This window comes from Lissotriton vulgaris, chromosome 5, assembly GCF_964263255.1.
Source record: "Lissotriton vulgaris chromosome 5, aLisVul1.2, whole genome shotgun sequence".
NCBI classification, from domain to species: domain Eukaryota; kingdom Metazoa; phylum Chordata; class Amphibia; order Caudata; family Salamandridae; genus Lissotriton; species Lissotriton vulgaris.
This window is the reverse complement of record NC_141693.1, coordinates 739,482,328-739,770,685: the sequence shown is the minus strand read 5'-3', so window position 1 is coordinate 739,770,685 and position 288,358 is coordinate 739,482,328. Positions and strand designations below refer to the sequence as shown.

Below are 288,358 nucleotides of genomic sequence, written 5' to 3'. Positions count from 1 at the left end.
CCAGTGCATATATGCCTACGAGGCTGTACACAACGCCCATGGACTGATACTGTTGTATTTCTATCTAGGACCCTAATTCAATATTCCCGATTCATGCCCTTATGTGGTTTTAATAAATAAGTACCCTTATAAAGGCATAAGAATCAGATCCATATTTAGTAATAGCCCATGCAGTCCAAAGCACGGCAAGGCTACTCCCATAGACTCCTAGAAAGCACAACGCGTTCTTTAAACAAACCAAGCCCCAGCAGCCCGGGAATCCCCCTCCTGCTTTTGTTTTGATTTGCACAAGAACTCCTAGAGTCCAGCAAGAACTGTTAGTTCTCAATGACGTCTTATGTTCAAACCTTACGTCAAACCCGACACCTTTCAGGTATAAATATACCAACGTTGCCTTAAGCAAGCACACGTGGTGGGGAGCAGAGTGACGTTCTACTTGTCCGAGAACCTAGCTGTTGCCAGAGCCTAAGGAAGCCGCCCCTCCCTTTTTGACGCGCTGTAGAAGCTGCCTTTTCTCATGCCGAGAAATCCAGCTCGGTGTTCCCAAGTTACCCTCGTGGGTTGCTGGGAGATCGAGTCCTGAGAAGCGAGATACAAGACCTCCTTCATTCTATAACCAAGGTACGGAGCTGATTAAAACCTTAGAGAGAATTCTTGATTCCGATACTTGGCAAAAACCTAACTTTAACTTAAAACTGCTACTTACTTACTCCTTCCCACGTATTAGGTTTAGGTCAGGTACACTGGGGTAGGCGTATCTTAGAAGGACCAGTTGAGTTTGTTTAGTCAATGTTTTTATGTATGTATATATTTTAAAGTATCATATGGCTAAGAAACCATATCCATGCTTTTACAGTATTATTTCATAATACTACTTTTACTGTACGCACTTTACTTTATGGTAAGTATTGCAATTGTGGCAATTCATTTCTCTTGCATGAGAAAGAAGACTACTCAATAAAATAACACCTTTTATTGAAAACGCCCGTCTTTCTATTTCTCTGCACTCTGGTAAAACTAAGCATGCACGATTGACTGAGTGAAATAGCCGTCTATTGTTTTCACACGACTCTAGAGATACACTCTTTATTCTGAGGGAGCAAAGTTGTCATGTTTATGCAGTTCTCAGAAACGGAATCCCTTCTTGTCTAATCAGGGAAGTTCACTCCTCCCTGCTCATTCGAGAAAGTTTCTAGTGACCTCTGAGCTAGCTGGCAAAACTAATTAAGTCTAACATAGTCAGTAGAGACCTAGATGTTCACAGTCCTACATCTACACTGCTGTTTATGTTATTCCAATGCGCAGAGCCTATTGGGAAAATAGGAAATACACTACATGGTGCCCAACGTTTGGTAAGGCGATAATCTAACGCAAGACACTAGAGTAACTCAGTCGTGCTTTTCACACAGACCCCTTTTTCCCGTTAAAACTTCAATAGACGTTTGGAGTGGGTGAAAGGTTAATATCCGCCGGAACGTAGTAGAATGAGAATCCTATGTATTAGTTCTTGGTTTAGTCAACATTGAAGGATACAGTGTTCCAAAATATTGTGCACCTAATCTTTGTTTCCTTGAAACTTGATCTGCAACAAAAATTTCTGTCAGTAAAATGGGAGAAAGTGAAGACGAAAGAGAGAAAGAAGCATTAGCAGCTCGACTCTTAGCGGAAGAATCAAGTCTTCAAGAAAATGACCCGAATGCTATAATCATTCCGATCCATATAAGAAGAACTATAACTCTTAAACTTATAGAGATTGGACTATCACCAAGAGGTGGTAAAGTCATATTCATGATAGAGGCACATGAGTTTCGGCAGACAGAGGTATTCTATTCATGGATGCATTTTCCAGCAGCACACGCTGTGACAAAAGACTTCCACTATTACAAAATAGAGGAACCTCCGGATATATACACTCCTTTCGAGTACGTTGAAATCTCACTAACATACCAAGAGCACCTGCTCTGGTTTAAAGGTGCCCTAAAACATCAAAATCACATCACCAGGCACGGTCCACTAGGTAGACCAGGAGCCATGTCAGGGCCGGCCTTAGGCATGTGCAAGCTGTGCACCTGCACAGGGCCACCAAATCCCAGGGGCCACCACACCAATATAAATCCTTAATATAATATTCCTCTGAGGATCGATACATATTTGCGTGGCGGCCCCTGGCAGGGATTTGGTGGCCTCTGGCTCTATTCCACTTCCAAACACCCTGACCCCCCCTCTTCACTGGCCTCTGTGCCCCACGCCACCCGGACCCCCTCTTCCGGGGCCCCCTACCTACGCTCCCTGCCCAGGGCCACCATGAGCCTAGAGCCGCCCCTGGCCACGTGGCCGGTTCTAGCCAGCTACACACCACACCCAGACATAGAAAAAATGTCAAGCGAAGAACTCCTAGTTAAACTAAAAGAATTAACAAAAGCATACAGAGAGTTAGTTCAATTGGCAAGAGATGATATAAAGCACCTTTAGAAATTGAAGGAGACCGATATAACAGACCAACCATTTGAGCTTGCTAACATCATAGAAAAATCCAATGAAGAATTAGGAAGAGATAGTTTGGGTGGTAAACGGGTAAAACCCCAACTAATTGAAAATCCTGAAAAAACCTATATTAAAAATAATCTAAATACTCCAAAAAAGAGCTGGGATGGTAATAAACAATCCACTCCCAGAGAAAAACAATTCCAGTCCAGAGGAAGGTCTCCCCAACGGGAACCGGTTGGAAGAGACAAATCTCCCCAAAGGGAACCCTCAGAAAAAGGGGTGATTGAAACATGCACCTCACAAATGAACAATCCTTTGTTTCCTGTCTCCAAGCCAGACGATTCATATCATCTAGTTTTGGACTACAGACATTTAAACTCCCGCTGTAAAACATTTGCAATACAAAATTCACACAGTGCAGCACTAATGAACAACATCGTGGGCAAAAAAATATAAAACAACATTAGATATCTCTAATGGATTCTTTTGTCAAAACATTGCACCTGAAAGCAGGTATTTGACCGCTTTCTCAATAATGGGGTCGCAAAAACAATTTTGCTGACTCCCACAGGGATTCAAGAATAGCCCAGGATTATTCTCAGCAAGGGTAACAGAATTACTACAAATATATGACGATGAGGCATTATCATATGTCGATGACATCTATCTGACAGACGATGACCTGGAGACTCACTTAAAAAGAGTGAACACCATAATTCTTGGGTTTGCATCAGAGGGTTACAAATTCAATTTTAAAAAGTCAAGAAATGCCCATCTAACAGTCCTATTTTTAGGATATGAATTATCAAGTGAAGGCAAAAGCCTGGCAGACAACTTCTTAGAGAAATGTGCAGTACTCCAAGCACCAAAAACGCTGAAAAATCTACAATGATAACTAGGCTTCCTGAATTTCGGTAGAACATACATTCTAAATTATGCGGAGAGGGTTAAACCTATCTATGAATTAATAAAACCTGATTTCAAACCAATACATTGGACTCAAAAACACACAGAAATGTTGAGATCATTACAGACAGACATGTTAACTAAAACAATACTGCAAACTCGTGAAAACATACCCAATCTTGTAATCCGAGTAATTCCAGGAAAATGCGGATTCACATACCTGACCTCCAATGAGGGAGAAACGGTACCTATAGCTTACAAATCACACTTGTACACTCAAGCTGAAATGAAATTCAGCTCTACAGAAAAAATTCTGACAGCGGTTCAAACTGCTGTAGCAAAAGAAAGAGCCCTGGCACAAGGAAAACGAAAAATATTTGTTACACCAGTACCTGCCCTAGAAGCAGTAACAAGGGCAAGCATTCCAAATGCTAAAGCTCTACATCCAAGATGGATACAGTGGGTTAATTCTCTTGCTGCAACAGACGTAGTTTACAAATTTGATCCTAATTTAAAACCACAAGAATTTCTCCAATATGAATATGAATGTCCTCTGCCGACCGAAATCCTGCCTCTGGAAGATTACGGCTGTATAATATACACAGACGGATCAGCGCAACCCGCAGTTGGGGGTAAACAAGCATATAGTACTGCGTGCTCGATCGTTAAAGTCATTGGCACAAAGGGAAATTTAGACCACTGGTCACTAAAACCCAATCTCTAGTAGATTGTACAGCTCAGCGAGCTGAACTTCTGGCATTTAAGATGGCGCTTGAAAATACCGATCACAAATTCCCCACACTAATAGTGTGTGATTCATATTACTGCGTCCAATCTTATAATGAATACTTGCAGAACTGGGTTCAAAACGGCTTCAAAGATGCAAAAGGTGGCACAATCAAGCATAAAACGCTTTGGGAACAAGTAATTCTTTTACAGAAAGAACTACAAAAGACTCACGTGATATATACACTGAGTCATCAACGTGATGGCGTTCACGTTGCGGGGAATTCATTGACTAATGAAGCTGCGAAGGCAGCTGTGCAAACGGCTTCCGTAGCTTCTATCACCCGGTCAAAAACAAAAATAGACAGCGATATAATGCAAGCTGTCAGTGCTACAGTAAAAAATGATAAAAAAACACTCCCGAAAGGCTTTCCAGTAAAATATTCATACATAACAGATGCAAATAATGTTCCATTTGCTCGAATCTCTGGAGTGGGGGATAGGGCAATTCCAAACATGGAACACAGATTAGGACTTATTTTAGCGGCACACGAAGAGCTAGCTTCTGCACATGCTGGTATTTCCGCCACAACAATGTTATTAAAACAGAGATATTTGTGGCCAGGCATGAGAAAACAAACTAAGAGCTATGTTCTAGAATGTGAAATATGCCAAAGAATGAACGGTAGAAGGACCAGCGCAGGCGACCCTTCTAATCGCAGATAAACCATTAGCATGTGTTTACCTGGACCACTGCTGTCCCTTACAAAGGGATGGCAAATATAAATATATCATGGTCGCAGTGGATTCCTGCACAAGATTCATTTGGATGTGGCCCCAGCGCTCAGCTGACGCCAGAACTGTTATAAAAGATTTGCGAGTCTTTATCGACACATACGCAATTGGCATGCTACACTCTGATCAGGGTCCTGCGTTTAGCTCTCGAGCTTACAAAGAGGCCATGTCCAGCATGGGCATTGCATTGCGGTACTCTTCTCCCTTCCATCCTGAGGGAAATGCGGTAGTGAAAAGAAAAAACCGTGACATAAAGCAATCTATAACGGCGAGGGTATTAGGTTCGGGTGATGGGTGGGTCAAACATTTATTAAGTGTCCAACGTAGTCTTATTAACATTCCAAGAGATTCTCTAAAAGGTTTCAGTCCGTATGAACTTTTGTTTGGAACTGGAATGATTATCCAGGATTTGGATCGTCAGACTTCAGTGGTAGAAGAAAAATCTTTGATATCAAAGATTGTTTGGCTGTTTTACAGGACTTGAATGAAACAAGAAAGAGTGTAAGTAACATAAAGAGTAAGCCAACAACCACTGAAGAACCACCTGTCCTAGCAAGACCTGTCTGGATTCCAAAGATTGGGGATCTGGTCAGAGAAAAGATCGCAGTGAAAATGGAATTTGGGCCTTCTTACAGAAAAGCAGTACCTGTCTTAGCTATCAGCGGAACAAGATCAGTAGTACTACCGCCACTTGCTGGTAAAAAAGAAATCAGAATTGTTTCAATCGACCTGGTGAAACCACAAACATGTGGCCGATAATAAATAGCAGGCCCAGTGGACTCCCAAGAAATAGCAGAAGACCAAACTTTGCTACAATCCAAGAGGTTCAAACTGAGAGACTAATCACATTCGATAAACCAACAGTAAATAAAAAAGGACTATGCACCAAAGCCATGGAACTTGTGCCTCTTGAAACCCAAATTGCAACATTTCGTGAAGATGCACCAATCTACAACGATGTAGCTTCAGAATGTACAAACGTAACAAAAGAAAATGCAAAGATCAATGGAAATCCTGAAGCGATCCCACCAATTGATAGAACTGCATCTGGCTATTTTATCAACTCTGATGACTTTTCGGATGATCCAAGTGAACATGGAGACAAGCCAGCAAAAAAAACGTTCAAAGAAAAAATGACCGAGCTTTTTCACCAACTAAAAGAGACATATCTGATCTCACCATGGATTGAATTTTGGACTGTGTTAGGTGTACTTTTCCTCCTGCTTTGGCTCATCATGGTTTTATGTTTGGGTAGATTCATTGATGGAAAATATATTACAATGGACACAGCAAGCCAGAACATCAACTTGGTCCTAAAGTCGCACAGATCCTCTCACATCGAAAAAAGAGAACTATCATCAGTGAACATCACAGCCAATCCAATACCTGGGGGTATTGCATGGGACAGAACTGACAATGATATTTATGGCCCGATTGAGCTCTTGAAGTATCCACACCAGTTCAAGATTTCCTTAAGTGATTTTGTGAAACCAAGTTCCTTTTCTGATGATTGGGATTTTGAAAATATTAATAATATGATGTCAGATTTAATAATGTCAGCTAAATTTACAGAACATAATTATTTACAGGGTTCATCAAATTATGAAGAATTACACTGTTATAATCACTATGGTCATCACTATTTGCATAAATCTGCACAACCTAGAAATATTTTTACTTATAATCAATGGGAACATTGTCCAACACCACCAAAAGGAAGTTCGAAAACATTTTTTCTGAAATTTCCATACTTCTCAGGGTTTAACAACAGTGATCCAGAAACGTTTTATTTTAAAATGCTAAATAGGACAGGAATGAAAAACATGCCGACAAATACTAAATTGATTTATTCTGAAAAATTTTATGACAAAATGTCAACATTTGGTTTTGAATTTTGGAAAAACAACATTGAAACAAAAACCATCTGGGGAACAAAAGACTGGCAGGTACAAGGTCTGGAATCATTATTTAGAGCCTGCATGATCCCAGAACAAATAATATTCCTGAATGATACCATTCAACAAACTACTTGTCTTGGTTTAGCTAAGATAAAAGACTTAAACAAACCGTCTGTTCCGAAGCCCATACCTGATTACAACAGTACTACTGATATGGTAATAGATGTATCCCATATTTTTCACCTAAACAGAACAAATCCTGATTGGAAAAAATGGTTGATCTGGCCGATAGACACTAACAACTGTCAAGATAGATTCCTGAATAAAAGACAGGGGTTCAAAATGACCAGACCAGACCCAAGATATTACCGGAGTCAACATCCAGGGATAGTTACAACATACAGTGTAGGGAAACTATGCCTTGAGTGGCTACAAACATCCACACTGGCTGAAATTAAGCAACACTTGACTTTACTTAAAGAAGGTGCTGACTTGCGAGATTTCATAATGGGACCTCGCAAACAGCGTCAAAAAAGTTTCATAGCGGCCGGTATATAGGCTGCATACAACGAAGCTTGGAAAGTAATGCAAATTGAAACAGCAGAAAAAATACGAGAAATTGATCGTATAAATTTGGTAAAATTACTTTCTGTTGTGGACAATGGGTTAACGACTCTGTCTTCCAGAATTTATTCATTGGACAGTATTGTATCATCTGCCTTTGATATAACAGAGCAAGACTTGCTAATGTTACAACATGGTCAGTCCCAATTGCGTTCTATTGTACAGCTTGGCTGGACGTTGCAAAACCTATGTTCAGGCTACGTGCCATGGCGTCTAATCAACATAACGTCATTATTTTCTATCTTTAACCTTACTGATAAACAAATCAGTTTGGCACAAAAAGGAGCAGATTATACGATTCTGAGCATTGAAAAACTTGAGAGATTACCATTGACAATGTCAGAGAGACCTGTCATTGAATGGATAATACACGGAACAATTACAATTCCGATAACAACTTTCCAGTTTAAATATTGCCAAGAATATATACCAGCAGGCCAGTATGAAAGGTTGGGTAAAGGCTACATCAAATCCACCTGGGATTTACCTTACACACACAAATGTTATAGTGAAAGGAAAAAGGAGGTATTCCTTAGTGGTAATAATTGTAAAAAATCACTAAGCGGTACACTTCTGTGTCAAGGTATTAACCTGAATGGAGCCTGCAAAGGGTCTTCAAATAGCCTTTCATGTCACCTGCAAGGCACTCCTGCAACACAGATAGAACTATTCTTCAGACAACTCTCCAACGGTAGCTACGTTATAATAACTGACCACAGTTGTTGTGGATTGGTGCCAGGAGAATGTTATCTCGTAACTGTTACTTCCAGGGGTGTTTGCTATATGCAAGTATTGTATCCAAACAGCAATCCAGACATGGAGGCGGCAATATGGCCTTATGTGAACATCTCTTCTATTCGAATTGATACTTTAAGCAAAATTAAGTCTATTATTTTACAGACAACTGTGCCTTTGACATCATCCAAAGAAACGTATGACCTGCATGTTGCAAGGACAGCTGCAGACATACATACCCTTTTATTGACAAATTGCCCCGTGCATTTCGCAGAAATGTTAAGCCAAATTTTAAATGTGTCTGATACCAGTGGCATCACACATGTATTTAAGACAATTTTTTCGGGACTTTTAACACCATTTGAAACAGTTCTGGGCATCTTCCCGAATTTTGTCCATTCTGTCTTTGGCGGCCTACCTTTAATTTTGGGACTCGTGGCAGGAATTTTATTTTTGTTCCTTCTGCTCCGATATGGCAAGCCAATCCACAGACAAGACTCCAGCAACAATGGAAGAAACGATCCTAGCAATACGATAGCGCATCACTAAGATCCCCAGATTGGCCCGGCTAAGAGATCTGAGCACAACTTGGTTTCTTTCATTCAGACCAATCTGGCAGGATTGCATCTTACCTGTGCTTAGATGTCTGCTATGCGGAGAAGAATGCGTGTTGGACGTCTGTCTTACACTACCATCAGCAGTACCAATGGATATCGATACTTTGCTAGGTCCGGTAACGACTCATGCAACGTGTTGTCCCCAGCGGCTACCTATTCTGATGACGGCATTCGTTGAGACTTCACCACTACGAGTAGGTGGCAGTGAAGTACGAGAGGAAAGCAGCACCAAACAGATACAACCTTCTGTGAGCATTGCTCATCCAAACATCGATGATAGCAATCACGCAGAGAACTGCACAATTTCAGTATTTTCAAACTTGGTCGAACTTTCACCCGATGTGGTAGACCAATTTTGTGCGAGTCTGTCTGATATGATGTTCTCCCCTGAACAACGGGAATCACTTTTTAGAACAACAAGCACACAGCATTCCCTGAACTCTGAATTTGGCCTTCAGTTCTGTTAAACAAAGCAATTGAAAACATTTGGAACTATTTTTTCCTCTGAAAACGTAATTATTTTTCCTTTCAAATCAAAATATTTTTCCATTTTTCCCGGCACATGATACTTTGCTTAAAGTAGAACTATTCTTAGAGAACAGAGCTTCTATTTTTAGAAACATTAGAGACAATATTTTACCTCAGCCTCTAGCACATGTGCAATATCGTATAAGTATGTGATGAAATGGTCTCGACCTTCTCTTCTGTATACAGAGCCATTTCATGTGTAATTTCATTTATAATTTTCGCAATTCATTCAGCTGATATATATAAACTTAACTGAATGATAACCTTGCATGAAAACGTACAGTACCAATACTCATTTTCGTGTATAAACCATACACCATTTCAAATGCAATTATATATTTTGGGGTGGGTTGGAAAACACACATGCTTCGTATGTTTACTAGTGCTTATTTTTTAGTAATGATGGACATTAATCCGTGGAGTGGGTGTTGTATTTCTATCTAGGACCCTAATTCGATATTCCAAATTCATGCCCTTATGAGGTTTTAATAAAAAGTACCCTTATAAAGGTAAGAATCAGATCCATATTTAGTAACAGCCCATGCAAACCAAAGCACGGCAAGGCTACTCCCATAGACTCGTAGAAAGCACAATGCGTTCTTTAAACAAACCAAGCCTCCAGCAGCCCGGGAATACCTCTCCTGCTTTTGTTTTGATTTGCACAAGAACTCCTAGAGTCCAGCAAGAACTGTTAGTTCTCAATGACGTCTTATGTCCAAACCTTACGTCAAACCCGACACCTTTCAGGTATAAATATACCAACGTTGCCTTAAGCAAGCACACAGTGGTGGGGAGCAGACGACGTTCTACTTGTCCAAGAGCCCAGCTGTTGCCAGAGCCAAAGGAAGCCGCCCCTCCCTTTTTGACACGCTGGAGAAGCTGCCTTTTCTCACGCCGAGAAATCCAGCTCGGTGTTCCCAAGTTTCCCTCGCGGGTTGCTGGGAGATCGAGTCCTGAGAAGCGAGATACAAGGCCTCCTTCATTCTATAACCAAGGTACAGAGCTGATTAAAACCGTAGAGAGAATTCTTGATTCCGATACTTGGCAAAAACCTAACTTTAACTTAAAACTGCTACTTACTTACTCCTTCCCACGTATTAGGTTTAGGTCAGGTACACTGGGGTAGGCGTATCTTAGAAGGACCAGTTGAGTTTGTTTAGTCAATGTTTTTATGTATGTATATATTTTATATATTTTAAATTATCATATGGCAAAGAAACCATATCCATGCTTTTACAGTATTATTTCATAATACTACTTTTACTGTACGCACTTTACTTTATGATAAGTATTGCAATTGTGGCAATTCATTTCTCTTGCATGAGAAAGAAGACTGCTCAATAAAATAACACCTTTTATTGAAAACGCCCGTCTCTCTATTTCTCTGCACTCTGGTGAAACTAAGCATGCACGATTGACTGAGTGAAATAGCCGTCTATTGTTTTCACACAACTCTAGAGATACACTCTTTATTCTGAGGGAGCAAAGTTGTCATGTTTATGCGGTTGTCAGAAACTGAATCCCTTCTTGTCTAATCAGGGAAGTTCACTCCTCCCTGCTCATTCGAGAAAGTTTCTAGTGACCTCTGAGCTAGCTGGCAAAACTAATTAAGTCTAACATAGTCAGTAGAGACCTAGATGACCTCAGTCCTACGTCTACACTGCTGTTTATGTTATTCCAATGCGCAGAGCCTATTGGGAAAATAGGAACTACACTACAATACTTACTGCTCTGTATCACCCACCGCAGATTGAGTACTTTCCCAGAAACAGGGACACATGGCAGCGATATAAACTACCCTTGTTCCTTACCCTATATAAGCAGTGGAATAGACTATGCCTTTTCTCGTGGCCTCCACATAGGAAAAAGATGGAGACGAGGCAGATGTAATTTCTCTGAATCTGTTTGTAAAAGCACTGTCCCTTCGCGGACATCTTGGAGGGCGAAGAGTCTGAAATAATGAAGTTGGGAAAATATATATGAGCATGCAAATTGTCACAAGGTGTGCTACCTCGCTGCTGTTTTGGATTTTGAGGAATAGGTTTGAGCAAGAGAGTGCCTTGTGCATGTGTAACTAGGACAATCCCAACGCTTCCCGAAGGAAAGATGCACAATGTGGATTTTTGAAGTTTATTTAACTGTTTTGTGATAGCCACTTTGTAACATTGCTGAACACGGTTGTCAATGGTTTGCGGTTTAACCAGGTTCCTTTTCTGAGTGAAGCAAAGTGGGAAGGTTTTGGCAGTTGACTAATACTTGTGGTATTTTCAGCTCTAATATTTGGCTGGGGAGAATGCAGTTATTGATAAGGAACAATAAAACTGTAGGTTCTTAATATCCCGGAGTGCCTGGGTGCTGTGGAGTACTGGCAGGGCTTAATTTGCGAACGGAAGAGTGCCTGTGCCCAAAACTGTGGTAAAAAAAAGGTGCCGTCCGGTGCACTTAAATTAAAGGTGCACTTAAACGTCAACGCATACAAAGGCTGGTAGTCTTAAATCCACTACGAAACAAAACCAAATAAGGACAGTTAAGGAAAAAATAACAAATCTTGATAATACTGCCCTCACTCACACACAATGTGTGTGACATGCTTCATCATCGGGTCTGCTTACAATACGCCCCGTGTTAATCCACACCAGGCCCAGAACTTTCCCGGCACGCTGTTTGATGGACCTGTACCGGGCTTGCCTCCTGTGCTGGGGCATTTCCGCTGTGGATCCTGCAGCGTCTGTCATTTGACGACCAATACTAAGGAAATTGACGTGGGCTTATCAACCCCCTGCGAGCAGAGATCACATACGAACTGCAACTCGCAAGGGGTTATCTACTTACTAACGTGCCCGTGTGGGAAACAATACGTGGGCATGACTAGTAGGAAAGTCCGGATTCGTATTACTGAACATAGGAGTACGATTAGATGTGGCAAATCAAACACCAGGTTGACAGCACATTTCCTTGACGCAGAACACTCAGCTGAGGATTTGAGATGGACCGTCATAGAAAAACCGAGTGTAGGACACCATGGTCAGGGTAGTATCAGGGCCCTTCTCTTAAGAGAACAGAAATGGGTATATCGCCTCCGCAGTGACCTACGGGGCCTCAATGATGATATACCTTGGCATGCCCTCACGAAATGAGAACAGAATTCTAACAGCCCGTGAGTAGGGAATTATTAACCTTTTCTCTGGTCTCTTCTGTCTCACCCTAGAGTATAGCCATCATCAGGGGCCCTTTCCTGTATCTGGGATCCCTTTATGCCCATGGGGTCCATGTTTTCTGAGTAGAGAGGAACAGGCTCCATATTTAAACATAGATATGTAGCAGAGTAGGGCTGTAGATCGCCCTTTTTGGAGCCCCACAACCAGCTGGTATAAATCGGATGCAGCATATGTTCGGCTGATATACTATAATAAACCTGGTATCTGTAGACGTCCAGTGACGCTCTGTTAAGTGCCGTTCTCTTATGCTGGCGCCCTATAATCCCTTAACCATCTGACACAATGGGATATATCATGCATACGGCCCCCCAATTATTAATCTCGACATCTCTACATGCTAATTTACGCTATGACAAATGCGCTTTTTACACTCTTTACCAACTGGTCATATTTGATTTATCACGCGTGTGGTTTGGAAACTGCAAATCCCGGCATTCCCAACGCCCAGTGTAGTTCGGATGTACGCACGTTTACACCCCAGTGCCCAATTGATCACACGCAAGCTAAACGCCATCAAAGGAGGTGCTTTTAAATGGCAGGGGAATCGTAGCATCACTACCTTCGCAGAGTTTGAGTGAGCGGGCAGGAGAGGTGACGGTTCTTCTCTACGGAACAGTAAGGAGTGCGTTCTGGGACGGGGCCCGTTTTCCCAAAAAACTTTTGTCGGGCTCAGTCGGTTTTTCACAAGTCCCGTGTGGGACACCGAGGAAATAGATTAACCATTGCACTTCTATATTTCCAGTGAATGGGGAGTTGTAGCTAATGCAGGTTAAGGGTGACTTTAAGTACTAGCCCTGAGTGCCACATTTTATCTTTTCGAGCACAGGTTGTGTTCTTTGGGAAACCCCCCGCCTGACGCCAGTACGAGCCTTATGACAAAATAAACTCGGTAAGACTCTTTGTACATCTGCTCTGCTTAGCGGGTTCTAGGGGGTTACCATAACGATCACAAGAGATTTATGTGTGAGAATGAAAAAATTCCTAGCTAACGTAATGGAAAGTTTCAATTCTATTAAGGACTAGGAGGCGAGGATTATGCAGTCCTTTCTTCTCTTTATTCAAATAGCAGGTTCAAAGTACACAATACAAAAAGCTTTAATCAAACTACAACTCCCATGAGCACATGGGGCACAGTGTCCATATCAACCATAGTCCAATGCCAGGGGCGTCTGCCGTATATATGCTTATGACGTCCCTTCCGCTTCCTCTTCTCCGTGAGGAAAACTCTCTGGTAACCCACTCATTCCATCTTCTGATCTTGTCCTATACAATATAAGAGAAACCGTTATCGTGTTCACCTTCCATGGAAGGAAGCATAAAGAGGCAATTTACAGACGTCCTCTAACAACAGAAGGAAGAAATTCTAAAACACAGTGCCAAAGAAACGTAGAACATATTATTCATACTCAAAATGAAGCAGTCAGATCGAGATAAATCCGTAACAAACCCTCATCGAACCCATATTGTAAGAACTTACTTACTGACCATACGAAGGTTCCCGGGTGGGACGAGACGCCCCAGTCTCGGGGGGGGGGGGATAATCCTCGCCTCCTAGTCCTTAATAGAATTGAAACTTTCCGTTACGTTAGCTAGGAAATTTTTCATTCTATGTCAGGACAGAGGCGAGGATTATGCAGTTTCAAAGCTTATCCACCACCAACGCTGCTGCGCCATAGATGGGTTTGAAATAAAACTTCTTGAACGTGGACTCAGAGGACCAATCCGCTGCATTCATAATATCCTCCAACCGGCCACCTACCTGAATGGCTTTCGAGGCCATAGCCCCTCTCGTGGAGTGAGCCCCAAACTTGGTCACGTCCACCCCCGACTAGGTCATGATCTAATGGACCCACCTAGCAATGGATGGAGATGACACCGCCTTAAAAGGCTTCTGCAGGGCAATAAGGAGCTGACGCTCCCCCGGAGGGCGATACTCCGCCGTTATTTCCTCATAAGCCTTAAGGCATCGTACTACACAGAGCTTGGGTTGCTCCGGAAATACAGGATAAGATACCGGCCTAATATTAGTCTTAGTCCTCCTCGCAACCGTGAAAGTTACCCCATCCGGAGTGAACATTCGAGCCGTGATGTCCAACGCCCTCACATCTGAGACGCATTTACAGGAAACCAGACAAAGCAGGATCGCCAATTTTGCCGACAATTCCTTCCTGGAGAGATACTGGTTGTCACGCCAAGAGCCGAGGAAACACAGCATAATGTTGACGTCCCAAAGACATTCATACCTGGGTTCCGGGGGCTTGGAAAGTCGTGCGCCCTTCATCAATTTGCAAACCCAAGGGTGTTCCCCCTCTGGTTTACCATTGATCTGGGCGTGCCCCGCCAAAATGGCGGACCTGAAAGAATTGATAGAACGGTATGCCAACCCTGACTGAGCCAGCACGACTAAAAAATTCAAGATGTGACTAATATAGGCCCCCACGGGATCGGCGTGTCATCCCAGACACCAACGACGCCACCGTCCCTAAGCCGAGCGATACCTTTTGACGGTACCTGGGGCCCAGGCCCGTTGAATGAGGTCTGCAGCATCTGCCAAAAGGCGGCCGTCCTGCCAACGTCCCCTGAAATCCTCCATGCCATGAGGTGCAATGTCTCCTGCAGAACTAACGGATGGGGTTCCCCCAGAGCACCCGAGAGCAAAGAAGGGAACAATGGCAGTCGAATCGGACGATCCCACGACAGCTCCAACAGGGAAGGGAACCACGCCTGGGCCCGCCAAAACGGTGTCACCAGGATCATGGATGCTTGCTGTCGGGGAACTTGCGCCGTCACCCGAGGAATCATCAGAAAAGGAGGGAACGCGTATGCCAGCTCCTGTGACCAATCCTGCAAGAATGCGTCCACCGCCGACGCCTCCGTGTCTGACCTCCAGCTCACAAACTTCGGAAGCTGACGATTGAGCCGGGATGCGAACAGGTCCACTGTGCAGGGACCCCACTCTGCCATCAAAGCCCAGAAGACTGACCGATCCAGTCGCCAGTCGCTGAAGTCGCGGAAGTTCCTGGAATGCCAGTCCGCAACTGAATTCTGAAGTCCCGGGAGATACTCCACAGACACCGAGATCTGCCTCTCCAGGCAGTAATGCCAGAAGTCCTTTGCCAGCTCTGCAAAGGCCCGAGACCTCGGACTGCCCAGGCGATTGATCTATTGCACCGCCGACACATTGTCCATGCGTAGCAGGATGCAACACGACACTCAATGCTGGGTGAGGGACGGCACCGCAAAAGAGCCCACCAAGAGTTCCAGGCAGTTGATATGAAGTCGGAGCTCCTCCTCCGACCAGCGGCCCCCCATCGTAATGGTGCCGCACCGGGCTCCCCATCCCGACCTGCTGGCATCCGATTGTATGATCAGATCCAGATTGGAACCGAAGATCGCTCTCCCATTCCACGCACTCATGTGCTCTATCCACCAACATAGTTCGGTTCTGGTCTCCTCCATCAGAGAGATGAGTTCGAAATACGTGAGCCCCTTTCTGAGATGCTGCGCTTTCAGCCGCTGGAGGGCCCTGTAATGCAAGGGACCGGGGAATATCGCCTGAATCGAGGACGAGAGGAGACCCACGATTCGAGCCAACTGCCTGAGGGAGATTCTGTCCTTCCGAAGGACCTGAGAAAGTTCCTTGTGAATCTTGGTCACCTTCTGCAGGGGCAGGCTCAGGGAGGCCGTCTCAGAGTCGATTAAGAAGCCGAGAAAAATGATCTGTCTCGACGGTCGAAGTTCGGATTTCCGTGCATTTATCACAAACCCCAGGTCCTGAAGGAGAGCAATAGTCATGTTTATATTGTGTCGGAGGCAATCCGACGATTGTTCCATAATCAGGATATCGTCGAGATAAATGATCAGCCTCACGCCTCTCTCGCCTAGAGTCTCCACCACCGGCCGAAGTAGCTTTGTAAAGCACCACAGAGCCGATGATAGGCCGAATAGGAGCGCCTGGAACTCGAAGACCACCCAGTCCCATAAAAACTGTAGGAACCGCCGATGAGGAGGAAAAATGGGGACCGACAGGTAAGCGTCCTTCAAGTCCAAAGTACCATCCAATCACCCAAGAGGAGGATGTCGCGCAGGAGATGGATCCCTTCCATCTTGAAGTGGCGGTAAACCAACCACTCATTGAACTCTCGCAAGTAGATGACCGGGCGGAAACCCTCGTCCCTCTTCTGGACTAGAAAGATGTTGCTCAAGAAACCCATAGGATGCATAACGGACCTGCGAATCCCCCCTTTCCTGAGGAGCTCCGCCACTTCGGTGGCAATCAGGGCCGTGTCCTCCGTGAAAAAACCCAGCGGACGGGGGCGTGTCTTCTGACAAGGAGTTCCGTAGAATTCTATCTTGAAACCTCGGACCATTTGGAGGACCCAAGGGTCTGCCGTGATCTTGCACCAGTTGTGGATATGATCCCGCAACCTCCCCCCCAGTACGGATGGGGAAAAAAGGGTAACACTCACCGGCTGGACCTCCCGGTGCATTGGCCCCACAGCGATAGCCTCTGCCGCGGCCCTTCCCCGCGCCTCTACTGGGGTAGAAAGAGCCCTGGCGTCCGTCGTTCCAGCCGTTGTTGCGGCGCTGCTGGTTTTTGTTGTTGGGGCCCTGTTGGTAAGAGCGGCCAGAGGAGCGACCCCATCCTCTTCTGGCCCCAGCAAAAACCCGACCAGGGAAGATCTTCTTTATCGAAGATTGCGCCTTATCCAGCGCGGAAAAAGTGGTAACAAACTTGTTCAGTTCTTTGATGAACGGTTCGCCAAACAATTTGCCCTGTGCAATAGGCCCTGCCTCTGAGGTAGCGAGGTCGCCCAGTTTGGGGTCAATCTTAATAGGTAGGGACCTCCTCCACTCGGCCGCCAACGCACAGTTTGCGTTGCCCAAGAAGCATAGTGCTCGCTGGGCCCTCCCTGCCACGACGTCCGTGGATAACGCGGTCCCCGACTCCTTAGCCCTCTCGGCCAACTGAATGATCTGGGTCACGGGTCCCACGGCATCCAGGAGCTTGTCCTGACAGTTACGCCATGAGCGGTCTATGCCCTTCTTAGGGTCTTTCATGAACTTGGCGAAGAACGCGCAGAGCTTGACAGCCACCCTGTCCTCCAATTTCGGTCGAGGGTATTCTCTCCGCATGAGGGTCCTAACCTCCTTTTCCAGAGGCTGGCGTATCTTACTCGCTACATATGCCACCACCTTAGGGTCCGGAAGCCACTCCAACGACCTAGGGTGATAAATCCTAGTGGGGTCAAACATGTCTGAGGCCTTTCCGTCCCCCTCCTGGGACGCCGAGGAATGTGACGTAGGACGCCAAGGCCGACCTGCATCGACATCCTCGTCAGAAGAAAACTCATCCTTGGATACACCCTCTCCCTCCACGGGGAAACCATCATCCTGGTCCGATTCCGGGGCGACCTCGTCGCCATTTTCTCCGGGGTAAAAACCCTCCCGACAGGGTACACGTTTAAGCGTCCGTGCACTCTTACGGAAAGAGTCCCTCAGACGGTCGAACTCCTCCAGGTGCCCCTCGTGGCGCTTCGTGGTCCTCTTATCACCACCCTGCGTGCCGCCGGATCTGTGTCCTGCTTGGACTGGAGGACCGAACACCCCGGGGATACTCTGGGCAAGAGCGTCCACTTTATCCCTCAGGGGGGCCAGTGCCGTATCCAGGGCCTGGGAGAGCGCAAGACCCACAGCAGGCGGCAAGGGTTGGGGAGGCCAACACTGTTCCGCCTCCTGAATTGAGGGGTTTGATTGTTCATACGACATATCGCAGATGAGGGTGAGAGCACTAAAATTCACCTTTGTCCTATTTACTTAAAGGTAGCCCCCTCGCCAGTGCTCAAAAAACCTAGCTGTCAAAATTCGGGTGCAGTACCCGATTTCCGCCACCAGATCGCGCTGCGCTCAAAGCGCGTAATGAGGTAGCACCGAGCCGGTGTCAAGGCGAGGGTTGGTGAGGCAGATGCAGATCGTGCCTCAACGCGCCGTCACACCGAGGAGAGAACTACTGAGCAAGCCGTCTCTCCTCGTGTTGGGCGCCCCACAGAGCCGGGAAGCGCGGGAGCGCGCTGACTTGGTCCGCAACCAACAGAGTATACTGACGGCGCAGGCAGAGCCTGACGCGCGTCCAAACAGAACAAAGAGGCGCGAGCAGAAGCTTAACGCGCGTCTAACAATAACGCTAAGGCAGCGGGCATGCACAGGCACAAATATCAACAAAAGCTCATCAAAAGACACAGTTCATCAGGAAAAGTAATAAAGTGTGACTTGACTGACGTGCAGAGAAGAAAGAGGAAGCAGAAGGGATGTCATAAGCATATATACGGCGGACGCCCGTGGCATTGGACTATGGTTGCTATGCACACTGCGCCCCATGTGCTCATGGGAGTGGTAGTTTGATTAAAGTTTTTTGTATTGTGTACTTTGAACCTGCTATTTGAATAAAGAGAAGAAAGGACTGCATAATCCTCGCCTCCGTCCTGACATAGAATTATGAACGGGAGGAGAGATATGTGATAACATATTTTTAAAGCATGCGCAAGCAGATTTTACGTTTGTGGGTTTTGTATATGTAACACGTGATGGTTTTTTAATGATTGAGAAATGGAGCGCATTGCAAATAATTTCATAGAAAGAAGTGAATGTGCAAGTTGCTCCGCCTCACACTAATCCCCCGATTTAGGGCAATAGGAGGGAGTTAGGGGCTAGAGATTACACAATATCATGGAACACAGAAAGTTGCACATATCTTTGAACATGTGATACCGTTAAGGGTAAGATGCATGATGACATTTCTTTGTATTCTCTGCCTTTTCTTTTCACAGTAATGTTGATCCATGTTGGTGGAAGTTCCGCCACGTGGGCTACCTCTAAATACGCCGAAGTGAGGTAAGAAGTGGGCTAGGACTGGGACAGGAGGACTGTCCTGACGAAGACCGCAGTGACCCACTAAAGATAGGGCACTTAAAGACGGTCGAAACATGTTGACCACCGCAGGTTAAAGGAGGACTGTTTTAGGATCTTAATTTCATGCCTAAACATTCTCCATCCTTCACCTATTTTAAATCCTGGCCAGGAACCTATTAATAAAGGGTTTCTACAGGTATCCACGAGCCAGTTTTAATGAGCACTTCCTTACTGCACTATTCTGTCCTTCTGTCACCCAGTCTTTAAAAGGGTAACACTTTTATTTGTGATTATTGTGAGTCACTTCTATGTTTGTCCTTTTGTGTTTTGTGGCGTGTGTTTATTGTTCCCCCTCCCTATGCTCCGCCCCCTGCGTGGCTACGCGGGGCGTATTGTAAGCAGACCCGATGATGAAGCATGTCACACGGGGTCATTATGATTGTGTTTTTTCCGCATCCTCGGGGCCGGCGGAAGCCACCGCCGGCCCCGAGGATGCGGAAAAACTGCAGCGGACTGACCAAAGACCCATCGCCACATTAGGATAGCTGGTGGGTCCTGGTTTCTGTCTGCAGCTTTTCCGCCGCGGTCGGATTACAACCGCGGCGGAAAAGCTCTAATATGGTGAAGGTGTCTCTCAGACACCGTCCGCCATATTAGGATGGGCTATCAATTATGCTTTTCCGCGGCGGTTTTCCGCCGTGGAAAAGCATATGGAACTTCACTGCGGGGGCCCGTTGCGGGCCCCCTAGGTGAAGGGGGGGTGGGGGGTGCACATGGGGGGTACCTATGGTACCCTCCTGCATGTGCATGCAGAAAGCGGCAGGCACCGTGCGGTGCCTGCCTCTTTCTGCATGCACATGCAATGACTGCATTTTTAACATTGCCGCGGGTGCAGCTTGAAGCCGCACCCGCCGCAATGTTAAAAATAGAGGATGTGACCGCCAGGGTGGCGGTCACATCCTAATTGCACAGGAGGGAACTCCGCATGCCATGCAGAGGTTCCCTCCTGCTCTGGGGTCGCGGACGGACGCAAGTCTGTCCGCGATCCTAATGAGGCCCTATAGTTTGTGAGTGAGGGCAGTATTATCAAGATTTGTTATTTTCTCCTTAACTGCCCTTATTTGGTTTTGTTTCTTCTCTCCACCCCTCTTTTTTGTTTATATGTGATTCATAGGGTGTTTGGGGTGGTTGAGTATATTGATTGACCCTCTCCCCTCCTTTGTGAAATGAGTCTTAAATCCACTCCCTGATGCTCACAGCACTCTCTCTTGCAGGTTCCAGCTTTATACCTTCGCAAGTTCCTGCTTTCTACCTTTATGACGATTTTGCCATTAAGCACTGTAGAGCAGTTTCTTTTTATACTTATTGCATCCGTGCTGAAAGGTGCAAATAATCTCCCTTCCAAATTAAATAGGCGCAGGCACTTTGAACTGCCTGAATGTAGTGGTCCTCCAGACAAAGCACCAGGAGCAGATGGGTTGGAAAAGTCTTTGTGTTCATCACACGCCATGGTTTGTTTACACATCAGAGCTGTGAAGGAGGTCTGGTCTGAACTTGTGGTACATTCGGGAGTGATTGGGTTAGCTAGAATTACTAATGCTGATTAGTTCGTCCTGAGACATGCCTACACTCTCACTGTATGCGTAAGGACGTCAGCAGAACAAGCGACGTATAGACAGTTTTGCCAGTCACTGTCTTTGTTAGAACAGATTCACAATTGCTTTATTAACCTTCCTGCTTTCTCAAATGTGCTTGAAAATTCACCATTTGACCACTCTTTATTCAAAATTTTCTCCCTTAGTTGTTTCAGGCTTGATCGCTCACTACACTGCATTACTGTGTCACAAAATGTTGCATTTTGAAAAAGTGTGTTACCAGCATGAAAAGTTTGGAAAGCTATGACCTAAGATATTAGAGCGATTTACAGATTATGCATCAAACGGGTAAAAAACAGATTATACATCACAGTGTATGAAAATACAAAATAGAATAACCAAAGCAATAAAATAACAGTCTAAAGATTATCCAACCCTCTATGGAGTGCAAGGAGAGCACCACACCAGGCAAATCACAGACTAGAATTGTCCGACCTAATCTTGAACCAGGTGTATGAGCCAGAGTCAACGGGTATGGGCCTAGAAACTAATGCAGGTGCCAAGCTAAGGCAGAGATTTCTTCATCAGGAGCCCTTTGAACGTTGTTGTTTTCCCCCTGTGCCTTGCCCGCCCCACTCCCCGCTTCCTGCCGCCGTTCACACGGCCACGCCCCCTTTTGTTCAATGTCCTCCCCGCTCCCGCCTCCCAGCTGCTCCTCCCTCCCACTTGTCCTTGAATGGCGACCGCGCGGCGCAGGTGAGTGTGACCTGTTCTCAGGACACCCCCGCGCCGCACGGCCACCAGCTGTGTGTGTGCCCCTCGCCCCTCGCTGCTGCTCGCAGCCTCGTTGTGCCGTCTGCCTTGCCGCCCTAGCTGCCTGCCTCGCTGTCACTTGCCCTAGCAGTTCCGCCGTATTTGCGTTGTAAATTGTTGTATTATTGTATCTTTATTGCCTTTTGTATAAACGTTGTTGTTTTCCCCCTGTGCCTTGCCCGCCCTGCTCCCCGCTTCCCGCCGCCGTTCACGCGGCCACGCCCCCTTTTGTTCTGTGTCCTCCCCACTCCCGCCTCCCAGCTGCTCCTCCCTCCCACTTAGCCTTAAATGGCGACCGCGCGGCGCAGGTGAGTGTGACCTGTTCTCAGGACACCCCCGCGCCGCACGGCCACCAGCTGTGAGTGTGCCCCTCGCCCCTCGCTGCTGCTCGCAGCCTCGTTGTGCCGTCTGCCTTGCCGCCCTAGCTGCCTGCCTCGCTGTCACTTGCCCCAGCAGTTCCGCCGTATTTACGTTGTAAATTGTTGTATTATTGCCTTTAGTATAAATGTTGTTGTTTACTCCCTGTGCCTTGCCCGCCCCGCTCCCCGTCGCCGTTCATGTGGCCACGCCCCCTTTTTTCTGTGTCCTACCCGCTCCCGCCTCCCAGCTGCTCCTTCCTCCCACTTAGCCTTAAATGGCGACCGCGCGGACGCGCCGATTGTGCGCCGTAGGCGCGCCAAATGAAAGCCCGTCTGCGCCCGTCCACGCCTGAACCGCGCCCAGTGCCAGGACCCCTGGCCCCCACCGATGCAAGACGATCCGACAGACCTACGACGCCGCCACCCTCCATGCTCTCAATGCCGGCCGGAACCCTGCTTGCTACCGAGCCACCCCGAGACGCACCCACGGACCCTTCGCCTGCCAAGCCTACCAATTCACCTGCCTCCGGACCTGCACCACCCCCGCCAAGTCGAGCAACAGCAGCAACCACCTGAAGTGCATCCTGCTGAACACCCGCTCCGTCCACAGGCACACCGTAGAACTCTGGGACCTGCTCGACGCGACGGCACCGGACGTTGCCTTCCTCACCAAAACCTGGATGAACGCCTCCTCAGCGCCCGACATCGCCATAGCCATTCCGGACGGATACAAGATCACCCCGAAGGACCGCGTCAACCAGACGGGAGGAGGCATCACCATCGTACACAAGAACACCATACGCATCTCAACTAACGCCGACGAAACCTTCACCGCCGAACACCTACACTTCCAGATACACACAGACCACCCTCCGAGGCACCCTCATCTACAGACCACCGGGACCACGCACACAATTCAGCGAAGACATCGCAGACTTCATCAGCCCGCACGCCCTGCCCTCCGCCGACTACATCCTCCTAGGGGACCTCACTTCCACCTGGAGAACAACAAAGACAGAAACACCACCGCCCTACTGGACAACCTCACCAACCTCGGACTCAAGCAACTGGTGAACACTCCCACCCACTACGCCGGCCACACGCTTGACCCCGTCTTCTCATCCAGCAAGCACATCTCCTTCAGCCACGCCTCTGGACTCCACTGGACCGACCACAGCTGCGTCCACTTCAGCTTCAGGAAAACGGCGACTCACCACCACCCGCAACAGGTTCCCCGCCGAAGCTGGAGCAAGATCACCCCCGAGCAGCTCACCGCCTCCCTCCGCCAGAACACACCCACCAACACAGCGGACCCAGACGAAGCAGCCAGCAACCTCGCCAAGTGGCTGACCGCCTGCGCCGACGACCTCGCACCACTAAAGAACCCTCCCAGGAGGACCGGCAGCAAGAAAACCCCCTAGTTCACCAACGAACTCAAGGAATCCAAGAAGAACTGCTGCACCATCGAGAAAGCCTGGCGGCTCGACCAGACCACAGACAACAGGACCGCCCTCAAGCACGCCACCCGCAAACACCACCAGCTGATCCGCGCCACCAAGAGGTCGGCACTCAAAGAACGACTGGACAACAATGCCCACGACAGCAAGGAACTCTTCAGCATCGTCAAAGAGTTCTCCAACCCCAGCGCCGGAAACAACGACATCACTCCCTCGCAAGACCTCTGCGACTCGCTCGCCTCATTCTTCCACAGCAAGATCGCAGACATACACAACAGCTTCGACGCACAGACCACGCACCCTACCGCCGAACCAACGCCCGCCACCACCACCCTCTGCAACTGGACCCCGATCAACAGCGAAGACACCACCCGCACGATGAACTCCATCCACTCCGGATCACCAACCGACCCCTGCCCACACCAAGTCTTCAACAAAGCCGACGCCATCATCGCACCCCTTCTCCGGGACATCATCAACTCCTCCTTCCACACCGCCACCTTCCCGGAGAGTTGGAAGCACGCCAAGCTTACCGCCCTCCTGAAGAAACCAACGGCGGACCCCAACGACCTCAAGAACTACCGTCCCATCTCGCTCCTTCCCTTTCCGGCCAAAGTCATCGAGAAGACCGTCAACAGACAGCTGGCCGCCTTCCTCGAGACGAATGGATCCCTCGACCCCTCGCAGTCCGGATTTCGCCCAACCACAGCACCGAGACCGCCCTAATCGCAGCCACCGACGACATCAGAACCCTGATCGACAACGGGGAAACAGCGGCCCTCATCCTCCTGGACCTCTCTGCGGCGTTCGACACAGTCTGCCACCGCACCCTAGTGAAGCGCCTTAGCAACATCGGAATCCGAGAGAAAGCACTGGAGTGGATCATCTCGTTCCTCGCCAGAAGAACCCAGAGAGCCTCCCCCCGTTCATATCCGAGGCCACCAAAGTCATCTGCGGCGTACCACAAGGATCTTCACTCAGCCCAACCCTCTTCAACGTCTACATGAGCCCCCTCGCAGCCATCGCACGCCAACATGACCTCAACATCATCTCCTACACCGACGACACCCAGCTGATCCTCTCCCTCACCAACGACCCCACCACCGCTAGAGCCAACCTACACGAAGGGATGAAAGACGTCGCCGACTGGATGAGGAGCAACCGCCTTAAACTGAACTCAGACAAGACGGAAGTCCTCATCCTGGGATCATCACCCTCCGCCTGGGACGACTCCTGGTGGCCTCCCGCCCTGGGCACCGCTCCCAAGCCAACGGACCATGCACGCAACCTGGGCTTCATCCTGGACTCCTCCCTGTTGATGACCAGACAAGTCAACGCCGTCTCATCTTCATGCTTCAACACCCTGCGCAAGCTCCGCAAGATCTTCAGATGGATCCCCACCAAAACCAGGAAAACCGTCACCCAGGCACTCGTCACCAGCCGACTGGACTACGGGAACACCCTCTACGCCGGAACCACAGCCAAACTTCAAAAAAGACTCCAGCGCATCCAGAACGCCTCCGCACGACTCATCCTGGACATCCCCCGACACAGCCACATCACCGGACACCTAAGAGACCTGCACTGGCTTCCCGTCAGCAAGAGAATCACGTTCAGACTCCTGACCCACGCACACAAGGCTCTCCACGACCTGGGCCCCAAGTACCTCAACGACCGCATGACCCTCTACACACCCACCCGCCAGCTACGATCAACCAGCCACGCCCTCGCCACCGTACCACGCATCCACAGAGCTACCGCCGGAGGAAGATCCTTCTCCTACCTGGCAGCCAAAACCTGGAACTCCCTCCCCACCCACCTTCGGCGAACGCAGGACCATCTCTCCTTCAGGAAACAGCTCAAGACCTGGCTGTTCGAGCAGTAACATACCCCCCCCCCCCCCCCAGCGCCTTGACACCCTCCCGGGTGAGTAGCACGCTTTATAAATGCTGTGATTGATTGATTGATTGATTTCTTGAAGAAGACAGTAGAAGGATTCACCCTGACTTCGGGGGGGGGGGAGAGAGTTCCAGATCCTCTGAGCCATCCCCGAGAAGGTTTGGTTATATGCTGTCTTCTTTCTTGAATTTCTGAGGTTTAAGCAAAAGAGTACTGGCGTTTCTGGAAGCTCTAGACAAACAAGAGAGTTCCAGTTTCTGTGCTAGATACAACCGGGTCTTGAAGTGGATGGCTTTGTGAGTCATGCATGCAATTTTTAACTGAATCCGAGCTTCATATGGAAGCCAATTCAGTTCCCGCAAGTTCGGAGAGATGTGCTGGTATCTTTTTGTACTAGTTAAAAGCCTTACAGCGGAATCAAGGGTATCCTTAAGAGGAGCTAGTCTCACTCTAGGCACACCACAAAGTGTTGCACTACCATAGTCCAGCTTTGCAATCACTAATGCTTGTACTGCAACCTTGAGGTCATGAGCAGGGAGGAAGGGTTTGAGTTTCCTAAGTAAGCTGAGTTGGAAGTTCGCTCTTTTAGTGAGGGAGCTGATGTGCTTCTGCATGTTCAGGCTTTTGTCTCGAATGATACCCAGAGATGATGCTGAATCCACGAGGTGCAGCCTGCAGTTAAGAGCTGTCAAATGATTGTTCCATGACGTGGAATTGGTTGTGGGGTGAGATCAGTAAGAATTCCGTTTTAAGAGCCTTAAGCTTCAGGTGATTGCGTGTCAGCCAACTTTGTATTTATAGCAGGACTGAGTTGAGGGACTGGGTATCTTCAGGGGAGGTGATCTTCAGTTATAGATGGGTATCATCCGCAAACATATGATAACAAATGCTGAAAGATGTTAAAACTTCTGTCAGCGGCTCCATGAACAGGTTAAAGAGCATGGGGGACAATGCTGAACCTTGAGGAACCCAGAAGGTGACTGGTGCAGAGGTGGGACAGGGATTGGTCCACCTTGAAACATTGGGTTCTATTCTGAAGGAACGAAGAGAACCAGCCTAAAACGGGCCGGGACAGCCCGATCCTGTGTTCTAGGAGGTCAATTAGGTGATCATGTTTGACAGTGTCAAAAACTGACCAAAGGTCGAGGAGGATCAGTATGCATGACTCAATGTGATCCAGCATTCTGAGCGCATCATCCACGATGTGCATTAGCGCAGACTCTGTGCTATGACCTTGACAGAAGCCCGATTGGCATTGGTCCAGGAATTGGAAATAAACAATGTGATGAGATGGGCGAACACGCATTTCTCCAAAAGCTTTGCCAAGGTGGGAATGTTAATGATTGGGCAAAAGTTAAGAAGGTCTGTGGTATCTGCATTTGGTTTCTTTAGGATTGGGGTAACTTGACCTTATTTAAGGCAATCCGGAATAGCACCTTGCATAAGAGAGGGATTGCCGAGCGTTGTCCAGAGGGATAGTAAGGCAGGTGTCACTTCCGGGAACAGTTTCAAGGGCAGAGGGTCATTGTGGTGTTTGGAAGCTTTCAAGGTCAACAGAATCTTGTGAATATTGGGTTCATCCACGGTTTGGAAAGAGCACCATGATGCCTTCTTTTAGTGTGGAGGGGCTGTATGTGATCAGAGATATTCAACTCAGAGGGGCAAAAGGTGTTCAATGGACCACTCGAGAGGTGAGCAAGGGCTGCGCGTAGTTCAGACTCAATATTAGTTTAGAGTCCCTTGACCCCGTGCCGACAGGTTAGGATGATTATTGGATTGGGACTTGATGAGTTCGAACAGTTTTTTCAGACAGTTTTTTGCTTGATCTAGTTACGTTCTAAAGAAGGTAGCCTTCGAGCATCTGATGCGTTTGTTGTATAAGCTTCGCACGGATCTCAGGTGACAGAGGTTCGAAGGAGGGATATGATTGCCACTTCCTTTCTGCAAGTCTTAGGTTTCTTTTTTCGGCATTAAGACTATCACTGAACCATGGTTTCGATAGTTTAGCAGACCCTCTTTAGAGCTGAAGTGGTGCCATTGAGTCCAGAACATTAAGCATTGATATTGCCACCCTGGTTGACTGTATTGATGAAAACAATGTCCGTGCATCACCAACACCAGAGAAAATATGGAACTGTACTTTATACAAGATTTTGAGCTTTGACTGTTGGATCAGCGAGACCTGGGCACCACCCAATCTTAACCGACTCAAAAGGCCTTGAAACTTCTTCCATTGTCGAGCTGCTGTTATTGACTAATCTGAAATGTTTAGATCCCTCTGGGATAGAAAACTCTTTATGCTTAATTGCTGCTTCCAGGGTCTGTTCTTCGATCTTATAATCATTGAAGTTCACTATAATAGGTTGTGGGTATTTTATATTCGGAGTGTATTTAACTGGTACTTGATGAGCTCGCATAATCATCAAGTCTTTATCAAAACCCAGTAAAATATGTGTCTTACTCAAGAGTTCCACCAGGTAAATCAAGTTTATGGATCCTCTGTGAGTCTATTCTCCTACTGGCCCGGCCAATAATCATAGTCTATTATAGCCTTATAGCCCGCCGTAGAGGGCTATACAGGCTATTAAAGGCCCTCTCCAGCGTTAAAAGCCCCGAGCCGAAGGCGAGGGCCTTTAACAAGGGAGAGGGACTTTAATAGCGGTATAGCCCATCTACGAAGGGCTATAAGGCTATTAGAACATTCTGTCACTAGAGGACAGAATGTTCTAACGAAAAAAACAAAGCCTTTTGGGAGCGTGAGGGGATTGGAATCCCCTCAGGCTCCCTGAACCCTTTGTTCACAGCCAGAGCTGTGAACAAAGAAACATTGGAATGTTGGAGCTCCAGGTTTATACCAGCCATTATAAGCCCAGAGCACTCCATTGTTTTCAATGGAGCTCCCAACATTCCAATGTTCTAATATGATTTTCAAGATCTTCAATTTTGTTTGCCAAATGCTGAATTTCTCTCTTAGCGGCCATTGGTTCACCTCTTTTCACCATCACTTAATCTTCCAAAGTTTAAATTATTTGCTGGGTTTCCTGCAGTCTATCAGTCTGCTGCTTCAGAGCCTCTTCAATTTTCTCAAGATGTTGACTGAACGCATCCATTTTCTACCTCTGTGTCCATTTTCCATCTTCAATTTCATTGAAGATGCTTTTTAAAAGAATTGTTATTGACTTGGACATCTCCTTTGGCCTTCTCTGCTTCCGCGCCAAGTCTTGGCTTGATTCTTGTTCTGCCCTTCTTGACAACCCCCCTCCCACCGCCTCTCAGGATTCGCACCTATTGGCATTTTCCGGACTCAGACGCACAATTCCCAACGCAAATCCACTCTGGCAATGTCCTTTGTTTGCTTATGGAGGCTCTTTCACCAACATTGAGGGTGCAGTTCCCTCTATAGTTTTGGCCTTTTCAGATTGATTGAAAGTCGAACTGGTCTCTTGATTATCCTCCAGGTCTGTTCTCCCTTCCCCAGGTCTTTGTAGTTTTGAAAAAAGAGGATACTCTCTGACTCTTGGTTCCATATGTAAGTCACTCTCCATTTGCACCAACTGGGTAATTTGATCATGTGATCAATCAGTCAGCTCCTTTACTAAAGTTTCTTGGACTACGATTCCCTTTGTTTGCGTATATATATGGGTCCAAGACATGCTCGCTTTCTTTTTCTGCAATATGGACCCCATTTGGCAGTGTGTCAGGTTCATCAGTCATAGAGGGGATTCCTGACACTTCTAAGAGCGAGCCAACCTCAGAGTCCATAGAGTTCCTCCTACTTACTCTCTCTTTGGACAAGCTGGCTCTAATTGAGGCAGACTTCTGTGTTCCAGCTTTAGTGTGGGGAATATTCTCAGATTTTTTTGGTTAGCCACCCCTGAATTCCACATGTTTTCCCTTTCTGCGAGACCGTAGCCATATTGTCGCCTCCAAAAGAGCTGTTCAACTGCAGTTTCACCATCTATTTCCACCATCTACAAGCTGTCTCTATTGCAAAAATGTTGGGAGCAAATCTTCACTATTGTTATGCTTTTCACATATCGCTCAGCTGCACTGTGTGCTTTTTGGCAGTTGTTTTAAGCTCTACCAAACTGAGCTGCTCTCCCAATAGCCTCCACCACACTATAACTTATCTCCTGTCTCTCAATTGGTTGCTGCAGTAGAGCTTCATACGTTCCCCTGCTTGAACCCGATAGCCAGTTGTTGTCCCAATATCTTTACAGGGAGGGATCGAGTAAAGGAGCATTGCAGCAGATTTCCTCAATGCACTGTTATGGGTGGGGGCAGAGGGGGACTGATGCCAAAAAATCAAAGCAAATAATGTACTTAGTCATATTCGCTTTATTTCGATAAAACATATCTTAAAAGCTATGATACATGAGTTAAAAGCAGAATTATTATTAAAAAGACAAAGCATTACCACAAGTATTACTAACAGTCTGAATGACTGAACATGAGAATTCATTTGGACCTTAACAATAAAATAGTTAAAATGGCATTAAGAGATAATACGTACAGCATAAAATGAGAAAAAGTAGTTTCTAAAAAGCGGGTAGCTCATAGCAGCAGCAATACTTAAAGGTTAGCTTTCAGAGTTCTCGACCTAATGTTCCAAGCCCAGCTCAGGAATTTGACAAAACCACAAACATACAGGGCTCGCGCATCAGATCTTAGAATGCGCAATGCTGCGAGATGGTTACGAGTGACCAATTCCCTGCAAAGTGGTTTAAGCCAGCGTTGCCTTGGAGCTTTATAGGCTGGGCATGCAAACATAATATGTGCCACTGACTCTAGAGTGGCTTCACAGATCGGGCAAGAAGCTGGTGTCTGGTAGGGAGCCTTCCATCTGGCAGTCATTTCACGTGTAGGAAGCGAAGCCAACCCTAAATGTGAAGAACAAAGCCCTGTCATAAGATTTCTGAATAACATCTAGGTAGGGTTCGTAAAAAGTGGAGTTTTTAAATTGCATAAACTTGCTGCCATCGACATGGCTTTATGTAAGTATTTGGGTCACGGAGCACTGATAGCGGCATCCCATCTCAGACCCACTAGTGTCAGCAGTTGAAATTCCAATGCACAGGTGCCGTGTGTATCATTACTCCGCAGTCAATTCAGGTGAGATACCCTCGGCGAATTGGCACTTGTCTTACTTCCAGGCTGGGGATTTGCGTCTGCTCTCACTTCACTTTCTTCTGAATGCCCGTCTCGGAGCACAACAAACAGCTAGCTGCGCGTCCATTCCGCTGAGTGGTGTAGAGTAGTAGGTAGGAGGAGGAGTTACCTTGCTGCAGGCTTACAGGCTGGCCTGCCGCACACATGCCCCGTATATCTATCTTTTTGCACCCAAAACAAAGTCTCTTCTGCTGAGGTTTTGGAACACAGTTTGGAACAGGCAACCTGGGAAGTGGATGCTCTGTCTCTGAAATGGCACCAAAAAATACTGTTTGTGTTTTCTCTTTTTGCTTTAACCCAGCGGTTGTTGTTGAAGATTCATCAAGAGTCTCACTTAGTGGTGGTTCTCCCCTTTTGACCCAGAACAACATTGTCTTCACTTCTCAAGGAAATGGCATTCAACCTCATTGGGTTCTACCTCACTTTCCTTCTCCTCTAAAGGCATACAGCCATTATCTTCCTTTCCATCTCACCCTATCTGTTTGGAGGTTGAGACGGTGAATATTGAGAAGCAGTGTTTGCCTCCACATTTAATTGATAGGATTCATGGATGCAGAAGTTCTTCTACTCTTAGATCCTACACTAAACATTGGGTCCGTTTGGGTTTCTGGTGTTCTTCTCACAACCTTTCTTCAGTGTCCTGTTCTGTTTCTCCTGTTCTCCAATTTCTGCTGGATGGGTTTAAGAAAAAAAATCTCTCTACTCAACGTGCAGAGTATGCAATCAAAGCCTTACATGAAACTGAAACTATTATAAAAGAGGTAGAAGTTTTGATTTTAAGAATGTTTAAGAATGTTGCCATCTCCCATCCTATCTCTCACTCTTCAGTTCTGGCTTAGGATCCCCCTTTGGTGTTGAGAGCTTTACAGTGCCCCTCTTTTGAACCCTTGGACACAAACTGAATTAAATCTTCTCACTTATAATGCTCCCTTCTTGGTGGTAATCGCTTTTGCTCAAGACTGGGGGACCTGCCTACCCTATTGTGGGGTGCTCCTTTCTTTAGATTCTTGGAGGATGCAGTTTTCTTAAGATAGGAGCCAACCTTTTTACCTAAGGTCAGCTCCAAGTTTGATTCTTCTCAGGAGTTTACTCTTCCTGCCTTATATCCTTCTCCTGAAGATGAATAAATGTTGAGTTTGTTGGATGCTAATCGTGCTCTGTTAATTTATCCTGGCATATCCAGCGAATTCAGAAAAACAGACACTTCTGTATTAATTTTGGTATTCCTGGAAGGGGTAAGAAGGCTTCTAAGATACCTTTGAGTCTTTGGACAGAGAACAAAATTGTAAGGTATTCGAATTCGGAACAATCTGTACCACACAAACTATAAGTTCACAGGCAGAATTTCATGGGTTTCTTTAGGTGACATCTGCAGAGCTGTTAATTGGGCCTCAGAGTACACTGTTATAAGTTATTACAGACTTCATATTGTCCAGAACATTCATAAAAATGTAGGTTTGGGGTACTGCAATCTGTGGAACCTTAATTTACCATGGCCTTCTACTTCCATGGCTTTTTGACCACATTATTTACAATTGGATTACCATGGTCTGTATTTACATTGTGTTCATGTTTCTATTTGCGTTGTGTCTAATACGGTCAAAAGCATTATTAGAGTTAGTATACTTCTCTGTTTAATGACCGAGTCAAAGGCGGGGGATGTAGAGGTAATGCCCTGATTACTTAGCGGAAATCTTAATTAATTTTGGCCCTATACGTCAGGTCATTACATACCAGCCACCCTCCCTCCCTAATGTCCAGGCCTTTGACAGAGTTTTGGATTACAAGCAGGGGCGGACTGGGAACTGAAAGCAGCCCTGGCAAATTTTGCAAGACCAGCCCCTATTCGGCGCGATAGCGAGCGAGCACAGCGAGCGAGCCCGACCACTTCTGCGTGACAAGCAGATAATGTCCAATAGCAGGGGGCGCAAATGGTCACAGAATCTCAGGCCAGATATACCACTATTGATGTTTGCGATTCACAAATTGCATTAAATTGCGAGTCGCAAACATCAATGTACAACAGTGTCTGAGTCACTGTTTGCGATTCCCAATGGCGTCGCAAATTGCATGCCTCATGCATAATAATGAGGCTGTCGCAATTTGCAATCCCATTGGAATGATTGGCACTCCCAGAGATGGTGGCCTGGTGGGGTCAGCAGACCTCCACTTTTGGGTCTGCTTTTAAATAAAGGAGTTTTTCTTTTTGAAATGCAGACCGTTTTCCTTAAAGGAAAACAGGATGCATTTAAAAAATAGAAATGTAACTTTTCATTTTAATTTTTTAAGAGTAGGCAGTGGTCCTGCTCCCCTTAGAAAAGATTTGTGCATGCTTTCCCAAAGGGGAAGCAGTCCCCTTGGGACCCCTTCCCATTTGCGAGTGCTCTACCAACCTTCTGAGAAGGGTGGTAAACTGTGATTGTTTTGCAACCGCAATTGCGGTCGCAAAATATTCTTACATAGCTTTTGGGTTCACTATTAGGAAGGGAATGCCCCTTCCTCATAACGAGTCAGTAAACTCTATTTTGCAAGTCCAAAATAGGCTTGGTACATGGGCCACACGTTTTTTGTGGTTGCAAAATGACCTACAACCCCTTTATGACCGCAAAAACTGGTCATACATCTGGCCCCTCGACTGTAAAACAAAACGGAAAACTAAACAAAAACAATAGAAGATAGGTCAGAATAATAAGATGCAGACCTAAAAGAGACAAAGAGGTAGTTAAATAGAAACATTGCGCAAAACTGGAAACAAAATACAGTTGACGCTTTATAGAAGGAATTTGATGTTTGCAAACAATACAGATATTTTCTGCATGAGGTCAGGTGGATCAAGAGTAAGCATACGTCCAATAAGTCGTTTAGATTCATTTGTTAAAGAAGAAACCGGTATTAATGATATTTACATCCGTTTTAGAGTTTAATAGATTTTCAATACAAATTGCGCCTCAGCTCCTCGGATTGGGGGTTCAAGTACCAATACATGCTTACCGGAAGAAATGAACAGTGGTAAACAGGCATAAATATATTTCGGTGCTCATGATTGCCAATTTTTAGCTGCTAGTTGTAAATCAGGTTTTAAAAAGCCAAGAGCATGAAGGGCAAATGCAGTTTGTGTTGTTCCCTCACACCACCGCAATTGTATGTCAGACAGTGGCAGAGGATGTCGGAAGTCACCTGAACTGTACCTCAGAGAAAAGCCTGGTGAACACAGTGTGAAACCACTCAAGGTCACCGAAAAGAAGGCGCCAAGGACACCTTGCTGGCAAGCTGGTAGGAAGGTGATCTATCACCGAAAAGCGCTTCGACGATTATCAGGGGTAGTAAGCGCTATATAAATGCAAATAGAATTAAAATTTTAATCAGGGTGAATGTGACATATGTGAAGTAGGAGCACCCTACCTCACGAGAGAAAATATATTACCCTGATCTGAGAAATGCAACATTCAAAACGTCTCCAAAACTGAAATGATCCTTCCCTGGCACTGCAACCAACCTGTGGAGCTCGTTTCTTCCTCCTCGGCTAAGAGCACAGTGTCATGAAAGAATGGCAGATGACGGAGAGTGCAAATGAGGCAAACGGGGGTGGGGGAGTCAGCAGTGCCGGGGGACGACAGACACAGCAGGTTAAAGGTTGCAGAATCCAATGCAGGGCCAGTACGCAGCAATAGACGTGTAAAAGCAATGTGGCACAGGCAACCCCAGGGGGCCTCACAGGATTTGTGAGACCACTTACCTTACCAGTCGGCAGAAGGGTGCATGCCATGCCAAGCACACAAAACCACGATGCCTATTCCGGCCCGGCGGTCGCGACACACCCAGACAGATCAGGCCTGGTCATAGGATCAGGACTGCATGAAAATTAAACGACTGGACGGAAAATAAGACTCACCTGCGGGCGGCACACACGGGGGCTAGAAATAATTCCATTATGGGGTCATGGTGCCTCTCTTTCTCAGTCACCTCAATGGCCTCTGAGATGCGTCCATGGAAGTGCCTTCCCAGTGTGTTCTTGCGGTTAGAGTGTTTGCCTTTTATTGCAGTATTATCCATGTACTTGTGTTTGGTACCCTCTTGCAACTTGCACTCACCACTTTGCCCCTGTAACACACGGTTTGCTTCCTCTCACAGGTTTTTTACCTTTGATACTTGCACAAGTGCTACTTTTGCCTACGTAATCGTTTGTTCTTGTGCTTGAGTGTGTAACATATACTGCAGTATTATACCACAAATTATACTCTATTTTCTCTTGTAGCCTGCACACTTGTCACTTTTCCCTCCTGAGCACTTTTTACTACCTCATGTATTTTTGGTAGCCCACATTTTTACTACCTCATGTATTTTGTTTGCTCACAAGTGTCACAATTACCTTGTCTACCTCATGTATTTTTGGTTTCTCACAATTTTTACTACCTCATGTATTCTTGGTTGCTCACAATTATCACTTTACCGTATGTAACATAACGAATGCCTCTGCAATCTGTTTGTATCTTTTCTGTTCCTATTGTGAAGCGCTCTGACACCTTCGGGTAAAGTCCGCGCTATATAAAATTGCATAAATAAATAAAAATAAATAAAATGCCTGCCTCCTCGACCTTCGCTTTGCTCTCACCCTCAGTCATGCGCACATTTTATTGCGCTGCCGCGAGCTCCCCTGGCCCCAGCAAACAGCAATGCGCATGACATCACCAGGCAGACCCAGGCCTGGGCAGACCCCAACCGAAGGTTAAACTGTAAAACCGCGCACAGACACGGCTGCGCCACGGCGGACACGGGGGAGATACATGCGTGCGCGGCATGGAGCTAAGGTGCTGGTGCAGGTCGATTAAAAAAAAAAAATTATAATCATAGTAACCTCACTAGCCTGCCTGCCTAAATGGAATTGAAATCGGGTCACAAAGTGAGTCACGGACAATCATGTACGGTGCGTATGATGCAGCACCAGCATTATGCATGGTCAGGGTCCAAACCGGCCCCCGTCACAAAACCTGCCCCCATATGAACCAGCCTACCAGGGGATTGCCCGGTGCCCGGAATTTGTAGTCCGGCCTTGATTGCAAGAAGGACTGGGGGAATCCTATTTCCTTATAGCACCCAGCTGAGGGTGGGTGGGGTTAGTGAAAGCATTCCTGAGTTTTCCTATCCTGTTATAGCTGACAATCCTCAATGTTTAATGAATGGGTCGAGGATGAATAGGAATAAGAGTAATGAAGATTACAGTAAGCATGTGGTCAATATTTAACACATTCGATAAAGGCAATAAATATTGATGCAATTAGAGCAAATTGAGACAAATAACTGCAGGTTATTTGCACTCTGTAGACAGTTTGTAGTGAATCATGAGCGCTTGCAGCATAAAGTGCACATGGTTGTGACTCTAATTTTCTTTAATAACACCCTCCTCCCCACCTCCCACATCCACCAATGTACAGAAATCTACACAAGTCATGGCCGTTTCTCTGCAACTGAACAGTTTTCTGCTGTCTTGGTGGAACAGCACATCTGCAGACAACATGGATTTAAAATGGGCCCAGGGAATATTATCTTCATAGTCACTGCATTTCAGAAGGAGGTTCTTTAATTCCTGTGGACGCAGTAAAGATTTTCGACTGAAAGTATGCACATTAATAACTTTAAGAAAGTGACATTCGATTTTGCAGATAAGGACTCGAGTTTTTTTTTTTAAAATATAATCTAGCACAGCGCAAATCCTTTATGATGTTACAAAAGATTAGGCAAGGAAATTGTAGTGTTGTGCTCTAGTCTTCGCGGGGCTACGCGATGACGTAGAGCGCGACGGCCATGTTAGGGCCGATTCAGTGCCGGTAGCTAAGCAGCCTGGACATGTTCCCGGCTCTCTCTTGCGTTATTTAAATAAATAACTTACCAACCACCTCCACAGTGTGTGCACATCTTTTGGGGGAACTCCCCAACATTACAGTGGCAATGAAGGCTGGGACCTGAAGGGAGAGGACACCAGAACCCACCAAAAAAAAAAAAGTGGAGGACAAGTGGAACAGTGTCCGTGGGAGGCAGCACATGCAGTAAGAGAGTGTGGCAGAGGACCACCACCAATACAGGCAAGCACCCCAAGCAACAGAAGCCAGGGATAAGGGGGCAGGAAACCTCATTGAACAAGAGAAAGGAGGGAAGCCCAAACCAAGCAGAGCACACATAGAACCCCACTGGGTGGGAATAAACCAACACAAGGAAGACCAGGCACCACAGACGTGCACCAGAGAGGGAATAAAACACACATAGGAGGACCAACCACTACAGGGAGAGAAGGAGACGCAGAGAGACATTGCGCCCCACCAGGTGCACCATCATCCACTAAAGCACCTACTGGATATCCAGAGCCCTGGCGGAACAAGCGCAGGACGGAGAGGAGGGTGCCTCAGAGCCCCAACAGAACCAAACACACCGCGGAAGTGCAAGCGCACCAGGCAGTCCCAGGGGAGAAGAGGCAGCACCAGAAAGACACGCCAAAATGTGTGCGCAGGCGTCTTCACTCACGACTCCTATTCCATTCCTACCCAAACCGGGTGAGCCCCTGATGAAGTGGGAGGACTGGAGAGAATATTTCATGAACTACTTAGAAGCCCTAGAGGATGAAAGTGGAGGAGCATTCCCCAGCAAGAGGAGGAAGAGAATATTACTGCACAATCTAGGCCCAGAAGGAATCAGAGTCTTCCAGAATTTAGTCCCCACTCCACGACAGGCCGCAGACGACAATGTGTTTCGGCACGCGATAGAAGACCTGAACAACCATTATAGACCAGCAGTGTGCACGTCCATAGACAGATACAACTTTCAACAGAGGAAACAAGCGACGGACGTATCCATAGACGACTATGTCGCAGCACTAAAGAAACTAGCAATCATGTGCAAATTTGGCGCCTTGCATGATGAATTTATCAAAGACCAAATAGTCATGCACACGACAAACACAGCAATCCAAGAAAAACTATGGGTGAACGGAGACGCTACCCTGAAGGAAGTTATAGCCATTGTGAAAAAGGCGGAACTTTCCAAACGGTGTGCGGACGCAGCGAAGAGAGAGACCACCACGAGGCCCATGGTCAATAAAGTCGATGAAGCAGAACCACCAGAGAGAGGCAAGACGACGGCAGTGGAAGGAAGGGCGGAAAATTAATGGACTACGCGACCCACGCACCCTAAGAAACTGAACAAAGATGGCACAAACACGTGCTACAGATGTGGAAGCCCGTCCCATGCGGCGTACGACAAAAGTTGTCCCGCATTCCGAGCGAAATGCATGTATTGCGGAATCGTAGGACACTTTGAAAAGTTATGTCGCCGCAAGATGAAGAGACCAATAGTGAAGTATGTGACGCAAGAACTAGGAGTTGAGGAAGAAGGAGTGGACAATGAAGAAAATGTACTGTGTGTTGAAGAACAAGTGCTAGGTATTGACTGCAGACGCTCGAAGAAACCACAATGTGATATGGTTATAGGAGATGTGCCGATTAAGATGGTGGCAGACTCGGGTTCCCCGTACACCATAGTACAATGGACAGTGTGGAGTGAAGGCTTCAGACCTAGCCTGGGATCGCACCTTGACCCCCCTGACATACGTGCCGTCGCGTTCACAGGAAAACCTATTCCGATGGTGGGGTATCGAGTCCTGAAGTTCGAGTTCAAAGATCGCAGCGCGGAGTGCAAACTATATGTAGCCGAGAAAGGTCCATCTGTTCTCGGGTGGATGGATCAAGGCGACTTGGGCATACAATTGAACCGGGGAGGGGACACACAGGTCCTGATGACCAGCACAGAACATCAACCGAATTTCAGTAAGATGAAGAGCGAATTCCCCACAGTGTTTGGAGGCAAAATGGGTAAGCTAGCGAAATTCACGCACAGAATAGATCTCAAGGAGAACGCCACGCTGGTTTCCCACAAAGTAAGGAATATACCCATAGCGGTTAGAGATGCAGTACAACAGGAGCTGCAGAGACTGGAAGACAACGGGATCATCAAACCGTTAACCTGCTCAGAATGGCTGGCCCCATTGGAGGTGGCGATGAAACCCAATGGCAAAGTCCGTCTATGCGTGGACTTATGCAAACTGAACAAGTGCATCATTGTGGAAGAGTTTCCGTTACCACGGATAGAAGAAATGCTGGCTAGAACAAAGGGGATAAGATGGGTTTCTACCATTGATCTCACTTCAGCATACCACCAGATTGCCCTGCACCACAAGAGCCGGAAACTGACATCCTTCATAACACCTTAAGGATGCTACCAGTTCCGCCAGATGCCCTTCGGCCTGGCGTCAGCAGCGGCGGTGTTCCAAAAACGTATGCACAAACTGTTCAGACATAGAGGGAGTACAGTACTTCCAAGATGATATCTTGGTGATGGGCAAGGATCAAACCGACCACGAGAAAAAGCTGGCCAAGGTGTTGCATGTCTTGTAAGGGAATGGCCTGATGGCCGAATGGGAAAAGTGCCGGTTTGGGATGACGTCAGTCACCTACCTAGGTCATGAGATCAGTGAACTGGGCATTACACCCAAACAAGCAAATGTTAAAGCGATATGTGAAGCACCAGCACCGAAGAACAAAGACGAAGTGCAGTCATTCTTAGGGATGGCCGAATACTACAGTAAGTTTGTGCAGCATTTTGCCACCAAGACGCACCATCTGAGGCAGCTCATCCGAGACAAAACAACATTTACATGGACAGAAGAGGCACAAGGAAACTTCCAGATAATGTATGTATGTATGTATGTGGTCTTGTAAAGCGCACTGCTGCCCTGAGGCGTCGTGGCGCTGTAGACCGCTGGGGAACCCGTCCTGGCTATCCCTGTGAGATGGCCCCTACTGGGTATCTCCAAAGTGAAACCAGGCATCCCCGGCGAATGTGGGGGGCCGTTGTAGAGATGAGGCAAGCTAATGCCCAGAGTTGCCGAGTGTGGTCCCTGGTTAGAGTAGGCACCGAGGCGAGAATTGTCGAATCCGCTGACCCTGGTCCACGACCCTGCCGCGTCGGGAATTGAACCCTGGTCCCGGGCCGTTCTCTGCTTTCGGGTCTGCCTCCTCTAACCAGTGAGCCACACCACTCCACATAATCAAAGAAGACATCAGCAAAGCAGTACCACTTCAAGGGTACGACCGGCAGGGACAGTCCATATTGACTATTGATGCAAGCGAAAAAGGACTAGGGGCGGTCCTTATGCAACAAAGGAAAAATGGAGAGATGGCGACCATCAGTTTTGCGTCCAGGTCCCTATCTGCCACAGAACAGAAATTCAGCATGATAGAAAAAGAGATGTTGGCTGTCGTGTGGGCCATGGGGAAATTCCGCCAATTCTTATGGGGCACGAGGTTCCAACTGAAGAATGATCATATGCCCCTGGTCAAAGTATTCACGTATGGCGTCACGCTAGCGCCACATCCTGCATCGCCAAGATGACGCTGAAGTTGTTAGACTACAGGTATGATGTGGAGTACATCCCAGGAATCAGGAATAAGGTAGCTGATTACCTCAGCCGAGCATCAGCGATGGAAGGAGCGCCGGCTAGCACAGACAAGGACGAAGTCCGTGTAGCTTTTGCAGAAGACCCAGAGGAAGTGATAAGCAGTCAAGAATGGGAAAATGCCTATGAACGTGATCCAGACATCAAAGACGTCAAAGACTTCCTGCTACAAGGATGGCCTGAAAAAAACATCTCAGAGCAGAACTCAGGAAATTCTTCAAGGTACGTGAGGAGTTGTCCATTAGAGATCGGGGACATTCCTGTTTAGAGGGAATAAAGTTGTCCCTCCAGCATTGTTGGTACCGCACCTGCTAGCTGTATTGCATAAGGGACACCTGGGTATCGTGAAAACGAAGATGAGGACCAAACAAGGGTACTGGTGGCCGGCAATGGACATCCAGATTGAAAGGCATGTAAGAGAATATGACCAGTGCCAGAGAGCAGACAAATTTCAGACCCTACTACGGCCATCTCTGGGGAAGTTCGAAAACCCTGCCAACCCTTGGGAGGAGTTGTCTATAGACATTCTTGGGCCAATACTGGACGCACAGGGAACCCCGAAATATGTGTGCGTTCTCATTGATAGGTATTCAAAGTGGCCAGAAGTAGACATACATGAGGAAATGGACACGGAAACAGTCCTAGGATTTCTTATGGACACGTTCCTCAGAGAAGGCATATCCCGCTCCATTCTGAGTGACAATGAACCCCAATTCACGTCGGAAAAGTGGTACAGGTACATGGAACGAAACGGAATCAAGATTAAACACACATCCATGTACCACCCAGCGGGCAATGGTCTAGCGCATGGGTACTCACAAACTTTCTCTAAGGGGCCAAATTTACAGTGTAGTTTGTGGCCGAGGGCCGCACCGGTGGGGGCGTGGTCAGTGAGAGAGGGGGCGGGGCTAGAGACAAAAAAAAACCTGTGACCATGAGGTTGACACAGGCCCTGGCAGCGGATGTCTTTGTCTACTGAGCCACCAGACTGAGCATACACACATCTCTCTCTCTCTGTCTCCCTCCCTCTCTCTCTCTTTCTCTACCTCCCTCCCTCTCTCTATTTCTCTACCTCCCTCTCTCTCTCTCTCTCCGTCCCTCCCTCTCTCGTCTCCCTCACTCCCTCTGTCTCCCTCACTCCCTCTGTCTCCCTCACTCTCTCTGTCTCCCTCACTCTCTCTGTCTCCCTCACTCACTCTGTCTCCCTCACTCACTCTGTCTCCCTCACTCTTTGTCTCCCTCACTCTCTGTCTCCCTCACTCTCTGTCTCCCTCACTCTCTCTGTCTCCCTCACTCTCTCTGTCTCCCTCCCTCACTCTCTCTGTCTCCCTCCCTCACTCTCTCTGTATCCATCCCTCCCTCTCTGTCTCCCTCCCTCCCTCTCTGTCTCCCTCCCTCCCTCTCTGTCTCCCTCCCTCCCTCTCTGTCTCCCTCCCTCCCTCTCTGTCTCCCTCCCTCTCTGTCTCCCTCCTTCCCTCTCTGTCTCCCTCCCTCTCTCTGTCTCCTTCCCTCCCTCTCTGTCTCCCTCCCTCTCTCTCTGTCTCCCTCCCTCCCTATCTCTGTCTCCCTCCCTCCCTCTCTGTCTTCCTCCCTCTCTGTCTCCATCCCTCTTTCTCTCCATCCCTCTCTTTTTCTCTCCCTCTCTCTCTGTCTCCCTCACTCCCTCCCACTTCCTCCCTCCCTCCCTCCCTCTATCTCCCTTCCTCTCTCTGTCTCCCTCCCTCTCTTGGTCTCCCTCCCTTTCTTTGTCCCCCTCCCTCTCTCCGTCTCCTTTCTCTCCCTTTCTCTGTCTCCCTCCCTTTCTCTAACTGTCTCCCTCCCTTTCTCTAACTGTCTCCCTCCCTTTCTCTAACTGTCTCCCTCCCTCTCTCTCCCTGTCTTCCTCTCTCTCTCCCTCTCACCCTCTTTCTCCCTCCCTCCCTCCGTCTCCCTCCCTCCTTATGCCTCTGCCTCCCTCCCCTGACTCTCCCTCTCTCTCCCTCCCCGACTCTCTTTCCCTCCCTCGCCTTCCCCTGACTCATCCTCTCTCCCTCTCTCTCCCTCGCCCTCACCTGACTCTCTCTCTCTCTCCCTCCCTCTCCCTCCCCTGACTCTTTTCCTCCCTCCCCTCACACTCCTTCCCTCCCCTCACACTCCCTCCCTCTGTCTCTCCCTCCCTCGCCCTCCCCTGTCTCTCCCTCCCTCTGTCTCTCCCTCCCTCGCCCTCCCCTGACTCTCACTCTCCCTCACCCTGCCCTGGCTCTCCCTCCCTCCCTCCCTCTCCCCTGACTCTCCCTCTCTCTCCCTCCCCTGACTCTCCCTCTCTCTACCTCCCTCCCCTCACTCTCCCTCCCTCCCTCCCCTCACACTCCCTCCCTCTCTCCCTCCCTCGCCCTCCCCTCATTCTCCCTCCCTCGCCCTCCCCTCACTCTCCCTCCCTCTGTCTCTCCCTCCCTCACCCTCCCCTGACTCACACTCTCCCTCTCCCTCTCCCTCACCCAGCCCTGGCTCTCCCTCCCTCCCTCTCCCCTGACTCTCCCTCTCTCTCCCTCCCCTGACTCTCCCTCTCTCTCCCTCCCTCCCCTCACTCTCCCTCCCTCCCCTCACACTCCCTCCCTCTGTCTCTCCCTCCCTCGCCCTCCCCTGACTCTCACTCTCCCTCACCCTGCCCTGGCTCTCCCTCCCTCCCTCCCTCTCCCCTGACTCTCCCTCTCTCTCCCTCCCCTGACTCTCCCTCTCTCTACCTCCCTCCCCTCACACTCCCTCCCTCTCTCCCTCCCTCGCCCTCCCCTCACTCTCCCTCCCTCTGTCTCTCCCTCCCTCGCCCTCCCCTCACTCTCCCTCCCTCCCTCGCCCTCCCCTGACTCACACTCTCCCTCTCCCTCACCCAGCCCTGGCTCTCCCTCCCTCCCTCTCCCCTGACTCTCCCTCTCTCTCCCTCCCCTGACTCTCCCTCTCTCTCTCTCCCTCCCTCCCCTCACTCTCCCTCCCTCCCCTCACACTCCCTCCCTCTGTCTCTCCCTCCCTCGCCCTCCCCTTACTCTCACTCTCCCTCTCCTTCACCCTGCCCTGGCTCTCCCTCCCTCCCTCCCTCTCCCCTGACTCTCCCTCTCTCTCCCTCCCCTGACTCTCCCTCTCTCTACCTCCCTCACCCCCCCCCCCTGGCTCTCCCTCTGTCTCCCTTCCCTGACTCTCCCTCTCTCGCCCTCACTCTCCCTTCCTCAACCTCCCCTGTCTCTCCCTCCCTCTGTCTCTCCCTCCCTCTGTCTCACCCTCCCCTGACTCTCCCCCTCCCTCTCTCACTCCCTCCCTCGCCCTCCCCTGACTCTCACTCAACCTCCCCTGACTCTCCCTCCCTCTGTCTCTCCCTCCCTCGCCCTCTCTCTCCCTCGCCCTCTCTCTCCATCTCTGTCTCCCTATCTCTGTCTAGGCAAGGTGTATTAATTCTATTAGAAATATCACGAAAAGCAAGAGCTATTTGCTGCACACATCGAACCGCCTTCCCAAAATCTGCAGCTCATTATTAGTGACTCCCTAATGTAGAGGGTGCACGAAAGCTGGCTGGACCACTGCAGCAGAGATCAGGTGTAATCCGGAGGGCAGAGATTCCAAATAAGGCTGGGCTGATTCAGACTTTCATCCCTTCAGTGTCGATAAAACAAATGCTACTCGAGGCTGCGCAGAGTGATCTCCAAGTGGCTCGGTTCAATCAGTCACGGGGTTTGTCCTGATCACTGTAATTGTCCAACAATCCCCCCCCCCCCCCCCCCCTCCTCCTGTGGCAGCCCGGGATGAGTCAGCTTGCCTGGCGCGCACACAGCAGGAGCACTTCACAGGTCTTTAAAAGACCATTAAATCGTTAATGAGGCTTTGTTCTGTTTCACCTCTTCTGAGGCCCCTGCAGCTCCACTCTATGGCTGGAATTTCCCGGCCCCCCTAGAGCAGAGCCTCTCCGAGTCGGGCTGCATCAACCGGCGGTGTTTACTAAAACTCTTGATTTTTTTTTTTTTTAAACTGGTACATGTCTTAAAGGTCCAGCGGGCCGCCAAGGAAGGCTTGCCGGGCCGCCACCGGCCCGCGGGCCGTACTACGAGTACCCCTGGTCTAGCGGAAAGGTTTAATCATGTCGCAATGGGTTCCATACAAGTCGCCATAGCAATGGGCAAGGATTGGGTAAAGGAAGTGCGGAGCATGCTGTGGGCCTACCGAATCACACCCACTGGCACGGGGTACAGTCCATTCCAAATCCTAAGAGGACTTGACCCTTTCACAAAGGACAACTTGGCGTGGAAGGAAAAGACGGTCACTAATAAATGGTCACCAGCAGTGGTTCAGCACAACTTGGAGAGAGCACAAAGAGTATACACTGAGCACTACAATAAGAGGCCCAATGTGAAGGAGACCTCGCTAGAAAGAGGAGAGTGGGTCAGAGTCAAACCTGCCCAGTTGAGAAGGAAAGAGGACAGCAAATACAGCCTGCCCATGCAAGTAAAAGAGGGGAACGACAGAACAGCATTGCTTACCGACGGGAATGTCTGGTCACAGGATCGCATGTCCAAATGCAACAAGATATTGCAGTGGACCAGAGAGGAAGGACCAAGGACACAACAGAGCCAAAGCTCGCCTACGGACAGTGAATTAATGCGTGGAGAAGAAGACTTAGGAGACGATGGAAGAGGAGCTGAGCGTGACGAAGGAGACAATCCTATTGCCGGGGAACATCTGGAAAGGACTGGTGAGACCACAGAGAGAGAGAATCCGAGGGGAGATGTAAGAAGACTGGTGAGCCAAGCAGAGAGCAACTCGGAGAGTTTCGCCTCCACTCCGGTAAGGCGTACGAGGGCAGGGAGAACTGTTATAAGGCCTGCCAAATACAGAGACTATGAACTGGGTGAAGCGAAATAACTGTGACCCGAGAGAGAGAGAATTTTGGTTTGTCATTGTTATATAAAGAAGGGAGATATGTAGTGTTGCGCTCTAGTCTTCGCTGGGCTACGCGATGACGTAGAGCACGATGGCCATGTTAGGGCCGATTCAGCGCCAGTAGCCGAGCAGCCTGGACGTGTTCCCGGCGCTCTCTCCGAGAGAGAGGGGGGGGAGGGGGGAAGCTACCAGAGGCTGAGCCGGAGAAGCGGACACTGCCCTTGCCTTCTCTGGGAATGACGGAAAAGAGACAAGAGTTTTTTTTCCTTCTCTGCCCTTCCCAGACTGGCCAAGCCTTACGGCAGAGTAACAAAGGGCAGGGGCCTCTTTGACTGCAGGCAGGTGAATCACACGTCAAGTACAGGGCCATTAAGTAGCGCTTTCGCACGCTAATGGCCCTGTGCATAACAGAAGGGAGAGGGGAAATTATTTTGTCCCCTCGTCCCCCCCACCCTTGTCCCCCGTGTCCCCCCCACTCCAAAATCTGGGGGGATATGTCCCCCACAGTTCCTACGCCCATGTCTCGCGTTATTTAAATAAATACTTACCAACCAGCTCCACAGTGTGTGCACATCTTTTGAGGGGAACTCCCCAACATTACAGAAATGTCACTTACAGAAGTTGTCAACTAAGATCAGAATTCCGTTCTTTGAAGAAGAAAAAAACAGAATTAGACAATTTACAATTGGTCACCTTGAAAAATTTAAGAAACCGAGAAAGAACGTTCTTATATTTTAAGAAAAGTAAGCAATCGCGATGGATAGTAATTCCCTTAGTAGTGATGTTTGTAATCCCTTTATAAAGGTATCTTTTGGTTGATAATGCCACAGCTCCCTTCGAAATAAAATACATTGAAAGCTGGCATTACGCGCTGACGTTGAACGTTTCGTTTATCCAGCCAAAGGGCCGCCGTTAAATCCACGGGACCGACAAGTTTACTGGGCACGACGGATTGGCTGTCCAAACTAAGCTATTTTGGTCTAGAACGAGCACAGACCCCCAATCCAAGATGGCCTCCATGTCGCGGTCCTTGCAGTGGGGCCACCTAGTGGCGATCGCCAGTACAGTTGTAGTTTTGCTGCTCCTGCCAGCTCAGCGGGTACTGCTCTGCTCTCAGTGTCCAGTGCCCTTCTCCTGGATGCTGTGCCTCGGTTGGCAAGTTCAGCAGCTGAACTAGCAGCAGCAGCCTCCCTTTAAACCTCCTCGATCATGACTACTCTGGCGCTGTTCGCCTTCCTGCTGGCGCTGCCCCCGCTCCCGGCTGCCGAGGGCCCCCTGGAGCCGTACGATCGGCTCTACGACAGCGGGGTGGAGGCATACTACCGGGGGGACTGGACCTCGGTCATCCTGCACATGGAGAGGTCGCTGCGGAGCCGGGCGGCCCTGCGCACCCACAGGGCATGGTGTCGTGGGCACTGCGAGGGGCTGATCGAGCCTGGCCCCCCGGAAGACCCCCGACCCCTGAAGGATCTGCGCTTCTTCCACTCGGTGCTGCACCGGGCCGACTGCCTGAAGACTTGCGAGCAGCGGCTTCTCGGGGCCCCCTCTAGCCTCTACCAGATCGCTGAGGAGCTGGAGCTCGAGTTCACCAAGAGGAGCCCCTACAACTACCTACAGGTGGCCTACTTCAAGGTGAGAGGGATTTCAAGTGTGTAGGGGCTCACAGTGCATCCCTTGAACAACATAATCTCTCCGTGAAATTGCATGAAGAACTGTTATATGCATGTACATGTGGTGCATTCTGGGAGTTGTAGTTCCAGCGGACCCCATTTGGAGTGGGGAACCGTGTTTACCTTTGCTGAACAATATATAGGGGCAAGCAGACACGCAGAACTAATCTTGCAGTTTGGGACAACAGCAGCAATAGTGTGGCAAAAATCTGGGTGGCAACCAAGTAGTGTAGGGTATTATCTAAGGACTCGGAGAGGTTCAAGCATTGGTAGTTGCTGTGGGGAGGTGGGCTATATAATGGGAGCCACCCATGGCACTGTGAGCATTAGTCATAAAGACAAGTGTTACGAGGGGGGCCAAGCAGTACAATGAAGGGCTTTGCTACGAAATGTTGGGCTGTGTAAAAGAAACCTGTCTGGTGGCAATCTGGACCTTGTCTGAGTAATACAAAGTAGTTCGATAAATTAGAAAGTGAGCCGCACTTTGTGAGGCACCAGTCGATAAGGTATCTGCACAGCTCCTTATCAGCCCACACCTCGGAGCTCGGGCATAGTGTTATATCCATCGATTGGCGCTGGTTTGTGTGTGGGCATACACCATTCATTGCTTCCATTACCCCCCCCCCCCCCCCCCCCCCCCCCCCCCCGATGATCTTTTTCACAGTAGTTTAAGGAGCCGTCATTGTCTTAGTTACAACATATGCATCACTTAGACTAATGTTTTAAGCGGCAGGCTACCCGTCCACAAAGCGCTTCGGCGCCTCATCAGTAGGTGATAACGATACATACTACTAGAATACAGTTGGGTGGCACACTTCCAGGTTTTCATGCGCCAGCCTCGAGCTATACTAGCCAAAGTGGTGGGGGAGAGCGCAGTCTGCATGGCCACCTTTATGTATGGACTGTCAGCTGGACAGTAAAGTGTGCTAGTGCTACTCGCCTTGAAAACACTCTCAACACTCATCGCGGTTAGTAGGCGCTATATCAATGTAATCACAGTTTATTTTTCTTTGCGCCATTTCCCCGTCACACTACAGCAGGTCCGATTCAGTGCAATCTATTACTTGTGAATCAAGGGTACAAGCTGTTCTCGTGTGCACCAAGTGGTTTGGGTGTGAGGCAGATAAACGGCAGCCGCAGGCAGTGAATTTTCACTCGCACACGCCCGTGGTTAGGGAGGGTGTTCCTTGCTCTGCAAGCCGCTGAAAAAGTCCCGGGGAGGCTGCAGTTTGCCCGCCCCTCCAGGGATGAGACTGCCACGTACAGGGGTGGGTGGAGGCTGCTACCCTTGTCTGTGCATGCACAGTAGCGGAGGGGGCTCACGCATTCCACGCCCCCTCAAACCTCGACGTTACACATCATCAGCCGGCTCTGTCTGCAGAACACATCTGTACAGACTGCAGAACCACAGAGCCACATGCGCACAGTCTTAGAGCTTACTTTGCTGGAGTGCATCACATTTTTCCGATTTTTATATATTTTTTTGCCGAATGCATTTAGTAAACATTTCCAAGCGAAAGTAATATATTGCACATTTCTCACTGATGCTTTTGTCTTACAATGAAGCAATTTGAAAATTATTCGACACCAAAATTAACACGTGTGTAAATTATATAGGTACCTAGGATTGACGTCTCTGCAAGATAACAAGTTCTGGCTTCTGTTCGCATACCTACCATAAACTTTCCTGCATCTACGTCGGTATACATTTTACAGCAGTTTGAAAACTTCATCATGTTATCACTTTAAGTTAATTCATAATTTCAAAGTTTGGCAACATGTTATTATTTTTATTGCAAGTCTAGCTGTATTTTATCGTGCGTCCTCTTTAGTGCGCACCATCAAAAACATTGCACATTTATTTAAAGAATTAAAGATTTCTGAAAGAAATTCAGTAAGACAATCCTCCGAACGCTTCAGACCCTTCATTTTTGTGCTACGCCTCTGCAGAATAGTAGTTTGAAGTCTTTCTTACAGACAGGTCTTAGCTGCTTGGTGTCGAAAAACAAATATGTATTATCCAGTACTTAGAGTGCACTTTGGGTCGGCCCATTGCTTATCATTGGGTGGTGTCAGAACCCCGTTCAGAGGGCCACAGGGCAAACAGGAGCTACTTGGCCTAACCATGAGAGTTGAGGCTTTTCACTCCTGATTCCCAGGACCCTGCCCAAAATGGATCCAGAGCAACTGAGCTAAGAATCCATGCAGCCCTTAACTGGCAGTGGTAGCGCCCGTCGGGCAGTCCAAGGTATCTCAGGAGTGGAGGTAGACACAGGGAGGTGAACACAGACCCACAACTCAAAATACGTTAAGCAGCAGCAATAAATGACCGTCAGGTGAAATACTTGCTTTTATGGAAAAAGGAGTATTTATATACAAACATAAAGTAAAATGGGACATTCACCAACAATACACACAATCCCCAGAGGTCTGGGCTCTAGTATTTCCTAGGCAGGTCCCACCCCCTTCTCCTAGCAGTAGTGGTTATTCACCATCCACTCTAGTCGACATTCAGGTTAAGCCCTACAGTAGTCAAAGTCTCAAAAGTCCCACTCCGACTCCTTAGTAAAGTCAAAAGTGTTCCAGCGATGAAGCGCTATCTAGCAGGCAAGTTCCTCCGGGGTCATCGGCCTGTCGATCAGTCTTGCCTGTTTTAGCAGGATCCAATCGACCAAAGTCTCTGAACGTGCCCCATACGCGTACCCTGAAGCTTCTGGGCTGCCTCTGATAAGTCTTCCACATGTGTGGCCTGAGAGGGTTACAATCAGCTGTCCTCAAATTCTTCGCACCCAGCCCTGCAGCGGCCAGGGTGTTCTTGATGTTCCCCCATTGCTGGTAAGTTTTTTGAGTTCCTCCCCACTGGTGGAGGAGAGAGAGGGGGTGCAATGCCCCTTGTGCTGGTCCTTAGTCACATCTTGGGGATGCTCAGATCACCACGGAAGCCTCCTTTCTCTAAAAATGGTCTCGACCAGACTGCGCTCCTTGTCTTTCCCGGTGGAATGGAATACGGGGTCACCATTCTTCCACTGCACACAGGATATGGCCTGACCAGCACAGCAGCAATTTTCGCGGCAGCCTCTCCTGGCATAAGGGGCCGCCGACTCAGTCCTGCACAGGATCTACAGCCCGATCTGCATGGCAGCAATCTTCATGGCGGTCCCACCTGGCATAACGGGTCGCTGACTTGGTAGCAGCCCACGGGCAATGACCTGAGCAGTGCAGCTATGGTTTGGCTCACTTCAAAGTGGCCCTATTCTAGCACGTGGGGGTAGCTGACTTTTCAACTCGATCGGTGCAGCTGTCTCATCACGGCTTGCTATGGGTATACAATTGCTAGTATCCATCACTGGACCTTGCTTCCTCCAACGCTTTCCTCTCCTTCACAAGTCACAGTGGTCTTGGTGAGCCGGCAGGCGTTGGTACTCCAGGCTCCAAGGGCAGATGGTCTTTGATTCCCTTGGTGATGTCCCCTTACCCAGCTAAGAGACTAGCGGGCCTTGGCCCCAAGTCTTGGTCAGAGGCAGAAGTCTTGCCAAGTTTGTCCTCGCACAGCTCGGTTGGCAGCTTGACAGTTGACAGACTTGGGGGGGGGGGGGGGGGGCTCAAACTCCCCCTCTTATAGTCCATTTCCAGGCACAAAATATGCTTTAGAGTCTGAGACTTTGAAGTTAATGTTGGGATCAGCTTCCTTTTGAAGTGCCTTTCTTCCAGAAAGCAGAGTGTCACAACAGGAGCAACTTGATAGTCCCTCAACACAGGTGATGGGAGTAGCTAGAGGTTCACACCTGGATGTTAGTGGGGTGCCGGTACGGTTGGCTGATCTCTTCTTGCTGACTCCAGGGTGGAAATCGCCTTTGTGCATGACAGACACAGGAGACCGTCTGCCAGTGAATGGCAGGATGTATAAAATGTCTCACCAGGTTCTGGATGCACTATGGCGGAAGCTGCCAAAATGTTGGACATGGGGGTCATTAAGACATCGCCTAGTCATGGCCCTGCCCTGTGGTGCTAGTAACAAAGGAAGGATCTACAGATGTACAGTTCTTTGTGGACTACCAATCCCTCAATGAGGTAACTAAAACTGAAAACAATTCAATCCCAAAAGTGGATGAGCTTGTGGATTAGTTAGGGGCTGCACAGTATTGGAGCACCTTGGATCTGACGGTGGGCAAAATATTGTATTTTTATTTACTTACATTTTTGTTTAGGCAGTATAAACAAAGTGGTGCCAGCGCCCTTCATATATGACTAACTAGTTGACAGAAAACCTTCTTACATTATGCAAGCTATCATAATAACAACTGAAACAGAAACAAGGACTGGATAATGAAGCAAACCATGGATAGTCATTCTTACTGAAGGAATATAATGGTCATGAATTCAAGAAAGCCATGAGTGCTGGGAAAGGAGAATGTGAAATTGAAAAAGTAGTGATGAAGAGATAGTCAGAATGGAGGCGGCCGAGTAAGGAAGATCCAGGAAGTCTTAGATCGTTGGCAGTTATTGATAGACGAGAGAAGTGAGGAGAGGGAAAGGCTCAAGCCACAAGAAGACGCTGAGGTGACAGAAGGAGGATTGTTATCATTATGAAGCATGAAAGGAAGTGTGAAATTGTGGGTCTGAATAGGAAGAATTTTTATTTTGAGTGCCTTGAGAAGCAGGTCAATATTTAGTGGACGTGATTATGAGCCAAAGAGGTGAAGTCAAAAGAAGAAAAGAATATAGACCAAGAAAATCCTAGGATAGAAGACCTGAATAGAATGGAATTGACAAATGATTGATTTGAAAAAGTATTTATAGAAGGGCAAATTGAGCATTCAGATGAAGATGGAACTGATGTGTCTAATGTTTTTTTTCCTGTACAAAAGCAAGTGCTTGGTATATCTGATGCCTTCTGAGAGCATATTCCAAAGGTTGGGTCAGGATTAGGGAATGATGGTTTGGCACTCCAGTGGTGTAATAATTCTTTGATTCTAGCGACAAAGTGTCTTCAAACTTAAGCTATGTTTGAAAACTAGAAAGTCCCATACAGAGATCCCTATAAAGACCAAACCATGAATTTGCTTATTACTCTCACTAGGGCAAGCCTACATCCGATTGACATTTCTTTTATAATGTCTCGTGTCAAACCAAGTTGTGCAATTGGTGTAAGTATCCAAAGTTGATCCTTTTTGTGAAGTGTAGTTCTAGGTGAACTGGGAGGCTGCCAGATATGGCTTAGTGGGTGCTCAGGTGGAGCTTTTCACATTGACCTAATGGTGGGACTTGTCAGGTGTCCTTACTAGGTCAGTAACTGTCACTGCTTAGATGGCGCTGAAGAGACACCACAAAAGAAAATGTTTCGTTCAAAATGCAAAACTCAAGTGGAAGTTGGGAAGGGGTTATAAAAGTTACCAAAAGTATCCCACACCTGATTAGTTTACTATGAGTAAAAAGATATATACTTTAGTTGTCACCCTGCTGGTAAATTGTCTTTACATTTTCTTTGTTTGACCCTCACCCACTCTAGTAGTTGCTTGCTTCATCATCGGGTCTCAACCTGGTCCTTAAAAACCACGATGGGCTCAACTGTGTGTCCAGGGAGCTTTTTGAATATATATATATATATATAAAATTCTTTATTCGGCTTGTTCACAATGGAAAAACCATAAAAGAGCAGAAAATATCATACAATGCGAAAATACATATATTACATAAAATTTCATATAAAATTCATTTCACAGTAAAAAAGTTAATAAAGATGTGCAAGGAGCCGCTCAAATTAAGACTGACGAGGATTTTAAAGATTCTTTCTATGTTTCATGATACATTTTAGAAAACTACTAACAAAATAACAGACATTTTCCGTTTCCAGCATTTGCAATCTTAAGAGAGCGGGTCTGCATTGTCTCAGCCCCCACGTTCTTAATATCGGTAAAAGCCAGATCTTTCTGTGGGCTTGATGGTATTTACAAAGCAGGATCACATGCAAGTTAGACTGCGTTGACAGACCATCACATGGGCAGGGGGGGAGTATGGCACTCCAACAATTTTGTGACGGAAAGGTGACCATTCTAAAGAAGGTATTTAGCCTGAATCTTGTGATTAGCATTCTCTCGTAGGTTGATATTTGAAGTGCCAAATACGGGTGAATGTCAAAGGCTACTTGAATCATATTTGCATGGATAACTGCCGTTTTTGAGGAAATGGATGCAAGTCTTAGAGTTTCCAGGTGTCTTAATGCTTTCTGTTTAAGATCTTTTTTCGAGATGTCTGTTATTGACACCGGGTCCAAATAGTAGTTCTCAACGCCTAGATCGTTAAAAAAGTTTCTAACATAAAGAAGCCATTTTATTTTTGTGGAATTGTCCAAGTTCATTGAATCTGAAATGATGGCTTGTGTCAGGGCATTGTTGTCTGACTTCCAAATGCGGCACCACAGCATCAGCGGTTCTATTTTAATTAGGTCCTCTATGTAAGGTATAGCTAATTCTAGATGCATTGCATAGGTAGAGGTGCCTTTGGGGGTGGCTAGCAAAAATCTTAAAAAGGCGTTTTCAGCTTTCTGGATGGGACTAATATCAGTGTAACCCCAGACTCCCGCGCCATATGTTGCGATTGCCTGGCATTTGGCGTTGTAAATCTTGAGGAGCTCTACTGGTGGTCTTTTGCCTAGTCTCTGAGAGAAAGTTGTTAAGGCGGCAATTGCCCTCCTGGATAAATGTGCCCTTGTGTTCACTGCTAGCTTCCAGCTAAGTTGGTCATCTATCATGACCCCCAAATAAGGGTACTGGGGGGTAGCTTCAAGCTTTTGGTTGTTGAGCAGTATGGGATTTATTCTTTTTTTGCCTCTACCAACTGTCATTACGAACGTTTTTTTCACGTTCACCTTTAAGTCAAGATTGCCCATGAATGAAGTGTACCTGGTTACTGCTTTCTGAAGTTCTCGGGGGGTTCGTGCGAGGATAACAGCGTCGTCCGCGTAAAGCAGGGCTGGGATCAGGCGGCGGTTTATGCGTGGGAGGTCCTGGGCCCCCCTCAACATCTCCTCCTCCAAGCCGTTGGTGTAGAGTGAGAAGAGGAAGGGGGCCAGGACGCATCCCTGCCTGACCCCACGCCCTACGCTAAACGGCGACGTCAGCTCTCCGTTTGCGCCAAAACGCACTCTAGCTGTTGCCCCGGTATAGAGCTCTCTTAAAAGGTCTAAAAGGGGTAGATCTACTCCCAGTTGAGCTAGGACCTTCCACAGCTTTGCGTGCGAAACGCAGTCAAAAGCTGCGGATAGGTCGACAAAGACCATATATATCTTAGTGGGGGTAGCCTGGGTGTATTTGCCCATTATTAAGGTGAGATTAAGGGCCTGCTCTAGTGTGCCAAAGCCCTCGCGGAAGCCGAATTGAATATCGGAGATTATGCCCCGGTCCTCACTCCACTGCTGGAGACGCTCTAGAATCACTCTCCCCACTACTTTCCCGAGCGAATCCAGCAGTGATATGGGCCGGTAGGATTTTGCGCCTTGACGGTCCCCCTTTTTGAAGATGGGGACCATTATTGATTTAGTCCAGGAGGTTAGGATTCCCTCATTCGCTGCCGCTGTGCAGACTCTAGTTAGGATGGGGGTCCAGAGGTCTAGGTTGTTTTTAAAGAAGTCCACTGGGACCCCATCCGGTCCTGGTGCCTTGCCTGATTTACTACTCTGGAGTGCGTCCATGAGGTCTGGAATATCAAAAGGAACCAAAATGGGATAGTGGGGCTTTGGAGGCGGAGGTTCTGTTGGTGAGGTGTTTTTAAAAATCTCTTCGAAGTGGGAGACCCATGTATTTTCGTCAATGGCGACTTCTATTTTTGGGGTGCCCTTATCGGTAAGATAAGGGGTTCTGACTGTACGCCAGAAAAGCTCGCTGTTTTTTGAGACTGCACCTTTATGAAGATCATCCCATAGTTTTTGCTTGAGTTGGGCAGTTCTCAGCTTTCTTTCCCCTGTGTATTGGCGCCTTAAAAGTTGGATCTGGGCTGCATCTCGCGGTTTGTTTTGAAGTGCAGATTTTAATTTTGTTAGAGCAGCAGTGCAATTATGGTTAAACCATTTTGGTTTTGTGGAGCGGTTTGGGTTAGGTTTTGAGGTAAGTAGGTCCTTTATAGAATCTAAAATTAAATTAAAGTTTATCAGGACTTCCTTGTGGCTTGATGCAAGGTCCAGGCATTTCACAATATTTGGGTAGGTCCGAGTTATTAGTTTTTTCAGTATGTCAGATGGATTAATTTTTGCCCACTTGATTGTGAAGCCATTGTGTTTACCAACCTGGATCTTGTTCTGTGTGAGGGTGGTCGCCATTTCCAATTTATGAGAGGAGTTGGATGGCATAGATATCTTTATTGTTAAGGCGGAGTGATCGCTGAGGGGGGTGACAATGACCCTAAAATCTTTAACTTTATTCATGAGACTTGGTGAAAGGAGTATGAAGTCTACTGTGGTTTGATGACCTCTGCCCACGTAGGTCGGAGTAAATTTGTTTGGGTCTGCATCCAGATGGTTTACGATGTGGAGATCCAAGTCCGATAGGACGGTGTTAATGACATTTCCTAGTTTATTGTGGGCAAAATGCGCTATTGGGACGTTAAATTCGTCCACTATCCCGCAGCACAATAGGTTGGGGGCTGTGCAGGGGTGGAGATTAAAGTCTCCCCCCCAGATTAGGTGGGTTGCCTTATTTGCGGATCTCCAGTGGTGAATCTGTTTTAGTTTATCACAGAGGGTGGTAAGAAGAATTATGAAGTTTTCTTCCGATAAGTTATTATAACTATTGGTCAGAATGATTATTTCTTTATTTGCAAGGGTTAGTGAAAGGATTTGGTGGTTAGCGTCCTGGGAAAGTATGGCCACTTTGTTAAGTGGTAGGGTATTTGAGATGTAAATTGTTAGCCCGCCTTTTGGTCTGCCCATTGGGCTGGTTAGTGCTGGGACAGAATAGGTTTTGTAGCCTTGTAGGTGTAGTTCTTCTACAGACCATGTCTCCTGGAGACAAATTACTTGATATGAATGTAGGAACTCCTGCGCGGAACCATCCTCGATTTTATTTCGGAGGCCTGCGGTGTTCCAAGAGAATACTGTGATTAATGAGGAGTCCTCATTACGTTCTTCTATTGGGATTATGGGTTCCTTATTTCTGGGAACTGGAGAGGTTATGAGAAGCTGTGGAGAGGGGGATACATGAAGCTCATTTGAGGAGATTTCTGTTAATGGTCAGTCGACCATTTCTAGGCCACTGTACCTATTGTGTAGCGGGATGTTATGCCATGGGTCCCACCGAGATTGGTCTCTGTGAGGGGGCCATTGAGTGTAGGGTCTTCTGTCGTCCCATCGTCCACCCTGGTGGCGTTGTCTTACTGTGTGCCAGGAATAATCTGGCTCATATAAGTTAGGGGGACCGTGGTATCTGGGAATTGATAAATCGTCCTGCCTGGGGAATGGAGCAGACCAGGGAGGCTCCTGCTCCTGTATAAAGCCGTCCGCCTGCCTAAAAGGATAGAAGAAGGAGAGTGGTTTGATCTTGATTCCTCCATTTGGGGTGATATCTTCCCATGCGCAGACATAGTCTGCTATTCGTGGGTCCTCAAATGTAATTGTTATGCAATCCCCGGGAATGGTTTTTCTAGTGCTGCCCACCCACGGTACCCTGGCAACAGATCTAATTCTTCCGCGCCAAGAAGATGGAATCGGGCGGTTGGTCTGGAGCCAATGCTGGGCCTTGTTTTTTAAGGACCAGACCGGTTCTGGGGTAAGATCTGTTAATTCAGGTACTCCAGCCATAACCACCACATACGGCGAGGCCTCAGGAGGGAAATCTGCTGGGAGTCTTGGGGGACCAGGATTCCTCGCAGCATTTCTCTTGGGCCTGTCCGAAGGGGTTTTTGGTGGTGGGGGTGGAGGGAGGGAAGTTTTTGTTGTTGGTTTGTTTACATTCTTGCCAGGAGTTTTATTAGCGGAGCTACTAGGTGCTGCCGGGGTGGCGGCAGTTTTGGGTGCCGCACCTGGGGAGGTTAGAGTGATTATCTGTTGTGAGTTATTGGTGGTGAGCGAGGCTGTTACAGTATTTGCTATTTTGGTTGGATTTGACGTGTTTTTGTTAACGGGGACGTTTGGTGTAATTATCCGGAGAGTCTTTTGTTGTGGATTGGGCAAAGATGGATTAGCACTAGCTGTATTAGTAGTGGTTGGTTTTTTAATGTTACTTCCTCCTGTTTTTTGTGGGCATGATGGGAGAGTTAGCTGTTGGATTTTTAGAAGTTTGGAGATGTGTGACTCTATAGTTAATAATCGGTGTTCTAAGGGTTGTAATGCCTGTTTAACTATACTAGCTATGCTGGTGAGAGTTAGTTCCTGAGCCTCCGTAACCTTCAAGTCCACTTGGGCTTGTTTGCTGGAGTGAAGGTCCAAGGCTTTCGGAGGGGCTGGTTCCTTCTCTGTCTGATGGACTGACGCTAGAATCTCTATTTGTACCAACCTATCATCATGGTTTTGTGGGGTGCTAGGTGGTAGCGCCAGACTTTCTGGTGTAGTGGGATTTCTGGGCGCCCTTTTCTTGCTAATTGCTCCCTCCCTCCTACCCCTTTCTATTCTTTTGTCTGTGGAGGAGATTTGTGAAGGTGTTGTCGGAAGCAGTTCTGGGGTTTTTTCTAAGTCAGAGCTGAGCTGAGAGTCCGCAAGCTGGGATACTGACAGATCTACTGTGTTTGGCAAGCTGCGTCTCTCACGTGTTGGCACTATCTCAGCATTTGGGGCTCCCAGTGCAGGGGATCTGGCTTCCGCCAGGATACCTAATGAGGATCTTTTGGCGAATGCCAGATCTAAGGAAACCCTTTCTTCCATCATTGAGATGCTTTGATCTATGAATGTGTTGGCCTTCGTTAGAAAGTCGTCCATAGGGCCAAGCAATTTACCCACGGAGCTGGGGGCTTTGGTTTTGGTTTTAGATCCCCTCGTGAGAACCATTATTGTCCTTGTTGGATTCGTTGGGTGAAAGAATGGGGGAAGTCCGGATAAAGATGTCAGAGGGGTGGCCCAGTCTAGTCTCTACCAGCCTCTAACGGCCTTAAACGGCCCGGTCTTTGCCCCGGGCTGCGACCCGCGCGCGACCCGCGGCGCGTTAGAGGCTGGCTAGTTATAGAGGAGGAAATAAGGGCGTGGCCGCCGGGGGAAGAGGCGCCTGCTGTAAAGAGCGGTGGTTTCTGGGCCTCGCAGCCCCCCGGTAGGCTTTTCCAGGGCACAGCCTATGCACTACAACCTGGGCGGGTCGCGCTGAGAGCGAGGTGGATTACCGCGATTGCAGTAACGCTCCCACCAGCCGACCTCTGCCACAGGGAATGCGGTGAGATGCGTGAACAAGGGAGCAGTTCCTCGAGCCAAAAACGAAGAGCAGGTCAGTGAGCGGCACCCGCACAGCGGGTGTCGCGAAAGGTTTTGTAGGAGCTGGTCAGATCAATGGGCGTGGCCGCCGGGGGAAGAGGCGCCTGCTGCAAAGAGCGGTGGTTTCTGGGCCTCGCAGTCCCCCGGTAGGCTTTTCCAGGGCACAGCCAATGCACTACAACCTGGGCGGGTCGCGCTGAGAGCGAGGTGGATTACTGCCGATTGCAGTAACGCTCCCACCAGCCGACCTCTGCCACAGGGAATGCGGTGAGATGCGTGAACAAGGGAGCAGTTCCTCGAGCCAAAAACGAAGAGCAGGTCAGTGAGCCCCACGCAAAGATATACACACGGCACCCTTTCTTTCTGTTGACGAAGTAAAAACATCTGCGGCGTTTCCAAGTCAGATATTGAGCAACAAAATATTTCATGTACTTCCTCGGCGGCTGGGGGGAGCCTGCCAGGAAACTAACTTCCTGTGTTGGGTCATTCCCCTAACTTCCTGTGTTGGGTCATTTTTGAATATTTCTTAAGCCGGTGTCTTCAGAAGATAAGGAAAATGCCTCAAACCACCATGGTATCACTTTATTATCAGTTGTTTGGATATTAAAAGGTTTTCTGTAGGGGGTGAAGTATATAATGGTCTAATTATCCTAGTAAAATGGTTGACGTTGACTGTATCGGTGAAGGGTTTAGATTGAGGACAGGAAGAAATGGCGCTCTGGTAAGTACGCAAGGACTCTAGGATGTGAAATGAATTAGCACGGTGCTGACAGGTCAGGGGGAACAAACCCAAACAAAACAACCCTTGCAAGTATGTAAGTCAAGACCTACACAGTGAATATAGAACAAAGTCCTGTGCACACGTATAAGGGTGATGGTTTTAGTGTGAAAAACAAAATTTAAATAACTTTTCTTATAGAAATTATGAAGCGACACAGGTTGATCAAGCAATAATGTCGGAAAGTAGCAGGTGGTCCTTCCCGGCGTCCCAATAATTAGAGGGACACGAGTGGATGGACGTGTATGTCCGTATCAAAGGAGATCTACGCTCCTGAATCCCGCATGTGGGATTCGTGTTTCAATATCCACGGTAGTGGACTCCACTACCCTGGATATTGAAACACGAATCAACTGCTTGATCAACCCGTGTCGCTACCGGGTCGAAATTATCACGGATACTGTGATTTCCTTGCCCTTTTGCCAACAATACAGCCCTGAAGAGTCACAATTGTACCAAGTTGTGACGAAACACATGTCGGCTGGTTTGTTCTTTCTGTATTGATCTGGATTGATACAAAAATCCCCATTAATGATACTCCTGATGTCGACCTTCATAATTTCTACAAGAAATGTTATTTCAATGTTGGTTTTCACACTAAAACCATCACCCTTATATGTGTGCACATGACTTTGCTCTAAAATGGTCGACATGCTTAAACCCCAAGAACGAAGGCCTCTTCGGTCCAGGGGTTTCATCAGGACACAAACTACTGCCCTGGCGTTCTTTCATACATGACACATTCATGCATGAGTATGTTGCATGTTAGGTAGAACTGTACTAGTGGTGAAGGCTGGTCATGCCTATGTGAGCAGCTCTCTGCAGAAGGGCAAGTGAAGTCTCTGTTGTGAGCGCCCTGCAGCCCCTCTATGTAGGTGTGGATACAGGTAAGTGATGAGACCTTATAATACTGCTGGTAGCTGCAATAAGAGTGTGAACCATTGCAGTGTTGCTTTGGGGACAGTTCAGAAAACTTTAATTTATCTAATTTGATCCCATCCATTTTTATCAAGTTTTGACTATATTTTTACCTTGCTGTGACCAATGGGCAAAATCCTGGAAATTGCAGTTTCATTTGGATCTCCGGAGTATCTAGACAAGAGCAAGAGTCTCTCCGATCTGAATTTAAATCTGAACAGGAGATTGAAATAGTCAGTGTTACCATTTTGGATGCCGTCCTTTGCCTGGCTGATGTGTGGCTGCCCACTTGTGGTTTATAACTTTTGACCCACTTTTGACGTGGTGGATCGTGATATCATGTTGAATAGGCAGTCCAAAGCAGCCCATCTTAATGAGAAAGAAAAGTTCTGCCCCAACGCCCCCAATGAGTCACTGTTGCCTCTTTCACACCAAACAAGGCCTCTCACGTAAGCCGGGATCGAAAGGTTTCCTCTCTTCCTTTCATCCTTCTCAACTTTTACCTGACTGCCCTCTTCAACACGGTTTTAGATCAGCCGGTTTCAGTGCATGCAGTGTTGTTTTAAGTTCTCAAAAGGCAAGTTGGTCCTGCAGAATATTTATTTAATGTTCAAGTCTTGATGTTAGAGAACTGCTCTTAGTTTAGCAGCTTTGAAACATATATTATCATTTTAGCAGTGACAGTGGATCAGCTCTTGCCTCCTTTCCTGGGCCAGATCTGTTTAAAGACCTGTTCCTATTCTCCTCTGAAGTAAAACATCTGCACTTTCTCTTTGACTGAGATCTGATCTTTTGTTCATTGCACCTGTATGTATGCTTGCCCATGACTGTTTTATCATCTGAAATGAAGCTGATTCGTTCCTCTCCTATCTATTGCCCATAGGGCATTATTGGTGGAGTGACTGTTGAAATATTTTATATGTGGCCTCCAATTATGCCAATTACCTATGCTTACAGTGTGCTGGCTAGTCAACTAATTGTGGGGCTTACCAAGGAGTCCACATCATATCAGACACTAAATCATTTTATTGGCTTCCACTGAACGAGAACATTTGTTTGGCTACTATAGACATTGACTCCCCAGGCTGAACTATAGTTATTTCACTGATCTAAATCTATTTCACCCTGCTCTAAAGTCGTCGGAAAGATTGGAAGACATTTTTCTTAACAGTGTCTGCAGTTCAGGAACACACTGTCATATACCGCCATCAGTCATGTTCGCCCACTCCTTTAAAAAAATCTCTGATGAAACACTTTTACTAAGGTAGAATACATTTAGTCGGTCACTAAGCATTTGTTACATGCTGTAGCGAAGTAGGATCTGCTTCTTAAAGTAACCCCCACATTTTGCTTGATGTGATGCTGTTTTCGACTAGTCTGACTGGGATCCAGCTAATCAGGTTCCCATTCTGTCTGCTCCCTCTTCAAAACTGTTATGCATGTACCTAGGCACACCCCAGATTGGATACTGGGGTACCCTTGTCAGTCCCTAGTATATGGTACACATGTACCCAGGGCATATGTACCCCAGAGGTCTCCAATGGGCTGCAGCATGTATTATGCCACCCATGGGAGACCATTCAAAATGGAACCACAGGCCTGCCATTGCAGCCTGTGTAAGTCGGTGCATGCACCACTTACTTAAGATATAGGTTTACTATATCTAAGGGTAATTGCACTTAAAACCTGTAGGTCACCCCTATAGTAGGCCTTTGCAATCCTGAGGGCAGGGTACTTGATTCTTAGTAAGAAGGTGCCCCTTGAGGTTCCGTGACAATTGTAAGTGGTGTTTTCGACTCGCACGAATATGGTCGAGTCTGGTATCTATGAACCGCAAATGACGAGTTTAGTAAGTGCGCGCAGTTTCGCTGTGCTAACTTAAACCGTTCGTTTGTTATGTGGGTTTTTCATCTGTACCCACGGGTTCCATCTTAGATACGGCATCCATTTTGTCTCTTGCCCTCAAGTAGCCAGCGAACGGACGCTGTCCGCTTCGCGACCCTGGGACTCCCAAGATATTTGCGGAAGACACATGTTCTTTGTAAGTGTCTTTATGACGAGGGGGATGATACTGTAAGGCAGATGGCCCCGCTCGAGGCTCATCTTGCCGTGTTGGTTTATTGTCTCAGCCGTGCATCTCATTAGGCACGTCCCTTTGATGCCTGTATCTCGTGTTTCCCGATACCTCCCCTTTTACACCCTTTCCGATCTCCCCACTGTCTCCGTCTTCCTCTGCACCTGTTTTTGTTCCTATTTCGATCTGTTTTACTGCCGATTGGAATGCACTAATGTTGGGAAGATGGGTTTTTACAGTTGGGAACCGCCAAATGTTCTCGCACTTATGTTCCGGACCTTATGTGTATCAAAGTGACCAAAGCGACCCCTCTGGGGGATAATTATGGGAACCGGGTTGTAAACCTTTGTGTATCATGTTGTCCTATGGGTAAAATCTGTATAAAAGGAGATATCCACAGAACCAATTTGAAGCAGTCTCCCCAAGTTGCACATGTTGTACTTGTCGTGACTTCTGTGTTCCCTGCAGTAAATAAACCTTGAATCTTTGACGCCGAAGGAAGTGTCCCGTGTCTCTGTCATTCGTACGCCGGAGCAGGTTACACACGAAGGTTTCAGGTGTTGTGCCCTGGCACCGCTGGGTCTTAAAGAACCCAGTCCTTCAGTTGGCGCCCAACGTGGGGCTGCATCAGTGGTACCGGTCCAAGCCCGACGATCGTGAGGAACTTCGTGTGAAATCTCCGAGGGAAGGTGCACTCCGCTTCATCGATCCTGTTGTCGAAATAAGTGGCCCGAAGACTTTTCCCGCGAAGATTCCCGCCTCCTGACGGCTGCGACGGACTGCTGCCCTGACTGTAGACCTGTTTTGGCGCCTGGCGTAGACCTTGGTATAGCGAGACGATTGACGGGCCTTCCTGGAGACGCCATCGATCTTTGAGTTAAGTATTTGTGGGTCGCTCCCAGAGTTCTTGGTTGTTGACACTTTAGCGAGTGTTTTTGTTGTTGACGCTGTGTGAGTGTTTTTGTCGGTGACACTTTGCTAGCGTACTTTGTTGTGTTGTTTGACGACTGCAGCCGCCAAAAACCGAGTGTTTTTGTTCTTTGCTGGGACTTGGTAAAATCCCGTAACCCTTGAAGTTTGTGAAACTCGGCTAGTGTGCAAGATGCCTGGTCGTAGTACTTTGTTCAGTTGTTTCAGACCTTGTGGTGTGGATTCCCGACTGGAGGACTCGTGTCCGATACCTCCGGTTGGAACTCCGACTTATGAACTGTACAGTAAACATGGGCTAGGCCCCATTACTTTTAATGAATACTGGATCAAATACACGAAGAAAGATGGTGACCTTCGCTGGCCACCACATGGTAGCTTCGAGGCCCCGATCTTAGATAATCTAGAGGTTAAATTGTTCGCGAAAAAGTCAAGGCCGGCCATGTTTGATGCCTTTCGGTTGTGGCGTAAAGAAGCCCGACAGAAAGAAATCAGACAGACTAAGCGAAATCAGAGAGATAGTGCTGGTACCATTGTAAAGAAAGCAGAGCAGTTTCAGCATGCTAAGGAGGTTAAGGAAAAGGAAGTGTTTGACAGATTACAGCGTATGACTATAGATAAGTGCTATCCTGCTTTGCCTACGGAGTCGGTAAAGAAGGAGGAGTCAGTTGAGGATCCTTTAATGTCTTATCTAATGAAGTCGCCACCTCCGTAAGTACAGGGTACCACAGCCCCTGTGATTCCCCCTGTACCTGTTCCTGCACCTATTCTTCCTTTGCCTGTTCCTCAACCTGCACCCGTTCTTCCGACTGTTCCTGCTCCTTCGTCTGTTGCTATTCCTACTGCTCCTCCGCTTCCACATACTCCTGCTCACGCTACTGCTCCTGCTTTGTTAACCCCTGCTGTTGTTTCTGTCTCTACCCCTTCACTTGTTAGTCCTGTGTCCTATACTTCTCCCTCTACTCGTAGTCGTAATTCTCCTCTTGCGGCTAGTTTCTTTCATTCGCTCGGACCTGTTCTTGGGTCCGCTGGTTCCGATGGTCCTCAGAGACGTAGTCAGCTTCCTGGTAATAGGGAACGCGCTTCGCTATATAATATGGCGATGGGTTGGATGACGCACCCCCTTAGAAATCCACCACGTATTGTACTTGACACGTTTTGTCAGTTCAATATACCATCCCAGAGATTTGTGTTCGAAGAAATGTGTAAGGTCCTTCGCGATCAGATATCGGCCGACGCACCTGACGAGGTGCTGACCGCGTTGTCTGATTTACAGCTTCAGTTTTCGGCTGGACTGATAGTGGATACCAACGTTCGACGAGCCGTTGAGCGATTGCTATCTTTCCGTCCCACTCCTATACCCCAAGCCTTGTTTGTCGAGGATATTGAAAGACAGCCAGATGAGTCTGGTCAATTTCCTATGCGCGAAGTTCCACCAGTGTGGATGCCAGGTGATGCTACTGCTATTCCTATTGTTCCGCCGCATTTCCAGAGAGTATGGATACATCTCCCATGGAAACGCTCGGAAGTGTTGCAGGTGAAGCAATCTTTGCCTGACCCTCGCAAAAATCCTGCAGGGTATTATAAGGAATTATCGCAGCTTGTAGATGCTACGATAATGAATCTTGCCGATATTGACATGCTGTTTGGCAATGTTGTACCGCAACCGGTATGGGCTAAGATTCGTCAGGAAAATCATCCGAATGAACTAGGTGGTGATTGGGCTGCCATTGTAGCGTCGGATGCTTTACAAACTGGTGGAGCTAAACCCGAGCAGATGATTACTGCTCTCCCTCAAAGAATAATAACACTAATGAAAACTCTTATGCCAGCTATGAGGGTAAATTGGGACAAATTGTCAGCTTGTAAGCAGAAAAAGGACGAGAGTGTCTCCGACTTCTTTACGAGGTTTGAGGAGGCATTCATCGATCATAGTGGTCAGGATATGAGCACTGAGGGTGGTCAAAGGTTGTTCGTGGATAAATTTGTTTCGAACTTATTGCCCGATTTGAGCAATAAATTAAAGAATTCAGAAAGTGCATGGGCCGTTTCTACTTCAGCTCAGATATTGGCTACGGCACAATATTATGAGAATAGGGAGAAAGAAGAGAGCGACCGTGCTGATAAAAAGACGAAAGAGCTAAAAACTAAAGTGTTGCTTCAGCAAGCGTATCCTCCACGTTCGAATCAGAATACTTCGCAACAAAATAGATCGCAATCGCAATCGAATCGATCGCAGCCGCGTAATGACTCCTCCTCCCAAAGATCCTCGTTAGGGTACAATCAATGTGCTTATTGTAGACAAGAGGGTCACATTAAATTCAATTGTCCTGTTTTAAATGAACGTAATATTGGTAACTCATTTAGAGGTGGTCGTGGTGGTTCGCAGCAGGCACCACGTGGTAGAGGTCGTGGAGCTCAGAACGATCGCTCAGATAACTCATCAAATTCCGATAATTGTTTTGATCAACGTGGATCGTCGCAAGGACGATCTGCGCAGTACAATGTAGACGATTATTACGTCGATCAGGGAACTGACGACAGTAATTACTAGGACAGCCATAGACAAGGAGAGGGAGTGGTATCAGTTCCGGTTGATCAGAGAGGGCCTTACGTCGCAGTTGCTACATCGGGCGTCGTTGAGCCTTTTCTGTTGGACACTGGTGCAGCGAAAAGTTCCATTAAGCATTCGAAACTCCCTGGCGCACCTTTGTCTGGCTTAACAAATGTTTCCGTTGGATTCTCTGGCGCCCCCGTTAGCAATCCAGTTTCGCGCCCTTTGCCCCTCAAAATTGGGCCTCGTGAGCTAGAAGCTCCGTTGATTTTGACTACTGGCTGTGGTGAAAATCTTTTGGGCCTGGATTTGCTAAAACGTTTGTATGCAACTTTGTATTGTTCTCCTGCGGGTGTAAAGCTTACGTTGGGAGAGAGGGTTGTCTCTCCCATGTACTTGTCTCTCGATAAGCTTCCACCGGAATTGAGTTCTCTTCCTGCGTCTTTGTGGGCAACAGGTCCCAATGATGTGGGCCTACTTGATATCTCACCTTATGTTGTTCAGTTGAAATCTAATGTGCGATTGCCACGTATTCCCCAATATCGTATCTCCCTTGATGGTGAACGTGCACTGTTAGCGATCATCTATGATTTGATCGAGAAAGACGTTATTGAGGAAACACGGGGAAACGTGTGCAACAGCCCTGTACTGCCCATTCTAAAACGTACTGATCCTTCGAAACCACCTGTTTATCGTTTTGTTATCGATTTACGGGAGGTGAATAAAATTGTGATTCCTCAGTTTCCCGTTGTGCCTGACATCACGGCGCTACTGACTCTGATTCCAGCTTCTGCATCGTGGTTTTCGGTGATTGACTTGAAGAATGCGTTCTTCAGCATCCCGATTGCAGAAGAGAGCAGAGACCTTTTCGGTTTCTCTCTTGGTGGACGCAGCTTCCGGTTTAAACGCGCTCCTCAGGGCTACTGTGAAAGTCCATCGATTTACAGTCAAGCCTTGAAGGGTCAACTGGATGCGTTTAGGTTGCCGGCTGGTGCGGCTTTAATCCAATATGTCGATGACCTATTGGTAGCTGCTGATACTCAGGACATTTGCAAGAGTGCTACGGTGTCGTTGCTGCAACATCTCTGCGAGTTAAATCACAAGGTGTCACCTTCTAAACTCCAATATTGTTGTCAAGAAGTAACCTATCTAGGTCACTTATTGTCAAAGGAGGGAAGGCGGTTGACCCCAGAGAGAATTGCAGCAATTGCGCGAATGGCTGTGCCACAAACCCAAAGAGATGTGCGTGCCTTTTTAGGTATTACGTCGTACTGCAGGCAATGGATTCCTAAATTTTCATTGCTAGCGAAACCATTAGTGGCTCTTACGTGCAAGGATGTTTCAACTCCTTTACCATGGACGGAGGAATGTCAGAAAAGTTTTTCTGAATTACGTGCTTCATTGTGTTCGGCTCCTGTGTTAGGTACTCCTGACTATAGTAAGCCGTTTACATTATATGTTCACGAGAGGGAAGGTTGTGCTTTGAGTGTTCTAACGCAACCTTTTGGCGGTAAGCAACGTCCATGTGCATATTTTTCCTCGACCTTGGACCCGGTAGCTAGAGCATTGCCGAGTTGTTTGAGAGCAACAGCGGCAGCCGCGGTCTCCATCCGACAATCAGCAGGATTGGTCATGGATAATATGCTTACGGTGATGGTTCCGCATGCAGTCGATACTCTTTTGAATCGTACGAAAACTCAGCACTTGACGAGTGCGAGGTTGTCTGGTTACGAGTTGACGCTGTTGGCAAGCCACATTCAAATAAAACGTTGTAATGTCCTGAACCCGGCAACTTTGTTACCAATTAGCTCAGAGTCAGATGAAATAACAGAACACGATTGTTATTTGAGGACGGAAGAGGAAACGAAAGGTCGAGTGGACCTTAAAAACACCCCATTGGAAGAACCAGATGGTACACTGTATGTGGATGGTTCATGTTTCAAGTTACCGAATGGTGATGTGACTACTGCTTATGCTGTTGTAACGTTGAATACTGTTGTTGAGACTGCAAGATTAAATCAGAATTCTGCCCAAGCTGCAGAGCTGATCGCTCTTACTAGAGCATGTGTGTTAGCGAAAGGGAAACGTGTGAATGTGTTTACCGACAGCCAATATGCATTTGGCGTCGCACATAGTTTTGGACGTTTGTGGAGAGAGAGAGGTTTTCTAACATCGCATGGTACGAAGATTCAGCATGGTCAGCTTGTGAATGATCTTTTGGATGCACTTACGTTGCCTAAGCAAGTGGCGATTGTTAAATGTAGTGCGCATCATAAGGTGACGGATGATGTGGGTCGTGGTAATGCGTTTGCGGATGAGACTGCTAAGGAGACTGCCGGAACCTTAGCACTCGAATGTATGTGACGAGTTCGGTTAGGTGGCCTACAGAATCGAGTATGTGTGAGGACACTATTGAGAGTGTGAAAGCAATTCAGAATGAGGCCACCGAGACTGAAAAGATGAAGTGGAAAGAAAGTACGGGAAAGTTGGATGCGAATGGTTGTTGGATTGATTTGTCGGATCAGAAAAGATGGATGTTACCAGATGCGTATGTGTTGGCCGTTGTGACAATGGCGCATGGGTTAGCACATATTAGCACGAAAGGTATTTGTAAATTGCTGTCCCCTGTGTGGAAGAATGATGGTATTACGAAATGTGCTGAACGCTTGGTTAAAAACTGTATGGTGTGTATGATGTACAATCCTGGCAAGGGAACCCCAACTCCTCCTGGCAGTTTTGCTCCCCCTTCATGTCCCTTTGAGGTGATTCAATTGGACTTCATCCATATGGAGCGATGCAATAACCTGAAATAAATTTTAGTTGTGGTTTGCGCATTCTCCCGATGGATCGAGGCCTATCCTCTCAAAGACAATACTGCTTTGTCTACTGCGAAAATCCTACTGAAGGAATACTTTCCTCGGTACGGAATGCCTAGAATCGTGTGGTCAGATAATGGAAGTGAGTTTGTGGGGAGTGTGATGAAGAGTGTATGCAAGGGCCTTGGAAATAATCAGAAATTCCATAGTGCCAACCATCCCCAGTCAGCTGGTTTGGTTGAAGGGTATAACGGCACCCTTAAACTAAAACTAGCAAAGATTCAGGCTACGACTGGTCTTTCGTGGCCTGACGCTTTACCCTTAGCATTACTGTCAACTAGGGCGACTGTACACTCCCGAGTAGGGCTGAGTCCCTACGAAATAGTGTTCGGTCGTCCTGCGAATGTTTGGGGGGTTCCTAGGCCAGGTATTTTTCGTGATCTTGAGTATCCAATGTTGATAGATTATCTTCATGACTTGACTGCTAAACTGAGGTTAATTCACCAACAGGTTCACGAAGCATTGCCGACGCAGACGGAGGGTCCAGGCCACCAGCTCCAGCCCGGAGATTGGGTGGTGACGCGGAACTTTTCGCGCAAGACCAACTTGGACCCGAGGTTTACTGGACCCTACCAGGTCCTCCTTGCCACGAGAACTGCAGTTCGTCTGGAGGGGCGGAAGAATTGGGTGCACGCCACCCACACGAAGAAAATCGCTATCCCGTTGCCAGCAGACTCGTGGGTGAGGAAAGGCATTGCATCAACCGAAACCGAAGGATTGCCGGCGTTTGTACCTTTCAGCGACGCACAACCTGTCGGAGAATCCTCAGTGCAGCAGAAAGACACTGTTGAACATTTGTCAGCAAAAGACTCAAGACCAAAACATTCAGCTGATCAACAGGACACTGTCTCTTCAACGGATCCTTTGTTTGACGAACAGACACGTCCTGGGAAAACCCGATACTTTTTGCGATCCAGCACTAAGGACTAATAAAAGATCCTGTTCTGTCCCTTGATAATTGCATTATCCTGTTTTCCACGATCAGTTTGAACATTCGTACCATTGTAATTATTTTGTACATATTCATTGAGCTTCGTTCCTTACACTTTTTGCTTCCACAGCTGAGAGACATTGTTTTTGCATATACACTTGTGAAATAAAGGCCGTAGGGCCGCGCGCGTACTTCCTTCTGGTTAGTAGGTCTTGACGCTAGGTTAAAGACCGTCGGTTCCTGGGAACTCCTAGGGATTGACTATTGCTACACAGAACGAAGTGCGTCAAGAAACGTTGCGGACGGTCATAGGGAATGGCATTTTCGAAGCTGACGGATTTGGAAGGAGCTCAGGCTCATAGATTCAAGCTGCAGCAACTTAGTCGTACCAAATGTTTTATATTCCAAATATTCGTATTGTTTTTGACTGTTTCTGCATTATTGGCGGGTGGGGTGTATTATACGATGTTTTACTTCTTACCTACTGCTACACCTACTCCTACCCCTGACCCTAAACTTACCTCCACTGCTTCTCCTCATTCTTTCCATATCTTACCTGAACACGAGCAGGCTAGACGTGCAGAATTCCGCAACAATTCCTTTATTCAGCTCCTTCATCAGCATCAGTTAGTGGTTAACACTACTAATTGTTGGGTGTGTGGGTTGATGCCACATACTACGGATAAGGGAATTCCATATCTGGTGTTACCGTATAGTTCCCAAGGGTCTGCTCGAGCATTTCAGACAATGTTTCGAAGCGCACTGGGTTTCCACCCCATTCGAGAACCACGTTCCCCCTACTCTGGTCCTACCTCGTATCAAAAACCTTTGTCTATAGCAATAGAGGATTTAGATAGCGATATCTATGATCCCTCGCTTATTCCTGAAGAAGAGGTACAAGCCTATAGGGTCCTAAGTAGAGGCGAATATAGTGTGTTCACCAGTGAAAAGCAGCTTAAAAGCTCGCCCCCGATATGGGTCGTACCCCACATTGGTAATTTTTGTCTCATAGGTCGCGGCCGAAGATCGAAAGCCCGACTTGGAGAGAGTGCTTGCACTGAAAATTACATTCTGCCGATTGTCTCGTCCCCTGTGTTCCTGGCCGCCAAGGGTACATACTTTATCTGTCATGATCGTGCATATGCATGGTTGCCCTCTGACTTCATGGGCTCATGTTTCATCGCAAACTTGTTGCCTCCGACGTTTACTGTAGATGCAGATTATCACAAGACTAGAGTTGTGAGAGGCGTAATTAGCGAAGAGGATACTGCCGGTCAAGAGGCAGGAGACTTTTTCAAGGGTTTCCTCCCGTTTTGGGGACCTATGGTTAACAGTAGGAACCTGAGACAGTTGACTCGAGTGGTAGAATCAACCGCTAATATTACTGCCAGTGCCCTTGGTAATATCACCACTGAACTTCAGGCGGATAGGCTTATGGCGTTACAAAACCGTATGGTTTTAGACGTGATCTTAGCAGATCGAGGTGGGGTATGTAAGGTGATCCATTCGAGCTGCTGTATTTTCATTCCTGATAATGCTCCGACTGTCTATCAAGCCATCTCGAAGTTGCATAAAATCTCCGAATCCATACACGTGGATGTAGGGGATTGGACGCTACTTGGGTGGTTTTGGGGCCTGATGTCGACTTGGGGTTGGAAGATTCTGATGATCATCGGAGTCGTTGTGGTGTTCCTGTTCACGTGTTGCCTTTGTGTGCAGTGCGGTCCTGCCTTATGTGGCCTCTGTGCTACAACGTGTATAAGACAGCCACCTGTTACCAAGGGGACTCGGTCGGACAGAGCTATGCTACAGCAACATCTCGATGGTTTGATGAATATCGAATATGATTTCGACTAGTGCTTGCCTACATGAGGGCAAAAGGAGCGTCTGAGGTTCCGTGACAATTGTAAGTGGTGTTTTCGACTCGCACAAATATGGTCGAGTCTGGTATCTATGAACCGCAAATGACGAGTTTAGTAAGTGTGCGCAGTTTCGCTGTGCTAACTTAAACCGTTCGTTTGTTATGTGGGTTTTTCATCTGTACCCACGGGTTCCATCTTAGATACGGCATCCATTTTGTCTCTTGCCCTCAAGTAGCCAGCGAACGGACGCTGTCCGCTTCGCGACCCTGGGACTCCCAAGATATTTGCGGAAGACACATGTTCTTTGTAAGTGTCTTTATGACGAGGGGGATGATACTGTAAGGCAGATGGCCCCACTCGAGGCTCATCTTGCCGTGTTGGTTTATTGTCTCAGCCGTGCATCTCATTAGGCACGTCCCTTTGATGCCTGTATCTCGTGTTTCCCGATACCTCCCCTTTTACACCCTTTCCGATCTCCCCACTGTCTCCGTCTTCCTCGGCACCTGTTTTTGTTCCTATTTCGATCTGTTTTACTGCCGATTGGAATGCACTAATGTTGGGAAGATGGGTTTTTACAGTTGGGAACCGCCAAATGTTCTCGCACTTATGTTCCGGACCTTATGTGTATCAAAGTGACCAAAGCGACCCCTCTGGGGGATAATTATGGGAACCGGGTTGTAAACCTTTGTGTATCATGTTGTCCTATGGGTAAAATCTGTATAAAAGGAGCGATCCACAGAACCAATTTGAAGCAGTCTCCCCAAGTTGCACATGTTGTACTTGTCGTGACTTCTGTGTTCCCTGCAGTAAATAAACCTTGAATCTTTGACGCCGAAGGAAGTGTCCCGTGTCTCTGTCATTCGTACGCCGGAGCAGGTTACCCACGATGGTTTCAGGTGTTGTGCCCTGGCACCGCTGGGTCTTAAAGAACCCAGTCCTTCACCCTGCATGATCAGGACACACCTGCTGGCTACATAGTCCATTCTCCTGGGTGAAGCAGCCATATGCTATGTATAGAGGGGCATTATGCAACCGCGTGATGACCAACTCTAAAAAGGCTGAAACCAACCCTATCATGTTTGATGTCAAACATGTTGGAATAATACCTTCCACACCGGTAACCGGTGTGGGAGGTATGATTCCACCCCTCCGAAGTGGGAGGTATGATTCCACCCCTCAGAAGTGTCCTTCGTGGGGCTACTGGGGTTCCCGGTACCAGCTTTCCAGTCCCGGACAGCACAAAATGGTTGCTGTCGACCAGAGACACATTTCTGCCCTCCTGCTGCTGAGCGAAGCTCGAGCAGGGGAAGGCAGAACAATAGGCATCCTGTCACAGGGAGGTGTGACCACCTCCCAGACATGATTTACTGTATCTGAAAGGGTGGGTTCGCTTGCCAGTGACCGAAAGTCTGCATGATCGGCATATTTGGCGTCCCTGTGCATAGTCCAGTTCAAACCAGTCCTGGGAGCTGTTGGCTCCCGCTTTGGCACAACCCTCCCCTGGGAGGGTCTCCTGAATCTTTTCAACCCTCTCCAATGGGTACTTGGGGGCTTACCTGGCTTTTCGGAGCCTAAATTAATAGTGGACAAGATTCAGAACAGAAACCACTGCACTTCGCCTTATGGGCACTCTGGACTTCGTTTGGGCCTGACTTCGTCTCTCTCTGTCTGCTGCATCGTCTGTGCCTGTGCACCATACAGGGTCCGTGTAGTACCTATGGAGCATCTAAGACATCTGAAGAAAATCTCCCTTGGAGTAGAGAAGTCACTCCCCTGCATTTGCTGGCACCGCAATACTGCTGACTGGTCTGCTGATCCCAAGCTCCTACGGACTCCGAAGGGTCCAGCAACACAGGAGTTGGGTTCCTACGTCCCTCAAACTGCCATCTCACTCACTTTGAGGCCAGAATCCCTCATGGGGGCTGCAATACCCGGACCCCTGGCCAACGCATACTTTTGCAAGTGCATGTGCTTGTTGGCTATTCTGTGACAAGTGCATTGGGGTCCAAGTAGTCCCAACCTCTGGCAACTTCTCCTGCAAAAATCTTCAACCACCTCACACTGAGTGCTCCGTGGCCTGTTTTTTTTGTGTAGCTGCTCGAGGTCCTCTAGCGACTCCTGTGCCTCCGGCCTGTGGGTACAAGTGAGGGTCAACTGTGCTTAACCTTGGGCTCCCCTGATTGCTATGGGGCTGCCTGACTCCCCTGTCTGTGGTAAGTCTCCTGGACCTTGCTGGTCCAAACCGTTCAATCCCTTGACTTCCTGCGTGGGTTGCTTGTACTGAGGCTTGTTTGTGCTCCTGCCGAACACCGACCAAATAGCACTTGACATCCTTTGTGGGACAGCTCGTATCCAGCTTCTGGTGGCCCTCTACATTGCCTGGTCCCCACAGCTGCAGAGTCAAGGTCCTCGTCAATCATCCTGAAGCCTCCGACATCAGTGGGTATCCGTCTACCCAGCCCCTGGCCCCTCTGCTTTCAGGTACTCCTAGATAAGAATCCACATTTGGATCCCAACAGACACTTTTCTCCCTTCCAGCAGCGACACTTTCTCAAAGTCCTCCATTGTGTTTGCTGGCGGTTTCTGACACCACTTCACCCCTATGCACCCCGCTTACCTGAATAGGTAACTTGTGTGCTTCGGCATCCATGGGTGGGGTGACTCTCCAACATCCAGTCCTCCACGGGGTTTCTTCGAAGTCCACTTGCAAGAGTCCATAAACTTTAAAATTCCAACCGCGACTTTCACATAGGCTTGTACAGAGCATGCAGTCGTGTTCCCACACTGCACATGCTCTTCGTGCGGTCCTTATCGACTCACCTTGGGTGGTTCTTTGCGGTTCTAGCAATTCTGCATCCTCTCAACATTGTCCTGACTCCAGTCGTGGTTCTTATACCACTTTTTAGGTCTCACCTCTTATATATCCCGCAGGGATAAATAAGCAAGATTATAGTAAGCGGAAAAGAAAAGTCTACCTAGCCTGCGGATCGCGTACAGTTCATGTGAGCTATGTGCGTGCACAGAGCCAGCCACATCACACACCACCATTTGTCTGTGCCTCGGCATCAGACTTCAAAGGAATGTGCTCCTGCTCCCCCGCCCCCCCGCCACAGCAATGCCGAGAGCTTGGTTTTTTTTGCATCTATTTCGCGGGGAAGCCGTGTTTTGTTCGACGTTCTCTGCACCTTTCTTGTTTTTTTTTCTGGACGAAAGTGAAAGCCTACCGTGCTTGTTTTACAGTAGCCCTGCTCCTCAAATGCTGTTGCTGTGTTGCCATCTCTCTAGTGACACTCAACTTGAAAACACTCGACTTGCTAGCTGCAACGCTACATCCGCTATGCTTTCCCTCTAGACACGTTGATCCCTCGCAGACTGGGCTGACTCTGCCCCTCCTGATTCTGAAACTCACCAACGCAGTCACCACACAGTCTCTTCTCTCTGTCTTATGATGTCTGCCCTGCCACTATTTACTTCGGACCCTCACCCTCACACCTCCTCACCCTCACGCACTCTCACACCCTCTCACCCTCACTCACCCTCACACCCTCACTCACCCTCACACACCCTCACTCACCCCACACCCTCACAACCCTCTCACCCTCACCCCCTCACACCCCCACACACCCTCACCCTCCCTCACCCTCACACCCCCTCACCCTCACACACCTCCTCAACCCCCCTCACTCTCACTCCCATCGCCCTCACACCCCCTCATCCTCACCCTCACACACCCTCACCCTCACACACCCTCACCCTCACACACCCTCAATCACCCTCTCACCCACCCTCTCACCCTCACTTACCCCTCTCACCCTCACACACCCCTCTCACCCCCTCACATCCCCTCACCCTCTCACCCCCTCACATCCCCTCACCCTCACATCCCCTCACCCTCACATCCCCTCACCCTCACATCCCCTCACCCTCACATCCCCTCACCCTCCCTCACATCCTCACCCCCCCTCACCCTCACACCCCCTCACCCTCCCTCACCCTCACACCCCCCTCACCCTCACACCCCCTTCACCCTCACACCCCCCTCACCCTCACACCCCCCTCACCCTCACACCCCCTCACCCTCACACCCCCTCACCCTCACCCCCCTCACCCTCACTCACCCTCTCACCCACCCTCACCCACCCTCTCACCCTCACCCACCCTCTCACCCTCACCCATTCTCTCACCCTCACCCTCACCCACTCTTTCACCCTCACACACCCTCACCCTCACACACCCTCTCACCCACCCTCCCCCTCACACCCCCTCACACCCCCTCCCCCTCACACCTCCTCCCCCTCACACCCCCTCCCCCTCACACTCATTCACCCTCATACCCCACCTCACCCCTGAGGCCCTCACACACCCTCACCCTCACCCACCCCCCTCACCCCCCACCTTCACACCCCCTCACCCTCACACCCTCTCCCTCACACCCCTCACTCTCACACCCCCTCACCCTCACACACCCCCTCACACACCCCCTCACCCTCGCACACCCTCTCACCCTCACCCTCACATACCCTCACACACCCCCTCACCCTCCTCACCCTGACACCCCCTCACCCTTACAACCCCACACCCTCACCATCACAACCCCACACCCTCACCCTCACACACACTCCTCCTCACACCCCCTCTCCCTCACACCCCCACACCCTCCCTCACCTTCACACCCCCACACCCTCCCTCACCCTCACACCGCCTCCACCTCACTCCCCCCACACCCCCTCACTCACCCTCACACACCCTCACCCCCTCACCCCCTCTCACCCTCACCCCCTCTCACCCTCACCCCCTCTCACCCTCACCCCCTCTCACTCTCACACCCCCTCACCCTCACCCCCCCTCACCGCACACCCACTCACCCGCACTCACCCTCACTCACCCCCACTCACCCTCACACACACTCACCCGCACTCACCCGCACTCACCCCCACCCTCACACACACACACTCACCCTCACACTCACACACTCACACTCACACTCACTCACACTCACACTCACTCACACACTCTCACACCCTCACCAGCATAGCAAAACAAAACAAAGCATAGGATGGCAAAACAAAACATAGCATAACAAAACACAGCATTGCAAAGGACAACAAAGCATAGCATAACAAAACACAACAAAACCTAGCATAGCATAACAAAACATAGCATAACAAAACAAAGCATAGCATAACATAACAAAGCGTAGCATAGCATAACAAAACACAACAAAACATAGCAGAACAAAACATAGCATAACATACCATAACAAAACATAGCATAGCATAACATAACATAAAACAAAGCATCGCATAACAAAATATAGCATAAGAAAACATAGCAAAACACATCAAAACATAGCATAGCATAACAAAACACAACAAAACATAGAGTAGCATATCACAACACAACAAAGCATAGCATAACAAAACACAACATAGCATAGCATAACAAAACAAAGCTTAGCATAGCACAGCAAGCATAGCATAACAAAGCATAGCATAGCATAACAAAACATAGCATAACAAAGCATAGCATAGCAAAACAAAGCATAGCATAATAAAACACAACAAAACATAGCATAACATAACAAAACATAGCATAGCATAACAAAGCATAGCATAGCAAAACACAACAAAACATAGCATAGCATAAAAAAACAACAAAGCATAGCATAGCATAACAAAACACAACAAAACATAGCATAGCATAACAAAACACAACAGAGCATGGCATAACAAAACAAAGCATAGAATAGCAAAACTAAACATAGCATAACATAACTAAACATAGCATAGCATAACAAAACAAAGCATAGGATAGCAAAACATAGCATAGCATAACAAAACATAGCATAACATAACAAAACATAGCATAACAAAACACAACACATAGCATAACAAAACATAACAAAACACAACAAAACATAGCACAGCTTAAAAAAACACAACAAAACATAGCATAGCAAAACAAAACATATAATAGCATAGCAAAACATAGCATACCAAAATCAACAAAAGCTAGCATAGCATAACAAAACATAGCATACCAAACACAACAAAACATAGCATAGCATAACAAAACAAAACATAGCAAAACAAAGCATAGCATAATAAAACACAACATAGCATAGCATAGCAAAACATAGCATAGCAAAACATAGCATAGCATAACAAAACACAGCATAGCATAACATAACAAATCAAAGTATAGGATAGCAAAACATAGTATAGCATAACAAAACAAAACATAGATAGCAAAACATAGCATAGCATACAGCTTCACTCCGCACCACCACAATAACACTCAGGGGCACCACAACATCACTATGTGCTACCACAGCATCACTGAACGCCACAGCATCACTTGTTCGCCATCACAACATCACTCAGCGCCACCACAGCATCAATCTGTGCAACCATTCAACAACACCTGGTTCAAATATGTTCTCTCAATGTTTCAAGCTTTATTACAAATGTAACAAAAATATGTTAATATTTCACTTCTGTTCTTGGATTTCGTCACAATAAAATACACTGAACATAATCTTCAGAAAAGTTATTTACAAAACTTTAAGCTATTGCATTGTAAATTGCAATAACTTTTATTTAAGTATTAATTATTGAAAAAAAATTAAAAGCCATTGTTATTTGTAATATCAACACATGCAAGTCATGTAAATACAACACATATTGCATTACAAATGCTATAGGTGTCACATTTGCAAAAGTTATAACTATTGGCATTGTAAATGACAAAGCTATTAATTTAGCTATTTTCAAAAACAAAACCTAAATACTAATGTGTCATTTACAATACCAATAGCTCAAACTTTCCTAATGCGAGACCTATTGCATGCAAATGCTTGTTTAGTATATGATATTGTATATTATGCTTTTTCAAGTGGATAATGAACCTGGCTGCTTCATTTTAGAAGTATTAAACGTTGTGATCTGAGTGTGCTGGGAAGGTGAAGCATAGAACATTTCGATGTTTTGATCTGCGGGGAGCTGCTGCTCTGAGGTGGCTGGAGTTGGGGTAAAGGTGTAAGGAGGAGGAAGGTGAGTTTTCAGACTAAATTGAAAAACGGATTACAAAAACATAACGTGTTACTAAAGGTATTTGTTTTACCATGGTTTATTTAAAATCAGTAAGAATGTTAAGATTAAAAGATGACCGCACCATCACTGTATTAGCTCGAATGGTGTTTGCTTATTGGAATGGGAGTAGAGCCCAGTATAATAGGGTTTTCTTTCTCTCTGTCTAGGGCGAAAGTGCTTGTGTTCGTCCTGTATGGATCTTTTTGCATCAAATTGATCTTGAGGTTTGTTATTGCACTTGGTTCATGGTTAGCCCGAGTAAGCACTTCTTGGAAACCTGATTTGTAAGAGTGAAATCAGGAGACTGTTGGTTTTCAACCAGGATAAAAATAGCTTGACGAAAACAATCCCGTAATCCAGTGGATAGAAGGCAGATTGGATCTAGGGTGAAAGATCAAGGAGATGTCTAAATCAAGGAAAGCGCTGTCACAATTGTGTGATGGTAGCTTACTTTAACATTGCAGTGTGTAGCGACCTTGTTGATATCTGCACCAGATTAGAGATCATACGATGCAATTGTATAACCAAATGATTTGACCTCTTTAAAGTGTATCAAATGTCGATTAGAACAGTTTTAGAAAAGCTACACAAACTGAGCTTTGGGTAAAATCAAGTCGAATTGGAGTACTCTTGGATATCAGTTTTGTCATTGATGACATGGGTGTTTGAGAAAAGAAATAAGTAGATGATTACCGGCTGCTTATAATGGAGAAGGTTGTGGATTTGTGCATTTTGGTTTTAGTTAATGGTGCATTTTAAAGAGAAGGGACCTTCTACTGTCTGACATATTCTCATGGATGTAGAATAGTTACTTTACTCAACTAATTGATATTTTAAGCAGATAGTACCTGCCTCGACAGGTATTGTTTGATGTGAATTGTAGTGTGTTCTCAAGGCCACTCATAGCTCCTATTCAAAGAATAATGGTTCTGAGAAGATTCAAAGAATGGAAAGTCAATTTATAGATCACTGCACTACTCAAACGTGTACACAATAGGTCGGTCTGATACCCACTGGCAAAAAAGGACATGGATGTGCACAATTGAAAGAAACAGCAACCGACTGCTGCTCTAAGTTGGAATGTCGAATGTCCTTTTGGAATCTTTCAGAACCAAGTGATTTTATTGTATATTTAAATCTTTCTGGCGGTGAGCTGTAGTCTGTGTTTTGTTGAAAGACATATTCTGGACCAAATCAAGTACAACCGTTTTGTACCACCCCATTGCTTATCTCTCATTTCCTTGCTTCCTACTGGGTGGATTTCCTACTGCTTCTTGTGTTTATTCCTTCCCTGGATCAAAACTTCTTTACCATTCATTTGATTGGATGATTTGTATCCTTCCACTTCTCAAATTAAGGGACACTCTTTTTTTTCTTTTTCAGTCAGCAATCCACAAGAGTGCATTTATTTTCCTGTTCACTCCCTTGTGTTCTGCTTCTCCTTTCAGATACCCACCACCTGCATGCTGGGTTGATGCCAGCTCACCTGTTTCACCACCCTGCATTTTTGCATAGGTTTCCTCTTGCCTGCTCAAGCTCCTCCGTTGCTTCCCCTCCCATTGCTCTTCCCCTTCACTTCACAACCACCCACTTCCCTGCTTTCTCTGCTGCACTACCCCTGCCGTTTTTTCTTTTCAATTTTTGGAGGGTCCAGCAGCTGCCATTCCAGTTGATTCAGTTTTCAGAAAGCGTTTTCATCCATGTGCACATTTAAAAACTTTTACTGCTCCAAGAGGTGTCTGTTATCTTTGAAAGATAAAAAATAGAATGGCCACGCTATACCCTATTTGTGCCCTGTGTTGTGACACATGCACGTCCAAACGTCAGTATGCTGAACCATCACAGCATCATAATGCTTGCCCCTCAGTACACATCGTTGCACTACTTGTTTGCCAGTGCTACACAGCATTGGCAAAAAGTATTTATTTTTGCTGCTGCAGCATCGGCAAAAAGAATTTGCGAAGCTAAATTGTCGAAAAGGTATAACCTGTTGGTTTTGTGTGAAATTAAATAACTCCAGCGTCAAAGTAATCCTCAAGTTTGTTGCAGGAACAAGCAGCTCAGGCAGTCAGAATGCTAACCACCTTAACAACTTCCCACTGAAGAACAAACATTCCACAAGCACATACCATAACACAGGCCAAAGGAAGAACGCAGGAGATACCAAATACATGTTTCAATAAGTACAACTGGTAACTAGACCACATATTACACCCCCACAAAAACCTTAAGGAATAAGAAAAAGCTAAAAAAAATAAAATTCAGTTAAGATTAGTGATAACAATTCTGTTAAAATTCCAAATCCTACCATCCTCCAACTTTACAGCCCCATCAAAAACGTTGGTGACTCGATAAAGTACTAAAACGTGAAGAATTGCTTTATCCCTGAGGTAGTTGCACCGTTACCTTATCCCAAACCTTAACACCAAAAGATTTGACGGTTTTAAGGAGGTCATACAGTTTTTTTCCCTCATACTGCAGGTGAAGTTCTCTAGCCTTTCCCATCTCAACCATCTTGTGAACATTTGAGCCAGAAGTGTTGTACATGTTTACCCAGGGCAGAAACATCATAGTACATGACTTGCGTGTTTTAAGCAATTCAAATGGAGAAATGCACGTTGTAGAGTGAGGAGTAAACCTACATTTCACTACCCTATCCTTCCCCATTTTCATCCAATCAGGTTCTCCCAAGTTTTTCAATTTTAATAATAGTTTTAAGCGTTCTGTTGAATTGTTCCAATATCCCATTTGTTTCTGGGTGGTACAAGGCACACGTATTGTATGTAATCCCTCTCTCAATGAGAACTTTCTCCATCTTTAATGAAGTAAACTGCACTCCATTGTCTGTCAGGACACATTGGTGCCTTCCTTTCCAAGAGAATACCTCAGCCAAAAACTTGATCACTCAAGATATCTTGCACCACACTGACCTCCAACACCTTTAAAAGCATGTTCATTAGTACCAACAAATACTTATACATACCAACAAAGTTCAAAGGTCCTTCAATATCCAACGCTAATTTCTCTCACACACCTGCAGGAATCTCATGACAAATGAAAGGAGATGATCAGATTTTCTGTATCTTGTCACTCATCCTGCACTCATATCAATGTCTTACAATCCTCTCCACCTGGTCCATACCAGGCCACAAGTTATTTGCTCTTAATTGTTCCTTAATCTTGCATATGCCCTGATGACCTTTGTTACAAGCTGCACCATCTGACTTCTCACACCACACGTTGGAACGAACCTTACACCTCTGACTGCTAGCTTGTTGCTAACAGACCCTCATCCTAAACCATCAATAAACTCATGAAATCAGTTCCGCTACCTGGAACCTCACTACCATCCTCAATGGCTTCCCTGACCTTTTAAGAGAATTTCATCCATTTCAATTGCACTCCGCCATCCAGAAATACAAACACCAGAACCCTCCCACATCCTGACCTCATCTTCTTTTCGCCATCTACTTTAAGAATCCATGACCAACATTGATAAACAATCTGCTGGCCTATTGGCAATATCAGGAATGTAGAACGCATAAAAATGATACTTCTGCAATGCAACCAATCATTGATATTTGCAAGAAGAAACATTATTCAACCCTTTCATGCCAAAAATCTCTTGAAAAGACTTGTAAAATGTATGTAAATGTATGTGTCTTGTAAAGCGGACTGCTGCCCTGAGGCGTTGTGGCGCTGTAGACCGCTGGGGAACCCGTCCTGGCTATCCCTGTGAGATGGTCCCTACTGGGTATCTCCAAGGTGAAAACAGGCATCCCCGGCGAATGTGGGGGGCCGTTGTAGAGATAAGGCAAGCTAATGCCCAGAGTTGCCAAGTGTAATCCCTGGTTAGAGTATGCACAGAGGCGAGAATTATCGAGTCCGCTGACCCTGGTCCACGACTCTGCCGCGTCGGGAGTTGAACCCTGGTCCCGGGCCGTTCTCTGCTTCCGGGTCTGCCGCCTCTAACCAGTGAGCCACACCACTCCACTTGTGATCAGTTTAAACTACAAACTTCACACCCCATATTATTTTTTGAATTTCCTTACTGGCCAGTACTCTGCCAACGCCTCCTTCACTATGGTGGAGTACCGAACCACTGCTCCTTTCAGAGATCTTGAGGCGAGCGCAATCGTAACTTCACTGTGGCTGGTGCAGGTCTTACTCAAATCCTTGAGGGGTCCTCACAGAAAGCCGGTCATCTTCTGGATGGCATTTTCACAGATAATCCACAGCTCCACTGGGCATCCTCACTCTCTCTGACCTGGTCAGACCACAAGGCTATCCTGTTTGATACAAATGGGTTACCCGAGTGTTTGAAATGGGGTAGCATGGTGCAGAGTGGGCGGGCCAAACTCCTGAGGACGTGTGTGAAGCATCCACGCAGTACATACAGACGACACATCAAGCACACTACAAAAGGAGACCACAGCGGTTTAGGTGAAAAGAATAACTTTTGTATTGTATAAAACATACACAGGTAATCACAATTGTCACTATACTGCGCCAACTGGCGCCCGGGCAATATATACAAGGGGGGATTATTTACAGGGCAGGGCCAATCGGGCCGCTGCCAGAACCATTGGGAAAGGATCATGGATAAATGAAAAAGATAAGTCCATCAGTTGCAATGCTGTAATAGAAAAACATAAAGCATTATCATTTGGCATCAACATTAACATCAGGCAGGGACACCTGCCATAAAGCCTCTTAGCAAGTCATACTCCCCCCTAGGGATAAAAGCATTCTCATCCAGCATGGACCTGTGGGCATCAACATTAGCCTAAACCCATTTAACATGGGGCATGAAACCTCTGAAGCCTTAGGCCTAAGTACCGCGGGGTAGGCCTGGTGGCACCTAGAACATCAGTAGACATAAATCATGAAGCCTTGACATAAATGATATTGAGGCCCAAGAGCATCAGGCCTAACCTAGAGCAGCCTACTAGGCCTTGCAAAAACATAAGCAACATTAACAGTGGGCATCACCCTTAGGGGAAAATATTGGGCACATTTAGTACAGGGCCCCGTCCCAATAGGTATAAATCACATTCAACATGGGGCCTTGAACATCTGCGCATGAAGTGCCAACTAGATTCATGTGGGGCCTCAACATAAATACCTGGGGCATATACCTCCCTATACCTCATGGGTGTAAGGCAGTGGAACATAGAGGCATGCAGACATTAGACCAAATTCAGGGGCATAAAGCATGCAGACTAATTCGTCCTGACCCGGGGCCTAATCACAGTAGCAGGGCATAACCGGTGAACCTAGGGTAGCCTCCTGAGACTAAAAGCATGGCCACCACTTCTAAACACAACCGGCATCATGCATGGCATTAGGCTAGACATCACCTTCTTAGCAGAAAGGCCTAGGGCAGGGGTAGACGTCCTCCCACAATCACAGGGCCTACATAACGTCTGGCAGGGTCCACAAACTCTTGAGCAGGCTTTACTTCATACATTAACCTGTGGGCTTCAGGGCTTCATTATCAGCGTACGTGTGCAGCTATGTCAGGCCCCAAAGAAGAAAAACAAACACTTGCGGTGCGGTAGGGGAGCCCTCCTTCCCGGGCCCTGCTCGGCGGGTCCCTGGTGCCCCTGAATCAGCACCTGCGTCGCCCCTCAGAGGCCCAACTCACCGGGTCCCTGTCTCGGGGGTCCTCCGCTTCCAGGGGGAGGGTGTTGCTTGCAGTTCCGGCCTCTGGGGTAATGCGGGAGCCCGCAGCTCCTCGGTGGTCTCCCTGGTTTATTGCAGGTTCGGGCCGTTTAGGGGGGGCTTTCCCTCTCCTGGGAGCCCCCTCACGATGCTCCAAGCTGGGCCCGGGCCTTTCGATACCTTCCCAGGCCCGGGGTCTGTCTCGGGCAGCGCCACCTCCTAGCACTACACAGCAGCCAATTCTTGTGGGACAGCGCAGGCAGCAGGATCCCACAGTGCAGCGCTTGCGAGGGCTCAGTCCCACCAGGGCTTTGGAGACGACAGGTAGCGCTCCTCACCTCCTTCTGGGCGCACTTAAATATGCTCCTTGGCAGTTGGGTAAAGCGCTCTTTTTCTCCAGGCGCTTTTAGGTGTAGCGCTCGCGTAGCGCAAGGTCCCACCAGCCTCAGGGACCTAGGATGGCGCTCCTTCTTCAGGGGCCAGATAGTAGAGCAGCAGGCACTACTGGGCAAGGTCAGCAGTCAGTGGGTACTCATCAAGACAGGGCGGTAGGCTTTGACCATCCTCCACTATAGCGTGGCACTCCTCCTGTACAGCAGCCTATACTCATGCCGTGGGGCTTCCACTAGCCCTGTGGACAGCAGAGGGGTTTTAGTTGGGTGCAGGGTCCAGCACACAGGCCCAAGTGGCGGTACCCCCTGGCAGCAGGTCCCCTCACGTTCATGTCCCTGCTCTGACTGAGCACATGGTAGCACAGCCCCCGTACTTATACACCTCTCACCCCACCTACCAGGCCGTGCCAGAAGCTTCTAGAAGCCTCTGGGGAACTGGTTCCTACTGGCTCAGGGGGAGGAGTAGAGCACTCTGGGTGCCAGGCTTTCCCTCCAAAAGCTGGGACGGCTGGGAACTGAACATCTTGACCGCTAACCCCCTGCAGTCAGGTGACACCACACACAGCCATGGCATCCATTTTAAGAGCGACATTTCACCAGGGTGCATTTTTACAATGGGGCAATTATTGGTGCGCACACATTGCATCACATTTCACATGACATCTCACTCCACACATGGCCTATACATTTCTTTACCAGGGGGGGTGAAAAGCGAACATTTTTGGGAAAATGGGCCAAGTCCAACACCGAGGTAGAAATAATCCGCCCGCAAATGGGGAGTATTACGCGTCCATGAAGTGCTATTGATGCATGTCAGCTCAATGCCTCCATTGTCCAATCAACTCCATTGGTCTCTCCTCATTTGGGCACAGCCATTCGTAATTATCGTCAATGGCTTGACTTGCCGCTAATCCAGTTAGCTCCATCGAAAAATCTCTTAGCCATAAGATTAAGGCCTTCCGAACACTTCCTATGATATTAGATGGAAAAAACAGGAATGTAGGAGATCAGAACATAAATGGAAATCTCAGCATAAATCACTAGCTAAACAAATATATTTAACCAACTTTCATACTTATAAAAAGATGATTTTAATGGTGAAAAATAACTATTTTGTGGCAAAAATAGAAGAAGTAATCAACTCCTCCAAGGAACTATTTGCAACAGTCAAAACTTCCTGACCCTAAGAACCCAAATATTAATCAGCAATTCTGCAATAAGCTAGCACTTGATTTTCAGGATAAAGTTAAGTCTGTCTATGATTCCTTTCTAAACTTGAGCCAAACTGTTGACTTAACTACTAGATCTCCGAAAGGCACACACAACATCAGTGCTTTATCCCATTTTGGATCTCTGATGGGTGATGAGACGCAAAGAATACTGATGTAGATCAAATCAGGTTCCCCACTGGACCCATGCCCGGCCAGAACAATTCATTTGGCCCCTGAGGTGATTGCCACACACCTCCCAGCCATATTCAACAATCTTTTCGAAGCAGGTTTTTTTCCAAAAGGTTGGAAGGTAGGGTCTATTCTGCCACTACTAAAAAAGACTAACTTCGACACAGGTGACCCCAACAACTATCCACCAATAACTTGATTACCCTCTCCTGCTAAACTGGTTGAGAAAATTGTCAATAAGGAAATGACCATCTTTATAGAAAAAAACAAGAGTTTGGATTCTGCACAGTTCGGTTTTTGAAGTAACCCTAGTACCGAACTGGCGCAGCCACAGAAGAAGTTAGGCAAATGATAGACAGTGGGGGCAATACAGCCTTGATCCTTCTGGATCTTTCCACCGCCTTTGATATGGTCAACCATGCTCTTCTTATTGATCGCCTTAAATTAATTGGGATCAAGGATATCTCACTCAAGTTCATGGCTTCTTTTTTGGCTGACCGCATTCAAATGGCCTTTCTAGGTGATCTCACCTCACCAGCCTTTTCATTGCCCTGTGGAGTCCCTCAGGGCTCATCTTTGAGCCCCACTCTGATCAATCTTTATGATACCCCACTTTCAGCTTTAATTAAATCATTTGGCTTCTCCTTGGTTTCATATGCAGATGACACTCAGATCATTGTATCCGTCACCAACAATCCTGGATCCACAGCAGCCCAGGTTGACCACTGTATGCTTCATATCGGCAACCAGAGGAGCAGCAGCTGCTTGAATTTAAACCCCTCAAAAACTGAGGTCCTGCTTTTTGGCAACAACCCTTCTTTCTAGTCAAACAACTGGTGGCCCAGGAACTGGGAAGTTTGCCTACCCGCAGGGATAAAGCAAAAAACCTTGGGGTGATTATTGATACTCCGTTATCTTTTGAAGGACAAATAAAGCACATCACGTCTTCGTGTTTCCTCATTCTGAAAACCTTAAAGAGAGTACTACCTTTCATTCCACCAAGCTTGCAAAAGAGGGTAGTCACAACTCTTATCTCTTCCAAAGTAGATTATGGCAATGCACTTTTTATCAGCATTCCAAAACGTTTTCTACATAAGTTACAAACGCTACAGAATGCCGTAGTTGGGCTACTGCTTGGTATGCCAAAACCTAAATCTGCCTCTCAAGCACTCATTCAACTACACTGGCTCCTCATTGATAAACGTATACAGTTTAAGGCACTCTGCATCACCTTCAGGGCAAAACATGCTGTTGGCCCAGACTACTTTATACAGCATTTTCAATGATACATCCCAGCGCGCTCACTGCGTTCATTCACTAGTGGAAACCTGGTAATCCCCAGATTTAAGAAAGCTAACTGGGGTGGGAGAGGCTTCATTTTATGCACATCAAGACTGTGGAATTTGTTGTAATGTGCTTATTACTAATGCGGTCTCCCCACTGTGGTTCTCTGCCTTTCTTCTCAGCCTGTGATGAGGTCACATGGAATGTTGGGTTGGTTTGTATGTAGGAGAGAATCAGTTGGTGTGAAGGGCTGAGCAGAGAGAAGCCTGCTCCTGGTGGGTCATTACCATGGATCTGAACATCTTCCTGTAACTGAGAACCTGTAAGATTACCACAAGAATACATCTACTACTTGTACTACAAGACATGACTGCACATCATTCTTCGTTTTAACAGAATTCACTTCCGGCAGAACTCAAAATGAAGACACATTTACTAGAGTTCATGAAAAATCTAAATACATATCTCTTTTCCAAATAATTCTGCCATCTTCTGGATCTTCCTAGACTGTCAGGTACTTGTAGAAAACTCGGCAAAACCCAAACAAACGTGTATGTTGTCTTTCTTAGAGGGATGTGGCAAATCTGCAATGGTTCTGACAAGATCAGTCCTGGATGTAATACTATCAGCTATGATAGCATGCCCCAAGTAAGTTATTTCAGGTTCACAAAACTTGCATTTGTTGAAAGTAATAACTTTAAGATTTAGAATACGTAATACCTCCCATACCATGTCTAGATGACACTCAAAGGAATCAGAGACTATCAACACGTCGTCCTGAAAAAACGTCACTCCAGGAATTGTACCTAATGCATCTGTCATGATCTTTTGGAAAACAGACGTCACCGAACAGAGACCGACGGCATCCTGCTAAAACGGAAAACGTTGATTTGTTTTAAGGCATTCTGTAGTCTCAATGATGTGCTGTTTAATTGCTTTGATGAGTCAAACAATGGTTCATGTCAGCAATTGTCACTTATATAGCACACAATCTGCCCTTGGTATATAATTGCAGCCCCTTTCCAGAGTCCAGAGTATGACACTTCATCATTTTCTTTACTAACTTAGTTGTGTGGAGGTATGTCTGCATGGTATGTATGTCCCGTCGAAAGGGCTGCACACTACTGCACATGGACACAATAGAGAATGATTTAACGTTCTGCAAAGGTATTGTTGTAATCTACACTTGGTACGCCCCGTTGCAACAGGTATTCTGCCTTTCTTCCATCATATAAACTCTGGAGATAGTTCAAGAAGCATGCAAGGTTATCTAGGGCGACAGCCTGGCTGTGGCTCAATTAGAACAAGTTAGAGTTTGTGATCTTGTGTGTCATTATTACTTAACTCAGCCATACCTTTTTGATCTCTGTGGATGAGTACAACTCATATCTCTACAGGTAACATGAGTTTCTTACTCAAACTGTGCTTGGAGATTTTTCTCTGCATGGTATATGGGTATGTAATCCTTCCTTGAGTGACCGTCTGAGTGACCGTCTTTGCACATGAAACTGGTATTCAGATTTCTTTTTGACCTAACTAGCATGATAATCATGCGTGTCCACTGATCCATGGCCTCCCAATGGTAAAGCCAAGTTCCAAAACCTATTCTGGGATTTGGAGGTGCCCACCAAACATGTCCTCTTTAATGACTTGGGTCTACTGTCCATGTCCCGGGCTGACGTAAAGCAGTGGTGGCAACATCCTGATTTTTAGGTCGAGAATGGCCAGTGCATGTGCTGTGAGCCATGCTGTTTTGGTCTATGGAATAGAAGCCCTGCCCACTCTCTGCCCAATGCTGGCTTCTAATTCGTTAATAGGCTTGTTAGTCCCTCATTAGTGCCGCCTTGTCTTCATTCGTAGCCTCCCATGAGGACTGATCCTTTTTGTTCAGTTGTTACACAGTGAGTCTTATTTAGCCTATAAGCTCTATTTTCCATAAATAGTTTCTCCTACTGCAGGCATGACATGCTTTCCTGCAACATTCAGCGCGGCATGCGCACATTCACTTTCTAAGCAGCTCAGGGCAAGGGTAGCCGCTTCTTTGAATAGGTTTTGCATTTACAAGAGTTTGAGCTATTGTACATGGCAATACCTTTTATTTATGTGTTAATTATTGAAACATATAAAGAAAAGGCATTGTCATTTACAATGCCAATAGCTTAAATTCTCGCAAATGCTAGACCTATTGCATTGCAAATGCTTGTTTCCATTCTAGGAGAGATTGCGATCTTCCAATCCCACTCAAGTACAGGTTGGCTTGGGTGTAACACCCAAACCCTTGTTCTGACATTCCTTGTTTGTGCATGTGTGCACGCATCATGGTTGTGTGGCATGTGTATGATACCAGAACTCTTTGTGTGGCAAGAGTCTTGAGTGCAGGGACAAGCAGGATCCATTTTCGTTGGTCTCTGGTTTTAGAATGGCATAAGACTGAGGATGAATACAGCCTCCCAAGACAGTGAAAGCGTATTAACTGCATTCCTGAAGCTAGAGGGTGGAGATCCAGACACTAATGTGAGGGAGGATGACTATAGTGCTACCCTTGGAAATTCTATGAGAATCTTTTACTATAGGATTGCCAATTACATTTTTCAGAGCTCTGCCATTTGGTGGATGATATGGGAGAACATGAGTCAGTAGATTCTGTTGTTAAAGGTGAGGAGATTTCTAGGCAAGACCTGTCCTTTTGCCTTTACCTTATTGCTTCTTTACAAACGCCGAGGACAGCAGGTGCAGAGTCTGCACACTTATTTGTGCCCAAGTTTTAGCTACTCCTACTTATAGCCACCACTACCCACAGTGAAAGCCATCTACATGCACAATTAAGTCTCGTGGCGATTACCGCGCGAAAGCGCGGTCTCGCAAGAGACCTTTAGTCACCGGCTCAGCTTCCCAGGAGACAAGAGATGGCCACGCGCATCTTCAAGAAATGGATCGGAGCGGGCCGCGCGCGCGTGTGCACATCTCCTGTCTCCTGGGAAGCTCCAACACACACAGCCACACCTCCCCCTGCTTTTGCACACGCATGCGCGCACACACACGAGCACACACACGAGCACACACACGGACACACACACGAGCGCACATACATGCACGCACACATAGAGACACCCTCCCTGCCGCCGCACACATACACACACACGCGCGCACACACACACACACACGCGCACCGAGACCCCCCCCCCCCCCCCCCCCGCCATCCCCCCTCCCCCTCCCCCTGCAGGACCCGACCAATGCATTTACCCATCTCAGACGATTGAGCGGTGTTTTGTTAGAAGTCCTTGGTGCTTGCTTGTGACGTCATCCCGTCAACCTCCTCACCCTGCCCCCAAGCTTTCTAATTAGTTAAATGTGCACCAATCGTCAAGTGCAACGTCACAGATCACCCGGAAGCTGGGAGTGCGTGCAGACAGGTAATTAAATACACTGGAGATGCAGACTGGGGCATGGTTTTCTATACGTCTCGTTCGGTGGGCACCGTCCACTGGGGTGTCCTACCTCTACGGCTCTTGTTCTACTTGCGAAGATGCTTGCTCCCTCTGAGAGGAATTAGAGGACAGTTCTTTCAGTGATGATGCAGCCTCACAATGGGTGCCTCTGATCAGCTAGGCGCATTATCTTCAATAGACATTTATCCAAGTAATTTCGACTGTGCTCGCCTGGAAGTGTGAATATTCATCTACGGATCCTGGGTAACTTTGTATAAAGTGACATCACAGTAGTCCAGCTGTATCGTGTATATGTGCCGATGTCTGCTTGTACCGTGCGGTACTTTTGGATACTCGTGTTACTGCTGCCTAGAAATGTGCCAGCATGTACTTGTTAAACACACGCACCTGTACATACTACTATACTGTGCCTGTACCACCACCTGTCCCCTATAGATGTGCTAGTGTACACGTGTTAAATAGAGGATGAGAGTGTAATATAACACTCGAGCCACCAGGTCACTATGGATGTACATGTATATATTTTGAAAAGCACGTTATCTCTGAATAGTATAATAACACGCTTGTATGACCTACTACCTATACATCTGCTAATGTATATTTTTAAAATACGAGCACTTGTAGATATCATGAATGACCCACTTGTGCCACCAGGTCCATATAGCTGTGCATGCATTCACTTGTTAAATAAATGGACCCTAAACATAGTGTACTATAACACGTATTTCACCTAGGCTTGGGCATGCGCGAACCGCTAGCGATAGCAAGATCACACTTTAATCCAGGTGGCCCAGCTAGACATACACAGACATACTTATACGCTGCGTTACAAACGCCCACAAGTGGGGCGTAGCCTTCATTTTTAAAATCTAGTGTCATATTCATATACTTAAATAGCGGCCGTGCGTCGCGGGCCGCTCCCGTTTTCAATATTTCTCTGATCTACTCCGAGCGGTACCCTTTGTCCTTGTTTTAAAAAATAATGGTGGTTCTGCCACGATACTGTACTTGCGAGCCCTGGGAGCAACCAATGTAACCAAAGGCACACGTGCAACGTGCAGCAGCTTCCTCCTTTTTCCTGTGCCAAAAGTCAGCTGGGTCTCTCCTTCCATGGCACGGGGCTGCGGTAATTTGGTTTGGGCAGTTGGCTGTTTCTCAAAGTGGCAGAGGAGGTCCCAGGCTCTGGCGTTTGATCACTAGAAGCAGCATAGCCCTTCACGCAGAGCTCCATATGCCTGCCTTTCCCTTTATCTCCTTCCAAGTCCCGCTGCTCTCCCTGGCACTGGCCTCCAAGCTTAAAATCCCAAGGGACTGCTGCTGCTCTACGGCTGGGGTACACCAATCAGCTTCACCCTTGAGGCCAAGGAGGGCTGCTGCCAATGGTGAGTGTAAAGCGAAAGCCTCAGATATTTAAATAAGCTTGCATAATTCATGTTTTTGTATTTTGTCCCTAAGGAAACTGTACCGGTTAACGGGTAACAAGAAATATCATACAGTGGCGTCACATTGTTACATTTATTAATATTTCAATTCAAAGTTGAGTTTAATGGGTCAAAAACAGTTGTTTTAATATGACCCGCAAGTGAAGTGCCCAATCCATACTAAGAGTTGATATGTATTGATAGGCAGACGACGGGAGTGCGTTGCTTAGAAGGGGCCATCGAAAAAGAGCCTAGGAAATATGCGTTTCATCAATTGCTGAGAAAGAAACATCTGGGGTCTTAGGCGAAGATGAGAGACAGTCAGCCTAACAGAACATATTACACCACAGCAATCTGTAGAGAGACAGCCTACAAGCAGCATGGCTTCTGTTGAATCAGTTAGGATCTGTTTGAACAGGTGGTTGGCTAAACATCAGGAGTTTGTTTTCAGCCCTAACATTAGTGGGATATTAGTTCCAGAGATGTGGGGTGCTTCGCCTGAAGAATCACCCTGTGGGAAGAAGTCAGTTTCTGCTTGGTTCAGCGCCAAAACAGTTGTGCTTCAGCAGGATCGATTTTATAATTAGGTAAAAAGGCCTTTTACTTTTTGAGGCACAACACATGCACATTTTAATTGTATCCGTGTCTCAGAGGAGGTACAGTCATCTTAGTGTTGTCGGTGTAACAAATAGACTACCAATTTGCCTCTCTATTAGTCGTAGATTACTTGCACGTGTGCCAGTGATTCACAGAAGACTTCATAACAGATAATTTACAGCAGTCAAAAAGAGAGAGCCTCCTGCTCGATTCTTTGGAGCTAGCAAGACTAAACAAAACTTAATGTTGTCACCTCCAACACACAACCGCCGGGCCATTTAAACACTTTTTAAAGAACCATTGCCAGCATCTGTCCAGCAGCCCAAATGCCCTGCGTTTTTTATCCCTCCGTACACCTAGCACTCCATCTGTACACTCAGCAGTCCCTAAAATACAAAGAAATAAAAGAAACAATGCTGCACTTACCGTGTTTCTGGGCACCTGTGTTTAGCAGATAGCGGTAGTGCAGCATTAATAGATACTGTTGTTTGCTCAGGATCACACAGTTTGCTCAACTTGTTTAATATTCAAAGCTGCATAAAAAAGCTTTCTAGATCTGGGCAGGCATGGCCGTAAGCCTCGCCGAGTGTATCCTTAGTAGTCCAACCTCTTGAGCACGTGGTCGCAAGCATACAAAAATGCTCAAGACTGGAAGAGCGCAGCGTTTACTGATATTACACAAAACCGCTTAGATTCTTGAATGAATGGATTTATAATTCATATCGGGCTCGAATGCCCAAGGGCGTCTAGGCGCTAACCAGCGGATTACACTGATGAACACCAGAGACTGCACCCAGGATGATAAACTGCATTGCTAAACACTAATAAGGCCCTAAAGGCCACTGTACTGTAAAGAAAAGCACATAGATAAGATAGTGTCTTTTACAATGTCAATAGCTCTAACTCTTGCAAATGCGAGACCTATTGCATTGCAAATGCTTGTCTTTTATAAGATAAGGACTGCGCTAGACAGTGAATTATTGTGTCTGCTGGTTGATTGTTGAGTTCTGAGTTTTTGTTCCGCTCACTACCTCCCAGAGAAACCTTTGACTGCTTGCTGTCCCTACCCTGAGAGACACATGCAGAAGGAGGGGGGGTAACTTGGTTCAGGTTGTAGAGCCCTAGCAGAACAGACTCTAGTACACCAATGGATAATGAACCCAGGCTCTATTCTTGCGAGCAGTAGCCTCTGTCTACCCCATGGCCTTCAAACGGGGTGTGAATTCTAGCTCTTTGATTTGGCAATTGTAATGCTTCTTGGTTCAGTTCTGTACATGTTTTAAGGAAGGTTCTACCTGTGCTTCTCTTTAACACAAGCAACACTCTGGCAGTGCATCATTGGGTCTTGATTAGGGCACTGTATATTTTATTGTGTTTGTTTGTCTTTTTAGTAGGGCTTGGAAATGTGTCTTCTGTAGTGTTTGCAGCTGATGCATGATGCCTCCACCATATAGATTCAATCCTGAACTATTCTTCCTCTCTCCTTCAGCTTTTGAGTGGCTGCAGAACCATAATTAGTGCACTTCACATTGTTCCTGTGGCTCATAGTTATTACACCCACTTTTCTTCTATCTAAAAGTCTTATGTGCTAAGTTGATGAATCTGAGATGTCTGGGGAGTTGATTCCAAGCCCTAGTCTCCCGGACAGAAAGAGATTTGCCGCCTTTAGTCTTGCACCTAAAGGTTGGGGATTTAAGCAGATTGGCTGAGGAAGATCTGATAGTTCTGGCGGTAGTGTAGTAAGTAAATGTGGAAGCTAGATATTTCAGACCTTACACTTAAAAGGCTCGGGCAGATCCTTTTTGTATCTTGGACCTAAGACCTATAATTAACTTCCACTGTCACTAAGGGCCAATCTGGACTTTTCAATTTTTAGAAAGTACTTAAAAACATTTCTGTTTGATATCTGAGGATGCTCTCTGCATTTTGGTCTACTGTGTAGAGAAACTGTTATGTAGCGCCGGGACACAACTTGGAGTAGCCGTGCTCTTTACAAATGATGTTTCATTCATTCATTCATTTGGAAATAGAGTGGAACTAGGTCTAGGAAAAGGTTCTATTTGCATAGAGGAATCATTGCTTCAAGCTTACACCAGTATGTATTTAGTTGTGCATTAAAAGAAGCAGAAGTAGTCCTTGGTTGAAAATTAGTACATAAAGCTTCTTTTAACTTTTTGTCTTAGAGTCAATTTCTGACGTGCAAAAGCACAAACACAGACAGAGTTGCAGGTAAACGGGTTGTTTAGATCTTAAGAAGGCCCCTACCATAAAACAAAATACTTGATGCAAGTTTGTACTGAGTTCAAAAAGTAGATTCAATGGCTCCTACAGAATTTTGAGATTTTATTTTATACATGTATATCTCGTGCACAATTTCAAGTTTCCTTTCAGAAGTCTTCAGTAACTTCTTTCCTATCTAGCAGAGGTAAAATTTGGTTTACAAAAAATGTGCTTTGATGTTTACTCACAAATCAAGTAAAGCACTGTTTTGTTACGCCCCAGATAAGGGTGCGATTATACTACTAACACAAAGAAAGTTATACATTTAAGGGTTAACTGTCTTATGTGATGTCATCTGCTGAAATACAGTAATTTGCTAAATAGTTTTTAATGTTTGTTAGTCTTATGAAGAAATCAATCGTTTGTTTAAAAAAATATTTTTTCACTTTTTTGAATACATATTTATTGATTATTTTTTTTATCCTCAGTAATTTATTACTAATTAAACTACATGCATGCACAAATGTATTATTAACAGAATTAAATTAGAGAAGCATTTGGATAATAAAGTTTGCCGAGTATTATTAGAACAGCGCTTACAAAAAATATTGATATATTGGACCCAACAACAAGGTTCCGATGACCAAGGTTGCCTTTACATAGTGCAGAGGCTTGTGTTAAGTATGTTTGTTGCATGTTTATTTTTTAAGTTTATCACTAACATACTTGCATGATTTTTCTTTTTTGTAAATCTCCTTTTAGATTAACATGCTGGATAAAGCGGTTGCTGCTGCACACACCTTCTATGTTGCAAACCCTGACCACATGGAGATGAGACAGAATCTAGAATATTATAAATTGATGGCTGGCATCAAAGATTCTGACTTCAAGGACCTGGAAGCTAAACCCCACATGGTAAGTAGGTCTTTCCTGATCCATTATGATTTCCCACCAAGAGCAGCTGTGCCATTACGACCATGGCCTTTAGTGGTCTGTCATCGAGGTGTGAGACGTAGTTTATTGGCCGTGCTGATGATATTGAAACCCAGAAACCTAGGCACCAGTCCTTGGTTATGCACTTTCAGTCCAATCGAAAGCATTTACAAATCACTGAAACCTAAAAGGCGCCACTCACTTAATAAAGAGCAGTAGATGTTTGGAACAGAGGTAGATTATAAAATAGTTTAATTTGTCTGCAAAAATTATTAATCTTCCATTTTCCTGATTTCTTCTAATAGCGGTTTCCATTGTTGAACAGTGGGACAATAAATCTGTTACCTCCTGCTTGAAATCTGACAAATCTGAAACCGCTGATAGAGCTTTGTTTTCTTATCTGAGGGCTCTAGTTTGTACATAAGCGTGTCTGCATCTCATCCTGGTCTTTGCAATATAGCCTCAGCCCGACGTCACATAGTGCATTGTCCTCTGTGCAAAAAAGCATATATACAATTTTTTCTGTTGAAATAAAATTGATCTCTGTAGGGTTTTCCAATCCTCCTTGGAGTGAAGTATGTGCTATATCACTACATTGAAGGTGTTGTATTCTATCCAGCCTGTATGAAAAAAGTAGGATCTGCTTCTTATGGTTACTCCCACTTTTTGCTGATGTGATGCTGTTTTTAGTAACCTGACTGGGATCCTGCTAATCAGGTCCTCAGTCTATCTGCTTTCTCCTTAAACTGTTGTGTTATGTACTTAAGTACACTCTACACCGCAGATTGGATACTGGGGTACCCTTATCAGTCCCTAGTATATGGTATCCATGTACCCAGGGCGTAGGTACTCCAGAGGTCTCCAATGGGCTGCAGCATGTACTATGCCACCCATGAGAGACCATTCAAAATGGAACTACAGGCCTGCCATTGCAGCCTGTGTAAGCTGGTGTATGTATCGTTTACGAAAGATATAGGTTTAATATATCCAAGGGTCACTGCACTTAAAACCTATAAGTCACCCCTCTTGCAGACCTTTGCAATCCTGAGGGCAGGGTGTTTGGTTCTAATTGAGAGGTTGCCCATGCATGAGCAGGATACCTCTGCAGCCTATGGAGTCCATTCTCCTGGGTTGTCAGTGAAGCAGCCATATACTATATAGTGGGGCATTGTGTGACCGCACGATGACCATCCCACAAACGGCTGCAACAAATCCATCATTTTTGGTATCAAACATGTTGGAATCATACCGCCCACACCGTAAACGTTGTGGTAGGTATTATTCCAAGCACTGGAAGAGCCCTCTGTTAGGCTCTTGGTGTTCCCGGTACCAGCCTTCTCATCCCGGAGAGCACAAAATGGTTGCTACCGACCAGAGACACATTTCTGCCCTCCTGCTGCTGAGCCAAGCTCGAGCAGGGGAAGGCAGAACAATTGGCATCCTGTCACAGGGAGGTTTGACCATCTCCCAGATAGGATTTAGTGTATTAGGGCTGGGTGGGTGCACTTTCCAGTACCTGAAAGTCTTCATGGGGGGCGCATTTGGTATCCCTATGCATAGTCCAATTCAAACCAGTCCTGGCGCAAAACTGCACAAAGGACAAGGGAGTAGCCTCCACCCCCCGAACCCCCCCTCCCACAGACCCTCCCCTGAATCTTCTCAACCCTTTCCTTAGGGTAAGTAAGGCTTTCCTTGGTGTAGGTACCTAGATTTCGTAATGGACAAGATTCAGAACTGAAACCACTGCACTTCTACCGTCTGGGCACTCTGGACTTCGTTTGGGCCTGACTTTGTCTCCTTTTCAGTCTGCTGCATCGTCTGTGCCTGTGCACCATACAGGATCCGTGCAGGTCCTGTGGAGCATCCAAGACACTTGAAGATAATCTCCCTTGAAGCGAAGGAGTCACTTCCCTGCATTTGCCTCAATACTGCTGACCGGTCTGTGTGTTCATGAACTCCTGCGGACTCCAAAGGGTTCAACAACACAGGTGGTGGTTATCTACTTCTCCTGAGGCCTGAGCTGCCCTCTCACCAAGTTTGAGATCAGAATCCCTTGTGGGAGCTGCATTAACCAAACCCCTATGCACTGCGTACTTTGCAAGTGCATATGCTTGTTGGCAACTCTGCGACAAGTGCATTGGGCTCCATGTAGCCCCAACCTGCGGCAACTTCTCCCACCAAGATCTTCAGCCACATCGCCTCATGAGCACCGTGGCCGGCTCCATTTAGTGAGCTGCTCGAGGTCCTCTCGCGACTCCAGTGCCCCTGGCCTGTGGGTCCAATTGAGGGTCACATTTGTCTTCCTTGGGCTCCCCTGATTGCTTGGGGCCGCCCTGACTCGCCTGCTTGTGGTGAGTCTCCTGGACCTTGCTGGTCTCTACTGTGCACCTTCTTGATTACCTGCATGGGTTGCATTTTCCTAGGCTTGTTGGTGTTCCCGCCGGACACCGGCCCCTCAGCACTCGACATCTATCGTGGGACAGCTTGCATCCGAGTCCTGGTCATCCTCAGTGTCTCCTGGTCCTCGCAGTTGCAGAGGTCACCGTCCTCCTTCCTGAAGCACCTGACATTGGAAGTCGTACGTCTTCCAAGTCTTCTGGTCAAGCCTGAGTGACATAGACTCTGTCCCCTCTGCTTTCAGGTACTCCTCGTCAAGAATCCACGTTTAGATTCCTCCGGACATTCTCCTCTTCCAGCAGCTGCACTTTCCGGAAGTCCTCCATTAGGTTTTACAGCGATTTCCAGCACCACTTCACACCCATGCACCCGGATTCCCTGGGATATGTAACTTGGGTACCACAGTATCCACGGGTGGGGTGGCTCTCCAACCTTCTGTCTTCCACTCGGTTTCTTCAGCGTCCACTGGGAAGGATAACTTATCTTTAAAATTCCAACTGCGACTTGCACATTGACTTGTACGGAGCAAGTGGTCGGGTTCTCACAATGCTCATGCTCCGTGGGGTTCCTATCTACTTACGTTGGGTGGTTCTGTGGGTCCCCAGCAATTCTACATCCTCTCGACATTGTCCTGACTCGAGTTGTGGTTCTTAAATGGTTTGGTCCCCTCTGGGGCCCACTGTGTATTAGTGCAATTTACTGTGAAAGTATTGTGTGCTTTGTGTCTATCTCTATGTAGGAGATACTGTAACCTACTAGAGAGTGTTCTATAATAAATACATATTTTCCTTTTCATTTAATCTATACTATAAGATTGCATTCTGGTAAAACAAGCTGTTTTACACTTCTTCAAGACTAAACCTGAAGGCTGCTCTCCACAGCTACCACTTGGATAGCTTTCTAAGGTTGTCTGAGACCTCTTAAATCACCATAAAGGTTGTCTGGACTGGGCAAGATACCCACTTACATTAGTGGACATCATATACCAGGCCAGCTTTTCATACAGCCTAATCCGCTTTATGAGTTATCACACACTTTTCAGTTGGACAGTAAACAGTGAAACTAGCAAAAGATAGCTCCGCTTTGGTTTGCCCGAATGTTGGCAGTAATTCTCTTGTTGCCCTGATTGATTGGCCATGCCTATGAAGCCTGTTCTACCAGAAATGTTCTCAGGTAATAGTTTTATCACAAGTTGAGTTGGAAAACACTGCGAGTGAGGTGTCTTTCAAAGGAGAGTTTTGTCTACGGCTTTGAATTTTTAGATCTGTTAATTATTTGTCAATCCTGTGATACAAAGCTCATTTTATCATGGGCTGGGTATATTGTATGTACTAGGAACTAGGTGTTTTCAGATACAAGATTTTAAGTTCATGCCCCAGAATAAAAATTTTGTGACCTGCTTTAAGAAGAAAAAATTCTACAATTTGGTGCTCACTTTTGTATGTTTGTGTCTATGTGTACATATCTATATTTATAACTGAAGATATAAATATACATATTTAGACATTTTAAATGGTGTATCTACTTACCTATTTATTTAGAAGAGGTAAGTGTAAATATTTGTACTTGTTTAGTTTGTTTTTTAGAAATTCTTTGATGTTTTTAAGAAGTTCTTTGAGGTTTCTACGTTTGTGGAAAACATAGTGTTTAAATCCTATATCCAAAGCTATGCATTTCTAGAATTTTATGTGTAGTTATTCTACTTGCATTTAATTGTAATCAAAATAATGTTTGCCATTTTAAAAAACATTTCTATCTAAAGTACGTAACTATTGTTAGTGTATGTGTTCCTTAAAAGCCAATCCTTTGTGTATTAGACAAAATAGGCAGGGTGCTCATATTGAAATTAGGAGGCCAAATGATTAGACCAAACCTGTGAAAGGCCCGTGGGAGGTTGGAACACTACATTTCTAGTTAAAGAGTTTATTAAGAAGAACATTGAATTCTAATGATTGATTACCTCGGGTTAAGATTTGTGTTTTCCACACAAGATGTGTAGACAATTTACTTTTTATGATAGTTAAATCAGTTGGCACACAATTTAGGAGAAAGAACAGCAGAGTGCCTTAAAAGCAGATATTTTTGATTACCAGATTGTAATTGGTCATGCTCAGTCACATGTGAAATAGTTTGTTCTTGTTGCTCTCAGCATCAAAAAAGAGGAGCAAAAGAGGTAATAACCAGGACGCCCTCCACTCACTAAACCATATATTAATGACCTGATTATATAGAATACTCCATACTTTCAATGTAAGAGAGGCAGTATTCATAACCAATTTCCGCCATGGGCAAGCTCCACTAATTGAACCATCGTGCCCAACTTTAAGTGTTCTGTAAACTTTACAAGTTTGTCAACCCACCATACAAAGCCTCACATTATAAACAGAGACAAAAAAGGTGTGAAAGGTCAGAAAGTACCTCACGTAAGCATTACCCAAGGAGCTACTGGTTTGTACTCACCAGTTTGCTCACGCTGTCATCATTGGTAACTTTCATAAGCAGAACAGAAAAGGGGAAAGTGGAAAGTTATTATGCCCAATTTTTGAAGTTGTGTGAGAAAAAGGTGAAGTAAGATAAGTGTGGTGTCAATGCTTGTGTCATCCATCAGCCATCTAGACCACGTAACGCTGCACATGGGGAAATTGCTTTTCCCAAGCTAAAATGAGTTGTGGCTCATTGCGAAGAATAAAGTATGTACAACTACTGTACATACTTTATTCTTCGCAGTGACTGCACTCAGATTAAAAACACAGCATGTTTATACCATTATAATTGGAACGGCCGACATGTTTCATTGCCTAGTAATTTTTGGCAACTTCATCAGGGCTCGGGGACAAATCTCCACCTTGCTGATACTTCAGGGACCATCTGTGGTGATCGACAAATAAAAAGATAGTGCCAAACATATAAACATATATTAAAAAATGTTTGATGGCAGCCTCGCCAAAGCGTTTACTACAAAATGTACGCAGTTATGCCATAATTACCCGGTGGTTGCCAATTGAACGTCTACCGGCAACACACTCGGAGAAGGGGAACAAACTAATTTTAGCCACGCTTCCAATCTAGTAAGTAGCAGCCACCACTCGTCGACAAGGCGAAATCCCTACCCGCTTTGTAATCCTCCCTTATACACACAAAGATGGATGATAATGAAGAGTCTCTTAGGCTGAGAATTGCCGTTGACCCTGGTGAGAGGGTGGGTCTTAAGCACCTCTTCCAGGTCACGGCACTCGTACTTCACTGGGCGCACAAGATCTCTCGGCGTCCAGGAGAAGATTGGTGTTCAGACGACCGGTATATCGGTGAGTGGGTAGAGGCTGGTATAGATTTTGCCCGTATATTACTACTCTCAGTCTTATATGTTTGATCATAACTTAACAGTTCTTAGCGAGTGTGGGAACTGAGAGAATAGATATTGAGCTACATAATACATAGAGCTCTCAAACTGTTTTTATTTACAGACATGAAGCAGCTGAGCACGAGCGAATTGTTGAGCTATTGGTATATTGTAAAACTCTTGATGGCTGAACAGTACATGTATATATTCACAGGTCAACAACTGGTGGCTACTACTTACTAGTACGTCTTCGCCACTTTTGCCATGTCCTCCTCTTGCTATTGTTATCGTCCTAGTTCTCTGACATTAGCCTTGCCACTATATTAACACGAAACCCTCACCATTGTCAACATCCTTCTCTGCCACAGTCGCAAATGCTACTGAAGTCCTTCCTTTACTACTTGTATATTCTCAGACTCTCCCCATCTTCATTTCTCCGTCACCCATTTCTCTGTTGTCATTCTCATCCTCTTTCCATTATCATCGTCTCTGCCATTGATTGCTGTTCTCTCCTCTCCATTGTCATCCTAGCTTGCTGTCGTTCATCACACCTGCCTTCTCACCATTGTCATCTTTGCCTTCTCTCCACTGTCTTTACCTTCTAACTATTGTCATCCTCGCTCTCTCTCCTCTGTCACCCTATCCCTTGGCACCCTCATTATGTCATCTCACTGTGCCTCTTTTTCAATCAATCAATCAATCAATCAATCATGACATTTGTATAGCGCGCTACTCACCCGGAGGGGTCTCAAGGCGCTGGGGGAGAGGGGAACTTTACTGCTCGAAAAGCCAGGTCTTGAGTTGCTTGCTGAAGGACAGATGGTCCTGGGTTAGTCGGAGGTGGATGGGGAGGGAGTTCCATGTCTTGGCTGCCAGGTAGGAGAAGGATCTTCCTCCGGTGGTGGCTCTGCGGATGCGTGGAACGGCAGCGAGGGCGAGGCTGGTTGAACGTAGCTGGCGGGTGGGAGTGTAGAAGGTCAGGCGGTTGTTGAGGTACTTGGGGCCCAGGTCATGGAGGGCCTTGTGTGCGTGGGTGAAGAGTCTGAACGTAATCCTTTTGCTGACGGGGAGCCAGTGTAGGTCTCTCAGGTGGCCGGAGATGTGGCTGTGTCGGGGGATGACCAGGATGATTTGTGCGGTGGCGTTCTGGATGCGTTGGAGTCTTTTCTGAAGTTTGGCTGTGGTTCTGGCGTAGAGGGTGTTTTCGTAGTGCAGTCGGCTAGTGACGAGTGCCTGGGTGACCATCTTCCTGGTTTCGGAGGGGATCCACCGGAAGATCTTTCAGAGCATGCGCAGGGTGTTGAAGCACGATGATGAGACGGCGTTGACTTGTCTGGTCATCAAGAGGGAGGAGTCAAGGATGAAGCCCAGGTTACGTGCGTGGTCCGTTGGCTTGGGAGTGGTGCCCAGGGCAGGGGGCCACCAGGAGTCGTCCCAGGCGGAGGGCGATGACCACAGGATGAGGACTGCCGTCTTGTCTGAGTTCAGTTTCAGACGGCTGTTCTTCATCCACTCGGCGACGTCTTTCATCCCTTCGTGTAGGCTGGTTCTGGCGGTGGCGGGGTCGTTGGTGAGGGAGCTGGGTGTCGTCGGCGTAGGAGATGATGTTGAGGTTGTGTTGGCGTGCGATGGCTGCGAGGGGGCTCATGTAGACGTTGAAGGGGGTTGGGCTGAGTGATGATCCTTGTGGTACGCCGCAGATGACTTCGGTGGCCTCGGATCTGAATGGGGGGAGGCGGACTCTCTGGGTTCTTCCGGTGAGGAATGCGATGATCCACTCCAGTGCCCTGTCTTGGATTCCGATGTTGCTGAGGCACTGCACTAGGGTGCAGTGACAGACAGTGTTGAACACTGCGGAGAGGTCCAGGAGGATGAGGGCCGCTGTTTCCCCGTTGTCGAGCAGGGATCATATGTCGTCAGTGGCTGCGATGAGGGCGGTCTCGGTGCTGTGGTTGGCCCGGAAACCGGACTGCGAGTGGTCGAGGGATCCGTTCGTCTCGAGGAAGGCGGCAAGCTGTCTGTTGACGGTCTTCTCAATGACTTTGGCGGGAAAAGGGAGGAGCGAGATGGGGCGGAAGTTTTTGAGGTCGGTGGGGTCCGCTGTTGGTTTCTTCAGGAGGGCGCTGAGCTCGGCGTGCTTCCAGCTCTCCGGGAAGGTGGCGGTGTTGAAGTAGGTGTTGATGATGTCCCGGAGATGGGGTGCGATGATGGAATCGGCCTTGTTGAAGACGTGGTGGGGGCAGGGGTCGGTTGGTGATCCGAAGTGGATGGTGTTCATTGTGCGGGTGGTGTCTTTGGTGCTGATCGGGGTCCAGGCGCAGAGAGTGGTGGTGGGGGGCGTTGGTTCGGAGGTTGGGTGCGTTGGTTCGGAGGTTGGGTGCGTGGTCTGTGTGCCGAAGCTGTTGTGTATGTCGGCGATCTTGCTTTGGAAGAACGAGGCGAGTGAGTCGCAGAGGTCTTTCGAGGGAGTGATGTCGTTGTTTCCGGCGCTGGGGTTGGAGAGCTCTTTGACGATGCTGAAGAGTTCCTTGCTGTTGTGGGCGTTGTTTTTCAGTAGTTCTTTGAATGCTGTCTTCTTGGTGGTGCGGATCAGCTGGTGGTGTTTGCGGGTGGCGTGCTTGAGGGCAGTCATGTTGTCTGTGGTCTGGTTGTTGCGCCAGGCTTTCTCGAGGGTGCAGCAGTTCTTCTTGGAGTTCGTAAGTTCGTCGGTGAAACAAACTCTCTATCTAACCCCCAACTCCACTGATAGCCTCTTCCTCTCTCATCCTTTCATGCTCCATCGTGCTCCCCTTTTATCCCTTTATTAACTTGTTTCCCAAGCAAGTTCTCTCTAGTCCACGTGTTATGCCTTGAACCTCCTTCTCATTGGGCAACATGTCTGGTCTTTTCGGATATGAGTAGTTTCACTTCTGCTTTATATTTCCAACTAGGAGATTCGTTTTTTCCCTTTATAAATGCAGGATGGCAATTACCACTGTACAGAACAGTATTTATTGTACCACTCGACCCTGGGATGTTGCTAATCAACACCTTGTCACTGTATAGCACATTTCGTTTGCAAACATGTAAATACATTTTAGTACCTTGATTGGGAAAATAACAGGTAACCGTTTTATACAGCCCATTCTTAGATGCTTATTGAGGATATTTTCCACGGTTTAACAATTGCTACCCCTCCTATTCTTTCTCTCACTCACTCTTCACTGCCCTCCTGACATTTTCTCATTTGCCCTGCTGACTTTCTGTCTCACTCGTGATGTCAACAGGTAAGTAGCAAACTTTATAAGTTCATTTTAGGCTTTTTTGTTTAAAAAGTGTGCAGGAAAGTTTTATAGATTGTTTTGAAGCTGCTGAAAGACTCATAATAGCTTATAAGAGCCTGTGTTGTATTTTGGACATCAGTCCATCAGTAAGCTTAAGCTGTAAGCAGTTCATCGGTTAGCTTAAGCTGTAAGCAGTTCATCGGTTAGCTTAAGCTGCAAGTAGTTCATAACTTTGCCATCTTGGCAGTTTGCTAAGTTGTCTTGTGGACATATTTTGTATCCAAAGTCTTGAACAATTTTTTTTAATTGTATGTTGCACTTCAGGGCATACTTTGCATTTAAAGTCTTATATAATAGTGTTTTGTTTTATTCTGCAGTTGTTTAATGTATATTTTTCTCAATAAACTGTATGTAGCTATATGAAGGGTCTTTTTGAGGTTTTGTAAAGAACAGACGGTGTAACCCTGAGCCTAGAACGATCAACATCACAGTTTGCAGTTAACCAAGTTCTCTAGTTTTTGGCTTGAGTTAAGCTGTATTAATCCATTTACACCTCCTATTGGGACTGGCAGTGAAGTGATTTCACCTTGATCCCTAGTGTCCATAGAATACGTGACTTGGGAAAAGAACTACCCTCCAGGGATCAATATGCAGCAGCAAGAACAATTTGTGAAGGTGCAAGGCAATGGAGCTGCAGTATACACAGTCTGGAAAGGGTACACAGAAGTGCTCCACTTTGGAAGATCATACCTTCGACTCCGGATCCCTCACCATAGGTGAGGCACAATAGCTGAGTCTATCCAGCCTTGATTGAGGGAATAGTGGAACAGTCCAAAGGGTGTGGGAGAATGAGACAGCCTAGGAGGCTCCATGTGTTTATGTGGCTCCTCCTTTAGTGTGGAGACATCTGTACTCTACCCATACTACTGAAGATCATCGACCACTAAAAAAGCAACACCAGGACCAGGCCACGTCCAAACTCTCCACTCTCAACTAAGCTTGTGAGATGAATTTTCACAAACGTGGAACCTTCTTCCATGCCCTGCACCTTCTGGCTGCCCCTTGAACACTGCTGAGGTCTGAGTAGTTACCCCCTGCATTAAACCTCTAAAGTGTACAAACATCTACACACAGCAGTAGTGATGGGGATTATTCTTCTGTGCGTGTGGTCTTGCACTTCGAGACACACCACATTGTTTGGCTAAGGAATACTGTGTGGAATGTTAAGCTGGGTCACTTCACATCTAGAGGGAGTGAATCTTGCTGTCCCAGGAATGAGCTGTCTTCTGGCCTAATCTGGAATCCATGCTGTCTCACTCATTTTGATTTCTCCTGCCCCTACGGTCTGTGTAGAGGAATTAGGAATGAGTGGAGAGGCTTGTTTTCTCAATTATGGTGCGGTTTGTTCTCACCGGAAGATATACCTATGGGTCATGTTCACAGAATTTGTTCTGCAAGCATAAAAGCGCAAAGTCCAACTGGTTCCCCTTCAGAGAGGGCAGACCATAGAGACAAGATAGCTAATGACACCAACTAAATGTTTTCACATAGCGGCTCCCAGTGAACAAGTGAGAAGGTCTGCCGTATGAACAATAAATTTCAACTGGAGCTCAGGAAACACAGGAACAACGCTGAGATGCAATCCCCGGTTGTGAAAAAAGACCTCTTTTTGCATGGACATCTCTAATTTTTTTGTTGACTGATGCTGTTGGTTTTTGAACTCTGTGCACTAGGTTATTGCTGTCTAGCCACACGTGTACTGGCCTGACCTCTACAACTTAGGAAAATTAGCTAATGCCTTATTGGCATGTTTGCCTTTTCAGTAAGTCCATAGCATATGTTGTAAGAAAGCACTCCAATAACATAGAAAGTTAAATGTCACCTGTGGAATGCAGCACCTATTGTGCTGTTCAGTAGGAATGTATGACGGTATTCCGCATGCGTTCGGGACGCATGTGTTCAGAATGCCGTCTTTAGTACAAACCCGTCTTTAGGCCGCATTTGTTAATCACGCAAGTTGTTTTATCGACTTTCCTAAGATGGGTGCTTGATGTTGGAATAGTTTAATTTACTAATCCAACTCCATTCTGAACATCAGTAGTGAAGGTGTTGGACTTTAAATCCAACACCATTCACCAATGCCCCACTTAAAAGCAAGTCGTTGTTACGACTCATGCTGAACGAATGTGTGCTAATGCTGCGTTTGTTCTATTGCCAGCATTGTGTTGGCATAGCGTGATTCTGGCTTCGTTTTAAAGGACGTTTTCCGTTCAGTAGACTTACATGGACAATATGGCTTCAGTCCTGCATGAGTAGCCTGATTCCTTCATCTTTTAAACCTGCAAGTAGACCTGTCAAAATAAACCTTTTGACAAAAGGGAAATCCTCTTTTAAAATATTAAGTAAGTCACCCCTGAATAGCCATTGTAACCCACTAAGGGGGGGGGGGGGGGCTTGTTCTTAAAAGTGGAACATTTAAGAATGTAGCTGGTTCTATGACAAAAAGCTAAAGTACAGGTCATTCTGTATATTTGGTTTAGAATAAGTTACAGAGACAGTTCAAGCATTAAAAAATATTTCTTCAATGGTGACATTGGATTTATGATAAATATATAGGAAAAGTTTACTTTTAAAAAGTTATGCTTTCTCCTGCCTGCTTGAAGCCCCTGTAGGCTATATAGCGTTGGCCTGTCTGCAGCTGGCCCATCAGTGCTGCTTTCAAGATGTGTGAAATACTTCTCTCAGAGCTGAGACACTGGCTTGGGCCTTGCACGATCGCTCTGGGAAGGAATGTAACCAAGCTCAATACAAGCAGGACAGTTTGGTAATGTCCAGGATTTTTACTAACTTAAACAGGTCCAATGAGGACCGGTACTTTTTAAGGTTGAATGGGAAGGGAAGCCTGGAGGAGGGGGATCTTTTATTCCCAAAACATACTTGAGCCTCCTAGCTTTAGTTTCTGAGGAGGAGGGAGCTGGCCCCAGAAACAATTTAGAGTGGCTGAGTGGGAGGGTCTTCTCATTACCTTAAAATCACCAGTTGGAGTGCCAAAAAGCCTCCCTCCAGGGGCAGAAATATTTTGCAAACTTGGATTTTACTGAGAATGGTGCACTATGATGAGATAGTTTGCAGTGAGTCAAACAGGATGTGCTCCAAAAGTGGGAAGGTTTGTCCTTGGGATCTTATTGCCCATTGGCCACGTAGTAACCAAGAGTTATCCCCACCCACAAGCTAGTTGAATTGAACAAAAGTAGCACCTCACCTCCGCTCCTCAGAACACTTTCTCGACCTATGGCAGTACAGAAGAGTATTGGACCTTCTGTCTGTTCCGTGTGTGGAGACCCCAAGGTCTGGACCAGCTCCCAATTGTACCCGGGACTAAGAAGGGGGACTCCAAGGATGAGTGTATGACCACCAGTGTGGCTAAGGGGGCATACACATTTTCCTAGGTTGGCCATTGGACCAGTTCTAATTGGAACTCAATTTGACCTTAGTGGTGGCCCCTGCTGCAGAGTGTCCTGGCCCCTAAGTGCTGTCCTTGAAGTCCTTGAAGCCTTAGAAGTGGCAAGAGGAAGTGCACCAGAGAGTCTGAAAAGTTGGGATGTAGAACATATTTTGGACTTCCAAGACCTCTGGAGCTTCAGCAGGACCTTGTGACAAATGTGTTGATTTCTGAATGACTTTGTTGGATACAGCTTCAGGTTTGCCCTGGCTGGCATCTAAAATGATGAGGTATTACATTAGAAAAGTAAATCTTCAATCCTTAACTCGACAATACAAAGTATATACTTCAATCTTGGACCGAAGTTATATTGGAGGGGGAAACAAAGTAAACAAACTCTTACCTGGGAAGGTCACAGCTCTATCTGCCACATCATTCATTAAGAATATCTCAATAGTGATGGGAACCAACACAATACTGACTTGGAGGAATTATCCCAATCTAACATTTGTCACAAAACACTGTTTGAGTGAGCATTCCCCTGAATTTGAAAATGGCTATGTCCACAAAGTGTGGCCATCTTGATTGAACACATAGCACTTATCTCTGCAGGTAAGTACAGAATGAAGGAATCTTATGACACATCAGACACATGAAGATCTCTTAGGCTCTGGCATAGACTTGTTTTTAGCACGCTTCTGTACAATAGCCAGGCTTCACTTGCTTCACAAATTTGATGGAGTATTTGACCAAATTAGAATAAGAGGGATAATCACAAGTTCAGTGATGGAAGTATAATTTTTGTTCTTTCCAAAACCACCAAGCATTTGACATGTTGTGGGTCTTTTAGGGCCTTAACTCTAAATATTATGGACGTGGGGCATTTTACTTAGATGCTGACCACTCATTTGTGCTAGATTTGGTCCACTGGGATCAAACTATCTTTATATGTGGGGACTAGTACGAGAGAGTTCTAAGACGATTTTACACTTCGCACACAGGATTTAATGACTAGAGAAAGGATCAAGCGGCTCACCCAGAATGCTGAAAGGTGCATGTCCATGTCTGTTGGGAATTCTAAGAACATAAATTACAAAATATTGTCTGTAACAGGCCTTCATTACTTGGGTGCTGATTAGCTATCAGCCCATAGTGGTGGCATGATGTTCAAATAGCTTAGGGGCACACACTGTAGATTTGCAAGCCCTAAAAATAATCTGTAGCCTTTTTGGAGAGCAGGAAAGTGTCACGGTGTCTCTCAGCCCTCCCACTGAGTTATGCTCTTTTGGAATACGGATGTTTGGGCCTGTCAGAGAACCTTTTATATCTGCAGGTGGTAGAGCAGATGCCCTCCCTGAACCCCCAAATGGCAGGACAAACACAAACAAAGAGTTTTATAATTATTTCGAATTTATCATATGTTATTCTTGAACTACAGGAAGGAATTTTCATCATCATAATAGATACTTCAGGTTTTTAAAAATAAGATGTGAGCGAAAATTAAATATATCCCAAACATTGTTCATCGCACACCCTAACTATTCTAAAGTCCCCAATGGTAGTACAGTACGCGTCCTAGCAGCTTCAAGTGTAAATTCGTAATATTTGTAGTGATGTAAACACCCCTGCATACGGATCTGCATGCCAGTAGGTCTCATACTGGGTCCATTTTTTACAGCATCTCTCCCCAGCAAATTGTCAAATTGCTTGTTTTGCAGCAATTTCTAGTATCTTTTAAATGCGTTTTATCTATTAGATACCAGGGCCATTGTGCTTGAATCCTAGGTTGGTAACACAGGAATGGAAACAATGCTCCTATCAGTTAATTGGGAAGCGTTTAGAAACCACAGTTTTTGTTATCAGACAGAACTGGTAACATTGATCCAATTTTTTGACATTGTTTTGCGTAGGACCCCAGAAGTGGCTATACTGCTGTGGAGGGTGTTCTCGTCTGCTTTTGGACAGAGGGCAGCTACTCTTCTGGAGACTCCTCATGGGAATAGAAGCCTTATTCGCTCTCAAGCAAAGGCACAGCGTCGACCTCCCAATAATTGCTTCAATGGATGTCATTGATGCTGTTCGTGGAAAATATTTCACACACTTTAAACCATGATCCTAAAGATTTTGTAAACCTATTTTCACTGTTGTCCATCTTTAATCAGGTATTCAGACAAAGAGCTTGAAAGGTTTTAAGATCTGTGTGGAGCAACTTCTAGTTGCTCATTTGAGCACATGAAATATGACACCCTCAGTTACTGAAAGGCAGCCTGTTGAATCCTATTACCGCTTTTTCATTGCCTTGAAATACTATTACCTCTTAATCTTCATCCTAACAGTAACCTTTACCTCAACACTATTATCTCAACTGAAATAAATTAGGGTAAGTAATGTAAATGACCTTTGGAAAAGTTTAAATCCACTAACAAGGGGTAGGTTTTTGGTTAAGAAAGGTTTATGAGTGAGGGTTAGACTGTAAAGTATTGGTTTAGGCGTATTCTATGCGGTAGGCTTTGGGGAAATCCAAATTGTATAGGTTTAGTGATGGTGTAAGGATAAATGATACATTTTGGTTTAGATTGTTCCATTTCCTTGATCCTGCTGATTTGCACCGCTCTCTTGATCAGACAATTCATCCAGATGACATTTTACTCCAATATATGAGAAGACTGTTAAGTGGGTGGCGCTGTTGGCTTTATGTATACCCTTCGGTGCTCATAGGCCAGATGCTGGACTTTAGTGGTTGGTTGCAGCATTTCGTGAACCAGTATACGTGGCATCACTAAACCTGCACTTTTGGTACTTTTGCAGGTTTGACAGTTCAGATTAATGTTGAGACAGAGGCAGATGGGACTGATACTCATTTCTTGTTGCCTGGCTGTGGAAGTTATGTCCTCGGGTGCCATCTTGGGTCTCTTACTGCCTCGTCGTTTCACCAAAGTCCAAGAATATGGCAGTCTCACTTTGTCATGAAAACTACAAGTCTTGTCTATTGAAGAGATATGGGGCACTTTGTATTGCAAAACCTCAAGTCTAGAACATGAAAGCATTGATCTGGGTTGTGTGCATGAGCGAGTTATTGGGGCACTGTAATAATGCAATCGTTGCCCTAGCAGATTTAAAACCTGCACCTCCCTGAAGGGATTTTTAGGAGATTACCTGGGATGATAAAAGAAATGAATTCACTATTGACTGGTGGGGCATTTGACTTCAGAATGTAGGGTTCAGAAATCCCTAGGTCCAGTTGGCACCTTTGTTGTATGCTCGCTAGAGACAGCGCTGGACCAGATGGTTGTTTCAGAGGAAAGGGGTGAGATTAAAGTCTTTAAGAAAGATACGAGAGGGGGCCTTCGTTGCATGGTCCTGTGTTCATTACATTGCTCTACAAATAAAGAGATTTTTTCCCCCAGGTTTATTAAGTCAAGCAAAGCAAATGAAGAGTTAGATCCAGTATGTTGATAAATAACATTTACATGTAAGTGTTTAGATGATACAGTTAGTTTTATGTCTAATATAAGCCATTGAGAAGTGGATGGGAGGACAGGGGCCATATTAATGGTTAACAGTGGAGCTGCGGATGTATGCAACTCCATCACATAAACTTTCTTTGTGTCAAGTAACTATTTGATGGGAGAATGCCCTTGACACATTGGGAAGATGTGGTGAACCAAGTTTATTATTCTGGTTCATGTAGCATGGTCACTTGGAGTTTAATGCTGCTGACCAACATTCTCGCAGGGCACAGTGGAGTATCAAGTCATGTTCCAGTTGGCCCATGGGCTTTGTTAGCAGTTGTTCGATTGGGCATAACGGTGAATGGCTAGTAGATTTTTGAGATTATCAGATTTATCAGTATCTCTGGAAGTTGTTAATGGGAAAGGTGAGGGCGAGTTTATGCTTTTTCAGATTTCCTTGTGAATTCTTCTCTTGCTTAGTGAGAATGAGGATATTTCGGAAATGGAGGAATGTTACATATCAGGTTTTTATTGCTGAAATCTCAATGAGCTGAGCCGTCCTTATGTGTAGGAGTCCCTTTGTGAGGGCGACTTTGTTTGAATCATATTGTGAGACCGAATGGTGGACTGAAGTTTTCTTAGGTTGGCACTCACTGTATCTAGCATAAATCGGGAGGTTGGTATTCAGGGGTGTGGAATTTATTAAAATATCTACTTGTCCATGGGGCAAGTTGCTTCATAAATCTACTTGTCCTGTAACAAAATCCACTTGTCCCTTTGGTGCCATGTGGTTCGGCGACAAATTATGGCAGCAATCTCATTATATAAGAGCTCTTATATAGCCTCTCTGATTATGCCAGGGCTCATACCATAATAGTTTTTGAATACTAGCAATCCCTGTATGTTGCCACGTTTCTGCAGATCTACATACTGGGATTAAAGGTAGTGGTAAGCAATAGTTCCAGGGTTGGAATGCCCTTTCAGTCTGTGCAAATCTACTAACTTGCATGTTTTAAGGGTTTTCAACATCTCTTCTCTAATCTTTTCCCATACTGAGAAATGTTAGAAATTTACTCCTGACAATGGCAGACGTTAACCTTCTGCCAAAGTTGGGAAAAAAGTGGTTGATGGGAAAAGGACCTTGCAAGCACTCTGGTTTTCGCATGAGCAAATCTACACATGCATATTTGCTCATGATAAACTGCAGTTCACAAATATTTTCCAGGAGTACATTTCTTGCCCTACTTCTATAAATTCTTGTAAATTCACGAAAGCCATACAGCTGCACTTAATGCAAGGACATATACCAAGTGTGCACTTTTGAGACTTTCTTTAATAATAGGGCCCCTAATTTGGTCTGGCGTTAACCACAACCTTTTGTGTTTGTTAAAATTCTCTCTCCCCTCTCTGTATCGGCTGACTTCACTGTGAGGGGCGGCATTAAGCTCTTTCTCAAGGAGTATATTGACACGCAAAGTAGTTTTGTTCAGTGGCAGTAACTAATGTGGCAGTGTGTGCTTCTTTTAGACCAATTGTTTTTGTTACTTTTGCCAACATTTGTTATAATGGTGAGGGCTCGGCAGTTCTCACATCAAGAAGGCTTTACAAAAACCATGCCAAAACAAGTCACGTATTGGCAAAACTAAAAAGCTGATCACTAATTTCAGACCTACTGGCTTTGCCAATGCTGGTTTATTTTTGTTTCTCATAATCCTATTGAAACTGGTTACACTGATTTTCCAATATGAATATTTTTGCGAAATACTAGCATGCATCAACACATTTTACTAAATGATGCTGCAAAAAAACGGTACCTGAAATTTCACAGTAGTTTAGCAAAAAATTTTTTTTCCTACTTTTATTTTTTTTAGGAACATTTTATATTGAAAGCAAAGAGTCATTCATCTTGCTCTCAAACTTCTGCAAATATATGCATCTAATCAGAGAGCATTCTGGGAGCATTATGCATAGCCTCATATTGCTAAACTTTGAAACGAAGTAGACATTTTTATACTGTAACCATTGCCAGTAGTGCGATCAGAACTTACATTTACTTAGAGCACTCACCCTAATAATAGAGGCTTTCAATTAATGAACCATAAATACAAGTTTGAACAGCAATAGTATAGGCACACAAATAATAACTTAACTTCAGGCAGTGCCTTTCCTGGCCCTTACTGTGCTACTGCAAATTGGCAGCCAAAGCGTTTGTGCTAAAGGGGGTTGGGCCTACTTGTCCCAAGGACAAAATACACATTAAAACTTGTTGCCCTTGACCCCAAACAATATGTCCTGGGCGTCGGGCTATAGGAATTCCACATCTCTGGGTATTCTGTTTGAGTGATTGGTTAAAAAAATATTTAATTCAATTTTTAATATGTTAAAAAATGAGTGGTAAATTAATTGAATTAAATGGTGTTAAGTAGGGTATATGTGTCGATTAGTTAAGTGGGATTGGATTTTTGCTGGGTCATGATAGGCTTGGGGACAGTATTATCTAGAGCTATTACTATAGGGATATGGATAGACCAGTGATATGGATTGCATATTTCTTGTTCTTTACATATAAGGTTGGTGGAGAGTATGGCACGAGTGTACCTTGTTTAGATGGGAGTGGGCATTGCGGGTTTCCCTTGACAGGTTGCCAGGTGGGTGTGAGTCTTCGTTTGTATTTGATGTGAGTGGTGAGGTGTTGAAGGGCAGTTAAAACTGGTTGATAAAGTGGGGTTCGGTTCGCAGGAGAATATTCCAAATTTCTTTTTCTCCTGCTCTGGGCTTTTAGGGAGGGATATTGTAATGCAAAAAATTATACATTAGCCCGAATCATTTTTTTTTCATATTTTTAGGTCGAGCTGACCTGCATTCAATGCGAAAGCATTGATTGCTGTCAGCAAGACAACTATTGTTACCCGTATTTGGGAATGTGGACATGAGAGGTGCACGAGCGCAGATTTCACCTCGTGGGCGCGCACGACGCCGTGCCCCTCTCGTGCCTCATTCCCATGCGCAAACACAGCCACACTGGCGCATGCGCACACACATTCCCACGCGCACACACGCATCCCCTTCCTCCCCTCCCCACATACGTGGGGCTTACATACACACACAAACGCGCACACACACACACACCCTCCCAACCCCACTCACCGGGCACACGCAGGGCTTCCATCATTGTTAGAGATGGCGGGGGGCTGTGCATAGCTGCGGGTGGATAGCGGGCGGCAAGTCTCAAAGCAGAGCGTCGGTCTGACGTATTAGGCTCTCACCCAATTGTCACTCTGGGTTTTTTGCCTACGTCATTCCCGGCATGCCTTGCTCGTTTCTGACTGCCATGCGCTGGAAGTTTCAGTTTCGTTAGCGCTCGCTGGACCCCTGTTAAGCGAGTGTGTGTTATCGCTGGAGCTGGGAGGTGTGCGGGGAATTTCAGGAGGCACGCCTGTGGGCTGGGAGCTGCGGTGTGAGGAGCCCCACAATCAGGCTTGCACATTCCTCCGGCTCGTCCGTGTGATTTTCAATATGCGGCCTGCTATAGGCCTTTTACTGTGTGTTGTTTTGTCTATTACGCGCATTTCAGGCACAGGCACGGGCACGATCATTGAACTCATATGGTGTGTGCGCGCACCACTCGCGGCTTCCGTCTCCGAGGCGATCTCAAGTTACTGGGAGGTTTTAGCTGAGTGTGCTGCACTTTATGGACCGGGAGGAGGTGAACCAACTGCGCTTCACTGTCACGGGCCGGGACCGGGGCAAGCCCGCACCGTGGAAAGCCCCCGTCAATATCATGGGCACAAGAGAATGCAAAAAAGAATCGTTGAACTCAGCGCATTGATGCCATAGCGCGAGTCAACTCCAGGACGGCTGGACTAATGGCGGCTCTTCTGTAACGCCACAACCACAGCGTGACTCAGGGCTGTGGAAGAGGGGGGCATATACCTGAGAGCCGCGTCGAGCAGGGAGTCCGGGAGGCCCCTGCGCATATCTGCACATAAGATACACTGAACTAAGTCACGTCGCCGTAGCTTCCTCTGCTTGAGGTGGGCGCCCCAGAGACTTTATCAACCGTATTTACCGTCATCCTTACAAAATACTGTGTGCACAGCCTTGATTCTGGCAACCATTTGTTAATCTGCCAGCACTGTATTTATTTAAAAGAAATCTGTGTGTACACAAACACTACATATTCACGAATATACATGCATGTGATGTATGCAGATGCCCAGAGTGTGCAATGCTGTTTTTTTATCGTTACTGAGTGCAGCGAGGGACACGGCGAGTTTCCGGGGATGCCATGTCTATCCCTCAAAGCCGTTTAAATAGCGTATTTTTCTTTGCAGAAGTGCACGTCGGGTTCCTGCCAGGGTGATTCTGAGCACGAGGTTATATCACACGAGTGAAATGAAATATCTCATTACATGGGCCTCTTACAAGACGGTTAGTTAGAATGTGTCGTGCTCACACCATTCAATTCACAATTGCACTAATACCCTTGTACATATAGTTATTAGCAGATGTCATTAGTAACATTTAATTGGCTCACAGTTATTATCATGGTATGTCACATGTATAGCACACGAAAAGCACTTCAGTATGTGCTTAGATAGAACGCATGTTTCAGTGCAGACCCCCCACACCTCTCATGGTGGCCCCGTGATCTTGCACCAGCTTCTCTTCAGCCCATGCACAGGATATGTAGGCTACATAAGTGGCGATATACTCTGCGCAGCAGCCGCATGGCCATCTGTGTACATTCCTGCAGATGAAGGTGATGTGCTTAACTTGCACCATAGCACTGTTCTGTGGAACTTCACCAGCACGTTTCAAAATGTATTGAATTAATGTAACCCCTTGCAAAATTCGCAGAGGGCACGGTGATCTTCTTTACCCCTGTACAATTCTGCCATTTACGTCACGTTTTTAACCCCCGATACCATCCTGAAGGAGGGAGTAATGATGAACTTAGCCAAATGAACATGCTGCAGGAGGGTATGGTGATGTGTTTATGGCCTGTACTATTTAGATGGAGAATGCACTGATGTGCTTAACTCCATGTAAATTCTACGGGAGGGTATACTAAATCCCCTGTATAATCCTGCTGGCCGTGGCAAAATGCATAATAACCTACTGACTGTACTATTCTGTAGGAGGTTGTAGTGAAGTGCGTTATAACCCTCTGTACTATCCCCAGGAGGGCATGGTGGTCAATACCCACTGTTTAATCCCGTAGGATGGTGTGATGCTGTAGTTATCTCATGCAGACTGTAAGAGGCTGTACTTAACCCCTTGCACAATCCTGTTGATGTTTGGGGTGACATGCTAAACTCATGTGCAATCTGGTGATGTGCTTGACCCGACTGTCCACATGTACACAGTGGAGACATGCGGATTGGGCCGGTTCAACAACAGACATTGAGGTGCAGAACCTCCTCTCACCCACCCTCTCATTAGAGGACCCCTCCCCCTCTCGACAGATGCTGCCGCCCCTCTCCATCTGGAAGGGATCGAGACGTAAAGTGCCAAAGCTCGGAGACTTCCCGTCCGCGCAGCGGGCGGGCGCGCCGGCGGCGCGCCGGAGGCGCGCCAGAGGCAAGCCCGTCTGCGCCCGTCCGCGCCGGGACCGGGCCCAGGGCCACAAATCCTGCCAAAAATGTATCGGCAAGTATCATAACATATTCCAGACATACTTTACTTGCCTTATGTCCACCTGACACATCTAATTGTCTAAAAAGGAATCTCTCAGATATTCATAAAGACACGACCATCGTTTGTCCTCACTGCCTCTACTCCATCCCCCTTCTTCCTCCCCTTCAAACCGTGGGCACTCCAAACAACTATGATGCAGGTGATACTACTTCTATAGCTCTTATCAATGCCCGGTCTCTTGGGAAGCACAGGCAGGAAATATTTGATCTCATTATTGACTATTCTCTCGACATTTTGTTCATCACTGAAACGTGGACTGATAAATCCTCACAGCCAGACCTGGTTATCGCTGTGCCACCAGGATTCAAGGCCTACTGTCAGGATAGGCCCAAACAAAGAGGGGGTGGGCTGGCCATAATTGCCAGGGACACATACCCTGTTAAAACTACCGTCATTCCTTCCACCGCCTGTGAGGCCATGCAATTTTCTATCAACATTTCTCCCTCATTTAACTTTAAGGGAATGCTAATATATCGGCCCCCGGGATCAAAGACTACTTTTCTGTCCAGCTTAAACTCTATAATGGAATCTGTAGCCACAGAAACTACCTTCACAGTCCTCGGTGACCTGAACTTTCATCTAGACCTAGATCACTTAGCTGATTCCGTTGCTCTCACCTCTGACCTAGGCAATCTAGGGTTAAAACAGCTTGTCATGTCCTCCACACACCAAGCGGGCCACATTCTGGATCCTATTTTTTCCAATTTAGAAGGACTCCAAATCACCAGCATTCTGCCCATGCAGTGGACAGACCACTTTGCAATCTTTGCAAACATTGCTACTTGCAATGATTATAATAACAATTCCCAATCGGTTCCTAAACTACCGTTTAAAGACTGGAAAAACATAAATCTAGAAAATTTCAAGTCTACACTCATACAAACTTGTCCAGATTTCGTTGATGACCCCAATATAGCTCTCCAGCAATTATATGACTGGATTGGTCAGGCATCCCACCAATCAGCCCCTTCCAAGGAACATTCCAGCAACCGAGCTAAACCCTCCGCTCCTTGGTACAATGACAAACTTAGGACACAAAAACAGATAAACCGCAGCAAGGAGAGAACCTGGAGGAAAGATTATGATGCTGTCAGTAAGTCTACCTACAGGGAAGCTGTTGCCCTATATAAAAGTATGATAGCGCAGGCCAAAAGAGAATATTATACGGACCAAATCGAGCAGGCCAGGAATTCTAGTAAACAACTATTCTCTATTACTAAAGCTTTATCAGGCAACTCACCGGACCTCACGCCTCCCCCGTCACAATCTCTCTGTGACGCTCTGGCATCTTTTTTCTACACCAAGGTAGATGACATCTACCAAGCATTTTCTTCCAAATCACTTTCTGTCGCCACATCTTCCGTCACCTTTTCCTCAGCTAATGTTTTTCCGTGCTTTCAATCAGTTACCCAGGAACAAATAAAAAACACACTTCTGACCATTAAATCAGGTTCACCCCTCGACCCTTGTCCCCTATCTGTCCTCAGACCAGCTTTAGAAGTCATCCTGCCGGCTCTCACACATGTCTGTAATCTGATACTGCGGTCAGGCCAATACCCTAATTCACTCAAAAACACGCTACTAAAGCCTCTGTTAAAAAAACCTTCGCTCGATAAAAATGAGCTGAAAAATTATCGACCAATTGCCAGCTTACCGTTCATTGCTAAGACCATCGAAAAGATCATGAACATCCAGATCTCTGAGTTCATCGAGGTTCACCAGCTCCTGGACGATACACAGTTCGGGTTCCGAAAATTTCACGGGACTGAGACCGCCCTGATTAAAGCCGCGGATGACATCAGGGAGATCAGGGACCAAGGTGGCACTGCCATATTGGTTCTGTTAGACCTTTCAGCGGCTTTTGACACGGTCGACCACAGCATCTTGGTCGACCGTGTCCAAGGATTTGGCATCTGTCACTCTGCCAAAAACTTAATAGCCTCCTTCCTTGCCAATAGAACGCAGGCGGTCATCCTAGGACCCTTTCAATCAGCACAACTCTCCGCCCCCTGTGGTGTCCCTCAAGGCTCATCCCTTAGTCCGACACTTTTTAACATCTATGTGTCGGACCTAGCTAAGACCATCAAAGCTCATGGGATGAGCCTTACCTCGTACGCTGATGACACCCAACTAGTGCTGGCGATCAAGGGTGACGGAGAGCAAGTAGCTGAAAAATTTAAGAAAGGGCTCCTAGATATAGGAGACTGGATGGAAACCAATTGTTTAAAGCTGAACTCAGAGAAAACTGAGGTGCTTGTCTTCGGTCCTTTGTCCCCAGCCTGGTCCACCAGATGGTGGCCAGAGACCTTTGGTACCCCTCCCACACCGACCTCGAAGGTCAGGAATCTGGGGGTTATCTTCGACGATGGACTGAACTTTATGGATCACGCCAATAAGACAGCATCCACAGCGCACCTAAAACTAAAAATGATTCGCAAAATTCGTCCATTTCTACCCGAACCTGCGATTAAGACACTGGTCTCGGCTCTTGTCCTCTCATCCCTGGACTACTGTAATGGTTTATTTCTTAATGCGCAATCTCGAGTCATCACAAAACTTCAAACTATACAGAATGCAGCAGCCCGTCTCATTACCGGCAAAACAAAGTTTGAACCTATTGCCCAAAACATAAAAGACCTTCACTGGCTGACTGTACAAAAAAGGATCCTCTTCAAGGCTCTCTGTATAGTCTTTAAATCAGTTAACAATCAAGGACCACATTTTTTGAGAGACAAACTTCAATTTTACAAACCGACAAGAGCTTTACGCTCTGCCACTCTTAATCAATTGTCTGTTCCACGCACCAAAACAGTGTCCTGGGGAGACCGTCGCTTTCTTGTGGCAGCCCCCAGACTTTGGAACACCTTGCCTCTCAACATCAGACGGAGTGCTACGCTGTTTCAGTTTCGTAAACTCCTGAAAACCTGGCTGTTTTCCCATTAACCATGCTTAACTGTCATCCTGTTCATTCTTTTCTCCTGTCTATTCTTTTTTTTTTTTCCCACCCTTTCAATAATGGTTTTAGCGCCTTGACGCCTAAGGGTATAAGTAGCGCTTTACAAGTGTCAAAAATAAATAAATAAATAAATAAATAAGAGATGGGAAGTGTTACTTTTGCCTCCTTCAGAAATGCTGTGAGTGAGAGTGTGTGCAGAGTAAGAGTGAGAGTGAGTGCTGCAGAGTGAGAGTGAGTGCTGCAGAGTGAGAGTGAGTGCTGCAGAGTGAGTGTGAGTGCAGAGTGAGTGCAGAATGAGTGCAGAGTGAGAGTGAGTGCAGAGTGTGAGTGAGTGCAGAATGAGTGCAGAATAAGTGCAGAGTGTGAGTGAGTGCAGAGTGAGAGTGAGTGCAGAATAACTGCAGAGTGAGTGCAGACTGAGTTCAGAATGACTGCAGAGTAAGAGTGAGTGCGCAGGAAAAGACCACACACACCACTCTCACCACCACACACACCACCACACACTCACCACCGCGCACGCAACCACACACACATCCACACACACAACCACACACACCACCAGCCGTCACTGCACACTTTCACCGGGCACAAACACCACCAGCCGTCAGTGCACGCTTTCACCGGGCACAAACATCATCAGCTGTCAGTGCAGGCTTCCACCAGGCACACAAAACCAGACATCAGTGCATGCATTTACCAGGCACACACACCTACCTCCAGCCATCTGTGCACCCTTTTACCAGGCACACACACCACCAGCGGTCTGTGCATTCTTCCACCAAGCACACACACCACCAGCCATCAGTGCACAATTTCTACAGGCACACACACCACCAGCCATCAGTGCACACATCAATTGTTAACGCATCCACAATTAACTATTGTAGCAATCGCAGTATGGTGCACTTTACTTTTAAACATATTCATCTAAAGCGCAGCATGCCACCATTGCTACAATTCCAATCCAACCCACATAATTCCACTACACACCACATGCAAACACTCCATAACACATGGCTAAAAGACATCACTGACTCACCCTCACACACCCTCGCAACACTCGCACCCTCACACACCCTCACCCGCCCTCACCCTCACTCACCCTCACACACCCTCACACACCCTCACACCCCCTCACCATCACACCCCCTCACCAACACACCCCCTCACCCTCACACACCCTCACTCACCCTCACACCCTCACCCACGCTCACCCTCACACCCCCTCACACACCCTCACAACCCTCTCGCCCTCACAACCCTCTCGCCCTCACAACCCTCTCGCCCTCACAACCCTCTCGCCCTCACAACCCTCTCGCCCTCACAACCCTCTCGCCCTCACAACCCTCTCGCCCTCACAACCCTCTCGCCCTCACAACCCTCTCGCCCTCACAACCGTCTCGCCCTCACAACCCTCTCGCCCTCACAACCCTCTCGCCCTCACAACCCTCTCACCCTCACAACCCTCTCACCCTCACAACCCTCTCACCCTCACAACCCTCTCACCCCTCTCACCCTCACACCCCCTCACCCTTACACAGCCTCTCATAGCATAGCATACCAAACACAAAAAAGCATAGCATAGCATAAAAAATAGCAATGCAAAACAAAGCATAGCATAGCATAATAAAACACAACAAAACATGGCATAGCATAGCATAACAAAACACCGCATTGCATATCATAACAAATCAAAGAATAGGATAGCAAAACAAAACATAGCATAGCATACAGCATCCCTCTCACTACCACAACATCACTCAGCGCCACCACATCATCAATCTGTGCAACCATTCAACAACAACTGGTTCAAATATGTTCCCTCAATGTTTCAAGCTTTATTACAAATGTAACAAAAAGATGTTAATATTTCACTTCTATTCTTGGATTTTCGTCCCAGTAAAATACACTGAACATAATCTTCACAAAAGTTATTTACAAAAGTTTAAGCTATTGCCATTATAAATTACAATAACTTTTATTTAAGTATTCATTATTAAAAAAAATTAAAAGCCATTGTTATTTGGAATATCAATACATGTAAGTCACGTAAATACAACACATATTGCATTACAAAAGCTATAGGTGTCACATTTGTGAAAGTTTTAACTATTGGCATTGTAAATAACAGAGCTATTAATTTTGCTATTTTAAAAAACAAAACATGAATAAAAAAATGTCATTTACAATACCATTAGCTCAAACTTTCCTAATGCGAGACCGATTGCATTGCAAATGCTTGTTAAATATTGATAATGGTTTTCCAGCTGTGTGTAGAAATAGTGGCCTATTTTAAGTGTAGTGCTGGACCGATCTGAATTTGATATCTCCTTTTAGGTACTTGGAGTTAAATTTAAGAGTAGCATGGCTAGGGTTTTATTTATTTATTTGTTGGTGAGTGTGGGTGATCTATATTACAAGGGTAATTGAGATAAACAATAGTAGGTGAGACAGAAGGTAGGTAAGAACTACAATAAAAAGAAGTTACATCAATGGAAATATTTCTTGCAGTCACAAGTCGTTACCTAGAGCGATAGATACAGGAGCCATATTTCAGTTATTCGCAGGGCACAAGTCGTAAAAAAAGAAGTGGGGGGACGTGGTCACCGGAAGTGACGTCACGACAGGAAGTGACGTCACGAAAGGTGCCAAGCTCCTCGTCCCTGTGAGGCCAAAGAGTGAAGTCCAGCTGTTTGGCAGGGGGACGGCGTCCCCCCGGTAAAATAAGTGGGGGGATGCCGTCCACCCGCGTGGTACCCTTACTCAAGCCCAGGTCACTCGATGATAAATCCAGTTAACACCCTAATCTTTTAGTTACATTTTACGTTAAGTATATCAGATGTGAACATCATGTTTCTTGAAGGCATATTTTGGAATTTCCTGTTAAACATTCAAAAATCCTAATCACCAAAATGCCAGCCGCAACTTGAAATATTCCATTCTAATATCTGAGGTGTTTATTTGTGTTAATTCTATTTATTTATTTTTTAGATAGGTTTTATTCTTTTGTGATGGCTGCTAGCTTGTTTCATTAGCAAGTCTTGTTAATTAAAAAAATAATGCATATTAAGTTAAGTTTAAATGACATAAGATGCTACCAAAAATGTGCTCTGTAGTTTTAGGCCGAAATACCTACCTAACATATTGAACAGTACTTTTGAACCTCCATCCTGAGCATTCTGTATAACCTAGTGTGCTCCTACGCTGTGGAGTTAAATCATGAGCTCACGATGCGCTGATCCATACACTTCTGTTCCTTTTCCCCTTGTAAAGTTGTGTACTGGGTATTATAGGAAGCGTGGTGCTCACTGAAGTGTATATCCACCCATTGTATAAATTGGCGCTACTTGGCCCCACCAAGCTATAGGCAGATTGACAGTTGGTGTCAGCTTGTATTGATTACAAATGCACAGGCCTTTTTCCTCCTGACTGACTGGTCATTCTAAGCCTCTGGGTAATCGGTTTCTCTTCCTTTTACTTTGAATGCTGTTTGGTTAGTGTGTGTGTGCTCTGCATTCTACAGTAAAAATATGGTTGGTCTCATTCTAGTGGTCACACTGGCTGTGACACAAACCGTTTGTCACATTGAGACCCTTTCTGTGATATCCTTTATGTAATACCCAGATTCCAAAAAATGGAACCAGGGTATCGCGTAAGAAACAAACACATCTGTTTTGTGGGTCTTATTCACATGCTGGTCTGTGCCATGTTTGCAGGGCCTGGTATTATTTAAGAAAAACAATCTATGACATAAAAGCAGGCAAATTACACCGTCCTTGTCTTTTCACAAAATTGTATTCTTCAAATGTAAGAACATTTCCTTGTGAGTAAAGGCGGCGCAGTGCTCAGAGGTGCAAGTGTTCTAAAAATAAAAACAAAGCAATCCTCACAGTTTCAATACAATCTGGGATAAAAATTGATTCCATATATTACAAGTTCAGAAATATTGATTCCTTGTGATTAATAGACAATCACTGAGTTTTGTCGACGTTTTGATCCTCTCCTATAATTTTCACGGTCTTATCAGTATGTGAAAAGCACCATGTACCCTGTGAACCTAATAGAATAAAGAAAAGCCTGTCAAACATGTATACGTAACCTAAATCAGGTAGTCTAGGTTGACCACATCTCAGTACTTTGACCTACCTCGAGCTCAGTATTTGATACCAATCCGGCAGGAGTTATCCTGTGTGTCACTGGTGTCCTCAAAGCCGGAGTTGCCACTACAAAATAAAAACTGGAATTTGGAGGTCACAACCAGTCTAAAATGGCCTTCTAAATATACAACACAAATTCACACTGAGAAAATCTGTCAAGTCGGTGTGTGCTGTCATTGCCCGCAGGAGCTCACAATACGTGTCGAATAATGGGCCCCAGTTAAGCTACACAGTGATTATGCCGTTTACTCTTGCAACTACACATAAGGAAAAACCCCAGCAATTTCAACAATTTCACCGTTAATGCTGGAAAGTGTTTATCCTCAGAGAAAGTAAATCATTGCTACACAGATCTATCATAAATACCCCTCACCTTGATGTGAAATTTGAAGGGCCAATTAAACATCATAGTGTATAACTAAACAAATCTGCCGTGCTAGTACAATTATGTAGAAATCCACAAAAATCTCACTTAGTTGTGGGATCAGCAGAGGTTCGCAGCAAGAATTATCCCGGTCGCGGTCCATCCAGATTGAATTCTTTCTTGCAGGCAAAGCATCAATGCATTTATTCTCTGCTCATGCTGTGTGACCTAACAGCTTCTAGAACTTTAACCAGGAGTGCAATTTGCCATGTAGGGATGAAGCCCAACCATAAGACTCTAGGTACAATGAGATTAGTTTATCTTCCTTTACTTTGGATACTATATGGTTTGTGAGTTTGCTGTGTATTCTACGGTAAAAATATGGTTGGTATCCTTCTAGAGGTCGCAGCGGGCATGACACAAAACCAATAATTCAAGGCATTCTGACTATTAAGACCAATTATGGATTACCCTGTACAGTGAGGATCTGGGGCCACACAACAAGAAACTGCCTGTTATCACCTGCTTAAAGAGGAGCGGTCAACTCTAGATACTACTTTCCCAGATGCTCAATGCGCAAACACCACCAGGACATTTATTTCCCAGATCGAGGCCTGCAGACAACATCTACATTAGGAGCCTTCTCTCTTGTTCAGCTGTTCACATGTACCTTGTGTGACTTGCAGTTCACCATTTGGAGGTCTGACCCTACATCCCTGAGGTGTGCAGTGGTTGAGTTAAAGGACCGTCGCCTCTTGGAGCCCTCCACTCCTCATTGAGAAGAACTGATTAAAATTCCATGACTGGTTGTATTTTCTGCAGACCCGGCCCAGAAGAACAACCTTGTAGTTCACCTTGCATGCTGTCCATTGATTAGCCTCAGTTGTGCTGGGTTGAGACACATTTTTTTTGGGGGGGGGGGGGGGGGGGGAGTTTTATGTAGGCGAACTCCACCTGAAGGTATCTGAGTGCTTTACATGAGCACCAGTTGCATTGCAGACGGACACATTCATTTGGTTAGGCACTTGGAGATTATGTGATTTGCCCAGAATCAGAAGATGTGGAGTGTCCCTGCCGAGACTCGAACCCAGTTCCCCAACTTCGAAGTTGACTGCTCTAGCCATTAGGCCACACCCTCTCCCCTATCCCCTGATTTTATATCTCAATTATTACTCTCTAGCGAACTTTCTGGCAGTCACTGACTGACCAATGTCCTGGTGGAAAGGCCTCACAGTAGTCCATGACGGGTTAATTAATTAAACAATAAGGTGCTCTCAATTTAAGGTCAGTTTGGTATCTATGTATCTTTGCTGTACATATAATAAAATCAACGAAAAGAACCTGTACATTTTTCACTGCCCTAGATTCACAGACGGTAAATGTTTTGTGTCCTGGAATAACTGTACTTGATTGCTTCTCTTTGCAGGAAGAGTTCCGGACTGGGGTGAGGTTCTACACAGAGGAGGAACCTGCTCCAGCTCTTGAACATTTCGAAAGGGCCCTGGAGGAGTATTTCAAAGCAGACACCGAATGTCGAAACATCTGCGAGGGGCCGTACGACTATGAAGGGTACAACTATCTGGAATACAATGCTGACCTCTTCCAGAGTATCACAGGTATGGTTAGAAGGCGATTGGCCGCAACTGATGAGTTGCGAAACCCGTGCGTAAGTAGACGTGGGACACAAAGAGTGGCTCCTCAGCAAGAATGGCCATTTATGCCTTTAGAAATCGGTGGTGGCTGAATACAAATTGGGCAGAAAAGTACCACTTATCGGTTTTCTTCTGATATGGTACAGCTCTCACCTCACACAGCATTAAATACACTTTCTTGCAATGTGTCTTAACTGCAAGTTGAGCCTCTGCATTTTTATAGCAATTTGAGTTCAGAGGGAAGACCAGATTTGGTTCAGAAAAGAGACCAATTGGGTTCAGAGAAGAGACCATGCCTGCTTTATTGTGTGGCACATTTGACATGGATCTTCCATATGTGAAGTAGAAATTAGGCTGTGAAATAATTTACTGTGTTTGCTTACTACTTCTTACATTTACAACTTTTTTCCAGATCATTATGTGCAGGTGTTGAACTGCATGCAGAATTGTGTTTTGGAATTAGCCATGCAGCCCGGAAGGAATAAAGCAATTGAAGACTTCCTTCCGTCACAATTTAACTACCTGCAGTTTGCATATTACAACTGTAAGTATTTATGGATCCCCCTCAAGCTCTATTTCTGTTCTCATTGTACAACTAAGTGATACTGTTAGTGATATGTATGCAAATCAAAAATGTTTGTTGGGACATTTATTCAGCGTCAATGGCAGTGTCAAATTTTCTTTTCAGTCTGCAAAAATAGTCAAATGTTACTAAACCAGAAAGTTATTTTTTTGGCACGGCTCTTCTGGGATCTACCACTGAATTTTTGGCCAGATGTGCAAAGCATTTTTTGGTCGCAGAATTGGGCTGTTTGCTACCAGAAAAATTATTTTTTAATGTGCAAAATGTGCTACAGTAAATTGTTACTGAATCGCATTTTGCATTTACGATTCAGTATTTTGGAGTGTTTAGGGCGTCCATTCCAAATACCGAAACAGTATGTTATGTATTACTGTTTTGTGACCGAATTCTGGTTGCAAAATAGCTTAAAACTGGTGGCAACCCATTTGCAAAGGGGAAGGTGCCCCGTGGGGGCCCCTTCCCCTATGAGAATGTAAATAAAAACATTTTTATAAGAGCAGGACCACTACCTACTCATTACTTTTTTATATACACCCTTTTTTTTCTTTAAGGAAAACAGGCTGGATTTACGGAAAAGAAAAAATGTTGCTTCATCAAAAAACAATCACTTCCGCAGGTTGCCATCCCTGTAATGGCTGCAATTCCTAATGAGTCTAAAATTCCGACCTACCTCATTAATAAGCATGAGGCAAGTCTATCTGCGACCCACTAGAAATCGCTAATGAATCTCAGACGCGTTTCATACAATAATAATACCGATTTCCTAATTGCGCTTCGGAGAGAATCGCAATTTGGAAACCGGTATTCCTAATGTTGGTACATCTATCACTCTGTCCTTCCTAACTTTGTCTTCTGTAGGAAAGGTCCCCTTCCTTCCACGTCCCTGAATTCAGGTGCTTCTTGTCAGTTTATTGATCCATAGCTTTCTTTAGATCGTTACAATTTGCAATTGTCAGTCCTTCAGTTTTTTTTGGTACATGTGCGTCTGCTTCAGGCATGTTTTTCTCGGTTCGCAGATTTCTTTCCCTACGCATTTGCAAAGCCACTAGGTTTCGCCTTGTGCACCTATTCGCAATACCAATGCTTTTTGCTAATGTCATACAGCATTGTCCATAAATCAAATGTTAATTGGCAAAAATAGAGAAAAAAAGGTGAGATGATGTCCCTGCTGTTTCTGGTTGCTTCATTCTGTAGATGTATGGATCCATTATGACATGCACGCATAGCTGTTCCCACACATTCATGCAACTAAAGAGCGGCATAGATACACATTTTTGGTGGTTGATCTAAGATGGCAGATGCCACTTACATCGGGAAATTAAAAATAAATATTTGTAAGTATGGACAGCACTTTTTTCATTGCAGAACACTACGTAGATAGCGGCACCTTGATGGGCTCTCCCCAAAAATGTAGGCTAAAAAGAAAAATCAATGTCCAGGAGGGGTGGGCTGGGGGAGCAATGGAGAAGCGTGTAGGTGATAGAAACTTGGAGTGGGTGAGGAACAAAATAAAGCTGTGTGTTGCGAGACAGGATAAGGAAGAGGTAAAGTAGCAAATGAGGGAGGTACAGAGCAGAACACGAGGGAGAGAGCAATAAAGAGCGTGGGGTGGGTATTTAGGGGAAAACCTGCACTAGCAAGAGAACTAGAAAGCCCATCCACTCCAACAGTGCCCTTAACAAAAAAGAAAAAGTAGTTCCGCAAAAGTGAGCAGCGGAAGGATGCAAGTCAGCCATACAAAAAGATGGTAGAGAAGCCATTCTTTAGTGTAGGGACAAACACAAGAAGAGCAAGGAAGGTAATCGAATAAGAAGCAAGTAAACGAGTGTTAATGAAGCCAACCAATGGATGCAGTAGGCAGACAGTAAGCCCACAGTGATTTCTCGGTATAGCAACCCACAAAATGTCTCATAGGCGAGACCTAAAAATTAGGATGTTCTGGCAGTTACATGCTGATCAGAGTTGCCCTTCAAGTCAAAAACGTTTCTCTTGCTTCGCTATTTCCTGTTGTTGCCATCAACTTTCCCACCTTTTATTTTAGTATTTTGATAAGAATTTGTTAACAAAGGTAGGTCATTGTGAGGTGCACGATTGATTCCTTAATCCAAATTATGCATGTAATAATAGATTCTGAGATTTCGTTTCAAAATATTTGAATCTGTGCCACAAAAAAGTTGTGATAATTGTCATATATTGTGTTTCTGCTTAGATAGACATAAAATTATCTATATTCCCACGGATTGTGCATCTCCAGCTGAAGTTTATCGTTTATCAAAATTTGATGATGATTGTTACAGTTCCTCGTCTAACATGTATCAGCCAAGTTGTCCCAAGTTCCGGTACAGGGCATTATTTTTATAGCGGGTAGAAAATGGTACTCAAAATTTTGATAACATTCTGAATAAAAGAGTCAAACTACATTAATGCTTTCAGTATAAATGTACATCTCTGTTGGAGTAACGACTAACTCCTTACACATGTCTGATCAGAACCGTTGGTGGAACAAATCATTGTTCAAGGGATTCCTGCTTGAAGTACAAAAGCATTGCTACTTGCTCCTCTGCCCCATTGTCTCCAGGTACCATTCAACATATGTTGCCATAAATATTAAGTTGTCTGTCCCTCAAATGATACAGTATGCAGCATATATATATATATATATATATATATATATATATATATATATATATATATATATATATATATATATATATATATATATATATATTTCACATTGTTACTATTCTCTCCCATTATATAGCTGAGCCCATCAAAAATCCACTTCAGTTATTCAATTATTGCTTGTCATGGTGCAAATAAAGGAATATTTTCTGCCTCTCTCTATCCCCAATTTGGACAACTTAACTCCTGCCCTGTTCCCACTTACACGTCCTCTTAAAGAATAAATTGAAGGTACTACAATACAGTGCTGCCGTTTGTTACTAGACTAGTATGCCTTCTGCTCTACTTTCTACAAATTGTTCTTACATTTTCAAAGCACTGATAGGTTTGATCCAGCGGGTTACCAGCAACAGGTAATCCAACAACACATACTCACCTGGCCCCATAAATTAATTCACAACAAACTGGCAATAACGGCTGGGGTCATGTTTTTGTAAATATCTAGATTAGTTATTTCTGGTCCCTAACTAATCTTTCACTGATCAAAGAGTTATTTCCTCTGGTCAATGGGCCATTAGTTGAACTAGTTGATTGCGAAATGACATAAGATTTTAATTTTATTTACGCATTGGAAATGATGACAGAGTTGGAATGTATTTTAAATTTCATCTCAGATTAAATTCATGTGAACCACTTACACAGTACAGAACAGGCTCTGTCTCTAACAGGAAGGAAGATTCAAACAATCAATCAGATGCATTAATTTATACTTTGCAATGACACTGCATGAAAGGTAGAGGATAGACAGAAAAGTACATAAGCGCATACACAGAAATATCATTATAATTACCTAGAATGGTGTGAAAACCAACACCCAGGCCTTGGAATTGGTAAGGGTGCCCAAAAGATCTGGTGAACAAAGGCTTCAGGACAGGAATTAGGACAGGAATCAGGACAGGACAGACGACCTCTCTATCACCGATGCTTGCATAGCACCCCTCTCTGACACTCTCTTCCTCCTCGAGATTCTTCTGTGATCTTCATCTAAATTAATTTGCTTAGGATAATTTGTTCAGCAATTCAATTCTTCTTCAGCATCACTGATCACTCCGACAGCATCCCGGTCTCCTGCTTCAGCATCTCTGTCTGGAACTAACTAACTAAGAACTACCTCAATTATACTTTTCTGTATGCTTGTACCACCCATTAATGTTTCAAATTTATGAAATGACTAACTCTGATTAGACAGGCAAGGGGGAGGTGATCATCACACCATGCTTATTTCCCATTATTTCCTGTCAGTTTTTTGTTTAAAATCCCACCCCTTAATTTTTATGCATAAATCTTTATTCCCACCCGCATTCACGTTGTAATTGTCACAAATCATAAAGTCTGCAGGTTTGCATCCATTTCAGTAGACTGTCGTTCCGGTTCTCAGGAAAGTATCTATTCGCAACCTTGGACTACGTTCAAGTTGACATCACGTCTTCCAGCTTGGTTGCACTATGCATGTGCGGTAGAATGAGAGGGAATAGACTGTGGTTAACTCTGCTAGGCCCATATTAAGCACTATTGAAAGAGTCAAAAGGCGAATATTAAAATAAAAAATAAATGGTTTGACTGTATCCCACCTATTTCTACTCTAATCCCATTTACTTATTTTTTACTCTCCCCGCATTAGCATTAGTAAAATAGCTGGGTTTAGTTTTTCAGCAAGCAGGTGGCAAGCATGTGAGTTTTGTTAACTACTGCGCAAATGCAGAAAGTTCCCTCCAAGCAAAAGGTACGTCATACTACGTAGATGCAGTAAACGCATGCGCACAAAACATTTTAGGATTTCACTTGAGTTACTTATTAGTAAAACACATAGGCAAGCTTCGTCTTTTCTCGTAAATGTTGTGTTGTGCATATTATTTCCACTATACAGGTTTAGTACGGGGTTAAAGTTACATGAGAAGATTGCTTTCAAGCAAGTCTCTTTTTTACGAGTCCTTGTTCCATCAGGTTCCATTATTGAATGTATTTTTGTGTTATCTTTTGATTGATTATCCAGTAATTTGAGGTATTGTCCCTCGAAGTATAACATCTGACTGGTGCTTCTGTGAATTATTGAAGCACAATCCCCACTGTGGTAATGCCTTTACAATCACATAATGTCAACTTACAGGGTCAGCCCTGTAACCCTAAGAACTAGGGTAATTATATATCTTCAAATTACTGTGGGTCACTTTTAATAGCAACAACCGACATGGAATGAGGCTATTAACATGAATGACAACACATAATAGTTTTTTTTTAAATGAATGAGGGCCGGGGGCGTGGCTTGCGCGCCGCTTCAGCATGGCGTGTTGCGCTTGAGCTCCGAGGCGAGTTTGTCCCGTCGAGCGATTTTCTCCGTCTCTTGCTGCCCTTCTTGACGGAAAAAGCAACCCTCATCAGCGGAACATGTGGTGAACTGATTGACGCTGTTTTCCTGAGGTTTTGGCCACCGGTTACATGATTTCTGCCTCACGCTTCACAGGCGCTCGCATTCCTCACGAGCGGCAGCCATCTTCCCGCTCATGACGTTCCTGTCATTTTACTTCAGAGGCGCCGCCGCGGATATAACGTTGCTGTGTTGCTGGTCCGCCTAATGCATTTCCTCCACGGCGCCCACTACTGGTAACATTTTTGCCTTCTTTATGTTACTCTCTTGCTGCTTGGTTGGGCTTTAAGCTGTTATCACGCTATTTTTCTCTCAGTCCGCTTCTTCCATAGAGGTGTCGACATTTTTGCTACCAACTCATTACGGTGCTCCCCTGCTCTGCTCACACTGTCACCGCTAGAATATCATAGCGCATTTTGAGCTTGCTCTCCTATTTTTTACTATTTGTGAGTCACTGCGCACGATTTGTGCTTTCACTCTTCCTCAAGTGGTATTTTTTACAGTCTACTACTTCAACATTGTCAATATGAATCGGTCTTCGACCAACAAAGACTCTAAGGATGTTGGCACGTCGTTGAAAAGGCTTAAGTCACTCTCTCCGACGCCTGAGGCTCCTCAGTCGGACACTGCTTCCACATTGGACACAATATTAACGCGCCTTAATGAAGTACATGATATTGCGCAGTCAACAAAAACTAACACTGACTTGCTACAAGTGGAAGTGTCTGCTATCAGGAATGACTTTAAGGCTCTTTCTCTTCGTGTATCAGCGACTGAATCGCGAATCAGCTCTGCAGAGGATGGCATGCAGAAACAATCCAGATCCCTCAACCACTTGGAACGTTCAATGGCGGCATTGCGCAGAGATCTCACTGAGCAGGAGGACCGTAACCGTAGATCTAATCTACGCATTTTTGGTCTACCGGAAGATTCGGAGAAATCATCTTCCTCTATGATAGACTTTTTATCTCATTGGATTCCGGATACACTTCAAATATCATTCCATAGAGATTTTGAAATAGAAAGAGCACACCGTGTTCCAACGTTTCGACCTAAAGCAGCAACCCAACCAAGAGCAGTCATTTTTAAGCCTTTGAGACATCAACACACTGAGATGATTCTCTCTCATATGCGGAAAGTTAAGCAACTCAGTTGGGATGGCCATCGCATTTCCATTTCCCAGGACTTTGCCAGAGACACAGTCATAAGAAGGAAGGGCTTCCTGAACCTTCGAAAACGTCTCACGGAAATGGGCATTCCTTTTTCGTTTTCTGGCCCCTCCAAGTTTCGCATCACACATAAGGGTCGTTCCAGAGTCTTCGATGAACCGGCGGATTTGGCGACATTCCTGGACAACCAGCTGGAGATAGAGATGGAAATCCAAAGAGCAACTTCACAGACTCCTGGTGCCTCAGGAACTTGAACTGTTTCTTTTCTTTCTCTGGATGTACTTTTCATGGCTAGATGCCTCTTCTCTTACCCCATCTAACTTACATGTCTGTTTATTCTCCTGACACTGTTCGTCCTAATGTTTCTATTCTTTCGTTCATACTATTCTCGACGTTCTCATCCTTCCTTATTTTCCACAACCTACATGTTCTTGCTGTTTATCCTACGACAGCTCTTTTTTCTTATCCTTCCATTCTTTTCTCTTCTTACTTCCTACCTGTCGTCCCTTTTTCAATTCCTCCTGATTATCTCTCCAACATTGTCACTCCTCTTTTATTCCGAGTCTTTTCCCCTCTCTTTTTTCATCCAAGTTCCCTTACCTCTTTATTCTCTTCCTTTACCGATTTAGTTTCATATTCCTCTCTTTTACTGTCATAATTTGTTCTTCATTTATGATGTTACTATTTTGAATATGCGTTTTACCTGCATTATATGTACCTACTGATTAAGACTTCTCTTATATGATTAGCGTATTAGTACTCCTTTCACTACAATTCTACTCACATATATTTTCCGAGAAGATGCTCTTATATTATGGTTGATGCTCAATTCTCTTCTTTATTTGCTCTCCTGTTTACTGTACTTGTTCTCTTCCATCTATTCTCTCCCTCTTTTTATCTACAATACTTTTTTTTTCCACTCTCACGCATCTCTTTTTTTACTTCTGTTAATTCACTTCATAGTGTATTCATATGCAGGTGTATGTTATTCTTTAACCATGTTGTAACTTTTTATAATACGTATTCTATTCACTTAATAATATATGCTGGTTAGTGTTTTCATACGTAACTGCACTGTTACTATTTTTTCTGATATTGTTGCTTAGTATAGATATTACTTTCGCCAAGATATTGCTACTCCATTCGATGTTGAAGTACTCTCTTCTTTTTCACTTTAGTACTTGCACTATAATCCTGTTTTTTCCGGTGTTATTGGTTCCTTGCTTTTCTTATTATCAATAGCTGTTTTTTAGTATTGGGCTACTCCTTTTTACCCACTTATGCTCCTAGTACGGGCTCCTTACTCGCTTCTTCCACGTTCTCCCTTGCATGATATGGGTCTTTTTTAGACCTCCCCTCCTGCCTCCTCTCTATCTCCTTTCTATTCTATTTTCATCTCTTCTTTTTCTTTCTTTCTCCTGGTTCTCCCACATGACTGCTCCCACAGAATTTCTTTTGATTAACAGTTGGTCCCTTATATTTTTCATGTTCGTTCTTTTTCTGTTATCAGTGTTGACTTCTTTTGATTCCTCCTTCGTTACATGCCAGGTCTAAATGTGTTATCCCTTAATGTTAAGGGTTTGAATCACCCGGTGAAACGGTCTAAAATCTTGGATTACTGTAAGTCCCTCTCTGCAGATTTAGTTCTTTTTCAAGAGTCCAAGATCTCTAGCAGAGAAGCGCTGTTTTTGAAGAAGGAATGGGTATCGGATGTTTCATGTTCCGATGCCTCTGGCAAATGAAATGGTGTTGTTACGTTAATTTCAAGGAATTCTGGGCTATCAATTCTCTCTTCTGACCATGATTCTGAGGGTCGTTGGCTCTTATCTAAACTATCGGATGGACAACATGATTTGTATGTTATGAATATTTACGCCCCGAATATTGATGATCCAGCGTTTTGGAAATCCATTACAAAAATTTTGCATAATACCCCACATGCTGGCAATCTCATTGTTGGTGGCGATTTTAATTTACCAATGGATCCTCTTTTAAACAGGAATTCTGCATTTCAGTTTCGTCCTCCAAAAGCACACAAACAAATGCTTAACATGTGTTCCATTTCTCATCTTCAAGATATCTGGCGTCTTCATAATCCCACTGGTAGTGATTTCTCTTTCTTCTCCTCGCCGCACTCCTCCTTTTCTCGTATTGATTATCTCCTAGTTCATTCTTCTCTTGTCTCCTCTTCTTCTTCTCCGCTTATACACCCCATTGTCATCTCTGATCATGCCGCGGTCACCTTTACGCTGTCTTCCTTTGCTCCTAAACCACGTGGTCGTTCATGGAGATTAAACGCTGAAGTCTTACATGACCCCTCTCAAGTGGCGAAATTTTCTACAGATATTGATACTTTTTTCCGTGAAAACGAGGATTCTGTTTCTTCTCCAATAATTCTCTGGGACTCGTTTAAATGCACTTTTCGGGGCCAAGTCATTAAATGTATGTCCAAACGTAATTCTGCTATTAAGAAAGAACTTACTGACTTATCATCTGAAATCAAAACTCTAGAAGCTTCCTTTCGACACACCAAAGATCCCACTAGTCTACAACAAATAAAGCTTCTAAAATACAAATATAATACGATTGTTACAAAACGGGCTCATATTGGTGTCCAAGCACAAAAGTCCAAAAAGTTACTTTTGAAGAATCGGGCTGGGAAACTTTTGGCTGCTACACTAAAATTTCAAGATTTCTCTTCTAAGTCCTCACAAATTTCTTCTATTACAGATCACACTGGCTCTAAAAAGTTTCAAACGGAGGAAATTCTGGAAGTTTTTCGCGATTTTTATAACAAACTATATACCCCCTCTAACCAATCCTCTTTTGACAAGTGTCAAGATTTTTTAAAATCGGTTCCAATTCAGTCAGTTTCTGAGGAAGATCGCTCCATCCTGAACGAACCTATTTCTCCCGAGGAAATTGTTGCAGCGATCAAGGCCACCCGTTCGGGGAAAGCCCCTGGCCCGGATGGCTATCCAATATTATTTTATAAAACCTTTCTTCCGTTGCTTGTCCCTAAGTTACACTCGGTTTTTAATTCTTTTGTTCAGGATGGTTCTGTTTCTGGTACGGCTGCTGAAGCCACCATAGTTGTGATTCCAAAGGAAGGAAAGGACCACTCTGATCCTAAAAACATCCGGCCTATTTCGCTCCTAAATATGGAAGCAAAGATTTTTGCCAAATTCCTGGCTAAGCGCTTAGAATACTTTATTCCCCACCTGGTTCATCCCTCCCAAACTGGCTTTGTTAAGGGTCGTCTGGCAAGGGACAATATCCGCACTTTCTGTCATATTAACGGTGCTGCCAAACGTTCCCAACTCCCGGCCGCGGCCTTGGCCCTTGATGCAGAAAAGGCCTTCGATAAGGTTTCTTGGCCATTCCTTCGAGCTGTCCTATGTGCTCATAACCTTGGAGATTCCTTCATTAATATGGTAATGTCTTTATATTCCCAACCTAAAGCTAACATTAGAGTTAATGGTGCCACGTCTTCATTTTTTAATCTTTGCCAGGGCACAAGACAAGGTTGTCCCCTTTCCCCACTCTTATTTTTATTATCTATTGATCCTCTTCTTCGGTTGATTGATTTACATCCTAATATTAAAGGTTTTTCTTTTGGTTCTCACTGTCTTAAAACTGCCGCATACGCTGACGATGTTCTTATTTTTTCAGATGATATCGCCTTGGCCATCCCTGCTATTTCTGACACCATATCCCTGTTTTCAACGGTATCGGGATATGCTCTAAATAAAGATAAGACGGAGATGTTCCCTTTAAATGCCTATTGCTTTCCTGCTCATATGGGCTCGGCTGGTTTTAAATGGCAATCTACACATCTCAAGTATCTGGGAATTTATTTCTGTTCTACTCTGCATTCCACCGTTGCTTATAATGAATCTCAGACTATTACCAAAGTACGTCGTCTTCTAGATACGTGGTCTCCAAAGCATATCTCATGGTGGGGTCGTTTACAAACCCTTAAAATGATGATCACGCTGATTATTAATTTTGTTTCCTCCATGCTTCCGCTTAAATTATCTGATTCCTTTTTTCGAGAAATTGATGCTCTCACCTCTAAATTTTTATGGAATGGCAAACGAGCTAGATTAGCATATAAATATTTACGTCGACCTTGCGATATGGGTGGATGTAACTTTCCGGACTGGGAGAAGTACCAGACTGCTTTCTTGGCTTCTCAAGGTGCCTTTTGGTTTTCTCCTCCAACTCGTCATGTCCCCTCCTGGATACTCATAGAACAGGAACTAGCATCACCTTTGCCACTTGCCTCTTTTTGTACTACATCCACTTTGCATATTCTGTTTTCCCGCTCTATCATTATTGATACGATTACTGCAATTAAAAAATTAGATAGGAAAATGGCAATTCCTTTGCATAAAACAAGGTGGTCTTCTATTTGGAGAAATTCCAAAATCAAGATTACTATTTCTCCCACCCTCATGTCCTACTGGGCTGCAAAAGGAATCTCTCTTGTCCAACATTTATATAGTGATTCTGGTGACCCTTCCCCTTTTTCTACCTTAGCACATAAACACTCTTTAACAAATCTTGACTTCTATACCTTTCTGAAAATCAAGGTTGCTGTTTCTAAAACTCGTCTTCACCCCTCCTCCTCCACCATTTCGCTGTTCCACATTTGGCTCAAAGCTGGTCATGTTGCTTCCAAAATTTATAAGTTTTTGTCTTCCACTTCGCTTCCTGAACAGACGGTGGCACAACAAAAATGGTCGCGCCATTTTGACCACAACATCACAGATCATATCTCATCCGAAGCTTGGCAATCCATTGGTAAATTAGCTCTCCGTAATAAAATAGCTCCTTCCCTAATGCAATCTAAATTTTTCTCGATCAATCTTCTACATTGGACGCCTGCGCGTCTTCATTCGCTCAACCTTAAAGACGACGACCTTTGCTGGAGTTGCGGCTTGGTGACAGGTGATTTTCCACATATGTTTTATCATTGTTCCCTACTTAAACCTTTTTGGGACCTTATTCAGCAACATTTATCCCTTATTTTTAATATTGAACTCCAGCTTTCCTTTCCTATAGTCCTACTAGGCCCCTTGGCTGCTCCTACTCCTCTTCCTTTAGAACCGATAGAATTACAACTGCTAGATCTTCTCTTAACTGTAGCGGTTAAAATCATTCTTATGGAATGGAAATCCTTTTCGTCTGTCTCTTACCATACGTCGTGGGCGTGGGTATCCTTCCTACGCAGTGCCCACACATCAGTAGATCTAGCACACCTGTCGCCTTCCATCTCTAAAGGGGTTTGGAAAGCCTTGGATGACTATATGGAACTCTCCTCGAAAGGGTTAGTACCTCAATTTCCTGTTGATCCGTCTGTCTAATTGTTGCTTGTTCTGTGTAGTGTATTGGGTCGCTCATGTGGGAATCCTTCTTGTGTCTCTTCTTCTGCTTTCCTGTCCTCTCATCCCGTTCTCTCTTTTTGCTGCGTTCTCTTCATTCTTTTCTTTTTTCCTTTCTTTTCTTCTACCTCTTCCCTTGTCCCCTTCCTCAATTTAGAGAGTGATACGCTTTGCTTTCGATTACTGACAGTCGATATTGGTTCATACTCCCAACTTAATTTTATTTACATTCATTTTATTTATTTCTTAAGTGATGTATATGCTTCTCCTTTTCACTTATGTCAGAATGTATCACCTCTATTGTACTTGGTTTTTATTACTTGGAACATTCTTTCTCAATAAAATCTTATTGAAATCAAAAAAAAAAAATGAATGAGGGCCTTGTCTTGTCTTTTCCAGACATTATCCATTATCTAGTCAATAGTCACTTCACCTTCATTTTTTTTTAAATTGATTTTTTTTAGCTAAACCTTGCATTTAGCGCATAGATACCAATCCAAAACCAATTTTTCCAGTAACGTCCTTGTGTATCAGGATCACAGTTAAAACTTTCTAAAAGTTGTCCTTCCTTAAAAGTGTCATTAAATTCAACTTTGGCATCAAGGTGTGTTTAATGGCATGATTAATTTGATACGTTCAAGTAACCATTTTATTAGGCTTATTCAAAAGTTAGCCGGACTGAAACGTTTGCCAGTAACGCTGTGTTAGCCATTGGGGCTACTAACGGATTTTATAAAATATTTACATGCCCAAGGGATGCAAAGCGTTACAAATCTACTTGTCCCAAAAATAAATGTGTCCCTTTAGTGCCATATAATGAGTTGACAATTCATGGCAGCTTTCACATTATGTCAGTGCTCTGATAGTAGCCTCTCTTAATATGCTCATTTTATTTCAGGGTTTGGCAGAAAAAGGTGGAGAACAGTTGTATCAGGGTTGAAACCCCCTGTGGGTCCGTGCAAACCTGCTAACTTGCTTTTACATATATAAATCATTCTTTAGTGACCACAATACTGTAACAGATTAGTACTTTAATCTGGCATCCAAAGGGTCTGGGACTGCTTGTCCGTCGGACAAATTAATCATAAAAACGTATTACCTTTGACCTTAAACATTATACTCTGGTTGCTAGGCGATAGGAATTTTACTCCTGCCTGTGTATGTATTGCCTTTAACATCTGAAAATCTGCTGCAGTGACGTCTGTGATTTTCAACCGTTCTTGTAGGTGAGATAATGGCTCAGGAAGAAGGCTTTTAATCCTTCCCAACAAAGCCTTTACCATGAAGGTAAATTCTTAATAACCTCACAATGCTCCGCAGTTACCTACAGCAAACAAATCAGGCAAAGGCCTTCACAACAAGCATTTGCAATGCAATAAGTCTCGCATTAGGAAAGTTTGAGCTATTGGTATTGTAAATGACACATTTTTTATTTATGTGTTGGTTTCGAAAATAGCAAAATTAATAGCTTTGTCATTCACAATGCCAGTAGTTTTACCTTTCGCAAATGTGAAGCCTATAGCATTTGTAATGCAATATGTGTTGTATTTACGTGACTTAGATGTATTGATATTACAAATAACAATGGCTTTTAATTTTTTTGAATAATTAATACTTAAATTAAAGTTATTGTAATTTATAATGGCAATAGTTTAAACTTTTGTAAATAACTTTTGTGAAGATTATGTTCAGTGTATCTTATTGTGACGAAACTCCAAGAACAGAAGTGAAATATTAACATCTTTTTGTGACATTTGTAATAAAGCTTGAAACATTGATAGAACATATTGGTACCAGTTGTTGTTGAATGGTTGCACAGATTGATGCTGTGGTGGCGCTGAGTGATGTTGTGGTGGCGAAGAGTGATGCTGTGGCGTTCAGTGATGTTGCGGTAGCACATAGTGATGTTGTGGTGCCCCTGAGTGATGCTGTGGTGGTGCTGAGTGATGCTGTGGTGATGCAATAGATAGATAGAGTGAGTGTGATAGATAGATAGAGTGAGTGTGATAGATAGATAGAGGGAGGGCGATAGATAGACAGATAGATAGATAGATAGATAGATAGATAGATAGACAGGTAGACAGGTAGACAGGTAGACAAGTAGACAGACAGACAAGTAGACAGACAGACAAGTAGACAGACAGACAGACAGACAGACAAGTAGACAGACAGACAGACAAGTAGACAGACAGACAGACAAGTAGACAGACAGACAAGTAGACAGATAGACAAGTAGACAGATAGACAAGTAGACAGATAGACAAGTAGACAGATAGACAAGTAGACAGATAGACAAGTAGACAGATAGACTAGTAGACAGATAGACTAGTAGACAGATAGACTAGTAGACAGATAGACTAGTAGACAGATAGACTAGTAGACAGATAGACTAGTAGACAGATAGACAAGTAGACAGATAGACAAATAGACAGATAGACAAGTAGACAGATAGACAAGTAGACAGATAGACAAGTAGACAGATAGACTAGTAGACAGATAGACTAGTAGACAGATAGACTAGTAGACAGATAGACTAGTAGACAGATAGACTAGTAGACAGATAGACTAGTAGACAGATAGACTAGTAGACAGATAGACTAGTAGACAGATAGACTAGTAGACAGATAGACTAGTAGACAGATAGACAAGTAGACAGATAGACAAATAGACAGATAGACAAGTAGACAGATAGAGTGATGGCGATCGATAGATGGATAGAGTGATGGTGATCGATAGATGGATAGAGTGATGGCGATAAATAGAGTGAGTGCGATAGATAGACAGATAGAGTGAGGGCGATAGATAGATGGATAGAGTGATGGCGATAGATAGATGGATAGAGTGAGGGCGATAGATGGATAGAGTGATGGCGATAGATAGAGTGAGGGCGATAGATAGATGGATAGAGTGATGGCGATAGATAGAGTGAGGGCGATAGATAGATGGATAGAGTGATGGCGATAAATAGAGTGAGGGCGATAGATAGATGGATAGAGTGATGGCGATAGAGTGAGGGCGATAGATAGATAGGTCTTTCAGCCTTTCTTTGTGGCTTTCCTTTACACTGTGAACCCACTCCTCAAAGATCTGTCCTCAGAGCCAATCTTTTTATGCATGTCCAAACATTGGATGTTTCTTACTTCCTGACGAGGAATCACAACATACAAAGTGGCAAACAACGAACTGTGTCGCAAACGCTGCTGGACAGCACACATTTTTGACCAGTTATTCCATTCAAAAAATTATAAGCGTAACTAAGCAAAGTTTACAATTTGCCTAAATTACGGACATAGGAGTGGGATTCACATATACTCCTGGCACATGGCTCTGTTCCCTAACTCCTCATTGTGGTGATTTCATACAAGTATTTGAAAAGTTTATTTTTCCAACCTAAAAATGTTCTCCCTGCGCACTCACTTTCTAATGTTTAACACTTAAGTGTCTTTCAACACTTTTTGCACTACGTATAAAATAATAAGTCTAAATATCCGAAGTACAGAGACGCGTGGAAATGAATTTCCAAATATTTCTGACTTTCTATACATTTATAACTGAGTGGGTTTCAGGCTCAGCTTGAATGTTGCCCAAGTACCGTCACTGGATTTGAACGCTCTTTCACCACATTTCACGCGTCAAGAAATATTCTTGGAAGCAGTAATTGAACGATGTCACATGGGTGCCATTCATTTGCTACTGTAAACAAATTGACAAAAATAAAAGCCGTTATTGTTTCAGTATGCTACTCAATGGTACTTGGTATATCCACAGCATTTTCCGACCCCGGTTTTGGGAACGCCAAGCTAAAAGGCTCTGTAGGTTGTGGACACCCTATACAACTTGTGCTAATGCCACTGAGCTATATTTTTGCAGCCACTTCTTGAACTAGTCTCAAATAATAAAACGTACTCGATGACAGTCCCTAGCCATGTCTGATAGGATTCGAGGCATGCAAGTGTTACTCTGTGGTGTATTCAGGCGTGTCATTTGACGCCATTCAAGCTCGGATATCTTATTTGTATTTAGTACTATTCATACCTTGCATCTGGCACTTCGAAGTGCAGGTAGTACCCAAGGGCGGCAGGCAAACATATTCAAATGGAAATTACGTGTCTCTATTCATCAGGTCACCCTGCGTTGTGGCCCCATGGTGTAGGAAATCATGGCTGACAAGAGCCCCAGCCTCCTTAATGTGTTCATAACTGACCTCGTTTGCCTCTTTTGTGTTTCTGATGCGCTTGTTACCTGCCATTCATAGGTACAAGAAGGTGTTAAACTGTCCCCAGGGGAACAAGATAAGGAAAGGGTCTAGGGAAAGAAATGGGGCTGATAGGAATGGCTTCAGACATCTTGAATTGTCTAGCCCCAGACCGCAAGTTCCAACTGAAATTATAAAATATTGGTTAGTTGGATATAGTTTTAGTTTCATTTCGGTGTCGACATGGGCTACGGTTCAGGAGGCAAGTTCTCTTTGTCACCTCCGGTATTTCAGTTCATGGTTTGCTGCGCTAACAAACAAAGGCCAGTCTAGAATACAGGAATACGAAATTGTGAGAGTGCCCAATATGAACGAACCCGTCTGTTTCTTAAGAGCTGCCACGCTCATCCCTAATTTATGTTATATTATGTTAATGAACATTTGTAGGGCGCACAGATACCCGGAAGTGTCCCGGCGCGAAAGGCCTATGCGAAAGGTTTATCACTTTCATGTAACTGATGCTCAAAATGTACACGTTTGTTGACCATCATCATGGTTGCTTCTAACCCGTTAAACTTCCTTTTAACGCAATGCAGAATTTTCTCAAGATTGGTAGATATGGGTTTAAAAAGAATGCGCCGAGAAGTCGCTGGCTGCTCACATGACCTAACTTCACACGTATGATTTAGTAGTTGTTTAACCCAAACTGCAGGTCTGTAAAAAAAAAAGTTCAAAAGATTTGAAAATCTGCTTTTGCTTTTGATACCAACGTGCCTTTTTTCTAGCTTTGGGTTTTATTGACTCCAACTCCAACAATGCAGCGTCTGAGTGCTTAGAACCAAGAGCCGGAAAATGAGGTTTGGAATTCTCGTTGAATGCACCTCACTCCTCCTCAGCCACCCGACCTGAGATGACCCAGCATTTAGAAGAAATGCGCGAAGTGTATAAACCGTGTGTGGAAGTGTTAAGGCAAAGGGGGCAGTGGGTTCCAGGAGGCGCGGGCGCTTGGAGCCGTGACTAAATACACACATAGAACAAATGGTGAGCCGTGTTTGAATAAGTATGCACTTTGTGCGTACCTAATGAAAGCGCTGTTACTACTGTAACTGCTGTAACTGCTAAGGAATATTAACCGTAAATTCACTGGGATTTTCCAACTCTGTCTTAAGACGAGAAAGAAGCGATTTTCATGCATCTATTCAAGACGATCTCAACCGTTAATAAAAACCACTGCACGGAGTTAAATTTGGCCGTGTTTTGAAAGGGTGGGCGGGGAGTTAGAATCAGGTGGGAGGCTGGAGATGGCAGGGATGGAAGGCAAGCAGAGAAAAGCGTGGTCCTGCATGGGTGCCACAAAGTTTTAAATTGGGTTGTGGTGGTGCGAGAGTGGCCTCCATAAAGGCAGATAAAGGAGTGGGTAATGAAAGTAGAAATGGCCAGGATGCTGGGAGGTTTGTAGACATTGAGCATTCAACAATCAGGTCATACAGAAAATGGCAGGGGGTCTGTAGAAGAGGTAAGGTAGGACGGAGCAGGCAAACGACGGGGGCGTTTGAATGGCGAGTTATGTACACTGTTTGGGGAAGCAGATTGAGAGAGGGAAGCAAGCAGATCGAGAAAAAAAAATGCCAAGACCATTTGGAATTAACAGACTGTCTTTCATCCCCTGGATAGCTCTATATAATCAGTGTTTGAACTCGAAATGAAACATATGGTGCTAAATTGTAATTGGTTACGACACTTGCTGGACTCCTCTATATAAAGTGCTCTCTGGTGTGTTTTGACACGAGCGGGAGTGCTGGCTGTTGTCTTTCGTATGGTAATGAAACCGGCACTCAGACGGAAGTTGGGGTAAACTCAAAATATAGTTGGCTCCGTCAGATTGCTTCGATCTGTTGTTCACTGCCACCCAGTGTTAGTTAGCAAGGCACGGTAGGAGGGCTTTATGCAAAATCACGCATTCCATTAAGTGGCCTGGGGAGAAAGCGCCTGGAACAGAACAAGTTGAGGGTGACAGACACAGCAGAAAGGAAATGTAAAGGGCACCTCGAAATTAAATTTTTTAAAAGTTACGCACTCAACACTGATTTGGAAGTGAATTCATTTCTTGGCTCACGGCGATGTTGCTTGGCAGAGCAGTCCCCGAGTAACAACGAGAGAGCAGAAAATAGACAAGACGCATGGGGAGCAGCAGCCTTTGATGTGCCGGCCGGCCATGCAGTCAATAATTAGGGGAGGAGAAGTGCCGGCCTGATGCCGAGCGCAAAGCAACAGATGGCTTTGATGTGGGCGGAGGCAGGCGGCAAGCTCGTGCACGAGGCGTGCACTTCCGAAAATCCGCTGGAGAGCCCTTGCTTGGCCTGAAGTATGGTTTGACTGCATTAGGGCTCGTTTCCTATTCCTGCGGAATAGGAAAGGCGAGCCCTAAAAAGGAATGGTCCAATTACTACACCTCTTCTTCTACCTTTCCCCTCCCAGACACCACTAAAATTTATTGGAATTGCAGCATATATCGGATAATTGTTTAATTGGATTTTAAGATTAAAGTTGATGCCAGGATTAAATCAATCCTTCGGCAATGTGCACGAAAATTCAAATATGTCTTAAAGGCATTTTATTACCTAAAAACCACCACAAAGTTACTTTACACTGTAGTTTTTAATGAGCTGTTTCACCACCCTAAAAATCTGCATTTACGTAGGTAGGCATAACATACCGGAGAATTAAAAGTAATTTAAATCTACAACACCCTACAAATGATCTATCCCCCTCAAAAAGTTCTAACAATTGCTCTTGAAGCATTTTCTACATAGTTCCGCTAGACTGCAGAAAGAATCTATTTTTTTATATCCATTAGTTAGCCCCTCAGTTTCCCTTTGTCATTAGTTTGGTGTACTTTCATCAAAACCGATGGCGGCCATACACCAAACTTTTAGCACATTGAAAGGAACTGCCGTGATAGCAGTTGATTTCAATGTACAGTGAGGACCACTGGGCTGGTGGTAATCTCCAAATTCAGCTTTTTGTGGGCCCTCCGGGTGGCTGAGGTAATGTTCACTGCCATCCCCGCGGACACTACTCTGTCCACCAAACTTTAGCAGGCCCAAAGTCGACTAATTTCCATACACATCAGTCAGTGATCTGACGAAACATTAATCCTGTCGCCATGTTTACTCTACCACTTGAATTCTTGTTTACGATTGGTTTGAGCCTTCAGTTTATTTCTACCTCTTGTTTCTCTGGCTGGCTTATTTGTTTGCTGTCTATATGTGCCTGCTCCTAGGGCAGTCTTTCCCTTCAACTCCTAATAAATGTGATTTTTTTTGTTTTCCTTTTTCTGTTAAACTGCTTCTTTCCTGTTGCATCAAACATCGATTAATTTTACATGAGTTTCACAACTATTCACAGAATGGGACTGCTGGTTCTGGTCTGCCAACAGACTCTGTACCAGTCTAAAAATTATACTTTGGCTGTTCTTGCAAAATGTTTGATATTTTATTTGGCAAGTTAAACAATGCATTCTTCCATTATTTCCTGGCAGAATGATGCTTTTTATTATTATTAAATTTGTAATTTTTATTTTTTTGCAGCGGAGAATTACACGAAGGCTATTGAATGTGCCAAAACCTTTCTGCTATTTTTTCCCAATGATGAAGTAATGAATCAAAATGTAGCTTACTATGCTGCTGTTTTAGGAGAGGACCATGCCATGCTCATCGGCCCCAGAGAGGTGAGTTTCTTTGTTTTAATCATTCTTAAGTATTTTGGTCTTGTCCTCCATCAGGAACCAAAAGTGAAACATTAATCTAATTGCAACTGAATTCTTGACATTTATATTTTTACATTATTAATTGTGTACTCTTGTATAGCACCAGTATATTCCTTAGGCGCTCTCAAAGAACTCAATTGAGAATTTTCTTTCTGGGTCGCCATGATTGTAATCCAGATGCGCCATTGGCCCGCTATTAGATTAACTCTTTACACCCTATGTTATGTTATGTTATGTTATGTTATGTTATGTTATGTTATGTTATGTTATGTAATAGGGATTTATTCAGCTCAAGCAATTACCCGAAGTTGTCAAGGTGCTATGATCCAAGAAAGTAGAGATTGAGATGCGATGGGTAATGGAAACAGCCATGTTTTGAGGTTCTTCCTAAACTGAAGAAGATCTGGAATTGATCTAATGCAAAGAGGAAGTGCATTCTATTCCTGGGCTGTAGATCTGATACAATTCCGGCCTCTCCTGTTGGTTTTCCTGAAATCTATTTATTACATGTTTTTGAGTGCTTAAGGAATTCAGTGCAAGGCTTTGTGAACCTTAAACTTGACTCGTTATTTTACGGGCAGCCAATGCAAGTGTTTGATGGCTGGAGCTGCTGAATGACATTTGGGACTCGCTGTGATCATTCTGGCAGCGGCATTTTGCAGAACCTGCAGCTTGTTTAGATGGTGCTGCTGCACATTAAGGTATAAGGCATTACAATCATTTATCTTAGAAAGAATAAGCGCTGTGATCACATTTTCTTTCGCTGAGGCTGGGATGTCGGAGAGAATCTTTTTATTCATCCTTAGGACATAAGAAGTGGATGAGGTGATCAGATTAACCTGAGGTCCAAAGGTGAGTCTGTTATTTATAATAAAACCAAGATTTCTGGCTTTGCGTACTAGAGTTGGGAGACAACTGAGTTGTTCAGGCCAGCAATGAGATGACCACAGGGAGGGAGTATTTCCAAACATAACGTCCTGAGTTTGGTTGAGTTCAACCTCAAGACAATTCAGCTTCATCCAGTTACCCATAGCTGACATGCAGTCACAGAAATGTGAGACCTCCTGGCTGTTAGGGGGAGGACAGTGCCACCACGATTTGGGTGTCATCTGCTCAGGATGTAAGGTCAAGTCCAAAGGATCTAATAAGGCATACCAGCAATTTAACGTAAATAAGAAAGACGGTTGGACAGAGCGCAGAACCCTGTGGAACACTGCATGGCAGGATGCATGATTTGGATATAAAAAGGTCCAAAGCAACCTCCTGTGTTCCGTTTGATAGAAAGGATTCCAACAGCTTGACGGCAGGCCCCTCAATCTCGACAGCCTGAAGATGCTCTAAAAACTGGTGTATCACTCTTTACCTAAAAATGTTGCCCCATGCCTTCCAATTTTAGTATTGTTGCCACTCTCTTCCCAATGAAGCAACATGGAAGACATTACAAACCCTCGTCTCTGTGCCACTGCAGTCTATGCCACGCTACTCTTGCCTCTGCAATCTACTTTACACCACTTCCTGCTACTCTGAAACAATCTACTCTACGCCACTCTACTCATTCTGCGCCACTCCACTCTCCATCATTCCACTCTATGCCACTGCAGTTTTCTCTTGTACTAATCCACTTTACTCTGCACCACTCTACTCTATGCCACTATATGTTACTGCACTCTACGCCGCTTTACTTAAAACCAATGCACTCTACACCACTCTACTCCAATCTTCTCTGCACCACTGTACTTTATGCCACTTTACTCTAAGCCAATCTACTCCCCTGTAAGCCACTCCACTCTGTGACACTCCACAATAGTCCACTTTGACGTTTATTTCCATTAAACTACTCCACTCCATGACCCTCTACTCCATTCTGTACCGCTCCAGTCTAGAACACTCAACCCCACTCTACAACACTGGTCCACTCTAGACGCTCTACGCAACTACTTCTACGCCACTCCATGCCACTCTTCTCCACTCTGCCACTATGCCAGTTCACTCTGCTCCACTCTACACCACTCCACTCTTCTCCGCTCTATGCTACTCCATCTGACTACAATTCAGCGCCTGGATACACTCACTGGTGAGGAGCATCACGCTATGAATCCACCTTACATTACATTACACTACTCCACTCAGTTACTCCTCTCTACAACAGTCTGCTCTGTGCCCTCTACAACACTCTACTCCACACTACGCAACACCATCTATGCAAGTCCACTCTGCTATACACCACTCCTTGACACTATGGCACTCCACTGTACTCCACTCTGACACTCTACACCACTCAACTCTATCCCCTTCCACTCTGCAACAGTGTACTCCCTCCACAACACTTTACGCCACTCCATAATACTCCACTTCGCTCAACCCTACTCAGCACCACTCCATGCCAATGCACGACTGTCTAGCCCACTCCATAATACTCCACACCCCTCTCCTTTACGCCACTAACTTTTAGCCATGCCGAACAGCAGCCATGCTGGTGTACAACATGGTTAGAACACATTGGCTAAGCCAATAGCTCTTGCATAGACAAGACTTAGTGGCTTTGCCAAAGCTTGTTAGCTTTATTTTCTGTTGACAATGGGTACTTGGACCGTTCTGCCCTGTCGAGGTGAAAACAATGGCCCTAATATATTCGAACCACAGAATTTTTCACGATTCGGCTAAGTGGGCGGTTTGGCTCATTTAGAGACCTGGTGACAGCGTAATAGCATGATCCCAACAACACAGCCATAGCTGCTCCTGCCATGAGAAATGAGAGGTGCTGCTTTTAAGTCGTTCTTACATGAATTTTACAGCAATAATCTCTTTTTTCATTTAGAATGTGAAGAAATACATTCAGCGCAGTCTGTTGGAAAAGGAGCTGCTCTTCTTTGCTTATGATGTGTTCGGAATTCCCTTTGTTGATCCGGTAAGTACAATTACCTGAGTGTTGTCTTGCATGCTGGCGAAGTTTGTTTTCCCACAGGAAATGAGTTTAGTTTATGGATGATTGTCTGAAAGTAAGCGCTGCCTCAGAGGGTTGCTGTAAGCATAGACACGTGTCTGATGGATGATGAATGTTGGGCAGCCCAAGTTGATAGTATGATTGGCATTGGGCATCAGTCGGTCGTGGCAAGTGTAATCTTAAAACAGTAGGATGCAAATTGCTACCCATGATAGCCCATCTGCTTGGCAAGACCCCGGTGTATCTCGGCACAGAAGCAACACTGAGAAATTCTCCAAGAAAGAAATCTGTCTGTCATAAGAGGTAGAATACATCCGCCATTTTACTTAATACTTACCATGGCCTATTTGAATAATTAAATACCCAAATGTTTCAGGGCTGAATATACTCACTAAGGAATGGAGGCCACCCTGCTCGCATTCTTTATGAATATCCTCCCAGATGCCAGCGTGAGGTTACAAGACCGTCTAGCAAGCTAGGTTGTGTAAACTGCGTGATGCGTGGACTCGCCTAAACCCCCATGACCTCCAGTATCCTCATCTGCTCAGTCTGTGAACTGGAAGGCAACCATACTGAGGGCTATGGATAAATGAATCAGCACAATTAGTTTATAGTTTTCTTTTATGTCCTGCTGGATCTTCCATCAGGCCTGGCAGATGGTAGCTCCTTGCGCTCTCTACCTATGTGTATTGTGTTCAGCCTATGGCATCTTAGCTCCCTGCTCCAGGAAGTATTTTGTGATCTGATTTGAAGGCTGTGGAACTCACTTCTGAGGTCCGTCCTCAAAGAATCTGCCTTTTGGAAAGGCCTAAAGTTCTGACTGATTTGGCTGTGGTCCAACCTCGTTAGTTAATAGCACACGTTTTCCACCACTGGGCCATCAAGACATGCAGGTGACCCAAAACACCTTATAACTATTATTATTGTAATGCTCACCATTTATGCCCACTTTGGTAATAAAATGTAGTAGTGCTCCTGGACAAGGTTTTATATTCAGAACTGACAGGTGGGGGAGTTCAGGTGACCAGTAAGAGCGGAGCAGTACATACAACAGGTCCACGCTATGCATGCCTTCGCCTTCAGTTGTCATCTGCTAAGGTGACAGTTCAATGCCACTACAAAGCTGCGTCCATTTTTAAGAATGGATAGTGGGGAAAAAGGTAGATATGGAATATAATTTCCAGAGATTGTAGAATATTGCACCCTAATTCATTAACAGGCATGTCATGTGCTTTGGTGAACAAGTCTTGGGAACACTGCAGACTTCTCAGATGTTCTGATGCATGTATTAAGGGATGGGAAGGAGTGTGTTTTTCTTTCTTAAGACTTTATTGGTTACAATTATTATTGTCTTTCTTTGTATTCATGTAGAACTTCCCAGAGTTTGTTAATGCAAAGGCGATTAAATGCTGTAGATCGTGTGTCTTCCTTCAATGATGCAATCTAATACATTTGCCATATTCCGTTTCTTTTAGGATACCTGGACCCCGGTGGACATAATCCCAAAGAGACTAAGAGAAAAACAAAAGTAGGCATTCAGTGTGTTTTGTGTGGTATATCTTTAGTACATTTGCATGCGATGATGTGAAACACCTCTGAGAGAAAGCAGTATATTAAGTTTCTGGAGCTGCACGAAGAAGTTTGAAATACGAAGGAACTAGATAGCTGCCCTCTAATGATTGGTGTAATGAACCAGAAGTCCTTCAGAAGGGTGCTGCATTTCTGTCTTTCTGTCTCTCCCTCTCTCCAGCTAAACTGTAATGTCCAAAAACTGTTGTTTTGTGCAAAATACCCGTGTCAATACCTAAAACCACGACTGCAGTGGCTATGACGTTAACCCAGGAATGCACATAAAACACACTTAATGAACCAGCGCTATTGTAAGCATAATGCCACAGCCTGATTAGATGTAGTGGCAGCCTAGTACATCTTATTTTATGATGTAATGGTCAGATTATTGGAAAATGTTGCTGGGCATCTATAGTGTGAATTACACAAGGCAAACTGGCTATAAACACTATGTTAACTTTCCAAGGCGCACTGATCCCGCCCGTGGAGAGGGACAAAACAGTGTGCTTGAAATATAGACCTGCAACTATGTCTCCACCACTGTATTGTCAAGGTGAGTAATTGTGGAGTTAAGTGAATTCTTCCCTGGCGCCTGCACGGAAATCTTGGAGCAAGCGCAGTGCGTGGGCTACAAAAAGATCTTCCATCTACCAAAATATGTCCATGGGGCAAGGCTCAGGCTGGAGCTAGGACTGGTTAAACGAGCACTAATCCTTGGGGCCGACCTCCTCAAATACTACATTCGTATTTTGAAATCTCCGGAACAATCCTTAAAATGTTGCCTTAGAGACATATTTGAAACTAACGGGCTCTTCATGGAACACCCAGCTTAAAAAAGCCCTTGCCACTACAGAAATAAACCAAGCAGCACTTGCGCTGCCTTTTATCACATACGCAAACTGGAAAAAGTCCACCAATAAACAAGTGGGATCAGCCTAATTTCAGCAAGACCAGGCTACTCTAAAAACATCCCCTTTCCTGGCCCCGCGAAATGCCTCATATCTGGCAACTAAACCCCAGCCTTTCTTCTCTCAAATCTGAAAGCAGAAGAGAGATCAAGTATATATGATTCCATTAGGAGGCTCCTAAAAACGTGGCTGTTTGTCCAGGCCTTGGCTTAATCTCCTTGATGGTCTCCTAACTGTAGTTTCAGAGCTCTGTTCGGTAAGCGCCATGAAACCTTCGCGTGTGCGAGCGCTTTATAAAACCATGTTAAGATAGGATAAGATAAGATGATTGCTGGCATTGCCGATAGTGGATTTCAGCTGTGCCTGGGCAAATCCAAATCCTAGAGGAGCATGCAGACTACGCGTCCACAAGCTAGAATCATGGCTGCACCTCTTGTGCTGTTTGTTGCCCAGCTATAACGAACGAAAGGAGAATTCTTCTCAGGGAACTGTACCTGAGCAAAAACGCAAGCACCCGCCTAGAGGCTTCGGCAATATGTTTCTCACAAAAAGAGCCCTCCATCCCGGCACTTTGCAGAAAATGTATACAATCAGGGACGCTCTCCAGCCCCGTTCTGATCCTTCATCGCACCCACGCATAATTCAAAAATGTATTCTGGATTACTCCAAACAGAAGCCAGAGAGGGACTTTTCGCCGAACAGAAATGAAACCCAGTAGTCATGTTCACATTCTCCTAAAGACACGTTCGCAGCCGGAATATACGGCTCTCCTGTAGAAATCAGATCCTACTCAGAATGAAACACTACAGAGGCTGGTGACTCCTACTATCTCACCCAACGAAGGTCTGTTTTAAACCTCGCAAAGCACAAGCACTTTATCAGAGAACTAGGATCAAGGACAGAACATGTGGTGCTAAGGGACAAGGAAAGAATGGAAGAACCGGAAAACGGATGAGTTAGACGGGGGTCAATTTCCACCGGGGCTGGTTGTATAGGAAGGTGCAATTGTAAACATGCAATTTAAGTCCTGAACAACATGATGGCACATAGCACCTGCACCTTCCTAGAGAGAAAGGCCCATAGGCAAACCTCCCGCTGCTAAAGGGAGAGGGTTGTAAAGAGGGAGTATTGACTGACCACAAAATTGGAGACTAAGCTCACCGGGTACGGACCAATGAAAAAAATATGCTTTTACCGCATATAACCAGAAGTAATTTCGTTATTTTTTAAGTTTGACACAAGAGCCAAGCGCAGATACTATGGTTCTTTTTTAATGCCCTTTTACTGTAATGCAATGGTTTTAATTAACTTATGCAAATAAACTTCAAGCTATTCACGTACCTCTATGATATAGTGGTTGTAGGTATTGTGAGCTCGATTTTGGTACATACAACTTTCACACCATAACCCTTTGTACAAGGCAAAAGTCTTGCACTGCAGAAGTTCACCAAGTCTCATCTTGTCCCATCTCACTTTACTTACCACCTTCCACCCCCCTTATGATGTGCACGTACACGTTATGAAAGGTGTTCCCAATACTCAACCAGGCGTTTGCGAAATGTGTGTTCTTATGTTAAATTAGGGCAAAATTGCGCATAGGTATGTGAAATTCAGATTCGTAATTTCGAGCTTTATTTTTGTTCACAATGCGTCCTCGCTGCATTTTTTTAAATACATATTCAGAATATTCTGTGTAATCCCTCTTGTACAAAGCTTGGTTGGCTTCATAGCCCTTCATACAATCAATGTACGGGGTGTGTTTTTAGGGGGCCATTAACACCAAATATGGTCCCTTTAGTACTGGACTAGGATATCTGAATAAGCAGGTGTGGATAGAGGGCACATGTTTCGATACATCGTGTAAACCTACAAAATTCCTCTTTATTTTCCACCTAACATCCTTAGCGCAAGCGCTTGTGTTATGTGGGAAAGTGTCTGTGGTGAGCAGATGAACGGGTCGGGGCGCTAGCTCCTTGGGGTGGCTGAAGGCAGCATTTATGGTTGCACGGCGATGCTATTCGAATCCTGAAGGTGGTGCTGTTGTTCCAGGACCACTCCCTTCTGTGTGGTTAATTACTGCGAAAAATGTTTTCTATGTAAACTCCAGAAAAGTAGTTTCCGATTACTATCTTCGTAAACTGGTACAGCTACATGCATGCAAATGGTTGTATGTTGTGTTCAGAAATCGCTGCCGGAGATCAAAAAGAACGTTGAAGTTTGGACCCAAACCTGTGCAATGATTTCGTAGGAGCAGCTTATTCGGTACTCGCTTCATAATTTATAGGAGTAGGGCAGACGTAAGGAAGACATTTTTGAGGTGCAGGCCCTTTAACAAACCCGCCTTAGTGTTTCGAGGAACGGACCAGCATGGTAAAAAACGTGCACTTCCCCGAGTTCTCTCTGAAACCTGACACGAACTGGCAGTGGTGTACTTAGAGTGGGCAATAAACGCACGAGAATGGCTAGGACATTTAGGGAAGCTTGGCCGGGTTTCACATAGCCCACACCCGAGCCTCTGCCTTAGTGGTGCAGTGACTTCCATACATCAAAATCAGTGCTAATGTGTGAAAAGTAAGTGTCGGGGCCCTTCTCCGGATGCCATTGCAGCATGCATCTTCTATTGCCATTGTCAGCACTGCCAATTACAGTATAAACATAACTATTAACATCGTTCTCCAACACATTTGTCAACTCTGAACTATATCAGGCCCTTCAACGCTCAAGAATGGGGTGGGCAGCAGGTATTGTTGATTTATAAGGTATGTTGTACGTTTAAACAATATTGTGCTCATTTCAAGGGTAGACAGCGCCACCATGTGGAGGACTGTCATTAGTGCCTGTGTCGATGCTTTCTCTGTAAACGACAAAGTAAGCACTGACTATATCCAAAACAAGCATTTCCAATGCAACAGGTCTAGGAATTTCGAGATTTTAAGCTATTGACATCGTAAATAGTAATGCATTTTATTTGTGTTTTTCGAAGCAACACATATATAAAAGCCATTGTCCTTTCTAATGCTAATAGCTTAAACTCTGGCAAATGCTAGACCACTTTAATGATGGCCACGCCCTTTTCTTTAGACGCTGCTCACTGCATTCAGGTTACAGTGAGCAGCGTCTAAAGAAAGGGGCGTGGCCAACATTAAAGTGAAAGCGCATATGGGGTGCTTTTACACAAAATGTAAAAATAAATGAATAAAGCTTTTGTGGCGCGACCACTAAAATGAAAGTGGACCACACCGTAAATTAAATCATTAAATAAGTGTGCCCTCTATAGTTAAAGCGGACCACGCTGGAAATTTAAAAATACACGACTAAAAACATAATAAAAGGTGGCAGTGTGCTGCAACGTCAGGGGTGAAATAGTGAAGATCATAAAAGAAAATAGTGTTCACCGACTACATAAAGAAGACAACACAAGTCAATTGAAAAGATGGGCGGGAAATGGGGGGAGCTTCTATGCCATACCTCAATACAGCATGCCTCGCAGAGCAGCGCGTGCGCTGCCCAGGCTTAACCTTCAAATCCCTAGAAATATGGTATAAGAAGCATGGAATGGTTGAAAAACTGCAGGACTTCCTACACTTCTCTAACATTGGCTGTTGTCTTAACAATATTATTTTGTATTCTCTATGGAAATACTTTGGGAACACATTTTTGGGTTTGAATAGAGTTAATCTCACTGAATGAATAATTGTGAAACTTTGCCATAAATGAACAGCTGATGACTGATGTTCCATGTGAAATCACAGATGGCAAGCAAGTGCGTTTTCTACTGTATGATTGCTTCAACATGCGAATTGACGTCTCTTTCCTCTGTGAAAACACCACAATTGGTGGTTTAGACCAGAAATATATACATAAAATGCACTCCTAATAATAATTCAAATTTGAATGAAGGTAAAGTGACTCGTTTACACCAACAAACTATTTTACTATTTATGATTTTTTATTGTAATGTTTGTGTTTTAGTTCAAGGATTCTCACAGGTAGGCTTAAATATGCATTTGCACGGCGTTAACTGCAGATCAACCACTGCTTTACATAAACCATTTGTACTCATTTAAGTTTTCATCACATTTCTATACACCATTTTTGTTGTTTTTTTAAGTTTATTGTGAATTACTCACATTCATGGAAATAAAGTTTGTGTAATTGACTACCACAGAGAGTTTCGTATATTACTCCTTCTTAGAAAAGGTTGGTGTCTACGATATTCCCTTCTGCTACACCATCGAAGATTCCATCAAACACTTTAAATTATCAAGTCAAGGCTCCCCAAGTAGGATTGGTGTAGCTGATAATAGAACACACAAGGGCTTAAAAGTTCACAATATTGCCCTAATTTGTTCGGTGTAAGTACCCGTTTCATAGTTCTTTTGGGCGTGGGAGAATAGACGTGGGGTCGGATGGGACTTTCAGTGTTTCTTTGCTAAGCGGAAAAGAAAATTCTTGTATATTGATATCCGGGTCGGTTAAGATCCCTTTACTTTCCCTTAAGCGTTCTGCTTTTTTTTCTGTTGAAGGGTTGAGCGTGAGACTGCAGCACGAATCACTGAAGAAATTGGCAATCTGATGAAAGAAATCGAAACACTTGTAGAGGAGAAAACCAAGGAATCTGTGGAGACTTCAAAGACAATACGAGAAGGTGAGATATTAACACAGGGGTCCTTCCCTTTTTAGATTCAGCATTATGAATATCTCAGGCACTCAGATTACAAATTCTTTTGGAGATAACAAGAAAATACGGACTTTGGATGTGGTATGTGAACTTGCTTGTCTTACAAAAAGTTGAACCCCCTAATGTCAATTTTCAGGAATGGAGTTTTTATTCTACACAGCATTCTGTTTTCATTAGTTCAGTACTGATAGGAAGTGGGTTATATCTTAAAAGTAACCATTTTAACTCTGGCATTTGCTAGCATGCTGTTGCTATATTCATTGGCTATATGCATTTTAATGCGGTTGCATGACCAGCAAATTAAATGACCAAGAGGCTGATTACGATGGTAAAACAACTCCACCTGCTCTTCGCCTATACAAACACCTCTGAATGTTTCTCCTCTTCCTTGAGGACTGTGAGGGGTCTTTGCTAAGCCCTTTACATCGTATAGAACGCCCAGTCTCTATAATCTAATGTAGTGTAGTTTTAAGTGCACAATTACTCTAAGGGGTGTCCTGTCTCTGGGGAGGAAGGGACGTGCGTGCCACTAAGCATAGGAAGGAAGAATCTGAGATAAGCTTTCAGGTTTTTTTCGTAGCCAGGTGATTTGAAGTAGATTTAATATCTATAGGCAGCGGAGTTCCATAGTGTACCCGGTAGACAGGAAAAGTCTTTACCTCTTCTCTTGGTTATCTTACTGGTAGAGATGATGACTACTTTAGAAGAGGTGGAATGTGTAGTAACTTAGTCCACGTAGATTGTGATGTTTCAAGAGGATTTATTGAGATAGGTTACAGCATTGAAGTATAGATGTAATCAGCCCCACCAGGAGCAGCCAGCAAGCCTGTCAGCCCTTCTCCAACTGTCTGCTTCATGCACCAACATTCTAAATGACATCAACATTGTAGTGTTCTACAGAAGGAGGAATGTAAAGCATGTAAAACATTTAACTAAGATATTACATATCCTCTTCTCTTCCAAATGAAAACAAAGATATTACATATCCTCTTATCTTCCGAATGAAAACAAAAGAGATGACAAAATGCATTCAGGTGTATTAGCTAGAAGGGAGAAGAGTGCTATAAAGAAACAAAGCAAAAGAAGAGACAAAGAAAACAACAAAGGATAACAGAAAGAAACAGATAGACATATCCTCTTTTCTGATAATTATGAGAAAGAAACAAAGCGAAAAATATGTAGTAACTTAGTCCACGTAAATTGTGATGTTTCAAGAGGATTTATTAAGATCGGTTACAGCATTGAAGTATAGATGTAATCAGCCCCATCAGGAGCAGCCAGCAAGGCTATCAGCCCTTCTCCAACTGTCTGCTTCATGCACCAACATTCTAAATGACATCACTGTTGGACAGGCCACGTCCCGACCAGGCCCGAGCCCGGTCCCTCAAGTGTCACACACCACCACTTCACGTTTTCCGTCCCCTCCGGGACCCTTGCCTCTGAACATATCGACCTCGTGGGCCCGATCCATTACTGGCCCGCGCGCCCAGCCCGGGCGCCATCTTGGACACTCCGCCACGAGGCCGCGTGGCCCCCGATCGACCCCAACCCTGGGCCTGGCCAGGCCTCAGACATCCCGGCACCACCATCCACCCAGGAGGTGAGCGGACTACTTGGCAGGTCAATGGGAGAAAGAGGTGTCGATGGTTCTCCCTCGCCAGGTGCCGCTCGCCACAACCTCCCCGGGCGCTGGACCCTGCTGGGTGTCTGGACCCCTTCATCCCGGACCCCCCAACCTCCAAGTGCGAGGGTCCGGACATCAAAGGGCACCAGCCCTATAACTGGGGCAGCTCCAGAGCAGGAAGGCAGTTGTATCCTGGAGTCGAGAGACGCAGTGAAGAACTCATCCTTGACGTACTACTGGCGCTGCCGTAGCCCTGCCTTGCGAAACATCGTCCTGCCTGCTGGCGCTGCCGCAACCTTCGTAACCTTCATCGTCGTCGGGACCTGCTGGCGTGGCCGCGGACCGTTTGTAACTACCATCTTCATCGGGACCTGCTGGCTCCGCCGCGGACCGTCGCTTCCTTCATCCATCTCGGGACCTGCCTGGCTCCGCCGCGGCCCGATCATCTAGAACGCCGAGCTCGAGGATTGAGAGCTATTTTCATCTATTGGTAACAAGACTGTCCCGCTACCCTTTTCCCAATCCAGAGACCAGAATCGAGGGGACCCCTGAGTCCAGACCTCCTTGTATAATTTTACCGTACCTAAAGAATTGCTGATAAAGTATCGTTGAACCTTATCCTGGTGTGGTGTCCGTCTGTGGGGGGGAAGTTACTTGTCTGTACGATCGCTGGAGACGGCTCTCCCCGGAGACCTCTCCCCTTGTCCTCGGCCGACCCTCCCGGTCCGTCTAACATTGGTGGCCAGCGGCGCGATCCGAATCACCGCATAATCGTACAGAGAGTAGCTCACCCCACGACGAAATCACAATGACAACCAAAGAAAGCGGATCCACCGAGAAATTTCAAATGGAGAAATTGGACGAGTACAGCCATCGTGAACTAAAACAATTCTGCATCGAACTAGGTATCGCTACCACCGGTCTAAGTACCAAAGACGATTTCAAGCATGCCCTAGAGTCCTGGGCAGAAACCGGGGCCGTAGGAACCACCGACCAAAACATCGCAGCAGTAGGAAAAAACACCACGGCCCCCGAGGAGCAAAGAACGGGTCTCTCGCAAGACGAGATCCAGGAACGAGAAAGAACACGACTACATGAACTAGAGATGGCCCGGCTCAAAATGGATGTTGAACTTAAACTGGCCGAACAAAAAATAAGCTTAGAGCACCTGCGTCTCCGCGAAGAAAGAGAGGAAAAACAGAGACAAAGGGAGCTCGAAGAAAAGAGGCTGGCGTATGAACACGAGCGCAAACTAGCTGAGATAGACTTACGCAAGCAGAACAGAGAATTAGGGGTGCCCGAGCAACCCCGCGACCCAGGGGCAACAGAGAAAAAGGTACACATCCCCAAGGATGTCGTTCGAGAATACTTCCGAGAGGACGACATCCAGCAATGGTTCAAGGCCTACGAAATCGCTATGACCGCCCACCGGATCGATCGAAGCGATTGGGGAGCCGGTCTATGGGGGAGATTCCTCAATGAGGGCCGCGATGCCCTGCTACAGCTCCCGGACCATCAGATGACCTCCTATGACCACATGAAAGCTGCCCTCCTCACCCGCTATGGGCTCACACCCGAGATGTACCGTCAGAGGTTCCGAGACTGCACCCGCATCCCGGGTACAACTTGGGTGGACTACGTGAACTACTTTAGCCGAGCCTTCGAGGGCTGGATCAAAGGAAGCAATGTCACAACGTACGAACAACTCTTCAACCTCATGGTGTGGGAGCATCTATCAAACAATTGCTTCATTGAGCTCAGGCAGCACCTCCTCGACAGCAAATTGACTGATCCACGGCAGCTCGCAGCCGAGGCTGACCGGTGGGAAATCACCAGAGTGGGCCGAAATGGGTCCTATGAACAGAACCGGAACAACAACGGTCAGCACCGTCCCCGAGGAGGAGGGGGGGGCCAAGGGCAAGGAAGAGACAACGCTCCGGTCGCCCCCGCTACCAGCACCACCCCCCCCGGCCAACCGGGGCAGCACCCCGGCGCGACCGGGATACAGAGCCAATGTCACGTGTCACCGATGCCAACGAGTCGGCCACTATGCAAACGACCCAAATTGCCCGCAGTACCAGAGCCCAAGACCCCGCCAAGTGGCCGCTGCTGCCCTAGGGGAAGAACAGATCTCCGAGGAGCAGGAAGAATACGGACAAGAGCATCAAGAATGGGAGCCAGCCGCCATGACTTTAGCATGCTTAGGGGGGAAAGACATGGTCCCGCGGGTCCCCCTACCCGCTAACACCCGGAAGTACAGCCAATGGGTGAGCATCAATGGACGCCAGGCCGAAGCCCTCCGTGACACCGGGGCCAGTGTAACAGCCGTCCGCTGTCACCTGGTGACCCCAGAACAGTTCATACCAAACATTCTCTGCCCTGTCCGTTCAGCCGATAACTCGGAAAGTCTGTGTCGGATGGCCTGCGTCCCTTTCGAATGGGGAGGGGTCTCCGGCATGTTGAAAGTAACGGTCCGAGATGATGCTCCCGTAGACTGTCTCCTGGGGAATGACCTTGAAAGCTCTCCCTGGGCAGCCGTAGAACGAAGAGAACACCTGGGGATGTTATGCGTCCCGGACTGGGCGTGCGTCACCACCCGGTCCATGGCCGCCCGTGCCAATCCCCGACAAGAGGAACCCGAATGGCCGGCGCCTCCTCCCCCGGTCGCCCCAGTCGAAGACACCGACCGTGCCGTCCCCCCAGAACCAGCTCAACCTCCGGACCTCGCTGGCCTCGACCAGTGGCATCAAGAGGGGGGACCCACACAGGAACAGTTTCGCCAAGAGCAAAAGACCTGTCCCTCCCTCGAGGGACTCCGCCAACAAGCCCTCGCCCAGAGCGCAGGAGATACCTCCGGAACACATTGGATCTACTGGGACAATGATCTGCTATACAGTGAACAAAGGATCGCGGAGTTGGGGGCCAGCCGAGTGCTAGTGGTGCCCCTCCGTTTTAGAGACTTCTTGCTAAACCTGGCCCACGATGTCCCCCTGGCTGGACACCTGGGTCAGGATAAAACCTACAGCCGCCTAGTAACCCACTTCTTCTGGCCCAAAATGAGGAATGATGTACTCCAGCATTGCCGATCTTGCCCCACGTGCCAAGCCAGTGGAAAGAGCGGCCGCAAACTAAAGGCCCCCCTGCAACCATTTCCCGTGGTCACCACCCCGTTCGAGAGGGTCGGGATAGACATTGTGGGGCCCCTGGACCCCCGTACAAAACAAGGACATCGGTTCATCCTGGTACTAGTGGACCACGCCACCCGCTACCCCGAGGCTGTTCCCCTGCGAACTGTGACAGCCCCGGTGGTCGGCCGGGCCCTGATGGGGATCTTCTCCCGTGTGGGCTTCCCCAGAGAAGTCGTCAGCGACAGGGGCACAAACTTTATTTCCAAATATATGAAGTCCCTCTGGCAACAGTGTGGGGTCACCTACCGATTCACGACCCCCTATCACCCTCAAGGAAACGGACTCGTTGAGCGGTTCAACCGCACGCTCAAAGGGATGATTGGGGGGTTGGAAGAGCCCCTCCGTCGCCAGTGGGATGTGCTGCTGCCGTGCCTCCTCTTCGCATATCGAGAGGTCCCCCAGAAGTCCCTCGGCTTCAGCCCGTTTGAGTTATTGTATGGACACCCCGTACGGGGGCCTCTCAGTCTAGTCAAGGAAGGCTGGGAAATGCCCCCTCTAAAGAACCCCCCAGATGTCTTCAAATACCTCCTAACCCTCCGCAACCAGACCCGACGGTTCAGAGAGCTGGCAAAAGCAAACTTGGAGCCAGTCAAGAGGACATGAAAAAGTGGTATGACCAAAATGCCTCCTCCATCGAATTTGAACCCGGACAACAGGTATGGGTGATGTCCCCCACCGAGCCCTGCGCCCTGCAAGACAAGTGGACGGGGCCCTTCAAAGTAGTCGAGCGTAAGGGTCCTGTCACCTATCTCATCGACATGGAATCTTCACGGAACCCCCTCCGAGTCCTCCACGCTAATAGGCTGAAACCCCACTTTGTGCGTTCAGAACTCAGCCTCCTGATGGCCACAGACAATGGAGCCGAAGAAGACTCCGAACCCCTTCCTGACCTCCTACGGACTCGGGAGAAAGATGGCTCCGTGGATGGGGTCCGGCTCTCGGGAGCCCTCACCCTGGACCAACGCCAGGAATGTCGAGACCTTCTGTTGCAGTTCGCCGACCTGTTTTCCCTCACCCCAGGTGTCACTTCCTGGTGTGTGCACGACGTGGACACGGGGGACAGCCCCCCTATCCGCCACCGGGCCTACCGCGTACCAGATCGGGTACGGGCTTGCATCCAGGAAGAAGTAACCAAAATGCTCACCCTCGGGGTCATTGAGCCCTCAGACAGCCCCTGGGCCAGCCCAGTAGTACTGGTCCCCAAAGCAGCCGCTCCCGGCACCACACCGGAACTCCGGTTCTGCGTCGACTACCGGGGCTTGAATGCGGTCACCAGAACAGACGCACATCCCATCCCCCGGGCGGATGAACTAATCGACCGCATGGGAGCTGCCCGCTACCTCAGCATTTTCGACTTGACGGCGGGCTACTGGCAGATCGGCCTCACACCCCGGGCCCAAGAACGATCTGCATTTTCCACTCCTGATGGCCATTACCATTTCAAGGTCATGCCCTTCGGCATGAAGAATGCCCCCGCAACATTTCAGCGGCTAGTCAACCAGGTCTTGGCCGGGCTCGAAGGATTCAGCGCCGCCTACCTAGACGACATCGCTGTGTACAGCCACCACTGGTCCGACCACCTCCACCACCTCCGAGCGGTGCTACAGGCCCTTCAGCAAGCTGGCCTCACGATCAAGGCCAGCAAATGCCAAATTGGTCAGGGGTCCGTAACCTACCTCGGACACCAGGTGGGAAGCGGCCTGGTGGCCCCTCTGCAGCTCAAGATTGCCGCCATCCAGTCCTGGCAGCCCCCCATCACCCAGACCGAGGTCCGCGCCTTTTTGGGACTCACGGGCTATTACAGACGGTTCGTGAAAGACTATGGTACCATAGTGGGGCCCCTCACAGAGCTCACGTCCAAAAATCAACCCAAGAAGGTCAACTGGACCCCAGATTGTCAAACAGCCTTCGAACAACTGAAGGCCGCCATGTGCTCCGCCCCTGTGCTCCAGGCCCCCGACTACAGCCGGGAATTCGTCGTCCAGACGGATGCCTCCGACCACGGCATTGGGGCGGTCCTGTCTCAATTGAACACCGAAGGCCTTGATCAGCCAGTGGCCTTCATCAGCAGGCGACTCCTACCTCGAGAACAACGCTGGAGCACCATCGAGAGGGAGGCCTTCGCCGTGGTATGGGCCCTCAAAAAGCTCCGGCCCTACCTCTTTGGCACACACTTCCGGGTGCAGACCGACCATCGACCCCTGCAGTGGCTGATGCAGATGCGGGGGGAAAACCCAAAACTACTACGTTGGTCCATCTCCCTACAAGGGATGGACTTCACTGTTGAACACCGGCCTGGGCCAGATCACGCCAACGCAGATGGCCTGTCCCGGTTTTTCCGCCTCGACGAGGAGAGTCCCCAAGAGGATGGGTGACTCTCCCCGCCTTCAGCTGGGGGGGACGCATGTTGGACAGGCCACGTCCCGACCAGGCCCGAGCCCGGTCCCTCAAGTGTCACACACCACCACTTCACGTTTTCCGTCCCCTCCGGGACCCTTGCCTCTGAACATATCGACCTCGTGGGCCCGATCCATTACTGGCCCGCGCGCCCAGCCCGGGCGCCATCTTGGACACTCCGCCACGAGGCCGCGTGGCCCCCGATCGACCCCAACCCTGGGCCTGGCCAGGCCTCAGACATCCCGGCACCACCATCCACCCAGGAGGTGAGCGGACTACTTGGCAGGTCAATGGGAGAAAGAGGTGTCGATGGTTCTCCCTCGCCAGGTGCCGCTCGCCACAACCTCCCCGGGCGCTGGCTCCACCCCCCTGCTGGGTGTCTGGACCCCTTCATCCCGGACCCCCCAACCTCCAAGTGCGAGGGTCCGGACATCAAAGGGCACCAGTCCTATAACTGGGGCAGCTCCAGAGCAGGAAGGCAGTTGTATCCTGGAGTCGAGAGACGCAGTGAAGAACTCATCCTTGACGGACTACTGGCGCTGCCGTAGCCCTGCCTTGCGAAACATCGTCCTGCCTGCTGGCGCTGCCGCAACCTTCGTAACCTTCATCGTCGTCGGGACCTGCTGGCGTGGCCGCGGACCGTTTGTAACTACCATCTTCATCGGGACCTGCTGGCTCCGCCGCGGACCGTCGCTTCCTTCATCCATCTCGGGACCTGCCTGGCTCCGCCGCGGCCCGATCATCTAGAACGCCGAGCTCGAGGATTGAGAGCTATTTTCATCTATTGGTAACAAGACTGTCCCGCTACCCTTTTCCCAATCCAGAGACCAGAATCGAGGGGACCCCTGAGTCCAGACCTCCTTGTATAATTTTACCGTACCTAAAGAATTGCTGATAAAGTATCGTTGAACCTTATCCTGGTGTGGTGTCCGTCTGTGGGGGGGAAGTTACTTGTCTGTACGATCGCTGGAGACGGCTCTCCCCGGAGACCTCTCCCCTTGTCCTCGGCCGACCCTCCCGGTCCGTCTAACAATCACCATTGTAGTGTTCTACAGAAGGAGGAATGTAAAGCATGTAAAACATTTAACTAAGATATTACAGAATGAAGGGTACAAGCAGGGATATGAGGCCTAAATATTCTTTAGATGAGAAGGACCACATTTGTAGATGGCTCTATGAGTAAGGCATGAGGCCTTAAAAGATGACAGCCTCTTGAACTGTGAGCCACTGGAGTTGTTTTAGATGAGAAGAGATGGGGGAAGAAGATGAAAGATTGAGAATTAGGTCGGCAGCTGAGTTTTGGACCAGTTGTAGCGTGTGGCAAAGGCACTTAAGCAAACCCAAATGCACAGAATTCCTGTACTCGAGTTGGGAGGTAATTGAAGAATGCACCTCAGTTTTCTTGGCCTCTGTGGGTAGGAGAAGGGTGATCTTTTTGAGCATTTGCATAAGGGCGGAACAGTTGCCGATACCTGGTTGCTGTGTTTTGTGAAGGCCAGGCAGTTATCCAGCCAGATTGTTAAGAGATTAGATTATTAGTTGAGAGGGATAAGTAAGTGTCCACCTCAAGTAATATTCTCATCCTTTTCTTGGTGAACTTTCAAAGTCACTAACTTTAACCTGAGCTCAACCCCCCTTGTAGCTATGGCACAGAGCAGACAGGCTTAATTTGGTGGCAATGTGTAAAGTAGTTTTGCATTACTAAAACAGTAATTGTTGAACTGCAAAAAAAATCCCAAACAAATGAAAAATAGAGTAAATGTATTGAGCAAAACAACACCGAAATGACAGAAATCCAATAATGGGAACAGGAGATATTACAAAATGTTTTAATAAAAATAACGTCCAGAATCACGAAGTGCCAGTGGTCAATGAGCGTAGAAGAACAGGACCATGGCGCAATTTGAAACTGACCGCGATGGAGCACAGGCCAGATACACCAACTAGGTTCATCCTGTGCAAAATATTTTAGCTTCTGCCTTTATCCCTTTAAGTCCCAATCCACCACGTGTACTTTTCTAAAGGCCCCAAGGAGCTCAGGGCTCCAAGAGACTTACTGGGAGTCAGCCCGAGTCCAATCCATGTCCACTTGCCACTGATAAGCTGTGTTGTTACTGGAAAGGTCTCTTGTGACTTGCTGTATCTCTGTAGCTTGAACAGGATGTCAGCCTTATGAACCTTGGAGACCACAGCTCTGTCGTGGGTAAAAGAGAGAGCAGGCCCAGTCCTAGAGGGCTCTTCTTTGGTTGCAAACAGCAGGTTCAGATCTATTCTGATCTTCCTCAGGTCCAAGAATGTTCTGAAGAGAGTTCTAGGGATGTGTCTTTTGTATTACCCAGTGACAGCCTGTAGGTGGCAATTCTTTGTCCACCCTCTAAATCATTTCTGGGCTGCTCCCCATTCTAATGGGATTGGGGGCAGCCTAACAAGAAAGAAAAAAAAGGGAGACGGGCCATGGAGTGAGCTTCATCTGCCAGTGACAGGGAGCTCAGGCAGGGGTTGGTCACAGCCCTCGGGTTACCCTGTCAAGGAGGGAAACTCCCTCCAGACACCCAGTGCCCTTTATGCATTGTCTGGTAGTAATGCATATCTCACCACAGTGAAGCCATCAGTAGTCCTTTGACAGTTGGGCACTGGCAGAACGACTTTTTGGTTTTAGGCAGGAAAAAAACAACTTTCTAAAGTGTTAAAAAAAATATGAATTTAAAACCTGATCCTACTATTAAATTGAATTTTAAGTTACTATTAAAATAAGCCCTTCAAATGTTTGTTCGTAGCTTGTGTAGCTGTAGATACACATGCTCTGCATATTACTGCCATCTAGTGTTGAGCTCATAGTTGTGCAGCTATCGTTCTTAGAAGATTTCTTTCGAGTCACGGGCTATAGGGACTCTGACTTAGTGTGCTTGGGCTTCGGCTCCCCTGTTAGACTGTTTTTTTCAATCATCAGGCTCAGACGTTTATCCTATGTGCTCTGGTTCGACACCTCGTGGTGTTCATCATCGGATGCATTTGGTTCTTCCATTCCCGTTTGTGTAGACAATCATCGATTGAGGAATGTTCTGTGTTGTCCCGACCTTCGTTGGGCTTGGAGACTGTGTTCTACTTGACACCTGTTTTGGGCTTGTATCCCTCTTGGGACCTTCTACTTTGTCTTTCTTCTCTGAGAATGAAGACTTCGTAATAGAAAGGACTCCCTTCCAGTACTGCCCACAGTTTCACTCATAGTACCCCAGCCCAAATCTCCATCAAGTCTGCACCTTTGTCTCGCTCAGCAATGAGACCTTCTGCTTCCCTGTCTTGCCTTCCGCTCCAAAAACACCTTCTGATATTGACAAACTTGACGACTTGCTAGAGGCACCATGGCACAGTGACAAGTAGACGACACACCATGCCTCTTCGGCGACTATGACGTCAAGGAGGAGCAGGGCTGGTACCCTAGGTCGAGCAGGCCTTGTATTTCAGCCCAGGCCAAGCTCCACTTGGAGTAAGAGACAGAGAAAGAAGCTGCATGTCCAGGAAGAACTACAATGCAATCCGTAGTAAGACATCTCTCCCTCCACCACCTCCTCAACACCCGACACAAACTTAGCACCTCCCTCGAGGGGGTCAGGCAGCGAGGCCTGAAGCCTAACGTCAGGTTCTGGTCCTCCACTATCTGATGGGAATGGTTGGTCCTGACAAAAGACATCAGATCCAACTCGGAGTCAGCCACTGGTGCCAAAACAGTCCCACAAGACCCGACCTCTGATGCAGACAGCTCCTTTGGTGCAGACACAGAAAGCGGTTGTGAAGCCGTCCTCGGCTTCGTAGACTCTATGAGCACCGAGAAGTACTTTAGCGTCAGTGGGCCAAAAGGCTTCTAAGGCACCAAACCCTTCGGCGCCCGCCTTCTTGAAGCATCGGGCGGAGGCGCAAGACTTACTATTCGGACCCGGACCGGCTTCTGGGAGATCCCGTTCCCCGCCGCGCTCCAGAGTGGAGGGGCTGAGCCGCGGCTGGGGTCTGGACGGTGCTCCGGCGCAGGCAGTGCCCCCGGGGCACATTTCAGAGCGGACGGCGCCCGCCATCTTCCCAGCCCGCGCAGAGGTGCGCCGGATGTGCAGCGGTACGGCTGATTTACACGGCGGGAAGCGGCGACGGTGGGCTGCTGCTCTTGGTGCCGCCCGGGGACAATCTTTCCCTCTTCAACCCCTGCTGGCGCTCGAGAGGACAGAACCTCGGCAAACTCCCCTCGCCATCACCGGCGAGGGACAGGAAGAGGCGGTGCGCGAGGCCCTGGCAGTGTGGGGTGCCTGATACTCTGCTGGAGTGGTGTGCTGGGGGCGAGGACTACCCCCCCAACGCTGACCCCGGACTGAAGGGCTGGAACGGAGGGCTCGCTCTACGCCGGTGTGCTCGACCACAAGGTGCTGTTGCCCGGTGGGTCCCGATCTGCCCGGTCTCCTGCGGAGGGTGCGCTGGGGTCCACTGTTGCAGAAGTTGAATGAGCGGAGCCTTGGGCCCTCAGGTACCCAGGGTGTGAGCTGACCCTCGGGGCTCCAAGCAGCCTGTGTTCCTCTCCTCCCCTCCTGGCCTTGCTTTCACGAACTACTTTGGGCAGGAGCCCCAAACCACAGCGGCGTTCAGCGGCCTGCAACGACCTTTCTTGGCCAAGCGGACAATGACGCGCACGAATAGGGGCGCTAAGGCAGATCCGACGGCGGCCCCAAAGATAACCCTGTGACAACCATGTGGGGCAAGGCGGGGGCGCCACCGGCCGGAGAGGGCCCATCCAGAGGGACGGCGGACTCCCCACCGGTCACGCAGGCGTTCATGGCCGCCTTTATGTTTGACCTCAAGGCAGAGATCGGCTCCCTGAGAACTGAGGTACACTCATGCGTCACAGAGCTCAAGCGAGAGGTCACGGAGCTGGGAGATCGCGTGGATAGCTTGGAAAGGACCATGACACGCGCACTGAGGACCAGGAACACTTGTGGCAGCGCTTGACAGCCCTTGAAGAGCAGAACATTGAGCTCCAGATCAAGCAGGAAGACTTGGAGAACCGGGGCCGGCGCAACAACCTCCGTATTCGCGGCGTGCCACTCAGCGAAGAAGGGAAGGATGTGATGGACTACGTGGCGCAGCTCCTCCACGAGGTGCGGCGTGATGAGGACGTTTCACCCCCCACTCTTGACCGCGCACATTGGGTGGCGGCCCCTGCGGGGAGGTCGGGCCTCCTACTGGACATTCTCACGAGGGTGCATTTCTTTGTAGAGAAAGAAGAGATCTGGAAGTGCGCCAGGGACAAGCCGGATTTGCAATACAAGGGCCATAAGATCCAAATTTTCCAGGACTTGGCGCCCAATACCCTGAAGCGGCGACGTGCTTTCCGCCCGGTGACGGAGAAGCTGCGGAGCATGAATATCCCGTACCAATGGGGCCATCCTTTCGCGCTTATTTTCCAGTGGGAGGGGAGACGCAAAGCCTTGAGATCATACAATGAGGCGGCGCGGCTCCTCAATATCTCGGGCTCCCCCCCGGCGAGTCCTTCTAGGCACCCATCCCGCAAGAGAACGCCGACTGGACCACGGTGCCGCAGAGGCGACGTGCACCACCAGCTGACGAGCCCACGATCTGCCAAGCTCGGCAAGACGTCATAGCCCACATCAGAGCTTTGGAGGAGGCAGAAACCGACCCTGAGAAGCGCTCTCCTAAGGAGCGTCCCCCTACGCCGTGAGGATGGCGATACACTTACTGCACTCCTCTTGAGGTACTGTTGTCACATGCTCCCCCAGCGGACGGGGGGTTGTCAGACAAGGGGGTGGGTCGGGTGGGCCCCTGATCCCTCGGTGCTGGGCCTGGGTGGGTGGGGGCTCCATATCTCTTAGTGCTTTCTGCCAGCCATGTCCCTCTGGAGCTGTCCCCTGGGGAGTGACACCCCGAGGGACATTCGAACCCAAGGGTGTGTAGGATGCCCTATACTGGGGACAGTGAACTCTGGCCCTGGTGGCCACAACTTTACGGTTCATACCTCCAGCCTCATCGGCTGATGTATGTTTGGTTTTTGTACTTGACTATCTCTCTCCTCCTCTTTCTCTCTTTTCTTCCTTCTCTTCTCTTCTATGTGGGACCTGGGAGGGTGGGTGTAGTGGTGGATGGGGTCGGGGAGGGCGGGACCTTTGTCTGGGGTGTATGGATGGTGTGTGACTTGTTGAGGATGGCTTTGATTGCGTCTCCTAGGGCTCCCTGCCATGGCGAGTACTGTGAATAGACCCCTTAAGATCTTGTACCTCAATGTTAAGGGCCTTAATTCGCCCAATAAGCGCAAGCAGATATGGCATTACCTTTTGTGGCATGACCCAGATATCGTTTTCATACAAGAGACCCACCTCCTTCAGGCGGATTCTGGGCGCATGGCACATCCTAGATACCCTCTCCAATACTGGGCAGCGGCGAACACGAAAACGGCAGGGATGGCAATTTTGTGCAAAGCTGGCATCAGGCGAGGTACCGATAGGCTCTACCGAAGTGGTGATGGCCGTTTCCTCAAGGTGACTGTTGAGGTGGGACTTTGCCGTCTTACGCTATGCAATGTGTATGCCCCTAATCAGGCGCAGGATCGTTTCCTCCGTGACCTCTTGCGCGACCAGGTACTGCGGGGTGGGCCCTCTATTGTCCTCGGGGGGGGGGGGGGGGGATTTTAATTTGGTGTGGTGTCTGAAGATAGACCGGAGTGAGGGCTCCTTTCATGGGGCGGGGGCGATGTCTCTGGCGCTTCGCAGGCAGATCGGCGACCTAGGCTTATTTGACGCATGGCGATACTTCTCCCCGGATAAGAGAGAGTACTCTTTTTATTCGAGTGCCCACCGCTCTTACTCTCGCATTGATCATGTCTTCCTGTCCCATGATCTACTCCATGACGTGGTGGATGCTGGGATGTCGGACATATCCATCTCGGACCATGCTCATGTGGAGTTGTTTCTCAGGGACCCGCGGGACGGGCCCCCCAGAGAACGGAAATGGCATTTACCCCCGCACCTCCTTAGAGATGCAGCATCTGTTGAGGACATCCGCGCAGCCATTACCTCCTATTTTGAGTTCAACGACCTACCAGAGACGACCTTTCCGGTGGTCTGGGACGCCTTTAAGGCCACGATACGGGGCCACATTACGTCCCTCGCGATTGCGAGGGCACGAGGGAGGAGGGTGGTGGAAGACGACTTGGTGAGGGACTTGAAAGAGGCGGAGACGCGGGATCAGGAGGGATCCACCTTGAGGACGCGGAGACGCCTGGCACATATTCGGGGCCAGCTGCGGCTGCTGCGTGCGAACAGAGCTGAGGGCTCCCTTTTGGCTCTGAAGCAACTGCACTTTGACGGAGGGGATAAGGTGGGGAAACTATTGGCGAGACGGCTGAGGGTCAAAGCGGCCAGATCCCACATAGCGAACGTGATGCTCCCCGATGGGTCTCGAGCGACGGCGGCAGGGGACAAGCTGAGAGCGTTTCGAGACTATTACGCCTCACTCTACACGGCGGACCCACCGGCCTCCGCCGTGCTGGAGGCAGTGTTGGAGCACTATAGCGGGACGCGGCTGCACCCCCTTACGGCTGACTGTTTGGAGGAGCCGTTGACGCTGGATGAGGTGACCTCGGCTATTAAAGAACTAAATTTGGGGAAGACACCGGGCCCTGATGGCTTGCCGCTTTCCTTCTATTGCCTATTCCAATTTCAGCTGAGTCCATACCTCCTCCGACTCTTTGCCTCTTTCGATGGCGGTCAGGGCCCCTCCCCGGACATGGGGATGGCGGAAATCGCTTTAATCCCAAAGCCTGGGAAAGACCCTGCGCTCTGCTAGTCGTATCACCCGATTGCGCTGCTCAATACTGACTTTAAAATATACACCAAGGTGCTGGCCAAGCGATTGGATCCCCACATGCCTGACCTCGTGGATCCGGATCAGGTGGGCTTCATTCATGGCCGCCAAGGGGCCGATAACGTGCGGAAAGTTGCACATTTGGTGGGGAAGGAGCGCCATTGGCGTATCCCGGCGTGCCTCCTCTCGTTGGACGCTGAGAAAGCATTCGACCGCGTGGACTGGTCATTCCTCCGAACGGTCCTTTGTAAGATAGGGCTTGGTCCACTGATGGTTGCCAGGATCATGGCACCTTATGCTGCGCCAAAGGCTAGGATCAGCGTGAATGGGAGGTTGACAGACCCGATCGACATCGGGAGAGGGACTAGACAGGGTTGCCCTCTCTCGCCCCTACTGTTCGCATTGGCGGTTGAACCTCTGGCGGATATGATCAGGCGAGACCCGGGCATCCACGGCATTACGATGGGGGGACAAGTCCATAAAGTGGCGTTGTACGCTGACGATCTCATCCTTACCCTTACGGAGCCTCGACAGTCCTTACCAGCGCTCCATGAGGGCACCTCCGGCCTGAAATCAACCAGGATAAATCGTGGGTACTTAACCTTACGATCCCCCCGGCCGATGTCCCCTCGCTGGAACAGTTATGCCCCTATCGCTGGACGGCTCGCCATATTCGATACCTCGGCCTATCCCTAACCCCCTCCCTGGAAATTGGTCGGCACTCAACTGGGCAGATTGCCGCAAATCCATCCTTGAGGACTTGCGACGCTGGAAACCACTTATCCCCTCATGGCTGGGAAGGCTAAACGCAATTAAAATGTCTATCCTGCCTAAACTCCTTTATCTGTTCCAATGCCTTCCCACACCTATCCCCTTGCCGAACATCCGAGCCCTGCAAAAAGACTGCACTACATTCATATGGGGAGGTAAGAGACCCCGCTTCTCTCAGGCACTTCTTATGGCCCCGCGAGATCGCGGAGGGCTTGCGTGCCCTAACCTGGTGGATTATTACTGGGCCGCTCACTTGCGCTTTGTGATTGAATGGGGCACCAGGCGGAGTGAGAAGGGGTGGCTCCATATGGACCGGGCGGTCACGGGCCGCACCATCTGGAATCTGGCCTGGAATCATAAAGCGGGACGATCCCCTAGTGCATATTTGGCGGTGCCCACGAAAACAGTTCTGAATGTGTGGGACAAGACAGCGGTACGGAGAGGTCTTACGACCTTCCCCTCGTCGCACACCCCTATTGAAGACAACCCGTGATTTCCTCCAGCTAACCGCACTACTGCCTTTCGTAAATGGACGCAAGGCGACTGTAGAGTCCTTACAGATCTCTTTGATGGAGGCACCCTTAAGACTTTTGCCCTTTGTCGAGAGGAATTCCGTCTCCCGCCGGAAGCTGAGTTGCAATTTCTCCAATTGCGTCATTGGGCCTTGTCGGACGCGATTTACCCAGGGGCCACCAGGGCCTTTACCCCGTTTGAGCGTCTTGCCCGCTCCTGCACCGACACGAAGGGCCTAATCTCTCAGATCTATCGAATTCTGCAGCACCCCCAAACTCCCCCCTCGCAGCTGTATCAGAAAAAATGGCATGCGACGCTGGGTGAGGATATTACGCCGACGCAATGGGCCCGCCTTTGGGGAGATATCCCCAAAGTATACCGCAGCATACCGCAGCAAGAAAACGCGTACAAAGTAATGACACAATGGTACTACACACCACAGCGCTTACACAGAATGTTCTCCTCTTCCTCTCCCGGTTGTTGGAGGTGCCATCACGTGCCTGGGGACTTCCTGCACATATGGTGGACCTGCCCCCTGATCGCTATCTTCTGGAAAGAGGTACTGAGCCACATAAGGGGGGTTCTGGGGTTCCCCTTGCCTGATGCCGCTAGTACAGTGTTGCTGGGAATCAAACCTGCCAATTTGCTTGCCCTGGCCCGAAATGAATGGAGTATATCGTTGCAAATGCTGGGTGCTGCCAGACAACTTATTGCCCTGTACTGGAAAAAAGGGGAGACTCCCCTCCTTGCTGCATGGTTTGGGAGACTCTGGCAGGTCATCACTATGGAGATGCTCTCAGCGAGACTACAGTCCCGCACTACACGCTTTGAGAAAGTTTGGCAGCCCCTGGTGACTTATCTGTGCAAAAGCGAACATGCTAGAAGCATGCCCCCCAAGCTGCGGGCGCTGCGTTTAGTGGATGATGCTGTGATCCCCTTTACCCCCCGTAGCACCCTGAGATAATGGCCTGCGGGTCCGACATGGAGTTCCTGAAGCGTGCCCCGAAGACTGCCCCTCCTCGGGTCCTCTCACTCCCCCTATCTTGGCTACCTTTTTCCCACCTTTCTCTCTGCTATCCCTGGACACTGTCTCTATTTTCTCTGTTGCCTTCTTCTAGATCTCTGGTTGTGTGTTGGACTATTATGGTCTGATGTTTGTTTATGTTTGGCCCACTAGTTGCTGCCCGACCTTCAGGGCTGAACTTAACGCGTGGTGACAATTGGGCGTGGTTGACTGCACAAAATGCCCTTTCACATGGCCCTCCGAGTGGGTTGCAAGCAGGACACTGAATGTGTGACTGATGGAATTGCAGGTCCTGCAAGCACAAAAAGCTATTGTACATCAAGTTGTGTGCCGCGGCCGGCCCCCTGGGGGTTGTAGGCTTAACGCTGTGTGAAGGCCACCATTTCATGTGCGTACCCCCGTCTGGGAGTTTAATAAAACAGATGTTGAACAAAGATCAGGGCTTGATCCATCACCGTTTTTTAGCTCACAGCACCATCCCAGCTCAGAACCTGGCTACATGCAAATTAGTCAGTCCCTGGCCCAGTGCATCATGGGAACAGGCCCGGCTTGCTTGAATCCTGATGGTGCAGTGAGCAACGGACTCACATCTGAGCATACCCTTCCACGCCACGAGTATTCTGCTTAATTCAGATGCTCTGTCCATCACCACCCCCTTTTTCTGAATCGTTTTGTCCACCATAAGCGTGGTAGGGTATGCTCAGACATGAGTCCCTCACTGCACCTTCAGGATTCAAGCAAGCCGGGCCGAAGACGGCTGTAATGCCAGAAACCGGTCCCCGGAAGCTTGTTTCCTTTCCAGTAAAATAATTGGCTTGGTAGTTTGGTCTGCCCTGTTCCCATGATGCACTGGGCCAGGGACAGACTAATTTGCATGTAGCCAGGTTCTGAGCTGGGATGGTGCAGTGAGCTAAAAAACGGTGATGGATCAAGCCCTGATATGTTGACTGGGTACGAGTATTCTGCTTAATTCAGATGCTCTGTCCATCACCACCCCCTTTTTCTGAATAGCATTAGCACAGGGCATTTGGCGGTGGGCACTCCATCACAATATCCATCTACTGTTGGAGTACCTACTGGGCGTAGAACGCAACTTTGGAGACCTGCTCGGCAGAATGAAGCAACAATTCCACGTGTGGGAACTCCACTTGCAACTCCTTCTCCTGTACTTCCATTGTTGGGGTCTCCCTCAGATAGGCCTGTTCACCCCACCCTAAATGCCCAAGATTCACCTCCATGTTCCCACACCCATAGTCTATCATCAATGCATCATGGATGAACTTGTTAGGGATACTTGCCTACAGTTAACCTCCTATTCCACTCCTTTCATAAGTAGTCAGAGGCTTCATCAGTTATCCCTCTTTCATTCTGGTAGCTCCCACGTGGGCCAGACAGCCCTGGTTCACCATCCTTCTAGACCTCGCCGTAGTGACCCACAAGAAACTGACTAACCAGCCAGACATTCTCCCCCAGAACCAAGCACTCCAACCCCAGGCAGCGCAGTCTTGCCATTTGGCCAATGAAATCTTTCAATTTGGCTGCCTCAGTCGGCCTCCTAAGTGTATGTCCATCCTTAAAAACTCACTGCGCGGGCCTACCATGTGGCCAAATGGAAAAAAGAAAAGGTTTGTCCATTACTGCCTTCTAGTCCAAGTCATAGTTTGCTACCTGCTTCACCTGCAGATGTCAGAACTTGTGTTTGCGTCTGTCCTTCTCCACTTACCTACAGTTGCAGCTTCAGAATAGGGAACTTTCTTTTTATTGAGGGACTTGAACAGGTTATTCCTCCTAGGGTTACACCAACCACTTTCTGAACCTCAACATTGTCCTCACTTGACTCATGGGCCCTCCTTTTGAGCCCCTTCATTCAAGCCCTTTAGAGATTCTCTGTTGGAAGGTGGCCTTCTTAGCTGTCATTACCTCTCTCAGATGAGTGTGTGAGCTTCAAGGTCTTACTCTTGAGGAACCCTTCTTTCTGGTGCATATAGATCAAGTCGTCCTTAGGACTAATACAGAATTTCTGCCTATGGTGGTATCTTGCTTCCACCTTACTCCTGATGTTCTTCCCTTATCCAAATTCCGTTACAGAGAGGACTCTTCACCCACTAGTCGTCATAGGCGCTCATACGTACCACGTTGATAGAACAAAGCCTTTTCGCAAGACGCAACAACTCTTTGGCTCATTGAAAAAAATCATGGGGATATATAGAAATTAATCAAGGTATAAAAGTCATGAAAGGCTGTACATATGAATTAACAGATCAATTCATAACAATGCATCAACTCTGTTAATTGAGGAGGAAAAACTAGTTCATAAATGCAAAAATGTTTCTTCAAATATAAGTTTTTTCTGTATATAATCAGTTTGTTGTGTGCTTTTTTAATTTTATATTCTCCTCCTTTTGCTCTTCATTGAATGTATTATTGTGAACAATATTGAAATACATTGGTTATCCTATGGATACAGTCAGGTCCAATTGATTCACGAATCCTGGAAGTGATCTTTTTTAAATTATATATACTCAGTCTAAGAAACAAAATCCCTTGTAGACACCTTATACCTCAATCATTTACCTTGCCCAAGCCTACAAGGTTTTATTGGGTTTTTCCCCAAATATACTAATATGGTGTAGGGAAGTGATTCCTCCACTCCAAGGGAGATATTTCGTGGTTGCTGAGGTGCTGGAGGATCCTCCAGGGGTTTGGGGAGGGGGTACCGCTCTTTGTGAATTCTGCCTTGTTGATGGCAAAGTACAAGAGCCTGGCAGGGTTTGGCGCCAATCTTCGGTGCAGGTCCTCTGTTCTCACTCTGTCAGTCCTTCTTCGTCTTCCTTGGTTCCCAGTAGTTAAAGTCTTGACATGATCTGTTTTCCTGGTGTCAGGGTGGACACCTAAATATCAATTTAGGGTGTTTAAGGGTAGTTTAGGGTAGTAGCCAGTGGGCTACTTATTCCTGGGGTCACTACACCCCCTAGCTGACCTCTTCCTGTGAGGAGTGGGCATTACCCTGTCCCAGAGTTCCTAATTCCACCAAAAATAAGATGGTGGATACCTTCTTTCTGTGTTCACTTCTGGCAGCCCACCTTAGGGGTGTAACTAGCCTGAAAGTGTACACACATCTTTGAGCAGCTAATTTTCATGCCTGTTCTGGTGCCAAATGGGCCTCAGGGCAGGGGATGGCATCGCCCAGTTCTTGGGTGGAAGCCGGGGTCGCACATCAAAGAAGGCAGAGGCTTTGAAGCCTGTGGCCTTGGTATGCTTCAAGTTTATTTGTTTATGATTTGGAATTCCAAGGAATTCCACATAAAATACAGAATAAAAAACAGCTTATACACAACATGTTAGTTAGAATCATTCTCAGAGTTACACTTATTAGTACAAAGAAGTTAATATCAAAAACACCATTACAAAAAGAACGAATAATTTTTTACCCACAATTTTCCTTACTTATATAGCAATTATTACTAGTCTATAGTGTCACGATAAGGGGCATGGTATGGCATTAACCTTGATTTTAACAGAACAGGTACACTTATCACCAGAAAAAACGATTTCAAGAGTCCCAGAATGTCAATATTTGATTTGCTTTAGAGGAGACCATTAAATGGTATGCAGATTTGCTAGCCATCCTGCTGGAGGAAATGATAGTACTTGTCAGAGTGGACATTATTTCTGAACTCCTGAGAGCGTGTACTATCATCTGCAGGGGTTAAGAAATATGTCTGTGGTGGTAGGCTGTAAGGATCCAGTCAGCCACCACACTAGAAGACCTGTAAGGTTTCAGGGGGCACCTCTAATGTGCCCTCTGAGAACATGTTCTACTAAATCCAGTACTGTCATCAGTATAGATTTATTAAGGTAAAGAGTTTGATACCAAACACCAGTATTTTCAGTGAAGCTATCATGTAGCTGGGGAACTCACAATAACCAGTCCCCGGTACATATACTTAAGACCCCTCCCCTGTTCACTTGTACAATCTTGTAATTGAGATAGACAACACAGGGGCATATCTGCTCATGCAGATATGCCCTCACATGTAATATAATGCACCCTACCGTAGAGCTACAAGGCCTGCTGTAGGGGTGACATATATATATATTACATGCAGTATGGCACACAGTGATTGTGCCATGTTGTGTTTTCACTCATGGTTTGCTCCATGGCACGCAGTCTGCAATGGCAGCCTGCATGTAATTTGTGTGTGGTTCCCTGAGGATGGCGTAAGACTTGCTGCAGCCCTTAGGGACCCTCCTTAGTACCAGTGCCCCAGGAACTAGTCGTACCATTTACTAGGGACTTACAAGGGTGCTAAATTCCATGCCAGTTGGGTTAAATGCTTGAATGCTTGTTTCTGGTCCAGGGAAGACATGGCTTGGCAGTTCGGGCTGGACTGTTCCCATGAGGCACAGGGTCAGACTGATTTGCATATGGCCATGTCTGAACTGGGGTGGCGGAGTGAGCTAAAGAATGGTCATGGTTTAAACCCAGATCAGTTGACTGGGCGTGAGTGTTTGATTTTCTCAAACGCTCCATCCATCATCCCCTTTTGTATCGCTTTGTTCTCCCTAAGTTGGCAGGGTATGCTCAGACGTGAGTCCCTTGCTCACTTTGCCACTGGATTCAAGATAGCCTGGCTGAAGAGGGTTATGAACCCGAAACCGGTCCCAGGATGCTTGTTTCTGGTCCAGGGAAGATAAGGCTTGGCAGTTCGGGCTGGACTGTTCCCATGAGGCACAGGGTCAGACTGATTTGCATATGGCCATCTCTGAACTGGGGTGGCGGAATGAGCTAAAGAATGGTGATGGATTAAACCCAGATCAGTTGACTGGGGGTGAGTGTTTGATTTGTTCAAACACTCTGTTCATCATCCCCTTTTGTATCGCTTTACTCTTAAAAACAGTTTTTACAGCCATTCCTAAAGGGAAATGAGTCCTTTGGAGACCCCTTCCCATTTGCAAATGGGTTACCGCCAACTTGAAGTTGGTGGTAAATTGCAAATGATTTGCGACCACATTCACGGTCACAAAACATTCTCACATACCGCTGCAATTCTCTATTTGGGAGGGATGCCCTAAACACGCCCCTTCCAGATACCGAATTGTAAAAAAAAACGGTTTCATACCTGTGGAAAGTTTTTTTTGCGTTTGCAAACTGGCCAATACTGCGAATCAGCTTGTCTGCGAACGCAAAATTGGTTGATACATGTGACCCACAAAGTATAATACTCTAAACCATTATTTGCCTATGGGAGAGCCAGCCTTGCACAGTGGAAAATGTCTTTTGAGGATTTCCACTACCAGGACATGTAAAATATGAAATATACTTGGCCTACTTTCAAATGTCACACCCTATTTCTAAGGTGACTTCATAGGGGTGAGTTATTAGTAGCAAAAAGGTGATTTAGGCCTGTCAAAAGGGTTATTTTGACAGGTCAAAATGGCAGTTTAAAACTGCACGCCCGACAGGTCCGGAGACAGGTGTTTTTTCAGTGCTATTTTAGTGGGTGGCACAATGAGTCCGCAGCCTACTGGTAGTGTTTAATTTACAGTCCTTGGGTAAATGTATTACCATATACTAAGGACTTAATAGCACATTAAATGTGCCAATCAGATGTAAACCAATTTCAACATATTTGAAAGGAAAAGCACAAGCACTTTATCTCTGGTAAGTAGGGGTAAAGTGCATAGAGTGCTATGATCAACAACACCGAGTTCAGCAAAAGAAGACAAACATCTGGGAGACTACCATGTTAATTTCCAACAAGTTGCCCACGTTTGTAGATGTAGGGGATCGCGAGAAACTAGAGTTCTGCAAATCACAATGCCGGAGACTAAGAGATGGAATCTTGACCAAACTGTTTATCAATATTTAAGTTAAAACAATGTTCTTGCATAAGTTGGGCCACTGCTCGCATATAGGAACTCAAGTAGGCTTTCTTTTCACTGTACAGCTATGAAAATGAGATTATAATTTGGGTATGATCAACATATGAAACCACCTCCGAAACGAAGTGAACTAGACAGAGAAGCAAATGGATGGATATAGATAATAAAAAGCGTGGGACTAAGCGACGATCCTTGCACGATGCAGCAATTAATCTTAGAAGCTTCCAAGTGGTGGGTGGAAGATTTTCCTTTCGACTGTGTATGGATAGAAAAGAACCTGTCCATGTAAACACCTATATCAAGTAGACTGAAGGAGGGTGGCGTGGGAGACCATCACAGATGCAGTTGAGAGATCTAACAGAAATAGTGCAGCATTTTAGCCTTTGTCTAGAAGCATTTTATAATTATTTGAAACTGCCACCAAAGTAGATTCTGTTCTATGGAGGGAGTGGAAACCAAATTGCGATGTATCCTGGAGAGTTGGTGGTTGACCGCTTTCTCCTGACATTTTGAGGGAAAGGGCAAAAGAGATATGGGCCGAATGTTCTGTAAAATATGATGATGCCCCTTAGAGTTGTTTTTGCTAAGGGTTATTAAATGCCTGTTTCCAGGTGTCTGGAACAAATGCTGAATAAATGAACAAACGATTGAGGTGGGTCAGAACGAGATAAAGGATGTAAGAAGCAAGGGCATGATGTGAGGAGATGAGGGCCACTTGGGGAGCTGGATCTATATTAGTTTTATGACTTTCTACTTCTTTCACAGAAAGGCTGCTGAAATGTAAGCTGAATGGGCAAACAGAAGGCTTAACTAAGGCCAGGGTAGAGGTAGAGAAGCCACATTGGGTTGAGGCGGGAGCTAAGCTTAACTGTGGCAATCTTCTGATGGAAAATGGAAGCTACACTAGAGCAGAAATTTTGAGTAGGAGGAGTTTCTTTCCTGCATTCTGCTGGGCAAATTAAGTCTGGTATTGTTAGTTTGCAGCTTTATCCTTTGGGCTGTAGGAGGAGAGCTAGATGCCTAACAATATTTGGAAATGCTCCTTTGCAAACCTCAGTTATTTGCGGTACCAGGGAACTGTTGGATTGAATGAGCTTTAAGAGGGGTTATTGAGTCCGGAATAACACCTAGAAATTGATTTAAAAAGATAAAGGCCACTGTGATCTCTGCGGTATGGTTAAACAGCATAGAGAGCCAAACTTTCGATAACTTGGAAGAATTAACATTTGCCTAGCAAGGACTGGCACTAGGCTTCCCGAATTAGCTGGAGTGTTAGAGTGGTTCTCAAAAGGAAGGACGAAAGGGACAACAAAGTGGTCTGGCCACCTAAGTGGTATGGGGAGAATATCATAATATATATTATAATATGAGGGAGATTGGTGACAATGGGGTTTAAAAGATGTCCTGCTTTATGGGTGAAGCTGATGACATCAATGGCCCTCACACCAAACTGAGCGAGTGCGGGAGAGAGACTGCGGCAGTATCCGAGTTATTGTCGAAGTGGATATTAAGATCGCCAGTCAGTGTGAAATTAGCATATTCGGTAAGGAACGGAGCTAGAATCTCAGAGTTGTAGAAAGGAGTTGTAGACAGAAGGGTGTTGGATAAAAGATTGAATTTGAGCGTGAACATCATTGCTTTGCCTAAGTAAAAAAAAAACATGCTTGTCAGGGGTAGAGCATGAGAGAGAGGAGGGATTAACAATCGCAAAGCCCCTCCCCATCTTCCCTTGACGGTTGAAGTGGGAAATTAAATTACCTGGGGTTATGGCAGCAGGATGTCTGCAGACGAGGAGTCACATAGCCAAGTCTTGGTAAGGAGGATAGCATGAGGGGTAAAAAGGGGAATCTCCCCAGTGTCCACCTTCCCAGCACTGACACAAAGGTTTCAGGTCCCAGAAAATGAAAGAATGAAGAGTGGTTGAGAGGAACAGACACAATGTTGTTCACGGTACCTGAGGTAAGATTTGTTTAGGTGCTGGACAGTTAATGCATGTTCTATTTTGTCCGGTTTGGAGGATCTTTGAAGGACTAAGCAATGGATTGTGGTCTGACTACATCCATTGATGAAATGTTCTAATAAGGCTTTTAGGAAAATGGGACCAAAATTTTGAGACCGTGGTTTCTTTGAGTTTCAGTGTGCTTTGTCAGACGGACGAGCAAGAACTTAAAACGATTTTTAAAACAGTTGTCTTTACCCATACACCCACAAGGGGTGCCAGTTTTCTACATGAGATGCTAAAAATAAACTCTCTCCCAAAGAATAAACAGTAAATATTAAATAGGACCACATTAACTGCAAAGATTGCCTTACCTACTTCCTTCAACCATCCATTAACTTGCTTGATTAAATTGTACAATGTTAAAATAAATTAACTTTAAGTGTGGTGTAACAATACCACCATGGTCCTGCCTATCAATGTAGGACCTCTGTCAAAGATGCATCAGTTGTGCACCAGTGCTGCCCCTAGAATCCTAGATCATTCGGTATGTGGGAGCAGTAGTCCAAAGTTAATGTCTTCTTCTTCAAGGCATTTCCTTGCCTAGGTAGTTTGATTGCTATTGAGCACTCGCCAGCTAATTGAAACAGTTGAAAAACAAATATTTAGCCATCTCAGAAGCACAATGGGTAGTTATTGTTTACACATTCGCATGATCATGTGCTGTTATTGTGGTTTACTCACATAGGCTTGCCACATATAATTTGCATGTTTATAGTTAGCAAATGTTTTGCCAGCATTGATATGAATGTAAAATATTGGTGTTTCTTAGAAAATGACTAATTTGCGGTTTTTCAGTTAATGTTCATTGGGCCCCAATTTTTATTTTTTGAAGGTGGCCCTCTCTTGTATGACGGTATCAGCATGAGCTTAAATTCAAGGTCCCTCAATGGGTCCCAGCGGGTTGTACTGGATGGTTTCCTCTCAGAGGATGAATGCCGTGAGCTTCAGAGACTTTCAAATGTAAGTGCCCATCGACCCATAACGATCCTATTTGGCCCCTTGTTTAGCAACTCACAATCTGCTGTTTTATTTCACGTTTAATATTTATTGTTAATTTGCGGTTGTATAGCACACAGTCTGCCTTGGTTATGTTACTGTATCGCTTATTGTAGTCCAGGACTAGTCCGGGAATATCTTTCCAATGGTTTAGAGGTTCCCATCCCGGACAAGATGAGCCATTGTCTATCAGATATGGAGTAATCAGCTATCCAAGTGATTGTGTTCAGTAGGTGTAAATCCAGAATATCGAGCCTGGATTATTGAGTGGCCACAATATCAGGATCAAAATATTGAGGACCAAAATATTGACAGGTAAGTATGTGTAGATTTTCTACATCTAACTCCACATATATGTACCTTGACGATATAGAGATGCAGAATTAAGAATAGTAAAATCCATTATTGTATGCACTTACCTCCTCAATATTTGTTTGTTGATATTTTGGTCACTATATTCCATCCTCGATATCCGGGGTACCTCAGCACTACGAAGTATTCCAAATACATCTAAGTGTCGACCAAGAAAACATTTTTTCTAGCTTTCCTTTTGATTTACTGGAGGAAAATTCACCACTTGGGTTCATTCAGTTTGCCCAGGTCAAGATCCATGAATCTGTCTAACCTTCCCGCAGTGCTCCTCTGTGATTTCTTCCAGGTAAATTGCCTTTTCATAAAATTCCAAAGTAAGAGATCATCATAATTATGCTAACAAGACTCTCTAAGACAGGGGTCTCCAAGCCGGTCCTGGAGGGCCGGATCCATGCCAGATTTTAAAATAACTACATGTATCTCAATAGGGATATCCAAAACATCTGGCATGGATTCGGCCCTCCAGGACCGGTTTGGGACCCCTGCTCTAAGGGAAAGGGCTTGTTAAGTACTAGGCCTGTGTGAGAAGTAAAAGTTTGTACTTACCCCAGTAATGTTCACATTTTAAAAGTAAGTTTACAATTTATGATAAGGTGACCCTAAACAGAAAAGAGGTAATTTCAACAAATACATTATTTTGGGTAGCATTACTGTGCTATGGGGTCGTATGAGGGAAACTCTCCGGCTTTCTTTTATATTACGTCTTCCAATCACTACTATGTGTGTGCATTTATTTTTATGCATCAATGCTATCCAATATAGCATCCACCTTCTATCAATTTCAAAATTGGGAATCAATGAAAAATATGTTATGTATATTTAGAACATTGGAATGTTGGGTTTTGCACTGAAGACAATAGAGTAGGTTTATAATGATTTCTATAGACTTTCTGTTCAAACATTCCAATGATTGTTGTATTTCTTCCCTTTCTGTTTAATCTGTTTAATTAAGAAGAGTGTACACTCAGAGGATGGAATGTTCTAACAGCTGTATAGCCCTTCTGTTTTTGCATATACAGGTCGATAAATGCCATCTTCCCATTGACTATAGGGCTTTAAATAACTAGTATAGTGCTCTGCAGCAGGCTATAATGCTATATGGGAGCATTGCAAAGTTCGGAGGTCCTTTGACGACATTAGTTGCTGTGGACCAATAATGGCTAGTATTGACATTCTGCTCTAATATTCCAATGTTTGACTTTCTCTTTCTCCCTTTTTAATTTAACACGTTCTACTTTCATTAAGTGAGGTGTTCTAATAGCTGTATAGCTCAGCTGCCTCAGACTCTACCCTTCAATTAAAGGCCCTCTCACTCGTTATAAACCACACACAGCAACTGGGGCCTATATGTCGGGTAGCAGGCCTTTAATAACAGATCTAACCCTTAAAAATGGGCTATAATGTAAAGCTCCCCTGTGGAATTCCTCTACTGTGTCCTGCCGAGGCTAGAAAGGTCATATGAAATGTTGGGTATATCACAGTGTAAGGACTCTCTGAGCAGTAAAGCGCGGCCAACTGAGCAGAATAGATTTTTCTCCTGGCAGACCATTTTCCTTTCACACTTACACCCTGACTCCTGGGTAGTATGTGTATTTTCTTCACTTGAATATGTCTTGAATGCCACATATCTAAGGGATATTCTTGTTTTACAACATTCGGTGTTCATTGTAACACAATAAAGCACAAGACTGTAGTTTGAGGGTTTTTATTTGAGATCTAAATCTGGAAGTGTTTTCATAAAATTGGTTTGAGTTGCTAAGTTTGTTTGCTGGTATAGCTGATGATCATAGTTTCCTTTGCATGTGTTTGCTTGAGGCTCATGCTTATCACATCAATTGAAATCTAGAAAATGGTGACATGGTTGCACCGAACATACTTCTGTGTGATAGGTTTACCTCATCACCATTGCAAAGTATGTGCTGGAAAAACTGGTTCCACAACTGCTAGTTGTAGTGCTTTACTGGTAGAGCGCCTACAATTCATGCAACTACTGTATCCAGTGCTAGATATTGTTACTCCTCATTTCTATTGTAGGTGTTATAGAGCGGGTCATACTGGCCATACGGGCATCCGGTTTTTCCCCGGGAGGCTGGAAGGGTGGGGGCTGGTTTTGGAGTGGTGGGGGTGGTTTTGTTCCTGAGGGACAATTTTGCAGCAGTGTTGCAATATCTGCCCGACTAACAAAAGCAGCAGGGAAGCTTATCCAGCCTCCGGGGCCCAGGCAGTTCTGCCCCCTGGGGCTGGTCCGAGAAAATTGCCACTGCTGCTTGGGGTTCCCAGTCCGGCCCTGTTAGAGAGTAGTGCTTCCATGTAATATGCACTGTTGGCAAGCATATAAAGAACTGTTTCTCCAAGATTTGTTTCTGATAGTGAATAAACTACATTCGAATACTAGAGCCATCAGCGTTGCAATTTCCACATTTCCTAATCTTTATGAAAATAAAGCATACATGTATTTGCTAGGGTGAACGCTTGGCGCTTCTTTGATTTGATTACTTGACCCTTACAAAATGTCTCATACATTTTACAGGCAGCGGCCTCAGCTGGAGATGGATATGGCGGTAAAACATCTCCACACACTCCCAATGAGAAGTTTTATGGAGTAACTGTATACAAAGCACTGAAGGTAAGCTTTAAAGTTCACTTTGTGGCTTATTACACACCCATGGGTGCGTGATGGTATATAGTGCAGTCAAAAGGGCTATTACAATATTTTTGGCTTAATCCCACACCAAAAATGCCCTTTTAAGCTTTTTGCATAGTTTGGCTGCTTCATATTTCTTTAACTGTCCTAACACTTAAAACAAGAGACATCAATGAAGGTAAGTGACATTAGAAGAAGGGAGGTTCAGCGTTAAATATGCAGTTTAAACCAATCCGGTCCCCTCGCTTCCCTGCATAATTATATACCCTCCAGTCTAATTTTTCACAAATCCTAGCCTTGTTTCCATTTTCTCAAAATCATTGTACAGGAGCAAGACGGAGAGAAAAAAAATACATACTAGTGATTACACGAAAGTGATAGTAGGCTTAGAAGTGGTGGTTGAAGTAGCCGTGATGCCAATGATCGAATACTAGTAATGCTTTGAATAATTTTGGTAACAACACCCTTAACAGTACATCTATTACTTCTACCTGTAGTACTTTTAGTACTAGTTTATCAAGGGCCACATACATCAACATAAGGAATTGCGATTCCTAAATAGCGATTTTTAAGGAATCGCTATTTAGGATTCGCAATTCCTTATGCATGTAGGAATCCCAAAATAAATTGCGATTTATAAACATTACCTAATAGCGATTCGCAAATTGTGAATCACTATTAGGTAATGTCACTCCATTCATTCCTATGGGCCTGTAGGCCCATAGGAATGAATGGGAATGCATTTGCAAATTGAGATTACCAAATTGGTAATTGCAAATTGCGGATGCAATTCCAAGGATGCCAGGGGGCCTAAGGCCCTGTGATACACCTCCCCTCAAAAAGGTAAGTGTGCACATGTGGCATGCACACATGCCCTAAGGGCATGTGTGTGCACCACATGTCGCTTTGAAAAGTGCACTTTTGTGCATTTTTCAAAGAATTTGCAAATTACTATCAACTTAAAGTTTATGGTAATTAGCGTTTCCTAAATGCATAGTTTGCATTTAGGAAAGGCTTGATAGATCGCCTTTAGGAAAACGCAATCTGCGATTCCCTAAATGCATTTAGGTAATCTCATAAGATTGCGATTACCTAATCTAAGAATGTAAATGGGTTCATGCATCTGTAAAGTGCTCTTTCTGGTCACAACCGGGCCAATTCTGCGAATCGGCCCATTTGCGACCGGAAAAAAGCTTGATGCATGTGGCCCCAAATCCGTAGTGTTATTGTAAAAGTGCAAGTGATACTTGTAGTTTTGGTACACATATTTCTACTGGTACTCTTACTAGTAGCGCTGCTGCTACGAATTGTTCTACTTTTGCTAGTAGAAGCATTTCTAGTGGTATTGCTACTTGCAGCATATCTATTGTTTTTATTTTAGTGCTACATACTGTTACTTGTCATTTCTGTTTCAGGTTTTTTAGAAAGTCATTTTTGTTCCGTTTTTTAACAATGTTACTATATATGACTGTGTGGGTTGTGGTAGCAAGATCACCAGCTATGAAGTTGTTGGAGGAATCAAGAAGACATTGCTTCCTTTATAGGTCTCGGCTAGCGTAGGCTGCGCTTGCACAGTCTCGCTGGCGAGATTTTATGTCTTCTAGTATGGAGCTTAAACAAGCCAGCTCTTCTCCATTGGCTGGCTTCCTAAACGCGGCCAGCCATTGGAGAAGAGCTTTGTCTGTTACTTTAAGCCCCGTCCATTTCGGATTGAGGGGCTTGTTTTTTAATGTCCTTTTTTCTCTGTGACTTCTTCAGTCAATCAAAAAAACACGCCCCCCCAGTCTGAAAAGGACGGGGCTTAGTTTGTGTCCTCGCCGCGGTTTTCTCGTTTTTAAATCTCCCATGTCCCTGTCCTATAATGTTGGCTTGTATGTATAAGTATTGTCACCTACTACTTTTAAATTAAATAAACGCTCGCTTTACAAACACTTTAAACTATAGGGGGTTACGTCAGTTTCGGGGGCCCGGTAGGACGTGCAACTTTTTTTCAAAAAGAATTACCTGGCCACCAGATTTGGAACTGCTAGTTACTCATGCAGATTTGAAAATACAACGCATCACATCATTGCATTTTACTTTCACAATTGTATTAATTCAACTTAATTTCAAACATCCTTTAATTTTTTTTGAAGAATGAAAAGAATACACATTTCATTCATTTATACATTCCTCATGAATAATTGTTGGTAAACACATAAAAAACTGGACAATTCAAAAACTTAAACATAACGACAATAAATTCAAATCTAACGACCTCTGCAAAGGGGATCCTAACAAAAAAGGCAGTAGCTTTCCCCCCGAGACATTTACAGCTATTATACTTTTAAAAAGTGGTAATATTTTGATCTCTGGCTTTTCACAGACAACTTGCTTGTGGTCAAGAGACCGCATCTTATTGTTGTGTTTTCTCAAGATCGAAAACAAGACTTCCTGAAATCTTAGTAAAGCAGCAAAGCAGATAAGTCATTGAATAGCTCATAAATGGATTGCAGAGGCATCTCAAACTGAAGTAACTGAAGTACTTTACAAACTGAAGCAACTGTTGATGTTAACAAACTAATGTTCTGTTCGAGGCATGTGGGCTGCTGAATTCATATCTTGTGCATAGATCGCCGCCTAGTGTTGGGTCCGGATGATTGAACTTGTTGTCTTGGAAGAGTTGTCGAAGTATCACGAGATAGGTGACTCCTCCCTTGGACTACAGTGCGCATGGGCATCCACTCCAGCCTCAGATTGTTTTTTTTCCGCCATTGGGTTCGGATGCAAACTCCTATACTCCAACTTCGGAAGCGAAAACAAAACTTTTCTAAAGGCCAAAACGGCCTTCGGTTCGACGGTATTGTTCTCGATCGGTACCTCTCTACTCGATCCAGCCTTCCATCTCCAAGCGGTCGTCGACGCGGGCCGTTGGGCCTTTTCGACGCCACGTGAGCCGGCTGTCGATGGAAAGAAGCCCATTTAAAAGGTGCCCGCAAAGCCACGCCAAGTTCCCACATACTGATAAGCACTCAGTATGCAACAAGTGCCTTTCCCCAGACCATAAAGAGGAAAGCTGTCCAGCCTGTGCACAGTTTCGATCCAAAAACTATTTGGAACCGACGTGCAGCCAGGCAAGAAATGCAGCAACAGGCAACAGACCCGGACAACATCTTTGATGACTAGCAAGAACTACAAGAGGTGCCGGACTCGGACCTAGAGTTCATCACCATAGAGGACTACTCGGACTCCGATGACGAGATCCCGCCGGGGCAAATCGTGAGTACCCTGCCCCATACACCATCTACCCCAATAACAACGGCAAAAGGCCTTAGCCAAGATCATAAAGTTTCGATTGCCCCGCCATCCGGCTCGGCTCCGAAACCTTCAGAAACCTCAGGGCCCAGTAACATCGCCCCGAAGAAGGTTCCAGAGCCAAAGAAGGTTGCCGACCTGAAGGACGTCGATCTGAAAGCAGCCGTACAGCCAAAGAGCGTCGAGCCGAAAAAACCGGTCGACCCCAAAATTGTTGAGCCGAAACACGTTGTCGACCCGAACAAGGCCACACAACCCAAGGGTGCCGAACCAAAGAAGGCCGCCGACCCAAACAAGCCTTCGGCACCGAAAATTGTCGACCCAACAACAGGCGCTGTACCGAAGCACGCGTCCAAGCCAGAACGTCCTCTCGGACCGAAAACATCGGATCCGAAGACTCCAGTCGATCCAAAAAAGACAATCGACTACGGGAAAGACGCTCAGCCGAAAAAACTAAAGACTCCAGTCGATACCAACAAAAACATCGACTCGGGAGATAACACTTCTCCGAAGAAGCCTACGGAGCACAAAAAACGCGTCGATCCGAAAGACAGTCGACCCGAAAAAAGGCCCCGAGCCGAGAAAGCCTGTTCCTAAACCTAAAGTCGTCTACAAACCAAAGCCTAAGGCTCAACTCAGGACTGTTGAGGAAGAACTCTTTCACCACCCAGATCCCTCAGACGACCAAGCAAAAATTTGTATTGACCCACAGACTGGTAAAGTTACCATCCTGCATAGGAAAAAGAGGCCTTTGGACTTTGAACCTCAGTCCCCCATTCCACTGAAGAAAAAGGACTTTAGGACTTCTCCTTCTAGACCCTTCATTCCTTTTAAACCTATCATACCTACTACTCCTTTCAGTCCTTCTATTCCTTACTCTCCCTCTCATCAGGGGGACGACGAGGGTAACACAGGGGATGAGCCACAGCCTGAATATGACTTCCCACAGAACACTGACCCTCAGGAACCATCGGAAGAGCCAACTGACCCTTATAACACCCATCCCATCCCTGACATGTCCTCTTATCCTACTAAACCGTCTCCTACTGACAACACAGTAGTTTTTAATCAGCTCATAGATAGCTCTGCATAGTTCCACAACGTGGATATGCATAATGACCCCGTTGAAGAAGACTTCTTGTTTGACACCTTCCCTACATCAGAAAAAAGTGTCAAAACACTTCCCATGTTAAAGGGAGTTCTAAAACATGCACCTGACATATTTAGGGACACAGCCAGGGCACGGGTAATCAACCCCAGAATAGAGAAAAAGTATAGGGCGGCCCCTACAGACCCTACTTACATCAAAGGGCAGTTACCACTTGATTCACTGGTAGTGGCCAACTCCCAAACAACCGGGGAAGCACCCCCCCCCAGAAAAAAATCAAAGATACTAGAGGCATCACAAAAAAGAGTAGCGGCACAAGCCTCCAACTCGTGGAGGATAGCTAATACACAAGCTCTAGTGGCTCGGTACGGCAGGGCGCATTACGACCAGCTAGAGACCCTAATGCAACACCTACCTGAGCCTTTCAAAGCACAAGCCCAAGATCTCCTACAGGAGGGAAAATTCATAACAAACGCCTCCATTAAATGCGCGCTTGACGCAGCAGACACTGCAGCTAGGTCAATCAACACTAGCGTTCTACTCCACAGACATGCATGGCTGCGTATTTCTGGTTTTAAAAATGAGGTACAATCCACTATCCTTAACCAGCCTGTTAACCAGGACTTTCTGTTTGGCCCTGCTGTCGATACCATTTTGGATAAAATGAAAAAGGACACAGACGGCGAAATCTATGGGGGCATTGCAATTTCAGCAACAAAGGGGCTCCTTTCGTCGCTCCTCATATAGGGCAAACACACAAGGACATACCTCACAAACAACGGCCTCATATAAAGGTAACGCACAAAGTTCCTATGCTAAAAATACCACCAGAGGAGGCTACAGAGGTAACAATACCAAGGGAAGAGGACGTGGAGGCAATAACACCAGAGCCTCCACTGCCTCAAAACAGTGACTCTATCACACTACCTCCAGACCACATAACACCGGTCGGAGGCAGACTACAACCTTTCCTACCCGTCTGGAACACAATTACCACAGACAGGTGGGTGAGAGAAATTATCCAGTCTGACTACTGCCTAGAACTGACTTCTACACCACCAAACATACCACCAAGACATTGTCCAATGTCCAGAGAACATATCACCTTGCTACAACAAGAGGTGAAATACATGCTGGAAAAGGGTGCCATAGAGCAAGCCCCTTTCCAACAGCAAGGGAAGGGGTGTACTCCCTATATTTCCTTATTCCCAAGAAAGACGGCTCTCTCAGGCCCATATTGGACCTCAGACCCCTAAATCAATACATACTGTCGGAGCACTTTCATATGATCACATTACAACAAGTGCTCCCGTTGCTACAACAAGGGATTTCCTAGCAACACTGGACCTCAAAGATGCGTATTTCCACATACCCATCCATCCAGCCCACAGAAAATACCTCCGGTTCACAATAGAAGTTCAACACTACCAATTCAAGGTTTTGCCCTTCTGGGTTACCACGGCTCCAAGAGTGTTTACAAAATGCTTAGCGACCGTGGCAGCACATCTCAGGAGGCAGCACGTCCATGTATACCCTTACCTGGACGATTGGCTTATACAAGCAAAATCGTACCGACAATGCGCAGAGCACACGTCTCAAACAATCCAGCTGTTACACAGCTTGGATTCTCAATCAACTACACAAAATCACATCTGCAACCGTCCCACATACAGCAGTACCTGGGAGCCACCATAAACACCTCTGTGGCAAAGGCGTATACAAACTCAACAAGGATAGCCAGTATGCAGGCACTCATTCAAAAATTCCAGCCACAACACTTTCTCCCAGCTCAAGTCTTTATGCAGCTCATAGGAATGATGGACTCCTGCATTTTCATTGTCCCCCATGCCAGACTACAAATGCGCCCATTACAGGAATGCCTAGCACGGCAATGGAACCAGGCTCAAAGACAACTAAAAGACCTAGTGTTGGTAGACAGTCGGACTCACAACTCTCTGCAGTGGTCGAACCCACAAAACCTTTCCAAGGGGCGACTGTTCCAAGAGCTGGTTCCACAACTAGTACTAACAGCGGACGCATCACTGACAGGCTGGGGAGCCAATCTCCTTCAATACACGGTACAGGGCCTCTGGACAAACAAGCAGAAAAGGCTGCCTATCAACCCACTAGAGTTGCTAGCGATATTCCTAGCCCTGAAAGCATTTCAGAAATACTTGTACAGCAAGACGGTTTTGATCCTGACGGACAACATGACCGCAATGTACTATATCCAGAAACAGGGAGGAACGCACTCTCCACAGCTGTCCCATCTTGCACAGAGCATCTGGAAGTGGGCGATTCCCAAAAACATTTTTCTCCAAGCAGAACACCTTCCAGGGAAGGACAACCAAGTTGCCGACCTGCTCAGCAGGCACAGCCAGCAATTACACAAATGGGAGATTCACCCCCAGGTCCTCTAACCATTCTTCAAGGAGTGGGGTCACCCAGAAATAGACCTGTTCGCCACAAAAGAATACTCGAAATGCCAATACTTTGCCGCCAGGTTCCCACATCCATTGTCACAGGGCAATGCGATATGGATGAACTGGTCAGGCAGATTTGCATACGCTTTTCCACCAGCACCACTGATCCTGCTGGTAGCACGCAAACTGGGCAACTCTCCCTCACACTAATCCTAGTTGCTCCCACATGGGCGAGACAACCTCGGTACACAACGTTCCTTGAACTCTCAGTAGTTCCCCATCAAAGACTGCATTTTGCGCCTCATCTTCTAACTCAGAACCATGGAGAAATCAGATACCCAGATCCCAACCAAATGAACCTAGCGATCTGGCTCCTGAGGTCTTAGAGTTTGGATATCTTAACTTGCCCCCAGATTGCATGAATATTATTATTATTATTATTATTATTATTATTATTATTATTATTATTATTATTATTATTATTTATTCTTTATTTCGGCTAAATTGCCATAAAAGAATCACAACACAATTCATTATTAAATACATCAAGTCACAATTTTGGATTATATTTGGAACAGGTAATACGATTATAATCTAAAAAAAAATTCCCAATAAAACTATCTCTGAACTCAATAAAATACCAATAGCCCTTTTAGTGCTTGATAAAAACACATTTGATCATGGAAATTCATCTCTTTGGCATTACAACTTTAGGCCTTTTTTCCTACGCACGAAATAAATCGAATACAGAAATCGGCTAACACTGAATACTATTGGTTGTGTCTGTTTTGATCATCCTTAGTGCCTGATTACAAGATCTTATTCCTAGATGTACACATAGAGGCGCAATCCATTTTCTTCTGGCCAGTGCATAAGCTGTACAGAAGAAAAGGATATGAGGGTCATCTTCCTTCTGATTGCCCTCGCACATGTTGCAGGTTTCATCTACCACTGGTGCTAAACCATTGGTCCTCCTAGACCAGCGCACCAAGGTTGTTTTTTTTTTGTTTGTTTTTTTTTTGTCCTCATATTTGCCACCAGATAGAATGACTCCAGATGGAAACTCTCAACTCTGCCAACACAAAGACCTTACTGTGCGCCCTGGAATATTTTGTTATATGTATGGCCTTCGAGAAGTCTCCCAGAGGGGGGTTTTTCTACTAGTTCAACTCCCCTGTTCGATATTCCTGTACCTTGTCCTGGGGAGGACCAGACCGCAAAACCCCTGGCTTAATCATTGGACGTTTAGTGTCTAACTGTCCGACCATTTAAACAACGGTGCCCAGATCTTTTCCGCCTCCTCTCCACCACATTTGAGGTCTGTTTTACTGATAGCCATGATGTTCTTTAAGCATTCTGCAAACCTAGGAGGGGTTGGGGATTTCCATTCTTTGCATATCTCTCTTCTGGCGATGACAATCACGTAAATTATAAACTGGGTAATATTATCTGTCAAATCATATTCTTCCAACAAGCCCATCAGAATCAACCTAGGGCTACCTGTGATTGTTCTAACCAGTGCCTCCCCCAAGAAGGTGCAGACAGCTAACCAGTAATTTTTAATCTCACTACATTCTACAAAAATATGTAAATCGTCTGCCTCTGCATGTTTACATCTAGGGCATACATGTAATGTTCCAGAATTTTTTGAAAGCTTGGAGGGGGTCCAGTATACCCTGTATGCCGTGAAAAGATGATTTCGCCTGAGATTAGCGGGTTTTATTGTTTTCTGAGAGATTGCAAAAGAATCTAACCATACCTCTAGTTGTTTCTCAGGATCTTCTCCTATTATGTCTCCCCAGAGTTTCGAGATCTCTGCCTCTTGACTATCATTTGCCCTAATTAGTGCATTGTACCACGCTGAGACCTCACCCTTCCAACCCTCTTGTCTGTTTACCAGGTCTAGAAAGTCACAGTCTTCAGTTTCTGACTTCCGGTTTTGGCTCCCCCACCATGATGATAGCTGATAATATTTAAACCTAGCTAGAGAACCTCCTGTTATATTAGATAAGGATACCCAGTCCATTCGTTTTTGATTCACCAGGAGATCTCCCCATCGATTTAGACCCGCCTCCCTCAGGGGGAATGAGAGTCTATCTAATAGACATTCTGGTGTTCCGGGGGAGTCCCAAATGGGTGCCAAAAAATTATAATATGGAATCTTCCATATTTTACATGCTATTTGCCAAACTTTTAGGGCAGTTAGTAAAATTTTGAGGCGGACTTTTTTGTAGAATTTTTGGGCACCGAATTTAAACAAGAAAAATTCAAGGCCCTGAGGTAGGTCAGAAAGAAGGGCTTGAAACAAACGACCATGTGACGATGCATCTAATTTATTGGCCAGGAGTCTAACATTTTTTAAGTGAAATGCATAGCAATAGGTGAACAAATCAGGGAGAGCCAGTCCTCCTATTTTTAGCCCTCTCCTTAGCTTCTTCCAGGCAATTCTTGGGGACTTAAATGCCCAAATAAATGAACTTATTTTCCCCTGAAGATTTAAGATATCTTTATTGTGGAATGTTAGCGGAATACTGTTGAATAGAAAGGTCACTTTTGGTAATACTACCATTTTAATTAAATTAACTCTTCCATAAATACTAAGAGGAAGATTAGGCCATCTTTGAAGGAGTTTATTAATGTCTTTCACCACGACCTGCCAAGGCACTTTAGGTATGTCAAGTAGATCTTTAGTAATATGTATACCCAAGTATCTAATCTTAATCTTTACATCAGGAATAGGGATAGGGCTATTCCAGCTCATTATATCTGTTTTATTTTTGTTGATGCTGTATCCTGAGACTGCTCCGTATTCTTCTGCAAGAGTGAATAACCTTGGGATCGCTTCTAATGGGTTTGTGGTATATAATAACAGATCATCAGCGTATAACGCAGTTTTAAGTTCCAACCCACCCATATTAAAAGAAGAAATTGTTGGGTCAGATCTAATCACCGTAACAAAAGGCTCAATATATAAATCAAAAAGGAGAGGAGACAGGGGACATCCCTGCCTCGTCCCTCTCGATATCTCGAACCAGTCTGACAAGGCTCCGTTAACTAAAACCTTAGCTCGTGGATGTCCGTAAAGGTTTTTAACAGCCTGAATAAAAGGTGGTGGAAAACCAAACCTTATTAGGGTGTCCCACAGAAATACCCAGTTGACTTGGTCGAAAGCTTTCGCGGCATCAATTGCCACGATGGTGAGTGGCAATCCCTTATATAAAGCATAATCTATTGCGCCTATAACCTGAAAGGTCAGCTCATTAAGTTGTCGTCCTGGAATGAAGCCCCTTTGGTCAGGGTGAATAACAGTTTTAATAACTTTAGATAGTCTTTCAGCCAAAATTCCAGAAAATATTTTAAGGTCCGAGTTTAGAAGAGATATGGGTCTGTATGATTCTATATTCTTTGGATCTTTGTTTGGCTTTGCGATTAGGGTAATGGTGGCCTCGAACCAAGATGGTGGGATACCCCCTTTTTGCTGATAGATGTTATTAAAAAGAGTCAATAAATGTGGAGTGATCTCATTCTCATAGTCTTTATAGATCTCTGTCGGCAGACCGTCAGGGCCCGGGGCTTTATTCCTACTCATTTTCTTCAGCTGAGCTCTTATTTCCCCCTCTGTAATGTCTCTTGACAGGGTCTTCTTATCCTCTTCATTCAATTGTGGTAGTGCCCTTTGGTTCCACCACTTCTCTAAGTCTTCTGTGCCGATCTTGGTGTTTTCTTGATATAGCTCCTCCATAAATCCTCTGGCTTCCTCCCTAATTTCTTCTTCCTTAAATAGCTGATTTCCAGAGGCCCTTTGGATCAGGGTGTCAATGTTATTTCTAGTCCGGTCTGCTCTTGCTTTCCACGCCAGAAGTGCCCCACATTTTTCTCCGTATTCGAAGTTTTTTAGTTTACTTACTTCCCATCTGTCGTGGATCTGTTTGTCAGCACTGGCTTTAAGACTCAGCTGCAGCTCAAAGAGTTCTTTTTCTAGTTCTGGGATCCTCTCCCTTTCCTCCAGAGCTGCATGTTGAAGCTCCAGCTCTTTCTTTTTAATGGAATCAAGATCCTTAATTTCTGTGTCTTTAATCTCTTTTCTTTTTAATCTCTTTTGGGATCCCAATACACCTCTGAGGAAAGCCTTAAATGACTCCCATACTATCTGTTCTAGTGCTGAGCCCACATTGAATGAGAAAAACTCCCTTATGCAATTACAGATTTTAGCTTTAATATTAACATCTAAGAGAATTGTCCTGTCCAGGGTCCATCTGCCTTCAGTGGTAGCATTTGAAAGGTTAATATTAAGCTGTACTACAGAGTGGTCCGAAAGGCCTACAGGGATGTGAGTAACCGAGGTCAGGGCTGGTTCCAAAAGGTGATCTACCAAGAATAAATCAATTCTCGAAAATTGCTTATATTTTTTACTATAGAAAGAGTATTCTCTGAGATCGCCATTTTTTGTTCTCCATGCATCCAGCAAATTATGTTCTTTCATTATATTTTTCAGAGCAGTAAGGGATTTCTTCGGCAGGGTATATTTCGCTCTTGAAGTACGATCTAATTGAGTGTCTAAGACAAGATTAAAGTCTCCCCCTAAAATCAGAGGTGCCCTACTAGAAATTAAAACCCTCTCGAGTTTGACCAAAAAGTTTCATTATCCTCATTAGGGCCATAATAGACTGCAACATTGTAAGGTGTACCGGCTACTGAGAGCTCAGCTACCAACCATCTCCCTGTCTGGTCTGTATCCCACTTCTGTACTCTAATATTCCTGTTTACTCTGATAATTATTGCTACTCCTTTATTTGTTCCCTTTTGCCTGGAGCATAAAATGTCCTGTACCCAATGCCTTTTCTCAAAGACCTTCTTACACTCATTTTCCTCAATGTGGGTCTCCTGGAGTAGGTATATACTAGCTTCAAGCTTCTTTAAGAAATCACTAACCCTCTGCTGTTTCCTTCGATTTCCTATTCCGTTAAGATTCCAAGATATGATTTTACTGTTTATATGGGGATTAGTAGCCATAACCATGTTTTGCTCTCCCTGTTCAGCTCTATTATATTACCTAAAATAGCTAACGGTGCGTTTATGTTTCTGTGTTTGTCTATGTGTGTGGATAGTTGTTTCAGAGTTTCTATATTTAAATGAGGACTTTTTTCTTTTTTTCCACCCTCCCCCCCCTCTCCCCACCATCCCCCCTCCCCAAGGAACCCCCCCTTCATCTTGGGCGTTTGTCCTGCCCTTGTGAGCTCTCCACCTATCGAGCCCTCTCTATAGCTCTAGTCCCTTATCCCGTGACAACATCTAGTGATAGCAACACAAATTAGTTCATCAATACCTACATGTAATTTTAATGCTTCCCTAAGCTCAGACCTTTATCTCATCTCCCTCCTTTTTGCGTAAAATTAATCATACCTAATGTGCAAACCCAAAATACTATGTGATAGTGTGTTTTTAGAGAAAAAGGAAAAGAAAAGAAAAAGAAAAGGGAACAGAGGAAGATACAGGCATGGTACCTACCTCCCCGCAGGAGATGGAAAAGATTGGGCTTCTGCTTCATTCCTTGAGAAGCGATCTATTGGAGAAGTTTGAAATCTCTGAGTCTAACCAAAAAAGATTACACAATAGGTTTGACTTACTAGAAACTAGAATGGACGGAATAGAAGCAAGAACAGTTACCTTGGAGAAAAAGGTCTCTACCTTGTCAGGGATTACAACAGAAACCAGTGAGGAACTAGGTGCCTTAAGGAAACAGAATAAGGCGTTAATGATGGACATGGAGAGACTGGAGACGCACTCAAGACGGAACAACCTCCGTATTCTAAAAATACCTGAAGGAGAGAAGGTAGGGGATATAAAGGCCTTTGTCTGCAGACTCCTTAGAGAGGGGGTATTAAAAGACCATACAGATATAGATCTCGAAGCGGAGATACAGAGAGTGCCTAGGGACCCCTTCAGGATACACCAAGACCGTAAGGGGCCTAGGAAAATACTGGTTCATTTTCAGACCTTTTCAGTTAAAGAGCTGATATTGAGTAAAGCTTTAGCTAGTGCCTCTCTTCACTACAGAGCCAACCCATACCAAATTAGGTCTGACATAGGAGGAAGAACGGCTCAGAGGCAATGGGAATTGGGGTCAAGAATGCCAGAGTTGAGATCTTTTGGAGCAAAAGTGCAGATGAAATTCCCAGCCCTGCTCAAGGTCATGTGGAACAATAAAACATATACTTGTAATCAGCCGGAAGAGGTAGATGATCTGTTAGAGGATGAGGGAGTAGGCAAGGTCAGGTGGAGGACTTCCTGTCCTAAATTCTAAAGTAATTAAATATCTAGCCTTCCTTTGTAATAATCAAAAATACGTACACTAGGGTCTGAAAGGCGTGATATAATTCTGAGGCGTAGGACAACTATTAAAACAAGATAGTAATTAATTAAATGGCATACCATGATATACCATGACATACTAAGCTACACGAAGTGCTGTTAATAAAAATAATATATATATATATCTATATCTATATCTATATATATATATATATATATATATATATATATATATATATATATATATATATATATATATATATATATATATAAAACGCACCAAGGTTGTTTTGGTCAAAAGGTTGCCATATCTTAATTTCATAAAAAGGGTTTTGGCAAGTGGAGGCTCTTTCGTCAAGGAAGGCCTCAAAAAAAGGCTCATCCTTGAAACTTAGAAAGTTGGTCACTAGAGTCCCAGCATTATTCACATTTGTTATTAAATTAAACACAAAACTCCAAAAAGCCCTTTTTACAACCAATTTTGAATTCGGCGGTAAACCTTCCGGATTCTCCCAAAAATGATTTAGACCTATTTTGGTGAACCAGATTTTAACATGTTTTAGCCAGGGATTGGTATTCGGTTTATCCAACCCCAGTATCTCTTTTAGACCTTCCCTATAATCGTGCAATTCAGGTATCTGCCAAAGCCTTACCCATAGCATTAGTGGCCGAACGATAGTGTAGTGATCAGTCCTTTTACCATTTAAATCCAGCTGAAGTGGCACCAAAGGAGTACCTCTTGGAGCCCTTACCAAACTTCTCATAAAGTTATTATCCATAACAGTAAATGTGTCCTTTGACATGGGCCCCCATATTTCAGCACCATAAAGGGCTGCTGGTTCGACTTTAAATTTAAATAACTCCACTACCGGTGACACAGCTTTGCTAGTACTCAAACTTTGCTTCCTAAGGATAGGCTTTACATTCTGTGCAAATATCAACTTGCTTTTTTCAATTTGGGGCCGCCAGGAGAAGTTAGAATCTAACGTGACCCCTAAATATGAGAAGTTTTGAACTGATTCCAATTTCTCACCATTCAGAATTAGACAGCCTTTATCTGGTTTTGATGGATTTAGGGCCATACGTTTTTTTTTTTTTCCATTAATTTCCAATCCCTTCTTGCTGCAATAATCGCTAAAGGAATTAAGTAGTGCCTGAAGACCTTACTTAGTTTGAGAGATCAAGATAGTGTTGTCTGCGAATAATAATGAAGTTACCTTTTCTCCATTCAGTTTTGGTGAATCATTTTTGCATTCCTCTAGATGTGCAGGGATGTCATTCACAAAAAGGGAGAAAAGTGTGGGGGCCAATACGCAGCCTTGGCGAACGCCAAGCTCGATAGGTATTTTCTGGGTTAATTCCCCAATTTGGTCCCCATCGCACATTTGCGAAGTTCCCAGCATGCAGCTCAATTATCTGTACCAACAAACTGCTAGGAAAATCTGCTTCACTCAATGTTCTCCATAAGAGGTCTCGTGGCACTAGGTCGAACGCTGCTCTCAAATCAACGAAAGCAGCGTATAAATGGCCCTTCTTAATGTGCACATATTTCCAGTACAGACAGCAAAATCTGAATACTTGGTCAATTGTGCTCACTTTACATCGAACACCGGCTTGATATTTCGTTATGATTGCATTCTCCTCCAACCACTCATTAACACGAGTTAGGATGTGTCTCGAGTAGATTTTTGGAGAGTGTCCATCAGGCTAATTGGCTGGTAATTAAAAGGGTCAAGCCGATCCCCTTTTTTAAAGATTAAAACAATTTCTGCTCCCCTCCAGCTTTCTGGGAAATCTAGACTGTGGGATAGCTTATTGCACAGGTATTTTATGTACGGTGCCCATACCTTTAAGTCGTGCTTGTACAGGTCCCCTGGTATTTATCTAGCCCTGGCGCTTTACCACTTTTTACCGAGTTTATTCCCGCCTCGGTTCCTTCTATTGTAAATTCCAGGTAGACTATGGGGTGTTTAAGCCACAGGGCATCATCGCCGGAGTCTCTTGAGATTGTGTCATACTTTTTGTAAAGGTTCGTGAAGTGGTTGACCCATGTTAGCTCGTCAAGGTAAACATCTTTTACCACTCTCCCTACGTGGTTACCATTGGCGACTAACCTCCAGAACCCTACGTTACCCTTTGTTTTGACAGCTACCAACAAGTCCGCCCAGCTTTCTTCCTCCCAAGCCTTTCTTGAGGCATTTTGTACCTGCTTATAAGTTTTCCTTGCTATTTTTACATCTTCCGCGGATTTAGATTTGATCGCAAGCAGACGAGCCCCCTTAGATTCCCTACATAATCTGTCATACCATGGCTTACTATGGGACAGATTATGTACTTTTTGTTGATTTTTCTTTGGCATTTTTGTGACTAACGTTCTCAAAGCTATAAAAAAAAAATTGTGTGAAGTGACATAAAACAAGCAGGGTTATCATCATCGGTAAGGGAACCTATGAAAGTTCCAAACGACCCTGCAAAAAGTGTGTAGATTTCTGCAAGGATCTCGCCATGCTCCAAAATGTGTGACCATTTAAGTGCTCGTCTGTTATTACTGACAAGGAGTTCATCACTCGTTCCACTATTTACATCAGTTGTCGGCACATGCACAACCCCCAAGAGCAGAGAAGCTTCTAACAATAGGCCCAGGGGGTAGTGATCACTTCTAACCTGTCCTCTACCTCAATATCAATCGTACTCTGCCAAATAGACAGTGAGACAATTACAAAGTCTAGATTGCTTTTGCAGTTGTTTCTAGAAAATGTTGTTTTTTTTGGAGGTGTCAGACAGGAGCCTCCCATTACAGGCCCAAAGGCCATGCTCCGAAATGCCAAAACTGTACATTTGACAGGTTTGTTGTTCTCCAGTGTTGGAATATTGTTAGCTTGGTCCTCTTCTTCAAAAATATCACTAAGACCTGGGACCGATTCGTAGTTATAATTTAGGTCACCAGCTATAATGACATATTCCTCTTTTCCAACTATTCTACCTAAAAGGGAGTCTATTTTAGCTAGAGTGGGAGATTCTTTGGATGCAGAGGCAGCTCTATTGTAGACATTTATTAGGTAAAGTGTTTTCCCTTCACGTGTAGTGATTTTCAAAGCTAATATGTCAGGTGAATTTGTGTCTACTACAACAATCTGTATCCTCAAGGTTACCTTCACCCATGTTATTAAACCACCTGAGGGCCTTCCCCTTGTAGATGGAATAGCACCAATTCCAAAAGATTTGAACCCTACCCTATGTGCTATAGCTACCGCCCAAGATTCCTGTAGCAGACTGAAATCACTGGAATCAATATACTTTGCCCATTCCGGGTTCTTCAAATTCTTGGAGACACCGGCTATATTCCATGAGACTAGTTTCAGTGTCTCACCCTTGCTACTTAATACAGCAGGTAGCTCCAAGATTGGGGGTTCCATGATTGGTAACATCTCTCTCATTGGTTCCTCTCCCAATGAGACTGTGGCTTTGCACATCAAACCTCTATCTCCCTGCATAATGGCATTATTTTTGTTCCTAAATTCTGGTGGCAAAACATCTTGTTGTCTCTCTCCCTGGACACAATCTACCACCACTACTTCAATGCCGGTTAGTGGATTGACTACATCTAGATCTCTAATATTGGTATATGCACTATGATCCTTTTTATTTCCTACACCCGTGTGCACTTCTAAGTTTGCTTCCATATTTCTTTCTCTTGGTTCGCTCCGAATAGAGGGGTTCAGCCTACGTGTTCTAACTTTGGTGCTAATTGCACATCCCGCCATGAATATCAGTAAGGAGGCAAAAAGACCAACCACACGAGCGTGCTATGCAGCTAAATGGAAAAGATTTGTTATTTACTGCAAGAACAACCAAATCAATCCATTAGCCGCATCAATACAAAACATTACATGTTACCTGCTGCACCTACAAAGATGTAACTTAGCTTACTCTTCAATACGGCTACACCTTGCTGCCATTGCAGCATACCTTCAAAACAGACAACACCTTTCACTGTTTAGAAAACCAGCAATCAAAGCTTTCATGGAGGGTCTAAAATGGGTGATTCCTCCTAGGCACCCCCCTTCCCCAGTCTAGAATCTCAATATAGTGCTTACCAGACTCATGGGCCCTCCTTTCGAACCTTTACATTCTTGCAAAATACAATTCCTAACGTGGAAAGTTGCTTTTCTAGTGGCCATCACCTCACTCAGAAGAGTGAGTGAATTACAAGCTCTTACAATTCAAGAACCTTTCATGTAGGTACACGCCAACAGGGTGGTTCTTAGAACAAACCCTAAATTCATGCCTAAGGTTGTATCCAATTTTCATATCAACCAATCAATAGAACTGCCAGAGTTCTTTCAAAATCCACAGTCAGTAGCTGAGAGAGCACTGCACACACTAGACATAAAGAGAGCTCTACTTTACTATGTGGAGAGAACTAAATCCTTTCGTAAAACAAAGCAACTGTTTCTTGCATTTGCACCACAGCACAAGGGGAATCCAATTTCAAAATCAGGAATAGCCAGATGGATAGTTAAATGCATTCAGATATGCTATCAAAAGGCAAAACGCACTTTAACCGTCCCCCCAAGAGTACACTCCACTAGGAAAATGGGGGCATCCATGGCTTTCCTAGGAAATATTCCTCTTGAAGACATCTGTAAGGCAGCCACATGGTCCACCATACACACTTTCACAAAACAATTCTGTGTAGATGTACAAATAAAATGGCAAGCTGCTGTAGGCCGGGCTATCCTCAAAACTCTTTTTCAAACTGCTGCAGCTGGCACAGGTAGCCACCGCTAGAGGAGATACTGCTATACAGTCTATGCACAAGATATGAATTCAGCAGCCCACAAGCGTCGAACGGAATATGCCACTTACCAGTATGCATCTGTTCTTGGCATGTAGGGCTGCTGACATTCATATCGCCCGCCCTCCTCCCCGGTGCCTGTAGCAGCTGCAGCATTCTCTCTGGCATGGCATTTCTTACTTTGTTTTTCGCCATTGTGGCAGAGATGGAGATAGCAAAGTAAGAGATGCCATGCCAGAGAGAATGCTGCAGCTGCTACAGGCACCGGGGAGGAGGGCGGGCGATATGAATGTCAGCAGCCCTACATGCCAAGAACAGATGCATACTGGTAAGTAGCATATTTCTTATTGTTGTTAAGAGCCATACCACTAGCCAAACCATCAACACAGTTGGCATTTAAATTAAGCAATGAATGCCATATAGTAAAATGATATAGACTCTTCAGAAGTAAAAGCAGTGAATGTCTTTACCATTTATTTCACTTACATTAGATTGTAGCGGCATGTACAGAGTATTTATTAGAAATGATGGTTTCTAAGCTTAATGATCATACTGTTAGCGAACCAAGAGGCAAGTCAGTTGTTATATTTACCCTTTGTGGCCTTGGTTGTTGTTGTAGATGGGGCAACATGTATCTTTTTAAAACCTCTACAAGCGAGATTGTTGCACAGCACACATACTCAATTGATGTTTTCCATGGTGCTCTCAATGTGATTGATCTCGGGTTTCTTGTTGAACAAATTAGCCATTGCTGGGTTTGCCTGTGTCCCATTATTTAATTCTTATTTGTATCTATGAAAAGGTATTGACTACTCAGTGTGTGTGTGTGTGGCTCTGTGTGTGTGTGGCTCTGTGTGTGTGTGGCTCTGTGTGTGGGTGTGTGTGTGTGTGTGTGTGGCTCTATGTGTGTGGCTCTGTGTGTGTGTGGGTGTGTGTGTGGCTCTGTGTTTGGGGTTCTGTGTGTGTGTGTGTGTGTGTGGGTGCAAATGAAATAGGTCTCGCATTTGCGAGAGATTAAGCTATTACTCTCTACTACTCTCTAATGCTTACCTATTGTAAATGACAATACCATATATTTATTGGTTTAAAAAAAAAACAATAAATGAAAAAAATGACATTTGCAATGCCAACAGCTCTAACTTTAACAAAGACGAGACCATTGCATTGTAAATGCTTGTTGCTGATATGGATCAGAAGACTGCTGTCCCTTTATTCCCCAGTTTTGCTTTTTTCGGGTTGATGGTAACTTCCAAATTTGAGATGAGCCCAAGTAAGTAAATACGGTGCATAAAAATGCCCACTAAAGTGGATGTAAAATAATTCTGGATTATTGATGAACAGTACACTGTGTACTGGTAGGTTCAGTCTTCCTTACTCCCTACTTACAGATCTAATGGCAGGCCTTGAAACATCTATGTACTAAAAGTTGCGCTGCATGTGCTATTGCAGACACCATGTCTGAAGGACCTGCATTACTTCCCAGATACACCTTCATCTGCTTTTGGTCCCTGGACCGTTCACAGAGTCCTAAGTTCTCTTCATTCCATTTGAGATCGTTAGGACGTTCAGGAGGCACAAGAAGAAGAGTAAGAAGTCGAAGCGCTCTTCGACTTCTCCTCGTCCGTGGCCGATGGGACGAAGAACCATCTGCATTTGAGGTCGGGTTCTTCAGAACCTATGCTGTGGTTGGCTCAGCACCTCCCTGAATATCCGGTAAAAGGAGCGACCGCCCAACTTGGAGATTTATGATGACCTGCATCTCATATTTGAGCAGCTCGACCCTGTTGAGTACCCTTCAGGCCCAACAGGCTTGAGGGGGGGGCTATCTAGCTCTGCGACTCCGGCCCAGACTCCAGTGGGTCCCTGTAAATCCGATAATGGATCCGTATTGGTGCCAGTCGTACCACATCGACCTTCCCCGATACGGTCCTGATGCCGGTGCTCCCAGGAGTCCACCGGCAGCGCCAGCCCCATCTTCATCCCCTAATCCTACACAGAGCCATAACCGCCACACCTGACGCCGCAGCAAATGCTGGCAGGACCTTCATGTCCTATATTGGAGTTTAAGCCATATTTCTATGGGCTAGCCTCGGGGAGGAGTGGGAGGGGGTCACTGGGCCCTCTAGAATACCAGCCATACGAGCCTCAAATGGACTGGTGTGAGGAACTGGGTGCTACCAGCAGACTAAATACCTCTCCAGATCCAGGCATGCTTTCGCCCCCTTCCGTTGCTACAAAGGAGGGAGCTTCTTATGCTACAGGGTTGTGCAGAGCATTTGAGGTCCTTGACCTTCAGCGGCCCTTGGTGGTTGTCAAGACTAATCTATTGTCTGAGGTGCAAACAGGAGCTCCTCCTCAGAACCCCTACATGCTTTCAATGAGGCCCTTACCGACGCTCTTCTAGGAACCTGTTCCAAACCCAGCGTTGGGTCTGCTGTGAATCGGATGATTTGCCTGGCTGAGAGCGACTGGATTCTGAGGGAATGTCCTAGCTTCGCTTATGGACATGCCCTTCAATGGCACTCGTATGCAAGACAGATTCTGCGCTGGAGTGATTTAAGGACTCATGGGTTATGGCCAAGTCCTTGGGCCTCTCTGCTGCCCCATGTCATCCCCAGGCTGCCTATCGTGGCCATGAACAGAGATTTCAACTGTGCAAAACCTATCCCAACCACCGAGCCACGCAAGCTTCCTAACCTCTGCGTGGATGACGGTGCGGTACCCACCAGCCTTGCGGTTTGGGTAGCCAGCAGATTTATATTCTACCAGATACGGCATTACCGAAGGTAGGTAACTTGAAACAATACTCTCTGCCTTCATTAGGGTGACCTTTACAATTAAAACATTTTGGCTTTCGATACCTTAGACTTTTTGTATATTTAAGGTCCCGGAGAGCCAATACATCCTAACAGTTGATGGGAAATGCTGCATTCCTGCCATACTTTGTGGTTTTGATATACTACATTTTGACATTTCCAGATAAAGGGGTAATAGGAAGGAGGGGGATAAAGTGCCTCCTATCTCCCAGGAAGCTCCACCTGGAAGCAAAGATTGCAGCAAGGAGAATGTGTTCATTGCTAACTTTCTTACTGATCACTTCATGTTGTTTACTTGACTTACTCTACATCTCAATTGCCTAATTTCTAAGGGAGTTCTTCATAACGGAAACTCCAGATATGGAAACTCTTTTGGAGAGGATGTTTGTATGTAATGCAACTCATCCAGAGACTAGCTTATATGTCCCGTCTGCGGTCTGCTTTGTCCTCTACATTTTGAAAATGGCATCCTAGTGCTTTCTGCTTTGTGTTCGAACGAAAGATACTCATGGCAATAGCTGTATGTGGGTCTGTAGGTGGGATGCAGATAATATGCACATAATATTTCAGCCTTGATTTAGGTGGTTTGAGACTTCGTCAGCGAAGGCTTACATTGTAGTACACTAAATGAAGAGTTCATTAGAGGCTTGTTAGCTTATGCTTAGCTAAGTAAATAACTGGTATATCTGGTTCTAGGCCCTGAATTGCTTTTAGATGCATTAATGGCTGTTAAAGTTTAACTAACACGTTTGCTTTTAGTTGGGCCAGGAAAGAAGAGTCCCTATGAAGAGTGCACTTCTTTACTACAATGCCACGGATAAAGTGAGGAGAGTGCTTGAATCATATTTCCGCTTGGACACCCCACTGTACTTCTCCTACTCTCATCTTGTCTGTCGGACATCCATAGAAGGTAAGGTATTCAATTATGTCTTTAAAGACACAACTATGTAAAGAATCCTAGTCTTCTTAACATAATTACTTCTTTATCAATTTCACTGCTACAAAACTAACTTGTATGTATTCACACTGGGTTTTGCCTTCGGTGTCGGTTTCTGGTAGTTTGAACCTCTCAAAATCCATGTCACGTGCTTAGATAGGTTCTATCCTATGAAATAATTTCCTGTCTTTACAGAGATTAAACATATTCCTGGTGAAGATGCCTTTAGCAAAAGCACCACTGTGAAATTAAAATTACACTTTCTTGACTGTGCGGAAAGTGCATTCTCTTGGGTTGATCGAGTTCCCTAGACTAACATGGACTCCGCAGCAGGTTGCTGCCTTTAATAACACAAATTTGCAAGTTTCCTCTAGATTTTCCTGGTGTGCCTTTTGGCTCCACTGGCTTCCTTGGAGCCTCCAGCTGATCTTCCTGGGGCAGGCGCTTCCTGGGTACCGTTTGACATGAACAAAGTTAGCTGTTTCCCATTACATTGGCCCCTTCTTCAGGTCTTATGCTGGCACCATTTACAGTGCTAACATAGACCAGGTTACGGAAGACGAGAAAAGACTAGTTTACAGAATCTGGCAGGGTCAACTCCAGGTCTGTCATCGGCACCAACCCCTGATTCGGAACCACATTCAGCTGGAGGCTTCCAAATGTTGACGTACATGATTACCAAGGGAAATACCAGTAATAAGTCCTCCCAAACTTCTTTCTCAGCAGAACTACTTCCTCAGGATAACAGGATATTTACGGGTTTGGGATTTAAGGTCTCTATCATGTCCCACAAGATGAGCATGACTGTAAGGAGGCAGATAATTTGCTTCCACCTGATACAGATGCTAATCTTTATCTTGCTCTACAAAATGCCATTGACTTTGATATCTCTTCTGAGTCTGCCATGATTTCACCCCTAGGGCCTTCTGCTAAGGAAAGTGCCTCATTTGCAGTAGTGCTTTGTGGCCCTTGCATACTCCTGGAATGACTTCTGTTGTCACAACAGACTAAGGCTTACATCCTCATTGATATTTTGCAGCCTGGGCCATTACAATTGTGGGCACTTTTTGCCTTGAATGATACCCTAACTGACTTGCTCCTGAATGATTGGTCAAAACAATTTCCACTCTGCCTCCACGAGTAAGGCAAATCCTAATTGTTCCCTACCTCTCCCCGTACTTTCTGATCCACAAAAAACCTGTGGCAATAAGACTGATTCTAGACCTCAGACACGCTTGAATTCCTTCCTCAAGTAGAAGTTCAAATTTGTACCACTTGATCAGGTATTGCAGGCCTTTGATTCCGAAGACTGGATGTTGTCCCTGGACCCAAAGGACACATGCATTCATGTCCTGGTCCTGAGAAAGTACCTCCGCTTTGGTGTGTGTGGTCAGACTTTTCCCAATTCACCCTACTTCTTTTTGGATTTAAATCAGCCTCTCAGGTCTTTTCAATTGTCATGTTAGTGGTGGTATACTCAGACGTGAGTCCCTTGCTCACTTGGCCACTGGATTCAAGATAGCTTGGCTGATGAGGATTATGAATCCGAAACCGGGCCCAGGATGCTTGTTTCCAGTCCAGGGAAGACATGGCTTGGCAGGTCGTGCTGGCCTGTTCCCATGAGGCACAGGGTCAGACTGATTTGCATATGACTGAACTGGGGTGGCTGAGTGAGCTAAAGAATGGTGATGGATTAAACCCAGATCAGTTGACTGGGGGTGAGTGTTTGATTTGCTCAAATGCTCCGTCATTCGTCCCCTTTTGTATCGCCATGTTAGTGGTTGAGGCACATATTTGTAGATTGTAGATACTCTTTTTCATGCACCTTGACAGCTGGCTGCTTGCTCTACCTAATGTCGGGCCACCAGCAGACAATGATGTTGTTTCTCGCCACCCTGAGTTCTTCACCACCTATCCCAGATCTCTTCTCCTGCCACTGCAGAGGATTCATTTTATTGGGGCTGTTCTGAGACATTAGCCCTAATGAGTCTGGGACATTTATGTTATTATTCTAATGTTTTGCACAAGATCTTGTGGTCCAGTTTTGATGTGTGATGTTACTGATGGTGCTTTGGGGGGGTGGGGGGGGGGGGCATGGCATCCTTCAAACTGTTGGTGCCTCACACCTGTTTGCATATGCATTCCCTTTTATGGAATCTGTGGGTTGCTGGGGTCCCAGCACTATTAATGCCTTTCAGGCAGATTCAGCATCTTGGATAAGACAGCTGAGGACCTTTGGTGGTGGATTAGAGATGCCAATCTGATGGGGGCAATCAACTTTCATTGCCCCCTCGGTACTCTGTATAGTGCTGATGGACACTGCATCAAAAGAGGAGATCTTCTTCATCTCTCTGTAATCTCTATGCTTTCAAAAATACCACCCAACTTTACCTCTCCTTTCTTCTAAAGGGGCAATGCATGATGTCACTACAGAGCTCAAAACCTCAGCTGACATCATCAAACTAGGCAACGGTCTAGAAGGCTTATTGTTGTTGATTGTTAATGATGCCTAAGCGGGCTAAGAGAACTATGGTTATTTTGTTTATTTGATAGCCCATTTAAACCATCACTTCGACACTGAAAATAGGGAGTACCCTCCGAGTGGAAGAGATGTATATGATGTGACTTTTCAGTTTGTACCCTTATTTTAAAAAGTTGTTCATGGTTTTCTGTGAGTGATAATAAATGTTGTTTTTGTTTTGCGCTTACACAAGAAACAGGCTTCAGAGCACTATTAAAACGGAACATGAGCTCAAACATCTGAGATCCCTGGATGTAAAACTAAGGAAATGCACCATGGAGCGCACACTTTTTGTGAATCACATAGACATGTGTTTGACATGACTCTTATTAGGTTGTATTAGGGTGATGATATCCATAAAGAATGATGGCATAACTTGTTAAACCAGTCTTTTTATTCCTTAACATCTCCTTCATTACATTAAATTATAACCTACCCACTGCCTGGTTAAGAGTGGGTAGATTTTTGTCATCCAGTTTTTCTGTGTGTGGAAGAACCATACCCAAATCTCATTAGAGTTTGGCAGCAGATAAGTTTCATTCCCCTTCTTTTTTGCAAGAGAGCATACAATGTTCCCACCTCTGCTGGAATAAAACCCTTCCCCATGTCTCTCTCTCATTCATCCACACATCACTCATACTTCCCGCCCCATCAGTCTCCCCACTCACAAGTTCACACAAGCATTTACCGCCTCCTCACATTAGGAATTCACTGCAGTTTTACGATTGGAAAAACCAGTCCCACATGGTAAGTTCCCATTTGGAACAGGTGCGGATTTAGCAGACAATAACAGTATGCAATATTAACTGTTATCACAGGACCTTCAAATTTGAATCAGGCCCATAAACTTTTAAATTACTACGAGATCCATCTATATATAAAAAAAAAGCTAGTATAACTTGTGAAATCAGCCTTTGTAGTGCTGATGTCTGTGTATTTCCTGTCAAGTAGCCCAACTTATATTTGATAGGATTTGTTTCCTGATTTCTGTGTGTCGGAACTGTTTTTTTGGTGCAATAGAAAATATATAATGAGTGGGTTGTGCAAGAGACATTCCCTAGTCTTTTCAGTTGGAAATAGATCCTAGAATTATGTGCATGCCACACATGGCATCTGCCCTCATTAGAGCTCATATGACACGGCATGGCACGTACCAATAATTTGGTGAACCTGACTCCCATGTCCATGGCAGCCAGGTTCGCATGGCTGTTGGTAGGGCCCAGCTACCATCTACTTAAGCAGATACCATGGAGCCAAGATGGCAAGTGTGCAGAGCTGGCAAGTTGCCAGTTTGCTTGTGTACAATATTTCCATGCTTGTAGTGTATGAGTGCCATTTCCAGGTCTGATATGTGACCCTGTGTGGCACTTCAAGAAAAAAGCTGAGCCAAATGTCTACATCCATTTGTTTCAATATAATTGTTTCTACTTGCTTCACAATTGGGCATACAACTGATAATCTGCGGTCCTGCTTATCCAATGCATACACTTTGCTCAACTGCCTATTACACATACAGGATGCAGGTGCTTTGAGAACACTATTTTGGATGTGAGAATCACATTTCCCACCGGCAGGGTTAGCACCTGTGCTGAATACATGCAGAGGCGGTCTTGTCTTCCTCCTCTGACTAGTGTCTCTTCCTCCCCCGACTCTCATGTTACTTTTGCTCCTTCTTTTTCCAATGTATCCCTTATCACATTACTTGACCTGCATTTCTCATTATTTTTCTCCTACCACCAGTGTACGGTGAGGCCTCTTTTCCATAGGCCTCATGCCAGCTTTTCCGACACAGACATTTACTCGGAAGTTCTGCTGATGCACTTCAATTTATAGGCCCAGCTTATTGGGAGCATCAGCTGTCTGAAAAAGATATATTGTGGGCATGTCAAGATCTTAAAGTAACTTTAGAGCCACCCATAGGTTGTTATTGGTTGGCATTATTGTCACTCTCATTTTCTTCTTTCTTATTTGATGGTTTCCTTCCTCCTCTGGTGGTTTTGCCACCCCTGAAGCACAGCCTCTTTACCATCCCTTTGACTTGTATGCTTCTAATGCTCAGTTTTTGAAAACTACTATGTTCGAGGCATATGGGCTGCAGATGGTACATTATGAATAGATCGCCATCTGGTGTTGGGCTCGGATGATTGCACTTTGTTTTTCTCTTGGAAAGTCTTTTGTCTCTTGGTGACTCCTCCCTTAGTTGGTAGTGCGCATGGGCATCGGCTCCATCCTTAGATTGTTTTTTTTCCGCCATCGGGTTCGGATGAAGATCGAGACGCTCCAGATCAACTTCACAAGAAAGGGATTTTCGGCGCGTATTCCCTTTCCAATTCGACGGTATTGTTATTCGAACGCGTTCATTTCCATTCCGACGCGTTACAAATTCAAAATAGAAGAGAAAAACTTGGATCTACGTCGAAGAACAGGAGGCCTTTCTCGACGCAGTCAAGCCCGGAGTCCATGGAAAAGACTCCATTCAAAAAATGTCCAACGTGTGGTGCTAAGTTCCCACACAAGGACCTACACGAGGTGTGCAACCTCTGTCTATCGCCTGAACACGAATCCAGGGACTGCGAAGCCTGCGCAGCATTCTCCTCCAAGCTAACGATTAGAAATCGTCGAGCTCGAAGACACGAGGTTTCCAGAATGCAGGCGGAAGCGATCCCGGAGCTGTTCGGAGACGAACAAATCGAGGAAGAAGAGGACCAGTCGGGGTCGGAAGGGGACCAGTCGGAGGTTGAAGAACTCATCGAGCAACAAACCGTGAGTGACGACGTCCCCTTACCGAAAAACCGACCCCGTGCGGTAACGACCCCGCCCTCGGGCCCGGTCAAACCGCTGAAAAAAGTTTCCGACGCCCCGCCCTCGGGCCCGGCAACGAAACCGAAACTGAAACCGAAACACTCGGACTCCCACCATGTCGGATCCGAGAAAAGGGCGACATCGACTTCGGCACCGAGGCTACATACAAAGGAGAGCTCGGGATCGAAACATTCCATGTCGAAACATAAATATGACTTATCGCCCAAGAGACACTCGATACCAAGAAAGTCGGAATCGAGCAAACATTCGGTGTCGAAAACAACAAGATCTGACGATCGAAAACAAAAGCACCTTTCGGAACCAGGACCCTCGGTACCGATTCAGGAGCAACAGACAGATCCCAAACAAAAGATCTTGTTTATTGATCCACAAACTGGGAAAGTGGTCACGAAGAAGAGAAAGAGTGAACAGTCAGAAGATAAACCTCTTCCTTCAAAAAAGAGAACAATGGGGACGAATATAACTCCTCCTGCTTCTCCTCGTCCTAGAGTAACACCCTCTTCTCCTATTCCTCACAATAGGCCAAATATTCCTACACCTTCCACACCAAGACCAGCTACACCTCAGTCAGATGTAGACAGTGATCTAGGGGAGGGAGAACCTCAAGGGGATGACGAAACTATCCCAGATGAGGAGGATCCATGGGAAAATTATGATGTAGGGTCAGATGAGGACAACGACCCAGAGCTATATCCCTCAAAGCCTTCACCACCTGATGATAACACAGGTTTTGTGCAGCTCATTAATAGGGCAGCAAAATACCATAAGGTAGATATACATACAGAACCTCAAATAGAGGATTTCTTGTTAGAGACTCTACCTAATGCACAGAGAACATCAGGTACTCTTCCTATGTTGAAAGGTCTTCTTACTCACACAGATGAGATATTCGAAAACCCAGTGAGAGCCAGGGTGTTAAACCCAAGAATTGATAAAAAATACAAAGCGGCTCCAAAGGACCCAATATTTATTAGAGGGCATGTACCGCTAGACTCGCTGGTGGTCTCAAACGCTCGTAAAAGAGCAAACTCATTATCTACAGGAGAGGCTCCTCCACCAGATAAAGAGTCAAAGTTAATAGATGCATCAGGTAAAAGAGTAGCATCACAGGCAGCGAATAGCTGGCGTATAGCCAATACACAAGCACTACTCGCACGTTACGACAGGGCACATTACGATGAGTTAGAAAAACTTCTTACACATCTCCCAAAAGAACATCAGAAGAAGGCAGACCAATTAATACAGGAAGGTAAAATAATAACAAATACTTCCATTAAATGTGCATTAGACGCAGCAGACACTGCAGCAAGATCGATTAACACTAGTGTCATGCTAAGAAGGCACGCATGGCTTAGAATCTCAGGATTCAAACAAGAGGTACAAACAGCCCTACTGAACAAACCATTTGATCAGAAGACATTGTTTGGTTCAAGCACAGACGAGACATTAGAGAAAATGAAGAAAGATACGGAAACGGCTAAGTCAATGGGAGCATTGCAACAGCCAACACACAGAGGTTCCTTTCGTAGATCCACCTATAGAGGGGGCTCAAAGAACACAGGAACGAATCAGCAATCCACATCTTTCACACCAACATCACCCAGAGGTAATTCAAGAGGCAGTTACAGAGGTAACAACAATAAGGGAAGAGGCCGCGGAAATAATAATAACCGCAACGCCTCAACACCAAAACAGTGACTTCATAGAACTCCCCCCAGACCACATAACACCGGTCGGGGGACGTCTATCACAGTTCCTACCTGTCTGGGAAAACATCACGTCAGACAAGTGGGTGAGACAAATTATCCAACATGGTTATTGCCTAGAACTCACAGATACCCCACCAAACATCCCCCCCAAACAGCGTCCAATGAGTCAGGATCATCTGACATTGTTAAGAGAAGAAGTGCTAGCACTTCTACAAAAGCATGCAATAGAGAAGGTCCCAAAAGATCAACAGGGCACAGGAGTATACTCTCTATACTTCCTGATCCCCAAAAAGGACGGGTCCCTACGACCAATATTAGACCTCAGACCTCTCAATGCTTACATAAATTCGGAACACTTCCACATGGTCACGCTCCAACAAGTACTCCCTTTACTGAAGAAAGGGGACTTTCTTTCTACACTGGATCTAAAAGACGCTTACTTTCATATCCCAATTCACAAAGCCCACAGAAAATACCTAAGGTTTGTGTTAGAAGGACAACACTATCAGTTCAAAGTCCTTCCATTCGGTGTCACAACAGCACCGAGAGTTTTCACAAAATGCCTAGCTGTGGTGGCAGCACACCTGAGAAGACAACAAATACATGTCTTCCCATACTTGGACGATTGGCTAATAAAGGCCAAGTCAAAGGAAGAATGTCTTCACAACACACAGAAGACAATTCAATTGCTGCACCACCTAGGGTTCACGGTGAACTACAAAAAATCACACCTGCAACCAAACCAGATTCAGCAATACCTGGGGGCTACAGTAGACACAGAAAAGGCAATAGCATACCCCAACCCAATCAGAGTACAGACAATGGTCGGGTTAATACAAAGATTTCAACCACAACACTCACTACCAGCACGAGTGTTTATGCAACTATTAGGCATGATGTCCTCCTGCATACTGCTAATACCACATGCCAGACTACAAATGCGCCCACTACAAGAGTGTCTAGCGACACAGTGGAATCAGGCTCAAGGTCAGATTACAGATCTGGTGTTGGTAGACGACCGGACGTATCGCTCTCTGAAGTGGTGGAACACAGAAAACATTTCCAAGGGACGGTCGTTCCTAGAGCCAATTCCACAAGTGATAATAACAGCGGACGCATCGCTCTCCGGATGGGGAGCGCATATGAACAGATACACAGTACAGGGGAAGTGGAGTGTGCAGCAAAAGAAACTGCACATCAACTACCTAGAGCTATTAGCAATATTTCTAGCACTAAAAGCTTTCCAAATGCAAATAACAGACAAAGCAGTCCTGATCAGAACAGACAACATGACTGCAATGTATTATATTCAAAAACAGATGGGGACACACTCTCTCCAACTGTCCAGACTAGCACAGGACATATGGAGATGGGCCATTCCTCAAAAGATCTACCTGTTAGCGGAACACCTACCAGGAGTTCAAAACCAAATAGCAGACATCCTAAGCAGACAGTCAGAACAAGTACACGAATGGGAGCTGCACGACCAAATACTACAGCCATTCTTCCAAAAATGGGGGCAACCAGAGATAGATCTGTTTGCCAATCATCAGAACGCAAAATGCAAAGAATTCGCATCCAGGTACCCACACCAAAGGTCCCAGGGCAATGCACTGTGGATAAATTGGTCCAACAGATTTGCTTACGCGTTCCCTCCTCTACCACTAATTCCATTACTGGTTCGAAAACTGCAGCAACATTCAATGACAATGATACTAGTGGCACCCACGTGGGCAAGACAGCCGTGGTTCACCACGCTGCTACAACTCTCACAAGTACCACATCAAAAGCTAAGATTATTACCCATGCATCTTACACAGAACCATGGAGAAATAATGCACCCAGATCCCAAACAACTGAACCTAGCGATCTGGCTCCTGAGGTCATAGAGTTTGGGTATTTAGATTTACCACCAGAATGCATGGAAATCATTAAACAAGCAAGACGTCCTACCACCAGAGCATGCTATGCAGCAAAATGGAAGAGGTTTGCTATACACTGTAACAGTAAGCACATCAACCCTCTGGACGCATCCACTAAACAAATCATTTGCTATTTGTTACACTTACAGCAATGTAACCTAGCATATACATCTATCAGAGTTCATCTGGCAGCCATAGCGGCATACCTACAAAACAGACAACATCTGTCACTGTTCAAAGTACCAGCAATTAAAGCTTTCATGGAAGGACTCAAAAGAGTCATTCCACCAAGAAGACCACCTTCCCCAGTCTGGAATCTCAACATAGTGCTTACCAGACTAATGGGGCCACCATTTGAACCTATGCATAGGTGTGAAATACAATTCCTCACATGGAAGGTAGCCTTCCTCATAGCTATCGCGTCACTTAGAAGAGTAAGTGAACTGCAGGCTTTTACGATTCAAGAACCATTTATGCAGCTACACCAAAATAAAGTGGTTCTTAGAACAAACCCAAAATTCTTACCGAAGGTTATTTCAGCATTCCACATCAATCAGTCAGTGGAATTACCGGTTTTCTTTCCAAAACCACAAACAGTAGCTGAAAGAGCCCTACATACACTGGATGTTAGAAGGGCAATATTGTACTATATAGAAAGAACACAAACTTTCAGAAAGACAAAACAGCTATTTGTTGCGTTTTCTCCCACACATAAAGGCAATCCCATCTCCAAAGCGGGCATTGCCAGATGGATTGTAAAATGCATTCAAATATGCTACTTAAAGGCAAAGAGAACATTAACTGTTCCTCCTAGAGCTCACTCTACACGTAAACTAGGAGCATCTATGGCATTTCTGGGAAACATTCCACTAGATGACATATGCAAAGCGGCTACCTGGGTTACACCGCACACCTTCACAAAACACTATTGTGTAGATGTGCACACAACACAACAAGCTAGAGTGGGACAAGCAGTATTAAAAACATTGTTTCAGACAGTTGCAACAGACACGGGCGACCACCGCTAGGGAGAGAACTGCTATATAGTCTATTCATAATGTACCATCTGCAGCCCATATGCCTCGAACGGAATATGCTACTTACCAGTATGCATCTGTTCTTGGCATAGAGGGCTGCAGAGTGGTACATGCCCTCCCAGCCTCCCCGGAAACCTGTGTCTGTTCCAACATTATCTTATTTAGATACACTTACATGGGCACTCTTATCTGTATTCTACTATACTACTCCATCTAACTCTACTATGGCAAAACAATCTAAGGATGGAGCCGATGCCCATGCGCACTACCAACTAAGGGAGGAGTCACCAAGAGACAAAAGACTCTCCAAGAGAAAAACAAAGTGCAATCATCCGAGCCCAACACCAGATGGCGATCTATTCATAATGTACCACTCTGCAGCCCTCTATGCCAAGAACAGATGCATACTGGTAAGTAGCATATTCCTTTTTTCTGCAAGCACTCTCATGAGAGTGCGTGTGCTCTCTTGTGCTGTCCTTCATGCGCTGGTTCAACTTCCACATGCATGCCAATCGTACACTCCTTGTTGTCCCACCCTCGCTTCTCCCTCACGCCACTTGTTTTCTTTACATTTTCTTTTTCCATTGTGAATCCACCCCTCCCCCTCATCACCGCCAGCGATCCAGAGAAAAAACCCAGTGCCCTACTGACGACACACTGGTCAATACTATGATTACTTCTCAGTTTGTGTTTACAGTGGAGCTCACAGGTGCCCAAAGGCCTGAGCCCATCTGCTGTTTTAGCGCTGCTGCTGAACTTTGACCTCACGCTCCCTCCTTTACAAGCAGCCGACACAAGCTTGCCCAGAAAGGCGTCCGTACCCAAGAAAGTGTGGATGCTAGAAGAGCTGCCGCAGGGCTTAGGAATGTGCTGGTAGTTTCTTTACATGACACTGCAGCTGTCTCCTACTGGGAGCAGCAGGCTGCTTTGGTAGCAGTAGCACAAACAAATGTGTATATACAGGCCCCTGGAGTGAAAGAGAAGTCTGTCCACCTGCTGCACGAGGGCCCAGGCTCTGCAAATGTGGTAGCTGTGCTGCAGCACCAAAAGACCCTCATTTGTTTCTGCAGTGCGGTGCTGCATGCAACATATGTCAGTCTCAGCCGCCTTCGATGCCATTAAAGTTGAGAATGGTGTTTAATGTTTAATATAATCGGTCCGTTTGATTGACCACAAAGGCATTGTAAGCTGATATATTTATTGCCCAACAAGATGATCTGAAAACCGAAACCTTATGATATCTCGGTCCATGAAACTTATTTTTCAGCAGGTACTGAGGATGCAATATAAGGAGATGGGTTAAGAGTGTGTCTTTGCGGCTACGGATGGAATCCAATCGCTCATACTTGAAGGGATAATGGTACCCTGGTTGAAGAGGTGTTTTATATTTGATTGTCACCCTTTGTTGATCAGCACAGACCAGGGAGCATCACCTGACATACTACCGGTGCTTCACCACCCCAGTGCCTGAAATGGAGAGTTGGAGGTGCAGATGCAGAGTGCATGCTTTCTGCTGAGAAGCGCCAATCCTCCATCATTGGTCATAATGCATCTCTGTTAAGAATGCTGCTGTTTCCTTATGTACTGAAAGAAGTACAGGTACATATGTTTTCTACGGGGTAGTATTCTTGATTTGTGTGCATGAATTTCTTCCATACTACTGCCAAGATCCTGCTTCTCAGATTCTGTTTGCTTGTCTTTACATCTTTATACAACAACCCAGCAAAGGCCCAGTTGTTGTGTATTCAGATTATCAGCATAGGCTCTGTACTGCTGAAAGCTTCCATATTACCTGTGGATTGCATCCTCACTATCCTATATTACAGATGTCTCTAGGGCCTGTCGCCTACAGATGGTCTATTTTATTATCTATGCGTTGTATGCACTGGACACTGCTCTATGCTACAGACACATGTAGGTAGTGCCATGATGAGAGTTTTCATATTACCTATATTTTGTGTACATCTCTGTGATAAAGACCAGTCTCGACCCTGCCACTCAGAGATTTCTTATGAGACATGTATGTTGCTTTCAGGGCTCTATGCTACTGACCAGTGTATGCCTTCACACACTGAGACGTTCCATATTGCAATGAATTGTGGGCTTACAGTTCTATGCCACAGACCTTCAAGGCCTTGTCACACATATAGAACTTCATTATTACCTTTATATTGTGTGTATACTCACTACTGTACTTTACAGACCAGCCACTGGTGAAATAGAAATGAAGAGTGGCCACAGCTTTGGCAAAAACATTAGGTCTGGCTTCTAACTAAAATGAAAGTGTTGTAGTGTAGTTCCTATTTCCCTTATGGGCTCTGTGCATTGCAATAATATACACTATAGTTTTTGCATAGGACTAAGGTCAGTATGCTCCTATTGAGTAAATTAAACTTGATTACTTGTGTGCCAGCTAACTCAGAGGTCCCTAGAAACTTCTCGAATAAACAAGAAGGGAGTAGTTTCTGACAACCGCATAAACATGACACTTTGTTTCCCTTCGGAACAGTTCTCAGAATCGTGGAAACAATAGATAAGTTTCATTCAGTCAATCGTGCATGCTTAGTTTCCTCAGAGTTACACAAAAATAGATTTATTAAAAGGATTTATTGAACAGTCTTATTTCTCGTGCAAGAGATATGAGCTGTTACAAGCGCAAGACAGTATGCGAAATATAAGAAGTACAGAGTGAGCAGTAAGAACAAATAATACTACAATAGCATGGTCTTTTAGCTATGACATATATTAATATATACATACATAAATAACACAAGCTAAAAATGTGAATACTCATCTGGGGCTTCTAAATAGTTCTACCCCGGTGTACCTAACCTAAGTGTAGTACGAGGTAAGAAGTAGGTGCTGTTTTCTATAGTATGGTAAGCTATAGTTTGTATTGCCAAGAGTCCCTCTAGTTTCTAGTCTGCTCCATACCTTAGAATGAGAGAGGTGGGAATCTCTTTCCGGATCTCAATCCCTAACATCCCGCGAAGGGAGTCAGGACACTGGAAGCTGGATTCTCTGCGAGTAGGATGGCAGCGTCTTGTCAGTGCGTCAGGCGGGGGCTCTAATTCCTTCCGAACTTGCTGTGGCGAGCTGTATCGAGCTGTGTAGCTGAGCCGTGGTTTGCCATAGTAAGTGAAGGTATATTTATACCTGGACGGTACTTAGGAATGCTAGCATTGACGTAAAGTCAAGCAGAGGAAGATTTCATGAATGAACCCCTAAGGAATAGTTGTTGGTGCATAATCAATGAGTTCTTGGAGAAATCAATAATCCAAGCAGGGAATGTCCCAATGGCTTAAAGGTCTGGTTTCTAAGAACTCGTTGTGGTGTGGGATAGGCAGATGTAGGTGACCATGCCTGTATTTGGATAGCATGGCTTATGCCTAAATAAGGACTGGGATTCCATGCCTAAATAAGGTCAATGTGAGTTGTGCCGATACAAGGGCATGATTTGGGAAACCTATGTATGGGTATCTAAATCGAAACACAACAGTGTGACCTGTTGGCTTTACCAAAGCTTGTTATTAGAAGCGCCACTGTTTTTGAAACCCCATCTCCACACACAGGTCTTCTGATGTACCACAGTTTTACCATGCATCATACTTGCTATTAGAGGAGCGAGACGCTTCCATGTGCAGTTTTGTTTTTCATCACCAGTATGTTTGGAAATGGGGAAAATGCCATTTGCTATTACAAATATGAAAACTTCATCCAGAGCACTCTTGTAAATGTAAATCATGCACCTCAGTACTGATTTCCAATACCGATGCTGCTGGAGCCCTGCATGGTATGTTTTTAAACCTGTTCCTCTATAGCCAAAGCAGGAATACACACTATCAAATACATAGGTCACAGACTGAAGGTGTCACACTTAGAATATATGGAAACCTATGCTTTAGCGGAGATGGTCAGATATTGGATTTCATACATTGTGGTTCCGGATTTCCTCAGGATGTCCCCTGGCTCATCGAGTTGCATTGTTAAATTGAGTTGCACGTCAAAGGGGATCTGAATTATATCTGACAATTCTCCATCAATAGCTTCATCATCTAATTTGAAGGTTTCCAAATAATTTTCCACCACAAGGAAGGGATTCAACTCTCCGTGATCATATTGCTGTGCTGCTTGTCCATCTGCTCTGCATGATGCACTGTCAGGGGCCATTCATGTCCGTAACCTATTGCAGGCAGCTAAATGTGAGCCAAATGCACCTTTCTTGTTTATTTGAAAAATAATTTTTGTGACATATACCATTGATCCTGGTGGCTCGTTCACTTGCATAGAGAGTTGGCAGATCAACGCATGTGGCATTGACTTCACTGCACAGAGACCAGTCATTGCCACACTCTAGAGCAAAATAGTGTGTTCATTGGTCTTGAGTGTTCTCTGACTGACACATAAGCCTTGCTCTTGTCTTTCTCTGTCTTGTTTCTTGATAGCTCCTACTCCCACCTATCATGCTCATCTCTACCATCAAGTGGCAGTGTGAAAGTTGATAAATTCACATCTATAAAATCAGCGCACACTAGCCCTCACTCCTTCAGATCTTCCAATATATTCAATCAATTATATGGTATTGCATTGGACTCAGCATTTGCATTTTCCCTCTTTGTTCTTTATCCTGTACTTTGGAATTCTCATGTACACACTTTACATAAGTCTCCGTTCTCTTTGCTGCTAAAAAGCATCTCATCCAAATCTATTTAACCCGTCATCCAAACGTCTTCTTGCATTGATCAATTCTGCACTTCATACATGGCTGCGCATATTTTCATTGTGTTACAATTTCAGAGTATCCTCTGCCCCTCAGGGTATCCATGAACAATCCACAAATTCCCAGGCAACTTCTGGCTCTCCCAAAGATTGTTGATTTCAGGGAAACCAGAAGGCTGGGTACAAGCAGGAACTATTGATTGGATGCTTCACCCAGGAAGGATGACCAGTTGTTTCCAAGAAGTCCTTGGCACCGGGTTTGCTTGTCGTTTGACTTGTTTGAATTGTGTCTGCACTGAAGTCTGTGATTCATAATACTTCCCACTATTTGGAGATGGGTGAGAGATGTGCACAAGTGAATGCTAAAAATGTCTTCATGGAAACTCCAGCTGTCCTTACCCTTGGAATCCTGTTCTCCATCGATACACAGCAAAGTGACATTTACAACCAGGGTCACCTTTAAGATACTCCTGATCGTGAAACGTCCTTCAAAGTGAAGCCGGAATCCTGATGTGCCTTTACAGCACCGGCAAAAGAACAAACACGTCTTTGGTTAGCATTTGTTCAGCACGCAAGTCGTTATAACGACTTGCCTTAGGGGGGTGCATTGGTGGAATGGTGTTGGATTTTAAGTCCATCGCAACAAGTACTGGGACCCCCTCCACAAAAATTACTTTAACAGGGCCAGGGAGAAGAGAGGAAAGAAACAATAAACAACAGAAAGAACTCCCTCACGTCCTAGATAGTATTACTTTCTATTTCATTCTGGGCAGGTAAACCGAACAAACAATGACATATTACAACATAATCATTTCAACTTTTATATTTATTTTTACTTTGTCTTAATTCATTATTTTAATTCATTTATCATCGTTATGAAGACAGTGAGCACAAAAACACAATCGACCTCATAACATATACAAGAAGGTCCAATGAAAGTGTCTCGAATGGTTGAACATCCACCCCAAAAGGGTAATGCAATCCCACAGCTAAATAGCCGTGAATGCAATGCAACAAGTACTGGGACCCCTCCACAAAAATTATTTGAACAATGCCAGGGAGAAGAGGGAAAAAACCAAACCACAGAAAGAACTCCATCACGACTATTCAAGACACTTTGATTGGACCTTCTGGTATGTTTTGGGGTTGATTGTGTTGTTGTGCTCACTGTCTTTATAAAGATGATAAATGAATTAAAGTAATGAATTAAGACATAGTAAAAATAAATAAAGTTGAAATGATTATGTTGTAATATGTCATTGTTAGTTCGGTTTATTAGCCCACAATGAAATGTATTGTGAAATAGAAAGTAATACTATCTAGGTCGTGAGGGAGTTCTTTCTGTGGGATTTTAAGTCGAACACCTTCCCTATTGTTGCGCAGACTGAGTTGGAATAGTAAATTTACCTATTCCAAAATCCATCGCCCCCCCAAGGCAAGTCATTATAATAACGTGCGTGCTGAATGAATGCGTACTAAAGACGCATTTGTTTTAAAGATGGTGCTGTGAAGGCACAACTTGATTCCGGCTTCTGAAATACCGGCAGACATTCCTCCTGATCTGGTTGCTCTTGGAAACAGTATCAGAGATGTGCAACGGACAAGTTGTAAACTACCTGCTCTGTGATTTTTTGTTCATTGATTTTAAGTGACAGAAATAGATGGCACACGTTCCTTAAATTGGAAATGGAGTGAAGATTAAGGACTAACAATAGCTGCTATAAAGTTTGTGATTTCCTTCTTTCTCTGTCCTACATGTAAAAGGGGACTAGTGCTTGCAGTGGAGGATTGTCTGCCTGTGCAACCCAGAAACCTGACTGGTTAAACTCTTAAGTTACCAGGGTTACATTTCTAATGTGCCTCCAACCATTAACACTTGTTGATGACTAATATGTTAATCTGTTTTTCCTGAGTATTCTCGAAATCTACAGAGCTGTTATTAAAAGGTTAATGCTGCTCAGATTTTAAAATGTGTGCAATGTTTTATGCAATTTTACACAGACACTTGTTTTCTTTCAGATAAGCAGGAAGATAGACAGGATTTAAGCCACCCAGTTCATGTGGATAACTGCATTTTAAATGCTGAAGCCATGGTCTGTGCAAAGGAGCACCCAGCGTATACGTTTCGGGACTACAGGTAGGTGCAGACTTATTTAATTTATGTTTCAAAGTTAGCCTCTAATTTAGTCATATCTGAGTGGCTTAATCCCAGTGGAATAGTGTTAGTTATCATACTACGTCACATGTATACTTCTCAGTTAACTTTAGTCAGCCTTGGAGAAGATGCCAGTGTCCTCCCTCTATTCCCTCACTGAGAATAAAGTCGGAATTCTACTATGCACTTTATGCTATATCTCTGTTTGGGCTGCCTGCGTGCTACTGTTTTTTCTGCTTCTTGACAGAAGACCAATAGCTTCTGAAAGTGTAGACTCTCCACTCTCTTTTCTGGTGCTTCTCCTGTGCTGCGCCTTCCAAGGAAGAGACACGACGTTCTCTGCATTGAATCACTATCCATCAAGGATGTTGAGCAAGACTGGAACTGTTTCCAGACATAGGTGGACATAGGTCTGGAAGCAGACTCAACACGAGTGGAAATATTTCCTGGGATATAGCTCAACCCATGGCACCTTAAAGCTACAATGAAATAAGAGAATATTGTATGTTTCCAGGGAATAGGGGAGTCGTAAAAAGAACCATATCTCAACTTCTGTCGAATAAGTATTCATTCTGTACAAATCCATCTCTGCCTTCTGCCTAAGGGTATGTTTTTACTAGCCACCATAGTTTGCATACCTCAGAAGCTTTAGATTAATGTCTACAAAAGTAACCACTCTTGGTGCAATCTTTTATTTTGCGCTTAACAAAATGCTTTCCTCTTGAAAATGCTGCTTTCATATTTAGCTGGTAAGATAAGGGAGCAGGTAAAATGACAAAAATAATTCAAATCATTTAACAAAAATAGTACTAAATTGCAACTTGAAAATTCCTTTCAAAACTAATAACCCTCTTTAAAGGCCATATTGGGTCGTTATTTTGGAAGCTGTACATGATATTGTGTTATACTGAGTAATTCACCTATGGCACTGACAGTCCTTGTCAGCGCTAATGTTGCCTTTGAGAAAGTGATGCCAATGAAACAAACTTGTTTTTAATGTGCATCTTTCATGTGTTTGATCGATATTATGTTTCTAAGAAAGTGAGTTCTTAGCTATGAAGGATGTGAGTTCTTCTCAAGTAATAAGTCTGCAACCTTCAGTGTACTGGGAACTAAGTACCCCGTTGTAGTGCTTGGCTCTTTTAGGGTAGAGAGGCAGAGCAGTTGACGGCCTACTGATGGATGGTGGTGTGGGCTGGTACCCCAGTCTGCAGGCAAGCAACAAACTATACCCAGTAAGGTTCCAGAAGGCAGACACCTGTGTCCAATCCTATGATGGCACATCACTTCACCTCACCCCATCTCTCATGTTCCGCATTGTGGTACATTTCAAAATGGTGACTTGAAGTGGTCTATTGAAATACCTTCTCTGGAAGTCTAAGCCCTATCCCTAACTTCCACAGCTGCCTGCTTCCTAATCTTTAGAGCATCAAAAGGCTGCCCCTCCAGTGATCCGATCTAGTATCCTTTCTCTTTGTTCTTCTTTGGATAAGCCGTTCCAGACCCGGTGCATTTTGGAAAGTATTCTCACATTCAGATTCCACCCCCACACTTTATTTTTTAAGGAACAGGCCCAAGCACTTGGCAAATAGCTCTATTATTTCCGGGAAACAAAAGTCTGGAATTTAATTTGACGCTGATCAGAAAAATATATGAAATTCTCAGTGTGGCAGAAGGAGTGTAGATCTCACAATAGTGACATTGGATCTGCTCTCGGGGTCCATTTTTACCATTTTGTGACTAGTATGTTACATTAGTCTCTATGCCTAACAATGCTGAAACTACTTTGTTGCGAAGCCCTTGCTCTCAGCACTCAAGGCTTTCACTACTAATGCCCACTCATGTTATAAGGCTTATTCCTGGTCAGTCTAATACACACAAGACCTGTTCCATAATGCTTATCAAATCTCAAAATGTGGCCGTAGAGTTTTTCTTTTTATATCTACGTTAGTCACTCCTTCCTTTTTGCAAGGTAGTGTCACACCACTTTGTTTGCCTTCTTTTACCAAATGACAGTCATACCCCATCAATTATTAGAAGACAGGTACTAATGGTATATATACCCAAAAACACACCCATAAATGTGTTTAGTATTCCAAAAATAGTGAAAAAAGCAAAATGACACCTCACGTGAGCACCACCAGTCGAGCTTGCTGATTGGTACTCACCAGCTATGCTCACTTTTATCATCATCGTCAAGCTGAAACTTATAAGTGTCCCCAAAAAAGTGATCAAAAATCATTGAAAAAAAACACACACCCTATGTGCTTTTGCGACTACCAAAAATAAGACCCATTACAAAATAAAACTGAAGTAGAATGCACAGATTACCAATTTTATTCTTTTCTTGTGCGTTTAATCAGGAATTTTAAACCGGCTGCATACATGCAGACCACCTCTTTTCTTAGCCAACATTTTTCATTGCCATTTAGTCTTTCAGGCAATTTCGCCAGGGCAGGGTCATTCGTCGCTGTTGGACACTGGTACAATATTCTTAAAATGACTGTCAAATGAAAAAATTATACAATGGCCAAGTTACCAGAACATAAATTATCTCACAACCCCTTTTGAAAAAGTCAGTACCAATTCCTAAAGCATCCCTTCTACAACAGTATACGTACGACCAGATACTGGGCTGAGCTGAACAGTAGTCCCACTTGCTAAGCCTTCACATGTGCACTTGTTTACTTGCAGCAACGCAGAGCGTCTTCCCCCCCGCTGTGCAGCTGCCGACCTTGTTTTAACAAGCCGACACTAGAAGCTAACACCCTTAATCATTTTAAAAGTGTTTAGAGTCAGTGAGACTCTGTTAGTGAGTGTCACTCGCAGTAAAAGTAAAAAAAAACAAGTAGTTAAAAAACAAAAGAATCCAAGGCGGTTAAATGGGTTGGAAACCATTTTTCTACAATATTGTACCAAAGAATTTAAATGATTTGAAATTAAACAAGCACACACATGCACATGTTTTTCTTTTCCAAGCAGTTTCAATTATACAAACTCTTGCAGATATTATAATCACCTTCCAATATAATACTTGGGGTGGCCAAAGACATATTTAGCTGTCTGTAGCAAACGCTAATGAGATCAATAGGAGACAATTCTGTTTTGCAGATGATTGCAATGATTACATTATGTTAATGAGGTGGGTGCAGTCACTTTCTACTTCAGTTTCACATGCATGAAATAATGGTGTTACCCTGTGCCTGCAGTGTGAATTACAGACATGCATAAACATCAGTGCTATGTAAGCCAGATTTTGGTAGCTTTGCCACTGCTTATTTTACCTTTTTCATTTCCATCACTAACTACGAGGCCGTGGTGAACGTCTGCGTAGGAAGCTGGCTCTCTATAAGTGCACCAAAATAAGGTACACTGTGTATAAAGTGCTGGCAACCTCTTACTGGTTTACAGGGGTTAAAATAATAATTCCAAATGCTCTTTTTTCTTGTAGTGCGGGTGAGCTGCTTAGGCTTATCAGAGAGTAGTGTTAAGCATTTGTTGCACACAGTCAGTGAGACACAAACTTTTTAAGATAGTGATTTTTCAAGACTTACAAAATGCACTTATTTATTTATTTATTTATTTTGAACGTTTTATATAGCGCGAACAAGATCTTTGCAGATATCAGAGCGCTTTACAAGGGCACGGGGGTGATAGTCAAGGTACAGGTGCATAGTTACATAGTTGAGGTAGGTAGGTACAAGGTGCATAGTTACATAGTTATATAGGTAGGTCAAAAAACAAACAGGAGGTAGGTCACAGGTGAGGTAGTGTCTGTACAAGGTGCATAGTCAAACAGTTGCGCCAATAATATAGAAGTACAAAAGTAAGCATATACTCGTTTAAGCCTGCTTAACGTGTTTTAGGAGATAACATAAAGGTGTGCATAGTTGAGGTAGGTGAGTGCAGGATGTATAGTCGCACAGGTGCATCAGTAGTACAAAAGTAGGGATAGTTGAGGTGGTGTAGGTACGGTGTGCAAAGTCAGACAGGTGCGTCAACAACATAACAATATACATAGAGGGAACGTATACAATCAAATAAGTCATAATACAAGTAGGTAGTTACGGAGCAGATTCATGAGAAAATACCGAGTAATAGATCATGTGTATTTAGCCATGAGGATCGCTTTTACTTCTTTCTTAAACAATTTGTTGGAGGAGATGAGCCTGGTTTCAGGAGGGAGTGAGTTCCAGATCCTAGGTGCCATTCCTGAGAAGGAGCGTTTATAGGTTTTTTCCTTCCGGAATCTTCGAGGTTTCAGCAGAAGATTGTTTGTGCTTCTAGTAATTCTAGAGCCACCCGAGATTGTCAGCTTTTGAGTGAGGTAGGCGGGTGAGTTCATGTGTACAGCCTTGTGAGTCATGCAGGCTATTTTCAGATGTATTCTGGCTTCAAAAGGTAGCCAGTTCAGTGATTTAAAGTCAGGGGAGATGTGCGAGTGCTTTTTTGAGCCAGTGATGAGTCTCGCTGCAGCGTTAAGGGACGCTCTTAGGGGAGCCGTTGTAGTTAGGGGGAGCCCGCAGAGGGCGGTGCTTCCGTACTCTATGTGTGGGATGACTATAGATTGTACTGCAGTTTGGAAGTCTTTGGCTGGGAGGAAGGGTTTAAGTTTTCTCAAGGTGTTGATTTGAAAGTTCGCTCCTTTGGTTACCTTGCTGATGTGCTGCTGCATGTTGAGATTGGCGTCAAGTGTTATGCCTAAAGATTTTGCTGAGTCTACGACGGTAGGTTGTACATTTAGAGCCGTTAAGTGCTTAAGCCATGTTTGAGCCGTAGAGATTTTTGCGGGAGGTGAGATCAGGAGGAACTCAGTTTTCAGGGCATTGAGTTTGAGGTGATTCTCGGCAAGCCAGGATTGGGTGTTTCTGATCGTGGTGTTCAGAACCATGATGTCCTTGGGGGATTGTATTTTGAGATAAAGTTGGGTGTCGTCGGCATACATGTGAAAGTGAACATTGGATGTCTGTAGCAAAGTAGTGAGAGGTTCCATAACTAGGTTGAACAGTGTTGGGGAGAGGGAGGATCCTTGAGGGACGCCTAGCGATACAGGTACCGGAGAGGACATTGCGTTGTTGCTTTTGAATCTTTGTGACCGGTTGTGTAGAAAGGAGGTGAACCACTTGAGAACAGTCCCTGATATGCCCATTCTTGTGTTTAACAGTTCGAGTAAGTTCTCATGTTTAACTGTGTCGAATGCTGAGGAGAGATCCAGAAGGATGAGGAGGCAGGTATCGTTTTGGTCTAGTATTTAGAGGGCGTCGTCCACTATGTGAGTCATGGCAGTTTCGGTACTGTGCCCTGCACGGAAGCCTGATTGATGAGCGTTGAGGAGATCAAACTTGTCTATGTGTTTAGTCAGTTGTAGCTGTACGCATTTTTCCAACAGTTTAGCGAGGGTGGGAATATTTGTAATTGGGCGGTAATTGTTTAGATCAGTGGGGTCTGCTGTTGGTTTTTTTAGTAGAGGTGTGACTTGTCCGACTTTGAGGGCGTCAGGGATGGATCCTTGTTGAAGAGAGCTATTGATAATTTTAGTCCAAAGTGGGAGGAGCAACGGGGTAAAGTCTTTTACTGCGTTTGCAGGAAGGGGGTCAGTGAGGTGATTGGATGGTTTCAGGGTGCTGAGCAATCTGCCAATTTCTTCTTCGGAGTAGGTGTCAAAGGATGACACTGTTACTGTATCTTTTAAGCAGTAATATTATCCTCTGGGGGAAGACATATACTGCATTTGTTTACTTAGCAACGACTTACAGGACTGTTCTTCAGGACTTAAAGTAGGTATGGGTCAAGGTCAAGGCAGCACCAACAGGTCACCTGAGTCGGCTCTGGGACGTCCAGGTGCAGAGGTGCTTTCAGCATCGGGTGCCCCATTCAAGTCAATGGAAGATGGGCCTGTTAGAGTCTGCAAGCGGGGACTAGGTGGCCAGTCAGGAAGAACCCACGGGGGCGCTCCTATCTTGAGGGTCTTGTGCATTTAGGGACAATGTTGATCCACTCTTAACTCGGGCTGGGTGGCTGGTGTGCAGTGGGACTTTTTCCGGCAGGGTCGCGTTGCTGTGGACTCGCGTGGTTCTTGGGCTCCAACAGAAAGAGGCTGCAGGAGGTGACTGGGGGGCCAGTCTGGCCAAACCTAAGAATGGACTCTGCTCCTGAAGGTCTCAGGACCACCTTGCGCCGTCACCTTTCTCGGACTCAGTTGTGGTGCGCCGGTGTAGGGGTGCTTTGAGGCATCAGGTCATGGTCAGTCAGAGGCTCCCTCTAGGTCTTGGGGAACTGGTGAAGAAGTGAAACAGGGCAGTTGGGCTCCAATCTCTGTGTTGGCTTGGTAAATCCTGATGTCCCTCGATGGTAGGTCGTGCATGGTGCTGCTAGAGTCTGAACTGGACCACCAACAAGCCTTGGTTGCTGGAACTGCTCTTGTACCCAGGTTATTGGTGCTGTGCGGCTCCTGGAAGTCCTGGCTTCTTCACACTTGGGTAGGAGACTGATGTAACCTCCTGGACCACAACGTCCTTTCTCCTGTTGCGCTGTTCATTCGGAGAGTCTGATGGCTGGCAACACAGTGGACTGGCAAGCAGCCTGGTAGGGTTTTGTGCCAACCTTTGGTGCAGGTCTTCAGTTTACGCTCTTTTCTGTCCTTCTTCTTTCTTCCATGGTTCCCAGTAGTTAATTCTGATTTCCTGGTGTCGGGCGGTCCCCTAAATACTCAATTTAGGGGTGTTATGGGAGGAGAAAGGGTAGTAGCCAATGAGCTACTTACCCTTGGTGTCACCACACCTCCTAGATGACCACTTCCTGTGGGGAGTGGACATCACCCTGTACTGGAATTCCAAAATCCACCACACACAAGATGATGTAATTCATATCTTCCTGTTCACTTTGGGCTGCCCACCTTAGGGGTTTGTCTAGCCTGGCAGTGCATTACTCCTCCCTCATAGCTAATTTTCCCACTTATCCTGGTCCCAAATGGGCCTCAGGGTAGGGGGTGGCATCCTCCAGGTCTGGGGAAAGCCAGGATTGCATATCGAAGGTGGTGGGCTCTTTGAAGCTCTCACCTAGGAGATCAGAAACTTGTCCGTGGTGGCAGGCTGGACAGGACAAGTGAGCCATCACACGAGAAGCTTAGTAGCTTTCAGGGGTACCTCTAAGGTACCCTCTGGGTACATATATTAATAAATCACTCACTGGAATCAATGTGGGTTTATTAATTCAAGGTGTTCGATACCAAGCACCATTGGTTTCATTGAAGCCATTATGTAGCAGGGAAACTTGTTTTGACATGGCACACAGGAGTGTGCAATGTCATGGTTTATTAGCAGATGCAGTAGTCATCTAATTTTCTTACTTTTGGGGGATTAACTTGCAGATTTTGGTGATCACAGCATTAAAATCTACATGTCCAGAAATATTGCAGCCCATTTTCTTCTGCTAGGTTTCTGACCTTTTGATTGGCTGAATTTTACCATATGGTGTGACCTTTATCATTCCTGGAAATTACTGTGCCTGATAAACATCTTGTCCCTTATAAATGTGATCCCTGTCCAACAGGTGTTTGCAATTTATATGGCCATCTGTAATTAAGCCCAACATGTACTTACTATTCTAAAGTTCTTAGTGACAGGGTCCAGTATAGCCACTCCTCCGAAATCACCTGGTCCGACCACTCAATCGTTAACTTCTACATCACATCCACCCACAACATCCCCACCCACCAGTCCAGCACCCACCACAGGAGCTGGAGCAAAATAACTGAAGACCTTTGGAACAACACCCTCAGCACCTCCCACCAGACTCCACCTGTAACCTCGAGGTGGCCGTCGAAACCTTCAACAAATTAATCACTGACTGTGCCAACTTAGTCGCACCCCCTCAAACCCACCAAAACAAACCCCCTCAAACCCTCCAAACTCTCCAGCTGGTTCATTCCAGAACTTAAATCCACTAAATGCAACTGCATATGGCCAGAAAGTGTCTGGTGCACCAGCAAAACAACCAACGACCGAGCCAACTTCAAACTAGCTCTCAACAAATACCACCAACACCTGAAAACCACCAAGAAAAGGGCCCTCACCACCTGTCGCAAAGCCAGCTTCAACCACAGCAAGGTGCTCTTCTTCATCATCATATCCAACGATGCTGCTTCAGAGAACATCATCACACTCTCCCAGGACCACTGCAATACCCTCGCTGACTTCTTCTACAACAAAATCGCCACCATCTATGAACACTTCGACCACAAGTAGCTGACTTCAACGGACTCTTCAACCTCACTGACTACAACAGAAACACAATAAACATGTGAGACCCACTCTCCACACAGACCACTGGCCACCATCATGAGCTCCATCCGCTCGGGAGTTCCTAAAGATCCCTGCCCCCACCACATGTTCAACCTGGGGAACAGCACCATCAGCAAGCAACTCACCACAATCCTCAACTCATCCATCACCTCTGCCACGTTACCATGTGAATGTCAAGCCGCTCCTCAAAAATCCCACCCCAAACCCCGAAGAACTTAAAAACTACTGGTGAGTCTCCTTGCAGCCATTTCCTGCTAAAGTCTTGGAGAAAGCAATAAACATCCAGCTCACCAACCACCTGGAAAACAACAACCTCCTGGACCCTCCCAATCTGGATTCTGGCCTAATCACAGCACAGAAACTACCCTAATCTCAGTCACCGATGACCTGGCTCTCAAGACTGTGGAGAAACTGCTGCCCCGATCTTCCTCGATCATTCTGCAGCCTTCAACACTTTGTCCCACTTCACCCACCTGCACAGCCTCCACCAGATGGGGATCTGAGGAAAAGCAGTTGAAGTGGATCATGTTGCCCCTCTCTGGACGAACTCAGAGCATCCGCCTGTCACCCTACACCTCTGGGCCAAAGAATTTCATCTGCGCATTCCCCAAGGGACCTTACTGAGGCCAACCTTGTTCAACACGTACAAGATCACCTGGCCACCTTGGTCAGTTCCCAATGTGTGAACATCAGTTCGTATGCTGACGACACTCAGCTCACCCTTTCCCTTTCCTCTAACCCCGCCACCACCAAATCCAACTTCCACAGTTGCATGACCAGCATCACCAGCTGGATGCAGAACAGGTGCCTCAAACGCAACACCGACAAAACTGATATACTAATTTTCAGGAACAACTCCTCCCATGTGACGACTCTTGGTGGTCAGGTGAACTTTGCGCCTCACCCACACCCAGAAAACATGCAAGGAACCTTGGCAGATTACTCAACAGCAACCTCACCGTGAAGAAGCAGATAAACGCTGTCTCATCTTCTTGCTTCTTCACTCTACGCATGCTTCGGAAAGTCTTCAACTGGCTTCCCATCAGCACCAAACACACCACATTGCCCAGGCCCTCATCACCAGCCACCGGGACTACGGCAACTCCCTCTACGTGGGGATCACCTCACAATTACTGAACTGACTACAGATCATTTAGAACGCAGTTGCCCTGCTTGTCCTCTATCTACATAGGAGGAACAACATCACACCTCACCTCAATGCACTACACTGGCTCCCCATCAGCTAACGGTGCCAGTTCAAACTCCTAACCCACGCCTACAAGGCCCTGCACAATAAAGGACCAGCCTAGATCAACAACAGGGTGAATTTCCACAAACCCATAAGACAACTGTGCTCAACCTATCCTACCTATCCTACCTATCCTCCCTATCCTACTCACACTTCATCCACAGAAGCAGGAGCTTTCTCCTACCTGGCCACTAACTCCTGGAACTGCCTTCTCCTTCACATCCAAACAGTCCCGCCCTGCAGGAATTCAGGAGAGACCTAAAAACCTGGCTATTCAACTGACATCACGCAGCAGCTGAACCCCCCCCCCCCCCCCCCCCCCCCCAACCCCTCCCCGCTCCTGGATACCCTCACAGGGGATAAGCAGCGGTTTACAAATACTGTTTGATTAGATTTGCCAAAAGCATCCACATATGTAATAAGTAATCCCTCAGATATGCGTTTTTTCTAATTTATTCTAAAGCTTGATCCTTATGCGTTTTAGTAAGTGTTGGGAATTTCTCCCTTCAGCCTAGGAGTTTTCTGTAAGTTACTTGTTCAACTGCACATCCACAAGTGTCAGCTTGGCAACCTTAGCCCAACATTACATGTGGCGTATTCAAGTTAATTCAGTTTTTTTATCCACAAAAACTCATTCACTTGGGAAAGGTTCCTTTATTTGTTATGCTTTTTCCTTTCATCATCAGTCAATTTGATCTTAATGAAACAAATTTTCCCAAATGTATTTCGAGGGCCATCCTCATCCATCATGTAAATTTGATCCCTGTAGGGAAGAAGATGGGACGCCATTTGGCATACCTCAAGAAGTTAAACAAAACTTGCATAATGCAAAGGCTTTTATTGTGAATGGGGAACTATAACTGGACCAGCATCATCCGCAGTGGCTTTGAGATAGCCTACGATTATATATAAATTGTGTTAAGACGATGCTTGGGTAACTTTGTGTAGTGGGATCCATTCTTCTCAATCTCAGAAAGTTAGAAGTGCTTCTACACTGAAATGCTCATCCTCTCTGGATTCATCAGACCTGCCTCCAATGTTTATGAACCTTTCAAAAAGCTTCCAGCGACTACTCTCAGAAGAGCTAAGACAATCATTTAAACTACCTTAAGTCCCTGTAGTCACTGACAGTCTGGGTCTCATGTCTCCTCCAACTTGTGTGATTGCCTGGCTTCATCTAGCCTAATGCAGCTTTTTTTCTCATCATAATGGGGCTATCCTTCTCTGTGGTGAGACACCCAGCAGGGACCTTCTGCTATTTCATCATGTTCACAGGACTAAGAGCTATGCCTGGCCCTGATGGTCCGTTGGTGCAGTCCCTGTTCCATCTACCAATCTCACTCCAGGATTGCTTGCAACCTTTTTTGTGGAATGACAAGTCCCTCCTTTCTCTCTCACAACTGTAGTTAAGCCATCATCAGATTCGATTCAGCCAAACCACCATGAGGGCGGTGGCCTTACTGTGCTTCTGATCTTCCCGTGTTAGAGATGTGTAATCACCCCAGTCCCCCTCCTTACCTGTTCAATATATACCTAAAATCGATTTTATTGTTAGAATCCTTGCATGCCATAAACGTATGTTGCTCAGTAGTCTCTTTTTGCTAAGTTATACTACATTCCTTTAAGGTTTACCCTTTTCCACTGGATCATCTCTGGATCCCAGGTGCCCTAGTCAAACCTGCTCACCCAGTCACTTTTAGATATTCAGATTTATAGTAGAGGTCAATAAAAACGTCAACCAATATAAAAAAGCTTGATGAATCCATAAAGTGCAAGTTCTTTTTAGCTGCAAAAAAGGACAAAAAAGGCACCATCTTCAACCCAGCAGTAAGCCTCACATAGTAAAGGATTACGTAGAGAATTTTACTGGGTGCAAAAATTCTCAAGGGCAGTGCTTTTTTCCAATTCTCCACTCCTGAAAGAGGGATTGACCCGGTGTGTAAGAAATACTCTCTCCCAGAAGTGTCACTGTATAAATTAGCTGCTCAATGATGTTTGTTATTTTGAACTGTTTTGGATGTACTTATTATGTTTGTCTTACCTGGTTATGAATCTTGACAAATCACTGAGGCAGTGGCTGTCCTCTCATCCTCTTGCCCCCACTCTCATTTACATAACTAGCTCTATTCACCATTGGTAAAGCATTGCAAATTCAGATTACTGATAAGGTTCAGGATCACCTGATGGTTTAAGTGATACATTTTCCATGGCAAAGGCTTTCTGTTTTCATGATTCGGTGCATGTTTAAGAGCGAAAAAAACATCAGGTATCCGCTTGCTATCCCCGTAAATGCACCAAATTAAAAAAAAGATCTTATGATTACTTTGGCCATTGATGTCTGGAACAGGTTGTGTAGAACACACATTTGTAGGAGTACTCTGAAACTGGCTCACTTATTCATCCAAATCGAGGCAAACGGCATGAGGATTCAAGGTAATCGGGCTTCTGAACATACCCTGTGCCGGTTTGTTGGTGCTGTAAGTTAGTTTATATTGACAGCAACCCCAGGCATTTGATATAAAACGATTTTGGACATATTTTGAGCATTCTATTAAAGGCATCCTGCAGCAAAGCTAGATAGAGCATTGCTTTAATTCGGATTGGTGTCCCCAACTTGTATCGCTTGCCAAATTGAATAAAATCCCCCCATTGGTTTGAGCCATGGGTGCATTATTCCAGTTCAGTTACCAATGAGTTGAATAGAACGACTAGCCAAACAATTGCACTCTTTTAGTATTTCACCAATGCATATAGGCATTGTTTTTAAATATCTGAGCCCTGGAAACATGACCTTGGGTTTAACCTGCTATGTCCTACATTCGCGAACACACTTGTGCTTCCCGCATGCTCTAACAACCTCTCAAGCTTGGAAGTTGCGTGTGATAGTATGATATATGAGGTACAATATCAGGGCAGAATTGTCTGCGTAAAGCACGATTGGTGGGAATCCTTCCTGCTTGTTTAAAGGCCGTTGTATAATACATCACCAGGTTGTGTGTCTTAGCAATCAAAATAAATGTTAACAAGCTTTGGCAAAGCCAATAGGTGTCTCTTTTGCCAGTGAGCACCAACCTATTGGCCTTGCTAGTGTTTAATTTTTTTTCTTTTTTGACCCCAGGTGCTGCCTGGCAAGCATGGGCATCTTGTAATGTGGTTTCTTATGTTTATTTTTTAATTGAATTACAAGATGGCTGCCGTGTTTGCAAAGCTGCCATCTTACGCAGACTTTCTTGTGTTTTTGGAAATCTCTTACAAGATGGGTGATGTGCACTTAGCGCATGCATAGGCCATATTGTAATAGAGTTTCTTATGTTTTTGGAAAATAAATCAATTATAAGATGGTTTCCATATGCATGTGCATTCCATGCCTCCATTTTCTGAAGCTTTGGCCTTGCCAGTGCTTGTGAAGCAATTTATCAGACAAACTTGCAGAGCGCTGCTTGCCGTGAGGGAAACGGCACCAGCGCCAGGACCAGCAGTACTATCCTGCACCATCAGCATCCACGGACGCCGTGACGGGAACGGCAGTAGTCACACCAGGACTACACTGCCCAGCAGCACTGGGGGCCGGCGCAGTCCTCAGACGCCACTAACGCGCCTGGAGGCGCCTTAAGTTCATCAAGCTCCGAGCGCTCCTGGGACAAACTTGCAGAGCGCTGCTTGCCGTGAGGGAAACGGCACCAGCGCCAGGACCAGCAGTACTATCCTGCACCATCAGCATCCACGGACGCCGTGACGGGAACGGCAGTAGTCACACCAGGACTACACTGCCCAGCAGCACTGGGGGCCGGCGCAGTCCTCAGACGCCACTAACGCGCCTGGAGGCGCCTTAAGTTCATCAAACGCCTCGCGGGACGCGCGCGGGCAGCGCCAGGCTGAGCCCGGGCAGAGGGCGGGCCGTCTACAGCCGTCAGCAGCAGGAGGAGGCTGGGCTGGGCCCATCCCATTACGTCCGCGACAAAATCCCCTTTACACAGCTCGGACATCAAACCCTGTCCACAAGGTACACTGGAGTTTTAGCTGGGGGAACTTAGTTGTAGCTGTGTGTCATTGATAAGTACACCGGCCAAACACCAGTGCAATGGGCAAACGCAAATCCATGGAGGGGGGTGTTCAGCAGCCGAAAACAAAGAAGGGGAAAAAGACAAAAAAGCTTAATGTCAAGAGTGCAGATTCCACCCTGACACGTATTGAAAATCTTGTCGGTGATTTTGAGGAAATCTTAGCTGATAATACACCACAATTGGAGGTGATTACTACACTCAATCTAGAAGAGCCAGGTATAGGTAGAGGGAAAGTGATCCCGGATATTTTTAAAAGGAAAATTACTACTCCTCAATCCTTACCTATCTGTTTAGTACACACCCGCCCTGAGAACACCTCTGTGCTGGCTACAGTGGGTCTACCAGGCTCTATAGATGATGATCCTCTAATGGCTAAAAGTTATATCGCCGACAACGGGTCTTTACAGCCAAACCCTAGGGATATTACAATCCCATGTAGTAATAAATATGCTGTGTTGGAGGGGGAAACAGGTGATGCAGCAGATGTAATTGCTCAGGTGTCAAAACGGGGTGACATTGATAATGTACTAGACATTTGTGTTCCAAGATCGGAGGGTTGCCTGAATTGTTCTGGTTCAATTAAAGCTATCCTCTCTAAATTAGAGAAACTAGAACATGATATGGTGGATATTAAGAAAATTCTGACAACATTACACAATACAGGAAATGCAGCCTTCCCCAATAAAACCTTGCCTTTAGCCACTCCTTTACCAATTTCAAACCCACCACAACAATTATTGCACACCGCTTCTAGCTCCCCAGCTACTTGTAAGCGCCTAAAGAACACACCTCTAAGCACTAAGTCCTATCCAAAATCATATGCTGATACTATAAGACCTCAAGGGTTAGATCTCAAAAGTAAGCCTGGTCCTTCGACTGCCCCATCATCCAGTAATAGGAGGACGAAAAGAGATAGCCCGACCACGGGAGCCAATTTTTTACACCTGGGCATAACCCTACAAGATCTGATAATAAGATAGTTTATATGACAGGGGTCCCAAAATTAAACAATAAACATGGTCATGAACTCAGGGATTCCTTACATAATAAAACCATACACTGGCTTAGACACGTCAGGGGCTGCAGATCCATCATTAGAGAAGACCTGATAAGTGTCAAGAGATTGTCCTTATTTAGTTCTAGTAGTGATTGCATTGAAATCCAATTTAATAACCATAGCATGGCGGATAATCTGGTGAATTTGGAGTTCCGGTCCTCTCCCCCTAGCCACTCTAACATCCAGATCAGACGCTTGCCCTCATGGTCTACTGAAGGGGCAGACGACGACACAGGTCTTAATAGAATAGACTGACTAATTGGTATTAATTCTAGTTCACTTCAAGATTCTGTTTTTGAGGGGAACCCATTGGTAAATATCTCAAATGCACTGAGCGTTCCCCCGATTCTTTCCAGCTTGGACCCTCCAAATCAGATCATGAGAGGGGCAGGTGGGGTAGGAGAGGGCAACCTTGGAATAATCCATATTCTGTCCTGGAACATTGCAGGTCTCAAAAAGAAACTGGCCATCCCGGATTGGCATGAATTTATTAATAAATATGAGATCTGCATGTTCCAGGAGACCTGGAGTTTGGAACCCCTGTATATCCCTGGTTATTCCACCTTTTACATACCGGCAGTAACCCAAGGTATGGGACGACCCTCGGGGGGACTCCATATCTGGGTTAAAGTATCATTGAACTTGAATATTAAAATCCACAATGCTAACTCAGAAGACATCCTCCATTTTTCCTTTAAAGGGCCATTGAATGGTAGCAGAATTGACCTTTTTAATGTATATGCAAGAGGAGGCCCACCTCACCAAAACTCGGTTACAATCTCCTGTTTGGAAATGGCCTTGGCAGGTATCCCCCCACATTCTAACATCATTTTGGGAGGGGACCTAAACTGTACATATGAACCCCTATGTGTTGAAGATCTTTTAGGGTCCCAGGAGGAAGATATTAGATACTCTGTACCCCCTCTAAATCTAACTCCCATCAAGAGGTGGACGGTGAGGGCACTGCAAATCAATGCTCTGACTATGGAGTTCAATCTACGGGCACTCAATGGGAGAACCATTTCGGACCCTAGCGGGGCAATGACTTTTAACAGATTGAATGGGCCCTCACGTATTGACTACATTATCCTAGATGTAAATTCATGGGGATATGTTGTTGACATGAAGATCAAGCAGATGCCTGATAGTGATCATAATCCCCTCTGTGCAGATATTAGATGGGAAACTAGCGGGAACCCCAGTAATATTCCCTTAACTTCAAAAGCAGTGATGCCTACCAACTGCAATCGGAAGCTCAAATGGAATAAAGTAGCATGCCAAGAGGATACATTAGCCGGCATAGGACTTAAAGTGGCTTCAATGGTGGTAGAATTTTCCCAGCTCAACTCCGCGCTTGATCCTGTAATCAGTGTAGACCTTAGAAAATCCTATAATGAATTTATAGAAAATATAGGTTCTCATTTTAAAATAAGAGGTTCCAAGGGAGGGATAAAATGTGTACCTAAAAAGTGTAATCCATGGTTCACTAAAGAATGTAGAGTCCGAAGGAATGCGATTTCCTTAGCCTTACAGAAAAAAGATCCTGTAGCAGTAAGGCTGGCCAGACATGAATATAAAAAATCTACAGAATCTGCCAAACGGATTTGGGAGGAGGACCATTGGCAGGAATTAAAAAAGGCGGCTTACCTAAAAGATTCTACTACTTTTTGGGCCCTAATAAACCAACTAACTAGACGGGGCTCAGATTCCATCCCTAATACCATAACTGAACATCAATGGTTCACGCATTTTTCAAATCTTTATTGCAGCGAGGTAAGGTCAGAGCAATCCCTGATTATCCCCCTAGACCCCGAGACAGTCCCTATCCTACCTGAACCTGCTGACTATTTTATACTTTCGGAAGTCCAGTCAGCTATTAAAAGCATAACCCATGGGAAGGCCGCAGGCCCAGATGGGCTCCCAGGCGATCTTATTCTTCATGACCCCCTCCTATGGGCCAACCTTATTCTTCATTTGATGAATTTATTGTTAAAAGGCTACCCAGTCCCAGATTCATGGAAGGGAGCGGAGGTGGTTGCAATTTATAAAAAGGGGGCGAAAGAGGACCCTGCCAACTACAGACCAATAAGTCTAATTGACGTCATCCAAAAGGTGGTTGGCAGGGTTCTTATCTCCAGAATGGGGATTTGGCTTGAAGAGGGGGACATTCTAACACATTTACAAGTGGGTGTCCGACAAAAAATAGGTACAATGGACAAAGTATTTAGATTCATAGCGACCTATTGGAAGACTGTTTCTATTGGTAAAGGGTCGTTATACTTGGCCTTCATTGACCTCAAGACCGCATTTGATTTGGTCCCCCGGGTCAAATTGTGGCAGGTACTGCACGAAATGGGCATCCCATGTTACCTCTTGGAACTAATCAAAAGATTACATGATGGTACATACGCGAGAATCAGATGGGGGAATGAAGGTCAGCTGACAGCGAAAATACCTGTGCAGAGGGGGGTCCGCCAAGGGTGTGTGATGGCTCCGACTTTGTTCTCCCTCTTTATAAATGGGGTGGCAGACCATTTGAGGGAGGACCCAGCGGATGCCCCCACCCTGGCTGGAGAAAAAACACCTACCCTCCTCTTTGCTGATGACACTCTCCTCATGTCTAAAACCCCCTCTGGTCTTCAGAAACTTCTAGACAGGTTTAGTGGCTTTTGTAAAGATCGTGGCCTCATAATCAACACCACCAAAACCAAATTGATGGTTTTGTCTAGAAATAAAAAATTGAAGAAAATTCATATTGCATTGGATGGTACCTTATTGGAGGAGGTTAATGCATTTGATTACCTTGTGGTCAGAATAAATCGTAAGATGAACTGGGATGCTCATATTGCCAAGATGCTGCTTAACTTTAAAAGGGTGACAGGAGCAATTGCTAGAGACCACCGTTTGACATCCAGCAAACCTATTAGCCCTGTCCTAGCAGTGTATGAGGGCAAGGCGCTTTCTGCTGCAACCTATGGCTCCGAACTTTGGGGGTTCGAAAAAATTACTGATTTAGCTACAGCTGAGCATAAATTTATGAGAGAGCTAGTGGGCCTCCCGGTCTCCACCCCTATTAAACCGCTACTCTATGATTTGGGACGTCGCTCCATTAAAGACATTGTCGGTCTCCGACCTTTATTATATTGGGTCCGCTTAAGAAGGACGCCGGACCTTAGCCACTATGCTGCAGTCCTCGACAAACTTATTGAGTTGAATGGCTTTGGGGTGATCCCCTGGCTGAAAAATTTAAGGGACTTGGTGTTTAACATGGGACTTAAAGAAGAATGGCTATCTCAGCAGCCCCCGCCGAAAGACATTGTTAAAAAGTTGTATTGGGTGAGGATTCAAGAAAGGGACTCGTCAAACCCGAAGTGGGGTGCTTTAACTGATCAATTTTTATTACATAAGCCTATACCGAAGCTGGAGCCATTCCTTGATTTTATCACCTTACCAAGAGACAGATCTCTGTTCCTCAAAATGCGGCATGGCACCTTACCCCTGAATATCTTTACCAGCAGGTGGAAAGATTTCAAACATCACCAAATGGCATGTCCGGGGTGCCCTAATCCTACTGAAAAGCTTGGGCACTTCCTGTTTGCCTGTAGAGCATACAAGGGGGCAAGGAAAAGATGGCTACGCCCAGTATGCAGAGAATTGGGGACACGGCAGTGTTCAGTGGCTCTTCGCATTTTGACAACGGACACTTCCTCGATGTTGATAATTGCCGAGGTTGCAAAATTTCTGGGAAGTGCATGGCAAATACGATCTAAGCTGGTGCGATTGAGTACTGGGTAGTCATTCAAATCCTGTTAAATTGTTCGAATTAGCACTTTACCTCCTAGCACCCTTTTTTCTTTTGCTGTGACGTACTCATTTGGGTTCCTCTCCTTTTTTACTAATCTGGAATTTTTAGAAAAACCTATTTTTTATACAAAATTTATATTGAATACTTTTAGCAACTTTTATCCCTTTTATGATGTAATAGTTTTTAATTCAATTTATGATGTATTTACTTTTATGATACTTTGCTATCGAATAAAGTACTACAACAACAGAAATTGGCACAGCCAAACTTATGAGTGCAGTGGTGCCTGATAGCAAATGGCATCAAAGCCCACATCTTAAACTTGGGTGTGGAGAGGATTGATAAGTGTGAAGGAGGGTGCATGGCTCTAAAATAGGTGAGGGTGGAGGAACAGTAGAGAGATTACCACAAGGGACCACTTAAAGTCCCATGTAACTTTCCACAAAATGCCATGGCTTTAAGGACAGTTTTCTCATCCAATCAACACTTTTTAAAAAATGCCAATAGCCCAGTGGCTGTAAGGGCTGACCTAAAGTTTACTCTTTTGTTTGTGTTTGTTTATTGGTAATATGAAGTTGCAGACAGACCGTCTCCAGGCAAGACTCTAAAAGGAAGGGTGTTAATACACACCTTCGCTTGACACCATGAATACATATGATATTTGAATGCCTCACCCCGAGGATCATATCTCACATCTTCTTTGGTCTTTGAATTGAGTTGTATTATTAAATTATAAAATGGTGACAGCTCTTTGAAGAATTTATTTTTGTAAAAAAAATAAAAACTACTGCCGCTTGAGTGGAGCCTTACATTTTCACTTAATATACTTTTGATAGAAACATGCCATTTCTGATGAGGAAAACATAATAAAATATCAAGTGCGTTTTGTTCATTCCATAGTTGTGAACTGCAAATTGGATCTAGTCAGCTGAGGCTGTTAGGCCCAGAGTCATGAGGTAAACACAACCTTTCTTGGGTTTTCGAAACTTAAATGGAAGCAAATATAAATTGGTGACTAGTTAGGTTGTGCTATTACTCATTTTTAAGGTCCAAGACGAATTTTTTTATTTTCAGGTTTTGATCCAGAGCTAGAGAAAGCAGAAAATGGAGAAAGATGTAGGAACATAAAGATAAGAAAAGAGTGACAAAGAGGGAAAGTAGACTTGCAAAGGACTTTGCAGGAGTTGGATGAATAGACAGAAAGTATAGGGAGGTGGAATAAAGAGATATGTGGTGGTTATGACGAGGCAGCCTTGATTTTCAGCAACCCCAGCATTCTATAGCGCTGGTGGTGGGGTTCTAAGAAAAACCCTGAACAACATCTTTATGTATTTTTTATTTTATTGTGTTAACAAATAAAAGCACTCTTTCACACCAGTTAGTCATCTAATGAGGTGAACTGTACCCACAAGGAGGATGCTTTCCTTACTTTAGTGATGTAGGAGCAACTATAGGGACAGAGTCAGCCCTCAGTTGTCTCTAAACTACCTGAAGCACTCTCGCCAAGCAGAGCATTTTGTGTACGCTTAACTCTTATGCCTTGATAAAGGACTTACAAGGGAGATGCAGTACATAGTCAACAAAGGAGGTTGTGTTCATGTTGTAACCAGTGTCTGCTGCCACGGAATGGTACGGGTGGATGTTATTAAAAAAAAAAAGCACTTACCTGGCTGCCGGCCGCCGCCCCTCCTCCATCCTCTTCTGTTGATGCACGGAGCTGCCAAAACTCCCCATAGCCAGTCTCGACGCTGCTGTCACCTGCATGGCAGCAGTGTCAGGATTGGTATGGGCGCCCTGGTTCGGAGCTCAGACAGTGGGTGGGAGTCTGTGCATGTTCTCCACCCAGGCTGTGCTATACATCCAGATTGAGAACATGCCAAGTGTGCATGACGGTTTGGCCGGCCCAAGACAGCCGGCCAAACCATCATGCGCACTTAAGTGTGACAACCACTCCTCCCCCTGCTGGCTATGATTACAGTCCGGCCTCGCCCTGTCCCATAAAACTGCCTCAGTAAGGAAAAACAAAAAATGATAATAACTAGTGTTATTATTTTCTTTTTGCACTGCTCAAAGAGCAGTGGGGCAGCGCTCCTCCCCCTTAGCGGAGGAGCTGCTGCTGGTTGTGACCTGAATCTGCTTGGTGGTTCAAGCTGCAAAGGCAAACTGAATGTTGTGACTAATAATTTGATTGTAACGAGCCCAGGGCCACTCATCCTGGTTCTGTGTTGGGGACGCCTGCACCTGGTGCTAATGATTGAGGCCTGGGGTCCACATAAGGGCTGGTGCAGTCTAGGCTCTCTGCGCACTATTCATTCAAAGGGTGTGGTGGCCTGCCTTCCATAGCTATGAGTAAGGCTAAGTCTCTGCAAAAGAATACAGACCACACTACTGAATAGGCACAGTGCAAGCTGTCACAGACCTGGAATATGGTAGGATAATGTGACACCACACTCCAGGTGTGGTAGGTACAGGGATAAAACCCCACGACTCCTCCTATACATAAACACAAGGGACTGTCCCAGTCTTTTTCCCATGGATTCCCTAACATGAGATTTACAACTTTCTGATGTTCGTCCAAGATCACAATTATTTGTCTCTGCTAGTCTGGAATTGATCCTCAAGCCATAAAATGCATTTTTTCCCAGCGCTGCAGTTTCTAGTGTCTTACAATTGAGTTTTAGGTTGTTTACCGTATGCCACTCATGTTTTGTTTATTTGTATTTTACAACTCACATGAGTTTGTATTCGTTTCAGTGCAATCCTGTATCTAAACGAGGACTTTGAAGGCGGAAACTTCTATTTCACAGAACTTGATGCTAAAACTATGACTGTAAGTATATATTCAGAATGCGTTACTACACTTTCTTGCTTGCCACAGTTGGTCTGTGATTTTCTGGCTCCTTATTTAGTTTCTATTTGCCGAGTTGCTTTGTCGTCATGGTTGTTCTTACACCTTATCTTAAGTTTACTTCTATCTTTCAATGTACTTGAAACGGATGTCATTTTGAGTCTCCCTATGAACAGTTTTAAAAAATAACTTGTAGTTGGAAGTGAAATTCTCCCAACAAAGGACAGATGGACTCTTCCAAAAGCATTTCGAGGTTTGGAGTAAAGTTAGATTGTTTCCCTCTTCTTTCTAGAGCCAATTTAGCAAAGTTCTAATCAGGTGCGCTTTTCGAATTGACTGTTAAAACTGTAGCCAAATCCACCTGCCCTGTTCACTCTGAGTTTGCATTAACAGCCAAACTTTACATTTGTAATTTTAAAACGACCTAGAAAACTTCTGAAATGCTTTTAAGAATGTGCGATGCAGTTTACACTATAGGGCCCTCGATTGACCTAGAACTTAATTATCAGTTGCCACATTATTTATGTGGACCAATGAATGACCTGTGTTATTGACTTCAGTGAAATTAAAAGGTGTGCAGACGGACTGCAAACCTGGAGTTTTTCGTTCTGAGATTTCACCTATTCCAATTAAGTTAAATGTATGGTAAGGAACCCAAGGGAAAAGGGGGAATTAAGAGTGAACCTGATGCAGAATTACTGATTCTGCTCTCTTTTTTCAAAGGTACCCTCATGGTCCCTCTAATAATTGGCTGCTAACGCTGCCTCTCCGCTGGAGTTACGAGCATTCCTGGCATCTGTAACTCTGGATGTGAGAAAAGTTGACTCCTGATTCTCCGGAGCACCCGTCATAAGGCTGCTGAGTCTGAAAGACAAAACAATATCTTGCCTAACTGACTTCTTGAGTGACGCTTGGACTAGCCAGTATGATTCGAAATTATAAATCCACCATAAAAAAAATCTAGGTCTACAAAACTAACCGGAATTTCTCAGCTCTTAATTTTTCAGCATTAATCTTCTCAGCCCTAAACTAATTTGATAATCGAACATATTCTAATCAGACAAAGAACTCACTCGAAAAATGTGATCAGTTTGTAGGAAACCTTTTTGGAAAAGATTTACTCACTCGTGTGTGCTTTGAATAGCTGGAAGAGGATTAATAAATACATCTTCCAATACTGCTAGTCCATCGGGATGTGCTACTTTAAATATGTTTAAACTTCTCTATAAAGCACTAGAGGCAACTTGGAGATAGAAAACACATACAAAATGGTAGGACAATGGATAATAGGTCACTGCAAGAAGTAAATAAGGATGATTAAGCAAACAGTCAAAATATGAGCTGATTATGAAATGTAATCACATTTTCTTTACGTAGATAAAAATGTAGCTGGTTCCACCATGAGCCACCGAAAATGTTCAACTTTCCTTGGCCTTTAAACTTGGGGATCTTGAAAATAAGTTTTACCTTGGAGCTAAGATCTGTGGTGAGAATAACATACCATTTAAAACGTTTAGAAAGCAGTGAGCACCCAGATCTGGCACCCTATTTAATGGGATTTGATGGCACACTATCAAAAACTGCTGATAGCCCCAAAATGATCACAGCGGCAGAGATGTTATCGACAGAGTGGCGCAGGTCATCAAGAAACAAGAGACTGGTCAGTTTGGTATGGTCATCAGGTTTAAAGATTGGGTGTCTTGAATGTAGAAGAGCTTTTTGTTCTTCTGACAGCTGGTTAAAACAGCCTACTCTAGCAGCTGATCTTATCCAGATAAGGCAGCTGAGAGATTGGCCTATAAGTAGACCGTGTCCGCATCTAGTCAAGTTTTTTTTTTTAATCAAGGGTGTCAAAAAAGCTGATTCTAGGAGGGCAGTCACATGACCAGAGGATAAGGACGTGTTTATATTGGTTCTCTGCGAACACGAATCCAAGCTGCAATAAATCATCGTGAGCAACGTATGTGGCAAAGGCTTAACCGAGGACTCTGTAATTTGCTTTGCTGAAAGCAATGTAGAACAAGCATTTACAATGCAAAGGTCTCGCCTTTGCCAAAGTTAGAGCTATTGGCATTGTAAATGACAACATTTTTATTTATGTGTTGGTTTTGAAAACAGGTAAATAAATGGCATTGTCATTTACAATGTCAATAGCTTAATCTCTCGCAAATGCGAGACCTATTGCATTTGCACCCACACCCACACACACAGAGCCACACACACAAAGAGCCACACACACACACAGAGCCCCCCACACAATGCCACACACACACACAATGCCACACACACACACAGCCCCCCCCCCCACCACACACACACACACAGGGAACAAAGTTCTTGGTAAATTGGAGACCAGGTGGAATCTATGGTTTTAAGGGTAGCTGATGAATGGGTAGAAAGGTTGTAGCTTATAGTCATCAGAGGGGGTTAAATTATGTTTCCATGTTTTTATGTTATATTTGGTGCATGGGCAAAAACAAAACTGCAGGAAACTCCAACAAAATAGCTCGATCGTCCAGGTCTATTCATGTCACATGTTCAAATCCCGGCAGATTGACTCCCCTTGTCTCTCTTTTTAGCTTGATAAAATGAGTATCAATCAGTTAAATACCAATTCGACCTATTATTTAAGTAGCAAAATATTCAGTTTTTTTCCCGTGAGCAAATAGAGACAAGCACAGCCAGGGGGCAGGGAAGCAAGCACAGCCAGGGGGCAGGGGAACCAGGGGCCGGGGGAGCAAGCACAGCCAGGGAGCGGGGAAGCAAGCACATCCATGTTTCCAGTGCTTGGCTATTCTGAACAAACCATTAGTATCCGGCCTGCCACTCAAACGAAAATAACTTCCAGAATACCTTAAATAGCTAAATGAAACCTCAAAAGTAGAAACATTATGTCCTGACTACACGAGAGAGGCTGCAATTGTAACTGCGAGGGACAAATACCACTGAACTGGGAAGAAGATGGCATACAACTATAGTGGAGGAATAACAACCTTGTACACTACTGCATACCACTGTGCTTTGGATCCAGGAACACCACAGGCCCAGGTTTGGAAGCTACTTAAGAAATGCCACAGCACAGAAAGAATAACATTACCTATTCGTTTTACATCAGTTATTAAAATCAAGTAGTCCACATTGTTTTCAATATCGGCATAATTTTCGGGGAGAGTAGTTTCCACGGTCATGGCTCGTCAAATCACGTGCCAAATCGAGAACAGTAATGACACTCCATTATGCCTCGGTACAAAGAGCCTCCCGGTGCCCCCAGCAGACGGCGTGCCCTTCCAGGCAGCATGCTCCTCCGCCCCCTTCGCTCACCTGGTGAACCTCTTCATGAATCCCACGCCCTCGGAATGGTGGTGCTCCGGGGCCCCCTTGGTGCTGCTAGCCAGCCACGGGTTATGGTTCAGGTGGCAGTCCTTGTCCAGAGGACTGAAGCTCTCATGTCCCACGGGGCTTCGGCGGCTGGTGACTGCGGCAGGCTCCTGCCTCCTTTTCATCACTGTCCCGGTCAAAACACACAGAAAAACACAAAAGACAGGCAGCTCAAGTCAGGGTAATCAGGAAACCTGCGGGCCCGGGGGAGCGACGGAGGAGAGCTGCGGCAGAGGGAGGGGCGGGGGGGGAGGCGAGAGTGCGACGAAGGAGGACAGAGGGAAGGGGGGAGGCGAGCAGAGCCGAGCAGCTCCTGAAAGCAGAAGGGAAGGCTTGTCCAGAGGGCTGAAGCTCTCATGTCCCGCGGGGCTTCGGCGGCTGGTGACTGCGGCAGGCTCCTGCCTCCTTTTCATCACTGTCCCGGTCAAAACACACAGAAAAACACAAAAGACAGGCAGCTCAAGTCAATCCAACGAGATTGTTACACCCTGCACTCACGCGCGCACGCTCTACAGCAGCTAGGCGAGGATCTGATAGGTCGCCCCCAGGTACTCACCATCGCCGGAACCCCGCAGGGCGATGAGCAGGGGGAGGCGGGAGCAGAGCGCGAGCCGAGACATCTTCACCGCGTGCAGCAGGGAGAGAAGTGAGGAGGCTGGGCGCGAGCAGGGGAGGAGGGGTGGGGGAGAGGGACCGAGGGGAGGGCAATAGAGGGAAGGAACGAGACCAGGAGAAGGAGAGAAGGGACGAGGATGGAGGAAGAGAAGAGAAAGGATGAGAGGAGGGAGAGGAAGATAGGGCAAAGGGAAGGGAGCAGTGCGGAAATAACCCGCCCGCCCCAGCTCCATGAAAAAAATGGCGGCCGCAAACATAGTGAGAAAAAAAAATAAGACAACACCCACAAACGCCCACCGCCACATGACATTAAAAAGGGGGCGGGGCTAAAAAAACAACACAGAAACGCGCACGAATCTGCTCCCACAATGATTGGCATTATTCTCTTCCAATGGCTAGCCTCCATTTATGGAGCTAGCCAATGGAAGAGAGAGGCGGGTTCAACCCCACTACTGTTAAAACAAAATTTCTCGAGCTGCGCGACACTGCTGCGCAGTGTACGCCAGTCGAGACCTAAAGAGGAGGGTTTAGCAATAGGCGAGCTACCCCACCAAGTGGAAAAAATGAAATTGTAGCAAAAAAATGTGAAACAAAAGACCAAGAGACATTCTGGCCATCGAGGAGAGAGGTACCTCTGTCAGGGAGAGCTTTGACCCCTTGTGGTGAAATGTAGAGATCCCTGGCATCCGCAAAGCTGATCCACCTGCTTTTAACCAAGACCAAGACACAAGGAATAGAACGCCCTACATACTCCGGGAGAAGCACCGATGCGAACCCCTGCAGTCAGTAGAGTACTGACTGGATCGGAAGCCTTAGGTCGTATAATTATCAAAGCAACTTTCAACACAAAGAGAAAGAGGATCAACAGGAATGTTATCCATTGCTATGCATCTACAAATAAAAACAAAGTAGAGGAAAAAGAAAAGTTTTACAACAAACGAGAGAGAGGGAGAGAGAGAGAGAGAGAGAGAGAGAGAGAGAGAGACACACAATGCTGGTGTCTCTCAATGCAAAGACTGGAAGCGATAACAAGGGGTACAAAGAAGTCATGAGCAACCATGGCCTTTGCGACATGTACGAGAATGGTGAAAGTCTTGCAGATCTCTGTGCCCTGAACAGTCTGGTGATAGGCAGTAATGTATTCCCACACAAAAGAGTACATACGGCAACATGGGTGTCACCAGACCATTCAAACGAGTACCAGTCGACCATGCCTGCATTGGCAAGAAGTTCTGGAGGTCCTTGCAGGATGTGAGAGTGTTGAGAGGAGCAACATTGGCAAGACAATCACCTTGTCATGGCGAGGCTAAAGCTGAAGGAAGTATGGATGGAACCAACAAACCAATGCCAGCGATATAACACCACCATCCTCAAAGATGCACAGAAACAAAGTGAATACGCAGTCACCATCAGTAACAAGTTTCATGTCCTGCAAGAACTATATGACGCTAGAGACCCAGTAGGACGTCAGTGGGAGAAGATCACAGAAACATTGACATCAACCTGCCAGAAAGTAATGGGTCCCAAGAAACACCAGCATAAAGAATGGATCGCCACCAAGACTTTCTGCAAAACCCAAGAGAGAAAGGAAAAGTAAGCTGCCAGGAACACCAGCAGAACAAGATCAGAAAAAGCAAAAGCTCAAGGTGAATACACCACAACCAACAAGGAATCAAAGAGAAGCTAAAGAGCAGACAAGCAAAGCTTCATCGATGGTCTTGCCACGGAAGCCCAGGAAGCAGCACGCCATGGAAACTTGAAAGAACTCCACGATATTACAAGGAAACTCTCTGGCAGATACAGCAAGCCAATAAGACCTGTTTAAGACAATGCTGGGAGGACAATCAGGGGTAACGAAGGCCAACAACAAAGATACGTGAAGCACTTAGAAGAACTGCTGCTACAGTTTCCACCAGAAATACATCCAGCTGACAGGACTTGCTAATATTGGCGGAGGACGTAACGTATCAAGGATACTGATTTAAAATTTGCCCCTGGACGTTTTGGAGCTTATTTGCTGCGAACATTATCATGAGCATTTAAATATCATTGCTACCCAAGTGCCATATTTTTGGATCAATAATACTTACTTCAACACTGGAAACATTTTGACATAGAGCCCTGACACACTACACCCCATTTTGATATACGAGGAATTTTGATGCTTTTATTTATTTCTATCTTGGATATAATTTGACCTTGAGCACGGACAGCGAAACGAAACACGTTGGCTGATACCCATATTTTACTATCAAAAACAATAAAAGGATACTTTTCGGACACGTTTGGAGGACATTTACTTTGTTTTTGGTGCACCTTCCCTTTCATATAAGGATTATGTTTCTGGTCTCCAGTAGAGCTTAACTACGGCAAGCTCTTAAAGTGGCTGCACAAGACTCTTAATGCTTATGAAAACTTGGGATTTGATGTGCTGAACCTGTGGTCAGCCGTTGATGGTGTTGTTTTTGTTATTATACCTCTGCATGGCATGTTTCAGCTGCAAGTGTTATACCAATGTATCAATTGTAAAACGTACTGTCTATGACTATCCCAAATAAATGAGATAGTCCGATTACATCTCAGATGGCTATGACATCCCATACTGTTCGATCTACAGGATCTAACTTTAGAGGTGCTCCTGCTACAACATAAATGTTCAATGTAAAGCACTCTACCACTCAATGGGGCCAGGCCTCTATCTAACCAACAGCAAAAATAAAATACGAACAGATGTTGTACCAATACCTGGCCAACCCCTATATCATCACGGAGGGAGAGCCTAATGCCTTTGGTAGTACAAACCTGAGAACCAGAAACCCTGAGGTCTGTGGTAAAATTATTTATCCCCAAGTCACTGTTAGAAAGAGACATTTTCCAAAGTGCATGGTCTGACCCTGATTTTGAACCCTCAATGGAAAATATGAAGGCCAAGAAAAGGCTGCCTGCAAGAAGATTGGTTACACCTGGAATGAGATTGAAAGAAAAGCCCAGGACAGAGATGGCTGGAGAATACTGACTGATGGACTATACCCCAGGAGGGGTAGTATGCATAAATAAGTAAGAAAAACATATGTTCTTAAAGTAAACTGTGTTACAGATACAAAAAAACTCTATGAAAAGTAGGCAAACATTTGTATCACTGATGTTGATTAACTAGGACCATTTTCCAGGCGTCACAGTCCTGAAAACTGGCTTCCTGTAATTGGTGCAAGTTTAAGTCTGTAGAGCAAATTAAGCACTCTGTAGGGTGTGGACATCGGTAACGGTATGTGACAAGAAACAGGCCTCAGACGGTCTCAGGGAAGGATCTTGGCAGTCCAATCCCAAAAAGCACCGCTATTTAGCGTCTACCAGGAAGGGCCAGTATGTACGAATTACCAGCCAGTCCACTACGCTCGCACACATGTGCAAATCGCAAAAATGCAGTTGAAAGGCAGAACACATATCTGCTTTTCCGCAGTACAGCACGTTGGACACATCAACTTCAAATACTAAACATTTACTTAAGCATGACTTAGTGCTCTCACTACTCTACAAGACTTGATCTTACGTTGTATTTTGTTCTTACAATAGTTCTGTCAAAGACATGAGAATTTAAGGTTGATTTTCAAACTTGTTTAAAGAGTACATACTTCCAGTACTGAGAGTTAGACAACAAATGAACCATTAAATGTCCCGCTGTGAACCCCTGCAACAGAGAATTAACTATTATGTAATGGATTAGACACCTCTTTATGTGCTTGGGTAGCCATCTTCAATTCCCAGGGCATCCTCCATGACGCTATCCTAGATCTGATAAAGTTTGTGACCCTGTATGTAAGCGGCCATCCTTAAACCAAGGACGTTTCTACAAATACACCTGACAGATGTATAACCTTGTATGACAACAGCCATTGTTAAGCCCCAAACATTCCTGCATGACTCTGCAACCGACCTGAAATTGGTGTATAAGCTTGCATGAGTAGGGACACTTTTAAACAGCAGAACTTCCTGCATGATGCTGTTGGAAACCTGGCAAAGGTATGTATCCTTGTGTGAGAGCCTCCACTTAAAACTGCAGGTCTTCCTGCCTACTGGTTCAACAGATCTGTTAAGGGCCTGTGTCCTTGCGTCAGAGCCACGCTGACATCTTTTAACTCCTTAACTTCCTGCATCGGTTTATGTGTGTGTGAGCCTCACCATCTTTAAACCTGTTGCCTGCCTATATGATGCTGTATTGTATTTGATAACGGGCTGTGTTCTTCCACGAGAACTACCATTTCTAACCCTCCAAACTTTCCGCCATAGTGCTGCAACCGTCATGATAGACGTTGGGGTGTCCCTGTAGGCGCATAACTCTAAAAATCTGGGCCTTGCTGCATGCAGTGTCTCAAATTTGTTTGGCGGTGTCTGGGGAGTTGTACATGCCCTTTGTGTCCTATATAACTTGAGGATGTGTTTCAAACTCACTATAAAGTCATATAGCTCACTCCAACGGTCAAAAATACATGGAGACAAATATGACTTCCTAAAGGTGCGTTAACTTTCAGGGAAAACCCTTGATAGAAAAAAGTACTGTGTAGACTCGGGAAGTACTACCCGTCTTTCAACCCATTTCTTCTAGTTCATTCTTGAATTCTGGAATGTGAGTAAACACCATTTATGTGGCATTTGTATATAGTGTGATTCTAGCCAAAAGGCGGCAGAGCGCTGTACAATGCCAAAGGTCTAGTAAAGGAGTGGTTGAAGAGGTAGCAGGCGTGGAGGGCAGAACTGGACTGTTACGGCCTTGTGATGTAGCACCCTTTAAAAAAGTGCCTCTAGAGCTATTCTATATATTGAAGTAGGGCTGGCTGGGCTTGATGGATGCGAGGAGAATAGTGCAAATTTCTACAGGCCCACCCCTGGAGCTTTTTTTCAACACAATGAATTCTCAGCAACAGCTCCTTAAGAAGCACATAAAACAGGTTGATGGTGGCAGGTAGGCTGAGGAAAAAAGAAGGGGTAGGCAGTACGACGAGGATAACAGGCTGGCAGACGTGTCAATAATATAGTGGCCACTAAACACAAGCATGTGCACATCTACTGAATAACACAGCAGCACTGCACATTCCCAAACAGCTGCGCTAACACCTCATGGGTCGCTAGAAAAGTACAATAGCTGCATAAGCGGCATCTGCAATTACATTCCCTGGGTGTCTAACAGTCTTTAATGACATTCCCACACTCCCAAAGAATCTAAAATTATGTGGTTAGGCTTCCTTGCAACCTTGACATCGGCAGTCACACTGCAAGCGTATCCGGATAAATACAGCTACATACTACAGGGACATTTACACACCTACATTTCCTGGTTGCGGAGGTTACATCATCTAGTAATTCCAGTGTGTACACATGTATGGTTGCATTCCACAGACAATTCCCTTGTATTAAGACATCTGGGACGGTACTTCCAGGGCATCCAGGCGTCTCCAGTAACAATGGTTGGGTAGGCAGCCATTTGGGCTTACATTCCCTTTGTAGGCAGGCGCTAGTTACATTCCCTTCACAGACAGGCCTCTGGGCACTGTCAACCATGAGGACAGACGTCTAAGGTTACACCCCCTTGGTAGGGAAGTATCTCTGGTTTAATTCCCTGGGCATCCCGGCATCCTCCCCTACCCTCCTGGGGTATCGTAGTTAGTACCTACACTGAAGGAGACCCCGAGCCCTTTATAAGGCTGGGGGCTGAGACCCCACCGGGTCACCTTGGAGGGGACGAGCTGTTGACCACCTTCTGCATATTTGAGACTCTGCGAACAGCGGTCCTGGTGCTGTTGGGGGGGGGGGGGGGGGGGGGGGCTTGCAACATTTTGGCAGATTAGGAAGTGGGCGTGACCGGGTCACCGGCGAGAGGCGTCCACTGCAGGGGAAGAGGGGGCAGCACTCCCTTTAGCACTGGTAAGTGGGGGGCACAAATTAGTCAGTACATATGAAGGCAAAGGTGTAAATTGGGATCCGTAGACTTTGGAACAATCAGTGTCTGACAACGGGAGGGGGTGCTATCCGGGATGGTGGGGGGGGGAGGGGGAGACATATGTTAGGATGGAGAGAGATAATCCTCGAGAAGGCGGGACAGCTAACAGTGAAGGGCTGAAGGCACGCTATAGAGCGCCCCCTGCTGCCCTGCAGAATGGACCAGCCGCACGCCTAGAAGCGACTTCAGAGACCGTGGGAACTAAAACACACCCTGTGCTCTCCCAAGTGAAATAATAAACACACCCGCGCTCTCCAAGTGAAATAGGCAGCATTTTCAGAGAGCTGTAAAACTGTCTTGCGAGCCCAACTCCCCCCTCCCGAGCCAGGAGTTTACAAGGGAAGTCATCACCCCAGGCAAGCCATGTCCGGGAGCGCCAGCATTGTCTGGGACATCCTGGGAGCAGTGTCTGGAAAGTGGCAGCACCAGTACCCCCTCCCGCAGCCTGCCCAATGAACACAGCATGTCCCCCTAACATCACATGTGTTTACTCTGGTGGGGGTCTGACCGGGGCTCGTGTGGTGGGCACTCACTTACCGTTCACGTCCGCAGCAGCAGCAGACCCTTCATCTCACGGGCAGGGGTGGCCGCAGACAGGACCGTCAGTTTGGCAGACGAGGGGGTCCCAAGCGTCCCTTAAACCCCGTTTCAAGAAGGCTCCACAAACTCCTGATGGGCCAGGCAGAGGCGTCCTTCTCCAGGCGGCAGCATTGTCTGTGACAAGAAAGGTGAAACAAGGCCACCGTCTGTGGGCAGGTGGGAGGGAAGAGGCACGGACAGTGGGCGGGCGGGAGGGAGGGCGGGGGATAAACAAGGCACAACAACGGCACAATAACTCCTCGGCGAGAGGGAGGGTGTGGGGGGCGGGACTTAAAAAAAGACACGGAAACGCCCCCGAATCGCGTCGTGACGGGGGAAAGAGTGATGGGCAGCCATGTCTTCCAATGGCTAGCCTCCATTTATGGAGCTAGCCAATGGAAGAGCAGGCGGGACAAAGCCCCCGTACTGTTCTAACATAAGATTTCACCTGCGCGAACGCTGCTGCGCAGCGAACGCCAGGCGAAACCTAAAAACACAAGTCTAGCGGTTGGTACTGCATAAGAGATTTGTTGGTGATCAGTCCAGGAGTGCAGCTGGACACGGCTTGGATATTAGGTCTCAGGTCAGTGCAGTAACCAGTGCATGTTCTCTGCTGCTTCATAGGCTGGTACAAATGCTCTATTTGTTTTCTTTTCTTTATAAATTGAAGATTATGAATGACATCATTTCATCATGTATTGACAGTGCTATGCCCTGTATCTTGATCCTCTGACCACCGCGGATAGGGGAGAGGATTAGGCCTGGGCGAAGCACTACGCTCGCGGAGTTTTGCGAAGTTTGCGCAACTTCGCACTACGCGAGCTGCACGTAGCACAGTGCGAACACGCGTAGTGCAGCGTAGCGTAGTGCAGCGCTCATTTTTTGCTTGTTAGCGGTCCTGAACGTCATGTTCGCGACGGCAAGCAAGCAAAATGACATCCCGGCGAGATTCTCAACGCGGGGAGGTAAGGTTTCTCATTGTGAATGGTTGCGCATGCTCGCGACCGCTCTCAATGAGAAACTACCAGTTCGCGTTGAGAAAGCTGCAGCTCGAGTAATAATCTACTCGAGCAGCAGAAAACTACAGCTCGCACTGTGCAAGATGCCGTTTTCAATGATTGCACAGTGCCGGATGCTTGTCTGCACTGTGCAATCATTGAAAACACATCTTGCACAGTGCGAACATGCTACTACGCAGCTCGAATAGTGCTACGTGAAGTTCGCGTAGTGCGAAGTGCACTTCGCGTAGCTTTGCGTAGCACTACTTCGCTAACTACGCCCACCCTTAGAGAGGATGTGGCCTAAAGGCTAGGGCAGTCGACCTTAAATCTGGGGAGCCATCTTCGAGTCAAGTTTACGCTTTATAAAACCTCATAGAAAAAAAGAGCAATTTCCAAACTTCAGATGATTCTGAATAGTGAGAATAATTCTGGGCGTCCCGAGACGAAAACACACCTTGCAAGCCCTTAAAAGCCTCCACATGGTCCCTAGTAAACAGAGTTCTGCTTGAGTCTGTGTCGACACAGGCCCATGGGCATCCGCAGGGGGGGGCAAGGAGGGGCGCTCCCCCCCCCCCCCCCCCCCCCCCCGGAGCGCCTCTCCTTGCCCCCCCCTGCGCACGCCCATGTGCACAAATGCATCCTGGAGGGAGGCCTGACGCCGGGGCTCATCCTCAGGCAGGACATCATCCAACCGTCCGCTTTAATTTTAGGCATTGCAGGGATCAGAGCTGTTCCCCTGCGAGGCCTCAGCTCCCTGATGGAGCCGCCTCGCACTCCCCTGTACACAAGAGCAGTCCCACCCGCCCATTATCACTCTGTGTGCGGCTGATTGCCCCATACAGAATGACAATGGGTCATGCAAAAATGCCCATGCTGCTGCAACCTGAGAATCCAGTTAGCCAAAGGAAGGCGGTGAAGGAAGTTGAATGGAAAGGATTATAGTTATAGTATAGCAGCCATGGTTGCTGCTTTTTTATTTTATGCAACTAACAACCATAGACAAAGCCAATAGTTCTGGCTTGTTGTAGGTGTAACGTTACTTGTTCCAAGTGTAACGTTACTTGTTGTATTATATATCTGGATATATCTGGATGCAACGACAGAAGCAACAAAAATACCAGTCGGGCGGCACATTATATTAAGCACACATTTTAGCTTATGTGTTTTAAGCCACACATTTTATTGCATCAAACACCCTTTTGGAGAGACCCCCCTAGTTTTTTCATCCCACTTAATGCTCTGGAAACAACACCATGTCAGTCGCTCCACGTCAAGGCACCGTGCATCATGTATGACTCATGCCTTCCACTTTTTTAGATTGCCTATATGCAGGGGCATAGTGAACCCTGCTCCACCCCACCCCTTGCTTTAGGAACTACAGCAAGGGTGGAGTTCTTGATAGGTCTCATAATTCATGTGAAAAGGTGAGTTAGTAAGTGAAGGGATGGGTGGATGGATGGCTGGATAGATGAGTGAAATGATGGATAGATGGATGGATGAGTGAAAGTGTGGATGACGAGCGAGTGAATGGGTGGATGGATGAGTGAAATGATTGATGGATTGATGAATTGATAAGTGAAAGGGTGGATTGATGAATTGATAAGTGAAAGGGTGAATGGATGAATGGATGAGTGAAAGGGTGGATGTACGGCTGGATGAGTGAGTGAAAGGGCGGGTAGATGGACAAAAGGATGGATCAATGAGTGAAGGAGTGAAAGGGTGGATGGATGAGTGAAAGGATGGATGAATGATAGGTTCAATGGATGGATTAATGAGTGGATGAGTAGAATGGTGGGTGGGTGGGTGGGTGGATGGCTAAGTGAAAGGGGAATTGAAAGAGGAAGGGGGATGGGTAAATGGATGACTGAACAGGTGAATGGCTGGATGGATGAGTTAATGGATGGATGGGTGGAAGAGTGGATGGATGAGTGTATGGATGGATGGATGGATGATGGATGAGTAAAAGGGTAGATTGAGGGATAGATAAGTGAAATGATGGATGGAATGAAACGTGATGGATAGATTTGTAAATGGGTGAATATGGGCATTGTTGGGCACACAAATGGAAAGACAGAATGAATGGGGAAAGACTGAATTATGGATGAAAGTATGATTACACATTGTAAGCCCCATTATCTTAAGCAACATTTCCTATACATTGACTTTCCCATTCATATGAGTGATTATCTCTTTATAATATGTGTGTGTTGTAAAGCACTCCGACACTCTGCGCCACATACTTGGAATGAGTAGCATTATAGAAGAAATTAAATACACATGAGATGGGGTCTATGTGAAGATGAGGGGCGCCATTGGAGGGTGGTATCAAGGCCAGACTAGCCGGACTGGGCATCAGGTGTTTTCTTTGGGAGCAGGAAAGGTAGGGGAGGTTTTGTTACCACAAAAAGACCTGCACATTTGCTTAAAGCTGTGCGTATACTGACAAACCATGAAGTGCACAATTGTCTCAACCTATTATAAACCTATTTTCAATTGTACTTTAGTGGTTGTCTATTTACTTACTTACATCAGAGAAGGTTGCGAAATAGTATATGTCTCTAAACCTTACCTTTTGTCCTGAATTTTGACCCTCTGTCCTGAATTTTTGTCCCAAATTTTGACGCTATGTCCTGAATTTTTACACTCACTGTCCTGAATTTGCACCCATGCCAGTTGGCTTGTAAATCTGCCCGTAGCGTTCAGCTTTTGGGATGGCAGTGGGGTAATTTTAGGGTTCAGGGTGGGTATGGGTTTTGGGGTGGCAGTGATCATTTTAGGGTTTAAGGTAGGTATGAGTTTTGGGGTGCCAGGGATAATTTTAGAGTTCAGGGCGGGTATGGGTTTTGGGGTGCCAGGGGAAATGTTAGGGTTCAGGGTGGATATGGGTTTTGGGTTGCAAGAGGTGACATTTTAGGGTTCAGGGCGGGTATGGGTTTTGGGATGCCAGAGGGACAATTTTAGGGGTCAGGGCGGGTATGGGTTATGTTTTTTGGGGTGCCAGGGGCCTAATTTTAGGGACGAGGGAATGTGTGAGTTTTAAGGGGCCAGCGGGGTAATATTAGGGTTTATAAGTGTGCTCTAATTGTTGTCCAGTTTCAAATGCAGAATTCACCACTTTTGTTTTCGCAGCTTGGCCTCAGCATTACCCGATCCTGATTGTCTGCCATTTTAGCCCCGCCCCTATTAATTAAAATTAGCCACGCCCCTTTGTTTGCCAGTTTAGCCTCCCCTCCCAGAAAAATTTCTGTAGATGCCCATGCAGAGGTCCGTGGGTATCGGCCCACTCGTGCCCATAGATCAGCTACCCAAGGCTTGTCACACATACCCAAAGCTTATCTTGGTGCTGAATAACAGATGTTTATTCTTACCCAACTCAATGGTACTCATTTTATCGATCTCGGATGGATGAAAGGCTGAGTGAACCCCACTGGGATTTGAACCTGTGAGCATGAACTCGAACACAGGCCCCTGTAGTGAATGCATTAGTCCACTGAGCCACCAGACCCGGAATATTCCAAATATGATTTGTGTGGTACAGCTTAAATCGCCTTCTTGGTACATTTTTTTAGCTACATATCTTTAACTGTGTGCAGGCCTATTACATAAATATACCCTTGAGCACAGTTGCATTAATGGATATGAATGTCACTGGTACCTCAATCACCCTGGCCGCAGATGGCTCGTGGATTGCACTTTCTGGAGAAAAGAAACACATTTTGTATTTAAAAATTAAGCAGCTTTTTTCTCTTCTACTTTTCACAGACATGAGTCTAATATCCGAGGGATAAAACATTTATGTTTCCTTGTGTAGGGAAATTAGGCCCGTTAGGTTTTGCTAAAAAAATGGAGATCACTTATATTTATTGTTTTTTGACAAAACTCTTGGGCTTACAATAAAACACCTGCAGTATTCAGCCTTTGTGGTGCACCCTACCAGGATAGATGGTAAAGTATATTTTGACTTCCAGTTGGCAAAAGTACACTCTGTGAGCAGTAAAGCAGCAGGTGACGCGGTTTTGGGCAGGTTTGGATTGGTGGAGCTATGGAAATGGAGAGAAGTGCTCTATAGATCTTTACTTTCCACTACTGCTTGAAATCAGATGCTTACAACAGAGCGATATTGTTTCATCTGAGTATATTTCAGAGAAAACATCATCAAAAATTTCAGGAATTACATTACAATGGAAAAGTTAGATTATTTTCTCTATTTCACATTGTTGGGAGTATCTATATAGCACAGACCCACCCTTTCATTGAAATTGTCCCCCTCATCAAAATATGATTGAAGAATATTTCAAACTTGAACATTATTTCCATCGACCAGCAGTGTGGGTTTTCAATAATCTTCACCGTCTTCCACCCCCTTAGCACTTGTTTACTTAGTAAATATACGATTTTGTAAATCTCAAAGTTTTTTTTATTCGTTTTTTAAAATATATTTTTTAACTGAACCGTAGCCCTGAACCAATCCTGATCAATTTATGTCTTTGACTGAAGCCCACATCCTGACCACCGCCTAAAGCAAGCTTTGTGCTGAAGCCTTTTTCTTACCCAGGCCTGGCCTACTTAACATCGTCCTGACACTAATCGGTAGCATGACTTCTATTTAACCATAATCCTGACCCTACCTCATCCAAATCATGACCCTGGCTTCCCCTTAATCATGACCCTAGTTTAATGCTAATCCCGACCCTTCCGCAACCCTGATCATTACCCTAATTTAACTATATTCATGACCCTACCTTAACCCTAATCATGACCCTTCGCTAACCCTGATCATGACACTTCGCTAACCCTGATCATGACCCTTCGCTAACCCTAATCATGACCCTTCCTTAACCCTGATCATGACCCTTCCTTAACCCTGATCATGACCCTTCCTTAACCCTGATCATGACCCTTCCCTAACCCTAATCATGACCCTTCCTTAACCCTAATCATGACCCTTCCTTAACACTGATCATGACCCTTCCCTAACCCTAATCATGACCCTTCCCTAACCCTAATCATGACCCTTCCTTAACCCTAATCATGACCCTTCCTTAATCCTGATCATGACCCGTCCCTAACCCTGATCATGCCCTAACCCCTAATTTAATTATATTCCTGACCGTCCCTTAACCCGAATCATGACCCTAAAGTAACCCAAATAGTGACTCCATCTTTGACCTTTATTTAGCTCTGACTTCATTTTAGGACTTTACTCGGACTGTATTCTAACCCTCATCCTAATTCCACTGTACCACTACCCCTCTCTGTAATCTTGACCCTCATGCGTCCCATACATAATCTAATCACTGATCTGACCTTTGATTGATGCTATGGTAACCGTAACCTCGAGCCTATGAAGAACGTTGTATTCCAACTTCGGTTAAAAACACCTCTGTCATTTCGTCTTTCAATTACATATTTTGCAATGAAATGTATACTTGGAAATCGTCTTTCACCGAAGCGAAAGTATAATGAAATGGCAGAATGCCTCGGTAAAATACCAAATTGGGTACCCAGTTGTAGAGGTTAGCATATTCGTGCTATATTAGGATGATTTGTGTATGTGTAGCCCTTTGTTTGCATCCAGGCATATGTTCTACCTTCACAGTTTTTTAGAAAAAGTCTGATGCCCCAAGAAGTCTCAACTCAATTCGTAGCAAAAAAAGGAAGGCTGCCAGTGACGTAACGTAAAATGCCCCCCCCCCCCTCCCCCGCCCCGCTTCGCTTGTAGAATGTGACAAGGGGGCGCTGAGTCTCCCATATGTCAGATTTTCGTTGACCTTGGGTTGACCGGTCTCCCATATGTCAGATTTTCATTGACCTTGGGTTGACTGGGTCCCCCTTCAAGATTTAGGCCCCCTGGGCGGCCAGGGCCTGCTTTGCGTCCCTAGTTGCTGATTCCCTGACATTGCTAGCGTCAATTAGAGGCACTCCACTCAGTCTGTGAGTCGTATGTGAAAGCCTGAAACTAGTATTGCTATTCCCGCTTTACCCGCTAGATGGCGAGAGTATGCAAATCATTCACGGTTATGACCCTGCTACCGAGCACTAAAACAAATGTTAAGCAAGCACTTCAATTGAACCAATGCGAAGTCTCGAACATACATGTTTTTAAACCAACACTTGAAGTACAGTTACATGCTTTAGCCCCTATTATTTCTGACCAACACTTATATTTTACACTACAGATTTAGAAACACTTTTATTATTTTAACCAATGGGCCCCTTTGTGTTTGATCGGAAAAGTTGGCCGGTTTACGTCCAAAATTGAACCCTCTAACCCCCTCTCATCCCAACCCATCCCCCAAAAATGTGGTCACTTCTAAAAGGGGAGATGTGGCGTAAGGACCACCGTTCAAGATTTTAGAATTGGGGGAGCCGGATTCTAGTCCTGTCTTCGGCTGAACAACCTGTGTGTGATTCAAAGCAAATCCTGTAATTTCCCTGTGCTTACAAAATAGGTAGGGCAATCTGGTGCTCCAAAAGCGCTCTAATGTTCTTGGGCCAAATTCTCGCATTATAAAAAGGCAATAAATTAGTAAAACACAAAACAATCTGCGAGGATAATCGATATGTGGTGGTAAGAGGATAGGAGGGGGTGTTTTAATTTCTGGTGTCTGCTCTATAATTACGGTATTTTTGTTTTCACTCCTTGAATTCAATCTGTATTCATTCCGGATACCATTTATTTACTAAAGCCATAATGGTCTCGAAATATTACTTGGAGATTTTAAATGTAACTCCATTCTTTTCGGTCATTGGTAGTCTCAAATTGAAGTAAATATTTACATTCCTTTTATATGCATATTAAAATCTAAAATACTTTTTCTGAGTCCTCTACCCCTTTAAAACTTGAACGTTAAGTAAGGTTCTAAGCTTTATTTTTTTGATTTATTATTTAGGGTCAAATTGTGAAAGGAATGTCCCCACTAAGGAACATTTCATTATTGTCGGACGGGGCGGGCGGGGGGGGGGGGGGGAGGGGTAGGGGGGGGCTGCAGTTAGACAGGTGGTTTAATGTTGTGAATGTGTTCTTTATGTACTCTAATTTTTGTAGCCCCTCCCCATCAAAAACATCCAGCAGCTCGGGCCTGACTTGATCCACTCTTTGGTTGACCCCCTCCTTGCGTTTTCACTTTATTCCCCCGCTCACCTCTCCCCAACTCCTCTGGCTTGCCAACGGTGGGACGCCCTCCATCTTGCTGTAGCCTGGACGCAGATCTTGCTACCGCTTCCTCCTGACTTTGAGCCCAGTACAATACAACACATCAGCATTTGTAAAGCGTAGCAGCTACCTCCAACAGAGGTGTCCTGGCGCTAGCGTGATCCTGCAACAAAAGATACTGGGTCTTCAAAACTGAAAAAGTTCAATGGTCCCGGCTAAAGAGCCATGTTTTTAGGGCTTTCCTGAACTCCCCTTCATCCGGTATCTGCCAAAGTCTTACCGGAAGTGAGTTCCATAGCCTGGTTGCTCTAAAGCCCTTCCTCCAATGCGAGCCTTTACGAATTGGGGAACACACAGCAGATTCTGTGTTTCAAGTTTAGTTTATTTGATTCAGTTCTCTTGCGAGAACAACACATTTTTGCAATAAAATTACAATTTTGGTTTTAAAATTCTCTATCTAATACAGTTTTAAAGATGATTTTAAAAAGTTATACACTTTGATAAACACAAATTCATTGGGTGGAGCGTTGCAAAGGGTAATCAAATTCTGAACAGAATTTATATTACATTTGATTTTGATCGGTGTTCTGTATCTGTTCCTGGGAGCAACAATAGACGGATTTCGACAGGCAAAGAGAACATGTTCCAGATCTTGCACCCCACCTTTACATAAGTCACAGAGTTTAGACCCTCCTCCTTTTGGCAACCATTTAATTGTGTATGATTTCAGGGGTAGTATCCCAAGTCGTAGTAGAGTAATACTTCGCCTGACTCCATGATTTAAATGAAAAAAAATATTGTTGCGTTTTTTTGAGAGCGATTGTATCCACGTACTTACTGTTTGTACGTTGAGCAATATTGCTTGTCGAGGGTCATGCTTAACCGGGGGGGGTAAGATGCTTCAGGCATAGTTTCAGTTGGGCTGGTGACCAAGATTTTAGCATATCCAAAGTCACAGGTGATAATTTGAAAGCTCTACATAAGTTTTTAAAAAACACATACTTCGGAGAATCTGGGTCAAGTGTTTCAGTTTTTAACAGAGCTCGTAAAGTTCCTTGAACAGCATGGACCAGGTTATATGCCCATCTAATTATATTCGTGATCCCTCTGGAAAAAGAGCTGACTAATGATAGTTCGAGCCGGAGAACTTGAACCGGCACAGCTTGCGGCATCCTGGTTAGTTTCCTCAGAATTTTCCCTTCTTTGATATCAATTTGTTTCCATTCTTTGATTGGAATATGTTCTATTGCATATGATAGAACGGCTGGAATTTTAGAGCTATAGACCTGTAACAGAGAAGATAAGTGTCTTTGACCGGTGGAGGTATATAATCTTTGGAGGGCTCCTAGGTGGACGTCAGCTTTTCAACCCATTTTTTGCAAGTGAGGCAGGTTGTGCAGGGACTGGATGAAGATTCTCCCAAGATATATATATTCTTTTACGATTTCCAATGGTTTTCCCCCTAGTGTCCAGTTATATTTGACATGATTCTTATTTCCTGTGAATGGTACTATTTTTGTTTTGGTGACATTTGGGATTAAATAATTTTCTCCAGTATATTTAGTAAGTGCCGACAATGTGAATTAGAACGTAACAACTGCCTTTGCTGATAAGGGCGGATACGTTTTTTGATGTGATTGGTACCGCTCCCATTCTGGGCCTTGAAAGCAATTTCCAAGGCCTTGAATTCTATACACTGTGCAACTGGCAACCAATGGAGCTGTTTGACTTGTGGAGAAATGTGTTGTCTGAAAGGCACTCTTTTAATCTGTCACAGTGCTGCGTTTTGCACCATCTGCAGACTTTTTATCAGATATGCTGGAAGACCAAGGAACAGGCTGTTGGCATAGTCAAACCTTGAAGACTGCGGCAGAAGAAAGAGAAATTTCCTCAATCCCTTCAGAATTCTAAAGCAAGTGGATGTAATGGAAGGTATTTGGGAATCAAATGTCATCCCTGCGTCCTATTTTACACCCAGGTTTTTTTTACCGTAGAGGACGGACAGAGTGGAGAACCCATTTCCTACGGACACCACAGACCTGATGTCAGGGGGGAATTCTTACCAAAGAACAGCACCTCGGTTTTCTCTGTGTTTAATTTTAGTTTGTTGTTATTCATCCACCTAGAGACCTCACACAGGCAGCCTCTGAACCTCTCAAAGGTGTTTGCCGACAGGTCCTTAAAGGAGAACACCAGCTGTGTGTCATCTGCATAGGAGACTGTTTTAATTCCCCATTTAGAAATGAGCACTCACAAAGGGGCTAGGTAGATATTAAAAAGTAGCAGACTCAGCCCTGAGCCCTGCGGCACCCCACACCAGAGGGGCTTGGCTTCTGATTTGTGGGGGTGAAATATCACTCTTTGTATGCGGTCGCTAAGATAGGACTTGATCCAAGCTAGTGCCTCGCAGGTGAGAAACTTTACATTCTCTGGGCCTTCTTGTTAAAGTGCCTTCGATACATATCCCTCTCTTTGCCTTTGGTAGGAAGGCCAGCAGCGGGGTCTGTTTGCTCCACAGATGGGTCCATCTGTGAGTTGTAACTCAGAGTGACTGGGTTGCCTATAGCACTCAGTTGACTCTACCAGCCCTAGGTCTTCTGGCTACTCAGGACGTCTCACCTGACCATTGCAGCGAAAGGCTAAAGCAACAGAGGGTGAGTTACTGTTATCGTGAGGTGTGGCCATGTGGTGGCCGAGAGCCAGGGCCAATGACCCTCCCACTGCCCACCCAACAACCGTTGGTAATATTAGAATTGCTCTCACGTGAATCCTGCTGTTCACCTCTCTCCAAAAACACCCCTCTTGCTATGCCTTCTTCCTCTTTCACTGTCCATAGATCCGTCACTCTGCCAGGTATCCCTGTGCACCAGTGTGCCACTCTGCATCCGGGGACCACCATATACTGCCTCAGACCATGGCACAGTGCTTGTACCTTTGTGCCCTGGTCTGCTATTAACTCATCCATAGATGCCTAAAAACCTGTTTATTTTTACACAATGTTGTTTGAATTTTAGCAGAAATGAGTCCTGGTGGGCTGTAGCTGCATTTTTTAGTCTTTTAAGACTATGGATGCATAAAGGGGCTTTTGGTCAGCGGACTTAATCCAGCACTCTTTGCATTTTGTTTCCGTCCACCACAGCGTACTGCACTGGGCAATGAATGTATCAACCAATTTTACCCAATTAGCTCCCTTCACTACGAGTGACTACAAAAGCTTGAGCACTTTTTTCCCAGCTTCGTAAAAATAGTTCCATTTTCTTTATTGACAAACCTCTTTCAAACTGTGCTTTTTTTCAATTAATATTTTTGTGTATTTTCTTTAAAAAAAGAATGTTTATTTTTTGCCTTCACTTCAGATGTCCTGTTAGGCGTTGGTTTATTCTCCATGTTCTTTTTTTAATTTGCTCTTATGAAGTTTTTTAGGTGACATTGTAGCTGACTGCAATTTGACTGGTTGGTTTGGGGATGATTTGTCCTTGCTGCATGCTCAAAAATAATATTTAAAAAAGCAATAATAAAGCATCTACATCAATGAATGGGTTTTGAATATAAATATTTTATTGCAAGCATATGGTGGCCACACTTGGGTAGTGCTGTGTTTTCATTTTGTTTATTTTCATTATTCTTGCATAAAAAACATCTTTAAAAGATGACTGACCTATTTTTTGTACTGCATTGTTTACTGTTACTTGATGCTTCAATTCTCATGATTATTATGCTACTTTTCAGGCGCAGGTGCGACCACAGTGTGGGCGTGTGGTGGGATTCTCCTCAGGAGAAGAGAATCCTCACGGCGTTCAGGCCGTGACCAAAGGCCAGCGCTGTGCCGTCGCCTTATGGTTTACTCTTGACCCTCGACATAATGAGCGAGTAAGTATGCCGGGATTTGTACCTGAATCTCCAATTTGCAAAGCTGATGACTTAAAGCTCAAAGTCCTTCATACCATGAGCTCAAAATGGAGCTAAGGAGAGTGTTTATGGAAGTCTTCCTTCTAGTGAACCCCATCTCCAAACGCCTTTAAATCAGGACCAGACATAGTAAAAAAAAAAATTGCATGCTCTCTGGTATTTTCTCCTTCAGTTGTTATCTTTAATAGAAAATATAGTGTGTAGGGTCTAATGTACAAAATACCTTTGCGGTCCCAAACTTTACGATGTACAAATTCAAAGTGTTTGTAACTTCTAAATTGTGTTTTGGGATGTACTGACATACTTGATCAATTCGGAAAATCCCCCTGACTCTCAAACGTAGGGCTGCAACGCTTGTGAAGTAGCAGTTAGGTGGGGGTGTGAAAGAGGCCCCTGTTCTAAATGCATTCACGATGACTTGTATCAATGGTTTGTTGCTGTAGTTGCAGGAGGAAACTGTTAATCAGATACTGACACCCAAGTTGCAGTGGTATCTGATTTGTAAAGATGGTGCTCTCTGCTTTGGACAGCTACAGATTTGGGGACTTGGAGGTCTCGGGCGACAGTGGTGTTGGGGATAGGGTGACCAACTTACATGGGTGCAAATTCAGGACAGTGAGTGTAAAAATTCAGGACAAAGGGTCAAAATTCATGACAAAAATTCATGACAGGAAGTCAAAATTTAGGACAAAATGTACGTTTTACAGACACATCAGAAAAAGGCTGTGCAATAGTATATAAGTAAGTAAATAGACAACTAATAAAGTAAAAGTGAAAATAAGTTTATATTAGGTTGAGACAATTGTGCACTTCATGGTTTGTCAGTTTGCGCGCAGCTTTAAGCAAATGTGTAGGTCTTTTTGTGGTAACAAAACCGCCCCTACTTTTCCAGCTCCCAGAGAAAACGCCTGATGCCCGGTCCGGCCCGTCTGGCCTTGACACCACCCTCCAATGGTGCCCCTCATCTTCACATAGATCCTCTCTCGTGTGTATTTAATTTCTTCTATAGTGCTACTCATCCCAAGTATGTGGGGCTGAGTGTTGGAGTGTGTTACAATACACACATATTATATAGAGACAATCACTCATATAAATGGGAAAGTCAATGTATAGGAAATTTTGCTTAAGATAATGGGGCTTACAATGTGTAATCATACTTCATCCATCATTCAATCTTTCTCCATTCATTAAGTCCTTCAATCTGTGTGCCCATCCATGTCCATATTCATCCATTTACAAACCTATCCATCACGTATCCTTCCATCCATCATTTCACTCATCCATCCCTCAATCCACCCTTTTACTCATCCATCATCCATTGACCCTTTCACCCTATCCATCCGTACACTCATCCAGCCACTCTTCCAACCATCTATCCATTCACTCATCCATCCAGCCATTTACCTATCCAGCCACCCTTTTACTTACTCATTCATCCATCCAGTCACTCATCCTTCCACCCATTCAGCCATTCATTTACCCATTCCCTTTCTCTTTCAATTACCCTTTCACTTAGCCATTCATCCTTCCATCCGCCCACCCATCTACTCATCCACTCATGAATCCATACATTGAACCTATCATTCATCCATCCTTTCACTCATCCATTCACCCTTTCACTCCTTCACTCATCTATCCATCCTTTTGTCCATCTACCCGCCCTTTCACTGACTCATCCAGCCTTACATCCACCCTTTCACTCATCCGTCCATCCAATCACCCTTTCACTTATCAATTAATCAATCCCCCTTTCATTTATCAATTCATCAATCCATCCATCATTTCACTTATCCATCCACCCATTCACTCGCCTGTCATTCACCTTTTCACTCATCCATCCATCCATCATTTCACTCATCTATCCAGCCATCCAGCCATCCCTTCACTTATTTACTAACTCACCTTTTCACATTAATTATGAGACCCATCAAGAAACTCCACCATCGCTGTAGTTCCTAAAGCAAGGGGTGTGGTGCGGCAGGGTTCACTATGCCCCTGCAGATAGGCAATCTGAAAAAGTGGAAGGCATGAGTCATGCATGATGCACAGTGCCTGGACATGGGGCGACTGTGACATGGTGTTGTTTCCAGAGCTTTAAATGGGATGTAAAAACTTCTCTCCAAAAGAGTGTTTAATGTAATAAAATGCGTGGCTTAAAACACATAAGCTAAAAATCTGTGCTTAAAATAATGTGCTCCAGACTGGTATTTTTGTTGGCTTCTGTCATTGCATCCAGATACAGCCATGGCCCGTGGAGGGAGTTCCGGTGGGGCAGAAAGGTAGACGGGAGAAGAGCAGGGTGGGGGGTGCTAAAAACCGGAATATGGATAATTGGAGGTAAGTAAACAATTTAATTAATAAAACGAATTTCGTAGCGTGCATTCGTTTAATTTATTAAATCGTTTACTTGCCTCCAATTATCCATATTCCTGTTTTTAGCACCACCCCACCCTGCCCCTCAATCCGCCCGCCCCCGCCCCGCCTTCCTGCCCCACCGTAACTCCCTCCACGGGCCGCAGCTGTCCAGATATATAATACAACAATCGTTACACTTAGAACAAGTAACATTATACCTACAACAAGCCTGAACTATTGGCTTTGTCAATGGTTGTTAGTTGCATAAAATATCAGCAACCATGGCTGCTATACCATAACTATAATCCTTTCCTTTGAACTTCTTTTACCGCCTTCCTTTGGTTAACTGAATTCTCACCTAGTAGCAGCATGGACGTTTTTGCACTTCCAGGTGACAGAATGCCCTGCCCTGGACTGAGGCTGGAGGAGGCCAGCACATGCTGTGCCAGCCCAGACTGACCCATTGTCATTCTGTGTGTGGCAATCATCAGTCCCACACAGAATGACAATGGACAGGGTGGGGCTGCTCTTGTGCTCAGAGGAGTGCGAGGCGGCCCAATCAGTGAGCTCAGGCCTTTTGCAGGGGAGGAGCTCTGCTCTCTGCAATGCCTTAAATTATAGACAAAAGGCATCCGTAAATAGGATCCTCACGGACAACGGACGTGAGGTCCAATTTACGGACTGGCCATGAAATTTACGGACGGTTGGTAACCCTAGTTGGGGACCACTTCTTGCCTCGCCCACACCACTATGTCTTACTAAACAGAAAACTTTTCTATAAACAGCACCTATCTCTTTAATGGCAATGGGCTCCATAAAAAAAAGTTTCCATTTGAGAATGCAAATGCAGGATAGGAGGTCTGCTGTTCCTTACAGGCCACCCTCCTTGAATTTGCAGCCAAATGCAATAGGGTGCAAATTGTGGCCAGCCTAATTAATATTCATTAGGCAGTCAGTTCTGCGACCCTATGGGAATAAACAGTTTGCAATGTGGCCATTTTGTTATTACGTTGCTTTGCAAACTGCATCCCTGTTTGCAAACAAGTGAGTGAGCAATTTAGACATCTTGGTTAGAAACTAGAATTAGTACACCGATCACACAGATGGTTAAATCAAACTTTTAAAAATGTGGCTTCCATTTGGCCCTGGTATTGGTAGCTGTGCAGTTACATGCAGTTATTGTTGAAATGTGTGTTTTACTTTGTGCTGCTTATTGGTGCAGCTACATGGTATTTATTCAGACCTTATATGTGTGGTATTAAATAAATGAAAATATTTAGTTTGTTCTATGACAATTGATTTATCTTGTATTTTAGCCAAAAAGTAAAGCATGGATTCAAAAAAATCATTCTCTTTTTTGAGAAAAGGAGATAGAACAGTTATCATCGAGTCTGCCAGAATGTTGAAGGGCTACATACAATGCAAGACTATCATTTATATTTCTTCTGTACCTTTTCATTGTAATTTCCCATAATATGTATTTTTTTATTTTATTTCAGGAACGAGTACAGGCAGATGACCTGATAAAAATGTTGTTCAACACAGAGGAAATCGATTTATCACAGGGAGCTCCAACCACTGCAGAAGTAACGGCCAATCAAGAGAGTGAGAAAAAAGAGCAGCCTGTGGAAACCCAGGACACAGAAGCAAAGGCAGCTCTGGCTGGCCAATCCGAAGGAATGGCTGACTCAACTACCTTAGACATTTCAGACGCAGCATCCGAAAGTGTGCTGCAAGAACCTACCATCCCAGGTGTTTCAGTGGGTTTATCTGACAAAAGCGAATTATAACATTTCTTCGAACACTGCAGGTCTAAAATCGGAAATGGATTTCTTGTGTTAAATGGGAAAGTAAGGAGCGGACAGTTTCATAAAAGTTACATGTTTTTTAAATACAGAGGACGCGGTTGACATCCATTGAAGAACCAAACTGTTTACAAACGTTGCAAGGAGTGCAGGCTACAAAGAAGCAACTTGAAAATGAATACTGTGTGAAAGAAGGCACAATATCCTTTGCGTTGAGCCAGGCATTCCACGGAACACAGAAAAAGTATGCAATTTTTGATTTGGTGAAGGAGCAGATTTGTGTGCAGATATTGTTCATGGAATCCCTTCTAAAAAGGGTTTCAGCTGATTGTGAATTGTACTCACCAACATTTAAATTCACAAAGATTTCTGTGGCATCTCAAGCAATAATGCATGCATTGGAGGGCAAAACTCCTCCCTGGATGCCAACTTTATGCAGCAAGCCATCGCTAACAAGTCCGTACACTCCAGGTCAGGGTTGCATCTCATCAATGTTAGATCATTGGGACTCAGTTCCTCTCACAACGTCCGTCCTTGAACAATCTTCAGTGGATGTTTTGTGCCTACCAAGCCTTCAAAAGTATTCAAATAGGAAGACATTTTAGATGAGTTCCAGACTTCAAAGATCTATATGATTTTTTTCTTAAAAGGTTGGTTGCTTGTGTCCATCAGGAACTTTAGTAAGTCCACTATTTATTATCATGATTTGGGATGTGAAAAGAAATATGACAAATTCAATATACGGCCTCTGGATGAAACAACTTGTTGAGCTTCATATTAATTGTAATTTGCTTTCCTTATGTGCTGGAGAGACTCTAGTAGAGTATGGCTTGGATTTTAGCCATCCCTACGTGGCTGGGAAGGTATAACATAAGAGACACCTTTAGGTTTCCTGCAGCATTAACTTTTCCACACCTACTTTTCCGTTATTTAAGTGCCTTACATATTAAAACTTTAAATAAAGAAATCTTTTCTACTTTTTTATTTTTATTTACTGGGAGCTTTTTGTGTATGCCATTTGAACGTAGAGATATTTTTTGAGCATAGGCGTGACAACAGTCTATAATGGACGGTTAATAGAGAATGTTTATGTTGTTGATTTTATATCGCTGTCTGGTTATTATGTTTTGAAAAGTAGATTTGCATGGCATAGTCTCCTTGTTCTGGATAAGATATCACTATTACAAAAATCAACGGATTTGAAAGCGGCGTACAAACATCTGGTATATGTATGTCAGTGTACATTAAGGCACTAAACTTTATTTTTTTTTTAAACAAACTTTATTGAGTACCAGAAAGTGATGACAATGCGTCCTATCAAGTACTTTATGGTATTTTCATTTTTGTTTTTCAATCGTATACAGGTATCAGCTTTGTACAGACTAGAAATCGGGTTGCATATGTCAATGAATCATAATACAGTCAGTACGGGTATGAGACAATTAGTGTGTGCATATAAGATGTAATAGTATCACTAGGAATGATTGCATTTTATAATTTTTAAACAATTCCAATAACATAAACCCCTCCTGGTCTGCCGTTGCTTGTGTGACTCTCAACCTAGTGCATTCGGTAAGATATCAGTTTCTGCCAGTTGCTGTTGGTGTGCTGTTGGAGTGCGGATAGGGCCTGTACGGCGCCTGCGACTCATGTACTTTAACTAGGTAAGTTATGGGGTAGGGGTGATGTGTGTAAGTAGATCTATCTGTTTAAAATCTTCCAGCATGATGTCTCATTCCGTGGAAATAGGATGTTTATGTAATCCTCGCGTCTAAGTGCTGCTCTTTTGGCACTGCACCATCGGATCACGTCTTCTTGCCATATGGGCAATGCAGGGCATCTAGGGGATTTCCATCTCATGGTGATTGCTCCTTTGGCCAATATAAGGGCGAGGTCCAGGAAACGCAATTGGACCTTCAGGGCGCTAGTACGCTTGCGGAGACCCAGCAGGCACTCCAGAGTGTTGTCATGATTTGTTTGGTGCGTGACCTCCCCAAGTACATTCGGGATCTTTCCCTTATAATCACAGAGGTGAGGGCAAGCCCATAACATGTGGATAAAGCCCCCCTCTTCTACCTTGCATCGTGGGTAGCAGTGTTGGGCTTCTGGGAACATGCGTTGTATTCTCTTTGGGGTTAAGTAGGATCTGTGTAGCACCATGGTCTGTATACATTTAAGTTTAGCATTGCGAGATACTCGCTTGGGATGTTCTAGGATGCTCGCCCAGGCTTTATCAGTTAGTTCTATGTCAGTGGCCTCTGTCCATTTTGTACGAAGGTCAGTGAGTGCAGTAGAGGCGTGTGCACGGATGCCAGTGTATAGCCATTTAACTAGATGGCCGCCCTCCCCCCCATGTAATACAACATATGTACCAATTCATGTTGCGGAGGTTCATTGCGTTGGGGCGCCCATGTCACCCTAATGTAGTGAGCAATTGTTGCGTGTAGTAAATAAAGACGATCTGGTGCGCAAGTATTCTGTACAAATGTGTCATGGTCTAGTAGGGTGCCATCACCGAATAGTGACCCAGCCTCTTCTATGCCTGCTTCCGCCCAGTCATGCAGTCGGGTCCTTGTGAGCCTGCCCCCAAGGATTGGTATTCCCAATAGTGGGATATTACTCGCGTATGGATTGCATCTGAGGTGTAACGTAAGGCCTTCTTCCTGCAATGAATGCAGTTTTAAGCAGTGGAAGCCCATCCAGAGAAGTTTTTATTTTTGGGAGCAGTAAATTGTGTAGGGTTCTGCGCTCTAGGTCACTGATTGTGTAGCCTATTTCCTACAGGTTCCTGCCTGCCGTCCAGTAAGACAGCCACTGGAGCAGGCTTGCAAAATAGTATGCCCTGAAGTCGGGGACCCCCAGTCCACCCATGTGGGGCTCTAATTGTAATTTCTTGAGGCTAACCCTACGTCTGCACTTCCCCCAGATGAGCTCCAAGAGGATTGTGTCCAGTGTACGATAGGGGGATTGTGGAACTATCAGAGGTAGATTTACAAAAAAATATAAAAGATGGGGAAGCATCACCATTAATAGAGATGGCAATCCGCCCCATTACTGATAATATTAGGGATGTCCGGAAAGATATGCTTGAGCGTATAGCAGTGATTGTCTTTAATAGGTTACCATCAAGTTGATCAGTCGGTGCCCTGTGTACTTGGATTCCTAAGTTTTTGAATGTATTATGTGCTACTGGCAGATTGTATGTACCAAATTGAAGCACATCTGGGCGGGGTCCGTCCCGGAAGTAGAAGGCGTTGGATTTCCCCTCGTTAATGTCCAGACCCGAGATGCACTCAAAGGTGGAGAAAATGTTTGGGAGGGGTTCCGCACCAGCTGTCAGGTCGTGTAAGTAAATAAGGATATCATCAGCATATATTGAGATTAAGTGCGCTGTGCCAGCTATCGGTATCCCCAGATACTCTGCTGACTGTCTCACGGCTATCGCTAATGGCTCCAATGCTAAGATGATACAATACACAAAAATTTCTCCAACCACGTTGAATCAATATGGTGCTGATAAAGACACAGAGAATACAAACTCCCTCCCTATAGGAAAAAATCAAAGCACAACATTTCTTTGGTATAAATCCATAAATACACTTCTTTGATCCATATTATTTTATATACATTTTAGTTAGCATCAAGGAAACATGAAGGCAAAAATACAATTCCCCACCCGCAGTTCATTCAAAGTTCAAACAAACATAACATACATATTCCGCATTTATACAATCACATTCGTCCTGATCCTGAAGGATCCAGCCATTCCAGTTTAAATCAAAAACATTTTTATACTGAAGGCGATAAGCCACATTATTTAATACATGGTCAAAAAAGCAAAAAAGTCTTCCTGGGGTACCGATAATTAAGTCCAAATGTTTTCCCCAATAAATGTTATACAAATTATTTAATAATGTCAAAACATTCAGCAAATATCAAAGGAGAGGGATAGAAAAGAATAAATAGATCAAAGGGACAATCAATAATAAACTGAGGCCATATGTGGTTGACTCCGCCGGGTTGTTTCGATTGTAGTGCCGACGTACGTTTCGGTGTCCGACCTATAACAGGTCTCACCTTCCTCAGGGCACAAGTCTCCACAAAGAACAAGGTGGGGAAGATCTGGTACTACAAAGACTGGTTTATAAACAGCGACAATATGCCAAAAAGCGATATCCTAAGGGCACCTGATTATCTGAACGAAAAAAGTGATCGTGTCCCAAATGGTAACCCGCGGGGAAGGATCCAGGAGTAGCCAGAAGATCCAGCGTAGCCGGATATATGTCAATAACAGCAGTCAAAAGTACATCCGGCGTCACAACAAGTAACAAGAAGGGATTCAAAGCGATGTCAATGCAGAGAGGAGTTCAAGGCAAATCCTTCAATCGCGTATACTTAAAGACGTTAGTTCAATAATGGCAGCTTCAGACGGGGAGAGCAGGATAACAGCGTCCCAGCGCAGGCATTAGGAGGCTACCCTAAAGTCTCCTGGAAGTCCAATGCTAAGACAAACAGTAGAGGGGAAGAGGGCACCCCTGTCACGTGCCCCTGTGTATAGTATATTTGTGTGAAATATGGTTCCCTGTGTGTGCTCTGACGGTGGGATTGATATAAAGCAGACGTACCCACTGAAGATATTCTGGAGGGAGGCCAAATCGTCGCAGGGCCGCAAACATGTATCCCCATGTAATGGAATCAAAGTCCTGGCTTAGGTCCAATGCTAAACCTCCAGCATTATTATAATCTGCTGGGGTAGCCACCATGATATGATGTCTTTGTCTAGTGTTTAGAGAAGTGCTGCTTGTAGGGAGAAACCCTCATTGGTTTTTATGTTTAGGTGTATTTAAGACCGGTAGTGGTCGATTAGCTATAGCCTTGCTTAGGATTTTGTATTCGGTCGCTAACAAGGACAAGGGCCGATAGCTAGATAAATCTGCGCCATCTGGTCCCGGTTTGGGTAGTGAGACGACTAAGGCTTCCATGGTGGAGTTTGGCAAATGACCGGTAGCCAGGGCCGTCTTGTACAGCTCCTCTAGCTTAGGGACGAAGATATCTGAGTAAGTTTCATAAAATTCTGTGGGCAGGCCATCTAGGCCGGGGGCCTTGTTGCGGTTGAGGCCTTTGATCGCAGCTCTTATTTCTTGCTGGGTGATGGGGCCTGAAATATCTTTGTGTATCTGCTGTAATGCAGGGGAATGTCAGTCCGTTTAAGAAGTTGTCTATTAGCGTGTCGTTAGTGTGCGTTGGTGAGGCATAGTGGTTACTAACGTAAGTACACAAGGCCTCATTTATCTCAAGTTGCGTGTGTACAAGACCCTTGTTTGGTGTACGTATGCAAGTGATGATGGGTGGCTCTGGCCTGTCCTGAAGTGTCCGGGCCAGTAACATACCAGACTTGTCGGCCTCAGTGTGCTTCCGTTTCGTAAAAGCCCGATGGTCTGCGAGCGTCTCACAGGGATTCTAGTTTGTCTGGGCCAGTCATTGCTGCTTGTTCCAGGTCGGTCATTATGCCTTCTATCCTAATAAGGCTTTTATGTACTTCTTGTGTAGCCCCCACTATGGACCCAATTGCAGAACCCCACACTACCCCTTGAGTGCATCCCAATCAATGAGGTTTGGAGGAGGCTGTGTTCTAATTTTCAGATAAGTTATTTGTGATGGTCATAAATAGAGTGGTACGAAACGGGGCATCCTCCAGGAGTTGGGGCAATAATTTCCACTTAGGAACTGGGGTGGGGACTCTACCCCATGTGAGTGTAAACTCCAAGGGGTTATGGTCCGAGAAGGTCTTAGCTAAGAAGAGGGACTGGTGTATTTGTGTGGCGATGGTGTGAGAACATAGGAACCTAACAATCCTGGTGTGAAGTTGGTGGACTGGTGAATAAAAGGAATATTCTGTGTGTGGGTGCAGCAGTCGCCATACATCTTTCAGTCCCCATCCATTCATGTTTTCAGGATGTCAGCTTGTTTGCGGGTGCATGCGCTATGTAATGGGGAATGGGACCTGTCTAAGTCTACATCGAGGAGAGCGTTACACTCTCCGCCCAGAATCCCGGGAATAATGTCCCACCCAGTCAGGCCCTTGTTCAATCGATGGAAAAATGTATCCTGATCGGAGTTCGGGGCATAAATTCTTCCCAGAACCACAGGTTCAAGGGTACCCTTCAGCAATATGTATCTATACTGATCATCAGTGCGGCGATCCAGCTCTGTAACAGGGACCCCTTGGCGAATCCATATGGTCGCCTCTCATGCAAAGGCCAAGTAGTTAGTAGAGAAAATGTGTCCCCTCCATTTTTTACGGGTCTTTAAGGCCTCTGATTCCGTAAGGTGCGATTCTTGGAGGAAGACAATTAGTACATTCCGCCTAAGGAGGTGGGCATGGACTTTGTGCCTTTTATGTACCGCCGCAAGTCCTTGCACATTCCAAGACAGCAAGTTATATGAGCCTAAGGTGGTGTTATTGCTAGGCATAGGTGAATATTGTAAACTGAGCTCCCTTCAACTCGGAGTCAATTAATTGTCGTAGAACAGGAGTACCCCTTTCCCTTTGAACAAAACATACTCAGCGAAGCCATTAAACTATGCTGCGCCAAACAGATAGCTACAACATACAAGTACCATAAAACAGTGCATCCGTTTTGTGGGGGTCGTTGCTGCCGACCATAGTATTGTTTGCTAGGCTGCAGAGCTCTGGTAGCTCAACGGAACCCGGGGGGTGGGGTTGGTGTATAAACATCATTTCAGTTAACAAAGAGAGTCGCCTTAGGTATGGGCGCTAGGCCCTTGGAGGGGAGTAATGTAACCACTTGGCTGTAACAAGAGGTCAATATCAGGCTATGTGGGCTCTAATTATCAGTATGAGGGAGGATATTGTAGCATTTCAGATCATATTATTGCAATAAGGTATACATTATAGCTTGTGACATCAAAGAGCTTAGAAGGATACTGGTGTGCCTAATGGTCTAGCTAAAGTACGTAGATGACCCAGACGGTATATTTAAGTAAAGTGGTAGGACAAAACACTTCAATTATCCACCAAGTCATCCATGGTCTGAGGCGTCACTGAGGGAAACAGAGTGATACTATGATCAGAGTCTGACTGAATGGTGCTGTTCTCCGAATCCGTCATAATGTTGGAGTTATCCTCACGGATGTCTAGCGATTCTGCTCTGCCGGTCATCTTCTGGTCATGTGTCGGAACAACTACCGTGGTATACTGCGTGCCCAGAGTGTGGCGGCGAGTGCCGTGTTTCTGTGTTTTTTGCGACCGCGGCGTGCCAAGCCCGATCGCCTGTCTTGGCTCAGTTCTAGGCCCATCACTTCTAGCCATTCTTCTACATCATTTGGGCTGTCAAAAAAAGTAGGTTTTCTGATCATAAATAACTTTTAATCGGGCCGGGAATAGCAGTGCATATTTGAGCTGAGCCGCACATAGCTTTTCCTTAACTGCTTGAAAGGAAGACCGTTGGCTCTGTACCATTATTGTGTAATCTGGGTAAAGCGAGATCTGCTGGTTTTCAAATTGGATCTGCGTTTTTCCTCTCGCTTTTTGTAGGAGCACATCGCGATCTCTGTAGTTTAGTATTTTAACAATCAGAGGTCGTGGAGGCGCTCCAGCCTTTAGCGCCCCAGTGAGAATCGTGTGTGCCCTCTCCACACAGAAATATGGTGATAAGCTATCCTGGGCCATGTATTCCCGGAGCCAAGTTTACATAAAGTCTGCAGGCTTGGGACCTCCGCTACTCTCCCAGGGACCAATGGCGCCTATATTATTTAGTCGGTTTCTGCCCTCTGCATCCTCGATTCTGTCCTGAAGGCCTTTGACTTGCCGTTGCAGTTGTTTTATTTGTGTAGTATGTTCCATAAGTTGAGGTTCCATACTGGTCAGGGGTTTCCCGTGATCATGGACTGTGTCCGCAAGTTTCCCATGGTCTGCCCGGAGGAGGGTGAGGCCACTCGTGAGAGTTCCAATTTGCTGTTCTATCGCTTTGCGGGAGTCTCTGACTTCCTTTAGGATCAGGTCAAGTTTGTGAAAGGGAGTCTCAACAGACTCCGAGGAGGAGGCACCTGGCGATTGGGGTCTGGTGGTAGTTTCGGGCACTCCGGTGGGCCCTCCTGTACTAGAGTTACAGTCTGTGGCCTTTCCTTTGAGTCTTCCCATTTTGATCACCAGTGGCTAGTGGGTGTATCTAGTACGTGTAAAGTGGCTTTAGAGGGGACGCCGCTCAATGCGATGCAGATCATCGGTGTTGCCCTGCAGAGTAAAATGTAAATGTAAAGGTGGGTGTACTTGTAAAGCGCACTGTGACTCCAAGGAGTATCCTGGCGCTGAAGACCACTGGGGAACCCGTCCTGGTTTTCCCTGTGAGATAGTCCTTTCTGGGTATCTCCAAGGTGAAACCAGGCATCCCCGGCGTCTGTGGGGGGCCGTTGTAGAGATGAGGCAAGCTTAATGCCCAGAGTTGCCGAGTGTGTTCCCTGGTTAGAGTAGGCACTGAGGCGAGGTGAGTATCTTCATCAATGATCATGTGGTCTGACTGATCGGTTTCAAATGGCTCAGGGGACTCAGACCCCGTTGCCTCTCAATCCCGCCTGCTCTGTTCATAAACACTTAGTGCAGCCAGAGGTTCACTATATTGAGAGTGGTGCTGCCCCCCCACTCTGGCCTGACGGCCCGGAGTCTCAATGGAGTGGAGTCTGCCATTTGTCTTTGGTCATTAGCCCAGCCACCCCATGGTAATCCTCAATGAAGCTCGATAATCGGCACAGTGTGTCTATATAGCTAGGCCCCAGGTCTGCAGAGTGTAGTGCTGGCTAGTACTCACTGCGGGCCACTGCCGTCGTCTTGCCACATCCCCCAGCACTCCAGTGTCCTCAGCTCTCAGGAGGGGCTGGTTACAGGGGCCTGCTGACGTTATTGGTGGGGATTGCGCTTTCCGGGGAAACTGCCATCGAAGCGCCACACCATCAGCCTCTCGGGGGCCGGAAGGCCGCAGCAACACCACCCCCTGTGGCCACAGGATCTAGCTGTGTCAATGCAGCGCGCAGGGTCCAATGCAGGTGGGAGCAGCCGGCACCAATTTCCGCCGATGAGGCCCCGCCGCGGCAGATTCCGGCCCGGGAGGATCTTCAGCGCCGGCGCGACCCACCGGCCAGACAGTGACAGCCGCGAGAATTCATGGCACTCCAGTTCTGGCGCAGCGCAGTGATTAGGCCGCGATCACCTCTTTCCTTAGTGAACGGAGAGATCAGCTGTGCCGCCGCGGTCTCAACAGACCCTATCTGCCGAATCTCTTCTCTGGTGCACAACAGCAGCGCCCCAGTGCTTTAGGCGGCATAGATAGCCCTCAGTTCGATGATCGTTCAGGATGATTTACCCCGGGGTCTGGAGCCTCAACAGATTGCGTCCGCCATCTTACGTGGCTAGCCACGCCCTCCTGCACTAAAAGGATTTTAAACCCTATGTAGCCTGCTATTGGAAGGGCTGCCATTCCAGCTTAAGGTTTTTTCACTGAACTGTGAAAGCTCAGCATTACACATTTCAAACAAATTAATGGGGAGCACACCAAAATGTGTACAACCTTATTTGCAAACAAGTATACACTTATAACCAAACAGCGTCCACTGTGGCGATTCCCCACGTCCGCCCTCTTAGACCCAGTATTCAAAGATGAGATTAAGACTGCCATACATGAATACTTTGACCTAAATAGTGGTTCAGTGAGCTCACAGCGTACACTGTGGGACGCCTTTAAGGCAGGCACCCGTGGGGCGTGTATTGCCAAACAAGCTGGGGTTCTCTGCTCGATCCGTACTGAACATCATAATATAGAGAAACGACGAAGGAGACAGATAATATTATACATACAGACCCTACCACAAAGTCCTTTTGAATTCGAGCTGCAAAAAAAAAAAGTATACACTTATAAGTTTACTTCTTGATTTATCATGTATAAACTGCCATAAGCTGAAAAATGCGCTTCTTGGATGTCTTTTGGGAATTATAACAATCTACTTATTATTACTAAATAATTTAGATAGACACACTTCTCATAATTCCTTAAACACATAGCTGACACATAGCTTTTTTATGCCTTTCAAATTGTGTTTCATATTGCTTTACACAAACCATATAGATACATGACACACCCAATATATCTAATACAGAATCCTAAAACCTGATGAATCTTGGCAGTAAAAATTCCTCTTTCGAGTTAAAATGTTACTAGTTGAGGTTTAAATTTACGTTACCTCAGATAACAGAATAAGAGCTATTAATCCTCAAGTGTGTTAAAGAGGGGGACCAGAGAGGTGTGCCGTAAGTTAAAAAGTGCTGTATATCACCTCTGTTAAGGGTGAAATTAAATAGTGGTGCCATAATAGAGGTCCACCACCATGGATCCTTTTTTCAGTATGTTTATACATAGACAATAAGGTCCCTTGGCATTAGAGCCTCACATTTTGAAGATTATCTCATCTGTCTGTGACCTCAGGTGATAGTCAAGTCAATTACAACCTTAACAATAAAGTTCATAAGATTTTTTTAGGATCATTTTCTTTTAAAATCATGTGATACAGGTTAAAATACTGATTTTATAATTTGTTAAAATAGTATTGTAATTCTAAATTAGGTATTTGTAAAGCGTGAATACTGTCTCCCTGAGGGTCTGAAGGCGCTGGGGGCCGTCGAGGAGATTAAATGAACTATTGCCCAGAGTCAGATGGTGCTGAGCTGCCCTGGCGCCGGGAATCGAACATCGAGCCCTAGCTGCTGCTCCACACCTCCTATATGAAATGTAATATAAATAGAGACCACATTTTTTTTATCATCTTGAGAAAAACCTTACAACCTAATTTATGAATCGCGCAACAAAAGAGGGAGCCAACATATCAAATTAGTGTACCGTATTTTCCGGCGTATAAGACGACTTTTTAACCCCTTCAAATGTTTTCAAAAGTCGGGGGTCGTCTTATACGCCGGACACTAAATTTTGATGAGTGGAAGCAACGCTCCACCGACGTGGAACCCTCCAATATGACCTGGGCTCTACTCGCGCGCTCCACTCCCACGTTTACCGGTTACATTAATCTAAAATTGCACATGATTTAGTGCAGTTACTCACCGGTACAGTCCCGTAGTGCTGTAGTGCCGATGGGAGAGGGTCCACGGGGCATTTCAGTATTCTTACTGCGTCTTCATCCTAGAGACACAGCGGTGTATGCGCTGATCTGGCGCCATAATCCTCACGTTTCACGTTCATCGGAAGTAGAGGAGCGTCACTAGCGCTCAGTTCATGGACATGGAAAGGGGACTTCAGAAGGTTCCAGCCGGCGGAAGTGGGGGTCATCTTATACGGCGAGTATAGGACGAAACCTACATTTCATCATGAAAAGTAGGGGGTCGTCTTATACGCCGGGTCGTCCTATACGCCGGAAAATACGGTAAAAGTGACTGAAAGATTTAATTTGTCTATTACCAGCAAGTTATAGTACCACGTGCTGCGTCATTTTGTATGGCCCAAAATTTAAAACAATTGGGATCAAACAAAGTGCATCAAGAAAAAGTGCATAATACATATGTTGACCTTATATGAAATCAGTGGACAGCAAACAGTGTGTCATAAGAAAGTGCAGAGGGGCAGGGAACAGAATTTTATTTGTATTTTTAAAGACTGCGAGGCTTTAGTGGCATTCAACTTTTTGTCAGTGAGCCTTACTAATTTTGTGTACTTGCAGTTCAAAATGGGGTACGTAGCTTTTAGACTTTCAATTACTGTCTGCATTTCCGGATCCCACATTTATCAATAGGGGTTTTCAGCAATAACCTCTGATTAATAGGGGTTTTCAGCAATAACCTCCTTTCTTGCAGGAAGGCTGGGCATAGATAGACGTGTGATATGTATGATGTTTTCTCCTGCAGAGTTACACAGTCTGCATCACTCCTTTGCAGTTGTCCTTTTCCACCACTTTCTGTTGATATCGCCAGGAAGAAAGCCAAAGCCATAGCGCATAAAGTCAATTTTTAAATGTCTTGACCACCCGGAATCTAAGTAAAATTGGGGCTTAAGTGTCTTATGCCCGTTTAGGATTGTTCAGGCATGCGATCTGGAGGATAAAGTCTATTTATCTTTAATCACGGATATTTTTTTCATAATGATGTTGACCAACTTTTTAAAGGAGACTGGAGATGCAGAGTTTCCCCGTATTGAGTGAATCCCTAGATCTTATAAGGCCTGGCCAAGATAAGGGCGAGCAGATGCATTTTCATTTGTTTGTAATTCCTGCTAGAGCACTTGGCACAGTTGACTTCCTGAGGAGGACCTGATTCTTTTCCATGTTTTTACATAGTCCCCTTTCCTTGCTGGAATAATCTCTGCAAAGATAGCCAGATTCCCAAATAGGGAAGTCATGTAAGCAAGATTCACGGTCAATCTTTGGAAAGCTCTTTTTGTTTGATCCAGTTCTTCCTCACATTGCAAGTTTCCCAAACAATTTATTTTTATTCAAAAGAACCACATCTAACATAATGATCCATTTCTTCCTTACTCTGTACTGTTTCTTATGTTTAACCATGTTTTGCCAAATGTTGTTTTTGCTCTTGAAATCATTAATGGAGGGTGTTATGTTATGTGGACTATATTACATTTTTCATCTTTGATTGTAGCTTTCTCAGACCCAGCATTTCCCTACGGATTTCGTTGTGAAACCAAACGTTCTCTTACAATCTGTCTGTGAAAGTGCTGGTTCTTTTTCTGCAGCTACTTTGTGAAGTTTACCAAAACGAGATTGAAAAACAAGTGTAGCCTTCATGGAGCTTGACCATGATTCAACACATTTGTGCTAGGATATTTTATGTTATTTTTATAAAGCTCTAAATTAATTTTAGAAAAAGTTTACACGCTTTAAACCAGCCCTGGCCCGTGCAGGCAAGAGCAGTGGGGTCAGATGGGGGGTGTGGGGGGTTTTGACAGACGACAAGGGAAAATTAATTATTTATTTAATTTTCCCTCATCGTCGTCCGTTAAATCCCTCCCGCCTTCCCACCCGGCGGCACTGCTCTCACCTGCACGGGCCGCTGCTGCTTCAAACCATTATTTCTAATGGATATTTCCTCTTGTATATTCCCTGTTCAGACTTGTCTAGAGACGTCGGATTTCATCTAGAAACCTTCAGATTTTTTTTTATTTTAATTTTATTTTATTCAAAGTTTTATATAGCGCGAACAAGATCTTTGCAGATATCAGAGCGCTTTACAGAAACATATGTATGCATAATGACATATAAATTGACCCCATTGCAGTACCAGTCACAGATATGCTCAAAGGGATGGCTACTCCATTTCACGCCACATGTGCTAGTGACAATTATTTATTTTTGTTCTTCTAACCACAAATCCCTGGGTAGGAGGTTGGCCTAGCTGCTGTTTGTGTATTCATATTTTTTCAAATGTTTATCACGTTTTTAGATGTACTACCCGCTGTTAAAACTTTTGTACTACATCGTTCCAGGCCTATGTCAATGTCTCCCACACACAATCATGACACAGATTTCGTTTGAATCTTTCACTCTATGTTATCCCAGGTTGCCTCAGAGACAGTGGCTAAACTGTTCATGACTTTACAGTTTCAGAAAATGGAGTAAAAAACCGGATTTTATTTTCTGTAGGATTTATTTTAGAAGCCTTCCGATCTTGCTGCACAGCACAGCTGTTCCTTTCTCAAGGATGACTCTTTAAAATCTAAGGAAGCACAAACATAAGAATTGAAGTGTGCCCACCAACCACCTCAATTTGACACTTGTCCAAAAAACAGATTGCCAAGGCTATATGAGCTGGTCACTGATCCATGAGTCTGAATGTTCATCCAAGCCCATTATGGGTCTAGAAAAGATTTGGTTATGACTCAGTTGGCACAAGGTATTGGGAAGTCTTCTTAGCATCCATTTCAGTAGGGGAGAGGATATGTTGTAATGACCTAAGCTGCCTATTTTTAATCTCCCCAAGCCGAACCGGTGCACATTTAAGGTGCACCAATACCTTCAGGTCGAGTTTGCATTATGTAAAACTACAACAACAAAAAATCATGGCGTCCATTCCTATGCCCACTAATGACCAGATCCATCAGACACTGAGAATGGTATCTGAAGTCCTTTTCCAAGAAATTTTCAAGGAGCAGAATTTCAAAAAAGTGAATTACTCTTCAGTAAGAATGATTCAGCTTTAATTCCAAGTCTCTTGGATGATCTTATAGTACGAGACTGACCCGTTATTGCAATCAATGTTTTCTGACTTGGGCAACACCTGGAGAGTAACTACCTACTGGACCCTTGCCAATCAGGATTCAGAGCCAATCAGAGCACTGAGACAGCACTGATCACTGCACCCTACTCGAAAGAGGAGAACTAGCCGCCCTGATCCTGCTCAACCTTTCTGCAGCCTTCAACACTGTCTCCCACCACACATTCATCGACCGACTGCATCAGATTGGAATAACAGATGACGCTCTCAAATGGATGGCATCCTTTCTCACGGGACGCACCTAAAGAATCCGTCTCCCTTCCTTCACCTCTCAACCCAAGCGCACCATCTGCGGCATTCCTCAAGGCTCATCCTTCAGTCCAACCCTTTTCAACATTTAAATGACATCACTCGTGGACATTGCCGGTACCCACAACATCAATATCGTCTACTACCCGACAACATGTCGTTCGTCCTCTTGCTCTCCGCTGACCCCACCACGATGAAGACCAACTTCCACAACTGTATGACGAATGTCTCATCTGGATGAAGAACTGCCAGTAGCTTAAACCAACAAAACAGACGTGCTGATCTTTGGCAGACACACCTCCCTCTGGAATGACTCATATTGACTATCAGAACTCAGACCCACCCAACTCCGAAGGCCCACGCCCACAACCTCGGCACCATCCTGGACGGTGAACACTCCATGAAACGTCAGGTCAGTGCTGCCTCTTCAATCTGCTTCCAACTCTCTGCTTCCTCCACTAAGTCTTCTAATGGCTCCCCATCAACACCTGGAAAACTGTAAAGCAAACCCTCATCATCAGCGGGCTGGATAATGACAACACACTCTATGCAGGCACCACCACCTAACTCATGAGAAGACTCCAGACAAGAACGCAGCATCCAGTCTGATCCTCAACTTGCCAAGGAGGACCCACATCACCCAGCACCTGAAAGATCTCCACTGGCTCCCCATGCAGAAAAGATGCCAATTTATGCTCCTGACCCACCCCTACAAACCCCTCCACAGTTTGGAAACCCGCCTACAAGAACCACCGCCTGAATTTCCACCTACGTCTCAGGAACCTCCACTCTGCTCACCTTACCCTTGCACAGATACCAAGCATCCGCTGCTGCCGGACTGGAGGATGTTCCTTTTCCCACCTTCCGCCAAGTCCAGGAACACCTTTACCCTCCACCTCTGTACTTCACCCTCGCTGACCCATTTCAGGAAGGGACTCAAGACCTGGCTCTTCAACTGACACCGCAGCACAGCACCTGGATACCCTCTTGGGTGATAAGCAGCACTATATAAGTACCACCTGATTGATTTTCAGCTGGGCAAGATTTTATCTGTCTGTGTGAGGAGGTCGGAAGTATTTTACTTGAGTTTAGTCTCCTGAGGCGGAAAGCCGGGAGCAGAAGCGAAATTGATTTGTTTGTGTTTTTTAAAACTTACTTGCACTTTTAAACTTGTCTGCCATTCTTCAAGCACCTCGCACTTTCAGGGCACGGTAGAGCGGACCTAGCGCTCACGTGACCCCTTGCACCGGCTGCCATCGCCGCTGGCCACGCCCACCTTGAGGCCACGCCCCCTTCCCGCTC

The 288,358-nt window shown here is 45.4% G+C and overlaps 1 protein-coding gene across 1 annotated transcript; it reads left to right on the top strand.

Annotated features, from left to right (window-relative positions):
- Positions 1 to 46,199: 46,199 nt before the first annotated feature.
- On the top strand, positions 46,200 to 273,490 carry P3H1 (prolyl 3-hydroxylase 1). Its single transcript, XM_086922172.1, has 15 exons — positions 46,200 to 46,771; positions 95,396 to 95,548; positions 126,064 to 126,253; positions 126,702 to 126,833; positions 146,261 to 146,400; positions 149,258 to 149,347; positions 150,859 to 150,911; positions 156,387 to 156,508; positions 182,636 to 182,763; positions 185,702 to 185,797; positions 207,326 to 207,476; positions 224,254 to 224,371; positions 245,622 to 245,697; positions 268,169 to 268,309; positions 272,203 to 273,490. Exons 1-15 carry the CDS (start codon positions 46,349 to 46,351, stop codon positions 272,491 to 272,493), a joined length of 2,304 nt encoding a protein of 767 aa, XP_086778298.1. The 5' UTR covers positions 46,200 to 46,348; the 3' UTR covers positions 272,494 to 273,490.
- The last annotated feature ends 14,868 nt before the right edge of the window (positions 273,491 to 288,358 follow it).

Bases quoted from the DNA above. Each gene is read 5' to 3' on its own strand.
- P3H1 (XM_086922172.1), top strand. From the start codon at position 46,349: ATGACTACTCTGGCGCTGTTCGCCTTCCTGCTGGCGCTGCCCCCGCTC. The intron at 46,772-95,395 runs GTGAGAGGGATT...ATCTCCTTTTAG, and splicing joins TACAGGTGGCCTACTTCAAG to ATTAACATGCTGGATAAAGC. The intron at 149,348-150,858 runs GTAAGTACAATT...CGTTTCTTTTAG, and splicing joins GAATTCCCTTTGTTGATCCG to GATACCTGGACCCCGGTGGA.